The following is a 278,963-nucleotide window of genomic DNA, read 5'->3' on the forward strand; positions in this document are numbered from 1 at the left end:
CTGCTGTGTGTGGATTCTGCATTTTTGAGAGGAGACGCATGATAGTGAGGAGAGAGTTCAAATACCTAAATGACAGGTGGATAGTGGCCACGTGAGGGGCGATGGGGACCAAGACAAGAGTAAGCTGTGGGGTTGTGGGTGATGCAGAACGTGCACTCCAAAAACAACTCCTGGCGCTGTTTGTTTTCAGACAAAATAGAACAAATCCACTTCCCCAGCAAAACGAAACACTTCTGCAGGCCCCGGGCTCCGCTCAACCCACATGTTCATAGTCCCCAGTTGAAAGGGTCAGAAGCTGGCAAGAGCTTCGTCTCCATGTTTTCTGAAGGTCACGATTCTGCCCCTTCACTGTTCCTTTCATGGGCCACTTGAGTTCTGCTCTAAGTACAGTCTGCCTCGGGCAATTCGCCCAAGAACCGGGTGATAATTCTTCTTGAAAACAAAGGTAGAGGGGCACCTGGGTGGCTCAGTGGGTTAAAGCCTCTGCCTTCGGCTCAGGTCATGATCCCAGGGTCCTGGGATCGAGCCCCGCATCGGGCTGTCTGCTCCGCGGAGAGCCTGCTTCCTCCTCTCTCTCTCTCTGCCTGCCTCTCTGCCTACTTGTGATCTCTGTCAAATAAATAAATAAAATCTAAAAAAAAAAAAAAAAAAAAAAAACAAAGGTAGAGAGAATAATATTCATTATATCCCCGTGTGGCTGTTTAGTAGGCTAGGGTTTAGAATCAGTATAAATTAAGGAAGATTTTGTATTGATCAGTACAATCTGGGTATAAAAATGTGTTGATTTCTAGAGTATTTAAACTTTGCCTCTCCTAGCTAGCAAAGCCATTAAACCCGTAATAAATAGCAGAAAAGACTTATTGTCCTTCCTATGAGTCAGACTCCACAGACTTACATGGATCATCTCATTCTGAATCACTAAACGTTTGCAATAACTCTCCAAGGTGGGTGTTGTTATGACCCTCATTTTTCAGGTGAGAATGCAGAGTTACCAAGAGGCTAAGCGACTTTCCTGAAGCCGCACCAGAAGTGGCGGAGATGGGAATTGAAGCCGGCGGGGGAAGGGGGGGGGCGTGGTCCAGTCAGCACCCATAAATCTAAGTAAGTCACCAGCATGAAATCTCTTGCCCTCCGCGCACTCCACCAACTCTTTTTCGAATTTTGGCCAGACCAGTGGCAGGAGTCATCCCAGAGCCTTAGACCTGCAGCCGTCCCTGGTTGCATTGCCTGGCAGAAAGACAGATAGATACATTATGGGTGCTCTTTGCAGACTCTTGAGTTCTGTTTCTGATTGAAACGTCATAATCTTTGTTGAGATTCCTCAGACTGGTGAGGGCTTCAGAGTCTAGCTGCATTTTTGTGGCCAACAGGAGCGCGAAAAAGAATGTCCAAGTTAGGCATGGACCAACGGTCAAGAGTCCTAGTAGCATGAAAGCTTGATGCATGAGTTACAACTGGTGTCTGGTCCCTAGGGCTAAGACTCCCCAAACTGGGGAAACTAGTGGTTTCCTCTTGATCTCCCAGGCACCGTGCCAGATACAGAAGGCATGCAGGCTCCCCGAGGAGTAAAAGTGTTTTGGGGTTCAGAAAGTTGGGACACTTGCTGGGGATTAACAGAGAGAAGTTTTTAAGTTCAATGCCATTCAAGTTGCTCTCGGCTTCAATACCAGAGACTTGGTGTAAGTTCCCTAGAGAAATAGGGAGATGAAGGGATTTTTCATGAATCAAAAGGCAAAGGAGAGCCAGGCTAACAGACACCCCAAAGAAGTGGAGGGAGCAAAGCTGTCTTGCTTGTGACTTAATAAAGGTGTTTGGCCCAAGTGGGAGGACATTTTCATATCTTCTGCCTTTAACAGGCTGTAGCTGTAGTAATGTATCATCTGCTTTCTCTCTGTCCGGCTGGGGCTCAGGGTTCCTCTTTACCTGTCTTAGTCTTACTTTCGCTATTTCTGGCCCTTAACTCACTTGAGTTTGGGCCATGTCTTCCGCCTGGCCCTCTGGCTCTGCCCACCCACCCCTAGCCTCTGCCTCAGAGCTATCTCATCTTTTCTCAGTGTGGACCAGCGGTAGGTCTTCAGGTTCCCCACTCTGCTGCCTTCCAGGCTTTCCTGGAGCTTCAGGATCTCCTGGACCCTTGGACAGGGAACTGCCTAGAGAAACTCGAAGTCAAGGCTTCCCTCCACCAACCACAAAGGTGGACACCAGACTTACTTTGACGTGGCTATTGCCAAGTCGGGCACCCTGGGAAGTGGTGGTCCCTTTCCAGAGTCTTGACTGAGGAGGACGTAGAAATCTCTCTTCCTATTGGCTTTCTTCTCCAGGTTTTAAGCTTTATCCCAAGGAAAGGATAGCTGGACGTGCCCTCTGATCACTTCATCGCCCTTCTCTCTTTCTGGTCACCTTCTCCATCGGTTAGAAGAAGCGAACTTTAGTCTTATTTTTCCTGACATTGTAGTCACCTTTAAACCTGGAACAGCAAGCCTCATATCCTGGGTTTCATGAGCCGAAAAGATAGCTTTTTTTTTTTTTCTTTAAGATTTTATTTGAGAGAGAGCGGGAGAATGAGAGCAAGAGAGAGATCATGAGCAGGAAGGTGGAGTAGAGGGAGAAGCAGACTCCCTATTGAGCAGGAAGCCCAAGGCAGGGCTCGATCCCAAGACCCTGAGATCATGAACCAAGACGAAGGCAGAGGCTTAACCCACGGAGCCACCCAGGCACTGCGAAAGGATGATTTTCTATATGATGTAGAAGTCTAGGAATTAGTGCACCGGGCTTGATACAGTGCTTGATACAGGGCTTGATACCTTGATACCTTGATACCTTGATACAGTAATGAACTCGACCACTAAAAGCTGCAGCAAACTCTCCTTTTCTCTCCCCATAAAGATTTTACTGTTTTTACAAAGAGGGCAAGCACATTATATCTACCACTCTTAATAATAGCTTCTTGCCAGAAGCCCGAGAATGCAATAAAACAAGATTCAAAGGTATAACTGAAATGCACATCTTTAACATTCGCAAGCTGTGATTTTAAAACAACCACAGTCTAACCATTCCCTCAAGGTCTCTCTCTGTTGAAGGTGCGCACATAATTAAATTGGGAGCCTGTTTCTGCTCCGGAAGTGGATTCCTACTTCATTCCAGCTGAGCTACTCGTTACTCATTTTCAGAACAGGTGCCGGGCAGCTAGGCCCTAATCTGTGTCCACAAGCCACAGAGACCTTCTCCATGGGTCTTTTGGGAAAAACCAACTATTTTCGGCATGCAGCAAGTGATCCTGAAGCCAGAAAGAACAGTACAGGGTCTGGGAAAACAGTCGGCCCCTGGGAGACATAAACTGTGGTCCTTGCTTTGTGATTCTTGACCTCTGTGATTTAAAGAAACTTAAGGTGACTCACCCTTCAGACATTAGTTTCCTCATCCGATAAAATGCTCTCACCAAGCTCCATTCTCCAAACCTGTGTCTTTACTAAAAATATTCCAGCAGCAGTCCTGTGCGCCACCCTGCCCGCAGCATTTTCATAAAATGTTGTGAAATGCTGCCCTCTTGTGTTTTTCAGGGCTCATCTAGTTTCAATTTTAAAAAAATAAATTCTTAATTTTAAATGGATGAAAACAGCTTAAAATTTTTTAATTTGAAAATTGGCCCGTTACGTTCAGCTCCCATTGTGCCAAATATTACTGATACTTGGTTAAAAGAAAAAATAAAAGTCCTTTTCTAAATGCCAACCCCTGTCCATTAAGGTGGTCACCCTTTCTCTTTCTTTCTTTCTTTCTTTCCCTTTCTTTCTTCCTTCCTTCCTTCCTTTCCTTCTTTCTCTTTCTTTCTTTCTTTTTAAAAAAGATTTACTTATTTATTTTGGTGAAAGAGAGCGTGCAAGCAGGGGAGGGGTAAAGGGAAAGAGAGAATCCCAAGCAGACTCTCTACTGAGCATGGAGCCCCACGGGGCCGGGGGGGGGGGGGGGGGGGGGGGGGGGGGGGGGTAGGAGGCAGGACTCCATCTCCCGACCCTGAGACCATGACCTGAGCCGACTGAGCCACCCAGGTGGTCATGCTTTGATTTGGAATGAACCAGTCCAAACACAAATTCCAGTGCCTAGGATCACTTCAGGAATTTTAAATGATTGCAGTTTTTTTTCGGTGAGGCACCATGGGAATCCTATTTTTTTTTAAATGACTATTTTAACAGAAGTATAATATACATTAAGAAAAAGTCACAAACCGAAGTGCATAGCTCAGTCAGTTATCAAAAGTGATCCCAATTCTATAACCAACACAGTTGAGGGAGGAGAAGGGATAATACCGGGGCCACAAAAGTCTTCCCCAGGTCCCCTTCCTAATCACTACTCAGTTCTTTCTCCCCAGAGCTAACCATTCTCTTGACTGCTGATACAGACTTGTGAGGTGAGGGCAAAGGGCAAGCATTCCGTATCTTGATCTGGGCTGGGTGTGGAGGGGGGTGTCACATTTTATTTATTCCACACAGAAAAATACACTGAACTCCATATTTAAGATTTGTACGTTTTGCTCCATGCAGATTATACTCAGTAATCTATCCTAGCTTTTCTAGCTCTTCTCAGGGGTAGATCTGGCCCCAAATAACCTTCCTTTGAAGTCAACACCTTACATAACCATAGCACAATGATCAAAACCAGGAAACTAAAATTGGTACTATTGCTACTTACTAAAATGCAGATGTTTTTCCAGTTTTCATTAGTTTTCAACTATTGTCCTTTTTCTATTCCAAGGTGTAACCCAGAACCCCGTTTATGTGTTATTTCTCTTTCATCTGCTCCAGTCTGTTTCAGTTCCAACTGGAAGCAGAACTTTCCAGTTGGAATTGAAAGAGACACACAAATCCAGTCACACCTGGCATTTCGTGCTGCGTAACAGTTTCTCTGGAGACAGGACTCTAGATTTCACTAGATCTCCAAGTTTTGTTGTGTGTTTTTTGTTTGTTTGTTGGTTGGTTGGTTGGTCCCAGTAAAATAACTGTCACTAAGAAAATGTGGCCCTGTCCCCAGGTGTCATTGTTTTTCTCAAGGAGTGTCCATCGGATCAGACCCCCTCTGTTCACCTCCTGGAATGCAGAAAGTAGCACTGTCTCTGTCTTAAGAGCTTAGACATCCAAGAGATGTCTTTTTCTTTCTTTTTTTTTAAAAGATTTTATTTATTTATTTGACAGAGAGAGAGGGAACACAAACAGGGGATGTGGAAGAAGAAGAAGCAGGCTCTCCGCTGAGCAGAGAGCCCTGCGTGGGGCTTGATGCCAGGACCCTGGGATCACGACCCAAGCCGAAAGCACATACCTAAAGACTGAGCCACCCAGGTGCCCCCCAAGAGATGTCTTTACTGTCCCTTGCAGGCTGGCGCACTGGTGGTCCTGGTAGACTGTTGCTGCACCATTGATTCCCTGTACTAATATCACTGGCACGTAGCTGGGTATGGTGGCCTTGGACATCATTCTTGGAGCTAGAAACCCTCTGGTTGTGTATGGCCAGGTAAATAGGATGGTGAGAAGATGTACAGGTGTGTGTGTGTGTGTGAGAGAGAGAGAGAGAGAGAGAACGGTGAATGTAGAGCAGGGAAAAGGGTAAAGTAGGGAAAGCAGCAGCTTGGACAGAAAAAGACAATATGGTGAACCCCTGCTATGTGCTGGACACTTGATAGGCCTCATCTCATTTAACCTTCCCATTGACTCCATCCAGTTAGGCGTTTGGCTATCTGTTTAGTAATGAAAAATCTGAAGGCGACTACATAATTTGCTTAAGTGTCGACATTGGGATTAAAGACATGTACGGACAGATTTCCCATTAAATATTAGCACTTCTGGGCTGCCATGAGAATTATAGTATAACATGATACAATGGGATATAGAATTATAGTATAACAGGATACGATGGGATATAGAGTTATAACACAATACATTGTTATAGAGAATTCTAGTCTAACAGGGTACAATGTGATAGAGAAGTATAGTATAACAGGATACGATGTGATATAGAATTGTAGATAACATGATACATATGATAGAGAATTATAGTATAACATGATACGATGGGATACAGAATTGCAGTATAACAGGTTACAATGGATACAGAATTATAGTATAACAGTATACGATGGGATATACATAGGAATAAGAAAGAGATAACTGATCTTCCTAGGAAGATTTACTATATGCATCAGCCAATTTATCTTAGTTCGTTCTCCTAACAATGCTGTGAGTTCAAGACTACCATTTTGCCTATTGAACAGACCCTGGAACTGGATCTCAAAAGATCATGTTATTTCCCTAAGGTCACACAGTTACGTAGTAGAACAGGAATTCAGATGAAGTCAGCGGATGGCTGAGTCACTTGCTCCCATGTTCCAGGACAGCATCTAGCCTCAGAGAAGCCCAAAGGTAGGTGCTGGGGTGGGGGCGGGGGGGTGGCATTAGAGGAGAAGTGTCGTCTGTGCGAGTCACAAGGAAAGCAGAGGTTGACTACCTACGCCTGTGCTTCAGCAAGCAGCTGAAACAGAGTACTGAATTGCAAAAGGCCAAGAAGATTCCATCTAAATGAGGAGCTTACTGAAAATGTGGAAAACCACTGAATAAATTCTCTCACCTTTTTGCAGTGATGGTGCTCTATTGGAGAGTATCAGCAAAAGATAATTTTTTATGGAAAATAGACCCATGAGGATTTAAAAGTTAGTTTCAGGATAAAAAAAAAAAATGCTCCAAACAGCTTATGTCAGTGATATAGGTTGGTTTTGATTCCTTATTGGCTTGTGAAATATTTGGAATGGGTTGAAACCAGCATCGAAAAAGGAAGCAATAGGAGAGACTATAAACGAGCCATTTAACATAGTAAAAGTGTAAATTGTTTCATGAAGATTTGTTTGTAAGTGTGTGTGTGGTAGAGTGTGTATGTGTGTAAGGGATCATGATATAGTTTTCTCATTGTAAGGAGAAAAGTTTTAAAAATACTAAGATACTTGGTGACAGTATTGCATGGTTTGTAAAACAAAAAAAGGAAAACGTGTTTTTGGTGCTAGAGACATCGAGGTTCAAATAGTCGCCCAACTATGATTTTCATGAGAACCCAAATCTAGGCTGCTTGCTCCCTTGCTGCTCTCCAATGGGAGGACCTTGTGGGAAAGGTTTAGAGAGTCTCCTGTATTTTCATCAGGAAGCTCATCTCTCTTACTGCTTACAAAATATTGTGAAATGCATTTCTGGAGGGCTCTGAACATGATGGACTGGACCCCACAGAACTTTGCACATACTTCTCACGTATCATCTGTCATGGTGTCTTTCTCGCTCTCTCCACACCTGGGAGAATCCGAAGGTTGTTAAGGAGCCAGGGCTAACACTTGACTCAAAGAGTCTGAGATACCTTTGGTATAGAAAAGATTTATTATTAGAATAATTTCTTACCAGATGGTTTATACCTGAGACCTGTCTAAATGCCCAAGCTTTAGGGGGATCCTTGGGAAGGAGAGGACCAGGAGGTCATCTAGTTATGGAGAAACAGAAAATGATTACACTCCAAAGGAATCTGAACTCCCTTTTGGCAAGTACCCTCCATTTTTCCAGGCTCCCTGCCCAAACATAGTTTCCCTCGGCCCCTTGCAGGTGTCTACACGATGCAGTGGGAGTCATTTCACGGCAGAAGTGTGGGCTGGGGAACACCTGGCTCGGTATCAGAACACATAGTCTGAAAGAGGGGAGGGGACTCACCTTCTGGATGTTTCCCCAGCCCTCCCCTTTGCAACTAGATTCCTCTTCCCTGGAATTTAACTCCTGGAGTAGAGACCATCATTACATGTTCTCAAAGTCAGAAAACATACACACAATTTCTTAAAAAAATCAAGACAATCTCTGTAAAAACCATAAAAGCAAGGCATAATAATTATCAAGAACGTTAGCAATAGAGAGCAACCAAAAATATCCCATGACTCATGGAAAACCTTGGTCTGTACCTTGGTATATATATTCTTCCGGATCTTCTTTATTCCTAGAGGACACAGTTGCTTTCTGATTATCCTTGTCACTTAAACTTCACACAGAGTCACGACCATTCCCTCAGGTAATTCCTACAACTGTAATGACTGCCTTTCCTGAGTCAAATGGTACACATAGTTTGAAGTTCCTCTGTTTCAGAACCAGTTTCCATACACATTTCCAATCCCGCCCTGCCCTCTCATCTCCCAGCGCAACCTGGACATACGTCGACCCTCAGAGCAGTGTTGCTGTTCGGCTGTAGTCCATAATATCCCCTTTGGCTGCGGAATTATTTGATAAAATAAAGTGTCTGGTTATTCCTGTGAAGGATATCAGAATATGCCAGCCACCCACCCCCCATGTTTGCACTTTGGTATGAGGCTTATTTTGAACTAAAAGCTATGAGAAGTAGATAAAAGACCGACTCTCCGCCCTCCCCCAATTTGCTAAAACAGGACAGAACTTGATAAAATTTCCTCCCCTCCCCCCACCCTACCTTTCAGGATGGACACATTAATCACCAGAGACAATTCTAAACCCCTACCAGCCTAGAGATGCCACCAGAGGAATCTACATCACAAATCTTGCTAAAACTAGCTCTCATCTACCATTACTTTTCCCATATAGTTGCCTTCCCGTGATTTGCTGGCCCTAGAAGCTTGAAGTCCTTTTTCTTTGGCTTGCCAGCTCTAAAAATTTATTGTTCTTTTGCTACTATGTGCTATGGAAGCCATTCACTCCCATGTGAATGCACAAGGCATATGTTAATAAACTTCTGTTTGTGTTTCTCTTCTTAATCGGTCTTTCATTAGCCTAACTAACTGATTGAGTTCCCTAAGAGAGGTAGACGAAAAAGAATTTTGTCCTTCCCTAGACCTTCAAACACAAATATTTTTATCCATCTATTGCATGGTTAAAATGCATTCAAGGGACAACTTTGATAAATCTTAGATATAAATGCTGTGAATTGAAGTTCATGGGTACAAGTGCTTAGAAGTATTGGTATAACCAGGAAGCACAGAGGAGTTAGATTTTTACCTCTTGTGATGTGACCAATAGTGGACAAGAGACAGGGAGTCGGGTTTTATTTTATTTTAATTTATTTTACTTACTTCTCAGAAAGAGAGAGAGAGAGCACAAGTAGGGGGAGCTGCAGGCAGAGGGAGAAGCATGATCTCCACTGAGCAGGGAACCCGTGGGAGTCGATCCCATGACCCGGGGCTGAAGGCAGACACTCAAGTGACTGAGCCACCCAGACCCAGCCCAGGAGTTTGTCTTCTAAGAGGTATCCCTAAAAGCAGTATAGCAGCAGGGAAAAAAAGAGAGAGAGAGAGAAAGAGAGAAGAAGAAGAAGAAAAAGTAGTTACAAGATAGGAGATGCCAATGATTTGCACATGAGCACTTCTCAAATTTTATACCACAAACACAACTCCTAATCCTTAGAGGTGAATTCCACTTCCTCCCTGGAGCGTGTGTAGGGTCAGGGCGCAGAGACACCGAAAGGGTGAAGAGTAAACACGCCCATAAGAGCTAATTAAACAGTCTTTGTAATATGCTGGCTAGACAGAGTATGTCATTTTGCACACTCGTGAGCAACGTGTGAGAGTACTAGTGTCTCTCCAGCTTTGCCAGCAGAATACACCATCGTTCTAATTAACTTGCATCACTCTGAGAAGTAGCAAATGGTGCTTCTCCTTTTCATTTGAATTTAATTTTGACAAGATTGAAGTTCTTTCTATAGTAGTGCAAGGAATACTTTGTATCTTTCTAGAGGGCTGTTTTCTGCATGTGGGTTTTGGTCCTTTTTCATTTCATGTCTAAGAGTTCTGTACCTGTTAGCGATATTAGTTCTTTATCTGCAGTATATGCTGCAAATATTGTCTTCTACTTTGTAATTTGGCTTTTGACTTTGGTTACAGAGCTTTCTACCATGCAACTTCCTTTCATTTCTCTTTCATTTTTATCTTGTTGAGTTTATATTCTTTCCTTTTACTGTATCTGAATTTTTAGACATATTCAGAAAGCATTTCCTTACAGGTTTCAAAAAAAAAAAATCTATCTACTTTTAGTTTCCTTTTAGTACTTGCATGGCGTCTTTTTTATAATTAGTTTCTTTTTTTTATAATTAGGTTTCTTATTCATTTGTTCTTTTCTGTATTCTCTCTGTGCTAGTAGGAATTAGGGAACACAATTCTATCTCTCTCTAAGTAGATTTCCAGGTGTCCCAACAGGATCTTGGTCCCAGGGCCTGGAGATGCTAACTTTTTCATACATTACATTTCCATATAGATTTGTCCTTCCTAGTATATTTCATTGATTGGTGTGTCTATTCATGAACTAGTGCAACACTCTTGTGAGAGCTTTCTTATGTATTTGACTATCTGACAGATTTCTGCCACCCTCATTCCTTATTTTCTCATGTGACTTTTCATATGAGCTTATCTCATTTTAAGATAAAAGCTTTTTGGTATTTTTATGGAGGTTTTACGATTAACTTATGGAAAACTGACATCTTCATAACACTGAGTCATTTTATTCAAGAACAAGGAGTGTCTGTCCATTGGATGAAGTTCATAAATCTTTTATAAGTATTTTGACTTTTTTCTCATGTAGATTTTGTACATTTAATACAAGTTTATTTCTAAGTGTTTTATCTTTTTTTATTACTATTATAATTAGAATTCACTCTTCTATTATTTTGTGTATATGAAGGACATTGATTTATATGTTAATTTTATATCTTGCTATCTTTCAGATTTTTAACATTGTATGTGTTTTCATATTGTTCTCTAGATGCATTGAGCTTTTAATATTTTAAGAATTAGAATTTTTCTTTTCTAAAAGCTCCCTTTTTGGGGCACCTGGATGGCTCAGTCCATTAAGTGTCTGCCTTCAGCTCAGGTCATGATCCTGGAGTCCCCCAGCTAAGCCCCAAGTCGGGGTCTCTGTGCAGTGGGGAGTCTGCTTCTCCCTCTCCCTCTGCCTCTCCCCCTGCTCCTTCTTTCTCTCTTTCTCTTGCTCATTCTCTCAAATAAATAAATAAAATCTTTTTTTAAAAGGGAAAGGAATGATGACATTGAGAATAGGAGTAAGAAAGATTATTAAAGTGGATAAGCACAGTTGAAAAGAAAAGGAAGCCTTTATTCTTTTTATTTTCTTCAAAGATTTTATGTATTTAATTGCGAGAGAGCGCGTGCGTGAGAAAGGGGGGAGGAGCAGAGGGTGATGAACAAGCGGACTCCTGCTGAGCACACAGCCTGGCACCCCGCGGGACTCGATCTCACCACCCTGAGATCATGACCTGAGCCAAAATCAAGACTCAGACCCTTAACCAACTGATCCCCCCCCAAACCCCGCAGCCCCTCTCATCTTTTTGTTTTCTTAAACATAACTTACTGTGTTCTTATTAATTTCACTATAAAAAGCCTTTGCAGATCCGGCTCAATTGTGTTTCTTTTCTACTGCCTGTTCCTCATGGTCTCTTATTTCCTTACATAGTGTGAGTTTTTTTTTTTATTATTATTATGCATTCATATTCTTTGGAACTTTATCTATGGAATTATTTGAAGCCTGTGGTTAAAGTGAGTTCCTCCAGAGAGGCCCAAGTTCGCTTCTGCTAGATGTTAAGGGACAATACCAACAAGTGACCCATTCAAAATAATTCTTAGCCTTGAGCTTTTTAATTCCATGGATAGAGTGAATTCAGGCCACAAACCTGGTTGACTATCTTTGGGCTGTAGTTTCTCAGAGAATCTCTTTCCCCACCCATTCACTCAGTTCCAAGATTAAAAAAAAAAAAAAAAAAAAAAAAATCCAACACAAAAACCACTTTACTATGTGCTTCTGAGAGTGGGTTTATTTCTGGATCTCCCTTTCATTGATGGTCCAGCCATTTAGATTCCCAGCTGTATGTGGGAGTCACCTAGAAGAATCCCTCTTGGGGGACCCTGGCCTTGAGCTTGAGAGGCTATAAAAATAGATTAGTCTCCAGGGGTTTGTAGATGAATACTTAAGTGCTTGCTCACCTCTGGATTCTTGCCTTTTAATTTTTGGATTCTAAGATTTTTTTTTAACTTTCTTGCTAGCTTAACAATGTGTTTTAATAGACCTTATTAAAATATGTTCCTATAGCTTTTTGGTTTTATTCCCCGATGGAAAAGTTGTTAAGTATACTCAGGATATACTACCTCCGCCAGTCTTAGAGGTCTAGGGTGATTTTTTAAAACATTAAATACATTCTAAAGTAACTAAGATATAGATACCTATTTTTAAACATAGAAAGATGGTAATATTGCAATTAGTGAAAAGAAAGAGTTATAAATTGTAAAAAGTATGACCTAATCGTAAAATATTCTCAGAGGTCCTTAAGTACAGAGGAAAGAGGGTTTTTTGGTTTCTTTCTTTCTTTTTTTTTTTTTTAAAGAACTTATTTACTTATTTGGCAGAGAGCACAAGCAGGAGGAGAGGCAGAGGGAGAGGTAGAACCAGACTCCTTGCTGAGCAGGGAGCCCAAAGCAAGGCTCAATCCCAGGCCCCTAAGATAATGACCTGAGCCAAAGACAGACACTTAACCGACTGAGCTACCCCCAAAGGAAAGAGTTTTAAGTAGTGGCTCTTAACCATAGCTATTTCAAGTAGGTTGAATTTTAGGAGATTCTTTTCTCTTTTATTTCTTCTTCTATAGTTTTCCATAAGGAACATGAATTATTTGGCTAAAAAAAATACTATTTAAAATTTACACAAATCTTAACTGAAACATTCTGATACTAAGCAAGAATGGTGTTAAGTTTTTTCCATTGCCGTTTGGGTTTCTTACAATTTATCAACTCTGACTTAAACTGTCTCTCTCTCTCCCTCTGAATATGGGTGTAGATATAGTTCTAGTTAGATATGTGTTTTCGTTGGTTTTCACCCCTCTGAGAAAAATCCTTTTTGTGTAGATTTCTGTTTTCTGGAGAGCTATTTGGTATCTAGAACAAAAGACTTTTCCCAAAATGAGAATGTCAGTACAAAGGGAGAAGATAAGGTGGGTTCACCTTCGCTGGAGTCTTGCAAAAGTTTCAGGGTAGTTGGAGGAATTGAAATGACTTAGATGATATCTTCCCTGAAAGCAGAAAACAGAGGAGATAATCCCCCAAGTGCTTTCCAGCGGATGATTCTTTTATTTTGTATGAGTGTTCCCTGGCTGAAATGATTTCTCATTTTTTGCCCCACTACCTCATTTAACAAATTCCAGATGAAGAATCCTACATTTTTCAACTCTTTTAAGGTCTATATTGTTAATGGGTCTTTCTAGAATTGATTCGAAAGTATATGGACAGAAATGTATTATGGAAACCAGTAGGGTCATGAGCTCCAAGGACACTGTAACAGACCCTTTTTCAGGCAAACATGCAAGAAAATGCCCCCCTCACAAGATCAACTGTGCATAAAAGCAGCTGCCGTAATACAATGCAAAAGTTTGGGAAAAACAAAAAGAATACACTTGAGACTCCAGAAAATTCCACTTGCATGCATCATATAATTGGAAAAAAAGAGAAAGACTGTGTAAGGCCGTCCAAGTCAATTCTCGTCTTTCAGTTTAGCCCCACTTGGTGATGACCAACACTCCCTTTAATTGTGAAGTTCAAACATAGAAAGTATATTCATAATTTTTAAAGGGAACTCCTTTTTTGAGGGGTGCCTCAGTTTTACTGGAATTTCACACCTTCATTTACAGAATTTTTGCTTCCTCTAGATGTGGTTGGGCTTAATGACTAAAGCTCTCACAGTGTTACAAATGAATATAAATTGTACCCCCGAAGCATATCAACCATGCAGCATCTACTGATTTCAAAGGTCGGATGGATACATTTATTGTGATCATTGATTTGAAACCTCTTAGATGAGAATGCATTTTTGTCCTGTGTAGTAAGGACATATTTTGAAATCTTGTTCAGTTCTATCATCACAGGCAGTCAAAAATTACTCCATTATCACAAGCGTTGACAGATCAGACTTGGCAAGTTCCCTTGCCAGGAGGTTTAGAATGAGCTGAAGGTTTATGAGCCTTTCTCCCCCTGTTTAAGGCCAGGTCTCTGTGCCAGATACGTCCCCTAGGCAAGGAATATATGTAACCCTTTATGGTCTTGGATCCTTCTCTGGGTTTCTAAATGGAAGTGTTTTGTGGTGTTTGAGAATTCAAGCCAATTAATTATGTAGTGTTCTTGGAGAGGTAGTTCTCCCTGGGAATCTGCACGGGCCTATAAGAAACCTCTCTCTCTTATTTCATTTTTTTATGCCTCCATTATTTTTCCAAATGGGTGAGACCATGTGCTCTTTCTAGAACAATAGCTTTGTGGTGAGGATCTAATTGTCTATTTCATAATTGTCTATTTCGAGAAGTTTTGAAAGCAAAATGGCTATCCCATAAAATTCTTCTTATGATTCTCAAAAACGAGATTGTCAGATAAGGGAAGAACATGAGAAAGACAGATCTGTGTGCTTGAATGATCTTCTTGGTCGTTAAATCCAACCATGTCACTCTTCTGTTTAGAATTGCCCTTCTCACGCAGAGTAGAAACCCAAAGTCTGCCTGTGGACCCGATGACCTCTCTGACCTCCTCTCTCAGCCACGCCCATCTTGCTTACTCCTCTTCGGCCTCAGAGCCCTCCTGGTCATCCCTCCGTCCTCCAAGGCTTTGCCATTCAGGTTCTGTCTGCGCATCCTCCAGCCAGTTCCACCGCTGGCTCCTTGCTCAGATGCCCTCTTCTAGGGCTCATCCCTGACCTCTCCATCTCAAAGAGCAGATTTTGTCACTTCCATCCCCATCTTATTCTTCTTTCTAGCACTTACCAATGACATTATGTTACACATTTATTGGTTTATGTGTTTTCTGTCTGTCCCCACCATGAATAAGTTAGAAGAACCTAGAACTTCATTTCTTTACTGTGTATCCCCAGTACCTAGAATATTGCCTGGAAGGTCACAGGGGATAAATAAGTATTTACTGATGGAATGGATACATAAATAAGTGGATGGGTCCTGAGGCTTCTGTCACCTGCCCTCTTAAGACAGCCACCATGTGTTGTACATATGGATTTAGGTGGCTTTAAAATTGGTGACAGCCATATGGGAAGAATTGGGGAGGCATAATTGATTAATTTCATTCAATTCAATGTAGCAAACACTTATCAAGTCCCAATTATGAGTAAGGCCCTATGTTGGAGTTGATCTTAGCACATCTGCTTCTCTGTAGGAGCCTTGTAATTAATAGTTTTTGTACAGGAAGAACCAAAGCAGAAAGACTTCCTCAACCAGTTGGGACCCTGTTTCTGATTCCTACTGAAATAAACTTACACTGACAAGCCTTTGTGGAATCCCTACTACAAGCAAGGCACTAGGCTGTCGATTATCCCATGGGTGTGTTTCACAATGGCGTCAATCTCTAAGGTTCAAATAATGGCAAATCTAATACACAGGAAAAAGATTCTAGAGTTTTACAGAGTTGTATCGTGAGGAGAGCTTCCGGCAGTGCAAACATTAAAGCTATTAGAATAAAAATATATGTTTATCAAAAATAAAAAATTAAAAAAAAAAAAAAGCTATTAGAGTCCTGGTCCCACACTGTCATTGACGAGTATTTTTGACCCAAACAAAAATACATATGACAAATGACAGAAAGTACATATTACAAATTAGTAAAAAATAGACATTTTTCTCATGAATGTCTGGATATTTAGGACTAATTTTTTTTTAGAGATTTTATTTATTTATTTGACAGAGAGAAATCACAAGTAGATCGAGAGGCAGGCAGAGAGAGAGAGAGGGAAGCAGGCTCTCTGCTCAGCAGAGAGCCTGATGCGGGACTCGATCCCAGGACTCTGAGATCATGACCTGAGCCGAAGGCAGCGGCTTAACCCACTGAGCCACCCAGGCGCCCCTATTTAGGACTAATTTTAAGGCAAATACTTATATAGGTTATTCCTGGCATATTTTATCTATATAATTCCCTATTAGGAAATTTGAAGTGCACACATATAGGTTAAGACGTCATTGTACAAAAGGACGGAATAAAAAGTGGAAGAAAGGAAGCCATATCCGGTGCAGTTAACATCGGCTAACAGCGAGGAACTGACTGGGAGCCTGACGCTCTTCTTAGGGCTTTAATGGTTTAATTAGGTTGGATGGATTAATTCCCTTACCAGTCACAATGTATCCATGAGTTAAGTACACTTGCTGTTTCCATGTTACAAATAAGGAAATGGGATCTAAGGGGTTCAGTGACTTCTGCAAGCTTATTCGTGGTGCCGGAACTCTGACACAATCCATGCTCCTTTTTTTTTTTTTTTTTAAGACTTTTATTTATTTATCTGATAGACAGAGATTATAAGCAGTCAGAGAGGCAGGCAGAGAGAGAGGAGGAAGCAGGCTCCCTGCTGAGCAGAGAACCCGATGTGGGGCTCGATCCCAGGATCCTGGGACCATGACCTGAGCCGAAGGCAGAGGCTTTAACCCACTGAGCCACCCAGGCGACCCCCAATCCATGCTCTTTGATACTGCTCTATTTTCTTGTCTCCCAGGAAACGTACATTCTACCTGGGCCAGTAGGAAAGAAATCCGGTACATCCCAACCAGAGTGGCCAGCAATAGAAGAGCTCTCTCAGAGTCATATAAGATTTGGGGGGAGGGCAAAAAGGGGCAATAATTACTGTACCAGCTCAAAGGCGGGAAAGGTGAGTTCTGCCTGGCATGGAGTTGACTTAAGAAGTCAGAAATGGCTTCTTCATTACAACAGCAGTGCTAGAAGCAAGAAATAAGGGAGCAATGTCTTCAAAATTTTGAGGGAAAATTCCTCCTAAGCGAAAAGTCTGTGCATAGCCAAACAAGTAGTGAAATTTGAAAGTAAATACGTGCAAAATCTCAAAAATGTATCTCCCCTCCCCAGGCACCTATGTTATGATACCACTAGAGGATGTCCTTCCTTAAAGCAATGGAGTAAAGTTAGATCAAGGAAGATGTGCAAAATTGAAGACGGGACATCCATTCTTTCTCATCCAGAAAGAATGAGAGCCCCCAGAATAATTATTGTGCTTCTGGCAGAGAGGGCAGCCATTCAGAGAGAAGAGGCATGACCCAAGAGAGAAGGTTCATCACCATGCCTGCTGCAGCTGGACCATCTTTTCAACTTGAAAAAACTCCCGGAGGACGTACTCCATCCAAACAAAAAGAGTATACTAAGGAAGAGGAAGACATGATTTCTAGGAAATAGGGAAGCCAATCTTGGAGAAAGCCAGAGGGAATTCCAAGTACCAAAGCAAAGGCCAGGATGACACTGAGCAGCAAGTCTAAACAGAAATCTGCCTGGAGAAGGAGGAATGTTTAAAAAAAAATTTTTTTTAACCAAATATGAGGTTTTATGGAACACTGGATTAAGATATTATTGGAAGTAGTTGGAAAGATCAGCAAAAAGAAAACGAAGCAGATGAATAAACAAGGTAATGAGTAACTCCAGGAAAAACTAGAAGTAAAAAGGGAAAATAATCATAATGCATTAAGATGCTTTTATAGGAATAATACCTACAAAGCCTACGCATGGAAACCGAAGAAAAAACTGTAATCTAGTCATTTTGCGAAGATAGAATAGAAGAGGGGATAGAAGCCTAAAGGACACATCCTCCTCTGCCAGAATAGGAAACATATAAGGGATTTAAAAATTAATTAATGGGGCGCCTGGGTGGCTCAGTGGGCTAAGCCGCTGCCTTCGGCTCAGTTCATGATCTCAGAGTCCTGGGATCGAGCCCCGCATCGGGCTCTCTGCTCAGCAGGGAGCCTGCTTCCTCCTCTCTCTCTCTCTGCCTGCCTCTCTGCCTACTTGTAATCTCTCTCTGTCAAATAAATAAATAATCTTTAAAAAAAAATAAATAAAAAAATAAAAATTAATTAATAAGCAGATAGCAGTACATGCATTTCATTTAGAAACATGAAGATTGGAAAATGTCAGAAAAAAACTGAAGGAGTCAATAGTGTCTATTCCTGGTAAGCAAAACAATCGTTTAAAGTAAGCTATTTGTATCACTTGCATTTCTAAGATGCACGTATGAGTTATTTTAAGAAGATAATAATTTAAAAAATTAAAATTGTCCATTTGAGTTTTCTCGGATGTTTGATATACAGAAGACTCCCAGTAAAGGCTTTTCTTATTCTTAGGGTATTATTATTATTGGAAAGAGTCTTGGCTCATTGTCTTCTGATATTGAATCTAGTAATATCTGCCACTGACTCTTTCTGGGGATTTGGACAGGAGGCTTGATTCCCCGGACCTCAGTTTCTTCATTTGGAAGGAGGAGGGGTTAGCACACATGTCTAATCCCTTAGGCCTGCACCAACCCTCTTATGCCATGAATAGAACCCTTTATGCAACACATGTACACGGACAGGGTGCTCTCACCCATGAAAAACTTGGCTGCTTTCAAAGTCCTGACTTTGATCTGGGCCATGGGCCCGAGAAGATGAGGAATGTCTTAATCGCTGGTTCAGGAACATGAAAGGAGATTGTGAGGAGATGAGGGGACTCCCAGCCCCCAAAGAACAGAATAAGGCAGCAATTCTAACCTCTGGAATGATCCTTGCCTTGGAGAGCCAAAGTATTAAAACAGGATGATGTACCTGCGCACACACTGTAAAGCTAAAACCCTGTATGAGCACAGTATTATTTGGAAAAGGATCAGTGCACTCTAGTGGGAAAAAGCTCTGGTCTAGGAGTTAGGACGTTTGAATTCTAGTGCTGACCACTTTGCCATTAATCCTCTAGGAAAGCTGGGATAAGCTCTCTCCTGTCCTTTGTCTCAGCTTCGGGGTTGGTAAAATGAAGATGCACCCATTTGAAGTACTTTGGTTAGCAAAAAAGGAAAGCAGGTTTAGAAACTGAGACAGAAGCTTCAGGAAGTGCAGAAGCCAGAGATGTTCTGGAGTTCAATGCTGATATTCAAAAAATGAACCAACAATATGGCGGAGGGACCGCCTGATCTGAAGCGCTGCCCTTAGCCACACTGGAGCAGGGACCTAGAAGCCCTCAGTTGAGGTAGGCTGTCGTGTTCCATCCCTTCTGGGCTGCTGTAACAAAATGTCATAGACTGGGCACTTCTCAACAACAGAAGTGTATTTCTCATGGTTCTGGAGGCCGGCAGTCTGAGCTCAGGACGCCAGCATGGCCAGGCGAGGACACTTTTCTGGATCTCAGACTTCTCGTTATATTCTCACCTGGTGGAAAAGCCTAGGGAGTTCTCTAGAGCATCTTTTATAAGAGCACTAGTCCCCTTCATGAGGATTCTAGCCTCGTGATTTAAGCGAATTTTAAAGGCCCCATCTTCTAATACGACCACTTTGGGGGGGGGTGGGATTTCAACATACAAATTTTGGGGCGAGGTAAACATTCAGACACTAGCACGAGGGTTGATTTCATGGTTGTTGATCAAAGGGAGTTCTGGGATGGTGGTCCTAGGAAGGGGAGGGTGAGAAGGACATTCAGGGGAATGGGCAGGCTGTTACTGACCACTTGCTGTGGCAATATTTCAGTATTTCAACAACAGGTTCGGCCATATTGGTTTCTGCTGGATGTTAGAACTGTGTCTAGGTCTATTCATTGTTAACTCAGGCCTCATTGCTGGGATGATTTGAGATAAAAATTTAGTAAACACTTTTTTTCTTTTTTAGATTTTATTTATTTATTTGCCAGAGAGAGATAGCAAGAGAGGGAATATAAGCAGGGGGAGAAGTAGAGGGAGAAGCAGGCTTCCTGCTGAGCAGGGACCCCCCCGACGCAGGGGGACTCGATCCCAGGACCTGATCCGAAGTCAGATGCTTAAGGACTGAGCCACCCAGGTGCCCCTAAACACTTTTTTCTGCCTTTGTGTCCCACCACTTTAGACTCACATTTGAGGGCTAGAGTATCGGGTTGGCTTGATTTAGAGTTTAAGCCCATACTTGGCGAGGGGAGAAGAGAGAACTCTGAGTGACAGCTCAGCACAGCTAATCCAATGGAGTAGAAGCAATTTCCCAAGAACTCGGAGTTCTGTTACTCTAGAGGGAGATACAAAGTATTTAACAGATGGTATGGCAGAAACATCCATCAGCTAGAAGGATCATCAGCTCATCAGCCCTTGACGGTGGGGCAGAGTTCTGAGGTTTCCCTGCTGTGCTGGGGGTTAACCCTCCCCTCTGTTACCAGATGTGCTGCTACAAGATTATGACTAACACTGGGAGTCCCAGAAGCAGGGATGGGATGTCAGCATGGAAGGGGGGGGGGGGGGGGGATAAGGGAGCAGGGGCTTGGGCCATGGTTATGGCTCACAGGGATGGCACTGGGGTCTGCCTACTGGCTGAGAATGAACACTGTGTTAACAAAAGAAAGGGGAATGGCTGCTGGGCTGAGAAAAATCATAGTTGGCTGTTACAGGGGGAAGGGAGTTTGGAGAAGCTGGAAGCTGTGGTTTTCTACAGAGTATATGAGAAAATGGACTGTGATATTTTTGGTTTTCACAGTGACCAGGAGAAGGGGAGAGTCTCCTGGAAATTGGTGATGGAGTCAGAAATAATAAATGTCCTTTAATGTCTGGGGCAGTCATGCTGTCCTACCCAAAATGCCAATAAGCACATCTGTTGAGAAACATGGCAAGGAGAATTTTCTGGAAGGGGCTACTAAAGACTGTATAACCATATGCAATGGGCAGAAGAGGGACAGTCCTAGTTTGGGTGACAGAGCTACCATTTATCGTCACCATGGATGAGGCCCATAAACACATCTGTCATTTAATCCACAAAACCATCCCCCAAGATGCAATTAATAACTCCCCTCTCATACACAAGGAGTTAGGCTCAGAGAAGCAAAATAACTTCACCAAAGTGACAAGCAAGAGACAGGGTGCCTTCAATTCAAGTCTGTGTCCATAGTCTTCTTGTAAGGTTCCAGGGGATTGACTGGAGAAGGGAGACAGGGTGTGCGTGGGGTGGCTGTGGGGGGAATCCTTCAAAAGAAACAAGATCACAGTCCTGTCAAACTCAGGATGAGAGTCTAAGAAGAGTTGTTCAGTCCTGAAATCAATGGGAAGCGGACATTTCTGGATATCTTTGAGAAGGTTCCAGATGCTTGCATGTTCGTTCACATACAATTTTTTCTAGATTGAGGTGGAGGGACCATTAATGGAGGCTTCCAGTCGTTTCTATGATTCAGTTCTCAGCACTCTACCAGACTTTAAGGGCTGACCTTAAGATAAATGTTGAATAAACACTCCCTTGAAGGAACTGGGAATTTACACACAACGGCAACATCACGGACAACTGATTAAAACCAGCCATTCTAATTCAACATTGACTGGAGTTTATTTACACTGAAGTGGAATACCAGAAGTCAAAAGTTAAAAAGATGACGGAAGAATGAGTGAACATTTTGAGAAATAACATTTTGTGTGGTTAGAAAATCAATATGCATTATTATATAGGGTTTTTACAAAATAGTATGCTTCTCTATTTGCTGCACATGGATTTCTGTGCACATATTTCACGCTTAAAAATCATCTGGGATTTCTTTATTTCTAATTTTCTATAGTTTCTTCATAAATATCCCCCCCACACCCCTAAAACATTAAGATAAATGCCACTACCTTCCCCAGAGGAATTATAGAAAGAGCTGAGCTTACATTAGTCATCTACTTCTTGGTAAAAAATGAAAGACATGAGTAGATTTTTTAAAAAAAAATTTTTATTTATTTATTTGACAGACAGAGATCACAAGTAGGTGGAGAGGCAGGCAGAGAGAGAGGGGGAAGCAGGCTCCCAGCAGAGCAGAGAGCCCGACGCCGGGCTCCATCCCAGGACCCTGGGACCACGACCTGAGCTGAAGGCAGAGGCCCTAACCCACTGAGCCACCCAGGCGCCCCGATATTTTTTTATATAAAAATGGAAATACCATGCAATCCAGTAATACCACCACTGGGTATTTACCAAGGAAAAGAAAAACACTAAATCAAAAAGATATGCGTGCCCCTATGTTTATTGGAACATTATTTACAACAGCTAAGATAAAGAAGCAAACTAAGTGTCCATCAATAGATGAATGGATAAGGGAGGTGTAGAACACACACACACACACACACACACACACACACGGATATTACTCAGCCATGACAGAAGGAGATCTTGCTATTGTGACAATGTGGCTGGACCTAGATGATATTATGCTAAATGAAGTAAGGCAGAGAAAGACAAAAGCCATAGGACTTCACGTAGATGTGGATTTTGTTTTTTAGAAAGGCAGAAACAGACCCACAAATACAGAGAACACATTGGTGGCTGCCACAAGGGAGGGAGTAGAGGAATGGGCAAAATGGGTGAAGGAGAGTAGGAACTACCTGCTTCCAGTTACAGAATGAGTAAGTCCCAAGGACAAAAGGTCCAGCATAGGAAAGATAGTCAGTGGTATTGTAATAGTGCTGCATGGTGGCGGATGGTAGCTAGACTCGCGGGGAGCACAGCATACACCTAAAGTTGTCAAATCACTCCGTTGTATACCTGAAACGAATGTATCACGGTGTGTCAGCTCTACTTAAATGTTTAAAAAGAGATTTTATTAGTGAAAAGGGGGAACAGAGTATGATGGAAGTAGGCACTTGCATGGGGAGCTGGGGCAGAGGAACAGCCACCAGTGGTGGTTGCCTTCGGGGGAAAAAACACTGCATTTCAGGAATTCTGGTCTCTGCCCCTTCAATCCAGGTGGATGAGTCACTTTACAGTTCCCGCCCTTTCCCAAATCTCCAGGCGAGGACACCAGGGGGCGCTCGGACACTTGCAATAATCTCCCCGGAGCTTTCGGACTAAGCCTGTCTCCTTAAAAGTCGCTCTGGCAATTGGAAGGGGAGGTGAAGCATGAAAGACTACGGACCCTGAAAAACAACCTGAGGGGTTTGAAGGGGCGGGAGGTGGGAGGTTGGGGGAGCCAGGTGGTGGGTATTGGGGAGGGCACGGATTGCATGGAGCACTGGGTGTGGTGCAAAAACAATGAATACTGTTACGCTGAAACGAAAAAAAAAAAAAGTCGCTCTGGCTGCCCGACCCCAGAAAATACTGTTCTGTAAAGCGCAACCGCACCAGGGCTCAGGGCTGGAGCCCTCCTCCCTGTGGCAGAGCTGAGGCCAATCTGTAAAGGGACCAAAGGAGGCAGAGCATCTGTGCGGGCTGGAGCGGGCCCTTCGCACTCCAACCGCAGGGACCGCGTTAAGATCGGAGCGTTTCCAAGCAAACGATTGTGCACGCAACATCGGGGAAAGCAGAGCTGGTGGCTCAGAGTGGGTGGGACTGTTAGAACGTCCAATGGACCTCTTTTAAGGGTTTCAAAAGCCTTTCTTGCTGTATTCTCAGCTGGGCAGGTGCGAAGCAGGTTAAGAGGACCCCTTGCCCTTTCTCTGGTCTCCATCACCAGCCTTTAGCGGTTTTCCGACGTGAGAAAGCATTTTCTTGCAAAAATGAGTTGTTGCTAAATTTCTGCCGCTTCTGTAACTCCTCCCCAACATTTGTGCGCACCAAAAGCTGGATTGTGAAGAACGCCGCCGAGGATTGGCGCACACGGTTCAAAAACGATGTAGACTTTCTAAGGGGGCCCAGAGGTTAACAGTTTAGCCCTCGTTCCGGCGGCCTGGCGCGAGGTCTGGCGCACCTCTGGTGCTTCATGTCTCAGGGTAAAGACTCTCCTAAGGTGGGCGGCGTGGATCCGAACCACTAGGGTGTTTGCTAAATGCAGAAAAATGCATTTATTAAATGCGGATAAATATTGAAATAAGGTCTTTGCAAGTGAGGATCTGCAGTTCAAAAAGTGCGAGCCCTGGCCACTGCCAACATTCGTTGTTTTAAGCCCGCAAAAATATCCATTTCAACACCCTCAAATGAGTGTCCTGCACATTGAAATTTGAGTATCGCTGCTTTGGCGTTTTGCAGCCCTCATTCCCACAAGGAAGCAAGAAGAGGGGAGGAAGGGTACCCCTTCGCAGTGCGTGCGCGCTCCCAGGCGCGAGGTCCTTGATGCGCGAAGGCAGGTTGCGTCTTGGGAACCGGGAAGTGTGCACCCAGTACCTGATTCCCGGAGGGCGCCAGACCTTGCAAAGCGACCGCAGAGCCTGACTCAGCAGTCCCACACGAGCCGCGGGCGGAGTGGAGGGGCAAAGGCTACTCTTTCTGGGCTCACGACCCCTGGCTACAGTGCGCACCTGGGTGGCCGCCAGGTCTGGGGAGGCGCGGGCGGCGGCTCCGGGGCGGGCTCCACCGAGGACCTCTAGTGCGGCGGGGGTGGGGAGAGGAGGAGGAGATAAGGTGGGGGCGTTTGAGACTTAGGCCTGCCTCCCACCTCCCCAACCTCCGCCTCCGCGGCCACCTTCCGCTCTATAATTGGCCGCCGGCTGGCCTTCCTTTCCTCTTATCTGATCCTGGGCGCCTGGCAGGAGGGAAGCGCTGGGGAGGGCGCAGCTGCGGGCTGCGCAGAGTGGGAGCTGGAGTGGGAGAGGGAGAAGGAGAGGAAGGGGGAGAGGGAGAAGAGAGGCTAATTAAAAGGGGCACAACGCGGGCAGCTTGCAGGAGCCGTGAGCCGCCAAGAACCAACTCGCGGCGAACTTGGATCCTACCTAGGCATCGAGAGGTCCCCATCTTGGACTAGAACTTTCCCCTGCACAGGTCAGTTCCAGTCTTTCTCGGCCCTACTTCAGGTCGGCTTTGAAAAATCTATCGGTGAGGAAGGAAAAGTGGAGAGGGCGAGCCACCTGCAGACGCAGTGCAATTCCATGGACATTCTGTACGCGCGCGCGCTCTGAATGGTCCGCGGACTTCTGGAGTGGGATGGGACGGTGCACCCTGATGCCTCCTCGCGGGGGTCGCTGGGCAGGGAGTTTGGAGGTGCTACGTGATGAGAATGCAAAGGCAGCGACAGTGTCTTGTGCTGCTCCCGGGAACTTGGCCCGGTCCTCGGGTGCTGTGAGCGCGCGGCGGGAAGAACCGGGTTTGGCTTCCAGACTGTGGTCATTCCAGCCTTTCCAAGTAGAAGGGGCTTAGTAAAGGCGACAATCTGGTGAGAAAGGGGCTCGGGAATTTGTCTTGGAGGGCTCTATCTGAATAGCACGCTATTGTCATTGAGATTGTATTTGGGACTGCTTGGAAGGGCAGTCGATGGAGGTCATGGGAGACAAAATTCACCCAGCCACCCCTTGGTACCGCCACGGATCAGCGCTGAGGTCAGGCGCTGGGCGCAAAGAGGAGCAACCAGACAGAGCGAGCTGCTGGAGGACGCTGGCAGTCGCTTCTCTTACGTGTCTCTGCTCCAGGAACCCCAGATGCTTGGCGCGTTTCGTTTTCGGGTCCGGACGCTGGAGGCTGCGGCTTTGAGGGGCACCAGCGGGCTGTGGTGTGTTGGAGGGTCCTCTCCGCCCTGGCTGTTCCACCCCTAAGCTTCTCCAGCTTTATCCCTTTGCTCCCCTTCCTGCTTCAAGTCTCCTGTTCTGCACGCAGCCCCTGGGCAGAGCGGCCGCCAGTGGAGCTGGGCTTTGGCCGGCAGCGCGCACAGGCTAGACAGGGTTAGGGAAAGGCCAGGAGGAGCGGGCGTGCAGCCACAGGAGTGGCCTCTGCCCTAGACGAGCGCCTGGACGCTGCCTGCGAGTCCTGGCCCACGGACACTCCGATTTTGGCACTAGGTTCTTGGGTCCTCTGCACGAAGCCTGCCCTGTGGGGCGCACGAGCTCAGGGTTGACTGGAGGTCACCCCTTCTACTTAGGCACAGGCTTAGGACTTGTCTTTCGGGGAAATGCCCAGATGGAGCTTGTGTGCAGTTCTCACAGGGGCCAGGATTTCCCCCCTCAAAAATTGCTTCTGGAACTGCCACCCAAGCCCCATGCCCTCTGGACGGGTTGGACTCCCTTTTGGAAGTTTTGGAGAATCCACTGGGCAGCAACTGAAGACGATGGGAGGGGGAGGAACAAAGAAATAAGGGGCAGGACTTTGATGGTTCTGTGGGGAGCAGAAATGCAAACAAGTTTTCCTGAAATATCCCCTTAAAGATCTGGGGTTGGGGGGGAAGGGCTCCTCACCCACAAAAGGCCTAGGAGGGCACTTCCTAATTGCAGCATGGGGTAAAGAGGTCTGTGTTCAAATCCTTCAGCAAACAGGCTTAAGCTGGCTGCAGTTTGGAAAATTGGTGTTCTGTTTCTGAGCAGGTGGTCCAGTTCTGCATGCAGAGAACTCGCAGGGAAATCTGGAAGGACTAAATGAGTAAGAGGGAATAAGAGGATAGCCTTTGGGTTTTTGCTTGTTCTAAATGAGCAACTTGGATGGGTTTTCCTCTGACTCTGGCCCCCATGGCTTGGTTACTGTAAGCAGATTTCAGGATTATTTTTAACAACTTTGAGATATAAGTCCTATACCATACAAGTATACAATAGCTATTACATTGTATACTATTGTATACGAGAAAACAATGGTTTTTGTATTCACAGAGTATACTCACAGAGTTCGTGTAGCCAACAGCACTTGCAAGGGATTTTAGAACATTCCCCTTTTTTTATCATTCCAAAAAGAAATTCCATACTTTTTAGCAGAGACTGCCCATTCTCTAACCCCCCCCCACCTCCCCCCCACCTCATCTCCTGGCAACCACTTATCTACTTTTTGTTGACATTGATTTAAATGGAGGCCTACAATATGTGTGTGGTCCCTTGCAAACGGCTTCTTTCACCTAGCAAAATGTTTTCAGGGTTTATCCATGACGTACAATAGACTCAGTCACTCAACACTAGGCATCTCGTCCTTCGCCTGGAGAGCCTCAGGCCAGGACAGACCCGAATCTCCACGGCAGCCCTGGCCTCCTGGGGGTCCCTTTGAGAGGACAGGAGCCACACTGGTGAGGCCTCTCAGTCATTTCCTGGGAAGGATTCTTGGAACCCATCAGAATTCCTGGAACAATTTTGGGCAGGTCCCAGGCTTCAGGATTGATGGGAGGAGCCCTTTGGCCCTTTTCCTGCTGCTAACGGTCCAGCTAAGGATTTCAGAGGACTCTTGGGGCCTTCCCTGAATCAGTCCCTGGGCTGAACAGGGACGCCTGGGTGGCTTAAGTCGGTTAAGCGACTGCCTTTGGCTCAGGTCATGATCTCAGGGTCCTGGGATCCAGCTCGTGTCTGGCTTCCTGCTCAGTGGCGAGTCTGCTTCTCCCTCACCTGCCCCTCCCCCAACCACTCATCCTCTCTCTTTCTAATAAATAAATAAAAACTTTAAAAAAAAAATAAAAGAATGCGCTAAGCAAAGAGGTGTGACTTAAGGGACACTGAGTCAAGCCGCAGGCCACAAAAAGGCTCCTTGGGGTGTGTGCCCTTTGGCTCTTCAATACTTCCTAATGTCACCTAGTAAAACACAAGAAATCTGTGCCTGTTTTAAGCTGGCAGTTTAGCAGTTATATGACTCTAGAGCCACATTTGCTGTCATTTTTACCCAAACTCCGCCAAATGACTGCCGTTTTCCTGGAGGGTCAGGTGTAACCCAGGATTCCTTTCAAGGACAGGGGTCTTCCCGAATCACTGCAGGCCAAGGTGGTCTTATTTGAATCTCCCTGGGCTAACGCATTATCTGGGATTATGACAGTTTGTATAGAACAAGGTCATTGGTGAAAGAGACACTAGGTGGTCCCCGGGGGGAACAGAGAGATGGCAGGGGTGGTGGAGGGAGGAAGCGGAAAGCTTAAAGCAAAATGCCAAAAACAAACTTCCTCCCTGGCAGCTTTGCCCTTCATAAGGCTGGATGTCAGGAAAACTCTGTCCTCTTGCTTCTAGAACTAAACACAAAGTGGTAGGGATCCGGTTACTCTCACAGGTACTGTAAGCCTTGAGCGAAGACCAACCCTGTCCTGTCATGGTAGGGGTGGTGAGAGTGTGTGTGTGTGTGTGTGTGTGTGTGTGTGAGAGAGAGAGAGAGAGAGAGAGTTAGAAGTACTGGCTTTTTTTTTTTTTGAGTGCCTATTGAATACCTGCCTTATTCTCTTTCAGAAACATTTAAATATTTAAAAAATTTAACATTGAACATTTAACAAAATTTAAATATTAAATTCAAATACTTGCAGAAGCAAATATTTTTCTTCCTTTAGAGATCAGAGCCCTGAGCTTCTAGCTTCTGGGATATAAACTACCTTGCCTGGGGTCACAAAACCAGCCCATGACAGATAATGATTAAGAAAAGTCTGTCTACATTGGGGAGGGTATGTGCTTTGGTGAGCGCTGTGAAGTGTGTAAACCTGGCGATTCACAGACCTGTACCCCTGGGGATAAAAATATATGTTTATAAAAAATAAAAAATTAAAAAAAAGAAAAAAAAAGAAAAGTCTGTCTAAGATTTGAATCCCACGGATCCATTCTCCTTCAGCTTCTTTGATGGGGGGTGGGGGGGGCGTGGGACCGACTTGGATGCTGTCAACTGAGGCCCCATAATCTTGTAGCTGAAACGGGGTAGAAGGCGGGAAGATATGGGTGAAATCTAGACTTGCTCCTTTTGTGCCCCTGTCTTTGTTTCTTAACCCCCCCGAGCTCCAGTTTGCTCACCTAGAAAACAGGGCTAACAGTGGCCACTCTAGAGGGTTAAGATCTAAGATGATCTAGTACAGAGCCTGGAAGACAAAAACGGCTCCTCTCCTCTGCAGCTGCTGCTTCCTTCTTTCCACTTTCCCGGACTCTCCTTCTCGGCTCCATTTCTTGAGAGGATGGTGACTAGAAGGGGTATGGGAATTCTGAGAGCCAAGTGTCTATGTCAGTGTTTAGAGGCTAGACTTCCCATTTTTTAAGTGATTTTTTAAGAAAAGATTTTATTTACTTATTTGAGAGAGAGAGAATGAGAGAGAGAGAGAGCGCGCGCGCACAAGTGGGGGGAGGGGCAGACTCCCTGCTGAGCAAGGAGCCTGATGCTGGTCTCCAACTCAGGATTTGGAATCATGACCTAAGGAGAAGGCAGTTGCTTACCCAGCTGAGCCACTGAGCCACCCAGCATCCCCCCCCCCGCCCCCGCACCACCCACCCAAGGAGATTTTTAAATCAATGCTCTTGAAAAACTCTTCCTGTGATGGGCCTCCCCTGGAGTTCCCCTTGGAGCTCCTCCTTTGGAGCTCCCTGGCAGGTGTGTCAAACTTCTAATTTAAGGGAGCAGTGCTTGGTATCTTTCCTCGCAGAAATTACCTGGATTGTTCATGAAAATTGATTGAGGGGTGCCTGGGCGACTCAATGGGTTAAGCCTCCTCTGCCTTCGGCTCAGGTGATGATCTTGGAGTCCTGAAATCGAGCCCCGCATCTGGCTCCCTGCTCAGCGGGGAGCCTGCTTCCCCCTCTCTCTCTGACTGCCTCTCTGCCTACTTGTGATCTCTGTCTGTCAAATAAATAAATAAAATCTTTAAAAAAAAAAGAAAAGATAATTGATTGAGAGGGAAACTGGGCTTTGCTGAGTCTGTGGAGTGTCTTAGGAGGTGTCTTGGACTAGGAGCACTCAAGGGATGTCTCATAGGATAAATATCTATTCCTGAATGGCTTTCCATCTGGTTTTATACATAGATTAATATCTACACTGAAATGAACCTAAAAATGCTATTCCACTGCAGGTTTTCACTTCTGTTTTTCCTCTACCTCTTTTCTCCTGCCATGTCCCAAAACTGTGCTAAGCACTCAAAAGACAGTGGCGAACAATACACGTGGGCAGGCAGAAATGCAAATAGCCGATCGCAGTGCAGTGTTACGTGCTATAGAATGGAATATAAAGATGACTACCATAGGAACCACAGTGGGAGCATCGGGCCAGACTTAGAAGATCAGAGAAGGCTTCCTAAAGGGCTGGAATATCTATGCTGAGATGGGCAGCTACCCTTTATACGGATTATAATACAGAGTTTAGTTAAAAGCAATGCCCCATTTCTTTGACCAAGGAGCTATGTCGGTCCTTAAAGAGAACAAAGAAAAGCCAGGTAATGGATCATTCCTGAATCAGGGAGTTGTCACTCTAATTTGCCATGCTATGGGGATGGCTGTGCCTGCTAGCCTGTAGAATTTACAGCACCTAGGTTAAGACTGAGCGGCTGCCTTTCTGAGGTCAATTTGCAGTCAAGTCCCTTGCTGTTAATCTACATAGGGTCTTTATATGGATTAGAGAGAGGTGGTCTCTCTGAGCATAGCCATGCCATTGGAAGAAGAGAATAGTGGCTTTTCCTCTGAATGACCCAGCTTTGCATACAACTCAGAGAGGAGAGCGTCTGCCCATTTCATGCATCACTCACTCGGCCAAGTGCAAATTGTGCAGTGCGGTAACTGTAAACTGTACACGTCAGCCCTGATTATTCAGTCATCAATTATTCAATCAATCAACGTTTGTCCATGACCTAATATACACTTTGAACCTTTTGGATTATGGGCTAAGCCACTGTATAGATATCTTCAATACCCCAAATCCAGAAGGTAAAAATAGTTATCAAGGCCCTGCTGTTAGCTGGAGAATTGCAGTGGGATAAGGGGCGAGGCAATCCACAGGAGGTGTGCAGGGAGGGGTGTTGGATGGTGCTACACAAATTATGGTCTGCTGATTTGGGCCCTTCTACACATTGTTACTTCTGTCTGCTGCGATTAAACTGTCCTGGGATCAAATATGTCACTGAGCACAAATATGTAGATCAAATAGGTCACTAAGTACGCTGTTAATTCAACTGAAATTTTTTTTATAGCAAAGCTTTCCTGGAGAAGGAAGCAAGACAATGCATTGATTTACATTTTGGTATAATTTCCTTATCTCATTGTGGGCCAATAACAAACAGTTCATAGACCGACGCTTTTGAGGAACACCAATCTAGGTAACATTGGCCCATTATCTGGCCAGAAGGGTGATCTTAGATCCTTTCTGTTTTTATACTATTTACTGTCTTCCTCTTTGCCTTCATCTATCTATCTATCTATCTATCTATCTTTCTTTCTTTCTTTCTTTCTTAACTGCCTTATATTTATCTTTATAATTTTTCCTTTTCTGGGCACCTAGGTGCCTCAGGTCATGATCCCAGGGTCCTGGGATTGAGCCCTGCATCCGGCCACCTGCTCAGTGGGAGGCCTGCTTCTCCCTCTCCCATTCCCCCTGCTTGTGTTCCCTCTCTCACTGTCTCTCTATCTATCAAATAAATAAATAAATACATAAATAAATCTTTATAATTTTTTCTCTCCTCCATTTCCTTATTTCCAGCTTTCTATTTTCCCTTCCATTTTAATGTTGTAAATTTGATTCAGTTTTTTTTTTAATTTTAAAAAAGCAAAATGAGGGGGCCCAAATACATAAGTTAAGAAAGGAAAATAGAAAACAATCACAAAATTAGAGGAATTTACAAGACTAGAATAGTAATTACAATTATTGTATGCTAATACATTAGAAAATGAGGATGAAATGGATTATTTTTAACAAAATAGAAAATTTTAAGATACCTTAGGTTTGCAGAAATTATAAGTAAGACAATAGGCATAAAATTTTTGAAAAGTAGTTAAAAAGTAGCCTCCCCAAATGCCCAAATTCCATGGTTTTGCAATTAGATGCTAACAAAAATGTACAAAAATAACAGTAAGAACAATAATATTAAAAAACTGTTCTAAAGGACCATTTACAGAAAGAACAGAAATTTCATATTTTTGTGAAATGTATGTATACTGATATACACATTTGACACAGCATAAAAAGAAAGCTACAGACTCCTCTCACTTATTAATATTAGTGCACTTGTTAATATGAACTAATTTGTATTAGCAAATAGAACCCAGTGACACATCAAAGAATAATATGCCTCTCTATTGTCATTGCAATTGCTTTTATAGTTAGGCTTGTTATCAGGAATTATGAGTCCTCTAACTTTGTTCTTTTTTTAAAAATATTTTATTTTGTTATTTGTCACAGAGAGAGAAAGAGCACACAGCAGAGGGAGTGGCTCCTTGCTGATCAAGGAGCCCAGTGCTGTGCTTGATCCCACGACACTGGGATCATGACTTGAGTCAAAGACAGATGCTTAATTGACTGAGCCACCCAGGTGTCCCTGACTTTGCTCTTTTTAAAAAGATTGTTTTGGTTTTTCTAAGTCCTGTGCATTTCCCTGCAAGTTCTTATAATCAATTCGTTAATTTCTATAGAAAATGGCTTGAGATTTTGATAAATTGCTTTGAATCTGTAGATTAATTTGAAGACATCCTAACAATTGGATTTTTCGATCCATGAACATGGTATACTGCTCTGTATATTTAGGCATTTTTAAGTTTCTCTTAGGAATTCAGTTTTGTATTTTTCTGGTTTTTATGCCAAAGACTGTAAAATATATCATGTCTAACTGACTTCTAAGTATTTTGTGTTTTGTATATAGAATTTTAAAAACTATTTTCTTTCCCATTTGTTTTCTGGTATAAGAATATGATTAATTTTTGCCCATTGATCTGTGTCCTGCAGACTTCCTAAATTTACTTACTATTTTAAGTAGGTTTTGTTTTCTTTTATATGTTCTTTAGGATCTGTGCAAAAAATCTTGTTGATTTTAAATACGGTTTTGCTTCTTCCTTCCCTCCCTCCCTTTCTTCCTTCATTCCTCTCTTTCTTTTCTTTTCCTCTTTATTTCCTTCCTTCCTTATTGCACTGACCAGGACCTCTAGTACAATGCTGAATGAAATGGTAAAACTGTTACAGTGTTGACATCCATGTCCTATTTTTGATCTTAAGAGAGAAGCATTCAGTACTTCTCCATTCAATATGATTTTTCAATAGATGCTCTTTATCAGATGGATAAAGTTCCCCTCTATTTTTACTTTGCTGAGTTTCTTTTATTTTTTTAAGGTTTTTATTTATTTGGTATTTATTTATTTGACAGAGAGAGAGATCACAAGTAGGCAGAGAGGCAGGTGGTGGGGGGAGGGAAGCAGGTGGTGGGGGGAGGGAAGCAGGCTCCCTGCTGAGCAGAGAGCCTGATGCAAGGCTTGATCCCAGGACCCCAAGACCACGAGACCATGACCTGAGCTGAAGGCAGAGGCTTAACCCACTAAGCCACCAGGCGCCCCTATTTATTCATATATTGGTCTAACATCCTGAATGATTAAACTAGTCATAACATTTGTAGAATATATCCCACTTAATAATGATTTTCATTATTTTTATATGTAGGTAAATGGATTTTTATTTCTATGTCTATGAGGAATATTCTGTAATTTTGTAATGAAATCTGGTTTTAATAAAAGGATTATGCTAGCTCACCTCTGTTTTCTGAAATGGTTTGCATGGGATTGATATTTTACCTCCCTTAAATTTTTGATAGAATTCATTAGTGAAAGCATTTGGGTTACAATTTTCTTTTCAGGAATATATATGTTAAATATTTATTTGAGTATAATTGACACACAATAGTACATAAGTTTCAGGTGTACAAGACCGTGAGTGATTTAAGTTTATGTATAAGTTATGTATAAGTTTATACATTATGTTATGTTCACCACATGTGCAACTGCCATCTGTCCTGATACATTGCTATTATAATGTCATTGACATATTCTTTATGCTGTGCCTTTTATTTCCTTGACTTTTTCACTCCGTAACTGGAAGCATGTATCCCCCACTCTCCTTTATCCCTTTTGTTCAACACCCATTCGTCTCTCCTCTGGCAACCATTAGTTTGTGAATATTTTTAATAACAACTTCAGTCTCTATAATAGAAGGCTGCTTGGACTTTCTGTATTTTCATGTGTCTGTTTTAGCAAGTGGAGTGTGTCAAGAGTGTTTTCCAATTAAGCTAAATTGTTGGACTTACTGGCAAAAAGTTGTTAATATTTTTCCTTTTCTCATTTGTTAGCATGTGAAATATGCTAACATGTGATACAATTTCCTTTCTTCATGTATTGTTAGTTGTGTTTCCTATCTTGTTTCCTATCTTGTTTCTTGATCAATCTTTCTTAAAATTTTTCTATTTTATTAATATTCCAGAGAAACAAATTTTAGTTTTGCTAATTTTCACTAATATTAGTTTTATAGTTCTTTGATTTTTTACTGTTATCCTTATGAATCCCTTTCTTCAACTTAATTTGGATTTAATTTGCTCTTCTTTTTCTGGCTTCTTTAGGTGGAACATGAGATCATTGGTTTTAAATCTTTCTTCTTTTTATGTAAATATATTAACCTAGAAATTTTTCTCTAATCCCTCAGCTGCATTCCACAGATGTTCATGTGTTGTCTTTGTATTTTTGTTCCCTTCCAAATATTTTTCTTAATTTCCATTGTGATTTCTTCTTTGACCTATGGATTAATTAGAAACATGTTGTTTAATCTCCAGTTTTTGAATTTGTACAGATATTTTAATATGGTTGATTTCTAATTTAATTCTGTTACTGTCAGAAAGCATACTCTGTAAATTATCAAACTTTTGAAAAATTTTAAGTCCCATTTTATGGCCCAGAATATGGCTGACTTTATAAAACTTTCTATGCACACTTAAAAACAGTGCATTCTACAGTTGGTGGGTGTAATGTTCAATAAATATTAATTTGTTGATAGAGTTACCAACAACTGTTGTGTTCTTACTGATACTTTGTTTAGTTTTTGAGTCCATTTCTAAGAGAAGTGTTAATGTCTCTAGCTTTGCTTATTATTCCATTCTTCCATTCCATTCCATATCAGTTTTTGCCTCCTGGATTCTGAAGCTCTGTTGTTAAATGCACACACATTTAAGATGGATACGTTTTTTTGGATTCTTGACTCTATCATTCTGAAGTATCCAGGGTTTGAGGAGAATTTCTATCCTGATTTTATTTCTCTTTATTGTGGCTCACTCTTTTCTGACATGTCCCTTCTCAGTTTCCAGTCCCTGGAGTTCCTGAACATGTCTGCTCTTTGATACTTTATGCTACTAAGACTGGCTTTCCACCTGACCTCTAATCATACGGCCATGCCCAGTGGGGTGTTCACTCAGGAAGAAAAAGTCGAATCACCAAGCTAATAGTACCCCAACTAGGTTTTCTTTATTCCTAACCTAGAAGTGTTTTCTACTATGTCATAATGCTAACAGATAAGAGTAATGACCACTTTCAGATGGCTGAGTAATAGTCCACTGTCTATATGGACCATATCTTGTTGATCCATTTGTCTCTAGAAGGGCATCTTGGCTCTTTCCACAGTTTGGCTATTGTAGATTTTGCTGCTATGAACATTGGAGTACATAGGGCCCTTCTTTTCACTACATCTGTGTCTTTGGGGCAAATGCTCAGTAGTGCAATTGCCAGGTCATAGGGTAGCTGTATCTTTAATTTTTTGAGGAAACTCCACACTGTTTTCCAAAATGGCTGCACCAACTTGCATTCCCACCAACAGTGTAAGAGGATTCCCTTTTCTCCATATCCTCTCCAACATTTGTTTCTTGCCTTGTCAACTTTTGCATCAACATGGATGGGATTAGAGATTATGGTGAGTGAAATAAGTGAAGCAGAGAAAGTCAAGTATCATACGGTTTCACTTACTTGTGGATCATAAGGAATAACATGGAGGACATTAGGAGAAGGAAAGGAAAAGTAAAGGGGGGGCAGAATTTGGAGGGGGGAGACAAACCATGAGAGACTGTGGACTCCGAGAAACAAACTGAGGGTTTTAGAGAGGACGGGGATGGGGGGATGGGTAAGTCTGGTGATGGGTATTAAGGAGGGCACATACTGCACGAAGCACTGGATTTATATGCAAACAATGAATCACGGAGCACTACATCAAAAACTAATGATATACTGTAGGATGACTAACAGAACACAATAAAAAACAACAATAAAAAAGAGTTATGACCACTAACTTCCTCTGGGGCTTGTTTTTAAGTGGACCTCCTTAACCAGTCCTGGAAACTTCTTTGATTATTCTGGATGTGAGGAGGGAGGTATTTTCATTGGAGAGAAGAAATAAGAAATGGTAAACAGGGACGCCTGGGTGGCTCAGTTGGTTGGACGACTGCCTTTGCTCAGGTCATGGTCCCGGAGTCCCGGGATCGAGTCCCACATCGGGCTCCCAGCTCCATGGGGAGTCTGCTTCGCTCTCTGACTCGCTCATGCTCTCTCTCACTGTCTCTCTCTCAAATAAATAAATAAAATCTTTAAAAAAAAAAAAAAAAGAAATGGTAAACAATGTCAACCTGCTGGGTAATACATTAGACCTGTTTTTAGTCTTTGCTTTTTAATCTACAGATCTGAATGACCTAAATCATTGATTAACTATAAAAGTCTCTTTTATACAGTGAACCTTAAAGGATAAACAAAGGAGGGTTGGGGAAAGCATCTCAGAGGTCATATTGTCCCATTCCCCTTCCCTTCTACAGCATCTGGTATGAACAAAACTTAACCGGCTACTGCCTCTGAGCTTCTAGTAAGAGAGAAGAACCGATTCTAAGTTTTGAGAATTTTTACATCCAAATTCACATCTCTGTGGGCCAGTCCAGTGATTCAAGTTTGATTTGCAGAAGCTGCACAAAATATTTTGTTTTATTTTCCACATGAAAGCTCTTCAAATATTTGAAGACATTCATCACGTGCCTCTGATTCTTATTTTTCCTAGGCTGAAAACATGCTTAAACATCCCTATTTCTTTTAAATCTTTGCATGAACTTGTCAACTAGAACTGCCCCTTTTTCTTTTTTCTTTCTTTTTTTTTTAAGTCTATGAGTGGCTCTTAAGTCAAATCTTCCACATCCTCATATGGTTGATTATTTTGAATCTATATAGAGCTGTCCTCTGGAAAATGATAAAATATCGGTAGGAATGTATTTTGAAAAGTTTAAAGCAGTTCATCCCTGCAAATAATTGCGTCTCTATCATTATCTGGGTCTTCTGTTTTTGCCTAAAACTTTTGCCAAGTCAGTCCCAACACCTTAATATGATCGGGTAGATAAAGACTTCTTGCATTTCCTTCCTCCTTTAGTATCTACTCAAGTATCAGATTTGTTGATTGTTATCATTCCCTTGTCCTTCGTGTTTCTCCAGCCCGTTGCTAACATGGAATGAATTAGAACTTTTTGAGAGCTCCCTGTGTTCTAAGTACATTGTCTGCATTACCTCAATCATTGGATAAGGTAGATGTTAATTTGCACACTTTGTATAAAGAAACCAAGTCTGAGTGGTTAAACCAGTTAGCCAAGGACGCCTAACAAATGATTGGCAGATTGTCTTCCTACCTCCCATTTTTCTATTTGTACCATCACTTTGTGCTAACTCTTTTTTCTGTTTCATACTTATTTTATGTAGCTTTGCAATGTATTTTCTTGTAATCTTTCCTTTGAGTAAACTAGTAAGTTCACGGAGATCAGGGATTATGTAGTAGGAAGTTTTGTATTTTCCTTAGTACCAAGTAGAGAGCTTTGGTTTCTAATACTACAGATAACACACTCTTTCAAGGCCATATGCCAGATGCTAGCAACAGTTTTGTTTAAGTTCATTTTTTTTTTAAGTCAGCACTCTTCGAGTAGAACATTATTCAAGATTTGAATGTATGTATGTGTGTAAGTGTGTGCAAGTGTTTATATGTGTATGAATGGTTTACAAAAACTTTAGAATAACTGTTTTAAGGAATTTTGATAAAACTGGCTGTACCCGGGGCCTTTGCTCCTTATTAAACTCAACTGTACAAGTGACATTAAATAAAACAAACACATGAAGTAGAAGAGGGGTAAATTAGTCCTAACGGGAATAGTTTTAAATTACTAAATATGAAATTGTGGCAGTGTTTTGAGAAAACTTGTACTGAACGTTATCAGCTTTCCCAAAATTGGGTTTATACCTTCTGAACTTAGAACTAAGTTTTAACATGTTTTTAAACAACAGCAAAAAAGTTAAGGCAGAATTATTTATCTTGGGCAGGATTTTGGGCAAAGTTTCAATAAATTAGGCTTTGACATTTTGGTAAATGTTGAAGTATCTCATGGCACTTTAGAAGGAATTGGGATTTTTCTTGCCCCTATTTTACTGTCCAAAAATTTGGAGACTTGGCAGAAAACCTTGGGAAAACTAAAATTCCACTTCTCTCAATGTGGTATTACTCATCCCAATTTAAAGTAAACAATAAAAAGGAAGATTTAAAGATAAGCTATGGCTACAGTTTTTTCCATATAAATAATACTGTTTTTTTTTATTACCCAGGATACGGTAGAATTAGTTAATTAGCTAAGTAATTAAAATTAAAATTCGTGAGATGCAGATTAACTTCCAATGTGTCTTGTTAGTTATTGCTTCAAAACACCTGGACACAAGAATTGTAGTATTTTGAAGAGAACAGAGAAAGTCTTTTGGATTATGGCTTGTAAAAGGATTTTTTTCCTTCTTTGTTAAAATACTATCATGTGGTTTCTGATAAAAGTCCCCTGATCCTAAAGTGTATGCCAGAAACACAAATGTGGCCTGTTTCCTTACTTCTCCTTTTCGTTGCCTTGTTCTGGTAGAAACCTATGGTTGTAGTGTAGGGGTATAAAATCTTAAATTATTTTATTTGATTGAGAGAGTGATTCTGCTGGTATGGTTTTGGGGGGTGTAGTGGCCAGCTTTCTGGGTGACTGGCTGATTTGTTGATTTCCTAGTTACAATAGGAATGAAGCCCACTCCCATATCTTTCCAAATCCTCTGTATTCATGCCTTCTGTCTACATAAGTGCTACTCCCATCCCTTTGGGTAATTCACCTAATCTTGTTCTTTTTGCCTCTGTAGAGGGAGGGTTCTCTATGTGCCGCAGGGTCTCTCCTCTTTAATTCGTCAAAATGTATTCACTGTTTGTCCAATTTCTTCTGTGCTGTGACAAATGGTTGGTTTACTAATCTGCAGTGAATCAACCCAAGCTAAAATGCTCAATACATATAAAATAAATACATATGGTAATCCCTTAATGTGTTGTTTATTCTCTTAGGAGAAACACTCAATGTATTGCCTCTTCCATTAGGAATTTTAAGGAGCGGCCATTATGTGAATGTCTTAATCCAGGGAAATAATTCTTTTATAACTAGCATTTGGGAACTATGGTAGGCTGATAGGGGAAGATATTTTTTGAATCTCTAGATACAACTGAGTACCTTCTTTAATTTTTATGATAAAACCTTAACTCGATTATTTATATGATTATCAGAGCTTACAGATCTCCCTTTTACTGGCAAGGCAGAAGAGTTGCACGCAAGACTGTAATTAGGTGTTATGAAAATGAGTACTTGCCAAAAAAATTTTTTTGAATGATTGCTTGAAGGAAAGACAGTTATTTATTTCTCTGGAGACACCGTATTATTCTGGAATAACACCAGGATTTCAGAGGTTTAAGTGCATCAGTCATATTGGTTTGAGAGTTTACAGACACACTTTGCTGCATTCGCTGAGATAACTCTTCAGTTAAAAAAGAAATTAAAACTTACATGATGTGGCCAAAGCATATTCAGAGGAAAATTAATGGCCTCAAATAAAGAATAGTATTACATTAGTTAAAGATTTAACAAAAAAAAGATTACAAAGAACAATGAAAAGCAAATAAAAGAATAAAAGCTGAAATTAGCAGGGATTACAAAAAGAAGTGATTCCTGATGAGAAGTGCAAAAATAGATAATTAAAACCCATAATATTAACCAGGAAAAAAAAAAAACTTGTTCTCAACAAAACAGCAGACTGGACAAATATATAGATTCTCCAGAAACATAGTATTTTAATACTGATAATGGGGCTATAACCAAAAAAGATACATTTTAAGTTGAGAGAGGACACAACTCTGTTAATAAATTTTGTACTTAAATATGTCCCAAATATCACAGGGGGCCTACTAAAAACATTATGCTATTTATCTGAAATTTGCCTCAGATCCTTTGTGAAACAATATTGGAGGATGAATGAATGAATATACAAATGAAAAGAAATGTCCTGGGAGAAGAAAACTTTTGAGATGTCTTTTTTACTTTCTGTGAAAGGACTCAGAATTTCTCCTCGGTAATGGCTCATAATAGAGTTGTGGTCACCAGTTTGGAGACCTTGGCCTTGGAATTAATACCAGCCAGTCACCCTTGCTTCTCTCTCCATGCTTCTTTTCCTCCCTCCCTTTTCTCTTTTGCTTACAGTTTTCCTCTCACTGATCTCCTCGTGAAAAAGAAAACCTTGGACTTGTTTTTAGATTCACACATGAAAGGAAAAAAGTTATAAGAAAAGAGGAGAGGATTAGGGCTTTTTCAGCCCAGCAGAATAGTGATTTTATACTAGCACAGAGTGGTTTTTCAAATTCTTTTTGATTACCAGAGGGAACGTCCCATCTATCACCTTTACTTTGTAGGCAATAGAAGGCAACAGTAGGACTTTGAAGTTTATGTGAAAAATCCTGGAGGAGCACATTACTGTCAAGGAAGTTGTGATTGTCTGATGACAATGGTCATTTCAGGTAAACTCTTGGAATTGATCCATTTGGACAATTCACCACGTAGTGTGCGTCTTACAAAGACTCACAGAGGACTGTCAACTTCTTCCCTAAATATTTCAGATCATTCTCTCCATTTGCAGCATCTTCTCAAAAATTTTTCTTTTACCAGTTTATATTTCAGAGTGACATATATGGTGCCCTAGGGAATGAATGACTTCCTGACATTTCTAATCCAAGTTGGCTTGTTTGCCTTTCCTGGATGACTACCTTTGCTTCATTTTCAGGCATCTCAAGATCTTCCTGTGCTCTCTATTTCCAGGACGGCTGCTGCGTCTCATGTGAAAAGCAGAGGATAAAATGAAGATTCTTCAGTGCAACATGCATCACTGGCTGTTTCCAGCTCTGCTGGCTGTTGCTTATTTTTCCACCATTGTCCAGGGTCAAGGTAATGCAAAACTTTAAGATAATCATTAGGGCCTGGAACTCTAGCTATATTGGTTCTGATTATTATTTTTTACTTTATTTACCGTAATAGTGTTTCACCTAACACCTACCCTAATAGTGTGCTACTGTGTTTCTAGGCAAGGTCATATGTTACTCAGTTTCCCCAGCTGTTTACTTTGTAGAAATGTGCCACAACTTTGATGAGGGTTAAGACCTCACCAATGACTGAGCATAGTAATTTTGTGGTGGTTTGTTAAACAGCTCATTCTTCACATGCTTCTGAAGAGGCTGTGCAGATTTCATTGGGAAAAGACAAATTTGCATGCAAAATCAGTTCCATTAGTGAAGAGCTATAATGGGTGTTATGTCGGTACCCCAGTCATGCCTTGTCTCTTAAATAGAGGGCCTACAAAATATGTCTGCCACTTCCTACCTGGTCTTTATCATTTTGTTTCTTTCTTTAAAAACTAGCACATGGTGTAAAGCTTACTAAAAGCCTGATATAAGTGGCTAATGTGCCATTTTAAAGATTTCCAATGATTTCTGGTTTTGTTTTCATTGAACTTAGTTTTTGAAATCTACTTTCTGTATTACTGGGGTCTGCACTTTTATTCTCAATTTCCACTCGTTTTTATAAAGTGTGTTAGGAGTTTCTGCACTACCAACTCATGGGCCAAATCTGACCCACTGCTTGTTTTTGTCTTTAAAGTTTTATTGGAACACAGACGTGCGTTTACATATGTCTGTGGCTGCGTTCACCCTGCGGGGAGTCGAGTGATTGTGGCAGAGACTGTGTAGGCCACAAAGCCTGAAATATTTATTATCTAGACTTTTGCAAAAAAAGCATGCTGACTTCCGAAGTCAGTGCACAACATGTATAAGTAAGGAAAACTCCATTACTAGGTAAACAAGATAATCTTGCAGAAACAGAAATGTTGGTGCTGAAATTGTCATTCATCGACTTAGCAAGGAAATCTACATGTGATAAAGAAAGTTATTTTAGGAGTGTTAATGTCTAAGGCTTGGAATTTACAGTTATAGAGAAGTCAAATGTTAAGACCCACCACACCCTGCTTCCTCAAAGTGAAACATGCTTGTTTGGAAAAGCATGGAATTTGACCCTTTGCGTGTTCAAATAGTGTTAAAGCCGTATTTCCAACTCTTGAAGCAACACATAGGAAACAGTTGGACAGATCAATTCTGCTTGCTCTATTTACATTAATACAAGAATGCTTTTGGAAGTGATAACTAGAAATCCCAGATAAGTTTCCATCTAAACTGTGGGATTCCAGACATAAGACCTTTGGAACACAGGGCAGGCAAATCACAAAGCCCTTCAGAGCGGTCATCTTAGTCTAACTTAGTTCAGAAATGGTCTTTTGTGGAGCAGCTGATTATACAGAGAGCCTTTCTGGCATACTTTCGGGGGTGCCATCGACCAGATATACACTGTTGGCCAAATTCCATTTTAAATGAATATTTATGGGGCATATTCTGTGTGTTAGGTTCAGGATACAAGGTCCTCCAGCAGCTTACTGCTACTGAGGAGATAGGGGATACGCAGATAAATCACCATGCAAGCTTTTGTGGGGTGGGGGATGGTGGGTGTAGCAAGAGACAAAGATGGAAAGGTCTACTGGAGCCAGACTGTGGGGAATTTTGAACAGCCCCATTGTTTAAAGAAACTCTGACAGCAATGTTGATGATACTCGTATCTGCAACCTGTAGGCATTTGGGGAATAAGTAAAGTAAGAGAGACCATCTGAAGATTATATTGACTTGTCTGAGAAGTAACTGTTGGGGGCCTGAACCAGACAGAAAGAGAGAAGAGAATGAGTCCAAGAAACATTACAGAGGTAGAAGCGATTGAATTTGTTTTCTGAACAGACGTGGAGAGAGTTGTGAAAGGGAAATGCCAGAGATGACTCTAAGTCTTTTTGTTGGAGAAGTGAGGAGAGGGAGCCTTTAGTTTTGACCGCTACGTTATTGTTGCTTGTGTGCCTTTGTGTCATAGTTGTTTGTTTACCTACGCTTGTTAAAACAGTAGTTCTCTCCTTAGTGTCTGTATCTCTGATACGGAACAATGCCTCAGTCGTAGTATACATTTGTTGAGGAGATTAATAAAAGAATAAGCATCTGACTCTTGATTTCGGCTCAGGTCATGATCTGAGTCGTGAGATCAAGCCCTGCTTCGGGCTCCATGGTTAGTGGGGAGTCTGCTTGAGATTCTCTTCCTCTGCCCCATCCCCTGTGGTGCATGCACTCCCCCCCCCCAAATAAATAAATGTTTAAAGACATAAAAGAATAAGAAATGAAGCAAATTTAAGAAGGAGATGAGGTCAGTCTTAGACACATATGGAGCCTCAGGTGCTTGTGGAACATTTAGGACAAGGTGTCTGGTGGGCAGTGGGTGGTGTGGAGCTTAGATGAAAAGAGTGGAGAGTAGGAAATGTATCTAAATTGTTTTGTGCTTGGAGGTTAGCTGATAGGGACCTTTGAGGTCTCAGAGATGAGCCAAAAAGGCATGGCCCGATGGAGAGAAGTGAGGATGAAATGCGGCAGTCATCAATAGTGAAGAAGTTAAAGGAAGAAAAATGATGATTGAAATTGTCAAAAAAGCAATTGTAAAGAGGGTCAGGGGAGTGTCGTGGCCTAGAAGTGAAGGCTGGAGAAACTGAAGAAGGAAGATGGCGGGCAGGCACCTGCGGGAGGAAACCCTAGTAAGAAAAGGCCTCAGATGTCATTGACTTCTTTGGCTTTTAGGAAAGTATGTAAGACATTTAAGAAACTGAATCTTATTTCTATCTCCCAGGACAACGTTCATGGTGTCAGCAGAGAATAAAGCATGTGAATTGCTTTGTTTGATTGATTTTCTGCTTTTTTTTTTTTTTTAAGAATTTTAAAAATTTTAAGTAGTCTCTATACCCAATGTGGAGCTCAAATATAACCCCGAGGTCAAGAGTTGCACGCTCTACAGACTTAGCCAGCCAGGAGCCTGTGATTGATTTTCTACTATTAATTTTTTTCAAGTTTATTTATTTTTAAGTAATCTCTACACCCAACGTGGGGCTCAAACTCATGATCCCAAGATCAAGAGTCACTTCTGACTGAGCCAGTCAGGTGCCCTTGATTTTCTACTTTTAAAGCAGACATAGGAGTGTGAGTTCCTGTGGGTTGGCCAATTTCGACACTAATTTGCAAAGTCACACGTGAATGTGTTTGACATTCAATACAGTATTTTGCTAATGGCAGGTGCGTTGACTTGCTAGCGGACACTAATTACTCTCAAACTTTATGTTCTTAGAGACATTTTGGAGTCACATTTATTCACAAAATGAAAAGAAAGGTCAGTGTGGTAGGCAGAATAATGTGCTCGCAACAATACACACATCCTAATTTCCAGAACCTGTAAATATGCCAAATTATATGGCAAAGGGGAAATTAAGATTGCTGATGGGATGGAAGCTGTCAGTCAGCTGACTTTAAGATAGGGAGACTATCCTGGATTACCTAGGTGGGTCCCATTTGGACCCAATCATGGGGGTCTTAAATGTTTAAGAAGAGGGAAGCAGAGGAATGAAAGTCAAAGTGAAAGTCATGTAAGAAAGACTTAGCCAAGGCTATTGATGGCTTTGAAGATGGAAAGGGGACTCAAGTCAAGGAATGCTGGAATCCTCTAGAACCTGGAAAAGGCAGGAAAATGGATAGTCTCTGAGAGCCTCCAAAAGGGGAGGCAACCCTATCTACACTTTGGTTTTAGCCCAGCAAGACCCATTTCAGGCTTTTGACCCCCAGAACTGTAAGATAATACATTTCTTTTATTGTAAGTGGCTAATACAGTCTGTATTAAAAGGCATGTAGGAAATTAACTTTCGCCTCCTAAATAGCTTAATCAACAGAATGTATTTTACCACTTAGTCTCTAAGTAATTCTTTCTGGAGAACTTTCCCTCTCCAGAGAATGTGAACCCACATTGGCTCAAAAATAGTTGTTTATACCTAGGTTATTCCAGCATCTTCTTTTCAAGACAAGTTGCTAAATGAACTGGAACACAGAAAACATATTGTTGTGTTGGCTGTAAGGGGAAAAAAGTGTATTACATGACAGAATGGTGGGTCTAAGACTTTCTTAGTATTTCATAGTAAGTTTGCCCTGGGTTCCAGCAAAATTTGTTTTGGATGGTTATAAAAAGAAACGACTGAAAGTAAAGTAACTGTCATTTAAACACCTCAAAGCATATAAAATTAGAGACTTTGCATCAAAGTTAAATTTAACTTTATAAAGATCTCTGTATTAAGAAATTTACACATATGTTTTGTTGTTAGTAGTCATCAAACATGTTTGGACAGTGGAGAATATTTTCTTTACTGCTCTTTTCAGCATCTTTATAATGGGTCATTAAATGAAACATAGTAAGTTCCAAGTAAGACAAAAAGAACCTTCCCACCTCAGCATATCCCACAGTGACTTTCTTTCATATTTTAACTTCTTCTATTTATAGAACATTGGGCAATGCATTTATTATTTTTTTTAAGATTCATTTATTTATTTGAGAGAGAACGAGAGAGGGGAGGGGCAGAGGGAGAGAAATCCTCAAGCAGACTCCCCACTGAGCAAAGCCCAATCCAGGGTTCGGTCCCAGGACCCTTAGATCATGACCCGAGCCAACATCAGGAGTCGACCCTTAACCAGCTGAGCCACGCAGGCGCCCCAGGCAGTGCATTTAATTGAAAAATAACTCAGATAAAAAGCTAAGGTTTTTGTTGTTTGTTTGGCTGTTTTTAGATCCCTTGGAAAAATAAACCAAATATTTCTCTGCTGTTTAAAGGTCATTTACTTAATAAATATAAGAGGTTGTTCTATTGATACTGCACCCAAAACTATGTTTTGAAAGAGAACACATTTTCACTGCCCATGCTACTCCATCTTGATCAGTCAGAGGTTTTTGGATGCAAAAAAAAAAAAAACATTTTCTGGCCCATTGAAGCAAAAAAAGAAAAAAAACGTATTTACTGGTAGGTAACAAAGTAGCTCACATCATTAAAAAGTTAAATTAAGCTTTGAAAAGGATGGGACTCTAAGAACACCCTGGATACTGGATAAAATTCTAGGAAACTGACCATTTTTTAAGGGCATGTTATTGCAATGAAATTGACGGGCTATTTTCCTTCCTTCCATGGCTGGACACAAGTTTCAGGTTCTTAGCCAGGGGAGTATGGCTGATTGACCGCACAGCCGAGGCCCCCTGCAGTACAGAGGGTGTATTGTTCTGGGGAAGAAACCCGCACCGTACGGAGAAGGCAGACAGACAAGTGGTGATCATGGGTCGTGAAAACCGGATCTTCATTTCAGTGTTCCTGTAGAAAAAGTAGTGTTTCAGGAAATTACTGGAAATATTTTAATTGAAATAAATCTTTGGGGATGCCTGCTGGCTCAGTCGATTGAGCATCCAACTCTTGATTTCAGCTCAGGTCATGATCTCGGGGTGGTGACATCAAGCCCCAAGTTGTGCTCTGCATTGGCCGGCCGTGGAGCCTGCTTAAGAGTCTCTCTTCCTCTCCCTCTGCCCTTCTTGGCCCTCCCCCACAACACACATGCACATGCTCTCTCTGTAAAAAAAGAAACAGAAAGATTTCTATTGTTGAAATGGAGTGAAAGAAAGAAAAAAGGAAAGGAAGAAAGGAGAAAAGAAAGAGAAGGGGAGAGGGAAGGAAGACAGAAGGGAGGGGGGGAAGGATGGAAAATTGACCCTTGAATAGTCACATTATGAAATAAAATTTCCCAAATGCCTATGGATAACAGGGAGGCTTTAATAAATCACGTGAACATTCATTTTCTGCCTACAAGATTTGTTTTCTAGGAGAATAATTGTAGTGAACGTTGGGAGTTTTAAAAACTTCCCTCTCACAACAAACAAACAAACAAACAAAACCCTCATAACACAACAAAACAAACGCAGCCCTATACTTTCAGTAACAAGCCTAACCCTGCAGGAGAGAGGAAAATAAAAAATGGTCTGTCCCCATTCTTCCTCCTCAATTCCCCTTTGGGATGAAATACATATATTCACAAATATTGTGTTTGGCTCAATCCCACAGGAAGCCTGGCTTCACCATGCAAGGAATGAGTTTCCCTGGGTTCTTAGTGTGGGCTAGAAATCAAATTTTACACTTAGTTTTTTTGTTTTGTTTCGTTTTGTTTTGTCTTCTTAAAAAACTTAGGATTTTAACTAACATGAAGTAAATTCTGAGTCAAATTCACATCAGCATTTGTAGTTATTACTGGGAGTTATATGAATGTACAGAATCATCTCTTTGTGCTAGCAAAAAGAAAAATCATGTGTCTAACATCAAATATACCCAACTTTTTATTTCATGCAATAAGAGCAGTGATTTCTGAACTGCATTTACAGTGTTTCTATCAATCTTGGCTACCCTTGCTCTGACGCAAGTCCCAGTGTCTTTCTTCCATATGGAGAAAAAGGAGTTAACTTTGAAGTTCGAAACTATGACCTCATGCCTACTTCTTTCTTAACTAGCATTTTTTTTAAAGATTTTATTTATTTATTTGACAGACAGAGATCACAAGTAGGCAGAGGTAGACAGAGAGAGAGAGAGAGGGAAGCAGGCTCCCTGCTGATCAGAGAGCCCAAGGTGGGGCTCGATCCCAGGACCCTGATATCATGACCGGAGCCGAAGGCAGAGGCTCAACCCACTGAGCCACCCAGGAACCCCTTAACTAGCATTTTTTTATGTTCACTCTTTTCCCCCTGAAGGCAAAAACCTAAAGGAAATGTAAATTTTGTGTCTAACCAAGATTTTCTTTTACCGATTGTGAGAGTATTTTTGCTTATATAATATAGGCTGGAGATGTGGTCTGTTGATGAAAGAGAAGCGTGGTGTTCCTTTTTGCTAGCAGCCATAATGGGACTGTAGTCACATGCATTATTTGTAAATGATTTTAAAAGTTGGACACTGATGGATTTATGGTTGCTTTTGCTTCACGCTGTGTTTCCATGAGTAGTTCAACGGAAGCCAGTGCCTCTCTGGATCTGGAGCCCCGTCGTATTGTCTGGACGTGATCCATGGGATCAGAGTGTGTTCATTGTTATTCCCATCACTTTCTCCTGGGGGTTCAGAAGGCTATGGTTATTGACTTAAAAAATGTGGCAGGGCTATAATCTCAGATCACATCTAAAGAACGGTAGCCTGGTGGTGCGCCTGAGTGGCTCATTCGATTAAGTGTCTGCCTTCAGTCCAGGTCATGATCCAGGGGTCCTGGGATCGAGTCTTGTGTTGGGCTCCCTGCTCAGCAGGAAGTCTGTTTCTCTCTCTCCCTCTAACCATCACCCCTGCTCCTTCTCTCTCTCTCCCCCTCTCTCTCTCAAATAAATAAATAAAATCTTTAAAGAATAGTAGCCTGGATAGAAAATGTTGTAAAGATTTCTAATCTTGAACTTGGGAATTCTCAATGTTGTGGACTTATTTGCCCTCCTTGAGAAGTCGGCACACCTGGGGAACTGACCGAATTGGTCAGTCCTCTTGCCGCGGTCTAGACTGAGGCCTCCATCCTGCTTGTTGGCTGTACTTCTCCACTTGATGGGTCCCAGGCACGTCCGCCATCTTTCACCGGGACATTCATGCAGAACTTTGTAGTAAGCTTGGCCAATGACGTCTACCAGCCCACTGGTGAGATTTGGCTGAGAAACTAGATATATTGTTTAAAATTGCTTAATTCTTGTTTTAAATTTTTTCCATAAGTAATGAAAGCCTACCTATAGGGGCGCCTGGGGGGGCTTAGTTGGTTAAGCATCTGCCTTCGCCTCAGGTCTTGATCCCAAGGTCCTAGGATTGAGCCCCACATCGGGCTCCCTGCTTATTGGGGAGCCTGCTTCTCCCTCCCTCTCTGCCTACTGCTCCCCCTGTTTGTGCTCTCTCTCTCTGTCAAATAAATGAATAAAATCTTTTTTTTTTTTAAGAGCCTACTTATAAACAGGTTATTCTCACCAGTTTCCAGACTAAGCAAAATTGTAATAGTTTTCCTGTTCATCCAAATGTTAGGTTCCTCTTCTTGAATTTCAAAATAGTTATTCTTATGATAAATCCATATTTTTCCATAAACAAGAGAAATGTCAACTCTTTCTTCCATTCAGGTCACATTGAGAATGGGAAGCTAATGTTTTTTTTTGTTTGTTTTGAATTGCTAACATTCTCTGCTAAGAGGTAATAAAAGTTGAGCTGACTTGTGAGGAGTCAGTTACTTGTTCCTCTATCTCCAGGAAGGGCGCCTTCTTAATGTGGCTTTTCTGCCAAAGAAACAGCATCTCAGTTGGGGGTCAGGGATTGTCATTCACCGGTACGTGAACTTGGGCAAGTCTTCAGTTTTTCTTTGGCTTCTTTATATGTAAAATTGGGATGGTACTGTATCTTTTTGTGAGAATCAAATGAGCTTTTGAGATCACCCCTTAGTTGAAGTCAAAGCCGGAGGATCAAATATTTACAGATCACTTTTCCTAAAAATAAAGTTTTGGAAGGAGGAATCACTCAAGTTTCTTTATCTAATAAGTGACAGAACTGGAATCAAATTAATGCCCAAACCCTATATTGTGCTACATACCTGTTAAGGAGAATGTCTGTTTCTTCCCCCTCTTTCTGTTTCCTAAAGTGAGAAAGAAAGACAGGGTGTAAGCGTGGACAGTAAGAGCTAAGCTTTTCTGTTACATGTAAGCTTTTCTTTTTTGATAAACTATTTCAATATTATGTAATTAAAATCTTCTTAAACTATTTTGTGTGAAATTCTAGAGCACTGATGTAGGTTTAAAGTTTGAATGACATACACAAGAAGTAATATAGACCTATCCATTTTGTGAACTATCAGAAAAGATTAAGTGTCCTGGTATGACTCAAGAGCCTATGCTGTGTATCTTTCTGAAAGACAGAAATCAGCTACACTTTAAGAATGAATCAAACTTTATAAAACCCAATTATCTTTGATTTGATCCTTTTCCTTTTGGTCCTTTATAATCTCTTTTTCAAATGTTTTTTAAATGAAGATCTTAATACTATAATACGTCCATTGTTGCCTTCTTAAATGACCTTATCGTTAAACATACTGGATTACTAAAGTGAAAAATCTAAAGGTATAAAACAGGTCCCAGTAGAGTAGATTATAAAAGCTTATGTGTTCCAAGTTGAGGGGAAAAATCATCCTTATAATATAATGAATGCATTTTATAAGATTGGCTTCAATTTAAACTAGACTAGAGTATTACATTTTAACCCTTAAGTCATAGGTCTTTGTCGTAAGGTCACTACTATTTGATAAATGCTTATCTCTTGAGTAAGAAACAGATGCTCTTGGGTTTGTATCATTGTGAAAACTCATCAATTCATTAATGGGGCTATAGAAAGAGCATATTTTGATTTCGTTATGTTGACTCTTCGGTTTAACTAATGGCAGCTTAAATGTTTCAACATTTAAATGATTTTTGTTTCTCCTTTTGCAGTGGCTCCACCAACACGGTTAAGATATAATGTATTATCTCATGACAGTATACAGATTTCCTGGAAGGCTCCAAGGGGGAAATTTGGTGGCTACAAACTTCTTGTGACTCCAGCTTCAGGTAAAAACTGTTGATTGTGGGCACCTGGGTGGCTCAGTGGGTTAAAACCTCTCCCTTAGGCTCAGGTCATGATCCCATGGTACTGGGATTGGGCTCTTTGCTCAGTGGGGAGCCTGCTTCTCCCTCTGTCTCTGCCAGTCTCTCCACTTACTTGTGATCTCTCTCACTCTGTCAAATAAATAAATAAAATCTTAAAAACAAACAAACAAACAAAAAAGTTGATTGTGATTTCTAGAGTATTAACAACTTTTTACACATAGTTAACTAAAAATGTGAAGTATTAAGTGTTTCTTGAAAATCATTTGAAAGATTTTTTTCAATTCAATATATGCACTTGAAATCTTACCTTCTAATCAAAGAAATAATATTCCCAAAGTCTAAAGAGGTGCTATTGGGCTCATCGTAATTCTCCTCAGGGGAAATTTCCAGACTATTAAAATCTTCACTTCTCTGTTTCAACTTAGAATGAATACTTTTGGCCTGTTGACCCTTAAAAAAAAATACAATACATCTGGAAGGCTAACACTTGTGACCAGCTGAGTAAATTATGATTAATTAACTTGATAATGTATTATTCAGCAATTATACATTAAAATGAAAAGAGCTAAGTAGACGCTGTGAAAATAAGTGCTAAATTAAAGCAGGAAAGGAGGAAAAGTAAAAGTTAGATTTATTGATCATGAAGCTAAAGTAGTAATGCCAAATTTTTAAAATTAAATTTTGGTTGAATTTTTTCCTTTCTTCTATTTTATGTTTTTATTATACAAATATGATTAGTAAAACAATAAAGAGTATGGAAAGGAGCTGCTGCTATTACACACAGTCATGGAGACAAAGAGGGGGTCAACAACATGAATAGCTTGAGCTCCACACCTGGGTCTGTGGTGTATAAGAAATGTCATTTGGGCAAGTTGTAAAACCTCTCTGTTCTCTGGTGTCATCTTACATAAAACCCACAAACAGCACTAGTCCCACCTCATGGAGTTGTAAGGCGTGGAACTCAAAATGTATTCTGAGAATCAGCACAGGCATCAGCTGAGAGCCAATGCAGAAGATTGGTCCCTACCTCCCACCTGCTGAATCAGCATCTGACCTTGACAAAGATCCCCCAATGACTCCTATGCATGTTAAATTTAGGAAGCATTTGTTGTGAGGACTTAATTAATTTATAAAAATAAAGCACTTACAACAGTGACTGCCAGATAGAGTGCAATCATATTGCCTGAGATTGATATACAGATGATTTGAGTATGTCCCTCAGGTCTCATTTCCTTTCCTAGGAACCAGTTTCCCATATTCTGTAAGAAATATTTAATAATAGCATATTTGTATAATACATATGTATTTATGTATATATAATAATTTTTCCTCTTTATTGGTGGATAAAGATAGGGTTTTTTGTTTGATAATTAATTTTTTGTTTGATATTTGTTTGATATTGATAAAGATGGTTATATGGACCTGGGCTTCTTGCTGTTGGAGTCCTTTTCCCAGCTCTTTTAATAAGACTGACAAATGCTCTGTTGTTGATAATTGTGGACATTTTACCCAGTGGTAGATTTAAAATCTCAACCAAAACAAGCAGCTGAAACACCTGGCTTCTTGCTTGGCCATGAAAAAGGAACCTTCTAGAAGGTTATTAACAAATATTACCCAGACTCTTTAGAATGATTCATGGTTCAATGAAACAGATGCCAACTTTACCCATGTTGACTCACAGAAGTGACACACTTGCAGAAAGCAATATTTCATTCTCGAGCCTGGTTCAGAATTTTCATTTTGAAGTATGGCCCAATTTTGAAATAACTTTGACTTTTGAAAATGCAGTTTGTGTTCTGAAATAAGCCACCATGGGAAATTCAAGTTCAAGAGATTCCTGGGGAGAGACTTAAGACAGCAGAGTAGTAGGGAGATCCTGAACTTACCTCATCCCTTGAACATAGCTAGATCAAAAAACAAATCATTTTGAGTAACTAGGAAATTGACCTGAAGATTAAGAAAACAATCTGAACAATTAGAGGGAGAGAACATGGCAGATGTGAGGTTTGGAGATATGAATTGGGGGAGAGAAAAGCTGTGGTGCCATGGAGGAAAGGAAACCCTCGTCACAGAGAGAAGACAGAGAGAGGAAGAGAGAGTGGAGGCTGGAGTTGCTTATACCAAGCCAAAAAGGTCAACACTAAGAAATACAGAAAAGGAGAATTCTGAAAACAGTGGGAGACAAAATGTCCTTAACCCACAAGGGTAGATATAATGTTAGCAGCAGACCTGTCCACAGAAACTTAGCAGGCCAGAAGAGAGTGACATGATATAGTCAATGTGCTGAATGGGAAAAAAATGAAGCCAAGAATACTATATCCAGCAAGGCAATCATTCAAAATAGAAGGAGAAATAAAGAGCTTCTGAAACAAGCAAAAACTAAAGGAGATTGTGAACACCAAACTAGCTCTGCAAGAGATATTAAAGGGGACTCGGACTGAGAAAGATAAACCAAAGGCAACAAAGACTAGAATGAAAAGAGACTAACCACAGGAATGACAACTTCACAGGTAATCCAATGGCACTAAATTCATATCTATAAATAATTACTCTAAATGTAAATGGACTAATTGTCCCAATTAAGAGACATAGGGTGTGAATGGATTAAAAAAAAAACAAAACCCATTGATATCCTGCTTATAAGAGACTCATAGACCCAAAGATGCCTCCAGATTGAAAGTGAGGAGGTAGAGAACAATTTATCATGCTAATGGACATCAAAAGAAAGCTGGAGTAGGCATCTTTATATTAGGCAAACTGGATTTTAATTTGAAGACTGTAATAAGAGATGAAGAAGGTTGCTGTATTATAATAAAGAGGTCAATCCTATAAGAAGATCTAACAATTGCAAATATTTATGCCCCCAACTTGGGAGCAGCCAAATATGTAAGTCAATTAAAACAAACTTAAAGAAACTCATTGATAATAACGCAATAATAGTAGGCCACTTTAATAACCCACTCATAGCAATGGACAGATCATCTAAGCAGAAGAACAACATTGAATGAACAGCATTGAATGAAACTCTGGAACAGATGGACTTAGCAGGTATATTCAGAGCATTTCATCCTAAAGTGACAGATATTCTTCTTTTTAAGTGCACATGGAACATACTCCAGAACAAATCAGATATGGGCTCACAAATTGGACCTCAACAAGTACAAAAAAATGGAGATCATACCGAGCCTATTTTCATACCACAATGCTATTAAACTTGAAGTCAACCATAAGAAAAAATTTGAAAAGATCACAAATGGAGGTTAAGGAACATCCTACTACAGAATGAGTAGGTTAACCAGGAAATTAAAGATGAAATTTTAAAAAAGGATCATGGTAGCAAATGAAAATGAAAACACTACAGTGTTTTCCCAACCTTTGGGATGCAGCAAAGGCAGTCGTAAGAGGGCAGTATATAGCAATACAGGCCTTCCTCAAGAAAAGTCTCAAATATACAACCTAACTTTATATCTAAAGGAGCTGGAAAAAGAACAGCAAATAAATCTTAAAACCAGCAGAAGAAGAGAGATAATAAAGATTAGAGCAGAAATCAATGATATAGAAATTTACAAAACCGAGTATAATAGATCAACACAAGTAGCTAGATCTTTAGAAGAATTAACAATATTGATAAACACTGAGCCAGACTTATCAAAAAGAAGAGAAGGGACCCAAATAAATAAAATCATGAATGAAAGAGGCAAGATTACAACCAACACTGCAGAAATACAAACAATTGGAGAATATTATGAGCAATTGTATGCCAACAAATTGGACAATCTGGAAAAAATAGCTAAATTCCTAGAAACATATAAATCACCAAAACTGAAACAGGAAGAAATGGAAAATTTCAACAGACCCATAACCAGCAAAGAAAATGAATCAGTAATTAAGAATCTCCCAACGCTATCCTGATCAAAATACCAGTGACATTTTTCAAAGAGCTGGAACAAATAATCACAAATTTATATGAAACTGGAAAAGACCCTGAATCACTAAAGAAATGTTGAAAAAGAAAAACAAAGCTAGGGATATCACATTGCTTGATATCCAGCCATATTACAAAAATGTCATCACTGAGACACCATGGCATTGGCACAAAACAGACACATAGACCAGTGGAACAGAATAGAGAGCCCAGATGTGGACCCTCAACTCTATGGTCAACTAATCTTCAACAAAGCAGGAAAAAATATCCAATGGAAAAAAAGACAGTCTCTTCAGTAAATGGTGCTGGGAAAATTGGACACCCATACACAGAAGAATGAAATCCGACCATTGTCTTACACCATACACAAAGATAAAGTCTCAATGTAAGGCAGGAATTTATCAAAATCCTAGAGGAGAACATAGGCAGTAACCTCTTTGACATCAGCCACAGCAACTTCTTTGAAGACACATCTCCAAAAGCAAGGAAAACAAAAGCAAAAATGAACTTTTGGGATTGCATCAAGGTAAAAACCTTCTGCATAGCAAAAGAAAAAGTCAACAAAACAAAGAGGAAACCCATGGAATGGGAGAAGATATCTGCAAATGACACTACAGATAAAGGGCTGGTATTCAAGATCTATAAAGAACTTCTCAAACTCAACACACAAAAAACAAATAATCAAGTCAAAAAATGGGCAGAATACATGAACAGACACTTCTCCATAGAAGATATACAAATGACCAACAAATATGTGAAAAAATGCTCAACATTGCTCCACATCAGGGAAATACAAATCAAAACCACAATGAGATAACGCCTCACACCCATCAGAATGGCTGAAATTAACAAGTCAGGAAATAACATATGTTGGCAAAGATGCAGAGAAAGGGAAACCTTTTTATACTGTTGGTGAGAATGCAGACTGGTGCAGACACTCAGAAAACAATATGGAGGTTCCTCAAAAAGTTAAAAACAGAAATACCCTGTGACCCATCAATTGCACTACGAGGTGTCTATCCAAAGGATACAAAAATACTGATTCAAAGGGGCACATGCACCCAAATGTTTATAGTAGTACCATCAACAATAGCAAAATTATAGAAAGGAAGCCCAAATGTCCATCAACTGATGAATGGATAAAGAATATGTGGCATATTTACACATACGCACACACATATGTACATATATACATATACATATGTAATATGGAAAATTAGCTATCAAAAGGAGTGAAATATTGGCATTTGCAGCAATGTGGATGGAACTAGAGTGTATTATGCTAAGCAAAATAAGTCAATCAGAGAAGACAAATACCATATGATTTCACACGTATATGGAATTAAAAAAAAAATAGATGAACATAGGGGAAGGGAAGAGAAAAGTAAGATAAAAACAGAGGGAAGCCAGCCATAAGAGACCCTTAACTGCAGAGAACAAATTAAGGGTTGCTAGAGGGGAGGTGGGGGGGAATGGGTTAAATGGGCGATAGGCATTAAGGAGGGCACTTGTTGTGATGAACACTGGGTGTTATATGTAAGCAATGAATCACTAAATTCTACTCCTGTAACCAACATTACCCTTAGTGTTAACGAACTTGAATTTAAATAAAATCTTGAAAAAGGAAAAAAAAAAGATTCTTGAACATCATTATGACTTAAAGGTCAAAATACAAGTTTCTAATTTGTGGTACCTCTGAGAATTCCCCATGTCTGATCTTGAAAGTTTATTCTTTTTCTTCCAGGTAATTGGTGTCTTAACTTTCCCTTTAGTATTAGTTACTGATAATACTAAACTGTTCGGTACACATATAGTTGGCATTAAGGAATCAGGGAGTCTTAGGAGTGACTTGTGTAGCCTCTGAACCAAATCTCAGCCAGATCCTTCAATCACCTCTGCTATACCACACTCACAAGGCAAACCTCCAGCTCTTACTTAAACACTTCCAGAGACATAATAAAAATTGAGAGTGAAAGCAAATTATTCCTTCATGAATACAGGTTCCATTTTTACAGTGCCTCGGTGCCCTTACTGCAGTGACCCAAGCTAATAAGACAGTGTTGACACTCTGTTACCTACTTGGTCAAACATAAAATAACTAGAGTAAATAAAAAGAATAATAAATGCATCCAGACACAAAAGGTAGACATTTTAGCCCTTCAAGACATGTTCCTAATACAGTTTATACCAGTCTTTCCCAAAGTGTGTTCCATGGTAATCTGCAAGATGCTAATAACTATGATACAACCAAATGGTTTAATAGTCAAAGAAACTGAAGAAGTCCTATTCTAAAGAGTTTAAAGATTTTTTAACTTGCAGAATTCTCAAAGCTGTTAGTAAAATAATACACCTAAGCCCCTCAGAGAGGGAGTCTAATACACAGTATTCTAAGAAACTTTTTTTTTTTTTTTTTTAGTGAAATACGCATTAAGAAAGATTTATTTGGTGTGCTTTGTAGAAGATGGGTTTTAAATAATAGACGTTTGTGAAACCAGGTTTAACATCTTGGACATAAATGCATTTAAAGAAATGTGTTTTGGCAAGAAAAGGGCTCCGTTCTGCCTTCTAGTAGCAGGCAGCATAGGTGATAGCAGCATCAAATTTCAGACACAACATCATTAATTTATGGGAATATGATTAAAATACATTGTAATCTGTGTTATGTTTAATTCATTCAGCAGATTTCAGGTCCTTTTTGCTGTCATTGCTAGCGGCGAGGGAGTTTTCAATTTCCTTCCTCTTATACTTAGTAACTGTTGCCAGAAATTAGAAAAGAAAAGCATATTTGGAATTTGGCATAAAAGTTGAGTATTTAATCAACAGTATTTCCACAATAGCCTTAGATGTCATTATGATTTGATGGAGAGATACTGGAGATTTGAAATCTTTTCATGAACCGCGCTAACGTTTAAGTAGCTGGGCAATGATTGGTTCTGTCAACATCCTGAGCCAGTTATGCTCAGATTTAAGATAATTAAATTGCTAATGCTTTAGGGATGCTTTGACTCAGTTTAGAGAGACCATAGCAAAAATTTCAGCATAGATAATGTTGTTCAGTCTGCCTTTATCTTTCCCTTTCCTTGAAGACTGTATCTATGCTGAGGGCTTATTTTCTCCTAATCCTATACTGTGGCTTTCCCTGGTGTATAAGCAGTAATGCATTATGATGAAAGATTTTTGTGAATGTGTTTTGTCTAATTTAGGCAACTGTTGAAATGATCTAATGCAAAGAGTACAACTAAGAATGAGAAGGAACAATATATTAAAATTAAGTAGTATATGCATATGCACCATTGTGTATTTTTTAAAATGTTTTCACCCTTTAAAATCTTGATTGCTGATTAATAAATTTTCTTAATGTATCCAGTGAATCTGTTTCTTAGTCCTGATTTATCTTTCTGTTTTGTTATAGGTGGCAAAACCAATCAATTGAATCTCCAGAACACGGCAACTAAGGCAATTATTCAAGGTCTTATGCCAGACCAGAATTACACAGTTCAAATTATTGCATACAATAAAGACAAAGAAAGCAAGCCAGCCCAAGGTCAATTCAGAAGTACGTATGTACTGTTCTTAAAGTGCTACCATCGGACTCTGTTTCAGCTCTGAGTTAAAGTCTGGAGTAAATACTATGATAGGTTAAAATTGGATTGTTTAGATGAGGAGATCTTGAAAGATATTTGGTGAAATCTTCCATGAGTTCCTTCTATCACTACTACCCCTCTGCCCCTCCCTTAACCTGTTTTAATGCATGCCCACTTAAATCCTTTAAATTTTACTTTTTTCATGCTGTATTAGATACTGGGTAGACGAGATGTCCTCTGAACCTTACCCAGACATCTCGTCTACCCAGTACTCATAGGTGCTAAGTGAATACATACCAAATGACTCAGTGACTGATGCCTACACCTGCTCTGTAGTATTCCTAGCAAGTGGCAGTCTAGCCTCTATGTAAACAACCTTTATAACAAGACATTTGACCCTTTCTCTTGATAAATCAGTTGGTTTTTATCATCAACCTATTATACGCCAGGTCCCATGACAAAAAGCTCTGTGAATGCCGTAAGGGTCAGGGATGGAGATTCAGGGCTCTCTGTGAAGGCAGAAGCTCTCTCTGTCTCAGTGATAGGCAGGAATAAGAATGGATGGCAGATAGCTTCAAATCTGAGCCAGTTCTCAAAGAGTAAACTGGGCAGACAATGAAAAGCAGGACATACAAAGATATTCTAAGCAGGGGAGAAAGCCCAATCTATGTCATTAGAAAGCCTTTCCTTATACGGAGTTTAAAAGTTGTTCTTACAGGTTGTGATTCTTTTGTCTTTTGGGAGATAGATATTCATTCATTCATTTATTCTTTTTTTCCCCCACTTAACCAATATATATTGCACGGCTACTAAGTGTCAGGCCTTATTTTAGGTACTGAGAACATGACAAATCATTGCCCCCCACCCATGGACCCTATATTCTCGTGAGCAGAGACCCCAGCAACCCTCTCTTCCTGGGAGTGGCCATTCATATGTGGACCACAAAGATTTGCGTATTGTGAAAGCAAACAGAAGAGGACTGTCCTGGTTAATTTTCATTAATAATTTAATAATTTAACTGTCCTGGTGTTACTTCATTGTTAATATATACTCTTTAAAAATTCCAATTTATTAAAGGATAATTTTAAACATATTTAAAAAAATTAGCAGGGTAGTAGAATAAACCCCTACGTATCCACCAGTCACTAACCATTCATGGCCAGTCTTGTTTCATCTATTATCTTCCCCCCACCACTCTGCCCTAATTTTGAAGCAAATTCTGGACATCATTTCGATTAACAATAGCTTTTCACATCCTGCCCTTAGATTACTCCACAGATCTGGAAGGCTGTGGCATTTACCTACGAATCCAGAACTGTGCGTGCAGCAATGTTCTAGCTGGATTTTCTGCCCTCTCTCCTTTTTCCCCTTCCTCTTCTAAGTAATGTTTTATGGCATGTATTTTGTGATTTTTTTTTTTAATTAAAAAAGAAACCAACTTTGTTAACCTGCTACCTCTTGAAACTTCTGAACAAAGACATTGGGTGATTCCACCTGTCAGTAGGACATGCAGATATTTTAAACGTGACATTCTTTTGAGATTCACATTATCTGGAAGTTCCAGAAAAACTTTTGATGTTATTTCCAATATAAATCAGCCTTTGTCTGCCTTTATTGGCACCGCACTTCCGTTTCTGGCCTCTGACATTTTGACACGAGTAAGCAAAATAGCTCTTCTTCAAGTTTTTGAGAAGCAGTGAAAGGACATGGAGACATTTTCCTTTAGATGGAAGGTGTTGCAATGGATTATCCCAGATAGTCCGTTGACTGAGCAGCCTGAGAAACAGGTAACCTGAAAAAGTTCTGCCAGTAGCTGTCTACTCAGAACACTTCAAAAGAAGTTCAGTGGTTTTCAGTTTGCTTAGTTCTGCTGCAATAATCTTATTGAGACTGTCTAACTGGTAAGTTGGATAACTTAAAGGTAATCCTATATAAATGATTAATATAGAAGTATAAATATAAATCAAATATTAAAACCAATATGAAATTATTCTTGTCAGGGATTCATTCTTCCCAAATAAAAGTCTGCAACAATAATATTAAAATAACTTTGGTTTTCTTTTTCATTTTGTTCCACGTGAGATGGAACCAAAGCCTGGCTCCCCTTCCCCAGGAAACTCCCATTGTTGGATCCAGGAAAATGATCCAGACAAATGCTGTGCATGTAGGTTTACAGTTAGTGTAGAGATTTGAAGTCCTTGTAAGTCCATCTTCTGATACATGGGGAAGCATGAGAAATCGTGCTTTTGGATTTTGAAGAGGGAAAGACATTTCTGATCTGGTGTGTGTATTTGGCCGAGCAAATCAAGCCCGGCCTCAAGTTTTCTCATCTGCAAGTCGGGGTAATGATATATGCCTGTAATACTGTGGATTGATTTACTTCAGCTCACAGTAGGGCATGGTTGCTCTTGTCGTGATTAATGCTACTCTGTTTCTGTTTTCCAATATAGTTTGCCTCCTGCAGGAGGAAGATGACAGCTTGGTGTGACATGTGTTGCATCATACATGTAACCTTGGGGCACAATGGAAAGTGACTGTTATATATATATCAAAATGGTCTATGGCCCAGATTTTCTCTTTGGCTGCCATTTTCCTCATTAGAATGACCTTTTGCTAACCTCTGCCTATAAAACCGTGCTTGTCTTTCCAAAGTCTGGCTCAAATGTTACCTTCCCTGTGAAGCGTCCCTGGGTCTCCACCTCTGGAATTATTCTTTGCCAGATCTATCTCTGCTTCCATGACCACGCAGCACAATTGTTCTGGAGTTAAAATTGCAGATTTCTTTTACAGGGTGTAAGCAATTCGAGGCCATGGCCTATGGGTGGGTGGGGTTGGAGATATAGATTTGGAAATCACCCACAGAAGTGGGAGCGTTAAAATTGTGGAGTGACAAAATGATAGGCGGGGTGTGCCGAGATGCAGGGCAAATTTAGTATATGATCACGATTCAGGAATGGAAACAGAGAAAGGATCCAAAAAATGAGAATATAAATGAGGGGTCGGAGGGATACAAGAAAATCCAGGATAATGCCTTCGTAAAAACAGACGAAGAGAAGAATTTAGAGAAAGGGGTGTTCCAAAGTGGTCAAGGCTTCTAAAGAAGTCAAGAGAGTTAGATCTGGAAAAAAAATGTATGTAGAAAGTTAGAGGGTCAGTGGGAATAGCAGGATCAAGCCATCTTATTATTATTTTTTAATCTTGGACTTTAACCTCTAGGCTCCAGAAAGCCAAGGATGGTTTCTATGGAAACAAGTAATAGAATTAGAGCAACATGACCTTGGCAACTGGCAAGTCTCAAACCCTTTCAGCAAAGGGATGGAAAGAAGTAGAAAGAAGAGGAGGAGGAGGGGTGATAGAGACAGGGTTAATGGACTAACACCCTAGAGAAGGCAGGAAGGGTGGTTCAGAGGAAATCATTCCTTCGCCTCCAAAGCCCACCCTGCAGTAAGTCTGCTGATTTCTGTGAAGTGAATGCAACAATTAAATGAAATATCTCACCAGAGGATCCCTTCTGCCTTTTCATGGGTGTTTTATTTGTGCAGAAACCATTGCCATTGGCGGTGGTCTGAGCTGATGCAAACAAGTTAAGGTGCCAGGCAATAGCAGGAGATTGCTGTAGAGTTTAAGCAGTGGAAAGTGGAGGTATGAGGGAGTAGATTGTATAGATTCATTAATTCTGGGCCCCTGAATATTTCATACTGATACTGACAAAGAAATACTATTATATATTAATAGGGAAGCTTTTTTTTTTTTTTTTTTAAAGTTTGAAAGGAAATTGTTTTGGATTCTCCATGTTCTGTTGCTGACAGACCAACTCCAAATATTCATGGCCAAGATCCTTCTAGAACAGGGGCCAACTCATAGTCCTTGTTCAGAGACTAGAAGATATGGCTTGAATCCTGGGCCAGTACATTCTGGTTTTATGAAATATGTTTTAGTTACTTAGCCTCCTGGTCTTTGCTTCCCTCATGTACGAAATGGGGATAATCATGCTGATTTTATAGCAGTTATGAAAGGTTGAATTTATTTGATACATCTGCCCATAGTGAGTACTGGACCAAAGCAATTCCTTAAGGGTTTTCCACACCTTCCCACGACAAGCTGAAATAAAATAGCATTTCCAATCTTTGGGAATGGAGTTCTGCTGTGAAGATCATTTCTACTTAGTACTCCCAATACTTTCAAGGGTTTTAGTAAAATTCATTGAATATTTTCTTTTATACGTTAACATGACATGTTGTTGCGTTTCTCCTTTTCTTCCAGTTATAGATTTGGAAAAAAGAAAGGAACCAAAACCCAGAGTCAAGGTTGTGGATAAAGGAAATGGGAACAAACCAACTCCACCAGTAGAAGGTCAGATTTTTTTTTTTTTTTTGGATTTGCTCATTCAGGGGCTTGAGTTGTTTTAATACCATAAGCAATATGCGCGTACCTGGCCATTGGCCCCATCAGAAGAGTGCAGATCTGATATGGAAATCTCCCTCAGCCCCCCACTACTCCTCCACTCTTCATATCTACTAACTATCAGTACTTTTCTCTCCTTTCCTCTCCATCTTTAGTATCTCATCAAGTTCTCATGGATTTATTTTCTGTTGAGATACTAGACCGAATCTGTTCATTTCTTTCCTCATCTATTGCCAGTACTCAGAGAAACTGCCCCTTCTTTGCCCGACGTAAAGGATTATTTAGCAAAATCTCAATTTGTTTTCTACTGAGAAGTTGGAGGAATCTTTTCAAAATAAATCTGACCTTAGGCTCTTCCCACACACACCTTAGAACCCCTTCAGTAGCTTCCCACTGCTCTTGGACCTCCAAGCCCCGCCTACCCTTGGAACTTACCTGTCCCTGCCTCTCCTTCATTAAACAACTCCCTGCTTTCTAGCCCTGCGGGCTCTTTCAGAGCCTTTAAAGATCTAGTCTTTCTCTGCTGCATTGTCTGCGGGAGACACTCTCCCCCATCACCCACTTTGCATAAATACCTCCTCTTTTTCCTGCAAAGCTCATTTTAATCATCACTTTCTTGGAAACCTTCCCTAACTAATCTCCTCCTTTACAGGCCCTCATACAACAACTGATTTTCCTTCACAGCATTTGCCAGAGTTATAATTTTATATTTCCTTATAATTGGAATATTTGCCTTTCCCCTTGACTGTATGATCCAAGAGAACAAGGACTGTTGTCTGTTTCAGGTCATTACTGACTCCTTAGTAGCTAATAATATCTGATACATAACAGGTGTCTAAGTAAATATTCACTGAATGCAAAGATAACTAAATGGGCCATTAAAAATGTAAAATGCAAATAGCTACAAATATTGTCACTCAACAACCTGCTCCAGTGTTTATTTTCATGCTCTGGCATGTGACTCTTTGGTCACTTTTCTGTGAATGTACAGGCGTGTGTGCATAGCCTGCTGTAATGTATTTGTTGTTCCATGCATTGCTTCTCATGCTTTGAGAACTTTCCATGTTACTGCAAACAGGAGGCAGGACAGCCTAGTGTTTGATTGCATCAGTGCAGTTTTACCTGCCTGAATTCAAAGCCTGCCTTTGCCTTATACTTGGGTGATTTATATTGGTTATACAAATTTCTATGTCTCTGTTTCCTCATCTGTAGAATTTATTTCAAACATGTCTTAGGGATTAACTGTGTCAACACATGTCAAATACCTAGAATATTACCTACCGGTGAATAATGTGAGCTGTCATTATTGGTCTATCTCATTCCTTTTAAGGCCCAGATAATGTGTTAACTATTGTCCATACTTATGAGCATTTAGATACTGTAGAGTTTTCACTACATTTCTGAAAGTGGGGGTGGGGGGGTGCCTGGGTGCCTAAGTCAGTTGAGGGTCTGATTCTTGGTTTTGGTTGGTTGTGATCTCAGGGTAGTGAGATCAAGGCCTGCACAGGGCTCTGTGCTCAGTATGGAGTCTGCTTGGGATTCGCTCTCCCTTTCCCTCTGTTCCTTTTTCTGCTCATGCTTGCTCTCTCTCATTCTAAAACAAATAAATAATATCTTTTAAAAAATTAAAAAATAAAAGTGGAATTTCAGGGGTAAGGGATGTGCAAATTTTAAATTTTTGATCAGGTCTATCAAATTGATACCTTTTTCAGTAGTTTGTTTTTTCTGTTTTTGTTTTTGTTTGTTTTTTTTAATTTTTAATTTTTTATAAACATATTTTTATCCCCAGGGGGGATATGAATCACCAGGTTTACACACTTCACAGCACTCACCAAAGCACATACCCTCCCCAATGTCCATAATCCCACCCCCTTCTCCCAAACCCCCTCCCCCCAGCAACCCTCAGTTTGTTTTGTGAGATTAAGAGTCACTTATGGTTTGTCTCCCTCCCAATTCCATCTTGTTTCATTGATTCTTCTTCTACCCACTTAAGCCCCCATGTTGCATCACCACTTCCTCATATCAGGGAGATCATATGATATTTGTCTTTCTCTGCTTGACTTATTTCGCTAAGCATGATACACTCTAGTTCCATCCATGTTGTCGCAAATGGCAAGATTTCATTTCTTTTGATGGCTGCATAGTATTCTTTTTAAAACATAAATTCTTTCCAACATCTGAAATTCTCAATGCTTAAAAATTTTTCCCAATAATGTTTCATTGCTTTAATTCCTATTTCTTTGATTACTAGTAAAGTTGAGACGTTTTGTTTGTTTATTTATTTTTATTTTTTATTTATATATATTATATTATTTATATTATATATATATTATATATATATTTTTTTTTATGCACCACATCTTCTTTATCCATTCATCTGTTGATGGACATCTAGGTTCTTTCCGTAGTTTGAGTCTTTTTGTTTTTCATATCTTCAGCGGTCATTGGTATTTTTACCTATTTTTGGTCCACTTTTGGTTTGTGTTTTTTGTTTTTTTCTATGATTACATGGAAGTTTTCTACACAGTTGGGGTGTTAAAACTGTTCCTCTTATATTGTCATATTGTTACATATATCTTCTCTTGGTGTATTATTTGCCTTGCAACTTTATTCATGATTTTTGAGAATTTTTAATATAATTTTTAAAAATTCATGACAGTTACACTAGTCTTAACTTTTATGGATGTCTTGGCTTTGTGATTTTCTTAGATTATGAAACATGAAATATTTGTCAAATAATTTATGATCTTATATATAACTATATTGTTGTAATTTATTGTTAAATATGTATCAGATATACAAAAAGTATAAAAATAATGTGATAAGGGACGGCTGGGTAGTTCAGTTGGTTAGGCAACTGCCTTTGGCTCAGGTCATGATCCTGGAGTCCCAGGATCGAGTCCTACCTTAGGCTCCCTGCTCGGCAGGGAGTCTGTTTTCCCTCTGACCCTTCCCCCACTCATGCTGTCTCTCTTTCACACTCTCTCTCTCAAATAAATAAATAATATCTTTAAAAAACAATGTAATATATGACTTTGTCCAGTTAAAAAATAAACATATTAAAATTAGTTGGAACTCTTTATATACCCTTATATATTCCCTTCCCCTCTTCTTTAGAGGTTACCATTATTCCAAATTCAGTGTTTATCATTCCTACATGTATCTTTATCATTTTATTGCATATATGTGAATCCTGAAACCACATTTTAATTATGCATTTGTATCTTAAATTTTATATACATTTTATTATACCATGGGTATCTTTTTGCAACTTGCCTTTTTTTTAATAACACAATATTAGGGGGTTTTTTTTGAGTTATTAATGTTGAATTATATGGAGGCAATTTACTCATCTTCTTTGTTGTGTAGACTAGAATCCCACCGGATAAATGTACTCCAGTGTATTTAACCCATCTACTTTTACTGTTACTGATATTTTGCTATTACAAATTTGCTGTAAATATTTCTGCTAATGTCTCCTTCTGCACATGCAGTAGAACTTCTCTAGAGTATATAACTAGAAATTGAATTATGCAGTTGTAGTATATGCATATTTTCAATTTCGTTGATCCTAAGGTGTCTTTATTTATATGTTTTTGTATCTATTATTCTTTCCTTATTATATTTATATATAATATATTTTATTTTTTAATTAAATTTAATTTTTTAAAATTTAATTAATTTTAATTTAGTTTTTTTAAATTAAATTTAAAATTTTTTCAGGGTTCCAAAATTCGTTGTTTACGTACCTCACCCAGTGCTCCATGCAATACGTGCCCTCCACAATACCCACCACTAGACTCATCCAACATCCATTCCGCACACCTTCAAAACACTCCATTTGTTTCTCAGAGTCCACAATCTCTTATGGTTCATCTCCCCCTCCGATTTCCCCCAACTCACTTCTCCTCTCCATCTCTCTATGGCCTCCATGTTATTCCTTATGCTCCACAAGTAAGTGAAACCATATGCTAATTGACTCTCTCTGCTTCACTTATTTCACTCAGCATAATCTCCTCCAGGCCCATCCATGTTGATACAAAAGTTGGGTATTCATCCTTTCTGATGGAGGCATAATACTCCATTGTGTAGATGACCATATCTTCTTTATCCATTCATCTGTTGAAGGTCATCTTGCCTCTTTCCACAGTTTGGCGACTGTGGCCATTGCTTCTATGAACATTGGGGCCCTTCTTTTCACTACCTCTCTATCTTTGGGGTAAATACCCAGTATGGCAATTGCAGGGTCATAGGGAAGCTCTATTTTTAATTTCTTAAGGAATCTCCACACTGTTTTCCAAAGTGATGGCACAAACTTGCATTCCCGCCAACAGTGTAAGAGGGTTTCCCTTTCTCCACATCATCTCCAATACATGTTGTTTACTGTCTTATTAATTTTGGCCATTTTAACTGGTATAAGGTGGTATCTCAATGTGGTTTTGATTTGAATCTCCCTGATGGCTAATGAGGATGGACAGTTTTCCATGTGTCTGTTAGCCATTTGTATGTCTGTTCATGTCTTCTGCCCATTTTTGACATTATTAACTGTTTTGTGTGTGTTGAGTTTGAGGAATTCTTTATAGATCTTGGATGTCAGCCCTTTGTCTGTAGTGTCATTTTATTATTACATTATATTATAAATCCTGAATTGGATTTTTATCTTATTAGTTATTAATAATTCTCCTTTTTGTTATATCCACTTTTAAGACTAAACTAGCCAAGTGCTGTAGCTATATCATGATATTTTGAGATTTATTATTATTATTATTATGTAGGACATACTATTTTCTAATTTCTAGCAGACTTTTTATTTTGATCCATACGTTACTTAGAAATGTATTATTTAATTTTCTGTTTTAAATGTTTTTAGTATTTATATGTTTATTTATTTATTTAGAGAGTGCATGAGCAGGGAGAGAGGTAGAAAGAGAGGGAGAGATAATCTCAAGCAGAGTCCGCACTGAGTGCAGAGCCTGACGTGGGGTCAATCCCACGACACTGAGATCATGATCTGAACTGAAATCAAGAGTTGGATGCCCAAGTGGCTGAGCCACCCATGTGCTCCAGGATTGTGTTATTTAATTTCTAAACTTATGGAGAGTCTTAAAAAGATACTGATGTGTTTTTGGTGTTGTGCAAATTGCATTGTGGTTAGAATAGTTTTTAAACATTTGTGAAAACTTATTTTATTGTTTAAATTGTGGGCAATGAGGGGGTGCCTTGGTGGCTCAGTGGATTAAAGCCTCTGCCTTCCACTCAGGTCATGATCCCAGCGTCCTGGGATCGAGCCCCACATCGGGCTCTCTGCTTAGCAGGGAGCCTGCTTCCTCCTCTCTCTCTGCCTGCTTCTCTGCCTACTTGTGATCTCTGTCTGTCAAATAAATAATAAAAAAAAATAAAATCTTTAAATTGTGGGCAGTGAGAAAAATTTGAATCTCTTTCTCTAATGTCTGTTTTGTCCATTTCTCTTTATAACCCTAGTAATTTTCCTTTAAATAATGGGCTAGGTACAGGTAAAATAAAAGTTGTATTTTCCCAGGGACTTTTTTTTTTTTGGCAATGGTTCTCTTTATTTTTAGTAATTCAATATTTGACTGAAAGACAGTTTTGTTTAATATTAATATAGCAATCCTGGCTTAATTTTCTTTAGTAGTGACATAACACATTGATTCTCTATCCTTTAACTTTTTCCCTACTTGAGTCCTAAGGTTTAAGGTGAGTAATCTTGTGAAGAGTGTTCAGTTAGATTTGTAATATTATCTCTTACAATCTCTGTTTTTTGATTGGTGACTTTAGTCTACTTAGATCTTGAAGTTACTGAAAAGCTTGGATTTGTGACTTATTTTGTGCTATTACTGTACATTTTCCCCTATGTTTTCCCTCCTGTATGTCTTATTTATATAGTGTTGGTCAATTTTTTAAAATGCATTCCTCTCCCTACCGAACTAAAAGGTTCCTTATGTATTTTTTGTATGGTTATAATTACTATTTTAACATGCATATAAAATCAAAGTCTAAAGCTAAACCGTATGTTTACCATTTCCTAACCAACATAAAGTTTTGTAATACTTTAACTTCAGTTATCCATCTCCTGTATTTCACATAATTCATGGCAGATTCATTAAGTTTAGCTTATTATTTTTTTTTGCCTCATGAAGATATATTTATAATAATTATTATTTTAACAGCCTGGGTTTGTATAGGTTTTCCCATGTTTATGAATTTATTTACTCAAGATTCTGTCTTGTATGTCAGACTTTCTCTAGATGTTCAATTTCTTTTAGGGAGGATCTGTGTTAATAAATTCAATTTTATTCATACCAAAAATGTCTTTCCCTCCCCTCTGATATTGAAAGATTAGCCGGGTACCCGGTTGAGAGCTCTTGTCTCCAGTCATTTGGAAGATGTGTCACTATCTTCTGGCTCCCATTTTTGATGAGCCTGTTGTCAGTTTAAATGTTTATTTTTAGGTAATTTCTCTTTTCTCTCCAGATGCCTTTCAAATTTTCTTTCCTTTTTCTTTGGCATTCTGTTGTTTCACTACAACAGCCTACTTACAGATTTCTTTGTGTTCCCAGAATTAAGAGTTCTTTCACCCGTTCTGGAAAATTCTTAATGTTTAGCTCTTCAAATATTTTTTTTTCCCCTCAGTTATCTATTCGTTTCTCTCTCCTCTCTTTCTCTGTATTTAAATTAGATTTCTCATAAAAACTCTTCTCCAGGGGCGCCTGGGTGGCTCAGTGGGTTAAGCCGCTGCCTTCGGCTCAGGTCATGATCTCAGAGTCCTGGGATCGAGTCCCGCATCGGGCTCTCTGCTCAGCAGAGAGCCTGCTTCCCTCTCTCTCTCTCTGCCTGCCTCTCCATCTACTTGTGATTTCTCTCTGTCAAATAAATAAATAAAATCTTTAAAAAAAAAAAAAAAAAAAAAAAAAAAAAAAAGATGCCTCTTCTCCAGTGATCAATGTCTCTTCATTTTCATATTTTTACCTCTCTGATTTTATCAATGACATTTTGTATAATTTCCTTTACCTTTCTATTAGTACATTAATTGTCTCTTTTCCTTTATCAAATCAGCTTTTTAGCCTTTACAATGAGGCTTTTTCATCCTTTTCAGTGAGTAAATCTTTTATTTCTAGAAATTACATTTAGTTCTTTAATAAATTTGCTAGTAATTTTTATGGTATTTTGTTCCATTGCAGTGCTTTTTTAAAAATTATTACAATATATCTATTGTATTTATTTTACATTCTGAGCCCCAAAATTATATTATCTACAGTATTTGGGGACTAACTTCTTTTTTTCTTTTGTCGTACTGATTTTCATTCATGGTGTTTGTTTCCTTGTTTGATGTGTCACATTGGTTTATGAGCTCAGTTGTGGGAATTCTTCACAACTTGGTTTAGGAGTGGGCCTCTCCAGAGAGGTGCCCTTTTGTGGTAATGATTTATATTTATTAATTCTCTTGAGACACTCAGAATTTTTCTATAATTACAAATTCATAGGAGAGATCATTTTCTTCCATACAGACCTTAGGCCAATACAGAGTCTTTGCTGGAAAGCAGATATTTTTCTATTCCATCATTTCACTGAACATATAACCTTTTGAGGGTGCTGCCTTTACCTGAGAAGTATCAGTTCCAACCTCCCACACTGAAGTCATTCCATGTCTTGTTTCTTGGTCCTCGATGACCATTAGAGCTGAACTTCCTGACTTGTAAACTCCCGGTTAATATGAAGTCTATTTCTCCTTGCAATAAATAAACTGTGAGAAGACATTTTGAGACTATGAAAATATTGTTTTTCCTGTTAAAATTTCACCCACTTGTTTTAATATTCATTGATGACTCTTGTCTCAATCAGTTACTACTATACTGTTTAGAAAATGGTGATTTTCCGGACTCCATTGTTTACTCTGCATGTGTTAGCTGGCTTTCTACTGTAAGGGAGATATTTCTCTTCTCCCACATTTGTTTGTCTATTTGTATCAATATGGACTCATGGATCCTTATTTTATGGGATGGATTATAATCCAGTACTATCATTATTTATTTCAATGCTCAAATACATCCAGATTTGTTCAGTGGGAGCTATGTCCAGCTGTCCCCTATGCCTATCATTCTTTAACCTTTTCCTACTTTCTGGCATAAATCTTACATTCCGGAGCCTTTTTCTGTCCTGCTCTGAAATCCATCAGTCCTTCAAGAAGTCCTGGGTTCTTCTCATGGAGTATGGTATTTAGAAACCAAGATGTGGCCACTGGATGTGCCCACTGCCTCTAGATTTTTGTTACTTCTAAGTCCTCTTAGCTGAGGGTACACATGTACCCCCTCACACACCCCTATTTGTCTATCATCTGTCTCATCATTTTTTTCTTACCTCTACCTTAGACCTATCTCACAGAATTAATGCTAGCCTCCTCTGTCCATATTTATCACCCTTTTGCAACACAGTTGGGAAACGTGGCCCCCAATATCTTAAATATATCTGCTTCCATTGTTCAATCATAAAAGTATCTTTAGAATTTCTAATCTATATACATGGTAAAAAGAATAAATCTATTAGAGTTCAATTGTTTGCCTTTAGCATGTATCTATAATGAAATGTCCGTGTCCAAAAGGATCTTGGGTTAATTCTTTTCTTCCCTCTTCATTGTGGTTTTGTCATTCATTTTCAATACAGCTGGGTTAACTTATGAATGTGTAAACATGAATGTGGTTCTGAGAGCAAAACAATTATACAAAAGGGTAACACTCAAAAGAAGTATCACTGTTCTTGTTTCATCTACCTAGCTTTACTCACTCCTTCTAAATGACCAAACTCATTAGTTTCTAATTTATCTTTACTGTTTCTTTAAAAAAAAAAAAAAACAGATTTGTACATATTTTTCTGGAGCATTTTGCATGTCAGTTCTCAGCGAGTTTTGGCTTAGCATTCTTCACCATGCAATGCTTAAAGAATGGCACTCCAGGTGAAATCTATCTTCTATTCATGGATTAGAGTTGGCCCCAGAATTTAGCTATAGCTTGATATTCCTAAATATCCTAATTCTTTTTTTTTTCCCTGATTCACCTTCCTCCTGCACTTTAAAAAGATCAGTGAAGTGAATTAAATACAGGAAAATGGACAATGAAAAAGTAAGAATCTCTTAGACACATGTTTCGATAACTGTGAACAAACACATGAAGGACCATTTATTCCACCAACGGTGCATTTGCTTTACTCATTAAACACAATTATGGGGCACCTGGGTGGCTCAGTCATTAAGCCTCTGTCTTCAGCTCAGGTCATGATCCCAGGGTCCTGGGATGAAGCCCTGCATCGGGCTCCCTGCTCACCAAGGAGCTCAACAAGGAACCTGCTTTTCCCTCTCCCTCTGCCGCTCCTCCTGCTTATGCTCTCTCTCTGTCAAATAAATAACATCTTTAAAAAAAAATAAACATGATTATGGAGGGGCCTTCCCCTCCATAGAAGGGCTATTTCAAAGTGTTTCTTGCAGTGATCAGGACCTGGGCTAGGGCAAAGACAGTCAGGGGTTTTGTGGAAGAGGAAGTGGCTTCCTGTTTTTGGCAGGGGCTCCTGTGAGGTGTGTGCGGGGCTGGGGAGGATGTTGAGGGCACTGGGGAGGATTGTCTTAAAAAGTAAGTTGTCAGGGCACCTGGGTGGCTCAGTGGGTTAAACCACTGCCTTTGGCTCAGGTCATGATCTCAGGGTCCTGGGATCGAGTCCCGGGTCAGGCTCTCTGCTCCGCAGGGAGCCTGCTTCCCTCTCTCTCTCTCTCTGCCTGCCTCTCCATCTACTTGTGATCTTTCTCTGTCAAATAAATAAATAAAATATTTTTTAAAAAAATTAAAAAAAAAATAAGTTCTCAACAGTGGTGACAGTCCAGGCAAGAGTTCGGGCTCCCGGACGATTGGAGAAGAACGTCCCCAGGGCCCGCAGGCAACAAGAAGGCCTTCCCCACCTCAGTCATAACGTACCACTCGCCACATCCCCTCTTACAAGTGTGTCAGTCCCATGTTTCACACTGAACTCTGGTGCTCCTTATTGTGTTTACAGTCTACAGTTGTTGGTCCAAGAGTCCACATTGATAGTGGTTGCGATACAATCAGACATATTTCACATAGTTTGGAGTTCTCGTTTACATGGGAAGAGCTAAGATCCTTCACGGAAATTGCTGTGCAGTGAAAGAGTTACTTGCTTTCAATTGACCGTACATGTTTCTTCAATAATCCAAGACAAACTCACAAACATAAGTGGTATTTGCCTTTGAGCATAATACTGGCGTGTCTGCCTTTACGGCTATTTTTCCTTTGTTGTCCAAACATCTTTCTTCAGTTATTCGTGGTGTTTTGCACAAGAATGCAGAACCTGATTGAAAGAGATTATGAAACAGATAGGAAAAGTCATATAGAAGGTTTTCCCCACTTTTTGTGGTTTTTCAATTAAGACCTTTGACCCGCTTTGCTTTCTTTCTTTTTTTTTTTTTTTAAAGATTTTATTTATTTATTTGACAGACAGAGACCACAAGTAGGCAGAGAGGCAGGCAGAGAGAGAGGGGGAAGCAGGCTCCCTGCTGAGCAGAGAGCCCAATGCGGGGCTCAAACCCAGGACCTTAGGATCGTGACCTGAGCAGAAGGCAGAGGCTTTAACCCACTGAGCCACCGAGGCGCCCCCGCTTTGCTTTTTTATAATGATTTTTTTTAAAGTTTTCTACAACGAGAAGATCAGGGGAGGGTCTTTTTCCCATGGGAAAAAAAATGAAATGAATGCAAGTTATTCTTTTGAGGAGTGGTAAACTATGGCTCACATACAGTCCTGTTTTCTTATATAAACTTTTATTGGAACACCGCCGGGTTCCATCGTTTACGCATTGTCTGCAGCCGCTTTCCCACAAAACCCACGCTGAGCGGTGCAACAGGTATCCTGTGACCTGCAAAGACTAAAACATTTCCTATCCTGCCCCTTTCAGAAAAAGGTTGCTGTTCCTTGCTTTTGAATGTTCCTTGCTTTTTGAATGGAACAGAATCATTTGATGAACCGAGTGATTTAATTGCTTTTCTGAGAACAGCTGGTATGTGTTGATATTTCCAATAAGGATGGCATAGATGTGCTCCCCGACATAAACCTTCAGTGGATGTAGCTTCTCATACTATCTAGCCCATTTGACTTCTTTTCAAATCTGAGACATGACCGCTCCCAAAATGTGGTTATGAGGTTTAAATCAGTTAACATGTGTCAAGGACCTAGAACTTAGTAAATGCTACATACATATTGGCTACTGATATCGCAGTGTAGAGTTCACATGAATCACTATAACCATAGATCAATCTTTCACGTTATTGATTTAACAGTGAATGCATAGAAGAGGTTTGGCGGTTACCCGCTTGGTGCTGAGCGCTGCGTTGGGCACTGGGAATCCCTGATGCTCCCAGTACGTAGGATCCTACTCTCACTCCACTAACATAGTCTGGCAGGGACTTGGTGCCTGTGGTGTTATTTTTGGAGAAGAGTCGGGTCTTCATTATATATCAACATTGTGGCTGAGCGCAGCCAGGAAACATGATTATTCTGAAGGTGTTATTTTTATTATTATTATTTAATAGATTTGCTTATTTTCTGTTAATTTTATGGTTTCTTGGCTCAGTGTTAAGAGATAATTTAGAAATTTTTACTACCTTTTCCACCAGTTATTCTGGGTCTTAGATCTACCAAGCTCAAGGCTAGGAGTTCAATTCGACAAGAATGGGATTGCTGGCGATCTGAATTTTGGGAAGGCAGAAGTCAGAAGATCAGTGACAACAAAGGAGAATGGGTGGGGCTTGGAGATTAATGCTGGTTAGATCTTGACTCTTAGAGGAGAGAGGGGAGGGATTGGGTTCATTCATAAACTGGACGTTGGAGTTAGGTTGTGAGCTGGAATTCATGCAATAAAGTGTTTAGGTGGGTGCCTCGCCCTTGGACATGCTCGATAGAGGCTCCTCCTCCTCCTTTTCCTTCTTCTTCTGCTTCTCTGTCCCCTTGCTCCTTTTTCTTTTTCTCTTTATTGTTATAATTACTGTTATCTAGACAGCTGATACAGTGTACCAGCAACAGCACCAGGATGGACTAAAATATGCACAGGGAGATTTTGTGGAAGCCTTTCTGTCTATGCCTGTGCCCTGAGTGAGGGATAACATCTTGGGAACTGATAACCATGGGCCTATACTATGTTCACATCAAGCATTCAAATTCACACTTGTCAAATGCTCTGGGATCCTCCCATTCAACAGACTACTATAAAAATTGCTCAGAGTTGGCAAAAGGAAGGTGCCTGGCAGATGCAAACACAAAATTTGAGGCACGACCTATAACTCAATTACTAAAGATGGCCATGGATAAAGCAATGCCAAGAAAGAGGTTGGAATCCAAACTTTTGAAACATAGAAGTAAACCATGTACCATGAGTAAGAATCAGAAGACACAAAAAGGGTGGTCTCAGGATCCCATGGATTTCAATTATGGAATGGTGACATAAAGACGATTAAATAAACAATATTATTAAAGTCATAGAAATATTCAAAGCGAGAGAAGGGATTGACAGACTATGACAGACTATGAAAAAGAAAATATGTACATTTGAGAAGGGATCTAATAGAACAGAGGTTGGAAGAACATAAGTAGATAGTCACACCCTGAGTCCTTGTTGAAGAAAATATAGAACGCCAGATTCAAAGATAAGACTTCAAAAGACAAAATCAGAACGAGGAGGAATAGAAGGACTGATTGACACCATTTCTCAATGACAGAGATCTAGCTGTGTGCTCTTGTGTGTTCCTCAGCTTTTTGGTATATTAAACAAAACCCTGTTTTTAGGGGCACCTGGGTGGCTCCATCAGTGAAGCGTCTGACTCTTGATTTCAGTTCAGGTCATGATCTCAGGGTTGTCGGATCGAGTCCCCTGTTGGGCTCTGCACTGGGTGTGGAGCCTGCTTACGATTCTCTCTCCTTCTCTGCCCCTCCTCCATGAAAAAACCCTACTGTTTTTAAAAAAATGATGTTAAGTAATTTTATTTATTAATTTAGTGAGGAAAAGGTTGAGAAGTTCAGCAAGTTCAGCTTGCTTAATAAACTGCTGATGTGTCTTACGAAGAAACAAATTTATTAATTTAAAAAAAAAGGTTGAGAAATCGTCATCTGTTACAACTGTGTTCACGGAGAAGCTGTGATATAATTACGGCCCTCTGCCCCTCACTTCTTCCCTCCAAGCATTCCAGAACATTTCACAGAAGCACAGAGCGAGCAAAGAATGCTCTATCAGGTATAAGGTCTGAGACACATCATAGGTCCCTGAGTCTGTGTAAACATGCTCAAAGAAGACTTCAGAAGATGATATGAATTGCTTTCCGGCCTAAGGTTTAAGAGAATAAATAAAAACATTTTTCTCAGAATACTTTTTCCTTCCCATATTGAATTTCTCTTTTCACCCTTATTTTCCTCATTACTTTGTGAGATCACTGTGGCTTAGAATACAACACCCAGGCTTTGCGGTGAAACATCTCCTGGAGTGAAATCTTGCCTCACTTGCTACCTAGCCATCCAACCTTAGGCATACGGGGGTCCCCCCTTTATCTGCGGGGATGCGTTCCAAGACCCCCAGTGGGTGTTTGCAACCACGTATGGGACTGAACGTTCTAGATACAATCCTTTTCCCTACTTGTGCAGACCTATGATAAAGCTTAATTTGTAAATTGGGCACAGTGAGAGATTAACAATAAGAACTACTAATAAAATAGAGTCATTGTAACATTACTCTGTGATAAAAGTTCTGTCAATGTGGTCTCTCTTTCCCTCTCAGAATTACCTTACAGTCTTATACCCGCCTTCCTCTCCTTGTGACGGTGTGAAAGATAAAATGCTGGCGCGAGGGGAATGACCTAGGCACTGTGTTGAAGGGTTAGGCTCCGTTTGACCTTCTGATGATACCTCAGAGGGAGAATCATCTGCTTCTAGACCATGATGACCGCAGGATAAGGGAGGACCATGGGTAAGGGAGGACTACCGACCTCTCAGAGCAAAAGCAGAGTAACTAAAGTCAGGGATGTGAGGATGAGCCTCTGGCACAGGGATGACAGGCCCTGGGACATCTCAGGCACCCAAGGACTGTCAGTCTCCAACCCATTTTCCATTTCCTGTTTCCTTAATGTCTTCATTTTGAAGAGAAAATAACATACAGAATGCAACAGAGTGCCTCACATTATCAACTGCTCTTTGTTGAATATTGGGATGCAGCTTGTTTTAGACCCAAAGAGAGAGGGTCACAATCTTGTGGAGAAGATTCAGGAAGACTGTGTAAACGGAAAGAGTGTTTTTATCATAAAAAAGCAGAAAGCTGATTTCTGGGGGCTTTTTTCTTGATGTGAAGCATTACAGTTGATATGTTCAGGAATTCAGAGCGACAAGAGGCAGGATCAGTGAATCAGAAAATAATCATTGACACCTGCAGAGTACGTTATACCTGTGTATGTAAAATGACAAGATTTCCTGAGGGCAAGGAGATGAGATTCTCCTCGCAATAGACTTCTAGCTCCTTTAGTCCGCCTGTCCCCCACGCTTGCTAAGACATTTTAAAAGGATTTTCAGACCTTGTCTGAGGGCCTCCAGCAAATTTTATCATTCTTGCCTGTGACTTCTCTGGTAGGAAGAGAACATAGTTCTTCCTTAAATAAGTTTTCAAATGTCCTCATTTTTTTAAAAGATTTTATTTATTTGTTTGAGATAGAGAGTGGTGAATGAGATGAGCGAGAGAGGGTGCGCACAGCAGGGGGCAGGGGGCAGAGGCAGAGGGAGAAGCAGGTTCCTCGCTGAGCAGGGAGTCCAATGTGGGGCTCCATCCTAGGACTCTGAGATCATGACCTGAGCCGAAGGCAGACGCTTAACTGACTGAGCCACCCAGGTGCCCCTCAAGTCCCTCATTTTTAAAAGAACTTGTAATGTATGGGTTTTTCTTCTTTAAATCAGATATCTTAGAGCTATGAGTCCTGCTATAGACTTTGATAGAGTCTGTCCGCTGTAGGAATGCTTGGGTTTGTCTGACTGATACCTTCCTTCTTATCTAAGAATTTTGTATTAAACCTCTTGTGTCTACACCTGCAGGCCTGACTGTTGCTGTCAGATTGAGTAGGGATCTCAGCCTTAGAAATCACAAAATGTCAGAATCTGTTTGTTATGGATGAATTGGAATTACAGAGATGATTGAGTGGTTGCATTTTTCAGAAAATCCCCTAAGAACCAACATGAACACACGCCCAAGTCATGTAGTACTATATGCAGACGTGAAAATAAATGTGCATGTAGTACCCGGGCTTGTGACGTTGAGCAAGTTTTGTTCTTAAATAAAGATGTTCGGGCGAAACAGCCTCTCTTGAGTCTGTATTATCTTAGAAAAATCAGGAAATAACCAGATAATTGTACAAATAAATGTTAAAGCAAACTCTATATAAAAGTATTTTTAAAGGACCATATATTTTCCAAGGAAGTAAAATCTATTTTAGGTGTTTTGCATAGGGGTAAGGAAAGGTTAGAAAGGATAGAAATGGTGGAGACAGAAGGGGAGATAAAGATTGAGTCAGAAGTCTGAGAGATGGGACCATTTGGGGGAGAAAGGAGGGCAGTTTTATTGGCATGAAGTGTGAACTCAGTAGGGACAGATCGAGTGGACTTATATTATGGAAAGCTTTGAGAAGCACCATGTATAGCTTAGGTTAAGTTATCTTAAAATGTAGAATTGCCAGGTGCTTGGAGAGCCACGGAGTTCCACCAGTTGCGAGGGTGGTTGAGAAGCCTCTGTAATGCCCATGATGGTTAACCTCCATCTGCTCATTGACAAAGATCTCACGGTTTCCCTGTGATCTAGGGAAATCTTGACTATTCGTTCTTTCTCAAATTGAGGTGAAATCTGTTTCCTTGTGGACATACAGAACACTGCTAACCCATCTTCTGTATGACAGTCCTTTAAACATTTGAAGACAGCTTATTGTCTTCTCTTGGTCCTTTATAGCCTTTGAGCAGAGAAAAAATGTAATGAAAGTGATGTTTATGGGACTGTCAGTTACTGCTGGGCTCTGAGGGAGCCCTGTGCAGGGCTCCGAGAGACTGCTGAGATGTTTTTTTGGTTAGAAGGCAAGAGAATATGATTTTGATTTCATGCTCTTTTTATTTTATTTATTTATTTTTAAAGATTTTATTCAACAGAGGGAGGATAAGCAGGGGAAGCAACAGGCAGAGGGAGAGGGAGAAGCAGGTTCACTGCTGAGCAGGGAACCCAACGTAGGGCTCGATCCCAGGTCCTGGGATCATGACCTGAGCTGAAGGCAGATGCCCAACTGATTGAGCCGCCCAGGCAACCTCATCCTCTTTTTAATGGCTCCTTCTCTCCCTCCTTCCCCCTTTCCTCTCTTCCTCCCCCCTCCCTTCCTCATTCCTTCCTTAGTCCTCTCTTCCTTCCTTGCAAATACTTCTTTGAAGGGAGCTGCTTAGGACAATAGCAAAGTGGTTCAGGCTTTGACGTCAGTCTTGGATTTGAACTTCAGCTTTTCCACCTGCTCAGTGTGTGATGATGGGCAAGTTACTGAACCTTTCTAAGTTTCTAACCTCTTTTTTTCAGTGGAGCGAGAAAAACACCTACCTTGTAGCATGAATATGGGGCTGGAATGGAAAAGATACATGCAAAGCTTCTGGTGAAAGCAGTCACTACGTGGCAGGTCTTTTTATTACTGTAAAAAAAAAGAAGCAATGACAACTATTTGCTGCAGTCAATAAATAAATAACTACATGTATATGTAACTATGTAACTATGATAATTAGATATCTATGTCAATATCTATCCATATCTATACTATCTCTCTCTGTGTCTATGTGTATGTAGATACAGATATAAAGAGATTAATTATAAGGAATAGGCTCACATAATTTTGGAGGCTAAAAAGTCCCAAGGTCTGCAGTCAGCAATTTGGAGGCACAGGAGAGCTGATGGTGGAAGTTTTAGTCTGAAAACTGGCGGGCTCGAGGTCCAAGAACAGGCAATGTTTCAGATGGGGCCGCTGTTGCAGCTCATGGCAGTTAGGCAGGTGCAGGTCCCTTTTCCTCAGTCTTTTGCTCTGCTCGGGTTTTCAGTCAATCGGATGAGGAAAGGATTTAGTCTGTAGATGCAAATGCTAATGTCATCCTGAAACAGCCCCCACCAACACACCGAGAATGATGTTCAACCAAAAGTCCAGGCCCCCTGTGGACCAATCAAGTTGATACATAAAATTAACCATTCTACTACAAAGTAAGAAGCCCTGCAAAATAAATAAATACATACATACATACAGAATGGGGAGGGGGGTCACATTATGTGAGGACATTTTCTGTGATGGTGGTGCATGGTCTGATGAAAAAGTCACGTTGGGGGCACCTGGGTGGCCCAGTGGTTAAGCGTCTGCCTTCAACTCAGGTCATGATCTCAGGGTCATTGGATCGAGCCCCGAGTCGGGCTCTCTGCTCAGCAGGGAGCCTGCTTCTCCCTCTCCCACTTTTCCTGCTTGTGTTCCTTCTTGTCTGTCTCTCTCTGTCAAATAAATAAATAAAATCTTAAAGAAAAAAAAAAAAAAAGAAAAGAAAAAGTCACGTTGGACCAAACCTTTCGAAGACCCGGCATTCAGCCCTGACTATGGTGTAAACACTGATTCATTCATTCTCTTGTCTCTCTGAACCTCATTTTCTTTTTTTAAGAAATGAGGCAATAACGACACCCCGAACATTGAAAGAACCAGAATGTACCAATGTATTGAAAAACCCTATTTAGAACCATTGATAAAATAGTGTCAACTCTAAAAAAAAATTGTCAGGGATGTAGCCGAAGCCAGTCTTGGAAGTGAGCTTTTCTTTTGGTTTGGAAATCTGCACTTAACCTCATGAGAGGCTTAAGTGAAAAATTGTTCTGTGACCACAGTTTTCCTTCAGATGTCTTGTGTAATTAATGGCCTAGCTAGGTATTTTGCTAGTGGCATAGAAAAAATGATTTGAAGCCACTAAATGAATCCAACCAGTTGTGGTGAAAATCATCGTGAGATTTTCTGAGGGCATACTGAGATAATGTGAGTAAATATAGTACATGCTTTCCTTTCTTCCAGCTTTGCCTCATGCATTTGAAAAATAGCAAGGAAGACAGGCAAGTCTGATACAATGTCTCCAATCCTTAAATATCTGTAATCCACTTTCCCTGTGTAGTAGTGAGCCACGGTGGGGGGAGAGACTATATTTAACTGTGCCGTCATGGTTTATTTTTCTAATGCTTTGCTGGAGGATAAATTATGTGAAAAGAGGAATTCCTTTTTAACAACACAGTTCAATGTACTTCATTGATGTGCTTCGTGGCAAAAATTGGGCCAGACAAAGGAAATAAAAAAGATGCAAATTTCTCTTCTTTTACTGATTTCAGTCAAATCAGGGAGATAAAAATGGGAAAAAACAATCATAATAGTCTAGTGTTATGAATACAGCAAACCATGTCCAGAGGCAGTAGTTAGTCCCTAACTACTGCCTCTGGTCACATGGTGGATAATGAGTCCTATCTGAGGACTATTGGAAAAGCTGTATGCAGTCGTGAAGTCTGACCTGGGTTTTGAAGGATGCGTAGGAGTTTGCCTAACAGGAAAAGTCTGCTTTTGTTATGCTATTAGAATAAAAGGAATAATATGGTTTAAAAGGAAGACTTTTGATTTGGTAATTTCATGTCATTCTCACCAAAGTATCACTCCCTCCACCCATACACAATTACTCTTTATATCATTATGTTTATTTTTATAAAGCACTTTAAAAAATCTGAACTTACATGGTTTTGCTAGACCGTGTTTCCTCTTACTAAGAATTTAAGCAGCAGGGAGGCAAGAACTTTGCTGTGTTCCTGAGTGCCCAGAACAGTGCTTGGTATACAGAAAATATTAAATACAAATTTATAAATAAGTAAATGTTATCCAGAAAATTAGTCTCATAATATCAAATTAATAAATAAGTTTATAGTAGACTGATTTATACTGATTGAGGAGGTTTGTTTTTGTTTTTGTTTGTTTTTTGGTGACCCACTGAAAAGCTTTTATTAAGAACCCTGGGGCAGGGGTGGTTAGGAAGGGTTCAGTTCTGCTGCTTGGTTCTGGAGGAACTGGCCTGGAGCAAAGCCTCTGTGGACAGGTAGGGGTACTTGAATTAACTTGTGTTTTCAACACAAAATTCTCTCAGGATGTCAATAGCACAGTAAAATTGGTATAAAATTGCTGTTAAAGAGATTCTTTTTGCATTGGCTATTTAAGTACTAAGTGTATTATATTGGGAAGGGGGAAAGTTTTAGACAGACAATTAAATGCTTGCAAATAAAACATACTAGCTGTGGTGGTCACAGCAGGGGCCAGTTCTGTGGGGATGCCCCTTCACACTGGAGACTCTTTCCTCTGCTTTCTAAATTCGTATGATGTAGAGGGCCTTACAGACGTCTGTGGAGCCCACTGGCCTTGTGGGTGACTCGGTCAGTTAAGCCTCTGATTCTTGATCTCAGCTTGGGATGTGATCTCAGGTCCTGAGAGGGAGCTCCACACTCAGCAGGGGGTCGGCTTCAAATCCCCCTCCCTCTGCCTCTTCCCCAACATGTGCTGTCTCTCTTCAACATAAATAAATGAAATCAATCTCTCTCTCTTTTTAAGAAGTCTATACAGCCTTTTGGCTGAAAGCTTAGATTTTATTTTTTTAAGATTTTTATTTTTTTATTTTTGAGAGAGAGAGAACATGGAGTGGAAGGGCAGAAGGAGAGAGAGAGAGATTTTTTAAAAATATATTTTATTTATTTATTTTGGGGTGGGGGGAGTGAGAATGAGCTGGGGGATGGTCAGAGAGAGAGAGGGAGAAGCAGACTCCCTGCCGACCAGGGAACCTGAGGTTGGGCTCAATCCCAGGACCCTGAGATCATGACCTGAGCCAAAGGCAGATGCTTAACTGACTGAGACACCCAGGCGCCCAAAGGGAGGGAGGATCTCAAGCAGACTCCCCGCTGAGCACAGAGCCCAATGTGGGGCTCCATCTCCAGAGACCAGGAGATCATGACCAGAGCTGAAATCAAGAGTCTGTCTTTTAATGGCTGAGCTACCTAGGCACCCCTAAAAGCTTAGATTTTAAAGATACGATGCTGGGGCTCAAACCCCAGCCTTGACATTTCTTCAGTGTATGACCTCTTAGGCAAATCACTCAATCTATGTACAGCATACTTTTTGGCTGGAAGTGGGACCAATAAAAATAGTACCTGTGTCCTAGAGCTCTTGTGGGATCTGAAACATACATGAGCATGGAGGGCTTAACACTGAATGCCATGATGGATGTAACTTTCAGATAGGGCATCATTGGTTTCCGGGAGCTGCTCCTTCTGATGCCATCTGTGACCTCAGTGTTAGGCTAGTGACCTAACCCACAGGCTGGGTGCTTTCCTTTGCTTGCCATCAGCTGCTGAGCTTTTCCTTTTTTTTTTTTTTTTTCCTTACACTCCCTGCATTTTCAGAATTGCATTTTAGATAAGTCCATAGTTAAGCAAAGAGCTGAATTAAAATACCATTCAAGAAATCATTTTCTCTGCTCCTTGGCTTTAACGTTAAATACAATACGGAGGGCTAGAAAGATTTATTTTCTTACCGTAATTAATTACAGAATACTGTTTTAACAATGAAAGGATATGTACATCCCATTTATTTATCTATTTATTTATTTGTATTTTACCACTATTTATTTATTTGTTTTTATTTTATCAATAAACTGTTTATCATTTGATTTTAAGAACTCACAGTCATATTTGACCGCTAGGCTGATTTGCAGCTTGATAACTAGCAAAACTGTGGAATTTCTTGTTTTTTTGTGGGGGGTCTTTTATTTAAATTCAATTTGATTAACATATACTGTATTATTAGTTTCAGAGGTAGAATTTAGTGATTCATCAGTGACGTATAACACCCAGTGCTCATTCCATCAAGTACCCACCTTCATGGCCATCACCCAGTTACCCCCATCCCTCCCCCACCTCCCCTCCAGCAACCCTCAGCTTGTTCCCTGTAGTTAACAGTCTCTTATGGTTTATCTCCTTCTCTGTTTTTATCTTGTTTAATCTTTCCTTTCCTTCCTCTGTGTTCATCTGTTCTGTTTCTTAAATTCCACGTATGAGTGAAATTATATGATGTTTGTTTTTCTCCACCTAACTTGTTTTTGCTTATCATAATACTCCCCAGTTCCATCCACACCATCTCAAATGGCAAGATTTCTTTTTTTTTATGGCTGAGTAGTATTCCATTGTATACATAGACCACGTCTTCTTTGTCCATTCATCTGTGGTTGGACATCTGGGCTCTTCCCATAGCTTGGTTAATGTGGACATGTACTTATCCCTTTTTAATGCATTTAAAGGGCACCTGGGTGGCTCAGTGGGTTAAGCCGCTGCCTTCGGCTCAGGTCATGATCTCAGGGTCCTGGGATCGAGTCCTGCATCGGGCTCTCTGCTCAGCAGGGAGCCTGCTTCCTCCTCTCTCTCGGCCTGCCTCTCTGCCTGCTTGTGATCTCTGTCTGTCAAATAAATAAATAAAATCTAAAAAAAAAATGCATTTAAAAAATATATTTGGCTACAGAATTTTACATGACATTTATCTGGGCTCCCAGATGTATCTGGTTTTCTACCACTTGATTCTTTAACACATTGTAAGATTAAACATTAGGCTTCTTTGCTTTTTTGTTTTGTTGTTGTTGTTGTTGTTTTTCTGAGTGGTCCCTCTCTGCAGACACAGGGTAACTATTTTCTAGTAGAAGGAGGTATCACTTGTCATCAGTGCTGTATCTGGGCTCTCACTTTCAATAATATTTGAATATACTCCAAAATTATTATTTTTTAGAAGATATTTTTTATTTATTTGAGAGAGAGACAGAGATAGCAACAGAGGACAGGAGCCGGGGAGGATAGGGAGAATCAGGCTCCCCACTGAGCAAAGAGTCCAATGTGGGACTCGATCTCAGGACCCTGAGATCATGACCTGAGCCAAAGGCAGACTCTTAACTGATTGAGCTACCCAGATACCCAGAAGACACTCAAAATTGATGAAAATTGAATATATATTTTAAAAGATTCACTAGAGCAGCTGGAGTCATGTTTGAGATGTGTGATTATTGAACTTGAACATGGGAACTTTAAAACTGCCTCTTGTCCCAGGTGTTTGAACATTGGTTTGCCTTGTGCACAAACACACTTGGCAGGATATACCCAGCACAAACCATACACACAGTTTGTTCCGCCTAAGCTGAATCTTAGTGGGGCTGGACATGCTGCATTTGTGCCTGCTACAGTGGGAAATAGCCTTGAGCATCCCTGAGTTTGTATAGACCTTAGAGCTAATGATCAGAGTTTAGGGCATTAAAAAAAAAAAAAATGCTGTTTCCACAGTTCCCAAGTGTGTGTGCACTAATCTTGAAGAGAAATCAAGCTTTGAAATGCAAAACCAATGATATATTTTGACTTCCGAAATCCAACAATATCTTAAAAACTGCATCTTTCTGCTGATATAACAGATACTGAGCTTTAGTTAGAAGACAGGGCACACAGAGGCCTTAATTTCAAATGAAGTATGTGGGGAATGGTACCGTGTTTTAAGGTTTGTTGTTAAAGTTGTATGATGTAAACACTGAAATTATTTTTCTAGTCAATATTTTCTGCATTCCAAGTAGGATTATTTTTGATTAGTTATCTAATTTTTTATTTTTTAATTTTTTTTTAAATTTATTTGTTATTTATTTTTGGCATAACAGTATTCATTATTTTTTCACCACACCCAGTGCTCCATGCAATCCGTGCCCTCTATAATACCCACCACCTGGTACCCCAACTCCCACCCCCCCCCCGTCATTTTTAATAGCATAATGATCACTCAAACCCCTCTGTTTCCCAGAAAAGCTAAGACTTTGCCCACAACCCACATATCACCAGAGGGTTTTACTGCCACGCCAATTCCTTGGTTCTTCTCACCCAAGACAACCATGGTCTTGGACTCTATCTTCATCACCCAACTCCCCCTTCTAGATCTATAATGCCCATATATATTTCTAAAAAAGGGAGTACTTTTATATTAATTATTTTTCTTTTATAAAAAGATCGTACTACTAATAATTTTCTGGGATTCCTATTTCCCCCCACCAAATATTGCTACCAACCAAAGAGTGGTGTGTTGCCAAGAGTCATCCCAATTGCTGCATTTTGGTGGAACTCATTTGTTTTTGCTCTCACATAAAATATCAGTTTTCATAGTCCTCTTCAAAATAAGCATGGAGAAATGGTTCCTTTTCTAAGACCTTATCTACGATGCACTCAAACAATTTATTAAAAAGTGAAACAGTATCTCCCCAATAGTTTTGGAAAAGAAAGAAAAGGACTCTCCATTTGCAGTAAGTTTCCCCCCATAAACACTGAGAGAAATAGATTCTTAAAGTTTCAAAAGACTTCAATTTTCCCTGATTATTTCCAAAAACCAAATTAATTTTTATCCCGTGACTTCTTGCAATCATTCTGTTTTAGAATACGTCAGTGTAGTGGCTTTGTATTTTATTATTAAAGAAGGGAGATTTGGTGCCCAAAAATGTAATATGTAAACTTTGGATTCATTGAACAGTACTCTTTAGCTCCCATAATGAGTATCTGATTATTTCATTGGCAAGTACATTTTTTTTCCTTCTGGTAAAAGGATCTAAGTATTCCATGCATATTTATGTCTGAGGGAGGAAAAAAAAAAAAAACACAAGCTTTTTTTAGAGTAATGTGGCCTGGTAGGTTCAGGGGCATCTATTGAATTTCCTACTCCAACCATAGTAGGTTGATTATTTTTCTCCTGGGGGAAAATTGATTCAATTTATTCATAAACACTTCCATGTTTTGGTCCCATTATAATAACAACATTGCATTTCAAATATTGTTTTATTATCATTTTAATATTAGGAAACAAATGAGATAGGAATTAGTTGGTCAGTTTCAAGAAGTGGACATGGACCCAAAGAAACACACACAGTCTTCATGATCAGTAGTCCGAATATGAACACGGAGCAGAGTTCAGTAGCCCGTTTGGAAGCACAAACTAGAGTATAAACACTGTCACCAAAGGTACTAACAATACTGCAGAATTCTAAAGGTTCTGAAATACATTAAGAATATTTTAGTATCTTGGCTCTGGGTGACACCGAGTCAAGCCCAGATCTACCCTTCATCAGATAGCTTCTTCTTTTGTTGCCAAGATCACTCCAGCTAAGACTTTCTCTAAGGGTAAAGCTTAGGGTAGTACCACGCTGGCTTCTGGGCCTCTTTTTCTAGCACCTTATTCTACAGCCTAATTGGGCCATTTCAAGAATCAATTACTAAATGATTTTTAGGGACAAAGTCTTATTGTCATAGAGAGATACAGTATGCAAAAGAATTTGAATATGGGGAAACCCTTTCCTAATTTTCTTCTTCCACAAACCCTTCCTACTTTAGCCAAGGTCTGTGTACCTTTCTTTTCTTTAATTTTTACTCACTTTCAATTAGCCACCCTAGGGTACATCATTAGTTTGGAGATGGAATTCAGTAGTTCATCAGTTGCATGTAACACCCAGTGCTCATCCCATCACGCTGGGTACCTTTCCTAGATTAAATGCATGGCTGTGACTTTTCCTTGGATTCAGGAAGCCCCTATTTCTGTTCTATCGCTTCCACCAGGGTAACTTATTAGAACAGGAGAGCTGCCTCTCTGCCTTCTGGCCATCGTCCCACCTCTGCTGACTCCCTCACACTGGTTGCTAAGATCTTTCCTGGAAAGAATCTACAGGCCAAAGCCCAGAGCTGGATGATTTTTCGCAGACACTACTCTCTAAAACACACAGAAGGCTTGAGTTGCCAGAACGGTGTGAACCTGCCAGTGTTTTGCTAACTATTTCCAGAACACTCCCTCTGCTGCCAGCTGTTACCACATTTTTTTTTTCCCTAGGAAGAATGAATTTAAGGGAAACATTGTAAAAACACCGTTGCTTTAATAGGGACTTTCTTGTATTATTAGCACGAAGTTATCAGAAAGATATAAAATAGAATCACTTTTTTTTTTTTTAAGTGCCAGCAGTGATACAGGTATTTTTCTGGGTTGTGTTTTGCAGAAGTGAAGTTTTTCTGTGAAACTCCAGCAATTGCTGATATTGTGATCCTGGTTGATGGTTCGTGGAGTATTGGCAGATTCAACTTCAGACTGGTTCGACTTTTCCTGGAAAACCTGGTGACAGCCTTCAACGTGGGCTCAGAGAAGACACGAATTGGTACATGTTCTGTTACTAGCCCAAGTCAGCTGTCAATGTAGATAAGCTTCATAAGAGATTTCAAAAAACTTTAGAGAGCAGCTTCTAGAATTACAGGGTTCGAGCTATGGTGATATTCCTAAGAGCACAAGTTTGGATCAATAAATATCTGTTCCTGCTAATTTACGCTGAATAATGCTGTCATTTGGCTAATTATTGAACACATTTTAATTTTCAAAAATGTCAAAATCTTCTCTGCCTCGTAATAATAATAACTTTTAAAGTTGCAACTGGTTTAAGGATTTTTTCAGGTAGAAGTTTTCTTTTTATTTAAAAGAAACAGTGGAATCCAGTGGAATTTTGAACTAAGAAAATTGGAAATTGGAAGTAGCTTTATAGTACAAATAATCTTTGCCAAGTTAGTGCTAGCTAAGATCAAAAAAAGTTATAAATCTATGGCTTTATCATATAGAGTCTCATAGTTTCACTTTTATATAGCCACTAATCAAAATCATTCCTTTGAGGATAAAAATGAACCAGTAAATCTAGATCTTTTATCTACAAATATAATCAGATTTGTTTTTTAAGTACTAAGTACCTAATTAGGTGCTCACTTCTAAATGGCTAGAAAATATGTACATTCCTCCTGCCCCAAGATATGTCCAAACTAATTCCTGAAATTGATGCCAAGAATTCTTTTTGAAAATATAGTGAAGCAGAGAAAGAATTGTTATAAAGATCAAGCCCTTTATTATTCTGGTTTCACAAATAATTCACTAGATCTTTGAGTAATCCCTCATTTCTGGGTGGGCTGTCTCATCTTTTTTACCAGGTCTTGCACAGTATAGCGGCGACCCCAGAATAGAATGGCACTTGAATGCCTTTAGCACAAAAGATGAGGTCATCGAAGCGGTCCGAAATCTACCCTATAAAGGAGGAAATACACTAACAGGTATGTTTCATTCAGTTCGTGTTTTTAGCAACTTATCTTCCCCAAAGATTCATTTCATTTCTTCATTCTGCCACTTTGTAAGACTTGGCATAGTATTTTAAAATTCAACTAAAATCTGGAATTCCTAGGTGACTCTTTTCTGAAACTCAGCCTTAAGAATTAAGACCCAGACACGCCATTCCTTTTGCTACATGAATGTCCCCCAGAAGGGCTTGGCTAGGCCAGGAGGAGATGGAGCGAAGCTGAGGCTGAGAGTGTTTGGGGACTGTCTTAGCTGTGGAGGTCTTAGCTTCTGCCAGTTCATTTTCCTCTTTTTACCTGCTTTCTCCTCTAGCCACCCCCTCACTTATTTTTTTTAACTAATTATTTAATTTTTAAAAAAGATTTTATTTATTTACTTTGGGGAGAGAGAGAGAGAGCATGCACGCAAGCTCGAGGGGAGGAAGGGGCAGAGAGAGAGGGAGAGGAGGGATTTTTTTTTTTTTTAGATTTCATTTATTTATTTGACAGGGAGATCACAAGTAGGCAGAGAGGCAGGCAGAGAGAGAGAGGGAAGGAGGCTCCCTGCTGAGCAGAGAGCCTGATGCGGGGCTCGATCCCAGGACGCTGGGATCATGACCTAAGCCAAAGACAGAGGCTTTAAGCCACTGAGCCACCCAGGTGCCCCAAGAGAAGGGATCTTAAACAGGCTTTTTATTTAGCATGGAGCCTGATGTGGGGCATGATCCTGCGACCCTGAGATCATGACCTGAGCCGAAATTAAGAGTTGGACAGTGAACCAATGAGCCACCCAGGTGCCCCTAGCCACCCCATCATTTAAATGAAAACAAATTTCTACTTCTTTATTTTCAAGGAAAGTATTTTCTTTGCCCTTATTCTGCAATCAGTAGTTATCATAAAAATATTTATGGATCCTTGGATCACCGTATTTTTGGTAAACAAAGACTGTAAGAATATTTAGATTACAATTTTTCCAGCCACAGTGGGTTGTCATAGGATTTAACCTTAGTACCTGATCTTTTCTTCTGTAGGTATACAAGGCAGCTGCTCATTTTAAACAGTAACAACACTATCATTGATTTTTAACAAAACCATGGGAATCTTGATAATTGCTTTGCCAGTTTGAGGCATAATCTTTTTGTTAATACAACAAAAAAAAAACTTCATTAAACGCAAATCTTAGAACAATATTGCAGCCTTCTTTTTTTTTTTTTCCTGGATGAAAAGTGCCATGATCAAAAGGAAGGAATTTGGTGATCATTTTGAATCTGCTTCCACTATCCCTAAAAAAAGAGAGAGAATTTTTGGTTCTTTAGGCCATTGTAAACAAATTTTTGGTAATATTTGGGGTTGTTGCTTCTGTGTAGGTATTCCTGCTTCATCCTAAATTATTAAGGTTTACATTTTCTTGTACACAGATCTGTCAACATCATTTGGCCAGGAACTTAATGTTCCTTATAAATGCTCGTTTCTGAAATGATGGACTGTTCAGTTTTTCATATTATCTCTATTCTGATGGATTTTTGAGCTTTCATCAGATCTGTCAAGAAAAAGGTCATTTCAAAAACTAAAGATGAAAATTCATAACTAATAAACTTTTAGCTCAATAAGTCACTCATGTTGTGATTACATTTTTTAGAACTGGAAGACTTTTTATTAGAGGTGATTAGTTTGTGTTCATTTTTTTCTTATTTTCTCCCAGGTCTTGCTTTGAGCTACATTTTTGAAAATAGCTTTAAACCAGAAGCAGGATCAAGGACCGGAGTGTCCAAAATCGGCATTTTGATCACAGATGGAAAGTCCCAAGATGATATTATCCCACCATCTAGAAACCTCCGTGAATCTGGTGTTGAACTCTTTGCCATAGGTATGTGCTATTCATGGTCCTACTTCAGTTACGGGCACAGACACCCAACCAGTTAAAAGAATATGTAATGCTGAGTGCACTTCATTGAAATTCAGGGGACCTGGACAGTTCCTAGTCCTGACTCTAGTCGTAGCCAGTCCTTTGATCTGAGCCCAGCTTCATTACATGTAAGATGGAGGCGATGGTAACTTTCACGTACCTTACACTTACCTCTATGTTATACGTGCCCTATAGCATGAGGATCTCTGGGTGAGACCCCATTCATCAATTGTTGTGAAAAGCAGAAAGTAGCATGCAAAGGTTAGGTACATGTTTTTTATCTTTCAATTAGTGAGGACTTCTTCTCTTTTTTGGGTAAAGATTTATTTATTTATTTGGGCGGGGGGAGGAGCAGAGGGAGAGGGAGAGAATCTCAAGCAGACTCCTTGCTGAGCACAGAGCCCGACTCGGGGCTTGACCTCACAATCCTGAGATCGTGACCCCGAGATCATGACCTGAGTTGAAACCAAGAGTCCCAGATAGGATGCCTAACCCACTGAGCCACCCAGATACCCCAGGACTTTCTCTTTAATATTGCTTTTAGCAGTCCCTTCTCTAGTAGTATAGGGAGAAACCAGTTTATCGTTTTCAAGGAATTCAGGTCCTGGAGCTACTTAGAAAGCATAAAGTTCTAGATACGCAGTATTATTTCTTTGAGATGAACTCTTTATAAGGTATCCTTCTTGTGGAAAGGGTACATGGGGCACATATTCAGCATAACTAACAGCAAAAACATTTAGATGATGCAACTTGGCTCTCGATGAAAATGTTTACAGTTTCTTTGGCAGTAAGATCTTTTACTGTAGAGACCAACTGAAACAAAACAGAACAAAACCAAACAGAAACCCCCAACTGGAAACAATTCGTCTGATCTGTTCCTAGATTTTCTCCTGGAAATGTGGTTTATAGAGGGTTCCATTCAAGAAGTTTGTGCTTCTATGGTCTACGCCCTGTGTTGTGGTGGGTGCTGGGACACGAAGATGAGGAAGGCAAAATCCTTAGAGAAGAAATTCCTTCCCAGTCATGATGACCTTTTCTTCTCTTTTCCAAGCTGTTTACTACACACTATTTAGTTTGGAAAGATGAGAAAGAGATAATAGACATTTCGGGCTACCTTCCCTAGAATATAGTTTTTGTTGTTGTCGTTGTTGTTAGGGGGCATTTTTTCTTAGAATATTCTTATATGAATACAAAATCATTGGTTTTACCTAAAAGCCATCAAAGGCATTATTGACATTAAGTTCATTGTCTCTCCTTGTACTTGGTGCTTTTTGTGCCTGTGGACACTGATCCAGCTGTACATGTTAGAAGCTTTTGTTGAAGTCCTTCAGGCAAGAAACATCAGAGAAATTGATCTAATTTTTATTTTTTATTTTACTATCCTTTTGTCCAATGGAGGAAATCTTTTTAGATGACTAATGGGATTAATTTATGTGTTTTGTTTCCATTCTGTGGTCCTGTTGATAATACATGGATGAGTTTTTAAACAAAATTTGAAGTGAACCCACAGATGTAATTTGGACTTTTTCTCTGGAAATTACCTGGAAATCATTAGTATTTATTATTCTTATAACCCCCTAAAGCACATGGTTCAGAAACAACTCAGACTTTGTCACTTAATATGTTGGGGTTGGAAGATAAATCAAATGGTACAGGCAGGCATCTGAGAAGTCATTCATGTTGCCCTGGGTAATCTCCCTTCCCTGCCTCCACAGTACCTTTAAAAAAAAATACCCTTAGATGATTGTGATGACGGATTTATAAAGAAAGGCTCCTTGTTTCTGAAGCCTGGGGAAGAGAAATCTACCTCCACACCCATAAAACCCAACCTTGTGCCTTCCTTTTCTGTTTATAATTTCACTTACTCATTTTAATTTGCAATCTTCTGAGAGGTGACATAATGTACTAGTTAAGAGCCTATGACTTTGGATCTCAACTACCTGGTGGGAATCCCAGCTGTACACTTCCTGTGGGTTTCCTTGAGGAAGTTAATATACCTCTCTGTGCAGCACCTACTGATGATACAGTGGGGGAGATGGCAGTGCCAGACTCGTAGGGTTGGTTGTGGGGATTAAATGTTAAATGTCTCTCTCTCTATATATATATATGGGGATTAAATGTTAAATGTCTCCATATATATATATATATATATATATATATATATATACACATATATATATACACACACATACATATACCATAGTTCCTGGGGTGTAGTGGGTTCACTCTGAGTGTTAGCATCCATGGCTAAGATAGATTGGGAACGTTGCATGGGAGCTGAGAACTTTCTGTCTCACTCGGTTCCCTGCTGCTTTCCAAACACCCAGCATTGTGCTCCACTTACAGCAATGGAATTCCACAGAGATTGTGGGAGAAACAGAGCTTCCCTATTTTCATTTAGCCAAATTGTGTGTTACGAGTCAGCCCCTTGTACGTGAATATATTAAAGAATCTTTCCCAAGCTTCCTCTTAATGCTATAAAATAATACCATATATAGTAATAACAATACTTTTGTATTTATAATTTTTATTCTAAAAGTAGCTCTTAATTTAAGTAAGTTATTTTCTAGCAATTGAAACCCAAGGGGTTGATAGTTTAGAATGCTGGATTAATTACTATTGCTTCTGCCCTCTTCACGCAAGACAGAAGTTAGTTTCATTAATGCATCTTCCTGTTAAGATTCACTGAACGGAATTAGGATGCAATCACTTAAAAGTGATGGCTGAAGGTGGTTTTTAAGAAAACAACTAACAATGTGAAGTAGAAGATGCTTCAATTGCTGGGGGGTGATAATGGGCTCAGGGCAGGCTCACGGAGGTTGGTTTCTCAAAGGGGGCACAAGTGTCACCACCCTCCCTGTTGTCCTCAATGCAAGGGGTGAAAAACGCGGACGAGAACGAGCTGCGGGAGATCGCCTCTGAGCCGGACAGCACTCACGTGTACAATGTGGCCGAGTTTGACCTGATGCACACAGTCGTGGAGAGCCTGACGAGGACCGTCTGCTCCCGGGTGGAAGAACAGGACAGAGAAATCAAAGGTAAAGCAAGGAAACGAACACGGTCGTTCTGGGATGTGGGTATTACTCTGCCCAAGAGTCTGTCGTGGATTATGAAAATTCTGATCCTTTTTCGTGATGACTTTCTAAACAGAGCCCTTTGGCCCCCTAAGATGTGAATCATCAGCTTAGAAAGGGAATATACTAGCAGCCCCACCGAGGAAGGAATAGTGGAACCACCAGATCGTTGTCTCCATGGTGTCAGATTTAGACCATCACGGGTGTTTGTTTTTAACTGCACTTTGGGATTTGAGGTAATTATACATTCATGTAAAGTTGTAAGGAGTAAGATAGAGAAAGATCATGTCTGCTTTACCAGTTCCCCTTAATGGTGACATATTGCAAAACTCCAGTACGATATCCCAGGCAGATGCGGGAACTGAGAGCTGAAGTACAGAATTCCATCATGGAAATCGTGCCTTTTGTCCTCTTATGGCCGCATTCACTTATTTCTCCCCACAGCCTCTCCCTCACCCCAGACAACCACTCATCAGTGCTCCCTCTCTACATAGTTTCTATTTTGAAAATATGATGTGGATGGAATTATGTGGTATATCATCTTTGAGGACTGACTTTTTAATTCAGGATGATTTCCTGGCAATCCATCCTACTTGTTACATGTATTAGTAGCTTTTTTCCTTTTTACTGCTGTACCATATTCCATGCTATGGACAAACCACAGTCCGCTTAGCCATGAACACATTGGGAGGATACAGGGAAACACTGTATCATATGATTTCACTCATTAGTGGAATTTAGGAAACAAAACAGAGGACCCTAGGGGAATGGAGGGAAAAACAAAAATAAAATGAAATCAGAGACGGAGACAAAGCATGAGAGACGCTTAACTGTAGGAACACAACGAGGACTGCTGGAGGGGAGGTAGGTAGGGAAACGGGGTAACTGGGTGATGGGTATGAAGGAGAGCACATGATGGAATGGGCAGTGGGCATTACATGCAACTGACGGATCCCTAAATTCTTCCTCTGAAACTAATAATACAGTATATGTGAATTAATGGAATTAAAATAAAATAAAATTATTAAAAAAAGTAAGGAAGACATCTGAGTTTTCATTTTTGGCTGTTACAAAAAAATCTGTTATGAATGTTCATGTATAGGTTCTTGCAAGAAAGTAAGTTTTCATGTTACTGTGATAATGACCCTGGGATAATTACCCCAAACACAAGATTACTGTATCACATTGTAGCAGCATGCTTCACTTACTGTTACAAAACTGCCACACTGTTTTCCAGGGAGGCTGCAGCAGTCTGCCTTCCCACCAGCAACATATGTGTGTGATTCTGTTTCTGTGCATTGTCACCAGTATTTACCGTTGTTACTACATTTTATTTTAGGCATTCTGATAGATATGTAGTGGTATCTCACTGTGGTTTGAATGTGCATTTCCTTGATGGCTAATGAAATTGGACATCTTTTGTGCATGCTTATTTCACATCTGTATTTGGTTTTGGGCTGTTCATATCTTTTGCCCATTTTCTAATTAGATGAATATGTGTGTTTGTTTAGTTTTTAACTGTTAAGTTTTGACAATTCTTCATTTATATGCTAGATACTAATTCTTTTTGATATGTGGGTTTTTGTTTTTTTTTTTTACAATTTTCCCCAAACCTGTAGTGTGCCTGTTATCCTCTTAACAAGGTCTTTTGCAGAGCAAAAGTTTTAAATTTTGATTAGGTCCAATTTATTAATTTTGCATTTTGTAGGTATTAAGTCTCTTTGGCCATAAATGCTACAAATTTTCTTCTGTATTTTTATTCTAAAAACTGTATGTTTTACATTTAAGTCCATGTTCTTGGTTAAATTTTTGTAAAAGATTTTAAGTTCAGATCAAGGTTTTTGGGTTTTTTCGCCTATCAACATACAATTACTCCAGCACCACTTCCTGAAAATGCTCTGTTTTTGCCATTGGATGGCTTTGTATCTTTGTCAGGTATCAGTTGGGCAAATTTGTGTGGGTTTATGTCTGGATTCTCTATTCTGTTCTGTTGGTTCTATGAGTCTAACCCTCTTCCAATATCCTACAATCTTGATTTCTAGTAGCTATAGAAGTCTTGAGATTGGATGGACTGAATTCTCCCATTTGCTTTTTCTATTTGAAAACTGCTTCCATTATTTCACTTTCTTTACCTTTCTAAATAAACATTAGAGAAATATTTATTTTACATAAAAATCTTGTTGGGATTTTGTTAGGAATAGCATTGATTCAATTCTCAATTATCAAATATTAACATAGAAGAACTGACATCCTCACTGCGTGGATTCTTCCAGTCCTGGTACATGATAAATTCCTCCATTTGTTTACATATCCTTTGATCTTCATCAGCATTTTGTACCTTTTAGGATACAAATTCCATACAGGTTTTGTTCTGTTTACATCTCTGTATTTAATTTTATTTTGAGGAATTTTTTTTTTAATTTTTTATTTTTGATAAACATATATTTTTATCCCCAGGGGTACAGGTCTGTGAATCACCAGGTTTACACACTTCACAGCACTCACCAAATCACATACCCTCCCCAATGTCCATAATCCCACCCCCTTCTCCCAAACCCCCTCCCCCCGGCAACCCTAAGTTTGTTTTGTGAGATTAAGAGTCACTTATGGTTTGTCTCCCTCCCAATCCCATCTTGTTTCATTTATTCTTCTTCTACCCACTTAAGCCTCCATGTTGTATCACCACTTCCTCATATCAGGGAGATCATATGATAGTTGTCTTTCTCTGCTTGACTTATTTCGCTAAGCATGATACGCTCTAGTTCCATCCACGTTGTTGCAAATGGCAAGATTTCATTTCTTTTGATGGCTGCATAGTATTCCATTGTGTATATATACCACATCTTCTTGATCCATTCATCTGTTGATGGACATCTAGGTTCTTTCCATAGTTTGGCTATTGTGGACATTGCTGCTATAAACATTCGGGTGCACGTGCCCCTTTGGATCACTACGTTTGTATCTTTAGGGTAAATACCCAATAGTGCAATTGCTGGGTCATAGGGCAGTTCTATTTTCAACATTTTGAGGAACCTCCATGCTGTTTTCCAGAGTATTTTGAGGAATTTTAGTTTTTTTTTTTTAAATTTTGGTGTTCACATATGAACACAATTATATTCTTGTATATTTCTTTTGTGTCCTATGACATTATTTGAATTTGCTAATTCTAGGATTTTTCCTCTAGATCTTCAGGGATTTTACTATGTAGGCAATAAATCATATCCTTTGCAAATAGGAATACTTTTATTTCTTTGCTTTTGATTTCTGTGCTTTTTATTTTCTTGCCTTCTTTCACTGGCTGAAATTTCCTGTACTGTGTTGAATAAGAGTAGTGAGAATGGACATCCTTGCCTTATTCCCCATCTGAGGGGGAGACTTTCTGCTTTTCAAGGAATTGGTTCACTCCATAGAATTTGTAGAATATATGTGTGGAAAGTTATTCATAGAATTCCCTTGTTATTCATTTGATGTCTGTAGGGTCTGTAGTGATAGTCTGTGGTTTTTTTTCCCCTGATATTGGTAAGTATTGTCTTCTCTCTCTCTTTTTTTTTTCTCAGTCTTGTTAGAGGTTTGTTTTTAAAACAAAACAAAACAAAACTTTTTCAAAGAACTGGCTCTTGATTACATTGATTTTTCCGTTTCTCTTCTGTTTTTAATTTCATTGATTTCTTACCTTATTTTTCTTATTTTCTTTCTTTTACTGGTTTTGAGATTATCTTGATCATACTTTTTTTGAGATTGTTGACATGAGAACTTGGATTACTGAACTGTGATGTTTCCTCTTTTTCTAATGTAATTAGTTAAATGCTATAATTTTCTTTCTCCACACGGGTTTAGCTATGCTCTACAAAAATTTTTTTTGCTCTATAAATTTTGATATGTTGTATTTTCATTTCATTTCAAAATATTTTTTATTTTCTTTGACCCTTTCATTATTTAGAAGTCGTTGTTTATCATTTCAAAGTGTTTGGGTGTTTTTCTCTTACCTTTCTGTGATTGGTTTCTAAGTTTGATTTCACTGTCATTAGAGAACACACTATTTGTGACTTTTATTGTTTCAGATTTTCTGAGGTTTGCTTTCTGGCCCAGGATGTGGTTATCTTGCTATATGCCCTATGGGTGCTTGAAAAGGGTGTGTGTTCTGCTATTGTCCTATGAAATATTCTGTAAATTTGGCTAGATCCCTTTGGCTGATGGCTTTGTTGAGTTCTACATCCTTGCCAATTTTTCTGTCCAGTCATCTTGTCAATAAATTCTGGATTCTTTAGCTCCATGTCTAGGACATTTGAAGTAGAAGGAAAACTCAGGGGACTTATCACTGTATCATTCTTTAAGTCCTGCAATTCCTCACCCATACACTTTGTTCTTTCTTTCAGTGTCTTCTTATGCTTGTTTTATTACATAATTTTCAGAATTTGCAGAAATAATAGGGGAAAGTCACATCAATTCTGTCTTCCTGGAAGCACAATCATCATGTATTTTTTAACCTTTGTCTCTCATGATATCATTAGTCAGCAGGTTATATCTGGTCTACAGGGATATGATCTGAGAAGAGAGTAATATCCAGATCCTCCCTGGAGAATTTGGTTTTATTTCCTGCCGTTATTGTATCCAGGGTATGGAATGATTCTATTTGGCTCCATCTCTGCCATCATTCCTCTTTCTCTGGACCAGATCTCTTGCGACTAAGTTGGACAGCCAAGCAGTAGTTTCTTGAATACATTTCTCTGAGCTTCTTTTTTTTTTTTTTTTAAGATTTTATTTATTTATTTGACAGAGATCACAAGTAGGCAGAGAGGCAGGCAGAGAGAGAGGAGGAACTGGGCTCCCTGCTGAGCAGAGAGCCCGATGTGGGGCTTGATCCCAGAACCCTGGGATCATGACCTGAGCCGAAGGCAGAGGCTTTAACCCACTGAGCCACCCAGGCGCCCCTCTCTGAGCTTCTTAATGAGACTACTTTAGAGACCAATTTTTCCCACAAAAAAAAAAAAAAAAAAATCTCTCCCTGTGGTTGTTGATAGAGCATATAATATAGTTCCTGGCCATAGTTAAGTGTTCAGTAACTATGTTTTTTCCTCATTAATAAGGTTATTAAAGCTACTTTGGATAAGTCCCTAGATGATAAGAAATCCTAAAGTTCAAGGACTTTGAACTTCACATTTCCTAAATCTTTTACATATTCATTTGTTTTAACATGCGAATAACATACATAAAGTGCTTCCATAGTGTCTAGCTTATAGTGAACATTCAGTATATGTTAGTTGCCTTTTCTTTTCTTTTGACTTTTCGATACTGGCCATTCATTGAATTGAAGTCTTCCATAAAGAGACTGCATCTCCTGATGCTTAAAAACATAGGCTCTTATATTAAAAACTCAAGTATCAATATCAATGCTAATATCTACTACGTGTAAGACTATTTACTAAGTGTAAGACTTGGTCAAGTTATTTAACTTCATTGTGCCTTAGTTTTCTCACCTACCAAATGGGACAACAACAGTAACTACTGAGAATTAAAATAATACTTCTCAAGAGCTCAGGACAGTACCTGTAGATGTGCACATGCTCAATCAGTGTTGTGTTTCTGGTTTCGTTTTGTTTGTTTGTTTGTTTAATTCTTCTATAGCAATGTCTTTAAGAAAGTTTCTTAGCATCAAGGACTGCCTTATTTAAGTGTGTATCCTCAGGACCTGGCATAGTGATCGCTACATAATAGGCACTTAAATGTTTCAATGAAAAAATGTAGGAATGAATAATTGAATCCATTTCTCTAGAGGCGAAATCTTAGAAGTAGCACAAAACCAATCATCATCTCTGACCAATGGAGTATCTGAGGCTTTATGAGAAGTAATTTTGGGAAAGAGGTTCACTTTACGTATTTCTATACTTTAGCTTCAGCTCTCGCCACTGTTGGGCCGCCTACAGAGCTGATTACTTCTGAAGTCACTGCCAGAAGCTTTATGGTTAACTGGACCCATGCCCCAGGAAATGTGGAAAAATACAGAGTCGTGTACTACCCTGCCAGGGGCGGAAAACCAGAGGAGGTAATGAGATGGTATTTTCAAACCATTATTTTCCTTCTTTCAAGTCTTCCACAGTAGTGAGGACAAGACAGAATTGTATGTATAAGGAGATTATTCTCACATAAACATTGAAAATTCGTTGGACTGAAAATTCATTGGCCAAGTGTCTACTTTGTCCTCTCGTCTCTCTGGTTATGGCATTCATACTTTCTCCTCCCGTCTCAGTCTAATAACCCTCAGAACGGGTCATGTGTTCATTTCGTACACAACTTATTTCGATGTTTTTCCTTTTTAAAATTAATAAGTTCTAAAACAGAAGGAATCAGTAGTTCATTATGTGGCCAGAACCCTTTTTTGCTATTCATGTATTCTTTCAACTTTGGGAGTGGTCTGTATTTTCTGTCTTAAGGAAGTCTATGTGTTCCAAATGATGTGGTCATATAGTCCTCCAAGGTTTGGGATTTCCTGGACATTTGTGGAGATTAGTGCAGTTGAGAAGTCATAATAAAGAATCCATGGCTGGCCTTTTTCATGGTTTGGCCATCACAGGAGAGAATGCCTGTTGTCAGATGATTGATTGGATCATTCCCTTTTCCTACCTTTGACACTGACAATCACAGGGAATATGTTAATATGTGATGAAATCTCCCCCCCCTTTTTTTGGAAGTACAAACATTTTGATGTTCTAACCTTTGGTTGACCTCAACATGTTTCACAATATTCTTCTTTATTATGGCAAGATTTTTCATTTTTTTTAAGTGTTCAAGGAATAGAGCAGGAAGATTTAAGTCATCTGGACTAAAAAAGCAGGCAGAGTACTTCCAATTCTTCTATCTTTTTCATGACTAATAAGTCTGTTAAATGCTTCCCAAAGCTCCATGGAAAAATATCGCATGTCAACTATTCTAAGTGGAGGTGCTTGGAATAACAATTAGCCTGGGAAATACTCTCTCCATTAGATATGACTTAATAAGAGACTTTTGGATATACTCCGTAAAAGGTGCATCGCTTCCCAGAGGAATTCAAGGAGAATTGATTGCCACCGCGGAAAAGACAATGTGGCACAAATAAAATATCGAATGGCATGTTCTTGCTAGAGATATTTTGCTCTTTGGTTTCAGTTCTACATATCAGGTGTTCCCTAGTCTCATTCCTCGAACTGTTCTTTAATCAGGTGGTGGTGGATGGAAGTGTGTCTTCCACGGTGTTGAAAGGCTTGATGTCTTTAACTGAATATCAGATAGCCGTCTTCGCAATATATGCTCACACGGCTAGTGAAGGCCTACGGGGAACCGAAACCACACGTATGTATTGAAGTCTACCCCACGTCTGACCTTGTACGACAATGCTTAGGTGACCTTTCTTAAGCTGGATTTCTGTTCAGGTGGTACTGAGGGCATCCTGACTCAGAGTCCTAGGCCATGGGTGTGATGCTCTATGCTGGTCCATGCTGTATATATGTCCTGTGTACAGGTGCTACATATGGAGAAGATTGTTATAGACCTCTGCTTTGATAAGGAGAGAGCAACCTTGGTGGTGAAAGGTGCAAAATACATGTATTCGCTTAATAAACAATTATTTAGTGAATGTGTATTATGAACTAATTTAACTACGGACTCATTCATGTCTTTTCACTGTCTCTGACTGGCAGGATGGGTATATATTCATTTGTTCACCCAGCCATCCATTCTGTCATTTACTAAGTGACACAGTGACTGTTTTAACAGCTCCTTTATGGCAGACACAATGCTCAGGGAGGGGCATAAAACAGTGGTCAGAATAGTCTCCTTGGTTTTAACTGGCTTCCAGAGAAATGTGCCCATCACTGCAACGGGGTATAAGAAACTAGAAGACGTTGATCCTGTTTTTAAACATTCACTATGTTTGCCCTCCTAGAAGGGTTTGTCAAGACTGTGTGAACATATTTAAGGATGAATATTATCTGAAAAGTAAACTATGTGTACTTTGTAGATAATAACACTTAGATACTTTGAAACATACAGATGTACTGATAAATGGCTGAGAATTAAAAAAAAAAAAATCTCTTGCAGTTGCCTTACCTATGGTTTCTGACCTTGAACTGTACGATGTAACTGAGAACAGTCTGAGGGCAAGATGGCAAGCGGTGCCTGGAGCGTCCGGATACCTGATCCTCTACGCTCCTCTCACGGAGGGTCTGGCTGGGGATGAAAAAGAGGTAACTACCTGCCGTCCAGTAGAGTTCTAGAATCTTTGACTTCCTGAAAATGGATTTTTTTTTTATTCTAAAATTTTAAGGTATAAAATTTAGAAAATTCACTTTAGGTAAAAGGGGAAATCACTTATCATCCCCCCACCTGGAAATAGCTATTGTTAATATTATTGAAGTCTTTTTAAATGCATTTTTTAAATGCAACAAATGGGAATGGTTTTGTCATCTTCTGTTTCATTTTGTTTATGGTAAGGATCTTTCATACCATTAAATAATATTTTATATGGTTGTTTAAAAGGTGCTATAGTATTATGCTGTTGTTTTGTACCAGGTCATGTTTAATTAATCTCTTGTTTTGGGGCATTTAGATAATGTGTTGTAAAATATGCTTTGGTGATCAATCTTAACATATAACTTGGCAAGGTTGTCAGATTATTTTCTTAGGATAAATTCCTAGAAATGGGGTTTCTTTTTCTCAGAGGGCATACAAATTATTAAGGCTTATACTAAGTATTAGCAAATGATTCTAGAGAAATGTGTTATAATTTATATTGCTGTATGCAATTCATGAATGGCTGTTTCCCCATAGCTACACTGACTTAGAAAGTTTTTTTTTTTACTAATTTGAAAGGTAGAAAAATGTGTTAGTATGAATTTTTTGCATTTATTCCATTTTAAATGATGATTCTTCAACTTTCAAATGATTTATTTTAGTGTTTGTTTTTAATTTATAGGGAGAGATTACTACAACATAGATATTCAAGGAATGACAAGGAAATGTCTGTAACACCTAGAAGTGTTTGAATAGGCAGATAGAGTAGTCAAGAGGGAGTTCAGAACTCAAATCTTTACTATTATCTAAACATTGTCTTTAACATTGCTTCTGGTGACAGAACTGTTTAGGGCCAAAACTATGGTGAATCTGAGGGCCAGGAACAGAGCTTTTGTGACATGTGTGTGTGTTTTATTTCTAAGGTTTAGACAGCTTTAGTTCATTTAGGATTTAATGTTGATCTGAATTATTTTGGCAGAAAGGAGGCTTAAAAAATGATGCTAAAAATAATGACCAGCTTCACCAAGAAGGAGAAAAATAAGAAAGAAAGGAATACTCGTTCACACCCAGTAGATTAGCAAACAGTTTTTAAAGTTTAGTAATAACTGCATTATTAGTGAGCATATGGGAAACAGAATCATTCATGTAAATTGGTATGTAAATTGGCATGTAGATTGATACAGCTACCTTAGGGAATAATTTGAAATATATCATCAAGTTGAAGATATATATAATTTTTTAAGGAAACCTCCTGCATATCTTTTTGGGATGCAAGCATTTATTCAAAACACAGTATTGCAAATGATTGACATGTTCATCAGGAGAGGGATGGAAAATAGCAAATATTTATACAAAAGAATACCAAAAAATACAAAAGGAATTAATAATGTCATCTTTATCCCTGCACATCAACATGGATAAAACTCGAAACATAATATTGATAGAAAAAAAGTTGCAAAAAATTATGTCATAGGATTCCATTCATGTACGTTAAACATACAGAACTGTATATTATTTACAGATAGAAGTAGGAGAAGTAAAACATTGGATCAGGAAGATAGACTGCATCATTTGTGTAGAGATAGTGAACAGAAAGAATGAGAAAGAACTTCTGTTGATTTGAATATATTAGCTCCTTTAAAAATAAGATTGGAAGTCAACATGACAACATTTTCATATTTATTAAGTTTGAGTGATGGATGTGTCAGGGTGAATCACATTCTTTTCTCTACATTTATTTTATATAGATGAAAATACTTCAAAATTAATATTTCTAATTTGACAATGGCATTGGCCGTTGTGTGACTGGAGACTGGCTCTGGAGATAGTTTGCTTCCTTCCCAAACAAAAACAAAGCCATGCTGTCATGTGTTCAGCACACAGCGAGAATGTTGGCTAGTTTCTTTGACTCCAAGGGTCAGAAAAGTCATCCCGGAATCAAAAAGTAAATTGCCATATTGGTTGTCAACGTGGATTGATCTCTTCTGCCTCCTGGAAAGAGTTTGCAGTCCAAGGGCATGGGCCCTTTTGTTGAATGGGGCAACAAAACTGGTCCAGCCCAATCAGGCTCGAAGTGAAAACTGGGCACCCAGCCAAGGCACTGGTTAGAATTAGCCAGTGATGAGCGATGCCCACTTGGCTCTGTCCCGAGCTCACTGGCCTAGAGCTTATACTCTTTCTAGACAACATTTCTGGCTCAGTTACACCCACACTTTCCTGAGGACTAAATTTGTGACACTGTTACTCTGGCAGAGATCACTTCTCGTCCAGACGTAGAAACAGCACGCATGGGTGCGATCAGTTTTGTGTGGTTCCGTGGCATCTGTTCCTAATATCAGATGACAGCAGACAATAAAAAATCAGGGCGGAAGCGTTTGAATAAAGGGGTTGTGAGGAGACAAAGTCTTAGTCCATGAAGTCTCCCCTTTGCTCAGTTGTACTCTGAGCAAACTCAGTTGTACCACTCATGGTGCCCATTGGCTAATGATCTGATAACATGTGTTCTTTTCAGATGAAGATTGGAGACACCCACACTGATATTGAATTGAGTGGGTTGTTGCCCAATACGGAGTACACAGTTACAGTTTATGCCATGTTTGGAGAAGAGGCCAGCGATCCTGTTTCAGGCCAAGAAACCACACGTGAGCAGCTCAGTCATTCAGAGGAAATGCTAGAGAAAAAAAAAAGCCCAAATAAATGTTAGGATTCTAAATTGGAAATGCTGGCTTAGGTTGAAACCTCTTAAGAGCTCATTGTAACTTAAGAAAATGTGTATTTTATTCAGTGGCAGGAATTGTACTAGTTGATTAAAAAAAGGAGGGAGTGGTCCTAAAAAAAATGATGTCTCTGGGTACCTGTTGCCGGGACTGGAATTTTATGCTGTAAGGAAGCTAGACCTTATACCATGCTGCTTCAACAAATGTGGAGCAAAGTGTACACCACACTCAATTATACGGCCTTTCTCTCTCCTGTATGTTCTCTCTAGCTCCTCAAATAGTAAGAGAGTCACTAAAGTCTATAGGCTCTTTATTGCCAAATAGTCAATATATATTGAATGAGTGAAAAGAATTAGTCTTTTCACTAATTTTTGCTTTTCACTAATTGGGCGAGGAAGCATCATAGTTTGTGGCAATGCTGACGACTGTCACGGTTTGTCTTCTAGGTTTTTGCTTTGCTGGCTCTCTCAGCACTAATCACAGGCTGTGAATCAACTGGCTGATTGCCTGGGTTAAACTCTAACTGCTCTTCTCTTCCTACTAACTGTGACCTTGACCGAGTTACCTCAGTTTTATGACCTATATAACGGGGATATTATACTCTCCTTACAGTCTATGTAAGGGTTTAACGAGATACCTGAGTTATAATAATCAGTTCCAGAACATCTCAGACTCATAGAGCATGTGATAAACCTGAACAGTTGGTTTTACTATAAACCTCTAAAAGCTCATGAAACTCTCAAAAATTATTTATGAATTTTAATCTGTTAAATCAGGAGAAGGCTCTTGAGGAAGTACAGAGAGCTATGGAACTGATAGTCAAGAATCTGCAGAAATATCAGTGTCTCTTTACACATTTTTAAAGCGACAGCAAAATGTTCATTTTTACTTAGACCCACAAATCCAGCAGGATTTACACAGGGCAGGACTCCTGCTCATTGAGTCAACAAATATGTATTGAGAACTTGCTATATTGGGAATAAAGCCAGGAACAGAATTAACCCCTAATCCTCTGAAATTACAATATATAGAGGGAGAGAGACAGTAGATCGATAAAAGCACAATATAAGAAATAAACCAGAGACGGCAGTTCGGGAGCATTGGGTGGAAGATTCTAGATCACCAGACGGTGATCCTGGACAGGCTCAGTGGGAAAGTGACCTAAGTTCAGAAACCTGAATGTTGGATGGCTCAAGAGTTTTGGGCCTGAGCAATAGGAAGAATGGAGTTTCCAATTTTTTCAGAAGAGGAGATTGAGAGAGAAGATTGGAAGAAGTGGCAGGCAGAGTCAGTAGTTCAGTTCTGGACAGGTCAAGTCGGAAAGGCTTAGTAGATACCCAAGCAGAGAGGACAGAGGCCATCAAACTCGCCTTTACACATGGGAAACTGTGGAGGGGAGCAGTAGAGTAACTTTGCCAGCATCAAACGGCAGTTGAATGAAGTAGCTAAGATTTAATTTCAGGTGCCCTGGTTTTTGATCCGTTAGTTTTCTTATCTATAGCAAGCTATAATACTCTGGTTTCTCTTCAGATCGTATAAATCTTTCGCCCTTATAGCAAGCTACAATAATAGCATTGATTGGAGAAGAAAGACACAGAAAATGTACCTAAATCTTACTTCTTTCTAAGCATGTATACCTTATTAATACTATTCATTCCATACGAGGAAAGTTTTTTCCTTGTTAATTTGTTAATTTTCTTTGTTGTAAGTTATTATCGGGGTAAAATTTTTCATATGTAAGTTATTTAAGAATCAAAGATGCTGGGGTGTTTTTCGGGGGGGGGGCTTTTAAAGGTGTATGTGATTTAACATTTTAATTATTTTCTCTTCCACTTACTGCAAAGTGCCTTTAAGTCCACCAAGAAACCTGAGAATCTCCAATGTTGGCTCTAACAGTGCTCGGTTAGCCTGGGACCCAACGTCAAGAAAGATCAGTGGTTATCGAATTATGTATAACAATGCAGATGGCACTGAAATTAATGAGGTAGGCTGAGGATCATAATGTTTGTTTGTTTGTTTGTTTATTGGGGGGGCTGGGTGTGTATTAACTTTTTATGCCTGCATAACCTATCAACCCAAAACCATAGTGGCTTAAAAGAATACAAATTTCTTATTTTCCCTCACAGTCTCTGTCAGAAACTGTGTCAACTACTTGGATCTATACTCCTGGCTTGGGGTCCTTTATGAGATCATAGTCAGATCGTGGTTGATGCTGATGTCATCACAACGACATCTGAACATTCATTCAGATGTCTTGTGCCTGGTCTGCGAAGACTGGATAGGCTGGGAGCCAGAGCAGCTCTCTGTGTCTCTGACTAAAGTCTTCACAAGATCCCTCAGGCATGGCAGGTTTAAGGGAGCTAGACTTTCTATGTGCTGGCTCAGGAGTCCCCAGACATGTGTCCAAAGAGACAGAGAGAAAGAGAGAGCTAAAAGAGAGAGCTGTGTCGCTTTTTGTTACTAAGAGAAGTCACAGAATACCACCTCTGCCACACGCACAAGTCCCCACTTGGATTCGACATGAGGGACACAGGTCCCACTAATGGTGGGAGGCAGGAGAGATGGGAGATATATGTTGACGCGGCCATCTTTGGAATAGATAGTCTGCCCCAGGGCAAGGAGGTGGGGAAGTAGGTCTCTTCCTAGATGTTGTAAACTAGAAATAATGTCTGTGTAATCCTCCTCATCCCTCTGCTTTTGAGTCATCTCCCATCTTTCAGATAGTTAAATGACTTAGGTGAGTTAAATACAAAACTGAATAATTCAAGTTTTGTGTAGACAAGTATTTCCAAATAACAGAACTTAATAGAACTTAGGAAGATACACTATCTTATACTCAGTCAGTAATAAATTCTTCACAAATAGTCATTTCTTCACAAAGTCCTTCCTTGGGAATATATTTTAGCAGGATAGATAGCAAAGTTAGTATTATTTTTCCTCAACTTGATCCAAGAAGTTAAGACCAAGAGGGAAATATGTTGGATTACATCACTTCTATTTTCTGACCAGATGAAGAAACTATTTTCATTTGCAGAGACAAACTGTTTCCTACAATTAAATCCAAGCAGTATTTTGCAGAGAACTGCCTCACAAGGGACATTAGATAATGAATGCACAATACTGCACATTTGCTAATATTTGATATTTGTATATATTGTAAAATGATCAGCACAAGAAATGTACTTAACATTCTATTTAAAAAATTATAACTGTTGTGGTCTCTCTCTCTTTTTTAAAAATTTTTATTGTGTTATGTTAGTCACCATACAATACATCATTAGTTTTTGATGTAGTGTTCCAAGATTCATTGTTTACATATAAGACAAAAAGGAGAAAGAACATACTATTTTCTTGTGTTTTAAATTCAGTTTTGCCAAATTTTCTCAGATAACTGTTATACTGTTGTGGTCTCTCATGGTATTTTAGGTTATTTGCCGTTATAAGAATGATCCCAAACTAATCCATTTGTTAAGAAGCACATGTGGGTTTTTGTAGTGTTTTTCAGTTTTGGAGATGCCTTTGGTACTTGCTCTTTCTAATTTGTATTATGCTGGGAAATTAGAAAACTGTATTTGGTAAAACTGAATTTAAAACATGAGAAAATGGTCTATAAATGAAAATCTGAGAAAATTTTATTTTAGTAAAATGCATAAACAATATGTGGTTTTGTAGCATTTCCAATTTGACTGGGGTGTGTGTGTGTGTGTTCTTCTTAATTTTTAACCATGCAATTGAGACTAAATGTTGCTAGACAAATGTCTTTTGTTTAAGTGTGGTATTAATTTGCCTAATTTTGGAATGTATGATTTTAAGGGTGAGTAGTCCTACTATATTTTGCTTTAACTTGTATTAATAAAGCTTTTACTTATAGGTCATGCTACAGTTAGGTTTTTAGGAAACTTCCAAAACATTCTGGAATGAACCTCAAAATGTCCCAACCAAAATTTACTTAGTATGTAACATGCAATTGACCATAAGCTTTTGTTTTGGACTCAATTTGTTTTTCTCTGCTTTCCTTCCTGTTCCTCCCAATTCCCTCCTTCGTGTCCTCTTTATCCTTTTTGTCTTTTCTGTATTATCTCTCTCTCCCAACTGCTTGGAGACCAAGGAGGAAAAATGAAAGACAACCAAATAATGATGGTGATGATGATGATGGTGGCAACATGTGTTGAGTGCTTCCCTTCAACCAGGGTTTACAGAGAGCCCCTTACGCCCTCCTTCGAGAAAACATGCTGAAAACATGACTCGTCTGCTAAGGACAGGGCCATCTCAGAGAGCATGTGCTGGGAGAGGGTTTGGGGAAATGTGCAAGCAGGATGGAAAACTGAAGTTCTCCCCTTTGAGTTTTATAAATGAAAGGACCATTTTTAGACTCAGACGCAAGTCCAGTTCCCGACAGCTATGACTCAACGAGAGAGCCCAGAGCGGAGCCCAGTCCCTTGTTCCTCATTAAGGACTCTTTCTTTATCCCTCCCAGAATTAGGTTGAAATTAAGCTTTTAGGCCAGACTGTTTGAAAATTTTTCAAAAAGAGTTATATAACCATGAGATCATGGCCATTTGTTATCATTTTCTCAAGTTCTTCTCCTACATCTTAAAAGTACTACCAACAAAATCAGTTCCAGAACTCAGTCTAAAACATAATATAACTAATGAAAATAGATGACATCTTGAACTTTACACTCAATGGAATAAAATAATCAGTAGGTAATGCATAAAATATGGTCTGTTCGAAGTCAACTAATGCTTTAATAAAATAGATCTGTTCAACATATATATTTATATATATTTCAACATATGTATGCTGAAAAGATACATGCTTATATACATATATATGTGTGTGTATATACACACTTTTCCCCTTCTTGTCTCTTGGTGTACCTAAGAAAGTTTGAATTTAATCTGCTTTGTGTATGTTTGATATCCTCACGAAATTCCATTGTCACAGATTTGAGACAGAGGTCAAGGCATAACTATTCATTCCAGCTGATAGTTTTATGTCCAGGAAGTTAGGTCTGGTCTTTGGGCCTCCCATTCCTTGTTTGTAAGATAGCTATTATAAATACCGAGGGTTTGGTGGGAGGGAAAGCGAGCTAAACACAACAATGAATGTGGTGAAGTCCTTGACACGTCAAAAGTGCTCAGTAAACTCAACTGTTATTGAGTTTAAACTGCAGAAGCAATATGTAAATATCATTTAGAAGAACATGTCTTAAACTCCTATTTTAAATATGGATTTGTCTTGTCTGCGAGTTTAATGAAGCCATACTGTGCATAAGATTTTGGGTCCAAAATCCTTGTGTTGATGCACTGGGTACCAGCTGGTTTTCCATTGGGCAAGTTCCTTAAATTTTCAGAGTCTCAGTTTCACCATCTTCAAATTAAGGACAATAATTAGCTACTCTAATTGTGGAGGGCTGATTAACGGAACTAATACACAGAAAGCATGCAGAAAATACCCAACCAAAATAAACGTTAAATGCTAAGAATGACCTATAATATTATCAGGCCCAGATTCAGAAGATAATCGATATTTTTGGTTCAATCCTGCTGTGTAAACCACACCTTGGCTTAAAATAATAACCCGTGGTTACACAGCGTGGGCAGAGCTCAGCAAGGACACTTGGCTCTGGTGCTCCCTGTGGAGTCAGCTGAGGTGACTCCTGCCTTCCTGTGGGAGCTTGACGGAGCCCGAACTTCCTAGATGACTTCACTCCTGGGTCCTGTATCTCAGCCAGGGTGGCTGAAAGGGCTGAGGTTTCTCGGCCCTCTTTAGCCGCATGGCTCAGGGTTCCACAAGGGTGAAGACGGAAGCTCCTCCCTCCAGGACTCACACTCTCTTTTGACCTGCAGTTGATTTCTTAGTGATGTGTATGGTTTCTGGATTGGCTCTGAGTTCAGATGAGCCCTTTATTATCGCTCCTAAAAATGACCTTTGGTGCCTCCTGTATTCACTCAAAACCAAATATGATTCAACATGCTGAAGAACTTAAACAAAGTCCTGCCCTGGTGGGTCTTACACTCTATGCGGGAGAAAATAAATACGTAAAATAATCGCAGGTTACGTTTGATGCTGGATGAAACAAACAAGGACAGTGTTAGGGGTAGCCCTGCTGAGAGAGGTGACAACAGAAACCTCCTATCAGGAAGTAAAAGTTCAGCACAGTCCTGACAGATGGCAAAGGGCTAGTTTTGAAAAGAGCAAGAATCCCAAACAGCATGAACTGCATATGCAAAGGCCCTGGGGTGCGAAAGACACAGACCTGACAGGTCCGTGTGGCTGGAGCCCCTGGGTGATTCAAAGTATGGCAGGAAAAAGGAGCACTGCACCAGATTGTGCAAGACCAAGAGGTCATTGCAGGATGCTTGGTTTTGATTTGCAAGGCAGTAGAGATAGCCAAGGAAGGTTTTAAGTAGGGCTGTGACACATTTTATATTTTGGTAAAGTTCACGTTGACTGCTGTGAGCAAATCCATATGTAAGCTTAGTCACCTTCCCCTTAACTTCAGGTGCTATCAAATATAGTCATTGATAGTATTCTAAATAGCACATCCTATCAATAGTGCTCTAAATATCTCTTGAAAACATTTTCAGTGGTATCTTTTTTGGCAGAATCCACTATCAGGTAAATAGGTTCATTTCTTCAATTTTGCAGGGTATCTTTATAGCTAGAGTATCTTATTATTAAGTGCCTCCCCTATCAGGGGTTTGGAAGGGTTAATTGAGACAATGTACAGACAATGCTTAAATGGAGCACCATTTACTTGGTCTAGAATATGCCCCCGGTGCTAGGTAGCTCAGGGGGCTAATACCCAACCTTTCCATGATAAAGCCATGTCTGTTTTTTCTCTTTCTCAAGGATGGCTTTGCTCAGGGCTCTGTGTTCTAGATCCTGCTTCCATTTCTTCTTACTTTATGGTTTCTTTCTTCTTTCTTTGCTGTTCCTTTTCTACTCTGTCCTATACCCTGGGTCCTTATCCTTAGTCTTCCATTCTTTAGTACTCCAAAGAGATTGGAACCTGTTTTTCCCAAGTAAATCTCTCTGTGGAAGATAAAGGAATATTTCAAATCTTTACTGTGATCTTTGGTATGACTATCCCCCGATTCTTACCCTAATTTGTTGCTCATCTGTGCAGCGCTTGTAGGACTTACCATGTGATACTTAGTCATGGGTCAGGGGGCCTGGGCAGTAAAGCCCAAAACTGGCTGTCCTGGCAGATCAGACTGGAAACATTATATTTATTTCTAGTAACATTGTCAATCATGTGCACTTCCTTTCCTTTCCACACAATCATGTGGAAATAATATTGGTTGCAAAGATGTCCCGAGAATTAATGGAAAGGTAATCTATTTAAAGGTGAAGATTAGAAATGTGTGATACAGAAGCTGACTGGTTTTATAATTCAGTAATATATTTGACGTCTTTATAGCTCTGCTGTCAGGCCAAGTAAACGACAGACAATAATAAAATGCCTTCTGTTTCCCGTGTCTGGAGAGTGTTGAATGTAGCTGGTATGATGTCTCTGTTTTGCAGGTTGAAGTAGATCCTATTACTACCTTCCCTCTGAAGGGCTTGACGCCGCTCACAGAGTACACTGTGGCCATTATCTCCATCTATGATGAGGGGCAGTCGGAGCCTCTGACTGGAATTTTTACCACAGGTAAGCCTTCTTATGGTATGGAAGATTCCACAAGTAACTCCATAGAGACCAGAAGCTGAAGCAGCTTCCTCAACTGTGATTTTGAGGAGATTTTTTATTTTTATGTTGTATTATCATTATTTTTATTGAGTTATTTATTTGAGAGACAGAGACTGTGCACGTGTGGGAGGGAGGGGCAGGGGAAGAGGGAGAGAGAGAGAATCTTAAGCAGACTTCCCAGTGAGCACGGAGCCCAAGCAGGGTTCTGTCTTGTGACCCCGAGATCCTGACCTGAGCCAAAACCAAGAGTTGGATGCTTAACTGACTGAGCCACCGGGGCACCCCCTACATTCTATTAAGCACTGAACAATTAGGTGACCAGAATGAGACTGCCTGATTATTTTCTATCAAAGCAAGGGAAAGAGAGGAGAGCTCATCCAAATTCAAAAGGTCCCAGCTATGTAAATGTGTATCCTGTTCTGTCCCTACTCTTACACCATTTCTTTTGTTCTATGGGTCTAAAAATTTCAAAGCTTTCTTCTGTTTTCGTATGCACATATATTAAGTTGACCTTCCAGAATTGTTGACACCCAGAGATTTTTTTTTTGACCTGCAAGAATGACAATTGCATACTGTGTCACCTCAGACATTCAATCTGTAGCCAATAATGTATTCATGAGGCCTGAAATATTAATACAACAATATGGAGTCTTTTAAATGCCCAAATAAAAAACACAAGATGTGACTGCGTGATTTTCCTTTTCTATATATACCCTGTAGTCAATAAAAACAAAATTTTTTTCCTCTTGGTGGCAACAATTCTATTGTTTGCTCTCTGAGCTTAACGTTGCTTGCGCTTGGGAAAGCAATGGAGCGCTATAGTGAGGACAAGAGGAGCGATTCTGGAGAGATGCAAAATAGGCTCCTTTGAAAAACAATGTTCACAGAAAAAGGTTCAGTAATTCCACAAAACACCCTGCAGGCTAACTCCTGTTGGGATTCTCCCGGTGTCCTAATCTCTAATTTCAGGGCACCTGTGTAGCTCAGTCGGTTGGGCATCTGTCTTCAGTTCAGGTCATGATCTCAGGGTCCTGAGATGGAGCCCTGCAGCGGGGGGGTCTGCTTTCTCCTCTCTCTCTGCCTGCCTCTCTGTCTACTTGTGATCTCTGTCTGTCAAATAAATAAATAAACTCTTTTTTAAAAAATCTCTAATTTCAAGCAATAAGAATCAATGACTGGCAAAGACTGTCACTAAGTTGGATTTGGGGCTCTGTTGTACATCCCTGAAGTAGGAAACCGTGGAAGGTCTGATGAATCGTCTTTCATTTCCGATGGCACCCATATGTACAAGATGAAAAAGATGTCCAGTTCTTCTTTAACTTATTAGGAAGGGGTGATTTAGTCACGAAAGCAAATAAAACTAAGAGGGACATTCCCTAGACCTCAAAGGCACCAATTTGTTAATTTCCTCCACATGATGAGCAAATAATATCTTTGTAAACTAATAAATATGACACTCTTACTTTTTATAGCTCATGAAAAGAGCCAAATAGAGAATCTAAGAGTTCTGGAAATTACTGGAAGACTTTAAAAAACATACCTTATACATGGTCTTCCTGATTTGTACCGCGGACCAACGCTGACAGCAGAAACTCAAGGTCCCACGGGGCCGACGGGCACGGCTTTCTCAGCTTCCACGTGCTTTCTGAAAGCCAGAGATCCCCCAGAGGGCCTTCTTCCTGGCGGCCCTGGCAGCTTCTTGGGTTTGGCCTCCTTGCCTTCTCCGTTCCCTGACAAAGTCTCCTTCCTTGACTCACAGAGGAGGTGCCAGCCCAGCAATACTTGGAAATCGATGAGGTGACGACAGATAGTTTCAGAGTGACCTGGCATCCCCTTTCGGCGGACGAAGGGCAGCACAAGTTGATGTGGATTCCAGTCTACGGTGGCAAGACCGAAGAAGTGAGTGGTCTGAAACACACTGAAAAGTCATCTGGAGCGTTTTTTTCTGGAAAAGAATAGCCCTGCACATTTGCGTGGGTCTTCACTTTAAAAGAGATCGAGAATCCCAGAAGTCGTTTATTTTGTCCTGGCATGCAGTTTTATAAATGTCAAATCCTATGATTTTTCTAAGATTAAAATGGCATTTGTTTTTTGCTAGGACCTCCATTATATATTTAATATATTTTCAGGTCCTTTGACTTTCATACATGACACTGAATTCAAAAATTTCAACTGGTACTTTTGCAATATGAATAGCTATTTCTTGAGGGAATTGAAAGGACTTTGACTTGAAAATGGAATTCGGTGGCCCTGGAGTTCATTAAGCTTAGTTGTTTCTTGTTTATGATCAGGATAACTGTTTTTCCTTTTTATTAGTTTTTTCTTAACTTTCACCGCTATTCAAGTAAACCCTGTTACTAAGCACCGAATGCTTTCCAGGTTCTCCTAAAAGAAGACCAAGACTCCCATGTTATTGGAGGCCTGGAGCCCGGCACTGAATATGAGGTTTCGCTCTTGGCCATATTGGATGATGGGAGCGAGAGTGAGGTGGTGACGGCTGTGGGGACCACACGTAAGTGTCGGTCTGGCTGAGGGGGACTTCACCAGCGGCCGCCATCCGTTCTGATACCCTCCTGCCTACTTGGTTGCCTGCCCATCCACCTTATTCCTGCCTACAAGGCTTTAATTTCTCTATGTCCCCCAGAGTTCTTCATGTGCCCTCACCTTTAATGACACCGCTGCGTGAAGCATAAGAGAATCCTAAGCTATCACCCTAAAGGCAGAGACCATATCTGTCTTGTTCATGGTTATACCCCCAGCACCTAGCATAGTGCTTGTTGTATTTTAACTGTGCAATAAATGTTTGTTGAATGGCCGATGGATGGGTAAAAAATTTAAAAGTGAATAAATGAGTGAACAAATAAGCTGAGGGCAAGCATGTCCAAGAGCTTTTGGAATTTCCCAAGTCAATCTCGGTTCCAAGAATCTTGTATAAAATTCACTTGCTGATTCATTCATCCCTTCATTTTTTAAATATGAGGTATTAACCACATATTAAATTTTCTTTGATGAGGTTCCCTGGAATCAGACTCTGAGACAGAAAATTGCAGCCAGAAGGTTAATTGAAGACTGTAGTTGGGAGATACATCTGTAAGGAAGAAAGGATGGTGGGATGAGGCATAGGGAGAAGCGAAAACTGAGGCTTTGTTTAATTCCATGAGGGGTTCTGGACCTGGGATGACCCTCCGCAGTTGTCCCCAACTGTGTCAGTGGGGGTGAGCCTTTGTATCCCTACATCTCCAGTCATTGGAGGCGGGCCATCCCCTGATGGAGTCTGTGACCTCAGCCGGAGGCTGTTCCCAGAGCTCTGAGCCACTGGCAGCCAGTATTCCAGAAGCTGGTGATGAGTGAGCGACCCTGAAGAGGGGCTCTGGGAGGAGAACCACACAATTGCTCCAATGTGCCGATTGCCCACGGCGTATACATGACACGGAAGATATGCATATGCTCTTCCTTGGTGGTCTTGTTTGGCAGCCCTTTCCCAGCATGATCTACAGCACTGTTTATTTTCCTTCAATTACCATGGTTATGCCCCATTTCACAGTAACCGGGAGGTTTCACAAAGATATATGTGTAAGTCAAATGTTCATATGAAGGCTGGTATCTGTGATTAGAAACATTCGCTTCTGTGGGTTTCAGTTTCGTTACCAGCCCAAGAGGTAGCACGTCTGCCTTACTGACAGCTTGTTTCTTCTTTCTTGCAATCAGAGTCAAGATGGTTGGGAGAAGCAAGTGAGACAATATAGAGGAAATTTGCTCTGAAAACTATAATAGGCTCTACGCAAACTTGCAGTTACAATCATTACAGAATTTTAAAGTCATGAATATTTTTTTAGTTGACAGTGTTTGGACCGAACCATCTACAACCATAGCCCCCACCAGACCTGTGACGTCAGGTAAGGCCAAATGGTTTGTCCCCACTTCCCCATAAGATATTTGATTTAAACAGAAGTTATGTTATCCCAGTTTTATTTATTTCATATTATTATTTAGGAATGGTGCCTTCCCATTCAAATTTCACTCCTTTTAGAACCTCCCAACCTCTTCTCAGCCCTAAATGTCTTGGGACCTCACTGTGACATCTCTACCTGTTCCATATTTGTTTAGGGTTCCTATTTAGTCTTTCAAAAGATGTTCACAAAGCACAGCCCAGGAGTCTACCCTTCTCTAGATCGCAGTGACTTCTATTGCTGTCTGTTGAGAATTACTCACATCATGGTGTCCTTGTATTTCAGTGGGTAACTGAGACCTGACTGGTCTAATGGGCTTCCCACCTCAGCTACTTTCTTTCAGCTTAACTTTCTCCACCTCTCCCCTTTATGGGACACCTTCCAACTGGTGGTCACAGTCAACTAGATGAAACAGAAATTTGATTATACTTTTTTTTCTTCCTCCCTAAAACCCTTCAGTGGCTTTCCATCACATATCCATTCACTGATTCATTCATTTTCTATTTAATCTGTATCGAGCCCTTCTTTAGCACAGTGTCCCAAATCTCTTTATCATAACATCCAAGATCCTTCTGCTTTTCTCCTTGGATTCCACCACGTTTTTCAAGCTCTCCCATCTAGAACTGCCATCTAGAACTCCTGGCTAGCCCTGAAGGTGAGCCATTGCCTCCCATTCCCAATACCCTGTACCCTCTCCCAATTTTGTCTGCTAAATGTCACGCATATGTCTCCTCTGTGACTTGTACTATTTTTGTCAAGTGTTCATCCCGTATATCTCAAAGGCCTAACACAATCCGGCATGAAGGGAACACTCACTGAATGTTTGCTGAATGAATGGATGAATGCAGAGAAGGAAGAGCCTTCTAAAGATGGACAGAGCGAAAGGAAGACAGATGGCATAAATGAGGGAGCCAGCATCTCAGTAGAGGAGATCTACTCTACTGAGTAGATCTCAGTAGAGGTCAGCATCTCTGACACATGCCAGAAAGCATGGATGAAGGTGTTTGGGCAGATATCAGAGAAAGGACAAAATCCATATGGGCTGAATGGATAGAGGCAGCCATGATGAGAGATGTGTGCTTTGAGTGACGAGTGTTGAAATAGAAATGAGGGAACAGGTAGATAGGATATATGTTGGATACTGGATCATACCCTGAGGTGGACCACATCTGGGCCCTCATTTTTGCTTCTCCAGCAGAGCACTGGTGGGAGGTGTTCGTGGGCATGCTCCCTTGGAGGCTCCCCTTGTCCAAGGGCTTCTCCCCAGGTTCTCTTACTAATATATGTCTATGTATACATCCATACATACATATATACCTACATATACATACATACCTACGGGGCTGATAGTTTTGAGGGGTCCATGATCCACCTTGGAAGCATCTCTTAAATTCATTTCTATCTGCTCCCGGTAGACATGATGCCCAACCTCCCCCTCCCCCCGCCATTAACCACTAAAGCTGAGTTGTTCTTCTTATGGCTCTGCATTAGAGAGATACATCAGTGGTAGTTGTTGCCATGTCCACACACGGTCTCTAGAGCTCATTTTGGAATATGATGGGTTAAGAGTTCTTTAATCCTTGGTTGTGCTTATTCCAGTTTTCCGGACAGGAATCAGAAACCTGGTTGTAGATGACGAAACCACTTCTAGCCTGCGGGTAAAATGGGACATTTCAGACAGCAGCGTGCAGCAGTTAAGGGTGACCTACCTGACTGCTCAAGGGGACCATGCGGAAGAAGTGATAGGAACGGTCTGTATACGCACATCTGCCTAGACACCACGCAGTTCCCTGACTAACAGACCTAACGAGGCTGTCCCCGGAGACCCGTGCAAGCTTGACGACTCATTTCTTGGTGACTCTACCATCTCCCGAAACTAATGTTTTCTCTTCATCCAAACTTAACCCCTGGTTTCTTAATGACCCCTCTAGCTCCAAAACTTGCTCTGCATACAACTTGCTTCAAATTGAGAAAGCTTCTGAACCTTGTCTCCCATGCTGCTTCCACTGCCTTGCCAATTCGATGGAGCACCAAAGTTGGGTCATACGTAGTGTACTGTGCCCTGTCTCTGTCTGTATATACTGTTGACCCTTGAACAACATGGGTTTGAATTGCACAGGTCCGCTTATATGTGGCTTTTTTTCGGTAAATACAATACAGTCTTGTATATGTGTTTTCTCTCGTGATTTTCTTGATAACATTTTTTTCCAGCTGACTTTATAGTAAGGATACACTGTGTAATACATACAACATACAAAAATATGTGTTGATCAACTATTTACACAAATCAGTAAGGCTTCTGGTCAACAGAAGGCTATTGGTAGTTAAGTTTTAGGAGAGTCAAAAGTTATACATGGATTTTGGGCTGTGCAGGGGCTCACCAACCCTAACATCTGTGTCGTTCAAGGATCAACCACACCCATATATAAACTTCTAACATAGAAACTTTTAATATATACACATATACTAAACTTTTTTGCCCTTGGGAGTAGAATTAAAAGTTTCTTTGCAAAGCATGCATGAAAGGTTGTCTTTATATAGTTGAAGTGTTTCTAATGGGATAGCACCCATTCATGCATAGTTATGTTTTCACTGACATCAACTCATTTTCAGCAGTTCTATAGTCATTTCTAACTTATCCTTAAATATGACTGTTTCCCTAAGGGGGTTGGGATTGTTATATGCTGAGTTTTCTTTGTTTCATTTAATTTGTTTTTCTGTATTAGAAACCTGAGTATACGTTGAGACATGGCCTTCCCATGTTTTCTTAATTTACACTGTATCATTCCTTTTATTCAAGAACCTGAACGTTCAGGAAATGAGTTTCCCATCAGACCAGACCAGTTTGTATCTAAAGGAAATTTTTCTTTTTAGTCATGGACTATGCCTTATTTAACCTCATTACTTGCATTTCTTGCCCCTGCTGCATTATTTTGAGACACTCTAGGAAAGACATCTCCAAATTCATTATTGCTCAAGAATAACACTATTATCCTTTGTTTCTCTTCCTTAAGTATAAAGCCTTTGATGGAAATTTATTTTTATTTATGTGCTTCCATAAACAATCATTTGAGCCCAGATTTGTCTCAGGAAAGTACTTAATTTCAGGCTGATGGAGGACTTGTTACAGAGCGTGATATTCTCGGGAATAGTCACATCCACAGAGCATAACCAGAGAGTCCATGAAATTGGTCTGTGGGTACTTTTAGAAAGTTAAAAGACACTTAAATAAGTTGAGTTGTAAATTCACCCGGATCATACATTTAAATGACTCATGATTGAAAAATTCAAAATAAAATTGTACTTAGCAATGGTAACTAGGGACATAATTTAGATGTTTAATTTTCCCTGTTATTGTCCCGTATTTTAATTTAGTTCCTAAAAATGAGACCCATAAAAACTTCCCAGAGTAAGAGTTTTGGTTTTTGTTTCTTGTTTCTACTCTTTCCAAGAAACATATTAAGCTTCTTGCTAAATTATTCTTGCTAATTTGGAAACACACAATTTAATCTCATGCGTGCACTTGTAAGCTATGCAAGGTAAAATAATAATAATATTTACTTTGGGTTGTCTCTAGATAATATTCCCTTTGCTAGTTTCTTTCATTTCACACTGTTTATTTTGAAACACTTGGACACCTACATGAAGGGAAAAAAAGATCAAAGGTCTGAAATACACATGTGCCCCAGTTAAGCAAACCCTTCATAAAAATGAAAAATATTGATAAATTTGGTGGTGATTATTTGCTGTGCAGAAGTGTTTTTGATAAACTGAAGAAAGTACTGTAGAATTCTTTAATATCAAGCTCTTCTACCAAATCCCACTTGAATTGGATTTGTGCACTTTTAATTTACAGGCATCTTTTCAGGGACCCAACTGAGGATTAATTGAGAATTTCTATCTCAGTGTTTAGGAAAGGTTACTTCTACATAAGTGTATTATTGTATTAGAGACAGAAAGTAGATGCATCTAGATTTAGATTATAAAACAAAAATAGGGCAGGCCATTGCAGATCTATAACAAAGTCTAAAGGCCTTGAACTCCCAACACCAAAGGAGTATCTTTAAGTAATAATGCATGACAGACAAAGGCAGAGAGCTAAAGCACATTATAAAAGTGAGAAAGGTCTTGTGTCCAGATAAGAGAAATGCCTCTTACCATCTTACCACATTTTCCTTAACTGTAAAAGCTGATTAGATTTGCTTGAGGAAATGATCAAGTGAGAGAATGGTGTTATGTCTGTAACATTCGTAAACCAAAGTAAAATTTCAGTGTATAGAAAACAAGGAGAACTGTTTCCTGTTCCAATGGAGTAAGTGAAGTATCCATATATTTTCTAAACCTAATCGAATCTGCCAAATATTTGCAATAAAAAGCTTTTGACCTTGGAGAAAGTAAAGCTACTTGATCAGCAATGACTTTGCCCTGAACTTGTTCTCAGTGTATGGAGGTCACACACGTCTTTATTTGTAAAAGGCTGATCAGGATTTCAGACTTTTCTAGAGCCTAGATGTCAACATCCATAACCATGACCTGAATTCTGATTTGCAAGAAATATTCCAGAACACGTAGACTCAGTGTGTGGCTCTGTCTCCTACAAGATAAGTTTGGATATTAAGATGAAGTTTTTAGAAATATTTATAGTGATTTGACATTGCTGCAACATCCAAGGACATGATTTTTTTTTCAGAAATTTTGTGTTATTGTATTTTATAAAAATATTAGTCTTCAGTTGATTGGAATTAAAACAGCAGCGCCAACGTTACCCAGTCCCCTATCACAGATAGTGTTTGACTCACCGTCTAGACATAGTTTTATAAGCTGGGAACACAATGAGACGCAGGGAACCCTGTTTCTCCTGATGGGATCCAGGCTGCTCTGAACAGCTTTGGGCAATAATGGAGCCAGACATGAAGTTCCATTTCTAAAAGAAAATTTAAAACGTGAAAGTTCACTGGTTAGATTTGCATCTCATTTAACCATAAAGCATCTTTTATAGAATTGTTTTATAAACAAAACCACCATCTGCTGTGATCTACAGCATCTGTTTTTAGTAAGAGCCCATCTTTACCCTGCTCTGTGCAAACAAGCAGAGGCCAAGCAGAAGGAACGTTGCATTCTCCAAGAGGAGATTTACATTTTATTCTTGGAAATGAATATCATTAGGGTAAAAATGTTCAGACAGTGTAGCCACGTGCAGCAGGGTGTACTTGTTAAAGCAAGGCTCAGGCTAGATATTCAGGATTCCAGGATGGCTTTGTTACTCAAAAGCTGTGTGGGCCTCAGTTTCCCCCCATTTGTAAAATTAATGTAAGGTTACTTCTTACCTCAAAGGGTTGTGGTGAAGAGTAAGTGAATTGCTATATTAAAATTCTTGGGGTAGCACCTGGTGCACAATAATTGCTGGGTAAAGGCCGAATATTTTAAATCACATCAGCTACTTCCTAGCTAACTCAGTGATTTCTCCAAAACAGCTCTACTGCTTTTCAGAATTCCACGGTCTAAATGGGATTGGTTCCAAGCTCATACATTTCTCAGTTTGAGAGATGACCTTATTTCAGGAATATCAGCATGGGTGGTTTGCTAAACGGGCAGCTTGGACCGAATGCCCAAACTCTGTGCTTCAGAGGAGTTATTTAAAAAAAAAAAAAAAAAAAAGAAGAAGTGCCCTGGGGCACCTGGTGGCTCAGTGGGTTAAGCTTCTGCTTTCAACTCAGGTCATGATCCCAGGGTCCTGGGATCGAGCCCCGCATCAGGCTCTCTGCTCAGCGGGGAGTCTGCTTCCTCCTCCCTCTCTCTGCCTATCTCTCTGCCTACTTATGATCTCTCTGTCGAATAAATAAATAAAGATCTTTAAAAAAATAAATAAATAAAAATAAAAGAAGTGCCCTAAAGGAAGCTACACTGATGGGATAATGCAAGTCAGGGCAACCCCTGTTCTTCCTGTACCTGTCCTTAATGCCAGGCTTATCTAACTCAGTCGAGAATAAAGCAGAGCTCTTTAAAAAAAGAAAAAAAAAAAAAAACCTCCCTTCCGGGTCCACATCAACACACCCCTGTAGGATATTTCAATGTCCCTTTCATCCAAGGAGTAAAATCGTGCTAATTCATTATAAAGTCACCTAATTCAGACTTCCTTTTTAACAGCATATGTTAGAAAATTGCTTTTAGAGCTTAACAGTATCTTAGCAACAGCTCCTTCTGGGTTCAACTCGAGGCTTCCTAGGGCTTAGTCCATGATTTATAGGTCTCTTCCCTCATCCAGAAGTAGACAGCACAGCCCTTTTCCTGCTGGCATTTTACCCAGGCCGGGAATCAGAAAAGCATCTCCAGCTGTCCCAGTCTTGTGACTCCTTTAAACACGTTTGGGTCAGTTCTTAGATCTTACTTAGCACTTTTCCAGCCATGATTAAGTTCCCCAAATGGCCCTGAGGTGTGCCAGCGTCTGACTGCTGAAGCAGACGCAGAAAGTCTTGTGGTTTTAACATTGCGAACATGTGGCTTTTCTGGTCCGTGTGCTCGCTGGGGATTACCAGAACGTACCCCAAGGAGCCACGTGGCACGTTAAACTGATGCTTGTGCAGTGTGGACCCCACCCCTGCCTTTCAGTTTTTGCAGCCGTGAGAGGTAGAGTGATGGTGATTTCAGATTGAGGAAGACATCTCCTTTCAGAAATAAAAAAAAAAAGGCTGTCTCAGTTTGTAGTTTTACTGGGAACTATGTTTTGCTCTGGAAAACACGGATTTAATGCCTGGTTCTGTTGTTCTCGGCCAGCTTCCATTCTTTTCTAAAGTGCTGGGATTCGATTACGTCTGAGAGAGTGAAGAAGGGAAGGCTCAATTTTCTAGAGGATACTGAAGTAGAATAAAAAATGATAAGCAGGCTGTGCTAGAGAATGAGTCCTCCTAAGCTACAAACACCTGCTTTCCAAAGACATGATGATTTTCACTTCTGGATACTTTACAAATGCTGAAAAGATGCTGCGAGACTATTCCTCAGAGCCTAATTGCTTCTAATTTAAACCTGCTCTCGAGGTTATACGCTGAGGGCTGCTGTGAGGGCGATTCCAGACAAATGCTTTTGCACGGATGCCTATTTTTCTCATTGCTATTCAAGCACGTTGTCTTGCTTCTGATTATTTCCAGGTCCCCAGAGTCCTACTCCATTCGTAGACCAACAGGAACAGATGTCTTAACTAAGACCGGGGTCCTTTGCTTTTCTCTTCAGGTTATGGTGCCTGGAAGCCAGAACAATCTCCTTCTCAAATCTCTGCTTCCCAATACCGAGTACAAAGTCACGGTGACGCCCATCTACGATGATGGAGACGGTGTCAGCGTCTCTGCGCCGGGAAAAACCTGTGAGTGAAGCCTTCTCCCCTTGCCTGCTAGCTGACTAGCTCATTAAAAATGCCCAGCCCCGACAATGTGCCCTGAAAACCACCGTGTGGTGCGGGGGAAAGACCGAAAGAGCTTGGGAGGCTGAAAAAATCTGTTTGAATCCTCTGTCCCCCCAGGCAAGCTGTATGAATTTGGGCGAGGCGAGCCTAGCTGCCCTGGGCTGCAGTTTCTTGTATGTAAAAGCAAAGACTTTAAAAAACTATGCGTTCCTCCTCCAGCATCTAATTCCTTACAAGTCCTGCTGATTCTCCAAAATGTGTCCTGCGGGCCGGTCCTCATCTTCCTCTGACACTCCGCCCTGATCTGCACCTCACTTCCTGTCGCTAAAATGAGCACTTCTACTCTTGGATCCTTCATTCTTCTCCCGGCAGCCCAAGAGGCTTCTCAAAATATAAATTAACTCATAGCAGACCTCTGTGTCAAGCCTCCCGATGGCCTCCCATTGGCCTCCCATGGTACTCGGGATAAAACCCAGCAGCCTTCCTGTGGCCCTGCAAGGTGCTCTAAGACCTGGACCCCGCCAGTTCCCTCCCTCTCACCCCTTAACAAGTGCCCCAGCTCTAAAGTACCCACTTTCCTGCTCTTCCCTGGACATCTTAAGCTTGTTCCTGCCTTAGGGCTGACGTACTAGCGCTTCCTCCCACACAGAATATCCTTCCCCAGATGTTTGCCTTTGGGGCTTTTTCTCATCATTTTGGCTCCAGCTCAAAATCACCCCCCCCTAGACTTTTCTGATGGACTTTTCTGACCAGTCCCTGCAAAGTAACTCCCACTCTCCAAGCCCTCAACCTGTTCTTTAGTTGCTGTTTTGTTGTTGTTGTTTTATCATGATAAGGCGCCAATGATTACCTGATATTTTCTAATTGACTCATGTATTTGTCTCCCTTCCTTGGAGAACAACATCATGGGAGGCCAGGACCTCATCCGTACTGTTGGCCTTGACACGCAAAGCTCCTGCAGTGCTGGGTGACACAGAGGGAGCTCCACTCAGTGTTTGTTTTGGGGGAATTGGCCGTGACAGTCGAGCGAGGAGTGTGCACCCCAGGAGCACGCTTTAACCCGTTGGTTAAAGGCACTACAGAGTCTTAGATGTCTTCATTGCTGTGCGGTCGTCTGTACTTGCGTGAACTACGCCAGAACCCAGTGGCTTCAAATAGGAACCATTTTATTCTAGTGCTTGATTTTGTAGGTCAGGGAATTAGCTCAGGCTTGCTGGAAATTCTGCTCCATCTGGTAGGGATTAAGGTCACCTGGTGACTGGGTTGGTCTAAAGGATCCAACACAACTTTACCCACATGTCTGGCATGTTGGTCGGGACCCTTGGAAGGCCTCTCTCTCCATGTGGTCTCCAAGTCTTGCCCTGTGCTGGTTCCAGCAGGAGAGTCATAGGTCTTACGTGATGACTCAGGACTCTGAGAGCAAGAGTTCTAAGAGGTAGAAAGTGGAAACTCAGGACAGTTAAGGGCTCTGTTTGGCCCTGGCCCAGGGTCACTTCTGCTGGAGTCTGTTGGGTGAGGTGTTCACAGAACCCACCCAGATTTGAAGGAAGGGGCTTTAAAAATCCCGCACCCAGCTTTAATCTACCACAGTCACCCAAAGGTTACACGTGACTAGGTGCAAAAATGGTGGCAAGGCCTGAATTCTGTGCTTGGGCACTGAAGTGGGGGTTTTTCAAAGAAGTGTACAAGTCCTTAAAATTCTGTAGTTGCTGGTTTCAAATAAGTGTAGTGAATTCTCTGGTTTTGAGTCAGTTTTGGATTATTTTTAACACTCTAATGTTCCATAAAGTTACCATAAACCCTGCCACCGTGGAGAGGGGAGGGGAAAAAGGGAGAAGGGGGGCACTAGGCAAAAGGCAAAAGGGCTCCGTCTAATTACTGCTCACCTGGGCTCAAAGGCCTACTTTTAACTATCTTATGTTAAAAATTAACATAATGTGGGGGCGCAGGGGTGGCTCAGTGGGTTAAGACTCTGCCTTCGACTCAGGTCATGGTCTCAGGGTTCTGGGATCGAGCCCCGCGTCGGGCTCTCTGCTCAGCAGGAAGCCTGTTTCCCTCTCTCTCTCTGCCTGCTTCTCTGCCTACTTGTGATCTCTGTGTGTGTGTCAAATAAATAAATAAAATCTTTTAAAAAATTAACATAAGATGTAAAACTTCCATGATGAGCAAATATATTCACTCACACAAATAAAAACCCTGTAAAGACTTTCACTATAGAACTATGACTTAAATCCCATTGCAGAAATATCACGTCCTGTAACAATATCTACGTAATACAATTATTTCCAGGACTTAGTGGATGGTCTTCCCATTTTAAGCCATAGTCCTCACAGCTCCACTCCATCAACAGTAACAGAAATGATGACGATGGTATCTGTCCGCGTGCGCGATGGTTTACAAAGGCTCTCCACATCGATGGCTTAATGGTTTGATAAAAAATTGGTAAACAACAATATACAGTTTCAAACAATGTAGGCAGTATGAAGATGAAAGCAAAAAAAAAAAAAAAAAATCTCCAGAATCTTCCTTCCTCGAGTTACCATCATTACCACTGGGCGTGCACCCTTGATACTGCTGTACAAACATACTTTGATAGTGGAACACAGTGGTATATAGACAGAACTGTTTAATAAACACGATTCAATTCAGTTTCACTCAAAATAAACTGAAGAAAAGGAATGAGAATGACCTTCAGTGAACTACTGATCTTCACATGGAAGTGTTTCACCCCAAGAATTTACTTTCTATATATTTAATTTTTTGAACAACCCCAGACTCTCAAAATCACACTGTGTGTTAATACATTTTTACGTGTAAATATTTTTAACGTTATGGGACGCTAGCTTGGATTTTATTAACAGTGTCTTTTGGTAAGATGGAAACCACACTAAACCAGTTTTTCCTTTTCTCTGTTCAGTGCCGCCCTCTGGTCCCCAAAACTTACGGGTCTCAGAAGAATGGTATAACAGGCTGCGTATTACATGGGATCCCCCATCTTCCCCTGTAAAGGGCTATAGGATTGTCTACAAACCTGTTAGTGGTAAGTAATGCTTCGTAAAAAAATATATACATATTGTTACCATGATTAGGCATCTGAAATGGTTTTCAAGATAAATCATTTTTGTTTTAATTTCCTGTCTATCTTTGCTTTTATCTTTAGTTTCAAGAAGTGGGAAGGGCCTTACTTTGTTTGAAAAAAAATTTTTTTTCCTTGTATGGTCAGTGTTAGGGTAGATATTATCAGAACAATGAAGTCATGACTGCACCTAAAAAATAACTGGGCTCATTTATGAGCAGAATTCATCCTTGTTATGTACCTAACCTAGGCGCCTCCCATACAAGGAACCAGTCAAAGGACACCTTGACTAGGTGGGAGTAGGAAGCTTCTATGGATCATTGGATATGTAAACCCTAAACATTCAGAATCTCTAATTTCTAACTCCTCTTCTACCTCTTCTTGGATTAGTAGGAAAGAAAGTTGACTGACTTCTTGGATTAGTAGGGAAAAGTTGGCTTACCAACTTCTTAGTCTCTTTATTTTGGAAACTTGATTGGAAAATGTATAAAATTTGGAAACTATAAAATGCAGCAGACCCCTCAGGTTGTGGCTATAAAAGGCTCTTCCATCAGCCTCTTAGTTGTCTTGGCGAGGGGATCTCTCTCTCCTTACCTGCCGCATTTTTCCGTCCTGAAAGCAGGAGAATAGCACAAACCAAGGCAATCATGGCCTTGGTCCATATGTCTGGAGAGACGAGGCACTTGTTACACTATTAACTCCTGACTTTCAGCACTTCTGTGAAGTTTCAACAGAAAACTAAAAATAGATATTAGTGGGGGGTCTTGTCCATTTTTTGGACTTGGGCCTTTGACTCATTATTCATAAGAAAGAGTGTCTCTAATGATGTTTACTGATTTGGCAAGAAAATTTAAAGACTATTCTTTGGACCATGAAAAAACTCTTTCTGCCCACAAAGAGCACACAAGGCTCAGTATGTCATCTTATATGTTCAGCTTTTTCTATTGTGTCCTATTATCCAGGCCCATACAAGTAAAATACCCCTCCTCCAATTTCTCCAGACAAACATCTCTATGAACCGAAAATAAATTAGCAAGAATATATCATGGACGCGTTGGCCAACTCAAGACTGATTCTTTGCAACCCATCACCAATTTTTTGGTTGCTTTTATCTAGGCCTGAAGCATGTGTTAATTCATAAAACAGCCTTGCTAGATCCATGCTTTGGACCATTTTGTAAATATTTATCAGATTCTCTGAGGGAAAATTGCTTTGTTTTAGGCCAGTGGTTGTTGCCACAGTGGTTTTAGGCCAGTTTTGCTGCCCAACAGAGAGATTTTTGGTGGCTACAACTTGGGAGGGTAGAGGGCTGCTCTGGGCATCTGGAAGGTAACATTAAGCATCTTAAGAGTCACAGTACCTGCCCCTACCACCCCAGAATTAAGAATCATCCAGCCCAAAATGTCCATAGCACTGAGGTTGAGAAATCTTGCTCTAAGTCATGTGGAAGACTTGTATGTGGTCAGTTGAGTTAAGATTTTGGTGCATGAGAAAATCACTACTGAGATAGCATATACATACAGAAATATAGAAATACATTGTTGGAAGGGGCTTCTGAAGTAGAGTAAGGAGTATTTTAGGAACTTGTTAGTAACTCAAGACTGTTAAAGAATGAGCACAGATGGGGAAAGGCAGGAAGTAAATTAGTTTGTATGGAACTTAGCAAGGAATGTTTTTAGTGCTAAAGCAAAGACTCCACTGGGCTGAAAAAGTGGTGAAAATGTAAGGACCCAAAGAAGCCAGCTGGTCAAGGGCCTTGGAATAATAGTGTCATCTGTTGGTTCTGAAAAATGCTAAGAGGAGGGGGTAGGACTGATAGTGGTAGCAATTACGCAGGACCCCCATGCGGCAAAGTACAGCATAGTATCCATAGAATTTGCTGCTACTGTGTCTTGCATGCCTGCTGGGGACAAGGCTGGGTGTCTGAAAAGGAATAATTGAGAATGACTTCTTCAGTATACCGAGTGTCTGGAAGCCTGTGGCAATGTAATCGCTCCACTGTGAAGGCCTTACAAAATGGCGCACGGTAGAATGAGAGGTGGACCAGCTCCTCTCAGTAAGCTCTAGGGAAAGAACTGCATTTGAGAAAAAGGACTAGATCCCTAAAAAGAGCCCTAGCATGGTGTGTCAGTCTCAGAGCCAGGCGGGGCTAGGTTCAAATCCCAGCTCTGCTGCTTGTCTTCTGTGTAATCCTGAGCAACTGAAACACAGCTGAACCTGTACAAGTCCTATCAGGAGTATTTCCATTTTTCTATATTCCAGTGCAACTGAAATCACTCTTTCTCCCTTAGTTGCTGGCCCAACCCTGGAAACTTTCGTGGGAGCTGGCATTAATACCATTCTTATCACAAACCTCCTCAGCGGAATGGACTACAATGTGAAAATATTTGCTTCCCAGGCCTCAGGCTTCAGTGATGCCCTAACAGGCGTGGTGAAAACTTGTAAGTCTGGTGTCCTGTTGCCTCAGCCCCTGCATGTGGTTTTGCTGCTTTGCTTTCACTGTAACTCAACCCCCGCTTCAACTTGGCGGTTGGTTTTTATTTTCCTCAGCATTACCCTTTCTGGATGGTGTTTTGTGGAAAGAAAGGTGTGCGCCTCACTCAGGGCTGTAGTTCGGCGTCCTGGTTGGCAAGCCCAATGTCAGAACCTGCCATTTAAATATATTCGATGGTGACAGATAGGATTTCCTTCTGGAAAGTCTCCTTGGCATTTTTCATATTAGGTGAAATTTTCCAACCAGTCTTTAACCTGACATGGCCAACGCCAGTCAAAGCTGGGCCAGAGGCAGGGGAGGGTGGGGGAGGTTTGCCTTTTCAAAGGGGAGTCTTTGCCCCTCCCCCTTAGTGAACACACACACACACACACACACACTCATATGTGTGTCTACACCCACTACACACACAGACACACTCTTGCCACCCATAAAAGATACAAAAAGGACTTTCTTCTGTACCTTTTAAGGGTTTTCATGCTGTCTGCACACCATCTGGGACTTCTCACTGGCATAGACCACATCCAGACACCCATGGTATAAGGCAATGTTTTCCAAACTCCAGCACGTATGTTCCATATTCCTCATGTTTGTTTTCCTTCCACACCATCTGTTTAATATATTTCTCTAAATCGACTTACATATTTTCTTAACTTAAATACTTTTCAAAACTCACATAATTATCCTAAACAAAAGACCGGTATTTTTAATACACATTTAAAGATAATACACAAATAATGGAAATAACCCCGGTAAGGCCGTGTGCTCGTTAAAATCATGCTGAGTGCTCTCAGCTATGCATGTGCCCCACACCTGAGAAGGAGAGTCAAAAGGAGAAGTCTTCCTTCAGTTTGCCACATATTGGCTGTCACCTTGGGCAAATGACTTAACTTCTCTGAGGTCAAGTTCTCTCAACTCTAAAATGAAGATAACAGACTGATTGACAGGGTTGCAGAAATAAAGGGTAACATGTCGGCCCTACGGCAAACACTCATGAATAACCATTATTATTATTATTATTGTAATGATTGTGCTTTATACCCTTGGCCCATAAGTCACTCTCATCCCTCGCCAAGTAATTCATCTGATGAATGGAATGATGCAAGAATGGGACATATACTGAAGCAGACCCCCGGCCACCGACATGTTAGATAGAGCCAGGCTTTACATGTGAGGAGGCTTCCTGAATCTTTTTTTATGGATTATTGTAAGACCTTCAAGGCTGGATTATAGAATACATTTAAATCTCAAAAGAAATAATAGTCTGTCTTCAACAGATCCATTTTGGCTTTGGCCTATGGTTCTGATCTTGTCCTTGGCTGGTGAGGTGATGCCGTTCTGGGCACTGGGGTGTGACCTCCAGAGGATTTTCCTGTTGTTCTATTAGGAACCCTCGGAGCCGCTAGAATCCCCTGCGTATCTTCCCACCCCCTTTCTTCCCTTCACTGGCTTATCTTCATTTTCCTTTCTAGATCACTCTTTCTCTCTGGGTCACCTTTTCTGTCTCTGTGATTTTTTACTGGCCTCTCTTCTCCCTGCTCTGCCTTGTCTCTTTCTGTCTCTTCTCTCTGCTTCTCTCCTTCTTCTGTTTCGTCTCTCTTCTCTTCTTCAATAAATACATTGGGTATTCCAAATATTTCTTCAAAGAGAGTATTGAATTATTTTATATTCTGTCCTTAAAGTAAAAATTAGATGGGTTTCTCACTTCTTTTCTCTCTTTCTCCCAAGCAAAGTAAAAGCCCATACAATGCAAATGAATTAATTTGAGGTGTTTGTGAAATTCAGCGTGATGACATAAATCATCAGTGATTTCCTTTTTTTTAAAATGGAATAGGAGGGCTTATTTATTTGGCCTTGGGAAAAGAGCTTTTCTCTCTCTGATCTAACAGAAAGGAACAATGTAAAGATGTAATTTTGATTAGACAAGATTATTTTTACCATCTTGAAAAATAATTTTAAACTATTTTTATGATAGGAGGTAGTGAACAGAGAGTGAAAAAATAAGAGAAAATGATGTGGACAAAAGTCAGAGGTCATTAGAGAAAGGAAATACTCATTTTCTACTTTTCTGCTTGGGTCTAAATGATAAACACTAGATATTTGCTGCTTTCTTGTATTAGAGAAACACTATTTTTATTGCTTCCCCCAGATAACTTTTCTGTGGGTCATTTTTATATATCACAATATTCTGTGATGAATAGGAATCTGTGTATTTTTTAATAATTTTAATGTGCTAATCTTTCATTTTTACATTTTCAAAAACATGTTCATCTCCTTCAACCATGTTTTGAAGGCCAGTCCTTATGAAACTGCTCCTGTTTGAGTAAGACTTTCTTTTTGTCAATTTTCTTGTCCCTTTTATTTAAGTTAAAGCCATCTCCTTCAGTGGTTGATAAGTGCACATGGTATTTAATTTTTTTATTATAAAAGTATTATAATACCAACTAGTTCCATCTATGTCATTGCAAATGGCAAGATTTCATTTTTGATGACTGCATAGTGTTCCATTATATATCTAGAGACCACATCTTCTTTAACCATTCATCTGTTGATGGACATGTAGACTCTAAGCAAAAATAAGTCCATCAGAGAAAGACAATTATCATATGGTCTCAGTGATATGAGGAATTAGAGAGGCAGGGCAGGGGGCCATGGGGGAAGGGAGGGAAAAATGAAACAAGATGGGACCAGGGAGGGAGACAAACTATAAGAGACTCTTAATCTCAGGAAACAAACTGGAGGGGAGAGCGTGGGAGGGATGGGGTGGCTGGGTGATGGACATGGGGGAGGGTATGTGCTATGGTGAGTGCTGTGAATTGTGTAAGACTGATGAATCACAGACTATACCCCTGAAACAAATAATACATTATATGGTTTTTTTTAAAGTATATATTAATTGTGGCATATTTTAAAACACAAATAAATAAAGAGGGAAGATTAAAAATCACTCTGAATCTCACCATCCATCACATCTGGTCTGTTCCGCGTGAACAGGTATTTCCTTTTTTGTTTACAAATATCAAACAGACCTTATTATTCATAATGTTTTGCAACTGCTCTTTCCAGTTATCTTTTGTGCCCTAATTTACTGAGTTGATGGATTTCCCACCACTGGCTATGGGAATTTGGATTCTTTGAATTAGAATTTCATTATATTAACATTCACTTCAGACTTGGGGACATTTCTGGCATGGTCTGTAGTGTGATATAGGCATGCTTTTGTTTCATTCCAGTGTTCTTGGGTGTGACCAATCTTCAAGCGGACCAGATTCAGATGACCAGCTTGTGTGCCCGGTGGCAGGTGCAACGCCATGCCACTGCCTATAGGGTGGTGATAGAGTCACTCCAGGGTAAGTGCAAGCCTGATTTTGTCAGGCCCTCACGTACCCGGTTCTGTGCAAATCTCTGTGGACAACAGGTACGTAACATTAGACCAGGGCCCTCTTCTTGAGGAGACAAGATTATATTATGGACGCAGGATAAGGAGCCAGAATGATTAGTTAAGCCAACTCTTTGACCTCTCTAAGTGATCATTTTCTCATCTGTTTAATGGGTATATCCACACCGATCTTGTGGCATTCGATAAGGCTCAAGCTGAGATTAATCCACGTGAGACACTTGCAACGGTGCTTTGCACAGATTAAGCTCCAGAAAAATGTTAGCTGCTGGGCGCCTGGGTGGTTCAATGCGTTGAGTGTCTGCCTTCAGCTCAGGTCATGATCCCAAGGATCCTGGGATCGAGCCCCGCGTAAGACTCCCCATTTAGTGGGAAGCTTTCTTCTCCCTCTCCCACTCCCCCTGCTTGTGTTCCCTGTCTCTCTCTCTCTCTCTCTATCAAATAAATAAATAAATAAAACTCTTTTTAAAAAAATATGTTAGCTGCTATTGGTAGTAAGAGACACACCGCCAGGACTAACACTCAGTAGAATTATATGGTGCTATTGTTTTGGTATTTACTCCATGGGGATCTCAGTTTACTTTTAACGTTTTTCTTACTGACTCTTTATTTTGGGGGATAGTTGGTGAACAACTAACTCATTCAGGAGATGGTTTGATATATTTATGCCCTCATGGGCAGGTTTTCCAGCATTACCTTTCTCAGGTACATCTGTAATTTGGGACTTAGTTTCAAAGTTGAAACACTAAAAATGTCTGTTTATTTCAATTATAAGTTTCAAGAGCTGGGACGCCTGGGTGGCTCAGTTGGTTGGACGACTGCCTTTGGCTCAGGTCATGATCCTGGAGTCCCGGGATCGAGTCCCGCATCAGGCTCCCAGCTCCATGGGGAGTCTGCTTCGCTCTCTGACCTTCTCCTCGCTCATGCTCTCTCTCACTGCCTCTCTCTCAAATAAATAAATAAAATCTTTAAAAAAAAAAAAATAAGTTTCAAGAGCAACAACAAGAGCCTGATCCCCAAAAAGTGAGTTTTTAGGGGCTGTTAATCCTGTTTCCACATTATCAGCTTGGATAATGTTCAGAAGATGAGATCAAATAAAGAAAATTACTTTGATCCGATTTGTATTATCAGTAGAAAAGATGTGTCTTGTTATTTGGGGGGGGGAATCTAGAGACACTGGAGAATCCCAAGTGATTCGTCTAATCTTTCAAATTGAGTAATGAAATTGGTAAAAAAAAAAACAAAAAAAAAAAACTTTCTTTATAGACAAACGATCATGGTTTCCTCATTTAAAAAATCGGGAGGAGCTAATTTTGGGGTCTGAAGGGGACTGGGCTCAGTAGCCCATGTCTTGGGTATGACTACATCCAAAGTATAGAAATCTCCCTTTGGATCCAATCCAGAGAGTGGAAAGCACAGATTAGAAGAGCGGTGAGGGCATTTGGAAATATGGGGAGAATGTGAGACTAGAACATAAGCAACACAAGGAGAGACTCCTGCCAGCCCCCGCCAAGACAGTGTCTCAAGAGATGTGCTAAGCCACTAATTCCTTGATTCCCTGTGTGTGATCCTATAAGGATTCCTTTAGCATGGCATGACTAAACATACAGGAGTGGCTTTATTCTGGAATAAACAGTGAGTAAGGCAAAGTCAGAACAAGTCATGGGGATTTTGTGGTTGTATTTAATATGATTTATGGGATGTTTAAGCAAAAGCACATGAAAACCATGCAATTGTTTGAGAAACAACTATAAAATCTTGAGCTATGTTTCATATATCTTTATAAAACCAGTTAATTCACATTTTCATATAGAAGGATTGACATTTCGTGGTATTTGTTAGACTTTAAAAAAAATACTAAAGGGGCGCCTGGGTGGCTCAGTAGGTTGAAGCCTCTGCCTTTGGCTCAGGTCATGATCCTGGGGTCCTGGGATCAAGCCCCGCATGGGGGGTGGGTGGTCTCTGCTCAGCAGGGAGCCTGCTTCCTCCTCTCTCTCTCTCCGCCTGCCTCTCTGCCTAGTTGTAATCTGTCTGTCAAATAAAATAAATAAAATCTTTAAAAAAAATACTAAGGATAAAAATCACACTCCCAAACTATCCCATAATTTTTTTAACCTTTTATATCATTTAAGAAGTTGAGATGAAGGGACCTAGGCTCCTACGGATGTTCATTGTCTTTCATAAAAATTACATAGACTGACAAAAAGATATATCAAAACTGCCTCTATCAATGGAATCCGCGAGCTCTCTAAGTCTTTTTTAAATTAAATGTCTTTAGCATTTTGCAAACTAGCACTGGGATTTTTATCAAAGGATATGACGGATGGATCCGATAACATTGATCTGGTAGTCTAAAACCTCGAAAAGCTCTTTCTGAAGCCAAGAGCTTTGTTAGAAAAAGAAAAAAAATGAGTCCACATTTCCTTCTTATCTTCAAGTGAAGATAACTTGTACTCCGTCAGTGTTATTTCCAGGCTGCCAAAAACCTCTTCAACTGAGCTTTGATAGCCTCAATTAAACAAGAATGAACAAAGTGCTGCTCAATTGATTTTTCGTCAACATTTACAGCTGGGAGATTTATGAGCCCAATTAGCTTACATCTCATCCAGCCAGTTGTCTAACTGAGTAATATTAATTAACGGACAGCAACAGTTTCGAATTCACAGCCTCAAAGAGGGGTGTTGGGGGTAGGGAGAGCAGTAGGGAGTAGGTTTAAATATTTTAGCATATAGTTTAGATCAAGGAATAGTCTTCCTACTCTCGAGTAGAGAAGTACTGGTTGCATTTCTTTTCCTCTTTTTTAACATTTTGATCTCCTTCACCAATTTCTCCTACAATACTCCCCACCCCCAACTCCTGCCTCTGGCAGCCAGGGATCTGTTCTTGAGCTTGATTTTAGGTTGAGTTCCTTTATTTAACAAAGAAATGCAAGCTTTATCCCGACTGGTGCCTTGGAGGACTTCTGGTCAGATGCAGATACTTCCTCAGAGAGAGGAGTTTCCGAATCCCCTTTGTTTTAACTTTGTAAACCAACCCCCCCCCCCCCCCCCCCCCCCCCCACCCCCCAACCCCCCCCCCCCCCCCCCCCCCACACCCGGCTCCGTATGCTGCCTGGGCAGAAATGTTAGTCCTTTCACTCCAGAGGAGACCTAGAAATGGAATCTAATTCTTACAAGTGATAGAGAACAGCTTTGTTCCAGAGTGACCTATTTTTGAATGCTTCTTACAAATTCCTACTGTTTGACAGGTACATTTTTCCATTTATTTCTCTCTCTCTCTTAAACATAGTCCCCATGGTCTAGTCATGTGCATTTGTATTCTGAGATGAAGTCAGTTGGAGAGACCCCTGTTTTAACCATAATTGCTGGTCAACTTCTCTGGGCTTGAGTTTCTCTAAAATTACTTTTTTGAGGGCATTTATCTGAGATAATACCTACAAATTTCCAAGGTTTTTGTGAATGAAGTAGGCTGTATCGTTCAGGTTTGTTTGTAAATGGTAGCAATGCAGATAAAAGGGAGTTAGGCAAAGGGTCAATTAACTCACTAATACACTGGGAAATTTGGAACAGCAGGCCCATCTGGATCTAAGTGTTCAAACAATGCATCAAGACTGAGTCTTGCTCTCTTCTGCTCTGTGCTTGTGCTCAGCCAGATTCTCGAGTTGGCCCCAATCAGATTCAGAATGACACCCTCCCCGCTTACAGCTTAACCAGTCTCTTGAGTGAAAAGAGAGCTTCTCTTTCTCAATTATTCCAACAAAAGTCCAGGAATTGAGTCATATTGGCTTGGCTTTGGTCACACGCCCCTAAATCTGTCACTGAGTTCAAGGGCATGAAATAAGCTGACTGGTCAGACTTGGTTGTCTCCCATCTCTGTATCTGGAGGAGAAGAAGGTTGTTATTGAGTTCTTCTCAACTCATAAAGACCAAGAGTGGGGAAGAAGAGATTCAAAGAAGGAGGAAATAGATGCAAAACAGGCAAAAACAACAGATGTCCTCTACTCATATAAATATTATGACTTTTTTTATAGCCAAGAAAAAAAAAAAAGGAAGAAAGAAAGATTACCAGAAGGATGAGGTCCTTTCAGGAGAGACTGAAATAAATCTGTGTTTGAGTCATTCATCCACTTGCCAAATTAAATTGTGAGCTTTGGGTTAATGGTAGGACAGACCAAAGTCAGAGACTTTTGGTTGGTCTTGGGTGGCTTAGAACCCCGTGAGACCCTCCATTGGTTCTGTTCTCCATTGGTTCTCCATTGGTTCTCTGGCATTCTGTCTCTTTCTCCAGCTATTTTTGAGTTGACTTGGCACCCAATGTTGGATATAGCATTTCCCTTTCACTTCACATATTCAGATTCTACATGGTCCCAAATACTTTATTCCCTTCCTAATCTCCATAACTTGGTGAATTTCTTTCTAGACTGTTTAAGGAAGGTTTCAAAGGATGCTCAACTTGTCTTCTGTCTTTGGGGGTTGAAATGCCAGTTTTGTGGTATCACTGACAAACAAGAATGACAGAATAGTGGAGGACCTACCTTATCAGAAAACAGATCCAAAGCAAAAGACAATATGAAACAAAACATATTCTCAAGATTAAGCTTTTTGAAGCAGTGAAATTATGATTGTGGTCAGGGTATTTGAGAGACCTGGGGACTGAAAACATTTATATCACAAAATTCCAACAGAGTATTCTAGATCCTGGATATTCTTTGCTTATGGATCTCAGTAGCTACTCATAGGGCATTCGGTGAGTCAAGCTGGTAGCATCATTACTAGCAGAATAACAACCCAGACAATGTATTTAGCCTTGCTTCATAAAAAAGAAGGCACAAAGACAGAATTTCTTCCCCCTTTCCAAAAAAATAAATTGACTCCCTGCCTTGGGCACAAGAGGTTGAGGAAATTAGTCATCATTTGATCAGTCTAAATGTTTTCCTTTAAGGCAAAGCCATTAGACTTAAGTCACACATGCCAAAAGCAACATGGATACATCCCCATTCATGCAACCCCTCTTTGTTTTTATTGGGAATTAAAGCAATACTGTCTCCCAATAATTTTACGTGCTTATTCCAGTTCTCCAATGTTTTGAATTTTTTGTTTGTTTGTTAAGCAGTAAAATTTATTTATATTCTATTGTTGAGGGTCTATAAAGTACGTGAGTATCCATGACAAATAGAGATGACAGAAAAGCACTTTCTAGAATTGATTCCTGGAGAGTTCCTGGAAGTTTTTATGGAGATGGATTAATATCCATGCCATAGAATGTTTGTTTTACAGGTGACTCACAAAAGCTTGCAAGAGGCTCCAAAGTTGTGGGTAAAGTTGGAAAGAAGGAATTCGTGTGGGGTATTGAGCCTAGGAACCACAGATTGAACTTGGACATGAGCAAGGCAGAGTGCAGGGATTATAAACATTTTCTCACTTATCGAATTCCTGTCACAGTAAGATGTAATATCACAAACACCTGAACCATTTTTTTTAACTATTTCATCATTTGGTAGTATATATGATAGGAAAATTTCTAAAGTAGACCTTAATGCATTCTAAACAAATATATTACTAAAGATTACATTACAAAGTTAACTTTTGAAACTCCTTTGTAGTCTCAATCATAAAAATAAAAAAAATAAATTTCAAATTCCATTCAAGTAGCTTTAATTTATTTACATTTAAAAAAATCTTATTTATATTTTTAAAAGAGGATTTTGTCCGTAGACAAATTTTAAATGACATATGTCCTATTTGTTCTGATATATGTGTGCTGTAATAGATGTATGTTTTGTTCCAACATATGATTAAAATATAGATTGAAATTTAATAGGTGTTATACATTTGAAACAGAAAAATTACTACTTGACATTTTTTATGTTTTGTACTATTCTATTTTTAAGCTTTCTATATTTTGTTTATATTTAATAAACTGCAATAAACATTTGGAAGGAATTCTTTTTAACCATCAGATAATATATTTAATGTATTCAATCAATGTAGTTTTTAACACAGGCTTTTTAATTCCTAGAAATAAAGCTCTGTAAGGCATTAAGTAGACAGATGCAGACTATGGGTGAAATAAATCTCAATCTAGAGCTTTTTTTTTATTTTAGGATTTTATTTATTCATTTGAAAGAGAGTGTGTGAGAAAGAGCATGAAAGGGAGAGGTCAAAGGGAGAAGCGCCTCCCAGGCGCCCGGCTGAGTTTCTTTTAAGTCATGAATGGGTAGTGAATTTTTTTCAGTTGCTTTCCATGCTTCTATTGATATGATATGTACACGTATTCATATATTTTTTAAAAGATTTTATTCATTTATTTGACAGAGATCACAAGTGGGCAGAGAGGCAGGCAGAGGCAGAGGGAGAAGCAGGCTCCCCGTGAGCAAGGAGCCCGATGTGGGACTTGATGCCACGACTCTGGGATCATGACCTGAGCCCAAGGCAGTCACTTAACCCACTGAGCCACCCAGATGCCCTAGAGCTTTTTAAATAATTGTTCTTTTTATGGTAGTAGTGATTCTTCCTTTTAACCAACTATCCACGTGGTTAAAAAAAAGAAAAGAAAAGAAAGAAAGAAACACTCTATGTCAATGAAGAAAATCCATTTGAAATCCCTCCGTAATCAAAGCTACCCAACAAGCAGCTTTATCCCGTGGCGAGATAAAGCACTGAATCATCAGGGACCCTTCTGTGATCTCTGCCAGCTATCACATTTGCTTAATTTCCTATGTACTCCGCAGTTCTCAAACTGCTTTATTTAAAAAAAAAAAAAACTGTACATGTGACTTCCACTATTTTATGATGTATTAGTGGAAATTACAGCCGCGTCTTTTGAGACTGTGATTTAGAGTTCTGAATTCAGTTTCAGTTCTGCTACTTAGCATATGGACTTGATTAGGTGACTAACTTTTCTGGCCTTCAGTTTCTTGTCTTTAGATTGAGGATAATTATACATTATAAGGATCAAATGAGTCGATACATATAAAATCTTTAGACGAGTCCCTGGCATGTGATAAATGCTCATTAAATATTGGCTATCATTATCGTTCTTTTTGCTGTTTCATGAATGCACAGCACAGGACCTGGCACACAGTAAGCCCTCAGAAAATGATGACTATCCTGAATCCAGCTACCCTAGACTCCAGACACAAGAGCCAGCATCAATTTCTCCAGGAAGGCAAAGCCATCTTGCTATAAAAGTAGCCAACAGTTAAACTGGGTCTACTCGGTTCTTTGTGCTTCTGCCATGGAGACAAGAAAGAGAAGGTCCTTTGTGGAGATGCTGGATATGATTGCCTTCTGGATAGAACAAAAAGAACTTCGGAACTGGGAGTTGGGAAACAGTTCTACAGAATGTACTTACTCAGTTATGATTGTGAAAGAACAGAAAATGATTTTCAGGGGCGCCTGGGTGGCTCAGTGGGTTAAGCGGCTGCCTTCAGCTCAGGTCATGATCCTAGGGTCCTGGGATCGAGTCCTGCGCCCGGCTCTCTGCTCAGCGGGAAGTCTGCTTCTCCCTCTGCCTGCCACTCCCCCACTTACACTCTCTCTCTGTCAAATAAATAAATAAAATCTTAAAAAGAGAGAGAGAGAAGAAGAAAAGAAAATGATTTTCAGAGTGGATCCAGCCTTCTCTGAGCTCCCCAGGAGTCATCATTGCCATTAAAAGAAATCATGAGTAACATTTAGAAATGAATGCCGGAAATTGAGCATTCTGGGGACTTCCTGCTATCTCAGTGCCACTTCAAACTCTTGCCTGCATTTGTGGCAGCTCCGAAAATAGTCTGGAACCCTGGATGAAGCTTCTGGGCTCCTGGAAACATACCTCTTCATCCACAGGCAGAACTACCTAGAATTTTATAATCCCTAAATCCATACCTATATATATTTTTTTTTTAACTAGGCTCCACACCCAGTGTGGGGCTTGAACTCACCACCCTAGGATTAAGAGTCTCATGTTCTCCTGACTAAGCTAGCCAGCCCCAGCACCATACCTATATTCTTAGGCCACTGCCAGGAAGGGCTTCTTGTTGTGTGGTAGTAAGTTGTATGGGACCAAAAGCTTATGTCTTTTTGTCATTTTGTAATTGGCTAGCTGTTCTGGAGAATCATGTTGATAAAAGAATATTCTAGTTTTTAAAAAGCAAATATGCTCCCCTCCACACCTGTCCAAAAGATCAATTTTGACATACACACACAATTACATGCACTAATACTTTTCCATTAAAGGGTTGATCTCAAGAGACTTTTATTCTCATTTTTGAACATATGAAAATGTGATTTTCCGTTATTTAAAAAAAAATCAGTGGATGTATTAACTCTTTAGAAAAAGGTACAGACCTAAAAAAGTATAATTCGTCCTGAAGGCCATGCCTATTAAGCATTTTCGAAGCAAATCGTCTACGATAGCTGTTTTTAAAAATTTCACATCTGTATGTTTTGTTTTATGATAGACACAAAAAAGCAAGAAGCCACTGTGGGTGGAGGAACAACCAGGCATTGCTTCTATGGACTTCAGCCTGATTCAGAATATAAAATCAGTGTTTACACAAAGCTTCAGGAGATCGAGGGACCCAGTGTCAGCATAATGGAAAAAACACGTAAGTCAAGTGTGTCCTCTCCTGCTCCCTGTCTCCATAGACAAATAGTATTTTAGGCATCCTGTTTTGGTTCAAAACCTTTATTCCACTTAGAAAAATGTTAGCTTTTGCTGCCCAGGGATATCTGTAATACAAGTTTTCTTCCTCTTCTCCAGTCCCATAATTCACTGCATATGGCCCACTGATGTCATCTGGATGGGTTTTTTCCACCCTCCATATGTTTCACAAAGGACTGTAAGGCCATATGATAGCAAAGGTCTTGAAACAATGACCTTTTTTTGTGATCTATATCCATAAGGAACGTTTGTGGTATGCAGAGTGTGAAATGAAGTTTAAGGACCGGGTCTTGACATTCAAACAATGGCATATTACCACAGCTATGAGGCGGGAATGGAGCCAAGATGTTCCAAATGGCTGACCCTCGAGTTATTCCCTACTTAAGAGGCTCTTGCACTTTTTCCAAGTTGGCTACAGATCTGATGTACTGAAGGGAAAGGCAAAGTATAAAATTAAAACAAAGCACTTTTTACATGTTCTAAAGACCAAGGAGAGTGTGAACTTCTTGGAATGGATTTTAATCAGAGATTCCTGACGTAAAGGCCACTAACAGGAAAATGGTTTTGATTGTAGTGAATTCTGGGGAAACTTGTGTGCTTGACTCAGTATCTGGAACTTAGAAGTCCCTGAGGATTTGTATCTGAATAGGTGGTGGGTGATGGGTTTTCCTGGTGGCCCCTCTGTCATATATCTGACATTTGGAAAGTTCTGTCTATGTAAAGGTCTTTCAGTTGGTCTGGCACAGGCAGCAGGAAATCATCAGCAATGTGTGACCTTCAAAAACAGACAGTGAAAGCATAATAAATGGCATCATGCAATTTTTTTCTGAAATGAAGATTTATTTCCTAACACTAAAATATTTCACATTTTATATTGCATGTAGTTTTGAGGGATAATCTATATATCGTAAAATTTACCTATTTTAAATGTACAACTCAATGATTTTTAGTACATTTAAAGAGTTGTATAGCCATTATCACAACCCAAAGAGTTCATTCATACTCATTTACACTCCTCTGTCCCAGGCTATTTACTTTCTTTTCTTATCCATTTACCTTCTCTGGACATTCCAAAGATACATCTGCCCTCTTTTACTTAGCATGTGTTTTTGAGGTTAATCATGTTGTGGGATGTGTCCGTTGTATGTTTCTTTTTATGGCTGATTAGAATTCTGTTATGTAGATAGAGGATCACATTATTTTGAAGTTACTAGGGGCCTGGTAATGCACAAGATTTCAAGTCAAACAACTTGATTGGGACCCTTTCTAATATCGTGGCCTCGAGCAGTTCCACATCTCTGAGCTGCTTTTTGCTCAGCAATAGAAATTAACTACTTGCTCTCTTATCCTGTGTGGTGGTGGTAAAGATCCAGGACAACCTGCTGAGGAACTTTTCTACCTGTATCTTACTGAGCAAGTATTCGATATCACCATGGCTATCTCCCTAGAAGTCACAAACTGATGGCCATGGGTTCGATATCACCGTGAAAAAGGTTTTCTCTGAGCCATACATTCCCCCTACCCAGGCTTTAAAGAATCTGTTGAAAGTCGGAAAGAGTTGACAACCCAGGACACACATATTGTGGTGCCAATCTGCTGAGACCAACTGCTGTCTCTTTTACACATTATATGTGCTCTCAAGTTTGCTTCTCCTTAATGTTTATGCAGGTTCTTTGCTCATTTTTGTTACTTGCCTGACCTTTAAAAATATATGAGTTTATGATCCCTAGCCTACTTCAGCATCCCTTAACCTTAGCTCCACAAGTCTTAACTACCCATCCTGGGTTAATTGGGTTAGCTCCGTTTGATGTGCTTCCCTTATGTTGGGAATATCTGTCTTCTGGTAGCTTCAACCCACTGGCTCTAGTTCAACCTTCTGAATCAATGCAGATCAAGACTGCTCCCTCTCCTGTGGGACAGCCCCTCGCACACTGACGACAGGAACCATCTATATGCCACACAGAGGATATAAGCATATGTCACCAGTTCACTGTGGTTCTTCCTACCCAAAAGAGTCTTTGGTCAGAAGTTCTGCCCAAACACATTGATCTGTCTGCCATTGCTTCTCACTGATTTGGTTCCTAGGACTTAGAACTTAGGATATGCTTCAGTTTCCCACAATAAAGAAGATGGACCCATTATAAAGATGACCCACTACTTCCACAGATTTTAAGATAAATACATCTGGCTTTAGAAGCATTTTATGGTGCTTTCAAGAAAGTTTTACAGTCCTAGTTTTGGTATTAAGATTTCTCACTTTTTATTATACTTTTTATCTTCAAAAATTGCCTTTAAAAAATAAAAGTGATAGATATCCATAATAATGGAACAGAAGGGAAAAAGTATTTAGTTAACTTCCCTCTTTCCCTGGTATTCCTTTCCACAAGTACCCATTTGTAACAGCTTTGTCTCCTTCCAGAATTCTCCCTAATCTATCTATCTATTTAATCTGTATCTATATAGAGATATAGAGATATGTTGATATATATCAGATACATGTATATCTGATAGATTTCTCGACATTTCACAAATAGGATCATAGTATGGTGTTCTGTGACTTGCTTCATTTCACATACTAATTAATCTCAAACATTTTTCCATATTGGTAATATATAGTTAGCTCATTTTTTAAAACGTCAAATTATTTTACTCAAAGAATTGTATTTTATTGCCTCTTAGAATTGGAAGAGGCCTTAAAATTAAAATTCATATCTCTCAACCTTTCTGCCAGTGAAGGAATCCCTTTTATTACATTCCTGACCAAGCAATCAGTCTGCCTGAACTCAGATCTTTCCAGCCAATTGGTGCTCACCTGTCTCAGAGTGAACGGCTATAATTGGTTGAGAGTTTTCCCTCATGTTAATCTGGGAAATAAAAAGAGTTTTCTCAGTTTTTCTTACCTTTTTAGAGCCAAATAAGAACAAGAAAAGAATATAGTAACATTTAAGATGCTTACCTAGTGACGCCATAATTTCCTTGCTCTGTGCCACATGAACTGCTGTGAAAGTCACAGCTCTCATGTACCTACCCCCTGTTCCTTTAGCCAATCACTCTTTGCGTATTACATGAACTTCTCAACCCTCATCAACTGGGTTGAACTGATCTGGACACACGGTAGCCTCCCAATGTCTTGCTGTTTGGTCCTTAAAACTGGAAGTTTTCCAAATAGAGTCTGAGCAGAAGAGAGGGCAAATCAGATTCCCCTGGGGACCACATCCTGGGGATTTAGGGTGAGAAGGGGGAAAGTGCTATTGAACAAGGATTGATGGTCAGTCCTTAGGCAGAATAGAAACGAAGTTTATTGTATGTGTGAAAGCAGCCAGAGACTAATCTGAAATGGGTTGGCAAGTCATGCCTTAAATCACTATCAGAACCACTTTGTAGTTGACAGTTTGATTACATTGACTCCTGCTGGGTAAACTGAATTGTGGCAAAATGGCATTTCAAGCTTTCAGTCTGAGTTTTAGGGGAAAGATGGAGCCAGTTTTCACAGGCCGTGGCTAATGTATAGTAGTCACTAACTTCCCTAAATTCTCCAAGAAGACAATGGTCAAACTCATTGACTTTCCTGAAGAATTATTACTCCATGACCTCCCTCTCTTCACCACAGACATGATGGCTAATCCATGTTCCTTTTCCCTCTACAGAGTCACCTCCTACTCAGCCACCTACTTTTCCTCCAACCATTCCACCAGCAAAAGAAGGTAAAAGGATAATACGATAATGCTCTGATTTTTAGGTTCAGGTTTTCTGTTGCTTTTGTTTATTAAACAAACATTAAGAAGTAGAAAAGGGTATTAGGAAGAAAATTAGGAACACAATTTCTATCTCAGAGGTAATCCCTTCATGCCTTTTGATGTATTTTTTTCTTTGATTTATTACAGAAATTTTTCTTTTGAGTATATTTTCACATAGACTTGGCTCTCATTTCAAAGTTGAAATCTAAACTTGATTTCATTTTTCTTCAGTAACAGAGGACCACATTTTCTCTAATAAGCTTAGAGTTAGCAGATCTTGTGATCCCTTTCAGCTCTAAATTCAAACCATAAATTTGTAAAATTTTCTAAATCTCAGAACTTAGAAGAACAACCTTACCAGATCTTTATTGTCCCTGGAGTATTACCTCACCTGGAGATGGTTTAGTCTATATTATAAATAGCTTTAAGGGGATGAAGTTGCACTTAATAAAACAAAAACCAAGTGAAATTTTTTTTTCCTAGAGAAAAGAAAAAGGCACATTATCTCATAGAATATTTATGTGCAACTGGCCTAAGATTGAAAGATTCAGATTATTGAAGAGTAAATTGTTTATTTCATCATAAAACAGTCAACCACAAAGATCCACACTACAAAGGAGAAGATAGGCATAGATAATCTGAAATAGCACAGGGTACCAACAAAGGACTACTGAAAAGTGCTTTTGGTGGAGTGGCCTTTTGTTGGTGTATTTTTTGCTTGCTATTTTGGTATCAGTAATAACTATTGATAATAGTCTCCCTGAGCTAGCATTAGCATACATTTTTTGACAAGTACCAATGGGCGGCAGAAAAGCATAGACAGATTTTAGAGCAAGGCTGGAATGAAGCCAGGAGATTAATCTGCTTCCTTTATGTCCTGTGCCTTCCTTCTGAATTTGAATTTCTCTGAAGTCACTGTCTCAATAAGCAGAGTACCTACTACCTAGAGTAGTAGCTTGGACTTTCTTCTAATAAGTGGGTACGAGAGAGTGTTTTTTTGCTACTTATGTCTCTAAATCACTTTGGTTCCTCATTTTTCTATTTTTCATTTTCTATTTCTATTTCTATTCTATATCACTTCGGTTCCTCGTTTTTCTATTCTTTAATTTTCTATTTTGAGGAGCTGAGATTGGTGGATTTTTTCCCTCCATAATTCCACGTTTGATAAAAACTTCTCAGTCATGAAGTGTAGCTCTCCCTTGGCTACAGGAAAGAAATGATTGTCAGGAAGTATAATGAGCAAGAACTTAGAATGTGATATATACCTTTCCTTTGGGAAAGAACTGTAGTTACCAGAAGGAAACCATCATATGCTTTGTTGGTTGTAATAACTACTATGTTTTCCTCTTATCTCTAATTCAAATGTCATTCCTGTTCTTCAGTATGCAGAGCTGCCAAGGCAGATCTGGTATTTATGGTGGATGGATCCTGGAGTATTGGAGATGAGAATTTCAATAAGATCATTAACTTTCTGTACAGCACTGTTGGAGCCCTGAACAAGATTGGTGCAGATGGAACTCAAGTAAGGCTAACTGAACAATCTCTAATTCATTCTGTGCATTAAAAAGTTATCCGAAGCTATTGTTATGGCTGCTTGTCAGTTGATACGGGTAATATATCAGTGATCAGTTCTGACCCTAAATGGGAGGATAGACCAGTCTGGGTTTGGAAGCAGCCTACTGATGCCTGATAGAGTTTGAGAAGATGCTGTTCCTTAAAAAGCTATTGAGTTCAGGGACGCCTGGGTGGCTCAATTGGTTAAGCAGCTGCCTTTGCCTCAGGTCATGATCCCAGGGTCCTGGGATCGAGTCCCATATTGGGCTCCTTGCTCGGCAGGGAGCCTGCTTCTCCCTCTGCCTGCCATTCTGTCTGCCTGTGCTTGCTCTCTCTCCCTCTCTCTCTCTCTGACAAATAAAAAAACAAACAAACCAAAAAAAAGCTATTGCGTTCAGCAAACTAAGAAAGGTTAGAATGGCCACATCAGTAGATGTTTCTTTTTTCTTTTTCTTTTTTTTAATTTGACAGAGGGAGAGAGATCACAAGCAGGCAGAGCAGCAGGCAGAGAGAGAAGGGGGAAGCAAGCTCCCCGCTGAGCAGAGAGCCCAATGTGGGGCTTGATCCCAGGACCCTGAAATCATGACCTGGGCTGAAGGCAGAGGCTTTAACCCACTGAGCCACCAAGGCACCCCAGTAGATGTTTAAGAATAAATCCAATATTTTCTCTGTCCTCAAGGACAATAAAATCTTAAAAGAGAAAGGTTATAGCCATAAATTCCTATAGATCAAGAAACACATAAAATATAAACCTAATTTATCCTCAGTCAAATAAAATTTATTAAGGATTTATTCTCAGTAAGTACTCTACCTGGTCAGGTAGAATACTGTCATAATGCTTATGACAATGTCCGCAGTTTCAGAGTGCTCAGAATCTGAAAGTCAGGGAGAGGATGAGGATGAGAAACAGATGGAAAAATAGACAACAAATAAATTCACAAGGTAGGGATGCAAGCTATGAAAACAGTTATGTGATTTTAAATTCACTGAAGGTTATTTTAAATTGGGGGGGGGGTATTTTAAGTTGTGTGGTCCACAAAGACCTCTTTGAGAAGGTGGCCTTTGAACTGAGATGTGAATGATGTAGAGAATGCTTAGAGTAGAATTTCCAGAAAAGGAAGATGGTAAGTGCAAAGGACCCAAGATGAAAATGAGTTTTGAGGCTTTAGATGCTAAAACTTGTGGCTAGAACACAGTGGATGAGCATGGCAAGGGAGGAGAGTAGGAAACAGCTGGAAGGAAAAGAGAAAACCAGCTCATCTTGACCTTCATGAACCACTGAAGGAGCTGATGTTACCGTAAATGCAGTGGGAAGCCACTGGAAAGTTTTGGTGTTTTTTTAAGATTTATGTATTTACTTGAGAGAGAGAGGATGCATGCCAGGAGTGGGGGGCGGGGAAGACTCCTGGCAGAGCACAGAGTGCATGCGGGGCTCCATCCCACAACCCTGAGATCACGACCTGAGTCAAAACCAAGAGTCGGACGCTCGACCAACTGAGCCACCCAGGCGCCCCTGCCACTGGAAAGTTTTAAGGAGAGAAGATCTGATTTGCTTTCTTAAAAAGGTCATTCTGACTGCTTTGTGGAGCATGAAGAGTAACCCGGGTAAGAGTGGACACAGAGAGACCATAGTCCAATGCAAGATGAGCTGGAGGCCTGGACATGGGTGGTAGCAAAAAGATGCATGGGTAGGAACAGATTCAGAATGTATCATGGAAGAATGGCTGAGAAAATTTGGTTATGAAGGAAACCGTAAGAAAAAAATAGAGTAGGTGCTGAGGCATTTCGGGGAAGGAGGAATTTTTTTGTATAGAGGGGTCAGATGTGGTTCCCTTAGAGATGGTGATATCGGCAGCAGTGGCCCTTGAAAGCTGGTAGCAGCTGAAGGCTCACACAGTCAAAGAAAGTACTTTGAAGATGCTGTATTTATTCCCGCCCATGAAAACCAACCAAACAAACAAAAAAATCCAGTAAGTCAAAGATGGCCCCCAAATTCCACTGGAAGAAAAGCAAACTATAGGAAATGAAGCCAAGAAGGCTTGTAGTGTAGTAGTTGAAACGTAGATTTTGGAGGTGCCTGGGTGGCTCAGTCAGTTGGGTGTCCGACTCTTGATTTTGGCTGAAGTCATGATCTCAGGGTCTTGAGGTGGAGCCCTGCACCGGCTCTGTGCTCAGCGGGGAGTCTCCTTAAGACACTCACCCTCCCTCTGCCCCTCCACTTATTCTCTAAATAAATAAATAAATAGATAGATAAAATCTTAAAAAAAAAAAAGAACACGGATTTTGAAGTAGCATTTACTTGGCTTCAACTGTGGGTTCTGCCAAAGGTCACTCTTGGGATTTTGTGCAAGGCACGTGACTTTGAGTGCCTCTGTCTTCTCCTGTGTAAAACAGTGAAACAGTAGTAATTAGTTCACAGGTTTGTTTCATGAGGACGTCCTTGGAAAGAATCCCCCTCCCGTTCTCTTTGTCAAATTACAGGACTGCTTTTTTTTTTGCCCCCCACCTGTCAAACAAGGTAGCAAAAGGCCTACATACTTTGGAAAGAGATTGTTATGAGACAGAGAAATTATTTAAAAATAACCTGCTTCCTGAAAAATACTTAGAGAACAAAAGATCTATTTAATGTGTGGTCAGATTTGCTCTGCAACCTCTGTGAAATTTTAAACCAAGGAAAGTGTGGTTTGGATTAAAAAAGAAATTAAAATTGTAGGTCTAATCATGCCATTGTGTGGGCTCGCTGGAGGAAGTCTGTACATATGTGAACACTAACACATTGTCTCTCCCCAGGTTGCGATGGTTCAGTTCACTGACGACCCCAGAACAGAATTTAAACTCAATGCCTACAATACCAAAGAGACCCTTCTTGATGCAATTAAACGTATTTCATACAAAGGAGGAAATACAAAAACAGGTGAGAACAACAAAAACAACAAAAGCAAAGACTCAAAGTAAGTCCTCATTAGTAATTACTGAAATGACTTTTTGGAGGCATAAGAATATAGATTTTTTGAAAAGATGTTTCACTGATCCCAGAACTTCTGCCTGCCTTTCCCCAGTGAAATCAAAGGAGGAATGAAATTGAACAGTTGCCTTCCTCTGTTTCAGGAAAAGCAATCAAGCATGTCCGAGATAGTTTGTTCACTGCAGAATCAGGAACCAGAAGAGGCATCCCCAAGGTCATCGTGGTTATAACTGATGGAAGGTCACAAGATGACGTGAACAAAATCTCTGGGGAGATGCAATCAAATGGTAAGTTTCACACCGATGCCATCAAATGGTGAGCCACGGATAGTAACGTTACCATTGCTTTCGGAATACAAATGTATCGGCCACATCAGAATGACTTAAATGTTTCTAAGTCTTTCTTAATAGTTAATCAAAATCTTTCTTAATATTAACTAGAAAATGTGATTTTTAAAAAAATTTCTGAGTTACAAATCTAATATTTGGCTATGTTTTCTTTTTTTTATTAAATTTTTTAGTTTTTTACCAAACTGAGGGTTGCTGGGGGAGGGGGGTTGGGAGAAGGGGGGTGGGGTTATGGACATTGGGGAGGGTATGTGCTATGGTGAGTGCTGTGAAGTGTGTAAACTTGGTGATTCACAGACCTGTACCCCTGGGGATAAAAAATATATTATATATTTATAAAAAATAAAAAATTAAAAAAAAATTTAGTTTTTAAATTTATTTTCAGTGTAACAGAATTCATTATTTATGCACCACACCTAGTGCTCCATGCAATATGTGCCCTCCATATTACCCACCACCAGGCTGTATTTTCTCCAATATTTTTGTTACATACAGAAGGCCCTATATAGGAAATTATAATAATTAAGACCAATACTGTGAAAAGGACAATCCTGGAGGTCCAGGGAGGGAACCAATCACAGAAACTCCTCAGCCTCCTCATCCGTAGCATGGAGATTCTCATAGAATTATCACAAAGACTATATTTTTTAAGACATGCCTGGTAAACAGTAATTGAACATTTATTTGCCAAGCGTGGCACCATGACCCACCTCAGCCTGCTAGTCTATTAATATTTCAGGTTTTACATGTCAAAAAAAAAAAAAAAAAAAAACCCTGAGACCTGAGATAAAGTTTCTCTGTCTCAATTACACTTTATCCCCTAAACCTTAAATGATTATTAGCATATATAGATATATAGCATAAAGATGTTCCTCTGATAACAACTATTTCATCTTAAGCAGTCATTGGGGACATTGGCCACCTTGGGTTTTGTTTAAAATGGAAAATTGCTTAGGGGAGGATGGAATAGTTATTACATGGGGCATGTGCCCGTGCAGAGTTCTGATGGACTGTGAAAAATGAATTCTCCACCCCCCACCAGGTCTCCTTCATAAACACATTTTAAACACCGGGAGGCGGCTTACATTGCATGATTTTGTATTTTGCGCAGTTTAAAATAATCAGCCCCATCTTCCCCTCCTGCCGCAGGCTACAGCATCTTCGCCGTTGGAGTGGCCGATGCAGATTACTCAGAGCTGGTGAGCATCGGCAGCAAGCCCAGCTCACGGCACGTCTTCTTTGTGGATGACTTTGACGCCTTTAAGAAAATTGAAGACGAGTTGATTACTTTTGTCTGCGAAACCGCATCAGCAAGTTAGTTCTTTGGAATTTGTACTTAACTCGAGTTGCTCAATGGCTGAAATAGTTCATACCAGTTAAATAATGAGTCCCATCTTGATCTGAGAAAAGAATATGGACTCACAGGCTGTTTATTACACAGACATTAAGTTTTGTGGTTTTGAACATTTGGGAATAAGCCTCCACTCTCCCCCGTTTAGGGTTTTCGGTGGATCAAACTTTCCCTCAAGAGAGGAGAGTCTAGGTCTAAAAGCAACTCTGCCTAAACAGCTGTAGCCAATGGTTTTCAAAATGTAGCAACACTGCTCATTGGGGTCATCCATTAGAATGTGACTTCTCGGGGCGCCTGGGTGGCTCAGTGGGTTAAGCCTCTACCTTTGGCTCAGGTCATGATCTCAGGGTCCTGGGATCGAGTTCCACATCAGGCTCTCTTTTCAGCAGGGAACCTGCTTCCCCTTCTCTTTCTGCCTGCCTCTCTGCCTACTTGTGATCTCTATCAAATAAATAAATAAAATCTTTTAGAATTCGACTTCTCCCAATGCATGCTGTAGATTTTAATAGACCCAAGAGAGGAGAAGGGAGCTGTGCCCTTTCAGTGGAAGCAGGCCGAGGGAGAGCATTTCAATCTTTAGGAATCTGTCCAAACAGAAAACCATAGCCACATATGGTTTGGATTCCCTTCACAGCTGACTTCCTCAAAGATTATGTTAGCTTCCTGTTCTTTGGATGGGGAAAGAATATGTTTGGGAAATATCTAAATTAGGGTTTTATATTGTGTGTTTTGTTTCCTAGCCTGCCCGCTGGTATACAAAGATGGCGTTGATATAGCAGGTATGCAATTATCACTTTTTTTAACCAAATACGTTTGGGAACTACAAAACAGGGCCAGATTTTTTTTTTACCTTTAAAAAACTAATATTGAAATTTAAAATCCTAAAATGTCTGTTTCTCTCTCTCTCTCTCTCACTTTAGGATTTAAGATGATGGAAATGTTTGGTTTGGTTGAAAAGGATTTTTCATCTGTGGAAGGGGTTTCCATGGAGCCTGGTACCTTCAATGTGTATCCGTGTTACCGAATTCATAAAGATGCTCTGGTTTCCCAGCCAACCAAGTATGTTTCCCTTGCAAGACAGTAAAGCCAATCCTTGGTTATTGTATCTCAAAGCGAAAATGATATCAACTTGAAATACACTGTTATAGTTCCCGGGAGGATTTTCCATGATAAGAGCGAACGATTAGATGTCTTTGTTTAAAAACATCAGAGTCACCCATGATGCCGGCTGAACTTTAGTCTAAGAAAATATATAAAGATAATTGATCTTTACCAGCACTACCATATACCAGGCATTGTTCTAAGCCCTTATGCACCTTAATTCACTCAAAGCTCCAAACAGCTCTGTGCCTTAAATTTACTTATTCTCTCAGTTCTAGAAATAATGAAACCGAAGCACGAAGTTAAATGACTTGAGTGAGATCACATGGTTTGTTTAGTGAAAATGCTGGGATTGACATCTGGCAATCAGGCCCCAGAGCCCACACCCTGAATCTTGTCATGCTAGTGCCTTTAATTCGGCTTATTTTTCGTTTTTGAGAAATCACAACAGCAACTCCATTGTAGCAGAAGAGTAGTATCAGATGTGTGTACAAACCACATTATCTAATTGCTATAGAGCTCGTAGCGCACATAGGATTCCTGGACCCATTTACAGCAAATCCCTGGTTCAAGGGATCATCTCTCAAGATGTTCTCTGCTATTTTGCATTCCAACGTGAAACATTTTCAGTGTCCAGATGTTGACTTAGTGTGCACCTGTGCACGGACCAATGGGAGAGATCATATTCGAGTATTAAATTCACCTATCCAAAAATGTTTATGCAAGTTGCTTTGCTAGCTTCTTTGAAAATATTAGTTATTAAATTCTAGCCTATTACAGTACTATCCAAATTATTGTATTGTGCTTCATTTGGGAGGAAAACATTTGAAATAAGTAGACCTCTATTAATAATGTAAAATATTTGCTGTTATAGGTGAAGCTTCATTTTCTAGAAAATTGTTGAAAATGCCTTTGACCTGTAGAATATATGTGCTTTTAGATAAAGCCAACACCTGCTGTGAACTTTTAGCAGGTTTTCTTTTTCCACAGTCTAGGGATGAATATTAAAATGGATATTTGAAAAACCTTCTATGGAGTCCTAGCCAAAAATGAGAATTGCCAAAGGGAAAATCCTCTCTTACCCCCGCCCCCCCGAAATGAATGGCTGGTCCAGTGCACAACACCATCCACCTTGCAAAACCCATTCACTGGCTCCCAGCCCTCATCTTAATCCACCCAATCCCCAGCATTTGACACAGTTGCTCACTTCCTCCTCCTGGATTCACTCTCCTTCCTGGGCTTCTGGGGCACACACTCTTTTTAAGCTTCTGCCTACATTACTGGCTTAATGCAGCATTGAAAATAAAATGCTGCCTCCACTTCTTCATGCTGGAGGGATTAGGCCTGGATCCTTAACATTCTTGTTTCCTTGTCTATACCTACTCCCTGGTGATCTTTTGAGTAGTGTTCAGCATTGTCTATGCTAGAATTTAAGCGCTTCTACAAACATGCCAATGACTCCTAAATTTGTATTTCAAATCCAGACCCATTTCCCCATAGCTAGACTAGCATATCTCATTGTGTGTTAGACATCTTGCTTGGATATCTAAAGAGGCTTTCCAAACTGTGCATGTTCAAGAGTATGCTGACCTTTGCTTCCCAACCAGCTTCATGTACAACCTTTTCCATCTTACTGACAACTACATCCAACTAGTTTCTCAGGCAAAAAAATTTGACTATTGCTGTCATGTCCCACATCTACTTTCCCAAGGAATACTGTTGTCTAAGCCTTCTCACCGTCCCCCCGGCTTTCACCCACCATGGGGCACTGTCATCTCTTCCCAAGCTCATTGCCCCAGGCTTCTAATGGGTCTTCCTGCTCAGACCTTTGCCTTTCCAGAGTCTATTCTCCAAATAGAAGTCAGAGTGATTCGTTGAACATGTAAATGATGTCACTCCAAAATCCGACAATGATTCCCCATTCCCCTTGCATTAAAAGTCAAAACTCTTGAATGGACCATAGGCTCTACATTATTGGCACCTATCATCTCTTTGACTTCACCTCTTATCTCCTTCAGTCCATTCTCCAGACATACTAGGAGTATGTCTTTGGTGTCTTTGTACTAGCTGGATGTCTTTGTCTTTTCTGAGGTTTCCTTTAAATGTAACCTTCCCAATAAACCTTTGCTCAGGTGGAACCCTCTCAATGAGCTTCTAATTGAAACCAGTGATGATGACTTCAATTAATACTGCAAAATAGTACATTCTAACATTCCCAGTCCCCATTGAACTACTCTATTTTTCTTGCTTTCTTTTTTTAATGGCATGTTTACCCTCTGATACACTGTATAATTCATCCTGCTAGAATTTAAGTGCTTCTACAAGAATAGGAGCATTGTTGGTTTTATTCGCAGATGTATTTATTACAATGTCTGGCACGTAGTAGGCACATAATAAATATTTGTTGAATGAGTAGATGAACTAATGCATAAATAAACAAAATGAATGAAATATTTTTAATCTATGCAAATCAAAATTTCATTTTCAAATTCATGCTGAATTCCCATGGTCCCAAATTTATCCACTTACTAACAATTATGGAGCTCCTATGTATGAAAAGGGCTATATTTGTTGCTTTGGGGGAAAATTTAGAAGTTTGTAAGTGATCCGCTTAATTGTTAAACAGAGATAAGATGGTATAACAGGCTCAGTTCCTCCAAGGCAGATTCAGAGGTGGAGATGAGTGTTGGAGGAAGCTGCTGTGGGTGTGCTCTCCTGGAACAGAAGGAGGCGAGATGAGACGAAGGAGAAAAGTCAAGCCATGAAACAATCTCACTGAAAGTCTAGGTGGTCCACATACAGGAGCTCTGAAAATGAAGCTGCCTCCATTGGAATGAGAGGCTCTGGTCTTCATATACCCTTAAAGACCAGTCCTTGAAAACAGGTGCCATAAAATAAGTTGACATGACCTAGGGAGAGCCCTTCCTTCTGCAGAGCAGTGTCCGATGGGAGTTGGTATTTGAGAGCTGTCTACAGACATCACTCCCAGCAGCAGGAGTAATATATTCTCAACTCTTAAAGATAGATCTAGATGGCCCATCCCAGCACAAAGCACAGACAGAAATGCAACTAACTACAACCTATAGTAGAAAGTGACAATGTCAAGTTTTATAGAAAGACTTCAGATAAACACTATTTGTAATACCAAAACTTTTGAAATAACTTGAATGTTTGAGAAGAAGTGAATGGTTAGACAAATTATGCAATAGCCAAACAAGAAAAGATTGAGCAAACATTAAATATCATACTTTTAAAAATACTTAAGGAAATGGTGCTAAGAAAAGAAAAGGGGAAACATTATATAAATGGGAGAAATACTTACAGACATTCTTTAAGAACTGGAGGGAAATGTAGTGCATCAAAACAGTGGTCATCTCTGGATAAATTTAATAGTCTTCTGTTATTTTTTTCCATTTTTCAAATCTTTATAATTAAAGTGTATTTGCTTTTATAATCAGATCAAAAACTTTTTTGAAAGGGATGCAATGAAGTGTTACTTTCTTTACATTTTTCAGATATTTGCATCCAGAAGGATTGCCCTCTGACTACACAGTGAGTTTTCTGTTCCGGATTCTTCCTGACACTCCAGAGGAGCCATTTGCTCTTTGGGAGATTTTAAATAAAAATTCTGACCCATTGGTTGGAGTCATTTTAGATAGTAAGTATATTCATTTATATGTTTCCACACATATGTATGAGTACTATGTAGGGCATGGCATCTTGCCTGTTTTGTGTACACTAGACCGTTGAACAACATGGGTGTGACATGCATGAGTCCACTTCTACAAGGATTGTTGTTGTTGTTGATAAATGTGGTTATTAGTAGTTAGGATTTGGGGCATTAGAAGTTACATGTAGATTTTCAGTATTTGGGGTGTTGGTGCCCTTAACCCTCACATTGTTCAAGGGTCAACTATATATTGTAGAATAGCTCATTTATCTTGAGCCATGAGTATATACTAGCAATAAATTATGTAATAGTTGTTTCATTTATCCATTCACTCGTTCTTTTAGACCATGTTGGTTGAGTTTCTACTACATGCCACTACTAGGCTCCGAGACTCAGCACTGGGCAAGGCAGAAGGAGACAATTACTGACATAGTAAAGATGGCAAGAAGAACAAAGTTGATGGTGGGAGGAGTCAGGAGGGTCACTGGGAGGGGAGGGACTAGAATCATTTTTTGCACATGGATATGATAAATGTAAGATTTTTCTTTTGGGGTCCTTGACCCAGTTCCAGTGTGTATGTTGGGGGGTGTAAGGAGGGCAGGAAATTTTACACATAATACCAGGCAGTTCTCAGATACCAGTGGGATACTGAGAATTCAATTCAATTCTAATACTGTCTACCCAGAGATAGCATCAGATCCCATAGATTAAGGGTTCAGTACCATAAGCCTGTGCGCCCCCCTCCCACCACCCTTTAGACTCCAGTTGCAAGCCTGACTGTTACCCATGTTTCTGACTGACTGGTTATAAATTTGAGGTTCAAAAAAAAAAAATCAGTCAGTCAGAGGTTCCTACAAGCTGTTCCTTGGGCTCCATTAATTTGCTAGAATGGCTCACAAAATTTAGGAAACATTTCATTTGCTAAATTACTGCTTTATTATAAAAGGAAGTAATTCAGGAGAGCCACCTAGAAAAGATGCATAAGGCATCTTATGCATTTTATGTGAAGAGGCACAGAGGGCCATCTCTCTCCAGGCAAACCACCCTTCCTAATCTCCATGTATTCAGTACCCCAAAAGCTCTCTGAACCCCATTTTTGGTTTTTTTATTGAGGCTTTATTAAATAAGCATGAGTCATTCAGTTATTGGTCATTGGCAACTGAACTGAATCTCTAGCTACTCTCCACTCCCTAGAAGTAGGGGAAAGAATGGGGACTGAAAGTTCCAGCCCTCTAATCACAGGGTTGGTTCCCTTGGCAACCAGTCCTCCGCACTTAGCTTGCCTAAGGGATTTCTAAAAGTTACCTTATCAACATAACAAAAAACATCTTTATAGCTCTTATCACAGAAAATATCAAGTGTTTTAGGAGCTGTGAGGGACCAACACCAAATATGTGTTTTTCATATGTATTTGAATAGCCAAATATATATTTCTCATAAATTATAATATCACAACATATATATATTTACCCATTATATTTGATATATAATATATATATAATATACATATATTCCTTATTCTAAACCTCTTATCACCTTTTTTGTTTAAGATTTCAATCAAGCTAGGAACCAAAATGCAGTGGTTATTGTTAGATGCTCACTCACATATTTGGATAAGGAATGTATTTAAGCTTACCTCCGACCAGTATTTGTAAAAGGACTTTTCAGTACATGGAAATGAATCAACAACTAAATATGATATTGTGAAAACATTTTGCATCCATCCTGAAACTAAGGGAAAGCTGTAGATTAAAAGGGTATAAATAATTAACTCCATATTCACATGGGACTTGAAAACAAAGAAATCTCTCAAGATGAGGAAGACTAGTTTATTCCCAGGGCACCTGGGTGGCTCAGTGGGTTAAGCGTCCAACTCTTGGTTTTGGCTTAGGTCAGGATCTCAGGGGGTGGGGCCCCACACCAGGCTCCATGCTCAGCAGGGAGTCTGCTTCTGTCTCTCCCTCTGCCCGCCCCACTCACACTCTCACACTCTCCTGTGCATGCTCTCTCTCTAAAATGAATAAATAAAATCTTAAAAATAAAAAATAAAAGGACTAGCCTATTCCCTTTGAAATCACAGTGAATAATTAAATTGTAACTTGGGACTTAATTAGTGAAAAAATATTCCTTTTTTTTCTTTTTTGTAATTTCTTGTCTTTTTTTTTTTTTTTTTTAAATAGCAAATGAATTTTTATTATTTTAAAAATATAGTGGATTTTGTGGCAATTAATAAATTCATAATAAGGTGGTATTTTGAACAAAGAAAACAATCTAACTAAAAATTCAATTCTAAATGCCAAGCAGTAAAACTTTATGTAGGGGTGGTTCACATTAACACATAGTTTTTAAGAAAAAGATGATTGTTACAATCAAGCATACAACCACTTAGTTATACCTAAGTTCTGTTAAAAATGTTCTTTTAGAGAATCCAATTCTAACGTCTTCTACTTCTCCAGTGATTTTCTCCAGTGATAAAAGAACTCTTTAATGGACAGCACTCAGGAAACTATGCAACCATTCCCTGATCATACTGGTATCTACAACACAGGTCTCCAAGGGAGCCCAGATCCAATTTGCGAAGTAGGCCCAGTTCAGAATGTTTAACAATGAGGTGGTAACTAATGACAGTACTAATCATTATCAGAAATTAACAACTTTAGGCATCTTTGTCTTGGGTTTTTGTGGTTTAGGTACATCCAAAATTTCTTCATAGTCGGCGCTCATTCCCTTTGCCAAGCGACCAACCGTGACCATTCGATCTGAATTCTGACTCTCAGGGCAATCTTTCTTAAAATGGTCCACAGAGCCACAGAGTCTACAGCAACCACCATCAGCATAGAGTCCTTTGGGATTATCAGGACAAGATCTGGATAGATGCCCCATTTCCCCACAAACAAAGCATTTTGCAAAAGGAAATTCACCAAGAGCTGGGTCTACTTTGGCTTTGCACTTGGTTATTTCATGCTCTGTGGACCCACACCGGTAACATATTCCAGTTCCCATATCTTGATTCTCAAGGGCAGCTGGGCAATCTGCAATCCCATGGCCAGGTTTTCTACAATGGAAACATACCATTGCATTCTTCTTTGCTGCTTGTCTTTTTAGTCTTCTTCCTTCCCGTCGACTATCCTTCTTTAAAGCTACTGCAATTTCTTCCCTTACCTCCTCACTGTCTGTTGCTATCATCTCTCCATTATGAACTATCTGTGAGTTTTGTCTTAGGTATTCCATGAATCCATTTACATCTTCATTTAAGTACTCCTTTTTCTTTTTGTTCTTTTTGTGTTTTGCTTGGGGAGCATCATTTTTAACAGAGAGCCTTTTGGCTTCAAGTTGTTTATTCTTTGGTAGATTTTGGCTTTCTCCCTGGAAGGACCCCTTCTTCATGTCCTCCCATGATGTTGCAGCCAAAGGTCTCTTGTTATGAGTGGTAGTTACTCGGGCCCACCTGGTCATGATTTCATCAGCGGTACTTTATCAAGCGCGCACGAATCCTCCAGGGCAGCTCTGTAATTTCTTGTCTTAAAGATTAGGAAGATTCATTCTACTTGTGGATTTAGTTTGTTCGTAATACGAGTCATATTAGGATATCATTTGGGGGGTGGTGTAAGTTGCATGTCTTGGAAAGTTGGCTGCTCCAGGGGTAAATAAAGCAAAGAGTTTGGTTTCTAGATCTTAAGATATGATTAGCTTTATTCTCCTTTTTTGTTCTGCTTCTACTCCCAGCTTTAGACAACCATGTCCTGGGAGGGTGTTGGGGATGGGAGTATAAGCAAGGAAACAGGGGAAGAATAGGCGTAGGGTCCTTACTTCACTAGCATCACCACATGGTTGAGTCAGTTAGTTGGCCAACTAAAAGCCTGGAGCAACCCAAGGACTAGAGATCATTTCCTTACTGAATCATCACTTTGCTCTAAACACAGCCTTAAATCAAAGGATGCACTATTCTGTCTTGAAGTTTATAAAAATTGTTTACCCATTATAACACTTTCTAAACTGTTTTTATTTTCCTTTGATTAGATGGTGGTAAAACCTTAACATATTTCAACTATGACTACAGTGGGGATTTTCAAACGGTTACTTTTGAAGGACCTGAAATCAGGAAAATTTTCCACGGTAGCTTTCACAAGGTGAGTAATCCCTTATATATGTATATTCCTTATTCTGTTTGCTATGTGCAAAGTAACAGAGGTGTTCATTCTTTATTCTATTTGCTGTGGGCCAAGCAACAGAGAAGTGTTAAATAAATCCCAAAGAGCTTTGGGTTTCATATTTCAGTGGGAGTAAGAATTCTCTGTGGGCTTCTTCCAAATTGGTAGTTCTAAGATGTGACCACAAAGTGTGCATTTTTACCAGGTTCCCCAAGAGATGTTGATGGAAGTGGTCCAGGTCTACACTTTAAGGAAAAGTGTAGTAGAGGATACTGCATTACAAGGAGGACAGTTGATAATTTGCTACCTTATGTGTGATGCGGAATGGATTGCTGGTCTACCCTGTCACCAGTGCAGATGAAAGCACAATAAACCAAGTCATGTTAGTTTGTAGAAGACAGTTTGTGCTGATATATTTATACACATTTATATATATATTTATTTATACATATTTATATGTATAAATTTATATATTTGTATATGTATATGTATACATACACACACATATATGTATACATATTTATACATATACATATATGTGTGTGTATATATATATATACAGACAACCCATCACTACCATTTTAAAAGTAACTCGGAGGAGGAATTTTGTGAAACCTCACTGTAATTTTTATTTCTACCTGGTATTTGTGATAGAACTCTGTTCCTTGTGACTTCATATCTCTGAAACACTTAGTATTGGTCCTCACTAGAGTAGTCATGGTTCATTCCAACATAGACTTTCCTTTGTGTTTAGCAAATGATCCCACTGATCTCTGGGCTGTTAAGTAAAGCAAGCTCCAAGGCTGCAGGTAGAATAGAGCATTTGCAGGCCGTGCTGCACAAACCTTGCACTTGACCTTCCCTTCTGCATGTCGAGTGAAGGAAGGGATGTTGCAGAGCAATCTTCAACTGGGCTTCTGTCTCCTGACATAGAACATGGTCAAGTCCATCTAATTCACATAGGGTTGCTACTCTGGGGTGAATACCCTACCTGCATAAGAACAACTGTATACCAAGATTCCCAATCTTTGGGGCACAAGAAAAGTTACATACAAAAATTTTGTTGTTGTTTAATAGGACTGGACAACCAGAAGTATAACGTCTTAAAACCACTAGGTACACTCAGAGATTTATTAGTTCATGGTTCAAAATAGTTCCATTAGCATCTCTTTGTGGCGATATTGTCATTCACTCACCAACTTCCTCTTGTCTTGAAACAATTCTTTCTTGGCTAAGCAGAGTCTATTGCAGAGTAGTCAAGAAAAATTATAAGGGAGAAGTGAGAGTCCATAAGTGTAAAAAACACATTGCCATCATAACATAAACTTGTGATTCTCATTCTGAAGAATCATTTATGAGTCTTAGGTGAATGTTAAGCTTAAAGATCTGAAAAGTAAGAGTCATTAAAAACCTGGTGTTAAATTTATAAAAACCTTCTAGTGTTTTAAAGTGATTTTTAAAAAGCCTTCCTCTACTCTTTTCAGTATTGTTGATAAAACCAAATAGCCAAACAAGCCGAAAAGAAAAGGTTTATCATGTAGTAAACTACTCCATTAATAGCTCTACTAATATTGATGCAAATTCGATGTATAGAGATCAGATTTGATTTACCGTTTTTCAATTGGCTTTAATTTCTACACTTTGGATATGAAGTGTGGCCCCAAGACCAAAAAGTTGATAATGATATAAACATATCCTTAAATGCAATTGAAGAAGCAAAATATTTTTGAAAAGGTTTCAATGTCTCCTGTTGTAAAGCAAAAGATATTGACAAGAAAAAAAAAAAAAAAAAAAAAAAAAAAACCTGAATGATCTCCTCACAGGTTAATTGTTCTTAAAGCATGAAGTTTATATACGAGGTTGTCTAACACCCAGTATGAAAATTCCTGTAATTTGTCATCATGAAAAGTATTCCAAGTTTCAGAAGCATACAAGAGTCAAATTAGATCCCTCTGAATGATTGTAAGAGAGATGTTAGTAGGAAGGAAATAATGTGGGAGATTTTCTCCAGCAGCCTTTTTCCACTTGAATAATGATTTAAGTCCTCTTCACAGAAAAAAGAATTCTTAGGAACTTCTACTGTTGACTTAAATTATTTTTATCATGATTTAACATAAATGAAACTTTAAGTAAAAATTGATATACATCCTTATGCTTTCAGTTCCTATGCAACTATGAAACAAAAATAAAGATTGAATAAAACCCATAAAGTTAATGGGGCACCTGGGTGGCTCAGTTGGTTAAGGGTCTGACTCTTGGTTTCAGCTCAGGTCATGATCTTAGGGTCCTGAGATCCAGCCCCACGTCAGACTTCCCGCTCGGTGGGGAGTCTGCTACACCACTCCTTCCTCCTCTGCCACTCCTCCTGCTCATGCACTCTCTCTCTAAAATAAATAAATCTTTTAAAAAATTAAGTTAAAAATAACAGTATTTTAATATGAAAGATGACATTTCACTGATATTCGACCTCTGCTCACAAATACAAGTGCAGTACTAGCTGCTGTAACTCCCCTAACTGCTGGCTAGTACTTTTTTTTCTTTGAACTAGCCTACTTTCCCTATGTAGGTATTTGCAACTTTTTTTGCTTTCTCTTATTGTGAAATCGTTATTTGCCTATTAATTCCACTCTTTTAAGCTCACTAAAAAAGGGCTTCCATAAAAGAAATGTTCATGAGGCAAACACCATCATAAATTGAGACATATATATAAGCACTGAAATTTCATGGCATAACTTGCTTCCAATGTGGTTCATTTAGAATATACTTACCTTCAACTCTTAACTCTGGAATAATGCACATTTTTACAAATCCTCACAGAGACTATGTAGACTCCTGAATATATTATCTTAGACACACAGATTCTGGAAATTTCACATGGAGAACACTGCGCCACACGTTAAGCCAAAGAACTTCAGTTCTTTTGGTCCTGGAGTCACCAGAAGGCATTCCTCCTTCCCTTTCAGATTCTAGATCTCCTCTTTTCATTTTAAATTAAGTAAATATTATCAAAATGCGGCTTGCCAACACCTGGCAGCTAACTTTTGCTGGTAAATCCATTAGCGTTTTTTATTTTAATTTGTTTGTGTCCATCTTAATGTGCATTCAGAAGAGGCATAAGCAGGTGTGCCAATCCTCTCCTTTCTGGGTGTTGCTGCTTTAGATGAAGGCTAGATTGTGGGTCCTTTCAGAGTAATTGTAAAGAAAGTTTGAAGTAAATAAAAATAGGCGTACTACCCGACTGTGGGACAATCATGGTGGCGGTAAATGTAGAAACTCTCTCTTGTAGCAAAATGCATAGTGACAGATCTCCTTCTCTTGTCTGCTTTTTTGTGACGGGTCATGCAATCACATAAGGATGATTAATATTTCCTCCTACTTCCTATCTCCTAAAGCATCTTTACTTTTACCCAGATACACATCGTTGTCAGCAAGACTTTGGTCCAAGTGGTCATTGACTGCAAGCATGTGGCTGAGAAGGCAATAAATGCTTCAGCTAATATCACGTCGGATGGTGTTGAAGTCCTGGGGAGAATGGTCAGATCAAGGGGACCAAATGGAAACTCTGCACCAGTAAGTAGATAAATAAGTGGAGCTGTGTTGTCATTATAGAAAAAAAAGAGTTTTCCAAGGGACAAATTTGGTAAGAGAATGGATGCATAGATAGATGGGTGGATGATTGGATGATGGCTGGTTGGATGGATGGATGGATGGATGGATGGTTGGCTGGCTGGATAAATAACAGCCTTCCTAAGTGAAATAAAATATACATTCAAAGTTCTTGGCTGTATACTTCTAATATATTACAGTGAGAACACTCTGAGAATTAGACTAGTTTGTTTTCTAAAGGCATTTAAAAATGCAAATAGTAAAATACTTATCAAACTGTTTATGGCATAAAAGGTCTGCTAACAGAGTCAAAACAATAAATCAGAACTCTAAGCAAATATAAATTCATGCAAAATATGTGACCATTATACATTAGTATACCCAGGAAATTTATGTAAGTTTCTCATTTGAGTTAGGTTTGGGTATTTTTAAACTAGAATTTTGTTATTGCTAATGTGAAGTGGACCCTTTAATCATAAGTTATTTAAGTAACAAATCATTCTAAGATAATACATTTTTCATTATATAACATAGAATTTAAGACAAGGAGACTTCCAAGTGGCAAAGGAATCACATTCTTTTCTCTCATTACCCACAAAAAAAGAATAGTGTACACAAGCTTTTGTTTTAACACCATGTGTTCACAGCTAATTAGCAATGTTCTCTAATTTGAGTCATTCCATAATTAGAACCAATTAGCCCAGGGGGCATTTTATTCTTGTAAGCAATTCCAACTATTTTAATGAACATTTCTATGTAATAGAATCATCAGGTTAATTATGAGTCACTATTACTGTCTTGTGCTTTCTAGATCTGTAGCAGTAGCAAGCTATGTGGAACTAGAGAATGCCTTGATGGTTCTGAGTCTTTTTAAGCTGGAGATCACTTTGTACAAATGAAATATTCTAGTATGTCAAATAAATAAATATTAAATATAAATATTAAAACAGACCCATGCTAATGGAATGGGAGAGAGGACATGGAGCTGTAGGTTACCCCACCCTCCAAGGGTCCCTAAGAGAGCTTCAAGGAGCACAGTTCTAATTCCGCTAATCTAGCATGACCCATTCACTTTATATACCAGCAAACAGTCCCAGAGTGGGAAAGGGAAGTACTTTGAGACATTTCACTATTTAGTGGCATTTTTGTTTTTGGTAAAAATACAAGGAAATCCTTATACACAGGGGATCATTCATGCTTTCAGACCTTGATAGATAGGTGCTAATTAATTTAACACTTAGCTCTGATGTAGCTTTTATTTCTACTTACCTTTGGAGAACCATGAATTAGATGTTTGGAAAGAGAGGGTATGAAAGCTATGGAAGGCTGTCTTGTTTTCAGTTATGGTAAGGGATTTTTAAGAATGATTACATTATAACACTTTCAAGAGGATGGTGCCAAAAACGAAGAAAGAAGCCCCTTTTCCTGCCAAAGCCAAAGATTTGAAGGCCAAGAAAGTGGCATTGAAAGGTGTACACACACACACACACACACACACAGCACACACACAAAAGATCCACATGTACCTACCTTCTGAGGACCCAAGGCGCTGCCTTTCAGCAAACAGCCCAAGTATCCTGGAAAGAGCACTGCTAGAAGAAACAAGTTTGACCATTGATGACCACTATGCCATTATCAGGTTTCCTCTGACCACCAAGTCAGCCATAAAGAAAATAGAAGACAACAGAGTTGTCTTCATTGTATGTATTAAAGCCAACCAGTACTAGGTCAAGTGGGCTGTGAAGAAGCTCTATGACATTGTTGTGGCCAAGGTCAGCACCTTGATCAATGCCAGTGGAGAGAAGAATGCATACATTTCACTGGTTCCTGACTATAATGCTTTGAATGTTGCCGACAAAATTGGGATCACCAAACTGACCCCAGCGGCTAAATTTAAATATAAATTTTTTCACTACACACACACAAAAGAATGTTTACATGATATTGAGGAGTTGCCAACTCTTAATGTTTTGTATTTCATGCTGAGTAAGAAACACACCATCTTCTCCTCCACAGAAGAGACTTTTATGATAGCATACTCCAGAATTTATAAGGCTCCATAATTAGCAAACTAGGGATATTATCTTGTAGGGATAAATGGACGTATATAGATGGCGGCCTCGATGGATGAATGAATAGGCTCCAATGTCAGAAAGAAACGATTCTAGGTGTTTGAGATTCTGGGGCCAAATCACTTAGTAGTATTATTATTTATTTATTTTAGAGATAAGGCACATAAAATCTGGGACACTTTGAGCATTTGATGAAGAGCAGGTGTTACTAAAGGTTGTCAGTACTACCTTCTCTGTTACCAAAGGTTGTCAGTACTACCTAACCTGTTCTAAACCTCTAATGCTTAACACTTGATTATTTGTGGCCATCTATTATTTTCTCGCTCTTCTGCATATGTACATTTTACCTCTCTAGCCAGAGTATAAATCCCTTAAATTAGAAGTCAGGTCATGGTCTCCATTTACTACTGCCTCCTTCTATCCCACATCACAGTATCTAATACATTCAGAGGAACAGGCCAAGTTCTCAAGAAACACTTGATGGAAATTAAATAGAATGTCTTCTGTTTAAATTTTATCTTGTCTTTTCTTAAAATGTTGTTTTGTATATATTGTATTCCATACAGGGCATTGATAATAGACTAGTTATATACATCCTACCTTCCCTAAGTATAGTTTGTATTTTAAAATCAGTTTTATAATTATATTAATTATGTTTCAAAGTATACTTTTTGTAATAATGGTACTCCAAATATATGACCAATGAAATATCGTAGAATTTATTTCTGAAAGCAAAAGTGCCTGTAGGCTTTAAGTCTACCGGTAATAAATCTTTACTTTGTGACATGAAGGAAAAGCAATTAAACAGAGCATTCTCTGTCATAACTTCCAGCCAGTAGTAGACAAAGGGGAATTTATAGAAGTCCATAATTAAAGAGTTCTTTGTAAGGCTACTAAGAAAAAAGTTGTGGCTTTTGTTAGACTCTAGAAGTCTACAAAGGATTGCTAAACGGATTTTTAGTCTGCCCACTTATTGAAGAATTTGATTACGTTGAAATGGATAATATTAGATTAGATCTCAAGAATGTGATTGGAAACTCACTTGCTCTCTTGGGTTATTAACTGTTTGAGTGCAAAACAAGAGAGACACTTCAGTCTTCAGTTTTCAATTTAGAAGTTACTAACTGGTAACATAATCTTGATTTATATCTGTACCCCAATACTGAGCAAAAGGGAGCATGTATTGTGCAAGTTTGGGATTATTTCAGGAGGAGTAATTACCATATAAGAGGAGTTTACAGGTCAACATTCCTTGGAAAATTCAGCAATGGTTAAAAAAAATGCCAGATGATGGGAAAACTCTAAATATACAGTCCTTAAAGCAAACAGATTCTTTTTAAACCAAAGTTGAGTGGAGGAGAGATTAATGGATTGGGGATACAGAACCTGTAATATCCAAATTGTTCACATTTGTAATAAAAACAACTTGTGTTCAGTAATGTGAGATTTTGATAGACAGTGAAGAGTCCTTAGTGGGACTCAACTAGTAAGTTGGCTTAATTGAGCCGTCAAAACATACAAGGGCAGAAACTTAATGAATGTGCTTCTCTTTTCTGTTCTTCTTTCTCCTAAGAAGTTTCTTCTACCTTTTCTGATACCTGGTGAAATTATAATGGGGCCAGAGACAATCCTAGAAATATTTTGAGCTTCTGGTATGTGATCATGTTCTTAGCATCTTTCTTCCCCCTTTTCAAATCTAACCATTTTATGATTATCCAATTGACTTTTGTCTGGTCCTCTGTTACAGAAAGAAAGACAATTGCAAGTTATGTTATAGAGTTTATAATAACATAACTTACTGAGTTTAAGCTTTTATGTAGGAATCAAGAGTAGACTAATCAATGATACTGTAGAAACCAGTGTTTTTAAACTATATGAAAATGATCATGTTTTCCTATGAATTATATATTTTAATCCTTAAAATTTTAATAGTAGCAACATTTATTTATTTGTCTTGTTCAATCTTCCAATAACCATAGGAAGAGATACTTGTATTATCCCCCACTTTATAGATTCAGAAACTGAGACTTGAAGAAGCTAGAGAGCTATCCCTTTCAAAAAGTGAGGAAAATAAGAGACTGTATCTGACTTGCACAGGGAAACCTGCCTACTATGCTAAGCTCTCGTCCGCTGGTCAGGCTGATCATTAAGGAACGTAAAGCAGAGAAGGGAGTTTGGTCTGTGCCTAGGCCCTGTCTGTTCACTGACATGTTCAGAGGTTCACCATAATTTCAGTTTTGACCCTGAAAGTAAAAGCAATCAAAACGGCCCCCACAAAGTATGGCTCCACGGAAACATTTTAATGACTACCAGTGGAAACCATTGGGTACCATTGTTGTACCGATGGGTACAAGAGCTATTAATTTTCATCTCCTCATTGAATTAGTGCCATTATGGTTTCCCTTAAATTCAATAAATTGATTGAGATCAAATAAAAACACCATGTTCACTAGCTGGGAAGGGGTAGTGCTTGATAAACCTTAGCTTTGAGATTTAGTTAGTAAAAATTAAACAGCAAAATAAAGTAGAGGGTGGTCAGCATCCTCTCTCCAGTGTTCCTGCACCATGTAAATCTCTCTAAATATTTTTATAATTTTTGGTATAGCTTGACCTCAAACTACAAGTTAGTTATGCTATGCTGGAGAAAAATCAGAGGGTAAAATGTGGTAATGAGGGGAAAGTGCAATCAGGCTACATTTTTATGCCCATTCACAGATCACAGTGACTCGACTGATGAGAAATATTTTAATCTTATTTTCGTGCTGACATTTGACCTCACATGACTTGCCTTTTGTGTTACACCCAGACCAAAATGTCCAATAATGAAAAACGAGCCTTTGTAATTGGCTAAGCATTCCCTTGGAAGGCATTAGATAAGGTGAAAGTGAGGGCTTACATATCTTTTCTCTCCTTTTGTCTCATCTTTTTCTCTCATCCTTTTCTCTCGCCCTCTTTTTCACACATCTATTTTTTTATAAAGTTATGGGACCAGCACGCTTCCGCTGCGTGACTCTGCTTTTTTTATAAAGTTAGAAGAAAAGAAATTACAAGAAGTAAAAGGGGCTGACTCTTGTTTATTTTGAAACACATCATCTTGCATTTTCAGGCACTCAAATATAAAATCTTTTGAAATGTCTGTACCATTTCTTTCATAATAGCCCTACAAATTTGTATGTCATTGCTTTTGGAATAAAATTCAGGGTTTTTTTTTTTTAATCAATCCTCAGAAATGTGCCTTGGAAAGAAGTCCTGAAATAAAGGCTGAGGAATCTAAGCTATTACGAATGCAAAACAATTATGAATAAATTTGTTGTACTCACACACGCAGACACAAAAGACTGCTGACTTCATCAAACTTGAAAAAAGAAAAGACAGCAGACAGCCCACAAGCATTCCTCAAACAGTAGTACTGGCTTCATTCAGCACTTAGTGGGCTATTCTACCCCCTTGAATAGTAAAATGAACTCCTAAAGATCCCAAACTTCTGTTCAATGGGGCAGAAGTTTAGCCAAAGGTGTGTATGTAGACATCATAGGGTTATAGGTGATTAGGTAGTGAATGTTTATTCGAATGTTTATTCAAGAATGCCTGATCCTTACTGGGGCTAATGGAAGTCCTTTCCTTTACGTACATCTTTCCATTCAATAAAGTACTTTTACACTGAGGGCTCTATTCAGAAATGGGGAATTTCTTAATGGATGAATGACTTAGATTGAACTGAATGTATCCAATACGGTCATAATGGGCCCCATTTAATAAATGCTCTGAGACAAATGGCATTGTAAAGTTTGTTAGGCTGGGGTATCCGCATTTTGAACATTAGACCAAAGATCCTTTCACTTCAAAATGGATCACAAGAAAATGAAATGTGGAAGGAAAGAAAGAAAGAAAGAAAGAGAGAAAGAGAGAAAGAAAGAGAGAAAGAAAGAGAAAGAAAGAAAGAAAGAAAGGAAGAAAGAAAGAAAGAAAGAGAAATGAAACGTGTTGTTCAAATTCCAACCAGAACTCCACTTTCAACGTGGGCTTACTTTTCTTAGGCAATTCCTTTCCAGGTCCTGATCTGCAGAATGGGGTTGGCATTAGTTATAATACCCCTTAGTGGTGATCTAAAGATGACATGATACAGGTGAAGGCCTTAAGACAATGCCTGGCACATAGTAGTTTTCCAGCAAATGCCCACTGCAATTGTTGTCTTTATTTGCTTAGATTTTTCTCAAAGTATTAAACAGATAGGATCATTGTGGAAACAAACTACTGTTCTATTTCTGCCCTCAGCACACATGGCTTTGATTTAGATTAGACTCTTCTGGCCTTTGTATTATATTCTTCTGTACCTTAAGGAATTCAATAATGGAAGAGCTGTACCTGCTCCATTCAAATAATATTTAGAGGTGCCTGGGGGGCTCAGTTGGTTAAGCATCCAACTTTAGACGTGGTTCAGGTTGTGATCTCGGATTGTGAGATTGAGCCCTGTGTTGGGCTTTATGCTCCGCAGAGAGTCTGCTTGTCCCTCTTCCTGTCCTCCTCCCCCTGCTCACTCGCTCTCTCTCTCAAATAAATAAATAAATAAAATCTTTAAATAATAATACCTATTGTTTATAATAACTATATTCTAGGCATTGTTATACATATCTTCATGCATTGACTCATTTTACTGTTATAGCTCCTATTATTACACTCATAAATAGCTATTATTAAAGAGCTAGCTGCTATTATTATCCTAATTTTACAGATGCAGAAAACTAGGATCTGAGCTCATTACATAATTTGTTCAAAATGACTTAGCTTGTGAGTGGAGGATCCGAGGCTTAACAAGGCGGTCTAGCTCCATAGCCTCCTAACCCCATGGTCCTTGAAATACTTTTGTTGCTATTGATCATAAACATCAGTGTTCCTTTAAACTATTTTAATTTGAAAAACCTATTTTTTTCTTGGTCCAAAAACCTTAAAAACTGGATTTTTTAAATTTATTTTTTATTTTCAGCATAACAGTATTAATTATTTTTGCACCACACCCAGTGCTCCATGCAATCAGTGCCCTCTCTAATACCCACCACCTGGTACCCCGACCTCTCACCCCCGCCCCTTCAAAACCCTCTGATTGTTTTTCAGAGTCCATAGTCTCTCATGGTTCAGCTCCCTTTCCAATTCCCCCAACTCCCTTCTCCTCTCTATCTCCCCTTGTCCTCCATGCTATTTGTTATGCTCCACAAATAAGTGAAACCATAGGATAATTGACTCTCTCTGCTTAACTTATTTCACTCAGCAAAACTGGATTTTTTAATGATCATGATTTTTGTTTTACTGTTGCTCTCCAGAGAGCAACATACCTTTGGATCCTACCCTTTGGGAGTTTTTCTTTAATCTGGAGAAAAAAGAGCAGCGAGCCATGCACATATTTCTTCAAACACCAATAGTTGTCTTAAAAAAAAGCCCATCAAAAAAACTGCGATGCCTTGATTCATAGATCTGCTTTCAAAACTTAAGCTTTACTTTATCAATCTTGCAAAACTCACTTGGGAAAGGAGATTTGCAACAAAGCACAGTTCTTATGTATTGCAAGAGAAAGCCTGGTTTTATTCCCCTTACTGTCATTTAGAGCAGGCTATTCTGTGATACTGCCTGCATTGTGAGTAACTATTTTGCAGTACTTTCTACTTGGGCATTTTCATTTTCATCCATGGGACCCCTGCCAGGGATGAGTTGTATTTCTTCGGGGAAAATAAGGTACCTGGAGAGTTTCTAGCACTTGCTGAAAACACTACCCACTGAAGAAAGGTGCTAGATTCAAAATGAAAAAATGTCATCCTTCTCCCAGCTTTGTAATAATTGGTGACATGCATAATACTTGAAAATCATATTGGAATAAATATATTGTCAGAAATGGCTGGGTCATGAAGCTAATGTTAGCCCTTAATAATATTACAGTGATGTTTCTGTGTATTTTAAAATGTACGTTGAGTTTTGCCAACATACATGAGTAGAACAAGACTAATATTGATGGCATGATCAATGGCTTAACTAAAAATACAGGGGCGCCTGGGTGGCTCAGCGGGTTAAAGCCTCTGCCTTCAGCTCAGGTCATGATCCCAGGGTCCTGGGATCAAGCCCCACATTGGGCTCTCTGCTCCAGGGGGAGCCTACTTCCTCCTCTCTCTCTGCCTGCCTCTCTGCCTACTTGTGATCTCTGTCTTGTCAAATAAATAAATAAAATCTTTAAAAAAATACACTCAGCACAGAGTCCGATAGTACTATTTGTGAATTTATCACAACACTTACAATGTCGTAAACAGCACTCATGAGGTAGCTCTAGTTCCCAGTAAGATCTTGAGGGCAGGATTTTGGTTTTGTTCATTGTCATGTTCTAAAAGGTGGACGTGGTATCTGGCTTGCACTATATAGTAAAGAAAAATTTGTTGAGTGTGTGCATAAGCGATTGGAGTCAGAATGAACTTGACAAGACTTCGTGAATCCCTACTACCGCCCACATATGACAGGGATACAAAGATGAAGAAGTAGTTCTCTGTCCCTTGAAAAGCTCCCAGTCTAAGGAGGAGCTAATATAAATAATCACACTGTATGGTGGGAGACGTGCCAGAGAAGAGATACATGGAGTGTTGTAGGGTCGCAGATACACTGGTCATGACCATGAGAGCAGAACAGGGCAAGTTTCAACAGAGGAGCTAAGCTCCTTTAGGCAGGGGTGAAAGGGGAAGTTGGAGGCTGGATGGACTAGCTACAGAGTAACTACGGACAAAATGTTGAATCGCTGTGTGTCGGAGGAACAAAAATAATTTGATATTGCTGGAATGCCTTTATGTACTGTAAAGTTATGTTACACATGTATGAGTGTTGTATTATGTGATACAGGATATGAAATCATAATTATAGATGGAGTGTGTCTATTTTTTATTGAATGACAATTTTGTTTTAAATTACAGTTCCAGTTACAGATGTTTGATATTATCTGTTCCCCATCATGGGCCGATAGAGACAAATGCTGTGAACTTCCAGGCCTGGTAAGAATTCTCTTTTTATTAGTAGGTCTGTTCTTTATTGAGATGTTTTAAAGTTTTATGTAATTTTCTCTGAAAATTGAATGCTATTTCATAAAACCCATAACGAGCTAACTCACTGTGATGATGATAAAAATCAGAAGAGGTTAAGAAAGAGGCATATCTGACGTCAGCAGGGCACACTGACATGCGTAGAGGGAGCTGCACACCTCCAGGGGGTGCCGTCTACAGAGGGTCCAGAGGTTCTCAAACTTCCTGGTTCAGGAAACATGTGGTGTTGCAATAATTTTTTCCATAGTACCCCCAAGCCAAAAGAAATGCTGAACAATTCCATATATGAATCCATTAGGTCCAAAAATCTTAAGTGTTTATACACTAATAACTCAGTAGCCTTGTGAAAAAATAAGACACATGAATTGAAAGAAGAAAGCGGTATTGTTATTTTATTCTTATATAACCACAACTACTCACTATTGGGATGAGGATGGTTCTACCTGGAGTACCCAATTTTTCATATCTTAGAATCTGATTGGACATCGCCACCTCTCTTTTTTTTCCCACATTGACTTTTTTCCATGGTACTTGCTTTCCATCATAGAAACTGCCAGAACCCCAGATTTGTAAGTATATGACACCATCAAGAAAATATTTCAGTATCTAATGTTAAGATTATGAGCGACCTTGAGCTACTTGCTGACATGAAGTCCAGTGGGTGCCCAATAAATATTGCTCTTTCTCTTGAGGTTTTAAAATGTTCATGGTGCCCCCGTAAGTTTGCTGAGGTGCCCCAGGGCATCTTGGCACACAGTTCTGAAATCGTAGTCATAATCTGTATAATCTATTTGCTGTAACTAGAAAACCAAACTTTTATCATTATTAATACCAAGTATAATTTTGGGAGCTTACCTGTATATATAAAAACAGATTCATATCTTAGCATTCTTAGGGACAGTGGCTGAATGGATGATGCTGTTATGGTTGGAGAGTAGTCATGTCTCGATAAGTAAACTTGAAGAATGGGCATGGAGCAGTCCAATAAAGTCCAAGAGACTGGCCTTGTGAACCTTACACCAGATCACACCATCGATTGTAGGCATTCAATTCATGGTCACTCTTTTTGAGAAGAAAATACAGTTCACCCTTGAGCAACGTCGGAGTTAGGGGCACCGGTCCCCCTCCCACTCAGGCAAAAATCTGTGTGTGACTTTTGCCTCCCCAAAACTTATCTACCATTGACTGGAAGGAAGCCTTACTGATAACATAATAGTTGATTAACACCTATTTTGCATATCATATGCATTATATACTATATTCTTACACTAAAGAAGGCTAAAGAAAGATGATTTATTAAGAAAATCATATGGAAGAGAAAATACATTCGTAGTACTGTACTGCATTTATTGGGGGAAAAAAAGCCCACGTGTAAGTGGACCAGTGCAGTTCAAACCCAGGTTGTTCAAGAGTGAGCTGTAACTTACTCTTTCTTCATCAAAATTACTTTCCAAGTAAACTCTGATGAAGCATTAAATCAGAGAGACTCTGGGATATTATGCTTAAGCACAGATGGATTGGAATTTGGAAGCAGAAACATTCAGAAGCCCAGGCTGTGTTGAGCAAAATGCGATCCCCACTTTTCCTGGGTAGGACCCAGGCCTGATGAGGGCTTTTCCAGTTATTTCTATCACTGAAGGTGTGACCGTTCCACGGTAGGAAGACATGGATGGAGGGAGAGTAGGCAGCCATGACAAAACCATTATGGAGCCTCTGGTCACAGGAGACCTGGTGTCAGCCTTATTCAGAGACTCTTTGAGGATAGTTTTTCCACTCCAGCTATCCAGATATCAGGCCAGATGTGTTAGCAGGGGGGTTTCCTATAATGAGCTGAAAGAAAGCCTTGACTATTGTCCAACATCAGAGAAAAGTATATACAGGATACCTGGGCCTCCTGATCAACATTTTCTGGTTCCTGTTGTGAACATTTCAGAGATGGAGATTATTTTCCACTTGATCCTTTAATTATCAACCGTCCTCTATTCAGTTCAGCTTTACTTTTCCTCCAGAGTCTTAAGAAGTGAAGCTTATTTTCCCCCTGCCCAACAGGACCAGTGGACCCTATGATCTTCTGCAGTTTCTTGTCCTGGTACAGACTCCTTTTTGGCCAGAGCTTCGAATGGGCTGGTCACAAACTGTGATCACTCTTGGCTGGCGCTCTGTCTTCGTATCCCAGTAACATACCCAGAGATGTCCAGCCCGATGTTCATTATCTATCTTGTAATGTCATGTGGCCACAAAATTGGGCAAGAGAAGGAAAATGAGCTCTTATCCCACAGCGTTAGGTGGCTACGGTGGTGTTTCCTTACGTTCAACCACAGAACGTGAGTCTTAAGGGAAGTTGCTGCAGGGACTTGACGATGGGTTGAACCACTGTTTTTATTTTGTTTTATGTGTTTCAGATGCAGTTGACTATTCCAACTTGTTTTTTTTTTTTAATCCTTTGAAATAGAAGTAAGATGGTTTTCAAGACCTTTAGTTCACAGAGTACTCCTTCTCAAACTGAATAAAATTGTCATCAGAATCTCTTTTACACCCGCTTCTGCCTTCCTTTCTTCACCTCCATCCCTGAACTAATTTTATCAACATCCTTTGGTAACGATGATTATCAATGATTCACCAGACACTCATTCATTTTTCTTTAAGGAAAATATTTTGTGGGCAAGAATATTCTTTGCCTTTCCACACCAATGTTCACTTGAGTGGCTTTTTGTTTTGTTTTGTTTTGTTTTGTTTTTGTTTTTGTTTGGTTTTGGTTTTTTTTTTTTTTTTTTTTTTTTTAGTGTTCTAAATCGAAGTGTTTTCTTTGAGCCCATAAAGCCATTTGTATAGCCATTTGCTCCCCGCTGACACACACACACACTTTTGCTCTCTGGCTGTCTCCATGTCTCTGTCAAATAAATGAGTAACAGTTGTGCTATTTTTCTTTTCTCTCTTCAGAGGGATGAGGAGACCTGCCCAGAGCTACCGCATTCCTGCTCCTGTTCTGAAGTCAATACGGGGACTCTGGGGCCAGCAGGCCCACCAGTAAGTCTTGCTTCGTTCAGACTTAAATGTTCTTTAAAAATATTCATAGCTATCACTTGTGTGTCTAATATGTGCTTGCCCCTGTGCTAAACACGTACTTAGTCTTATGAGCAAACCAAAGCAGAGAGATGTTAAGAAACTTGCCTAAAGTGGGGCGCCTGTGTGGCTCAGTGGTTAAGTGTCTGCCTTTGGCTCAGGTTATGTTCCCAAGGTCCTGGGATCCAAGCCCCATATCAGCAGGGAGCCTGCTTCCTCTCCATCTGTGCCCCCCCCCCACACACACACACTTTTGCTCTCTGGCTGTCTCCATCTCTCTGTCAAATAAATAAATAAATTCTTAAAAAAAAGAAAGAAAGAAAGAAAGAAACTTGCTTAAAGAACACGACTTCTTTTTAAATCCAGATCTCTATGACCCCTATATATGATGTTCTTTGACCTGTATATTATACTGTCTTTCAAATTGTTACATATTTCAAAATGTTCCCTTTAAACTCCTGTGGTCTATGTTCAGTGTGAATGTTTCAAACGTTGGCTCTCTACTTGCACCTGTAAGATTTAAGTACCCTCCCTTTGCCTATTACGTGTTAAAATTGATACATGAAGGAAGGATTTCTTACGTGTTAAAATTGATACATGAAGGAAGGATTTCACCAGGAAAAATACCCTATCTGATCATGAAGTTCTCCACTACTGATGGAAACTTCCTGCAAAATGGGAAGAGAGGGAGATTGGCCCTGTGGGGGCAGAGAGAAGGAGCAGCAAGGAAGGAGGGAGGGAGAGAGAGAAAGAAAATATTTGTAAAATATAAAATGTATATAATTGCACTACCTGGCTCTTTGAATTTACCACAATGGACCTTTCCATTTAATGTGTTTAAGTGACATTTTCGATCTGACCTGCTAACCTGGGGGTATGGGTGTTTCCTTAAGGTGATATAGTGGGTCTATGGGTCTATGGTTAGGAAAGGGCAAATGGACCAAGGCAGAAAGACAGAGAAAACAGGGAGAAGAAGTACAAGCAAATAAAGAAATCCAGACCTTGCAGGAGGAATATTCTGATGTCCTACCAGGCCTTGGACACTGGCTGCGCGAGGCAGGTGGGCCCGCCCACTGCGTGCAGTAGACCACATAGGCAGCATGAAGGTTCACTCCAAGTTGCCCCCCCCCCATTCAGAATTGTACCTCATTTCCTGAACTGACAAAAAGGAAGAGAACCTGCTTGCTGATGTGTCTGAAATGTATCCCAGCAGCCTCTCCTTTGCCTTTGGCATGTAGAACATTCTTTCGAGTGTAGATGTAGAACCCAACTCCTTTTTTTTTTTTTTTTGAACAGAAGACTCTTTATCCCAAAGAAGCCAAAGTGGAATCATGGTAAAAGCATTAAATTTAGCTCTTAAGACTAGACAAGTCTCTGAACTGCTGCAAACCTCCATTTCTCCACATATGTAAACGAACTTACACCTCTCTGTCTTTCTGAGGAATACATAAGATAATATACATATAAGTGTTCTGTGCATTATGAAATATCAGTCAAATCTAAGGATTTGCCTTTAGTTTAATCTTGGAATTGGAAACACAGATTTGCTTTCAATTGTGTATAGCTTGATTTTTTTTTTCAACCCAAAAGTATGTCTTTGAGGGGCACCTGGGTGGCACAGTCAATTAAGCACCTGACTCTTGGTTTCAGCTCATCTCATGACCTCAGAGTTATGAGATTGAGCCCTTTGTGGTCTCTTCTGTGTTCATGTGCTTTCTCTCTCAAATAAATAAATATAACTTTAAAAAAAAAATAACGGTATGTCTTTGAACTTTATCAGAGGTAATGTGCATTATTCTGTTACATAAACTAGAGATTATTGACCCATGACTGTGGAGAACTTCCTGATTACACTATTATTATAGTGGACATCCTTTTATGTCTCTGCAAACATGAGTGCTCTTATGGTTACACTGAGGATCAGATTTGTTAAAAGATAAGGAGGGTGTATCTTCAGCCTCACGAAGAAACCACTAATTGCCTTTCTATATAGTTGTCCAAGTATCCTCTCCACAGACTCTAGAAAAGGGTCTGGTTTCCCTGCATCTCACCAGCATAGTGGTCTTGCCAGATTTAAGAGCTTTTACTTATCTGATGGGTATAAAACCCTGTGGTGGTTGTTTCATTTTATTCATTCATTTATTTTTCTTGAGAGAAAAAGAGAGAGAATAAGTTGGGGGGAGGGGCAAAGGGAGAGAGAGAGAATCTTAAGCAGACTCCATGCCCAGCACAGGACCAAACTTGGGGCTTGATCTCAAGACCCAGAAATCATGACCCCAGCTGAAATCAAGAGTCAACTGACTGAGCCACCCAGGCGCCCCTGTGATTGTTATTTTAAATAAGAATTTCCCTTTGTGCTAGTAGGATGGAGCAATTTTTCATTTGCCTCTGAGTCATTTGGATTCCTTTCTATATAAATACTTGTTTATAAACTTTTCTAGGATTTTGTGGTACAGAGATTCTTTGATTTTACTTTCTAAGTGGTTTTATATATTCTGGACACAAATCCTTTTTTAATGATATGGTTTACAAATGTCATTTCCTGGCCTGTGGCTTGCTTGTTGTTGTTTATAGGAGTTTTTATTGTCTAGAAATTTTAATGCTGGTGTAGTTAAATTTAATATTTCTGTGAGCTATCATTTTTTATGTTTTCCTTCTTTTTAGCCATGGTTCACTTAGAAGTGTCTTTTTAAGTTTCCGATAGTATGTGCAATCTTAATTTTTTTTCTTGTATTAATTTTATTGCACTTTTTTTATGGAAGATAGTCTGCAAGGTACCAATTTTTGGACATTTATTGATTCTTTGGCATTTGCTTTGTGACCTTTTGCCAAGTTTTACAGCTGTTCCATGTATGCTTTAGAAGAGTATGTGTTTTCTAATTGTGGAGTTTAGAATTCTAAACATAAATATCCAGTAAATCAAACTGTAAATTGTGTTGTTAGAATTTTCTTTATCTGCATTAATTCTTTATCTTTCAATTGCTGAGACAGATATTAAAAATCTTCTACTTCAATTTCAATCTGTCCAATTTGGTTTGTAATTCTGCATTGTATATCTGGAGATGGTGTTCCAGGGTTCAAAAAATCGAAAACCTTCATCTTGCTAGTGACTTGCCATATCAACATTGTCTTTGGATTATTTTCTTGATACACGTATATATATTTTTATTTGAATTCAGTTAGCCAACAGAGAGTACATCATTAGTTTCAGAGGTAGAGCTCAGTAATTCATCAGTTGCACGTAGCACCCAGCGCTCATCGCATCACGTGCCCTCCTTAATGCCCCTCCTCTTCTTCATCCTTTTAGTTTTCAGCCTTTCTGTTGTCTTTATGTTTGAGATGTGTTCTGTTTAAATAGTATATGGCTAGGTGTTGTTTTCAATCTGGTTTTGCAATTTTTTTTTTTTTTTTAGAGTTTAGTCCATTCATTCTATTATTTGTGACAATTAACCTCTTTGGGCTAATATTCTTATATCTATCACCTTAATTTTTGCTTTCTATTTGTCCCACATGATATATATGTGCCTTTCTTGGTTGGTCAAGGCTTTATCTACTCATTTACACTCTCTGGCTTTTTGGTTTTTTATTCTGTTCTTCTCCCCTCCATTAATTTGGAAATCTATACCTGTTCTTTTAATGGTCAACCAAGAGATTTTAACAAACATATTTAGCTTGACAAAGTCTAAAAAGAATTAAGATTTTCACCCATATTTCAATAGATAGGATATTCTTGGAATATTTTTCTCTTCGGTCATCCTTTTTATAATTTATGCACTGTTGGCTATCTAGTATTTTAGTAGGTTTTTTAACATCATAAACTAGACATTTTATTAGTACTTGGTATAAATTACTATGTGTTAAGACTTGCCTCCGTACTTGCTATTCCTTTGCTCACAAAATCTTCTGGTATCATTTTTATTTCTCCTGGAATACACCCTTTTGATCTTCCTTCCTTCCTTCCTTCTTTTCTAGAGAGAGAGTGCAAGCAAGCAGAGGGAGGGGCAGAGAGAGGGGGAGAAAGAATCTCAAGCAGACTCCCCATTGAGTGCAGAACCCTCCTTGGGGCTCTGTCTCACAACTCTGAGATCGTGACCTTGAAGCCAAAACCAAGACTCAGACACTTAACCACTCAGGTGCCCCAGGATGTTCTTTTAAGGAGACTATTGATAGAAAATTTTCAATTTTTGTTCATCACAAAATATTATCATATTTTCATTTTGTATTATCAAAAGATAGTTTTGATGGTTGTTATAGAGATTGTTGATTGTACCCCTGGCATTAGTTGCCCCTGAGTTTTAGCTAAACACATGGCCTTCAGCTGGCGACTTGACTTCTTAGCATCTGTAAGTAGGTATCACCTTCTGACCAAGATCTGGCCAGTGAGAGAAAAGCAATATGCAACCAACCTAGATGTTGTTCTTAAGTGAAAACGAAATTACTTCCTTATCTCTTCTCGCCTCGCTCAACATATTACTCTAGGAACATGTGGTAATGGTTCACTTTGATAAGCAGTGTCCTAGCACACAGCAGAGTAATAAAATGGAAGCAATTGAGTTTCCACATTGTCGTATGTGGTAAAGATACTCTATAACACCAAACCAGTTATCAGTTCGGATTTTAATATAAGAGAACAATAAGGTTAATATTGGCCTTAATTAAAGCAGTGAGACAACTTTCCAAACTAATAAACAGGAAGATCTTATTTTCAAGATCCCTTTGTCTTTAGTGATCTGAAGTTTGGCCACAGTGTGCTCTGGGGCATGGTTTTAATGTAGATGATCTGCCATTTTGGAAAACTTACGACTTCATGAGTTTGAATGGCAATGTTTCTCGTTAAATTTGGAGTTTTCTTAGTCACTGTCTCCTCAAATATTGCCTCTTTCCTATCATCACCATTATGTTTTTCTAAAATTCAACTGATATATTTTTTTACTTTCAATGTTTCTTAACCTTTTTTATTTCTGCTTTTCTCTCCAGCTTTCTTCTGTGTGATTTCTTCCAAATTAGTTTCTAGTGTATTCTACCTTTAGCTATGTTTAATAAGCTATTAACCTATCCATTGTATTTCTGATTTTTATGATTATGTAGAGCAAAGCTAGAAGTTAAATTTGGTTCCTTTTCAGAACTTCTGGGCATTTCTATACCCTTTCTTCTTTTGTAATACTTCAAAACTTTTTTTTTCAATATTTTAAACAAAGTTTCTTTTTTTTATCTGATCATCTCAATATCTGCATTGTATGTGGTTCTGAGTCTGCCATTTTTCTTTTCTGCTGGTATTACATTATCTTGTTTCCATATGTATTGTGTGATTTGGGAGGGTATATATTTGAGCTTGTATTATGTGAAATTTTATCTCGGGGGATATTGTGAGCCAGTTTGGGGCTATATTCCTTCAAAGAATATCTGTGCCGCTTCTGCTAAGCTCCTGGGTAGAGAGCCAACTGAAATCGACCTAGACGTTGTTTGCTTCTGACGAGCAATGATCCCTGGATTGTGGGATAATCAGCTTCTGGGTAATGTTACTTAACAAAGACATTTCCTACTCCTCCCAAAGCTGCATTGGAAGCAACATCTTGGTCATCCACCTGCTATTTTTTATTGTCCCCCCTCCCCCAATTCACAGTGAAACTTTTCAAGTTCCTCAGCTTTAAAGAACATTTCATTTTCCGCTCTGCTCCCACTGAGTTCACATTTCCTTGCTTTGCATAGACTCTAACATACAGACTTTGCAGCAATCCTGAACGATTTTCTCCATCTTCCCCCAAGGCAGTCTCAGTCCACATGCTTGCTTCTCTGGCTTTTGTTTCTTCATTTCTGGTATTTATGCATTCAGTTCTTAATTATAATAATGTTTATTTTATTTTAAGCAGCATTAATAAGCTTTATTAGCTGGAGGGGTTTTCAAGTGTTTTCATCTGCAATACTGCTGGAACAGGTTGTAAAATATTTACATATGACCTAAGAGTCAGACTTTGTAAGGAGAAAAAAGCAACAGAGAAGTGGAAGAGAAGGGTTGAGCTCTGGCTTAGAGAGAAAGATATAAAATAGGGGAAAAGCTATTGAAATTTTCAAATATTTAAAGTATAATAAATTCTTCAAGAAATGGTATCCCAAACAATATGAAGTAAACCCTGACTAATGATTTAACATAGTTGTGATTATTTTCTCATTCAAGAATTTATACGTGGGTGTTTTGTGCCAATAAAGCTACAAAAGAACTGTAGGAAGTTATGGGTGAATTAACCATATTCCCTTTGCCTAAACTAACCCTTTCTTATTAAAAGGATGGAACTTGGGGCACCTGGGTGTCTCAGTGGGTTGGGCCTCTGGTTCGGCTCAGGTCATGGTCTCGAGGTCATGGGATCAAGTCCTGCGTTGGGCTCTCTGTTCTGCTAGGAGTCTGCTTCCTCCTCTCTCTCTCTCTCTCTCTGCCTACCTCTCTGCCTACTTGTGATCTCTCTGTGTCAGATAAATAAATAAATAAAATATTTAAAAAAAAAAAAAGGATGGAAGTTAACATCCACAAAACTGTATTGGATTATTGTCATGTGCTCAGTGTTGAAGATTAAGGATAAGGTGCAAAACAAGTTACAAATATAAAAGGTTCCAGGCTTTTAGACAAGATGCCTGTGGCATGCATAGTTGCAAGCCAAATTGTCACATCTGAACAAAACCTGCAGTTAAATACCAATCATTAAAGATGCACAGGGAAAGGTAAGGAGTTTGTGCCAGAATGGTATATTAATTAGGAAGACCTGAACTTGCTGCAAGGAACAGAAAGTTTGACTGGCACAGTAGGGTAAACCATTGGGACATTTAAGTATTTATTGTTTGCTCACAAAAGATTTAGAGGTGGATGGTCCCCCAGGCTTGTCCCAGCCTCCCCTTTCCTTTCTAAAGGCTTGTGGCCTCTTGATGACATTGGCCCAAAGTGGTTAATGTGTCCATTCCTGGTTGCAAAGAAGGTGGGGCAAGCAAATCTGTCTTTTTCAGCCTTTGTAGTAGGAAAACTAAAATAGAGAAGGGAGTCCGAAAAGACTGTTTGGTAGCCAACCAAGAGTGTCTGCCACTCTGAGGAAAAATATTTGCATGCCACATAGCAGCAAAAGGTATGGAATCCAAATATTTAAGGAATTTCTACACATTAAAGAGAAGAAAAAATGCAACCCATTAGAAAACTGAGTAAGGTATAGAAATTAGTAGTTGCGTCAAGATGAAATGCCAATGGGCAAAAGTTATAAGTGATGCCCATTAGCGTAGTGTTAAGAGAAATGAAAATTAAAATAAGAGTAAAATACTGTTTTCACCAGTTAGTTTGGTAAAAATGTAAAGTTTGACAACATGGTGGGGGAGGAAAAATAATTTTCCCTCTACCCTTCTGGGTTCTTGACTAAGATACCCTTTTAATAAAAAGATTAACAGAAGAGAAACAACCAGGCGTTTAATAACACGTGTACTTCCTGTATACATTGGAGATACCCAGGAGAACTGAGTAACTCCCCAAAGTGGCTGAAGCCATCACTTTAAATATCATCTTAAGCTAAAGACCCAAAAAAAAAAAAAAAAAAAAAAAGCAAGGGTAGGGAGTCAGTTTGAGGAGGAAGAGGCTGTTATGTAGTTCCAAGTCTCTGCCTTTTTCTTAAGTAGGTTTCTAGAGATTTCTCTAGTTTCTCCCTTTCTTTGGTACAGAGAGGGAGACACCTTTACAAACGGGGACATGCCTCATAAATGTAAATGTCTCCTATAAAACTTTTACTCGGTTTTTCCTTTTCAGGGCTTCTCCTGTGTCTGCAGTTTCTTAAATAATCAGGCTGAAATAATTCTTCTGCCAAAGGGGCACACTGTGAGGTGACAAATTGTGCTCCCTTTCAAGATCAAGTGGTGACTAAGGTTTAGAGAAGTAGGAACCTTCTTAAACTCTTGGTAGATGAGTAAACTGGCATAGCTTTTTTGGAGTTTGACAATATATTGGCCTACGTACCAAATTTCATTTATAATTCTACTTGTTGATATCCTAAATATTAACATTTGTACTTAAATATTAAAGTTTGTGCTTGAGGGCTGTGTAAGGATGTTAACTACAGAAGTGTTTAAACAGTAAAAGGAAAAAAAAAGTGCATCTGGGTGGCTCAATCGGTTAAGCTTCTGCGTTTGGCTCGGGTCACGATCCAAGGGTTCTGGGATCAAGCCCCACATTGGGCTCCCTGCTCAGGAGTTGTCTGCCTTTCCTTCTCCCTCTGCTCCTCCTCCTGCTTGTGTGCGCTCTCTCTCTCTCTCAAATAAATAAAAATCTTTTAAAAAAATAAACAAAAAAAAATGTGCAAGCAAACCCTGTTCCAGTCATGAATAATGGTTAAACAAACAACTGTATAATCCAATACTTTGTTATTAAGTTAACAATGTTCTTGTTATACTGTTATAAGTTAAATCATAATATGTCATAGAAAAGAATCTCTAAAATATATTAAGTTAAAAAAAACTTAGAACTATGTAAAAAGTGTGATGTCACATATGTAATTTATAATACATCATATAATAGCACAATAGTACTACAGGTAATATTTTCTATAGGTACATATATGCAGAAAATGCAGTTTTATAATTGTATTTTAAAAGTCTAGAGGAGCGGCACCCAGATGGCTCAGTGGTTAAGCGTCTGCCTTCAGCTCAGGTCATGATCTCAGGGTTCTGGGATCGAGCCCCACATTGGGCTCCCTACTTAGCCGGAAGCCTTCTTCTCCCTCTCTCTCTGCCCTTCCCCTGTTTGTTCTCTCTCTCAAATAAATAAAATCTTAAAAAAAAAAAAATGAAAGCCTGGAAGATAAGCAACAAGGTATTGAGCAGGGGAATGAATATAAGTGTCTAAAACAAGCTGGAAGAAACCTTCGAGATCACCGGATCCAGTCTTTTCCCACTCATGCGAGTGTTTTGCTGATGGTACACAAAATGCTTTTCAGGGTCCTGTATGTAGCAGGAAATAAATTGGAAACACACACTGAGAAAGCTATTCCATTTTCTTTTTTTTTTTTTTTAAGATTTTATTTATTTATTTGACAGAGAGAGAGAGAGAGGCAGCAAGAGAGGGACCACAAGCAGGGGGGTTGGAAGAGGGAGAAGCAGGCTTCCTGCTGAGCAGGGAGCCCAATACGGGGCTCGATCTCAGAACCCTGGGATCATGACCTGAGCCAGAGACAGATGCTTAACAACTGAGCCACCCAGGCACCCCAACCTATTACATTTTCAATGAGCTTTTAATCCTTCTGCTCAGGTAAAAGAGATATTCTCAGTCTGGTGCAAATAGTTACTCATCTTTTTATTTTTTTATTTGGTTATTTATTTCTTTTTTTTAATAAACATATAATGTATTTTTAGCCCCAGAGGTACAGGTCTGTGAATCACCAGGTTTACACACTTCGCAGCACTCACTATAGCACATACCCTCTTCAATGTCCATAACCCCACCACCCTCTCCCAAACCCCCTCCCCCCAGCAACCCTCAGTTTGTTTTGTGAGATTAAGAGTCTCTTATGGTTTGTCTCCCTCCCAATCCCATCTTGTTTCATTTATTCTTTTCCTACCCCCCAAGCCCCCCATGTTGTATCACCACTTCCTCATATAGGGAGATCATATGATAGTTGTCTTTCTCTGATTGACTTATTTCGCTAAGCATAATACCCTCTAGCTCCATCCACGTCATTGCAAATGGCAAGATTTCATTTCTTTTGATTGCTGCATAGTATTCCATTGAGTATATATACCACAACTTCTTTATCCATTCATCTGTTGATGGACATCTAGGTTCTTTCCATAGTTTGGCTATTGTGGACATTGCTGCTATAAACATTCAGGTGCACGTGCCCCTTTGGATCACTACGTTTGTATCTTTAGGGTAAACACCCAGTAGTGCAATTGCTGGGTCATAGGGTAGCTCTATATTCAATTTTTTGAGGAAATTCCATACTGTTTTCCAGAGTGGTTGCACGAGCTTGCATTCCCACCAACAGTGTAGGAGGGTTCCCCTTTCTCCGCATCCTCGCCAGCATCTGTCATTTCCTGACTTGTTAATTTTAGCCATTCTGACTGGTGTGAGGTGGTATCTCATTGTGGTTTTGATTTGTATTTCCCTGATGCCGAATGATGTGGATCGTTTTTTCATGTGTCTGTTGGCCATTTGGATGTCTTCTTTGCAGAAATGTCTGTTCGTGTCCTCTGCCCATTTCTTGATTGGATTATTTGTTCTTTGGGTGTTGCTTAATCTTTTTAACAAAGAACAAGCCCATGGCTCACAGACTTCAATAGAAACAAAATCTAGCTGAATTGAAACATTATAACATTATAGTATTTTTTTATTTTATTTTTTTTTTATTTCTTTTCAGTGTACCAGAATTCATTGTTTATGTACAATACCCAGTATTCCATGCAATATGTGACTTTTAAGTTTACCTTCTATTCTTAATAAGTAATACATTTTTCAAAATATTTGCTTTTAAGATTAGATTTAAATAGTCAGTTGGAAAATATTCAGTGTATACACATATATTTTTATGCACATATATACAAAGAATATGTTCCCAAGAATACATATACACATACATAGATATGTATTATGTATGTACATTTTTTCTAGATAAAGAAAATGATATTAAGTAATTGTGCAGGTGGTGCATTAATAAAGCAAAAATATTACAGAGAATGCAAAAAACTGAAGTTCCAGTAACGCTGATTAGCCTCTATTATGGTGTAAATAAAATTAAATTGTTACTGTTTTTATATTCTTTTTATAATTTAAAAGAGTAATCACAAAGTTGTGGTATAAGACACACAATTTTAGATTAACAGTGTATTTTATTTGCATCTATTAATAGTAGTAGTCTTACACACTAAATTTCAAAAGACCATAGCTTTTTTTAATTTGAAAGGATTTGGCATAGAAAGCTTTCTCAAACTATGAAATCATCTGCAGGAAGAGGTGAGTCTAGGTGGCAGATTTCCAGTAAAGGATCATAATGAACATATACCATTACACAATGAGTTGGCCTTTATTCAAAATAAGAATTACATAATCCATATTATTGAAGAAAATGGATGAAACATGCTATTTAAGACTTGTCTTTGTGCTAATACTTAACATCTGTTTGCCAGGGTGGTCCAGGACTCCGAGGACCAAAGGGCCAACGAGGTGAACAGGGTCCAAAGGTAATGTTCTCTCTGTATCTCTTTCGCAAAAATAGCAATAATGTAATTTTGGAGTTCAGTACTGTTTACCCTTTGCCATCTAGAACCTCTTGTGTTTTTGCAAAAAGTTGTGTCTAAGTCTTTTCCCTTATTGTTAAAGACTTCTGTTTTTTCATAAAAGTATTTAAGAACTTTGTAAAAGAAATGTTGGTTTCCAGGTCAAAAAGAGAATGTCAGTGTTCTGAGTATTTTAGTTTCCCAGGTAGTGTTCTTTCTCTACCTACAACAAAGTAAAGGAGAAAAATCTAATCACAACTAGGCAGCACTCCCTCCCGGGTAATTTCTCAAGTTTTAGAGTCCTACTCCCTCTCCACTAGGTATAATCAAACACACAGCTCTGTTTTCCTTTCTCACTGCTCAGGGCCACCACGGGTGCTGGTGTGGGCCATGTGCTGCACAAAGGCACCAGCTGAGATGACCAAGCCTTGCCAAGCCATGTCCACGCACACGTTTTCCTATTTTGCACAAAGGCGCCCTAAGGGATGGGCAGAAGCCCAGCCACTAATTGATTGCAGGCCTCACCATCTTCTATCTGGCTTTTGGCAGATCTTCTAACTGGTCTCCTGGCTCCAGTGATTTTGAATTTCTGATTGATTCTTTACATCTGCCCCCAGATTTATTTCTTTAAAGTTATGCTGTGTCATATCATACTTTTAAAAACTATAGTCATAGGCTGCTATTGTCTAGAGAGTATACAATTCACCTTCCGTGGTGCGGCATTCAAGGCCCTCTGTGATGTGACCCCCATTTTATTTGTACCTGTTGCCCCACGTGATCTCCTCTCCACCCACCTGTAGTCTTGACTTACTGCTTCAGTATAGTCACTCACTCAATTTGCATGGTATTTTTTCTTGGGGAAGAGAACAAAAAATTTTACTATAAAACTGGAAACAAATGAAGCAAGGTAGAAGCTAACATGGGGGGAGGGGAAAGAAGTAAATGAAAGAAGACTGAAGATAAGGAGGCCCTAGCCAATCCAAAACTCCAATCATGAGATATCTCCTTTTTTGTTGGTTTAATTTTCTGAGATTGTTACACATATCTTAGGCATAGATTTGATGTTTCTTACCTGGCTCTCTCTCTTCTGGTCCTACAATGAAAGCCAATGATTTAAAAGCCTCTTCTCAGACAGCGGTATAGGAGGTCCTCCTCAGTCCCAATTTGGGGCAGTGCCCAGGAGCTCCTGTAGATTCTGGCTTCCTCCGCCCATTGGGGTCCCTGCAGGATCCCATTGTTTTTTCAGCATTCTCACTGAGTGATGATTCTGATCATGAAGACTTGTTAGAAGTTCAAAGATGTTTGATGGTCACAACATTGACCTCTTACCTCTGATAATCCATTTCCAGGACCACTACTGAGGTGGTTGCTTCTCCACAATAATTTTGATGAATCAAAAGTATGAAGTTATTTTAGGAAAATAACTTATTTTTTTATATTTTTATTTTTTATATTTATTATTATATTTATATTTATATTATTTATTTATTTATTATTTATTCATTATATTATTTATATTTATATTATTTATATTTATTATTATATTTTATATATTATATATTTTATATTTTATATTTTTATATTTTTTATAACTTATTTTGGGAAAATATCTTGTTAGACAAAGGATCCTCACATGTCTACCAACGCGATAGTGTAGGAACAGATGAAGTATACCTTCCATATGGAAATCCCATGCTGTGTTATTTTCCATTTTGTGGGTCCATATTTTAACTGTAGCAAACAGATAATAAGAATTATCTTAAATTATCTTAATTTTCTTAATTAATTATCTTAATCATCTTAAAGCTGCCCTGCTGCTGGGCTCTCCAAGTCATTTTGGCTCATATTGTATAGAATAAAATGAGATCACATACCTTCTGCCTTTATGCTCCACTCTTAGTTCCTTAATAATATTTAATTAATATATGATTAAATGATTATAATTATTAACTAATATTTATCAATTACTGGTTTGTCTCTTCCATCATATTTTTTAAATCTAACTACCTCTGTCTCTCCTCCTCTTACACTATGTCTCTTATAAGAATAGTTTTCATTTGTTTTCTGCATCCTCACTTCCAAGTTTTGTTTTGTTTTGGTACATAAATATTTGTAGCATCTTTATTCACAATAGCAAAAAATTAGAAATGATTCAAGTGGTCATTAATAGGTGAATGAACAATTTTCTGCATAGCCATGCAATGGAGTTGAAAGGAACATACGATGAAGACATGAAATAAATGTATGAAACTCAACACCACTCTGAGCCATGAAAGAAGCATGAACCAATGAAGTTCACAGTATATAATTCTATTTACATATAACCGGAATCGTACTTAACCTGCATATGACTTCCCTTCCTGTAAGAATCCTGTAAAATTGCTCTTATTAAGGTCACCGATTACCTCCTTGTTATCAAATCCACAGGCTACAGTTTCATTCCTATCTTATATGAGGTCTCTACAGCATTTGATATGGTTGGGCACCTTCCTATTAGAAATTCTCGCCCCCGTACCTTTGGCCTTTCCTACACTGCTCAGGCTTCTCTTTCTCCCCTTTCTACCTGTTTTCATCTCATCTTTCCAGTTTCTTCTGTTACTGTCTCAGCAGTCTCCATAAGAACCTCACCCACACACACGTCTCCCCCGACTCCAAAATCCATCCCAGCTCAGACATCTCTCAATCCCCAGACTGTTGGACGTGTCCACACGGTTATCTCCACGAACTTGAAACGTAACCGACTATGCTCATTATCTGCCCCCACTTTTTCTTCTGCATTGCTTGTCCCAAGTAACGGATTCATCAGCTTCACATTTAACATGATATCCAGGTGTTGGAAATCTTAACTTTCACTAGTTCTCACTGGAGTCCCAGAATGAGAGAAGGACAAGGAGAAGAAGTTGAGGAGGTAGTTTTTCTGGAACTAGGATTACAGAGGTGATAGAGCTTTAGCCAAATCACAAGATCCAAACTGTGGAAATGAGAGTTCCTAATAGAACAGGAGTGCCTGATTCTGAGAAGGAAGGAAATCAAGTAATAGTGCCCCAAGGGCAGGTCATGAGGCAGACAAGGAAGAGGCACGAAGGGATGGTGGGATCAAGAGGAGGAAGCAAACAGGGACTGGGTGCAAAGTCTTCAGTAACGCAGGAGTGCCCCCAAGATGGGTGGCTGACAGGCATGGAGGTGGAGAGAATGTAGTTCAGCCAGATGGGATGAACCTCCATGCCACAGACCAGGAGGGTGGTCTCGAAGTACTTTCTATCTTTCGGATGTTATGGAGTGTGGGGGGTCTCGTTACTCACATAGTTGGCATAACCCTCTTATTTACAGAAGAAAAAAATTAAAGTTGCAACAACCCCTATGTGTTTACCCTTTTGGTTTACTGATGACATCTTGTCTGGGAGGTGTACCATCTGAGGCATGTTGTCTTGCTATCCTATCAGCGTTTTGTGTCTCAGGAACATTTCTGTAAGGAAATAAATTACAAGTGCTCTAAGCAGAAATACTGTTTGAGTACCAAGAATCTAACTTGCCTCTGGAATGATTTTCTTCTCTTATGTTCCAGGGACCAGAGGGCCCTCGAGGTGACACAGGCCCTCCAGGACCCCAGGGCCCCCCTGGACCCCAAGGACCAAGTGGTCTGTCCATTCAAGGAATGCCTGTGAGTAGTGTGTAAAAATTTGTGTGGATTTTATTGGGATCCCTTTTTCATGAGTTCTAAAGAGTGAACTTTTGTCTTCTGTGCCCTTTATATAATGAGCCTCAGTCCCTTTCAACCCCTAAAAAAAAAAGAATTGAGAAATGGAAGTATTAACTGAGAGATCATGAGTTCATTCACTAGCCAATTTTTTGTTAAGCGTTGATGGTTTTTACAAATAGTTACATCCACACAGAATAGGTATATCTATAAGCAATTTGCCTAAGGAGAGAAATGGGGCTATGACAATTATTTTCCTTTTTCTTGTTGGATCAAGTCCTTAACAGATGTAATAAAATCTAGAAAGTAACAAATTCAAGTTGTTTGCTATGGATATGTAGTAATCATGGATATAGATTGATGGAAGCCATTTATTTATGATTTTTATCTCAATGGGCATCAAAGGACAGGGCATTTAGCTGGAGTTTGGGATTATAGAAAGTGTATTTTATATAGCCAACTCTATTTGTAAAAGCTGTTTGTATCATGGAAAACAAATTTAATACCACTTACTGATTTTCATTAATCTTCCTCTAGGGATCAAGATTTCAAGAATAAAACCAATTTCTATAAACCAAAATTAATATTAGAAGCAAACAAGTCTTTTAATCACATTTTTAGTCATCTTTCTGGGCATATAACTCTGTCTCCCTCACTGAGAAATTTCCTGTTCTGGGTTATTTTCACGGTTTAGAAAGCATTAGCATTCCAGTGACTCAATTGGTACCACTACTAATAAGTCTTTGGTAAGGTCTTGCTACCTGCCAGGTCCTGTGTTTGCTTTTCTGTTCCTATATCTTTCTAGCCAAAACAAAAGCAGAATTGTAGATAGATGTGAACCTCAAAAATCTGAGCTATCAATAGTATCAAACTGTTCAGTCTCTCCTCCACAGATGTACAGTATGGGCTCACCCATATCAGACTGTGTTCTGTGTTTTAAATGTTCCACTGTATAAATGTTCAGCTCCGTAGGCATGCTTACATATGGGAGGTAGCATATGTGGGAAGCGAAACATGCTGTGTTTGGGTGTTAGCATGAAAGCAAGTTAATGTTGACAATGTTAGAACAGTCAGTGGAGAGAAAGAAGAGACGAAGAATTTACCCTACCTGAATGTAACCCCGAATGCTTTTGGCTATTCAGGGAATGCCGGGTGCTAAAGGAGAAAAAGGAGAGACAGGCCTTCCTGGCCCACAGGTATGAGTTTTACTTTTTAGTCTGCTTTAAAACAAACAAACAAAAAAACAAAAAAACACCTTAGCTTGGGGCACCTAGGTGGTTCAGTCATTTAAGCATCCAAGTCTTGATTTCTGCTCAGGTCATGATCTCAGGGTTGTGGAATCAAGCCCCACATCAGGCTTCATATCGAGCCTGCTTAAGATTGTCTGTCTCCTTCTCTCTCTGTCCCCCACCATATGCTCTTAGCTTTAGAGCCTTACCAAGGTGGGGGGTTTTGGGGGAAAAGTTGTAGCTTCTAAAGTCAGCTGTGATTTTAGCAGTAAGTGTTTTCTGTATTAAAGACTGTTAACCTGTATTCATTCACCTTAGTTGCCTCTGAGAGCCATATAGAATTTCCCGAGGACAAGTCTCAGTGGGGGACATTTCTTTCATACAAATCATTTCTGGATTCTGAATTCACCTTTATGCTGTTAAATTGTTTGGAGCCCTTGATCTATTTCAGGGAAGGTGGGTAGAAAGGCAATTGATTTCCAATTTCTGTGACTCTAACTTTTTTGGTCCTTGCTCTACCTAGGGTGTCCCAGGAGGCATTGGTTCACCAGGACGCGATGGGTCTCCAGGCCAGCGGGTAAGGCCCTGCCCAAGGTTGTTAGTGCATCAGATTTCTTACCAAGACATTCCTTATTTCTGGTAGTTTTCTAATAAGGAAGTGAAACTAGATGGTTTTTTTCCTTATTATTCCTTCTATCTATATTCTGCCTATCCTGTCTCTTTCCCCTCATTGACCTCTTCCATTAGTTTCATCTTCATTAGTTTCATCAAAACCTGAGAACTTTTATCAAACCTTCCCAAATTAATGACACCTCTTTCTGAACATACCCATAACCAGAATGCAACTTGCACTGAATTATGTGCATTGGTTTAGCAGATTTTCCAGGTTTTTTTTTTTTTTTCAATTTTCTAGACACAAACCCAAAGGAAATCAAGGATCACAGGAGTTGAAATTTAAGCATTATGACTATCCACAGTGTTCTTCATTTATTTGATATATGTCAATTAATATGTCTTTTAACCTATCCATATGGACAGCAATGAGGATAGGAAAGCTATTGCAAGCAGAGAACAGAATCTACAAAGGCATGAAGATGAAGAGAAAGTGGGCCATTTCCCATATTGCACAGAGTTCAGTGTGGCTAGGGTGCAGTGTGTGAATGTGTGTGTGCATATCTGTGTACACACACGTGCACACATTTAAATTTGGGAAGACTGTCGAGGAGTGAAACTGGACAGGTAAACACAAATTCAAGTTAATCTTTTTTTTGTTTTTTTTAACTGTCACTGATTCAGGATATGGGAGGCTCTACAGTTTCCCTCAAGACAAAATTATATGGAGCGGCAACTAGTTAGGTCCAATCCAATGAAGGCCAGCACATTTGGCGTGCACTGCTTATTTTTGTTACAACTTACCCACTGGGATAGCAAGTGGCTGGAAGACTCGTTTGTCTATTCAAACAAGACCTGCCTTTAGCTCAGAGTGGCTATATGGCTCAAAATAAGGAGATCGTTTTTTCTATAGAAATGTAGGTATGGGACCTTAAATTCCTTCCATGTTCTTTTTTTTTTTCACCAAACTTTCATTTGCTTAAAAATCTCAGTTTAGTCTTTGCCCATTAAATGGAACTACTCAGTCTGTAAATCATGTACGTGTAACTGTAAAGTTAGATTTATGTAGGTTTCTTGTGTATGTGGAAGGAGTATTTAGAAATATTTATATGTTTTGGCAAAAGGCTTAGGCTAAGATCCTGTTCGGTTACACACCTAGAATCTTTCATGATGCCTGAAGCTCTGGAAATGGCAATTCTAAAGATTTGGTTCAGTGAATTTACTTGATTTATCTATGTGTGGAGATGAGTCTTGGCAGAGAACTCCCAAATCAAACATATTGGATTGGTGTTTGAATCATTTGGTTTTAGAATTCTTTCTTTGAAAAATTCTTTTTTTTCCTTTTAAAACCTATATACTAACACAGACTTTTTATAATTATTTTGCTATTTCTTCAAACATGTTTTTAGGGAACGAACAGTCTTAGAGCTGTAATAAAGTGATGAGATATCTGTATGCAGATTTTTTTGTCCTTTCTCCCCCAGTATGGAGACAAAAAAACCTTTCAGAATGTGTTTAGCTCCCATTTTGAAAAATTCTTGGTTGCAGATGGACTTACTGGCTTTCAGGAGATACTCGTTCTTTGCAGACTCATGTTTAAAAAATATTGTGCCAATTCTGTGACAGTTGTTTTAGAGAAGGAAAATAGTATTTCAGTGTGGAACTTTAAGGGGTGCCATTAACACAGAATAAAATATAATGGCGCCCCCTAGAGCTGTACAACATGGCAGCCCTGCTTGAGGGAGAAGCTGCATAGATCTTATTTAATAAGATATTAGTTGAGCACTTATCTTAATTGAGCACATACTACATGCCGTGTGCTCGGCTCAGCCTAGAGAGAGTTCTCCAGTGCTCCAGAGCAGAAGGATCCAGAAGAAGAAAGACTTTCAATAGTTAAAGGAGGCAATTCCTAGACCATCTACTTATAGGACATGGAAGGATATGGTGGTGTCAGGAACTTGACTCTTAACCTGGGAAAACAAATGGGTCTTCTTCAGACACAGCAGAGAAAGAAGGAAAAGTGGGTGAAAACAGAGTTGTTTAGGTGGCTCTGATCTATGGGGGCTTAAGGAAAGTGAAAGGTCTAAAATAATAAGTTACTGAGCAGGATAGTAAAGTAGGAGGTCCCGAGCCAAGATTTATGGGGGTCCCAGCAGATCCAGAACACAGAGCACCTTGATGGAAGCCCAGGTCCTTCTGGTACAGCAGGTCTCCATGGCTCGGCAGTGGGAGACAGGTGTCGCTGAGAGTCCTAGGGACAAAACTTCATGATTATTCCTCCTCTGCCTTGGCCATTTTAAAAGGCAAAGAAGAAAATAAAAGAAATGATAACAACTTCAGTATAGAACAGGCACTGGATGCTGAGACTTCCCACTGAAATGCCTGAAAAGCCACTTCCAGAAAACCGTCCAGTTAGGCTTGACCGCCCAGGGAATCAGGAAGGCAGAGCTATGTTGCCCTTTCGTCCCACTACCAGCTGAAATCACTTCCTGTTGCCTCACCTTCATGGCCCCTGATCCTGAGTGAGGAAAGCCCACTGTAGACAGAGAAGGGAGCAGTTGGAATAAACCTGGTTGATGGTTTCCAACATTTGCCTCTCGGTCCTTGGACTATCTCGGAGGTGAGAGCGGGAGGCAGGCTGAAGAACAGTGGGCTACTCCTTCCTGCTCACCCATCATTCTTTTTCATCTCTGTCTTCTCTTGTTGACAGGTAAGAACTCCCAGCCCAGAGGTAGCACCCTCTCCTCCACTCCCGGCTTAGGGAAAGATTAGCACGTCTTTTCTAGAGCTGGCGTCAATGTTACCCCCTTAATTTGGCCTGGAAGGAGGGAGAGCTTAGCAAAAATAAAAGGGAAAAGATTAAACATCTCCTCTTTAAACAGGGAACATGTTTTCTAATGTTCCTGGCTTATTCTGGCTTTTCCCAAGGGGAATCTTTGACTCTTAGAGACAACTCATACTCGGCTCTGGGCCTGGGGCCATAAGCTCGTCCAGCAAAAGTTGGACTTCTTCACTGAACAAGCCTTGGCAAGTGACAAAACATGGTGCAGGGCCACATTTTGAAAGGCAACAATGGCTAAGAGAGGAGGTCTCAAATGTTCATGCCACAAACAAGAAATGGTCACCATGTGATGTGATGGAGGTTATGGTAGCGATCATTTTGCAATATATAAATGTATCCAGTAAGCACATTGGTACCATACATCAATGATCTCTCAGTAAAGCTGAGAAGAAATTGTATATTCAAAAAATAAAAAATATAAGAAGGTAACTGTGTATAACAGCTCAAGTCAAGACTCAACAGTTGGGTGTAGACACCTTCATTCCCAACCATTCTGGCCAACAACATTCAGGGCACCTCTTTCTTTTTCACTATGTGTCTTGCCATCTCCCCCTTCTTCCTCCCTCTTCTTTCCTTGGTGTCTGTGACCCTAGGGCTTTCCTGTGATCTTTGAGCTCCTCTGATGAAGGGTGGGTCTCAGCCTCCACCCTAGACATCCGGTGGTCCTTAGCAAAACTAGGAAGAACAGGCAAGGCAGGGATGATAAACAGAAGAAATGAGGGTATGAACAGAAAAGGGAGGAAAACATAGAAAACACAACCTCTTTCCCAGTTCTGAAGTTCACTGACATCCAAGACCCAAGACCATGAGCTTTCTGTCAAACGCTCCACATAGAAACTGTAAAAATTATTTTTATTTTCCAATTCTTAATAAGGTTATATAAAAACGGCAGAGAGACAAGAAATAAAAATGACAAGGAGGTAGAGCTTTTATGGCACCTGAAAGATAGTAATTCCTCCATTGTCTGAATACAGAGGGTTTTCATTTTTAAATTCCAAATGAACTGAATTTGGAAAGCTTCCTTTGCCCCAGGTTCCTGTTCCCTGCATTTCCATGCCATAACCACAGCCTTCCTTTCTCAGCTGCAAAAAATGAAATAGTAAAAAAAAAAAAAATTCTTCTGCATATGAATTCTGCTGAACTTGCGAGGTTGTGAAAAGCAGGATGTGCCGGTGGTGAATATGATAGATTTGGGCTGTTAACCAGGCCTGAGTTTGAACCCTTACCATAATGACATTGGACCGGTTGCTTACTATGTCCAAGCCTCACTTTACTCATCTGTGAAGCAGAAAAAATATTTGACTCCGTAGAGTTACTGAGGGAATAAATTCATAGAAAGAATTTCTATATAAAAATTTAATTTTAGCTTATCTAATTATTCACTGTTTTCAATGTGAACCTCATAAGTCAGGACAGTATACTATTTTATAATGCCTGTGCTTGACATATTAAGATAGCTTAGAAGATTTTAAAGAACTATAAAAAAGAGCCTGAAGAAAAAGCAAAGGGTTTGTTGCTTTTGTTTAACTTTCTTGGATTCCACGTTGAAAGGACACTTGGAACATGCTTCCTTTAGATGTAGGTTTGAGTTCAATGCATACAAAGCCGTTTTTGTAATGAATGTCCTGTTTCATCAAAGTGAGTTGGACTTAAAATATCCTTGAGAAGTGGAACTCCAGTCAGTTATCTGGATTTGATTCCTGTCACCAATGTTGAGCAGCGATGAGAGACTGATCTAGGAAATGTTTTGTTAAATACGAAGATTCAAGATAATATCCCCCTTGAGTATCTTCCTCATTCAGAAGAGGAAGTGTTTAGCCATCACAAAACTAGTGGGGAGGATGATTTGACTTTCCTTCTTGTGAGCCTAGATGGGTTTTTATAAATCATCCACAACGATAGACACTATACACCATTGGAATTTCACAGCTTATCTGAATAAAAATGGCAGGAATCATTATTACTAATTATTGACTAAGTGCAGGTGCTTTACAATGGATGTTCTGTAATCTTCAGAAGGACCACGAAAGCCAAACCCTGTTACTCCACTGTATAGATGAAGAATCTGGAGCTTTAAAAAAAAGGGGGGGGGGCAGCACAATGCCATTCAGCTAGCAAGGGTTGGAGCCAGGATTATGGTCCATCTCTCTGGTTCCAAAACTTAGCTCTTTCTTTCCACAAAATTCGGTTTCATAAAGGTCACTGGGAGATTTTGTTCATGTAGGAAAGTCTTCAATTCGAGATATTTAATAAACAGGATGGAAGATATCTTGCCTTGAATTTGGGGGCTGGAAGAAACCAGTTTGGGCTACTTGGTGAAGCAGAAGTTGATAGTTCCCACAGAGGAATAGCTTTTGATTACTTTTCACACTTATTTGGATGGTGACACATCTGGGCACAGTTGAGAGCAGTTACTTGGGGAATTTGTAATATGTTTTAACCAGTTTACAGACACTCCTGTTGGAGCCTAGGGCATGGATGAAATCTGCCTTGTTCTCTGGTCTCGGGCCATCCTTCAGGGTCAGGCCAGATGCTTAATATTTGCAAGCCAGTGGTTCCCCAATGTAAGGGATCGAGGCGCTCCAAGTTTTGCTTTGTTTTGGGGCACACCAATTCCTGGGCTTCGACCTCAGAGAATTAGATATGCAAGGTATTAGGTGTGACTTTGGAATTTGTAGTTTTAAAAAGCTTAATGCTTCTCAGGTGCCTGGGTGGCTCAGTGGGTTAAGCCTCTGCCTTCCGCTCAGGTCATGATCTCAGAGTCCTGGGATCGAGTCCTGCATTGGGCTTTCTGCTTAGCAGGGAGCCTCCTTCCCCTCGTTTTCTCTCTCTGCCTGCCTTTCTGCCTACTTGTGACCTCTGTTTCTCAAATAAAATCTTTTAAAAAAAATAAAAAGAAATAAAAAGCTTAATGCTTCTCATAATCAGCTGGGAGTTAGAATCACTGGATAGTATAGCGGGTTAGGCCTATTGTATGGCTAAGTAATTCCTTGCACAGCATTTTGCTGCTGCTTTAATTCACCCAAGCCATCACTTCGGGTTACTAAAAATATGTTTGTATTTCTCTATATATATATACATTAAGTTACATATGTAATATATACATGTATGGACATATTAAGTGTATTGTGCATATATATGTAAATATGTGCACGTTTGTGTATCTATTTATAGGCACACACAGATACTGTGTGTGTGTCTGAAAATTCCCCAGGGTGGCTCAACATGGTGCCACACATAAGGACTGATCTTGGGTATCGAGGCTGGGGTAGTGTTTACAGAGTCTGTGGCTTGTTGGTGCTTGGCCTCTTACTCTGGTGGTTGGGCGTAATCCTTTGCTGCAAGTAGCAGCCTTATTTCTCATGGCTGACTGCCTTGCTGGGATGTCTGCTGGTGCTCCCAGCAGTCCAGACCCATGCCACAGGGTGGAGATCATCCAGCAGGAGTTTCTTCAAGTGTTTTTCTGACCCTCACCGCTTGGGTTTGCTTCCTCTAAGCAAACTCATCGGATGCCAGCTGTGTGGACAGCCCGCTCTACCTTAGAGCACGGTGGAGGTCAGAGGACATGAACAATCGGCATGTTCCAGTATCTGGGCTTAATATCTGTGACTCACCATTCCAGGCTTCAGAAGAGGCATGCGTGGTGTGTATCATGATTGAGTCACGAGTTCTGAGCGCCATGTGATAGCTACATAAACGTAAATATTCTGCTTCTGACTTTAATTTTAATTACAACACTCTTTGTGGGCACGTCAGTTTCCGCTGTTAAGTGCCAGAGGCACAGAACTTAGAAACTGTAAAGTTTTTAAGACCCTACAGGAAATTTGTATATGTATTATATATTTTCCAAAGCAGGGCAAGGGAAACAGCAAAATGGACATTAATGAATGGTTAACTAAATGTCTGTAAAACAGTATACTTTGCCAGTTTCGTCCATAGGTAAATTTAGTATTCATTCAAATATCAGTGATTTTTGAAAGCAAATGTTAAGGCTAATTTCCCTTTGATGATAAATCACAGCCAACCATAATTTAGTAACTTGCTCATAGCCACCTCTTTTCAAAAACAAAATTATAAAAATCCCTTCAAGTTTTTATAGCAAAACTCATTTTTAATGTGGGTTGTGGGTGCATATTAAGATGTTGAGGTGAGAATCTCAGAAAAAGAAAAATGTCTGGAGTTATTCGTGTTCTAAAACATGCCTTTTTGTGGACTTCAGGCTCTTGAAAAATATGTTTGTTGGCTTAAGTGAATGTCTACATTATGCTTATCTCTTACTTCTATTCCCTGCTATTCATTCTTCATTGTGTGCTTGGGGTTTCCACTTTTTATGAGGGTGCTTAACTCACAAGCACACATCTTTCCAGATTGGCTAGCATATATGAAATGGAAAATTTATAGGTATAGAAATGTTCTGGGAAATGCAAACACATTTTGAGCTGAGATGGGTTGAAGACCGTTCCTCCAGTGAGCTTTGATCAAGATTAAGCTGGATCACAAAGCTAGAATCTGTCGTTCATTTTGCCTTGTAACATGCAGACATTTTACAGAGTTTTTCTTTTCACCAAGTTTATTGCTTTTATATATTAAAACAAAACAAAACAAAACTGCTGCCCTTGCTCCTCACCCTGAGATGAAGAGGTGAGAAGGGGGACCCGAGCCCTGGCTAAGCATTGCCTGGCTTGCAAAGATGGGCTAAAACATGGCACCACAGCGACGCTTGAGCAGGGAGATTCACACAGTAGCCCAGCCCTCCCAGGTCCCTTGATTTAAACATCTCCCTGGTGAAGCCCTCTCTCCCTTCCTATGCCAGGATGAGCTGTTCTTCCTACATGTTCCCATGGAACTCTCTTGTCCATCATCATAACACTATCATTTGCTACCAGTCGTTGGCTATAGGCTTTGCTCAAAACCGTAAGCTCCTTGGAAAGACAGTCTCATTCATCATCAGCTATCCAGATCCTACCAGAATGCACAGCACAGAGTAGCTTTGCAAATACTTTTCTAATGTGACAAATGTGTGGCTTACAACTAATAATCTTTCAATGGTAAATTTACTCGTGCAATCAAAAAATTAAAATGTAAAACTATTTACATGATGAAAAATGTGAAGTTTTTATTTTCTAGGGTTAGGAAAAAACTTTGGAAAAATGTGTTTGATGATGTCTCTAAAATGGTATTCAAAGTAACATCCTTTTAGTTATAACAATGTGGAACAAGTACATTTCAATTTGCAATCAGGGAAACGGGTAACTCATGGTAATCTTAAGCATGCCTTTCTTCTTTTTTTAATTTAAATTCAATTAGCCAACACATCGTAGGTCATTAGTTTCAATGTCATTAGTGTTCAACCATTTGTCAATCGCATACAACACCCAGTGCTCATCCCATCATGTGCCCTCCTTAATGCCCGTCACCCTGATGCCCCATCCCCCTACCTGCCTCCCCTCCAGCAACTTAATGCCTTTATTCTTGAACTGTAGTGTCTAAAAATTCTCGATTGTTCACGACAATCCATGAAATAAAGTGCTAGAGTAAAATGCACTGTTGGCGTCCCCATCAGATCCCCCTTTCCTGACAGGTATATTCCACCCCTAAGCAGCTACAGATGCTGATGCTAAGGATTCAGAATTGGCCCTTCCGCAGAGAACTGCTCTTGGAAATGGCACCTTGGCTCCAGTCCATGACTAACTGATATGGGTGAACAAAACCTGACGACGGGTCACTGCGGGTTGTAACTCACACTGCAGCTCCCCCCATGGGATGAGCTGGTGGCCAACTTCAGGGAAAGCCAAATCTCATGCCTCCTCCCCTGCCCTCCCCTGCCTCCTTCACTAGCTGGCTGGTTTCTCCCAAGAAGAGTCCATCTGTAAATCAAAGGCATGGCATCCGGGTCCGCTTCTAGGACAGTACCCTGAGGATATTCACCGAAATGAAATGTCAGCTTCCGAGGGTGCAGGACGCCTGGCCCCTTTCCTCTGTGCTCACGGAGGGCTCCGGCACAAGGACAGATGACACGGCACTTCCTCCCCGCCCGCTTTATTTCCAGACTAGTGCTATCCGAGACCGACGCTTATTGAGTCAACAGGATAATCGGAGCCCTTCTTGCAGGAGCCCCAGTGCTGTTCAAATTAAACATTGTGTTAGGACCTATTTTGTGCCAGCAGTGTGCCAGGGAAATAGTAGGAATGGAACAAGGAATCAAGTATAGCTTCCGCCCTCTCAGCTTCTGGTAGGTAGAAGAACACGAAGTGAACAAACGTCTTGTCTAGGACCCTCTTTGGAGCACACTAAAGCACTGGCCCCTCCGCTCAATTTAGCAGGAATCAGGTCAATGCAGAACGGTTCTCAGGCTTGTCCTTTAGCGCCTGGCGGAGACTTCCGGCGCATCACCACTTTATTGGCGGAGACTTCCGGCGCATCACCGCTTTACCGTCTCCTTCCGCGCAACTCGGGGGCGGGGCGTCGGTGTGTTCCTTCCGTGAAACCAATCGCCCCTGTGTCCTGGGGCCGGCCTCGTGCTGCGGTGCTGGTGGCTGAGTGTCGTGTTGGCTGGGTGTCGTGTGGGGGTCGTGCATGGGTGCGTGGGGGCTTCCCATCCCTGCTGGAAGAGTTTTAGGGCAGGAAGCCAAAATATGTTCTTTCTAAAACATCTTAAATTATGGGCTATGTGCCCAGAATCCTTTTTTTTTCTTCCGTGAACTTTATTGAGGAAATCACAGATTTTTAAATTCCTTTTTAAGAAATGTGTTTAATTCTCCCCCCCCCCTTTTAAATGGTAAGTTCCCCTAACCCCGTTGGGCCCCAGCTTTACTCCCTTATAACATGAAGAGATTGAACTGCAGTTCTCAAGCCCTCTTCCTCTCTCACGTGTTCTGATTTTTTATGGCCTCTTCTCGAAGATGCTGTATTTAAACAAAATGCAAAATAATTTCTTGCAGATTAGGTCAGCATCAATTTTTGCTGTTTAGTTAGTAAATCCCCAAAAAAGGGGTGTGTGTGTGTGTGTGTGTGTGTGTAACTTAATCTGTATCAGCCTCTATTACTGCAGCCTTCTGACTTAGTTTTGCTTTTTTTTTTTTTTTTTTTTAAGTAAGCTCTAAGCCTTGAACTCATGACCCCAAGATCAAGAGTCACATAATCTCCTGACTGAGCCAGCTAGGCAACCTCTGACTTAATATTTTTGACTGAATGTCTGAAATGAAAAAAACAGAAGTGGTAGTAAAAAATACAAACAAACAACAACCCCCAAAAAACCAACTAGCTTGTATATTAATGTAGGATAACTGCTGTAACAAGCAATTCTAAAATCTCAGTGGTTTAATGCAGCAAAATAAAATAAAGTCTATTGTTGGTTCACAACCGAATACTGTCAACGGGATAGAGAGAGGCGTAGGGAGGTCTAGTCTCTGCTCTATATGGTCATTGGGGAACATGGGGTCTCTCCATCTTGGGAGACTTTAATCTTCAACACATGGGCTCTGAAGTTGCTACAAAAGGGGAGAAGAAAGTGAAGGATTACCCACAGGAAATTTTCAAAAGCCAGGACTAGAACTGGCCCCTTTCCATTGGCCAGAATTCAGTCCTGTGGTTCCAACATGATTGCTGGAACAGGAGGCTGGGAACTTTGCCTCACACTGTGCCTGGGCAGAAAAGGAAAATCATGAACATTGGTGAGATCTGGAATCATCAGCCTTTTCTGGTTTTCAGACTTGCCAGTATACTGGAGTTTGAGAGCATGCTGGAGAGGGCTTTGCTGCCCAGTGCTGTTCCTACACACTTATCCCAACCCCTCTTCATGCCCCTTTTTATTCCTTTCTCCCCATTCACATACCATTTCTTTTCTTCCAACCTCATCTTTACTCTCTTATCTGACACCTTGAGGTAGGGAGGGATAATGTGAATGTGGATGAGGAGCTGTAAGGAGATAATTTCATGGATAAGACAGAGGAAAAAACAGGGGTCACTGGAAGAGTGGCAGAAATTTCAAATTTCCCCAAGTGAGCAAAAAGGGGTTGGTTTGACTTGGATGCATTGGTTTGAGATGGAAATAGATTATTCCTAAAAGAGACAAATCTCAGGATAAAACGTTCACTTCTTGGTGGAGTAGAAGATGATGTTCTGGTCCATATTTTATTAACCTATTATAAAATTCAGACTGAAGAACCTCTTTCATATTTTTAACTACTTGCAAAGACCAGCATCCACAATTAAGAACTATAACCATTTAAGAGTAACCCATTCTAGCCCTTCCTTATATATTTTCACAAAACACCACATTCAATAATTTAGGAAGATATTTTTAGAAAGAATATAATTTGCTTTCTGCCTTAAACTCTTGCGGCATGGAATGGGAAGCCAACGTCTACTCATTTGTAAGCTGGCGGTGACACACATTGAACAAGCTGACCCAGCAGTCAAAACTCTGTCATTGCAACAGGAAATCCCCCCAACAGTCTCCTGCAGGCACTTGCTGAAGAGTTGCTGTTTCAGAACTTGTAGTAATTTGTAATGTAGGTTTCTTTGATAGGTAGTCCTTGCCCCCAAACTCTCGCTGACTCTAGGCCATGAAAGACACTAGCTCATCTTTTCCTTTTTTTGTCTGATTAATTACCAAGACTTCATCTTTTTTTCCTTTGTTATGCTTGGTTTAATTAAAAAAAAAAAAACACTTTCTGGAAACAAGTTCCTGTTTAGTCTGTAAGTGGCATGTCTTGGACCTAAAATTCTTACACTGGACAATTTCACAGAGCCAACAGACCCAAAAGTGTTGCCAGGAACAATTCTCATGAAGTTTAAAAGCAGTGAATCCTTGGAAGTCCAGAGCAAGCAACAGGACTTGTCCCTCCTCTGCCAATATTAAATAGTATTAGGCACATTTACTCTGAAAACCACATAAATAAAGCAACTGCATAGTTGACACATTGTGTTTCTTTTCTCCAGGGATTTCCTGGAAAGGACGGGTCCTCTGGCCCTCCAGGACCACCAGGGCCAATTGTGAGTATTTCCACAAACTACTAGGATTTAAAGCATTTCATTTCTTTTGAGAAATTTTCTTTTGCTCAGCTTTTCACCTGGGCAGCCATCTTTGCTCTAGGGTAACAGCCCCCTCTTTGGTGCAGAGCTCTCCCTACAGTTTCCATGTGGCTTGATCACTCTATCAAAGCCACTCGGTCCCTACAATTCCCTGCATGATCTAGCTTTTATATTGAACTTAGGTAAGGCTTGAGTTTGAAAGAACTGCACTTGACTTGTCTCCCCTGCCTTTTTGATAGTTGGGAATAGGAATGAGCCATGGATCCTGAAGTCTTGGTGTTGAGAGGGAGGGTAGTCATCACTGTGTGTATTTGTTAATCCTTCTTGAGAGCTGGCTGTCTTTGATGAGAATGTGTGAGTACTCACCTTTGCTCCGTTTTCCTGTCTGTCTACTTAGGGCATTCCCGGAGCCCCTGGAGTCCCAGGGATCACAGGAAGCATGGGACCTCAAGGTGCCCTGGGGCCACCTGTGAGTATTGCAACAGTAGCCAGTTGGCTTTGGATTATTTATGTTATTTATTTAAACTTATTTAAATTTACCAGCATCTCTGTTGGACAAAATGTTTATTCCTTACTAGACTCTGTGGCATCCATAAAGGAAACCAGAGAAGCTCCCAGGGGAAGGATTGAGATCAGGCTGTGCATATACCGTGGCTAGAGACAGATGGCCCCAAAAGGGAATAGTCAGCTATGCTTCTGTTTATATATTTTTTCATTGTTTGCTATTCTGTATTTTTCTAAGTAAATTCAATGTCATCTTTACAAGGATTGGGTACAACAGCTATGTGTTAACTGGGCCTGTCTCCTGGTTAAAAAAAAAAAATACGAAGTTGAGAAATTCAAGGATGGGTAAGAATGGGAACAGATTTTTCTTTCTAAGTTCTACAAGAAAGACAGGATTTCCCATCAAACACGAACTCACACATAAGCAAATAAATGTAAGTGAAAGAAAGGCAGTGAATAGAACTAAAGACCTCCCATTTTTGTGCTTCTCATCTCTCCGTGTGTTCAAGTGTGACCAGTGGGAGCAGTAGAGAGAGGATGGGGGAGAAAGAAATGAGCACATCTGTGTCAGTTTCCTCATCTGTAAGTTGAGGAGGCTGCATTAAGTGGCCTCCAAAGCATCTGTTGTCTTCAGTGACTTTCAAGCTGTTTCTTCTAGGTGTAGGTATTAGTCAGCATTCTGACATTATCTCTGATATACTGACCCTGGATCCATACCTTAAAGTAACTGGAGACATGTAAACGTATGTATGACCACAGACATGTAAAGAATTTGTAAAAGAGTGAAATTTGAAGTATGAAGTAGGAGAAGTTAATGAGTGAAATTTTTTTTAAGATTTTATTTATTGGGGCACCTGGGTGGCTCAGTGGGTTAAGCCGCTGCCTTCAGCTCAGGTCATGATCTCAGGGTCCTGGGATCGAGTCCCGCATCGGGCTCTCTGCTCAGCGGGGAGCCTGCTTCCCTCTTTCTCTGCCTGCCTCTCTGTCTATTTGTGATCTCTCTCTGTCAAATAAATAAATAAAAATAAAATCTTAAAAAAAAAGATTTTATTTATTTGAGAGAGAGACAATTAGAAAGAGCATGAGAGAGGAGAAGGTCAGAGGGTGAAGCAGACTCGCAGTGGAGCTGGGATCCCAAGGCAGGACTCGATCCCAGGACTCCAGGATCATGGCCTGAGCCAAAGACAGTTGCTTAACCAACTGAGTCACCCAGGCACCCATGAGTGAAATTTCTGTGGCTGCATATAGCGCATTACTGCAATCCTGGAGGCTCAAAACTACAAAAATGTATTAACTTACAGTTGTACAGATCAGAAGTCTGACACAGTCTCACTGGGTTAAAATCAAGGTGTTGGCACTTCCTTCCTGGAGCTTCTAGGAGAGAAACTATTTCCTTGTCTTCTCCAGCATCCAAAGACTTCCCACATTCTTTGGCTCATGGCCAACTTCCATCTTCAAAGCCAGCGGTGTGTCATCTCTCTGGCCATTCTTCCATCATCACATTTCCTTCTGGACACAGTCCAGAAAGATTCTTTGCTTTAAGGACCTATATGATTGTATGTGGGCCGCCACGTAATCCTCAATAGTGCCCTAGAGAACCTCAAGACGCTTGCCTACGTCACACTTGCAAAGTCCCTTTGCCACATAAGGTGATATATTCATAGGTTCTGGGGATGAGGGCATAGATACTCTTGAGGGGTGGAGGGTATGCTTTTTCTCCCTACCACAGTGAACAAAACAGAACAGAAACATTGGTTCTCATTTGGAAGGACACCTGTCTCCCTCTCACCACCCAGAAAGCCGTATTACTTTTTATTTTCAAAACTCACAGCAATAAGATCTCATCCTCAGGGTCCTTTCTCAAGATAGGAACATAGAAAATGCCTCCAGATTTGAGCCAGCACGTCCTTACTTGCACACCCGAATGAATGTTTTCCTCAGCAGCCACTTTACGAAACGGTATACTCATTCCAAGTACAATGTCCTTGTTCAAAACACTTTCATAGCTCCTCTTTTTAAATCCAGCTGGTAATGGGTCACAGGAAAAGATTTTATTGCTTTGTCTTCACACCTCTTTTATTTATTTATTTCCTTCCTTTCTTTCTTTCTTGACACAGAGAAAGAGAGAGCGAGAGAGAGAACACAAGCAGGGGGAGTGGGAGAGGGAGAAGCAGGCTTCCCCTGGAGCAGAGAACCCAACACCAGGCTCGATCCCAGGACCCTGGGATCACGACTTGAGCTGAAGGCAGATGCTTAATGACTGAGCCATCCAGGCACCCCCGCACCTCTTTTTTTAAACCCACAGTGATGTTACTGAGAATGGTCATGCACATGGAAACATACTGTACACTCACACATGTAATCACACACAAGCACACGTGCGTGCATACGTGTACCCACACTCTCAGCCCTATCTCTACTATTCTTTTACTGCAAACTTCTCTATGCATTTGGCTTGAGGCTGTTTCTTACTGGAAAGGAGATTTGAAAACCTCATCTCTGCTACCAGGCTTCAGTCCACTTCCCAAAATGTGCTCCTGGGAACAAGAGCTCTGGAATATTTCAACAGGGCTTAAAGCAGTGTCAGAGACCTGTGCATATAAAACCTGTTTCTCAGAAAGCCATAAGAGATTTTAGGACTTCAGAAGCTTGGAGGCCGCCCAAAGTGGAATGAGAGAAAACGAAAGCTGCTTTCATTGGATGAGGCAATGAGCTAACATACAGGTACATGAGCCACTCTTTTCATCCCCGGCCCTCTTGCGGACCCCTCCTAGAACTTGTGTCCCTTACCCCAAGCTGGGTTGATCCTAAATCCATGAACAGTGGAATGGGAAAGAAGAGTTGGCTGTCGGAGGTCCTCAGGGGAAGAAAATGGGGTGCACGAAGGGTGAACACATTTGCTAAGTAGAACCCCACCCTGCCCTACCACCTGGTGGATGGAGCTCTCAAATAGACTGTAAATATGGGGCACACCAAAATGCCCATAAACTTTGTCCCAGAAATAAAGTACTTGTTTATAACATTATCTTCAATTATTGTAAATCAATGAAAAAGGGCGCTTGCTGGTGCGTGAGGATCCCCGTGCCACTAGCAGTTTTATCAGAGACAGAAGCCATGTAGTGTAAAGGCACTGGGGTGGTGGTGGGGGGGGTGTTGCCCCAGTCGTGAGCTCTGGGTCTCCTCTCCAAAGCCAGTTGTTCTCCAAACTGTCCAGCCCAGACTTTCCTGATCACTCTGGGACGTGAGCAGCCGGGACGCCTGCTGGCCGCCAGTCTGGCGTGACCAGTAAAGCAGGCTCAGTGTCCTGGTGGTAGGGCCCTGATTGATTTCCCATGGATGTCTGTCTAGGAAGGCAGGAGGGAAAGAGACCAAGAGAGACAGACGGCCCCACTGAAAATAGCAACGTGTTTCCTAGGGCAGTGCCAGGACCGTGTGCTTTCCTGCGATCTGCCATCAGCCACCGGCTGCCCGGGCTGGAATGTGCATCTGTGGCTGTAGCACTCATAATTCTTACCTGAGGTTGCAGACTGGGCTGAAATGCAGGGTCTCCCTTCCAGCGCGGGGGATGGTGATGAAGCTCGTATAAGAAGTGGCCATAGGTTCAGCTTGAAATCGACACAAGTAGAGGGGTCCCCTCCAGCATTTAAAGAGCACTGCACTGGAAATCAGGATGCCTGGGTTCTGGAGGTGGCCCTGCTATGATCTTACCCAGTTGTGCCTGCCACATCCCTTAAGCAATTTAGGCTCTCAGGACATCGGCTTCCCCATTCATTCATTTAAAAATATGTGCTGGGTAGCCATGATATGGACCCAGATACATGGGGGCGAGGAGTTCCTAGGGATATGAAAGATGACCAAGATGTTTTTCCACATCCATGGAAAATCTAGAGAGAATGTTTTTTCGATAAATAGGTATAATAAAAGGCAGAATGTAAGAAATGTCTTGAGGGAAAGACAACGAAGTTGCTATGAAAGCCCCACTGAGAGACAGAGAGAGACAGAGAGGGAGCTACACCCTGAGCTGATGGGCTAGGGAGAATCGTGCCCGAATGAGGCAGCACTTGGCTTGGATCTTGAGATGTGGGTGTGATTTCTGCCCACAAAGACAGGAAGAGGGCATTGATGGGGGTTGTGGTTAAGACATAAAGTAAACACAAACCACCCCATCTTTTATACATTTTAGAATTTTTCAACTCTTTCTCTTACATCATGGCCACTGCCACAATTTTATTCTGACCTCTCTTCTTTTCTCACAGAGTTTATCACGGCCAGCCCTAACTGGCCCCCTTGCCTCTGCTTTCACCCTGGTCCGTCCATTCCCCAGGTGCTGAGTGATCCTTCTAGTACATCTTTGATGTGTCATTCTCTGCCTTGAGTCTCCTCACTGGATCCCGGTAGCCAGAGGATGGGTCCCAAATATTAAGCAAGGTAGACATGGCCCTTCATCATGGTCCCTATCTTGACCTTCCGACTGGCCTCCCACCGTCTCTTTGTTTGGAGTTGAGTCATCTAAAATTATGTAGAGCTGACCCAACACATACTATACCATTTCACACTTGTTTAGGCTTCAGAACATCCTTCCATTCATCTGAGTTGGTTTCTCCTCCTTTCTCACCGTGCTGAGTTTCTGGCTAGTCTTTCTTTAAAGCTGGGTACTTCCTGTGTGAGGCGCCACTCACCTCCTCAGGCTGAGACCACGTCCAGCCCTCCACTGAAATGATCTCTTCCTCAAAGGCAGAAATGTCATCATACTCATGTACTCACATGTTTTTGTTCCTAGTTTCCAGCTTCGTTTCATAGAGGGCTCTTAATAGGTCATTGTTAAAAGAAAGAAAGAATGAAGGCATGTTTGCATTCTAGTTAGGCTGATGTCCTAGGGAGTATTAGAAGATTATCTCTTCATGGTCTAACGTGGGAGACCTTTAGAGCCGAGCTAGGATGTTTTGATTTGTGTTAACAGACATCTTTAATATGTAGGACTTGGACCATGATGAGATCATTCCTCTTCCCTCAGCATTAAAATTCTGTGACTTTATGAATGTAGCTACTGTAGTTTCATTTCTTTACATTTCAAGGGTTCCTAAAATTGTAGGAAAATGTGCCATTTTTCTTTCCCACATCTACAGGGAATATGTGTTTTCCCTCAAAGTGTACTTTGGTGGAGTTATGGACCTGCCCTTGCTCAGGAATTTTTATTTTGTTTTTGTTTTACTTTGCAAAAATCAAAGGAAACATGTTAGGGACATTGGAATAAAAAATAACTTCTTGTTGTACAGATATTCTACTAAATGGGTCTTTCACTGAGACTTCCTAGCTGTGTCCTGTAGTTACCAAAAAGCCAGCATCATGAGGCTGAGTTTGAGGAATTTCAGGTCGGATTAAATACATCCATCTCTATGTACCAGAAGGGGCTGATACGGTGTGCTTTTTCTTATCACTTGGGTTCACCCTCTAACTTCTTTTTCTAAGTTTTAAACATTCCAAGGAAGCATATTTAATAAATGATAGCTAGGAATAGAGATGTCAAATAGTGTATTGGTTCAGGAAAAAAATACTTGATATCAGTTGTTTTTAAGAAATGACTCAGGTTAACACTGAGTTCTGAGCAGCTAGGGTTAGTGGGGAGGGACTCCTGGTTGCCTTTTTATTATTGTTTAGCTAGGAAATGGAGTTGAAGATCTTGGATGGCAGGATTGTTGAATGGCGTTCTCATTCACTCTGCTAAAAGCACACTTTGCTGGGGAGATCACGGGCTCTGGAGCCCAGCTGATTGGGTTCTGGTCCCAGAGTTTCCTTTTCCTCACTGTGGGATCATGGACGAGTTATTTCACCTCTTGGGGAATCATTTTTCTTATGTGTAAAGTGGAAATAACATCTCCTAGGGTTGTTAGAAAGAATGAATTAGATTGCTTTATAGGTATTCTTATAAGGATTAAATAAATAAATTAATCTGATAAGGCTGTGATAGAGTTAAATGGGTTGATACACTGAGAACAGTGCTTAGAACATGATAAAAAGCAGCTTCAGTATTAAACTGCTAGTATTTACCAATAGTTTCTGAATATATTAAAAATGTGGAAGATTTACTTATTTTTGTTGCTGATTTGGATTTTGTTTTGCATCTAATGCTTGAAAATCTGCTTCCACTAAAGATTTATTTCATAGTAGCATAAGTAGCTCTTTTCTCCAGTTAGACATTATTGCATCTTTGGGGATTTGGCCACTTGTAGAGCCAAGACATGAGGAAGACAACAGCAGTACATCTTTATCTCTAAAGAATTGTGAGTGAAGGATGCCTTGTACATCTTACTTTTGCAAACAGTTTTTATAAGGGAAATTGGGTACTTTCTAGCAGAATCAACTCTTGGATACTTTTTAACAGAATCAACTCTTTTTCTGATGGTCTAGAATGCCTGAGAATGTTTTTTCAGTCAAGGCAGTTAAAATGAAGCTGCCATCCAGACTTGCAGTAAAATTCAGCCATTCATTCATTCATTCGGTTAACATATCTTTGAGCACATGCCCAAACACAGTCCTAGGAATTGGGGAGACGGGAGTTTGTGAGCTAGACATAGACTGCCTATGGAATTTACATGCTTAGAATAGTTATAGAGAGCATATGTTTTCTTTGTAGAGTTTGAGATTCTCCCCTGGCAAGTCCAGCTTTGTATTTTTCATAAGGTCTGTTCCACGTGCTACCTCATTCCAAAAAATGATAATATTATGAAATGCTAACACATTATCCTTGTAAGGAACCCCAGAGACCATTTAACTTAATGGCCTGATTTTACAAAGAAGCTCCGAGAGTTTAAGTGGCTTAGAGATCCTATCTCATTTATTTTTTCCCCAAAATATTAGTGTGAAAAATTTCAAACAAAATTCAAAGGATTTAGAGTGAATGCCTATATACCCAGCATTGAGATTCCACTATTATATGTTGTGTATGTATTTTTCAATAATGTTCTCTTCGGCTTTGTTGATTATTGATCTCATTTGTAATCTTGAAAAATTATCTTATAGTACACTAAAGGGTGGATTTGTTCTTCAAGTTGAAGTCAGTTAATATTTTTCTTCTCACTTTATTAACAGAACAAAAGGAAGCTCAAGGTCAGAGGAAGTAGACAGCAGTCCTAGATTTATAAAGACTACTTCAATTTAATATTGGATTTAGTTGAATGTTTGAGTAAATCTTTTATGCAGGAAACAGGCTAGGTAGTTCTAGAAATACAAAGTAATATAAGTTATGTCTTCCAGTTTTAGAGATCTTACCATCTACATAGAAGAGAAATCCATTGACTTGTAACTAAGTACATTGGAGAATTAAAAAATGCAGTGTCATATCACTGGTAGTTGAACTAAATGCTGGATTAGAATATTCCTACTGTTGCTACTTAATTTATAACATTTATGTTTATAAATACTTTAATATTTTTCTCACATTTCAAATGTTTTCACACACTGAGTAGATCAGGTCTATGAGTCGATCATCAGGTCTATGGGAGTGTGAAAGTATCATTTTGAGGAGTAGAAGATAGGGAGGTTGGAGCTAAATAACAAAAGATTTTGAGTTGAAGAACCAACTTTGTCACTTGGATGTCTAAGAATCATCAGGTGATTCAAATAGAGGAAGAGCTGTGGTCACTCTGTAGTCACTGCGCTTTCTAGGTTGAGTGCTGGTGGTCTCTGAGGAAGGACTCGTGGTTATGTGGGGAATTGGGTCATGGAACAGAAGGAATGGCTATGAGAGATTGCAATCCAAGAGTGTGTGTGTGTGTGTGTGTGTGTGTGTGTGTGTGTGTGGAATAGACACACACAATGCAAGGAAGAGGAAAGACAGAACCAGTGGTGGGCTCAAGCTGCTTGCACCTGCTTCTCTTCCTTTCTCAACTCTGTCTTCACTGACAGCACATGGGTAGCTTGAAATCAACCACGGAAGATAGATTTACACCTCCAATAGCAGCAAACTCTGCAAGTCAGGGCATCTTATTTTTCCAGAAAGCAAATTTACCTGCACGCCAATGGTGTGAAACCAGAATTTTGAATTTGGGTGACTGTTAATTGAGTAGAGATTCTGGAGAAGATAGTTGGTTGGGAGCTGTTGAGTTTATTGTAACAACGGGGAACCGTCTGACAATGTGGGTAAATTCCATCTGTAAAGGCTATTTGCTACCCTTTTAGTAGAGGCTCTAAAAATGTTATTCAGGGGAATCTGTTATGTTGCTTCAGAGTTGAAACAAAAAGATGAAATGCTCTGAAGACACATGTTTTGCTTATTAGTGTAATTTCATTACAGAAACACTTGAAATCTCCATTATTTCTTCAGTAAAAAATTTTACGGTAATAATATGGTTTTTTACGGGTCAAAGAGTAGCTAAGCCACAAAACAAAATAATAATTCAGCTGAGAGTTTGCATTAATACAAGTTCCCGTTATCAGGGAGAATCAGGGAGAAGAACCGTGTCCTGTGACATGGACAGAAAGCGGAAGTATAGGATTCCACAAATCTCATCTCTTATCTGAACCCTTAGGATGGAAGATCATTTACTTTCTTCAAAAAATAATCTTTTAAAAATGGAAACAATGTAGCTATTCAAAAGAGGCTTGTAAAATAAATCATGAAGCATCAGTAGAGTACAATTCATGGAGTGGTGCTTAGGGCGGAAAGGTGTGAGTGACCTGTTCGGTGAAATGGCGTCACAAAGCAGTATTGCTGCCTGATCTCAGTTTTGCATGAAAAATTCCTGTGTCTACGTATTCAAAGGCTGGGGGAGTAAAAAGTTTAAAAGAGCTCCTTCTGTTTGCTGTTTGCTTATTTCTGTTGTGTATCGATTTTTGCTGCAGAACCGTGAGAGCCAGGAAAAACATCTTAATAAAATAAGAAAAGATCCACTCTCATTACGGCCAGCTGAAGGCAGTGTTACAAGTAACTTGACAATTTTAATTTTTTATAGGGTATCCCTGGAGCCAAGGGAGAGCGAGGAGAAAGAGTGAGTATCCTCTGGCTCTGTTTACCAGGCACCACCAGCTGCACACCTTTCGTTGCATAAGCCTGTGACAGGATGGCTCTTTACTATCATGACTTACCATCGTGACTGTTCATCGCTCTGATTCCGTTTCCTCTCTCCCCTCTCCCCTCAACCCACTGGACTGCAGGCACACTGTCAGGTGGAAAGACACCCCATGGGCTAGAAGTCAGGAGAGCTGGTTTCTAGTTGCCTCTCTGCTACCATTCAGCTAGATGACCTCGGGCCCTTTCTTTAAGGTTAAAATGGAGAGAATCGAACTCCAGTAGCTCCGAAGTGGATTTGATGACAAAATTATATCATGGATGTAAAAAGGCTTGAGAACATGAAAAACTCTCTACAGATGCCAAGTAGTAGAATGGGGCTTGTGTTCTCCCTAATGGGCCGACATTGGCAGCCGATGGCGGATGCAGAGTGAAGGCAACCGGTTGGAGAACTTAAATCAGTTTATTTTCGGGAGCTTCTCTCTCTTTTGAGAAATTGTGCAGCGGTTCATAGAATTGTGCTGTCGCCTGTGGTAGAAGCAACCGTGACTTTGGGCTCATCCAGTCACCTCTGTGAACCCTTGGGCAACATGTTTAACTGTTCATCTATAAGATGGGTTTAACGTCTTTCCTTGGAGTTGTTGCTAATATGAACTAAGCCACTGCCTGAGAAAGTATTAGATTTTATAAGCTCTGAAGAGCTATTAGTGGGGTATTGAACATATATGGATTTGTGTCAAAACTATGAAATTTTTTTAGAATCTAGGACCAGAAAGACTTGATTTGTCATTTAATGCAGGTTCCCAGGAGCCTTGCACCATGAGTATCAAATCGCTTCCTCCTCGCCTGCACCATGGGGGCCAGTCCTATGCTGGGGGAGCCAATGAGTGGGGAACAGGGGGTCGAGTCAGAGCGGCATGCCAGAAGTACGGCTATGGGGCTGGGCTTGCGGCCAGTTCTCAGAGGATGCTTTCTTCTCACGCAGGGGGACCTGCAGTCTCAAGCTATGGTACGAGCGGTGGCGCGTCAGGTGTGCGAACAGCTCATCCAGAGTAAGTACATCACGGTGTCCAATGTCGTTCTCTCTCCCTTGTCCAAACCGGGATCTGCCTTGCCCAGAAGGTAGTGACTCTGGAAAACACCGCAAACACTCGGTCTCAGTGCAGATAGGTAAGCTTTACACGTGGTTGTAACTAACCCAGGTAAGAGGTCAGCACAGATCACCCTGGAGTCCTGCATCCTTGTCACAGACACCCACATCCTCTGCGGCACCTGTCCAAGAGCTTTCCTTTGGCCCATGTAGTTTTAACTTAGCAGCCCAGATTAGATCTCTTATTTTTCCTTGTCTTGAAGTGGATAGTGTTTTTTTTCCTCAAGTACTCAGCGCATGAAAGTTACCAGACTGAGGAATGAGAAGCTGCTTTCAAAAAGATGATTCATGGTGTTTTCTGTCAACTCACTAGATTTCAATCAATACCTGCTTTTTTTTTTTTTTTAAAGATTTTATTTATTTATTTGACAGAGAGAGATCACAAGCAGGCAGAGAGGCAGGCAGAGAGAGAGGAGGAAGCAGGCTCCCTGCTGAGCAGAGAGCCTGATGTGGGGCTCGATCCCAGGACCCTGAGATCATGACCTGAGCCGAAGGCAGCGGCTTAACCCACTGAGCCACCCAGGCGCCCCCAATACCTGCTTTTTAAAATCCTTTTCTTTTGGTTAGCCCAAGATCCTTTGCTTCATTCTTTTTTTTTTTAATTTATTTAAATTCAGTTAGCAATACATAGTGCATCATTTGTCTCAGATGTAGTACCCCATATCTTCGCTTTCAACTTGAACTTGCCAGCAGCACAGTATTTCAAGTACTGGTTTGTGTTCATTCACTTGCATACCCACCCCTTTTGGGTTTCCCCCAGGCCCACGGACATTTTGTCTCAGGAATCTAACCAGAGGGTTACTAGTGTGGGCCTTTGCCAATAATTTGTTCAATTCCAGAAAGATCTAAGCCCAGGTAGAGATGAAATAGTCAAACCCTGCCATCTAGCTCCGGGTTGAGCCTTAGACTCTGGAAGCATGCCACTCCACCTTCATTACCCGAGTGACTGTCTTAGCTTTGGACGGTTACGTTTTTTTAACCCAGGAATGTCTGGGAGTCCCGTAAGAGTCAAAGAAGCCATAATGGCTGGTTCCTAAACCCCATGCATAGTAGATAAACCCTGATCTCATCTCTGGGAAGACACTGAGTGAAGGTGCATGTCGGCTTGGGAGAGCTCTCATCAAGACATAAGCTGTGCAAACCATGTAAAAAGCTGTCATCTTCTGACATAACAGTAATGCTCCCTGTGTTTCAACTTTATTTCATTTATATTACATTGCCCAAATTAAATGTGTGTATCTCAGGGAATTTTAAGTAAAACTATTCGAGTTTCATGCCAAAACAAGATCTTTAAAAACACAATAAATTATAAAAGCTAACTTGAACATCATGAAAGCTAAATTGAACATTGAAAACATCCAAAGCTATCCTGTACCTTGGATTATTTTGTAGGTTTCTCATTTCAAGTATACAGTGTAAACGAGCAGGAAATCATTTTAAGGAAGCCTAGGGGTTAAATCCAGATGGGACTGATGGGCCACAGTATGTGGGAGATCTCACAATAGTTGCTATCATATTCCACTGTAGAATAAAAATCTTATATAAATATATGATCATTTAAGACATGCCCTAAAAATTGAGAGTTCAAAATTGCATTTCCCCCTGCTCGGGAGTTCTCGGATTCTTGTGAATGACTTCGAGGAAATGGAAGCCAGCAGGGAGTTATGCAAGGAAGCTGACAGGAGCCTGTAGAATAGGGAGGCCCTGTTTGTAGATGCAGCTGGGAGAGAAGAGATAGAAAAGTTTGCACACAACATAATGAGCAAGACCCAACCTTCCCGGGGACTATGCCTGGCACCTTAGCCCCCTTCCCATGTGCTGCTTCAGGTTCCTTTGGGTTCCTTATTCCATTGCTTAGGATTCTCTTCAGAACTTGATTCACTGTTTAGCATTTAATTCCTCAATGCTCCGTTAATCTTGTTTTTAGTCCAGAGCTGATCAGAAGAATTACCCTAGGAAAGGTGAAGTGGGAAGCTGTGTTAGACCATAGTGATGAGAGCTAGAAAGGTGATAAAGGGGGGCCTCTTGTCAGGGGAAGAACCTAGAAAAGCAGATATGGAAATGTCAACTGCACCCGGACAATAGTGGACATGCCTACAGATGCCCCCGAGTCAATCAGTTTCAGTGGTGGTCCTATGCTTAAGAAGGCATTGAATGGGGCGCCTGGGTGGCTCAGTGGGTTAAGCCTCTGCTTTCAACTCAGGTCATGATCTCAGGATCCTGGGATTGAGCCCTGCATCGGGCTCTCTGCTCAGCAGGGAGTCTGTTTCCCCCTCTCTCTCTGCCTGCCTCTCTGCCTATTTGTGATTTTTCTCTCTGTTAAATAAATAAAATAAAATCTTTAAAAAAAAAAAAGAAGGCATTGAATATATTTTAGAAATAATCCTTCTAAAAATGGTTACTGTTCTTTATTTAGATTTGCAGGTTTGAAAAGGGATAGGTTATCATCTAGAAAACACACTCATGTGGGAAAATCTTAGCTCCTGATGTTGCCGGAAAACTGAGGCGTTATGGTATCAAGCACTTTACCAATGTGTACTTCTGTTTATTAAAATACGTTCATCCAGGCATAACTGAGTTAAGGGATTATAGGAGGGAGAGCCAGATTTTTTTAAAAAGTAAAGCTGGTGGGAGTATCTGCAGCTGGGACCCAAGGAAAGGTTCCTGCAAAAAGTCTTGGCAACGGAGAGTCAAATTGAAACAAAACACTTGTCTGGGGGTTTGTGAGCAAGAGGGTGTAGCAGGCTTTGTGGGTTGGAAAAAAGACAAATAAGTTGGGGGGGGTGCTGTTGCTAGAGAAAAGGGGCAGCTGGGTGAGGGTTTAGGGGTCAGATAAATGTTGGGGGCGAAGATCAAATTTATGACTTCTGCCCATGCTGTTTACTGAGATGCTGATGTGAGCTGTGGCATTCCAGACGCTTGAGATGCGCCTTGAAAACAGTCCAGCTGTTCATATCATCCAAAGTAAAATGTCATCATTTTTAAGTTGGAAATCAACATATTTCAGAGGGGTGTGCTTTTCCTCTTGCGGTTGTCTAACAGAATGGTTCGGCGCCTTGACAGATAATACCGTCGGTTTTCCCTTCTGTGTGTGACACAGTTCACTGAAGGATGTCTCTGCCCTGTGTGTCTCAGGTCATATGGCCAGGTACACGGCCATCCTCAACCAGATTCCCAGCCAGTCCTCATCAGTCCGGACCATCCAAGGGCCCCCTGGAGAACCTGGTAGACCAGGGTCACCCGGAACCCCTGGTGAACAAGGACCCCCAGGGACGCCAGGCTTCCCTGGAAATGCAGGCGTGCCAGGGACCCCAGGAGAACGAGGTAAGCTGAGTCACCTCTCTCATTGGAACGCCACTGAGGTGTGTGCGGTGAAGCACGGTGTGAACAGTGGTGCTTATACAATGATGACGTCCAAAAGAATGAATGTTCATCAACTCCCCCATCCGTTCTCCAGCTTATTTATTTATCCCCAAGACTGAGTCAGTTGAGTAAATTACAAAGTATTTCATCAAGAGCCATATCTACTCCTATGAAAAAGGAGGATCAGGACCCCCAACTCACCTTTCAGAGACTTCTGAGCAAATGAAAGGTGTCCCCTCTAGATGGAGGAATTAAGAACAGGTGCCCCTTCCAGGTGGAAGAATTAGAAAAGGATGCCCTCCTCTGGACAGATATGGCATTGTGCATATGTCATGGTAAGCCAAGAGCTCGCTTCTGAGGTCTAATGCTTTTTTTAACGCAGTACCCATAGAGGGCAACAGTTGATGGCAGTCCTCAGGTGAGTCATAGGTCATATTAACATACGATTTACAGGGGAGCCTGGGTGGCTCAGTGGATTAAGCCACTGCCTTCGGCTCAGGTCATGATCTCAGGGTCCTGGGATCGAGTCCTGCATAGGGTTCTCTGCTCAGCCGGGAGCCTGCTTCCCTCTCTCTCTCTCTGCCTGCCTCTCTGTCTACTGTGATCTCTGTCAAATAAATAAATAAAATCTTTAAAAAAAAAAAAAAAACATACGATTTACATATACCTAAGTAGACCATGCCACCTATAAACTTCAAATGAAAATACTGTTCATGGTTCATCTTCCTATATTATATTTTGTATGTAATATGAAGCAAATATTTCATTTAATAGTCTTACAGGCCAATGTTTTGTCTTTCGTACCAAAGTTTCTTAAAAATAGAAATCCTACTTAGCCTTTTTTGTTTTCCCCTATAGGTCTTAGCAGTGTTGCATAGTATAATAATAAGACTTTGATTGAACTTCACCCAGTTCTATAATTGACTCCAGAAACTCCAGAAACAGATTAAAGAGATATGGGAAATTGGGATTACATATGAACCACAAAGAAAGTGATGGGCAGTAAGACAATGGACGACAAGTATTTTCTAAGACACCATTTTCTTTTTCTTTAAGATTTTTATTTATTTATTTGACAGAGAGATCACAAGTAGGCAGAGAGTCAGGCAGATTGGGAGAGAGAAAGAGAGAGAAGCAGGCTCCCGCTGAGCAAAGAGCCCGATGCGGGGCTCGATCCCAGGACACTGAGATCATGACCTGAGCGGAAGGCAGCGGCTTAATCCACTGAGCCACCCAGGTGCCCCTAAGACACCATTTTCTAATGTGCAGATCTGGGGAAAAGCTAACTCTTACCTATTTGCCATATGAATCCTGTTACTTTTGAGACCTGGGTAGGAAATGTTTCTTTTGTCACACTTGGAGATGTGACATGCGGATTCCAAAGTTAGTATTTCACAGTTCGTTCCTGATCGGTGCTAACAGGCCGCAGGCATTCCTGCCTCTGCGCTTTCATGGGCCTCCTTCCCCACTTTGGAAACGTCTTTTGCTTTCCCTGTCTCCGGGGCTCTTACTCTCCGTGCAAGGCTCAGCTGCACTTCTGTTTCAGGAGTGGCATTTTTGTTGATTGCCCCGACCACACAGTAGCTCCACCCCCCAGGACCCCTGAGCACTGATTGTCTGTCCCACCCATTTGAGCACTCCTCTGGGACAGGTGAACAGCTCCATGGCCAAGTGCAGGGGCAGCTCTGAGCCACATTGCTCACAGTAGGTAGGTCCTCCCTCAGTACTTGCTACTCTCATGGCAGTCCAGTCCTGGTTTCCCTTTCTGAAGGTGCCTCCCGTGCCAGGACATGAAATCAGCAGATGTAGAGAAGGGCATGGTTCCCTCCCAGTGCACGGAAGACCTGGCCGCCCGCCGGGCATCTTTTGACGGTGTCGGTGATGGATCACCTGTGACACAGGGGGCACAGAGCCCGTGCCTGAGTCATTCTCGTGAGTCACAAGGTGTGTTTGTTCTTTTTGGAAGTCCTCTACTGGTTCTTGCCAGACTGAGTCTTTCCTGCTCTGCAAGAGGACTTGAAGGCTTAGGCCAGAGGAAAAATTTTCAGGAATTCTCAAACAGTGGCCCAGGCAGCCATTGAAATAGGAATTTCCATGATATAATTTTCTGACTACATATATCTATATATACATGTATTTGTAAAGAGTGCAGGAGACAAAGCAGAATCATGTCCTGCAAATTCGTGGAGGATGACAGTGAGACAGAAAGTGAGACAAGCCCTTTGGGCATGAGAGAAAGTGATTTTTAGATGATCACCAATGGATGGTAATGGGTTTGTGTTTAAGGTCGGGGTTTCTAGGTCAAGGCCCAAGGGACTTTCCGCTCCTAGCAAAGAATTTCAATCCTGTTGCACTTGGGATTTTTGCTGCAAGGAAGACAATGGTTGGTTTGTTTGTTTGTTTGTTTGTTTGTCTGATCTCATAGTCCAAATACCCAGAAAGTATTGAGAGACAGAAATATCTACTTTTTCACCAAATCAAAACAATAGAATTTTAAAACTAAAGACATTCAGACTTCTTCTTTTCTCCTAGCCCTCATTTTGTCATTTTGTGTAAAAGGGAGCATATGAAGACACCGAGGTCCAGGGAGTCTTGAAATCAGCCAACATCAGGACTAGAAATGAAAACCGGAGATTGTGGGGTTGTTGTTGTTGTTATATAAAATGGGATTATCACACTGCTCTATGTAATATGATTTTGAAAGGACACTATATTATATAAATATAAAATATACCTTATTTTATATTTAAAATAGAAAATAAATAAGCATTTATTTTACATTATTTATTTATTTTATAAATATATAGAAAATAAATAAGTAAAAACAAGTATTATTGCTCAGCAGTGTATTTAGACAAATGCTAAACTACAAAAGCTAGGCAAAAAGAAATATAGTGTTGAGTACTCTGGCCCAGCGTGTAAGTGAACCTCACTTTCTTCTTCCTATGTGTCCCGCGTAAGTCTTCCTATAAGAAATGCACCACTCCATTGGCTTGCTAATTTTTCATTAGAAGGGCTCTATCTGATTTTCCTATTAGAATTTTTCAAAAATTTTTAAATAAGCTCTCTGCCCCCATGGGGCTTGAACTCACAGCCCTGAGATCAAGGGTTGCATGCTTCAGTGACTGAGCCAGCCAGACACCCCTAATTTTTCAGAAGTTTTTTGAAAAATACATATACAGGATGTACAGTAAGAAATATATTTTGCACCGTGATGCCGTCTTATGCATGCAAACTTGTCAAACTGAGGCAAAAAGCAATTCTACTCATCCTTACTAAGGTTTCCGGTTTGCCTCTGTTCAAAAGGCTGAGGGGCAACCTTTTATTTTATGACCTTGGTTCAAACACACTATTGATTAACTCAATCATTATCATTGAACTAGCCAAAGAATATGCATTTTGGGGGAACAGAAAAGGAATTCCAAATACTTGCCCCATCAGCAACGTGACATAAAGACTGTTCTTGACTTTCAGTCTCACCCAGCAGAAGACTGCATTCTGCCTACATCTGACTAGCTACCTCCTTCTCATTAACCTTTGTCTCCTTTAACTTAAAATTGTTTTTTTTTTTTTAGATTTTATTCATTTACTTGACAGACAGAGATCACAAGTAGGCAGAGAGGCAGGCAGAGAGAGAGGAGGAAGCAGGCTCCCCTTGGAGCAGAGAGCCCCAGGCAAGGCTCAATCCCAGGACCCTGGGATCATGACCTGAGCCGAAGGCAGAGGCTTAACCCACTGAGCCACCCAGGTGCCTCTTCAAGTATCTTTCATAAGTTTGTGGGGAATAGCTGTTTCGCCATGTTCTCACATAGATCGCAATATTACAGAATCCTTAGAATGTAAGGAACTGAAGGACTCCTGCGGTTCACGTTGTTCATCTAAGGCTTGAACTCCAACTTGGACTTGTCTGATTATTACCACCCAGAAGTAAAGAGGTTCCATCTGCACAAGTATAAGCAAGAGGTTATGCAGCCCAATTTCTCACCTGCTTTTTCTTGCCACTTATATATACCACGTGGCTCATGCACAGCAAAGACAAGCTCTTCTTCCATGGGCTACAGTTGTCTGTCCCCACAAAATGCGGCATTGCCTTCAGGTAATGGCTCTATATCCTGGCTTCCAAAGTTCACAAAAGCTATAGCATTCCTCTTTGGTACCCTGACCTGACTGGAACAACTGAGTCCTGACGTTTCCGACCGGAACTCACTCTGCAATCACAGCCTTGTGTGATTCTAGCTAGACCCCAGAAGACAACTCTGTTTCTAATTCTGATCTTTGTATAATTATTCCTGGATGATGACTCTCCTATTTTCTTATTCCATTTATTGAAATGTTCATATTTCACATTGGTGTCTTGAACCATATATTATTAACCCAGTCAAAAATCAGTTGGTTGGGGTGCCTGGGTGACTCAGTGGGTTAAAGCCTCTGCCTTCGGCTCAAGTCATGATCCCAGGATCCTTGGATCAAGCCCTACATCAGGCTCTCTGCTCAGCAGGGAGTCTGCTTCCTCCTCTCTTTCTCTGCCTGCTTCTCTGCCTACTTGTGATCTCTCTCTCTGTCAAATAAATGAACAAAATCTTTAAAAAAAAAAAATCAGTTGGTTGGTCTATAGATGGCCAAACTGAAATTCTTTATTTACTTGAAAAGAACTGGGACAGTTTCCTGATTTCAGCGTTTCTGCAACTCCTTCAGTTTCCATCATTCTCCAAAAAATATTGGATCACAGGAGCCATCCAACTGAAGATTTTCATGATCAGATTATACATCCATAATTTACTGGAATTTATATGTGATTTATTTTGTACAATAAATCAGTAAATATTTACTGAATGCAAGGTTCACGTAAGTCTCTTGGGTTGACAGGATGTGAGATAGTACTATTTATTTATGGCTTTCACTTATTAGGCACTAAATGTATCTGCCAATATTGTGTCCAGTCCTATATACACACTCTCTCCTTTGGATAAAATAGAAGACATGGTTTGGATAAGGAAGGAATGTGGAACATTACTAAATGTGCACATTGGGAGAGTGAACGCGAAGTGAGCTGTGTGGAAAGTAAATGCTGTCAGAGGTCAGTATTAGCTCCATTTTTTATTATTTTTTCTAATTTTTAAAAAGATTTTATTTATTTGTCAGAGAGAGAGAGACAGAGTACAAGTAGGGGAGTAGGGGAGGGAAAAGCAGGCCCCCCACTGAGCAGGGAGCCTGATACACAGGGTTCTATCCCAGGACCCTGGGATCATGATCTGAGCTGAAGGCAGATGCTTAACCCACTGAGCCACCCAGGAATCCCTAGCTTCATTTTGCTTTTTAAGTTTTTATTTATTTATTTATTTGAGAGAAAGAGAGAGAGCATGGGTGAGCATAGGAGGAGGGACAGAGGCAGAGGGAGAGAGAATCTCAAGCAGACTCCCCACTGAGAGCAGAGCCCTATGTGGGACTCGATCCCAGGACCGCAAGATCATGACCTGAGCAGAAACCAAGAGTCAGATGCTCAAATGACAGAGCCACCCAGGGGACTCTATCTCTGTTTTTAAGTGAGGAAACTGAGGCTCAGTTAGTTTTTCAGTTCACCCCACTGGACCATAAGGGACCAAAATTTAAGTCCACATCTGCGTGATTCCAGAATAGCTGTGCTTGTCCCCTCTGTCTGTTGCCACCTTGGAATTCATAGTGTAGTGGGGAACTGCCATAGGAAAGGCCAGAACTGTGCAGGGTCTGGTGAACCCCATTTCCTTATGGCTCCTACTAACCACAATTCACGCTCAGTTCATACAAACAAGTCAACTGCTGAACTGACCAGAATATCACAGTGGAATGTGGTTGTACTATTGGCAAGCTCCCTGCACGCTGTGTTCTGGTTTGGGAGAGGCTTGGGACATCTTTGACCTGGCCAATGACCAACTTTGAGGTGATTTGTTGGATAAATATGAAGGTGGTAAAAATATTTTCCATGATTATACATTTTGGCACTTGACGGTTTTTCTAGAATTTTAGCATGTGCCCAGGCTGTAGAAGAGTCCCAAGTAAGGGAACTACCTGGAGGGAAGCTGGCCATGGACCTAGCAGCTTGGGGTGCACCCACAGAATTCTACTTATATTATAACATCTAACAATAGGGGAAATAGAGGAGAAACATGGAATAAGGCAATTCAATCTCGTTTTCCTTGTGATATTTCAGAAGAGAAACTGATTTAACTTCACTGTTTGCAGTGCTGCTTACTTGAGAGGCAGGCTGGGATGTCATTTGGGGCATCAATCTTATAGAAGTCAGGATCTGAACTTGGCCACTTACTAGCTGTGTAATCTTGACTGCTTAATCGTAAAACTTAATCTTTCTGTATCTTCATTCATTCCCCTAACCAGCACTTACTGAGCATCTACTACACATCAGGCATCGTACTGGGTGTTAATGACATAGTGGTAAACAGGACATACATTTCCTATGTTTCCTGTACCTGGCATGGACCCAGATATTAAATGCACTAACAAAAACTAAATGAATCGTTTCCTTTAGTGTGACATTAGTTGTAAGTGCCATGAAAAAAAAACCATGTTGCCATGCAAGTGTAGAAGAAGGGGTTCTGACTTACACTGGCAAGTCAGTGATATTTTAGCTGAGACCTGAAAGTTTAGGAGTTTGGCAGATCAATAAGAGAGTCAGAGGAGAACATTTCAGGCAGAGATAGCAATAACGTATGCAAAGGTCCTGAGGTGCGAGAGGGCTTGAAACTCTAAAGCCATGATTCTCAAAAGTAGTCAACATATTGTCTCCTTTCCCACAGATAAGTTACATCTCTTTTACTGTTCTGAAATGAAATTCACAGATAATACATATAACCTGCCTTCACACAAAATTTAAAAAAACAAACAAACAACTAGACTGCCATCTAGTGTAATGTAAAGAAGTAAAGCTAAAGTAATTTCTACTTCGACTGTTTATTCCAATATGCAAATTCTCAGCATGACTATACTAGAAACATAATGAAGAAGTCAAAATGTGTTTATATTAAATAATTACTGAGAGTGCAACCATTACAAGTTCAGGCTGATGTAGCTGAGCTTTATCAACAGTGGGTCTTTCTGCATTCGTGTCTGTTGTGTTCACAGTAAAAATCATAAGAGCAAATACATCACCAGCATTATGCAAATAACTACATTTATCTTCTACTTTTTCAGACATCTGCTCCTTGATTACCAGATCGCTTGGTTTTCCACTATATTTCTTTTCCCTACTGGGGCTCTCTCCAGAGAAGCCTTATACTACTGACTATCTCCCCCCAACCCACAGACAGTAGTAATGTCTTTATGCATGCTAGTGCCTAGAGAAAGTTGAGTGAAAATGACTGGGAGGTATAATTCCAAGGATTTTCCCAATGGAATGCATTGTTTGCTATACATTCATTAGCACTTTATACCTACTCTGTGGAATCAAATATTTGGGATGCAGTATAGCATTGAGGCTTAAAAAAAAAATAATAACAGCATTGGAATGTCATCTTTAATCACAAGAAGATTTCATGTTTTTGATTAAGAGCTTGATGCAAGGACAGCTGCCCCACTCTGTTTGTTGCCTGGATTAATTTTTTATTGTTCTCTGAGGATATAATCCTTGAATGACTTTATGAAGTTGGAAAATTATTCCCCTTGAGTTTCCCCTGACACAGAAGACCAAATTTCTAAGGAGTGAATGTAAAGAAAGACAAGATTTAAGGATCAATTCTTGCATCAGTCCTAAGTCCTGTGGTTAATTTGAAGAAGATGGACTTTGTTCCAGGAAATGAGAAAAGGGGGGTGTGAGAAGGAAGACGAGATGCAACACAACCAAGTCCCCCTTCCCACCCCACCAGAGCAAACACAGGTAGAAAAGGAATCAGCCACGCTCCGGCTGCTGGGAGTCAGCGATAACCCCCTTTGGAGACACAGAAATGGCATTCAGAGTCAAGAAGTTGCATATACCCAAAAGCTAACTCTTGAGTCCCTAAGGTTCATTCCCCTTACCTGGGAATCAACAAGGCTGAGAAGGCTGGGTCTTAATTTGAAGCTGGGAGAGAGAAGTTGGGTTCTTGCATTTGGTATTTCTGTGGTTGAAAAGAGCTGTTGGCACTGAAGATACATTTGGCTGAAAACTTTGGTCACGAATGCAGAATAAAAGCAAAGCAGTTGCCAGACAGGAATGCCTAGATGCTAAGCGTCTGTGGAACTTCTCAATGTCTCTTTTATCCTGGTTTATTCCTGGAAAAATTATCTTTATGGGACAGATCAACTTAATTAAAGATAGAGGGTTGGCAGGGCTCTTGTAATAATTGGCTGGTTGAAACTTAAATATTTGCAAGTCTTCCCTGTGATGTTGTATTATCTTTGACATTGGCTTGCACGAGACATAGTCTTTTCACTGCTGTTAAAAATCTGCTGACTTGTTTATTTCTTTCCTCATTCCCTGCATCTCATCTCCTGAGAGATGAACTCCGGAGAGGTAAAAGTAGCTTTCTCTTTTCTCACCCAGTAGTTAGGTGGTAAAATCCAATTTGAATGTGCATTGGAAACAAGATTTTCTCTGAAGGTTTGATGTATTGTGTTTTCCTAATGTATAGTAACCCAAACGCATTGAAAAGGAATGCTTTTCCTTTTTCTTTGTTGTATCATCTTCCATTTTGTAAGGTTTTCCCCCCCTCTGTTACAAACTGAGTCTTTGCATTCAACATGGCTGCAAAGAGAAGCTCTATGTGTTAATGACTCATTACTCTATAACAAGTTACCCTACAACTTAGCAACTTAAAACAACAAAACTTATACGACCGTGGTTTTCTGGGTCAGGGATTCAGGAGTGGTCTAGCTGGGTGCTTCTGACTCAGGGTCTTCCACGAGGTTGTTTCAAGATGTCAGCAAGAGCTATAGTCCGTTTTGTCTTCTTTTCTTGCCATGAAAGCTAATATACTAATCTATAACTTAAATTACTTTGAAACCCTTAATTGGAGGGCCTGTGTAGTAGATCTGATCAGATTCTTGCACTGGATTTCAGTCCCTGTCTGGGGTAAAGGGCATCGTGCTAGAAATAACCACTCAAGGTTAATGCTATCTCAGCAAGATATCTTCGTTCGGTCCCGTTTCATATTTTCCGCCTGACTTCAAGTATGTACTTTTTGCTCTACCCAAATTGAACCGCTCTGTGCTCTCAGTATTAGTCAGCTTTCGCTGCATAACAAACCACAAACATCTCAGTAGGATACAACGATAAATATTTTTTTTTCCACCACAGATCTATGGAAAACAGGGGCAGTTCTGCTCTGCTGGGGCCCTGGCTAGAAGGGCTAATAGTTTCCTAGAGTATGTAATCCTCGCGGTGGTGGCAGAAACAAATTAGGGCGACCCAAGGTGCCGATTTCAAGCCTCTGTGCCTGTTGTTGCCTCTAAAATCTCATTGGCTAAAGCAGGTCACGTGGCCCTGGCCACGCCCAACTCCACGCAATAAGGAAGTACACGCGGCGCAAAGCAGGAGCAGGCGTCAAGTCTGGCGCAGAGCGATGAGGCAGGGCGACTGCGCGTTCTTCACGCGTGGCTTTTCCTTTGCTGCGCCCCCCAGTGCGGATTCCCACTGTGTCCTGCTCTTGTCCCAGTGCATGGGTTTCCACCTGCCCTTCCCACGCCCTAGAATCCTCTTTCGTGCTCTGGCACATTCGTCCTTCGGAGCGCATCTCCGGAGTCCCCGCTGCCAGGCCACTCGTTCCGCCCGCGGTTTGTCGGGCCGGTGTATTGGTGGTTGCTGCCCTGCTCCCCTCCCGCTGAGCCAGACGGAGTAAACCCTCCCCGAGCGCAGGCGTCGACCGCAGCAGTTTCTCATTATGCTGTCATTGCTGGTGTCCTGGTTTGTCTCCCCCCCCCCCACCACCCCACTGTGAGTTCCGTGAATGGGGCTGGGCCTTTCATCTCTGCTTCCCCCCAACCCCTGCCCCACCAAGAAGCCTGAACAAGAGCGGGGTCCGTCACCAGTGTGCGCACAGGTAGAAGGTGCCTTTGAAAGACCCTGGAGCCGCACCCAAGAATCAAACAGCACGCCTCCACTGGATGCAAATTGCAAGAGGTTTATTGGTTACACAGGCGCCTGTGGACGCATCAGCCTTTGTGGGCTGAGCATGCCGGGCTAAGTTGGGGAGCAGATTATATAGGGCAGGGTTGGGGTGGCAGGAAGCGAGCTTACAGAAGCAGATGCATGGTTACAGGAGTCTGATTGATTATTTTGAATCAAGCATGATTGGGCATTGGGGTCAGGGCGTTCTGGTGGTTCCTTCGGTCAGCACTCTGGAAAGTCCCAGTTACACTCTACTTCTCATTTGTCTTTTTTTGACAGACCGGGTGATCATAGACAATAGACATCCTGGTATGTGTTGCCATCCGGCTATAGGGACAATCAAGCCTTCAGCAAGGGGAGAGGGGGTGCTGTGGGGACATCAGGTTACTTAAACAAGCCTTTAGCAACGGGAGAGGGGTCTTTCACCTTCTTGACTTGCCTTTTAATGATGATTTCACTCTGTGATTCCTGTCTCCGCAGTGAGGCTGCACGTTCCCTGGAGACCAAACGTAATGTGGGTTTTCCCTTTATTTTTCATAATACCTGAAGAGCAATAGTCATTTCGTGAATCATGAGTGATTTATGGTGTTGATTACTCCTTGGCTAGTTTTTTGGCTGCCATTTGTCCTTCACTCTAGAGCCATGAAAAAAAAACAGAAGTCCATGTGGCTATAGGACATCAACGCGAAGACATCCTGTTAATAGCCAGTTACTGCCAACTTGACAAGTCAACGTTTTCTTCAAGTCATTATTGTGTAAATTCAGCCAGGAAAACAGGGTGAGATTTTTAAATAGGAAAGATTTTTCGACTGGGTAGGAAATATATATAAAATAGCAAATACGTTGGACAATTCAGTGCTCACATTTTAGTGTGTCTAATTTAGATGTCTGGTCAAAAGATCAAGGGACATCCTGCTTATAATGCCTCTGTGTGTGTGTGTGTGTGTGTGTATTTACAATTTCTATATGTAAATATTGATAGAGGCATGTGTGTGTGTGTTTACAATATCTATATGTAAATATTGATAGAGGCAGACAGAGAAAGACACTTTGTTTTAAATATAGGAATGTACTCAGCCATTTTCTAAATTTCTGGCCTTGAACATAAACAAGTAAAATGGAAATATAACATATACTAATTTAGATGATAAAACTAAAGCTGTTTATATTGGCTATAGTAAACCATTTTCAGTGAATTTTTTTTAACAAGGATTTAAGGCAGTAAGTACAATAAACAAGTATACCAAAATGCATTTGTATAGCTGAGGGAAAAACATACATAGAAAAGATATATTCATTAACTCTTAAAATTTTCATTGGTTCTAGGTTTAACTAGATACAAGATATATTTATCTTAATAGTGCTTTCTTCCTGCTCATTATGAAGGACTGCTGGTCCTAATGCCTTTTGTTTTAAACTCTGCAGACACTGACCTCATCCCAAGGCCCTGGCACAGCTCTCTTCTTTTCCAAGAGTCAAGAGCATCATATCACTTTTCATTTCCGCAAGGAATGAAAACAAGCCCTAGCTCTAATTTATATATCATTAGCTGGTTGAATATTCATGCCAAACCTGATGTGTTCATTTTTGAAGCCACAGAAATTGGCTCATTTTTCTATTAACTTTCAGTTGTTAATAATTTTCCTAACAGCCCATGCTGGAAATAATATAATAATATTGAAGGAGGATCGGTCAGAACTTGGGAGCTGAAACTGGTCGATGAGCATTTGGTCTGCTACTCTTATGCCCATAAGATCATAGCATCAGTGTGCAAAACTGTGGGGACAAAAATCCAGGATTCCTGGTGTCCAATGTAATCCCTGTTCATTTTTGCAACGCACTCGCTGGTGGGACCAACCTGTGGACGGCTACATGGGGTTGGTGCCCCCTTCATTCTCTTTTCTCCCTTCTTCCTCTGTAGCCCCCATGCTGCCCCTTTCACTTCCCTTCTCCCTGCTGCACTTTCTTCCTCGCTCTCACTGCCCGGATATCAGTGTATCTAATTTAGATGTGTGTGGTCGAAAGACCAGAGGGCCTCCGGCCAATATTACCATGTCTCTAACTGATAGAAGAACCTGAAGTCCAAAATATCCTGTTGTCTTGATCTTGATCTGGTAGTGGTTCCTTTGACTACTGGACAGCCCTATTTAATGCTTCAACATGGTTTCCTTCGGCTTTGCTGGGAGACTAGCTCAGCGTTTATTGGTGGAGTTGAGCTCTGCCGGATTTCTCAGTCCACTTTACTAATTGAATTGTTTTGTAGCACCCAGCAGGGCCAGTTCCATGTTTTAAGGGGTCTGAGGCTTCAGCACCTTGGAGTTCCTCTTTGAGAAAAGGAGGTGAAGTTACAAACAAAAAATTAGGGGGATGGTATTGGAGGGGTCCTGCGCACACGAGGGGGAAGGGCCGTATCCAGACCCCTTCGTGTGCCCCGACCGGATCTAGACTGGCTTCTTATTTTACTCCCCCACCTGCTGCGGCCAGAGTCCGCCAAACTGCTTGGAGTCCCCCGGGCACGCTCAGTTCTCTTTCATCTGCCGGCCTCTGTACGTGCACTTGCATCTGCCCTTCTTCGCGTGGCCGACGCCTGCTCTCCAAGACTTGGCTTCAAGGGTCAGCTGTATCCAAAAGCCCCCTGTGACTCCCCACGGACGCCTCAATTCTGTGCTTTCATGTGTTGTAGCTCTTCTCACACTGCATGATGACTCTCCGTTTGTCCCTTTCCCTGCCACAAGGTGACTCACTACAGGCAGGAGGGGTCCTTCTGGCTCTGATGCTCAGAGCCTGATACTGGGATTGGACCAGGCAGTTTGCTTTCAGTCTGCGCTTCTCCCTCCTTTAGCTGTGCGTCAGTGCCTCTCCAGGCTCCCTTCCCCCACTGCTCCTGTATAAATTCAGCCAATAGGAACCTTTTAAAAGGAGTAGAGGGTTCCAGGGACACCTCAGAGGCTCAATTCTTATGCATCTGCCTTCAGCTCAGGTCATGAACCCAAGGTCTTCATATCGAGCCCCATGGTCGTCATGTTCCTTCTCAGCGGGAAGCCTCTTCTCCATCTCCCATTCATCCTGCTTGTGTTCCCTCTGTCACTGCCTCTCTCTGTCAAATAAATAAATAAAATCTTGAAAAAAAAAAGGATTACAGGGTTCAAACAGGGTAGAAGTCAAGATATTTCTCCTCTCATCCAACACCTGGCTCCCCTGCAATTCTGGTTGTGGTGACAACTCTTACACAGCTCCTGCTTCAACTGGAAATCTCTCCCTCTGCTTCTAGATCCTACCAGAAGGTTCTAGGCTCTGGGTTCCAGTCCCACCATTTCTTCCCATTGCCCCCATACTCTTAAAGATGAGAGTCACTTCTTGCTCTTGCTGTTTTATAAGTTGCCTCATCATTTTTAATTGGCTTCTCAGTCCTCCATCACCCATGTAAACAAACCATGTAAACAAGTCCCTGGATTAACTTCTCTTTGCCTGAACTGTGTAGAATGCTTTATCTTTTCCTGAGGCCTGAATTACCCTGTCAAAGTGGATGGACCATTATTTTATCAAAAAGGCAACAAGAAGAAAATCTCTTGGCCATGGTTTGCAAAATTTGTTTACATTAAAAACAATCACGTATAATCGCTTCTTGGCCTTTTGGCCAAGGTCAAGTGTGAAAAAAATCATGTATTTTCCAATCTTTGTCCCCTTAGCTGAGACCTTAGCCAAAACATGGAGTCCCATGTGCTGGTACTAATGCTACAGGCCGAAAATGTAGAAAATAGCAGATTCTGGAAATTGCATGAATTATGTCCAATGAATCTGCCACCTTGTGCCTAGGTACCTATCTAGTAAATTGCTTCCAGTAGGCATTCAGACATATTCTGAATGGAAAGCAGACTGTGCTTGCCATTCATTGTCCACATTTCCTAGGTAACAGACGATATAACAACATAGCCGAAGCCCTGTCTCACTGTTTCTGGGACTTTTTGGTGCAGTGACAATGAAAGCATTGCCCAGCCTTTGCATATCTGCCTGGGCATAAATCCTGGGAGTTGCTCGAAATGTCTGGGCTGAGAGACTAACTGAGCTCAATGGAGCAGCACGAGGCCTCAGTGTGGAAGGCTTGGTGTGGTCAGAGGGCAGAGAAATGAGTAAAATGTCTCTATTCAGAGACCAGCAGGCCAAAGGAAAGAGAAAATGGACAACCGAGAGCCAGATCCTGGGCATGTAGTCAGCAGGAGCCGGAGAGGGCCGCTCAGCGTCAACCCTGAATCTTGCTTGGAGTAGAAGGCAAGAATGCCAACTGAGGGAAGTAAGCTGAGAAAATGTGATAACCACGGGACTGATTGCTGAGCCTGGGGCCAGAGCAGATGTGCAGACTGACCCAGCGCGCAGCTCAGGAAGCTTCGACTGCAAAGAACAAGACAAGTCTCCTGCCCACTTGGACTGAAAAGGCAGGGAGTGCAGTGATTCAGCGTCTGGGCTTCGGCACCAAGCTGTCTGGGATCAAATCGTGGCTCGTGCTCCTTCCTAGGTGAGGGCAGGGATCACAGCCTTCTTCGGGGTTAATAGTAGTGCCCGCCCCCTTTGTTCTTAAGAAGCCAAAATGAGCTCCTGCATCCCAAGCCTCTAGCTTTTGGAATCGACAGCGGTCATTTTTAGACTTAGCTGATAAACTCACTGGCCACATTCTTGGTTTGTCAAAGTCTACAATAGAACTTGGGATTTCATTCATTCATTCATCGGCTTGACGCGTATTTCTTGAGTGCCTTAGTATATGCCTGGAACTGGGAATGTAACGAAGAGCTAGAGTGAACAGGTCTCTGCCTTTGTATACCAGTAAAAGAAAATATTGGAGAGTCAGTGTTAGGTTTGTGGTAAGGGAGAACCAGGGAGCCCTGAAATGGTTTCTAACAAGACTCTTAAAAAAAGAATGAATATGACAGAGGTACCTCTCTGTTGGGGGATGTTGACGAAGCAGGTGTAGGGGCAGAAGATACATGGGAAATCTCTGTACTTTCCACTCAATATTTCTGAGAACCTTGCAAAAAAATAGATTTATTGAAATGTTTTTAAAAGGAAGAACAGATGAATGGGTGGATAATAATAATCTCTCTGATTATCCTAAATATTTTTGATAACTCAAAAAAAACTGAAAGTATTTTAATCTTATCTAAAATCATATTTTTGAAAAGTTACAGCTTCATTTATATCAGCTATGCTTAGTTTTTAGAAATGGCAGAAATTTAATTGTGATCGGTTATATTCATCGCTAAGAAACGCTAGCACTGAAACTGCCACACAAGGAACTTGTTAGAAAAAGCAGTGTTCCCACAAGGCAGGCATGTGAAAGTAAAAAGCAAAGCTCCGGGGTAAAGAATTTTGTTTGTTAATCCTTCAAAGGTCAGGCTTGCTTTTAACAGTCAGCTGCATGTTGGTGTAAACATGCAGTCATTCGGTTAGGTTTCTAGAACTTACTGGGCCACCTACCATGTGTGAGGTTTGGCTTGGATCCGACACTAACAGTAAAGAAGACATGATCCTTGCCATCAGGAGGCTCGTGGTCTTAGGCTAGGCGAACATGAGGACAAGCAAGGCAATGGGTAGGTTCCAGAGGAGGCACGGACAATATGGAATCAGAGAACTCATTCATTCCTTCAGTGAGTAAATAAGTAAGTATCTGTAGGCTTCATAGTATGTGGAAGACACTCTCGGCGTGTCAGCAATACAGCCATGAAGCAGATCAATAATCCCAGTCCTCTTGAATCCTGTATGCTTCTGCTCATTATGGTTGCAAGAAGCACTGGGCTGGGTCTTGAAGACTGAGAGGTATTTATGGAGACATCCAATGTGAAATGGGTGTTCCAGAAGGAGGGGCATCCTGTGCACTGAGGAGTCCCAGTGCCTTTGTGGAGAGAACATTGGCACTTGGCTCTGGGGACTTCAGCTAAACACCAAAGGGCTCCACCTTCAGCCCTCACGAAGAGATTGATGAGAGAAACCCTTATTATGGGTGATGATGGCATATTTTCTGTGAAGAAGGACTATGCCCAGATCTATTCATCGCCTGCCAACATCTCACAGATGGGTGGACATTTTGGGACATCTGATTTCTTTCCTTTTAACCATGGCTTACAGGCTTCTCAAAAATATATGCAGATCTATTTTTAGAGAGGTGAGGTCTCTAAGCCTGGCCTTTCATCTCAGCCCTCATCTTAGGTCCTTAATTATTGATTTTTAACATGATTTTTCATTCTAAGAAAAAGATTTACAACCAAACTCAGGTGTCATGGACACGAAGTTTCCTTTGGCTCGGAACCTAAGTGAATACATGGACAGATATTAATCTATTAGCCTACCAGTAGTTGGAACAGATCTTCATTTCAAGGATACTGAAATCTAAAATTCCTCATTAGTGGCTAAAATTAACAAGTCAGGAAATGACAGATGCTGGTGAGGATGCGGAGAAAGGGGAACCCTCCTACACTGTTGGTGGGAATGCAAGCTGGTGCAACCACTCTGGAAAATAGCATGGAAGTTCCTCAAAATATTGAAAATAGAACTACCCTATGACCCAGCAATTGCACTTCTGGGTATTTGCCCTAAAGATACAAATGTAGTGATTCAAAGGGGCACGTGCACCCAAATGTTTATAGCAGCTATGTCTACAATAGCCAAACTATGGAAAGAACCTAGATGTCCATCAACAGATGAATGGATAAAGAAGATGTGGTATAAATACTCAGTGGAATACTATGCAGCCATCAAAAGAAATGAAATCTTGCCATTTGCGATGATGTGGATGGAACTAGAGGGTATCATGCTTAGGAAAATAAGTCAATCGGAGAAAGACAAATATCATATGATCTCCTGATATGAAGAAGTGGAGATGCAACATGGGGGTTTGGGGGGTAGGAAAAGAATAAATGAAACAAGATGGGATTGGGAGGGAGACAAACCATAAGTGACTCTTAATCTCACAAAACAAACTGAGGGTTGCTGGGGGGAGGGAGGTTGTGAGAGAGGGGTGGGGTTATGGACATTGGGGAGGGTATGTGCTATGGTGAGTGCTGTGAAGTGTGTAAACCTGGCGATTCACAGACCTGTACCCCTGGGGATAAAATTCACTATATGTTTATTTTTTTTTAATTCCCTATTAGTATAATTATATCCTTAGAATTTTCTCGAGACATTTTGAGCGGCTGGAATATTTTTGTGAGACTCTTACTCTCTTACCTTGATTTGTAGTACAGGTAATATCAAATGCCACTCATTTTTCTCTACATAACTAGAAAATTGAAACAACCAGAATCCCCACTGCCCAATCTCCCCCATCTTTTGCTTTCTCAATGAAGAAACAATGGATAAGTCAAGAAACTCTTTTTTTTTTTTTATATTTATTTATTTGACAGAGAGAGGGATCACAAGTAGGTAGAGAGGCAGGCAGAGAGAAAGAGGGGGAAAGCAGGCTCTCCACTGAGTGGGGAGCCCGATGTGGGGCTCAATCCCAGGACCCTGAGATCATGACCTGAGCCGAAGGCAGAGGCTTAACCCACTGAGTCACCCAGGCGCCCTAAATCAAGAAACTCTCACCAGAGAGCTATTCCTAAGAACACTTTCCTGCATGTCCTCTTCAGCCTCATGGACAGCATCTCCTACTTTGGAGAATCATCCAGAAGCCATGCTGTGAATGTTGATCCTTGAGTACCGTAAGGTCATGGGAGGCCTCTGAGTCACCACACGCTTAATCACGAGCAGGCTGCCATTAGTCATCTGTGTATTTCATTGTGTTCTAACTCTTTAAAAATTAGTGGTTCCCTGTGGGGAAAGTGATTCTCATTCAAACAGAAGAAGAGGCTAAGTATGGTGAAGTACATTGGCAACTGAGAGGACACCTACTGGCTGAAAAGTGCTTATTCCAATTAGCCACTAAACTAAGAGCTAAACTGGTAGCTAATTGGGTAATAGCCAGTAGGTGTACCCAGGGTGCTTTTCTGTCTGAACAGCTTGGTGAACAGTTGAGTATTACACGTTGATTGGTCTGAGTATGTTGGGTGCTTTTTAAACTCAGATGAAATTGTATTTTTATTCTTGAGAAATTACTGTCTTCCTTCTGGGTTCCTAAGACAAGAGTCAGACCCAAAACAAGAGGAGGCCAAGTGCTCGGTGCCCGGCTCTCTCCTCTCTCTTCTGAGCTCTTGTGAGCTCAGAAAATACCACCGAGGCCACACAATAGGCGTGTGTGTGGGAGGTCTAGCAGGGAGTGGAGAAGCACTGAGGACCGCTAACAAAGAAGGAGGACTTTTTAATTTTTTTTAAGATTTTATTTATTTGACACAGAGAGAGATCACAAACAGGCAGAGAGACAGGCAGAGAAAGAGGAGGAAGTAGGCTCCCCACTGAGCAGAGAGCCCGATGTGGGGCTCTATCCCAGGACCCTGAGATCACGACCCGAGCCAAAGGCAGAGGCTCAACCCGCGGAGCCACCCAGGTGCCCCAGGAGGACTTTTTGAAAGGGGCCACATAGACCTTGACCCCAGAAGGTGGACCCAAGGAACACAGCGGACCCCAGCATTCATATCAACAGACAGTCGTTCTATGTGCCATGTAGCAAAAAGAACCAGTTGCTCACCAGTCTTTTTTAATTTTATTTTTCCAACTATTTTCCAAGCCCATATTACATGAACGCCTAGCTTTCTGGAAGTTATAAACCAAGACGTGAAAAGTGTCCTTGTTTGTTGTGTCTCTTGGTTTGTCTGGCGTGAATACACATCGCCTTTAGGAAGAGAGAGAAGTTACTTGTAATTTTAAACATTTTAAATCCCTGGTGGAGGGGGTGCCTTCTCAAATTGGTTATTGTCATTTATTTATGTTTCCTTCCAGGCTTTGCCAATTCACACATAATTCCTTTGTGAGTCTAATCACATGCAGATGCAATGCCATTCTGCTACTTCAAAGCATTGTTGTACATGAAAAACAGACACCAGAGACCTTCTGTGTTGTGAGCCTGGGTAACCCCCACCCCCACCCCCACCTCGGCTGATGTGATGCAACTCTCTCTGGGACGGGTGGGCCACAGTAGAGCGTGTTCTCACCTGTCCCGCAGTCTTGTGATAGTTGTTAGGATGATGAGGTGTCAGAGTGTATGTTTCCTTGTTATTTTGTGGGGCTTTTTTTGCCCGTGAAAACGTATAGTTTGTTAATAGCACTGTAAATGATTTGGAAGAAGGAGTCTGCTCAGTGGAAAAGAAGCACGAATAGGTTTAGATTTTTATGGGGCTGAATCAGCCAAATCAAACACAGGCTTTCCCGAAGCTTCCAAGTTTTTAATGGAAACTCACGCTCTTCAGAACTTTGCTGCCTAATTATAATTCATGCCTTTTGCAGATACATTACAGGGTGGACCAAAAGGAAAATGTTAGCCACATTCACTTGTGATTTCTATTGTGTGACCATGGAGCGCCAACTGCATATGTCCAATGGCCTGCTGCGTGTAAAGACACGGGCCAGATCCTGGCGGGCCAGACCCCTTCGGTAGGAAGGTGGATAGACTTACAGTATCTCAAATACAAACAGTGTGTTCGGCTACAGATCTAGCCTTCCTTATGTGGTCGTACATAATTCACAGTGTCAGAATTTAATTTAAAAGTCCCCTGAGAACTGTAACCCCAAACCAACTCCTATCATTATCGTTACCAGAGAGGTCTTTTTTTGAAAGATTTTGCCTAGATTTTCTTTTAAAGACTTTCTTTTTTTTCTTTCTTTTTTTTTTTTTTTTTTTTTTTTTAACAGGTCTAACTGGCATCAAGGGAGAAAAAGGAAATCCAGGCATAGGATCCCAAGGTCCAAGAGGTCCCCCGGGACCAGCAGGTAAATCTTCCTACCTAACAGGAAACTGCAAGATGAAAATCCTAACGTTTTATATTCACATGCATCACCGATGAGAAAAATGGCCTTGTTACATCTCGTATCTGATGGAAATGGCTGTTTTTCTTATTCATTTTATTGGAAGGCCAATTGTTAAGTGACAATCCTCCCAGTACAGAAGCCTCAAAGGCTTCTAGCATATTCTGGGACCCTATTGGCTTCATGAGTTAGGCCATGCTAGGTTATGCTGTAGTAACAAATCAATCCCAAACACTTAATAGATTGACACGATAAGGGTTTATTTTATAGTCCCCCGAAGTTTGATTTGGGTAAGGTGGCTTTTCCCCATGTTAGAACAAAAAGCTTCCAGGAAAAAGATAAAAGAGGCACATTGGCCTTCACCTTCCTCAATGGACAATGACCTACATCACAGTGAGGCCTATTTCACTGGCTGGGACCAGCCACTCTGTCTCCGTTGAACCACATGGGAGGCTTCAAATACAGAGGAACATGTGGATGTTTGAGAAACACTCAGAGTTTCTGCCACCATGGCCATCTTACTGGATGAGTTTCATGTCAGTTTTGAGTTTTGTGTATATTACTGTGTGCTTTTACAATGATCTCTGGGTTATCATCCTCGTTATTAGAATGGTAAGTTTCCAGTCCCGTTGGACATTTTTAATCTGGTTTTAGCCACATCAAATCGAATACTTTATCCATTTTTTTCTTTCCATCCTAATAATGATTTTGGAAAGTACTTTTCCTAGGAGGGATTCCTAATGGAAAAGAGTCACTTTGAGCATAAATGCCCCTATCATTAGAGCTGGTGTGAGGGGCTGATCTAGCATCATGTGTTACGCAGAAAGGATGGTTGGTGAGCGTAGACTGAATGGGACTGAACCTACGTAGAGCTGCAGTGCTTTTCAAATATAAGGCGACACTCATTCCTCATTTTCAGTAGAACTAGAGTTGAAGAGTTCATCTCCACTAAAGTTGAAGAATCTCATTTTTTATTGAAGAATGCCTTTTCAAACACTATTGTAATCTAGGCCTAAAAGTAAGCGTTAAAACACCCAGCCTGATAGACTTCCTAAAATCACAAATATTTCAATCTCCTCTTTTCACTCAATCTAAGTGCTCCGTCGGTATAAGGTAGCCTAAAGAAATTTTGGTTCAGTATTTTAGGTCTGATTTCAGACTTTGCCTTTTTCTCCTGCGGGATCATTTCTTTCCCACTCAGGCTAATGTAATTCAATTACCTGAGGCCAGAAAGCAGGACAGATTATGAGGCTGAGACTGAGTGTGTTTGTGTGTGCATTGGAGTGTTCATACACACGTGGGTGTGCTTGTCCAGCAAATCCAATTGAGAAGTAAAAACTCAATGCGCAGAGAGAGACATCTTATCCTAAATGTCAGGATATGTGAGGTGGCTTCTCTTAAGGGTTCGTTTCCTTCTTGGTAGTCTCAAAACTATCTATGATGGTCAAAGACCAACTGTTTTCCTTTGTGGGTGCTTCTTAGGACCTTCAGGGGAGAGTCGGCCAGGAAGCCCTGGGCCCCCTGGCTCTCCTGGACCCAGGGGTCCACCTGGTCACTTGGGGGTGCCAGGACCACAGGGTCCTTCTGGCCAGCCTGGATACTGCGACCCTTCTTCGTGTTCTGCCTACGGTGTAGGAGGTAAGTGCCAGCCCTTCATGGGCTTTGAGCAATGTTTCGCTTTGATTAGAACTATAATGATGAGAGTGCAATGAACAGTAGACCAGTTATGGGAGGGAAGCCAAACTTGAATGCTTCACTACCTTAAATTATCCAGAGACCTCTTCTATAAAGTGCAGGCTATCCCTGCAAAAACCTTAAGAGGAAAATGAAAAGAACACCACAATTAAATCTTCCTTGTTTACAAATGGCTGTCCACACTACCTTGGCCTCCGACCTCATATTTGATCATTGGGGGACATATTAGAACTTTCTGGGTTACTGCTGTGGTGTGGTCCTATTTCACTCATGCTTTGGAAAAGCCTCAAACCTGGGACTTCTCCCTAATGCGGAGGGCCCCTCAGATTCTTTTGGGTGACATTCTGCCCACCACATACCCACCATTTTCGGTGACCAAAGGTAATGTTAAGAAAAAACAAGAGTGACCATGCCTGTCCCTGCCGCATTACTAACTCCTGGCCTGAGATTGTGAAAGATAATGCTTCCTAAAAACATCTGCAGCCTGCATGTCGGCGAGTTGTGCAATAGGACATTTTCTGACATAGTCACTCTTGGAAGCATCAAGAGAGATGTTCAGAGACCGCTTTGGGGCAATAAACTTCTTAGTCAAAGAATTTAAGTATTCTGCGTTAGGAGAAATTTAACCTTATTTTCCAGAGGAACTGGTCAAGAGTTTTGCTGATGTATTTTTCTCTGTTCATCTCTTCCCTCCCTGTTCTCTCAAATCTCCCTGTCCCTTATTAAGATCTGATCCCTTACAATGATTACCAGCACTGAGGTGGAGCTCTTCCACTCTGACTCCATTGGGCCTGGGCAATTGGCTTCGGATCCAGAACTGTCCTGTTGACCACCACCACCACCCCCAGCCCCTGCCCCTAACCATGGGCACTCTGCTTCCCTGCCTCACCTGCTTCCCTCCCTGCTCCCGACACATACACGTCTCTTGCCCTCCCTGTTCCCGACACATACACTGATAATACTGGAACTTAACCAGATCACAAGTGTCCGTCGTGACAGGAACTGACAGCTCTGTGTCCTTCTGGATCTTTCTGGATGTCGGTCTATGACTGTGTACCAAGAATTTATCCCCAACTTTTCTGTGTGTAATAACTGTTTAAATGTGCCTTCTCCTCTTTCCTGTCCCCACACAAGATTGACGGGCACGTCCCTCCCCCACCACCCTCCTCTCCGTCCCCCTCTAATGTCCCCCCTTCCCAACTGTCCCCTGGGTGATGGGTTTCTAACACGAGATCCGTTTTAAAATTTATTTTCCTGTTATAATTCTGCTGAGATTCAGGGTTCCTTTTGTAAATAAAACACATACTATATTTAAGCAGTTGGCCGTGATTCTAGTTTTCTAACCATTGCTGTAACGGGTCTGCCCCTTCCTTTGCTAACCATCTGAAACCTCACGGGGGAAGGCACAAGTGGCATGGTGGGTAATGGGAGCTAGTGCTTTCCACCTAAGCAGGCTTTCTCTCTCATTTATTGACCAAATCTGTGTCTCTTATGGACCCATGTGAGGGGAGAATATCAATTTATGGTTCCTGGGTCCCATCAAGTCCCCACCCCACTTTTCCTCTCTAGCTCCCCATCCTGATCAACCGGAATTCACTCCTGTCCAAGACGAGCTAGAAGCCATGGAACTGTGGGGCTCAGGCATCTGATCGCCCTAGGACTAATTTGGAGACCAACCTCAAGAACTCTTAGAGAAACTTATTCAAGAAGAATGTTGTTATGTGGTTTGTATGCTACCTTTGGGGGGCTTGTCTCACCAGCCTAAATTTCCTTGGACGTTGTTAATATTGGTATTATTAGCAAAAAAAAATTATATTTTAAAAAATCCCCTTCATCTATGACACCACAGGATTTATTTCTCCTTGTTATTTTAATGGCATGCCAGATTATTTGTTTTTCCAGAGAAGAGTGCTCAAAGGAAAATTGGCAAAAAAAAAAAAAAAAGTTGAACTCTGGAAATCTTTTCTGTGTTAGATGATCTCAAGTCCTAAAATGCATCAAGACAGCTATGATTGTATTCAAAGGAAATGGGGCCCTAGCAGAATAAGAATTTAAAGAGATCCAAAGATTATGCCATTTATCCCTATCTCCTGTGGCCTTTCTGAAAAGAAAAATGGATATTATTGGAGAAACTACCTCTTGATTAACTGATCTATCCAGCTCTGAGATCACTCGGTACCTCGTTTCACTGGTGTCTAAGAATATGTATCAGAATACAGCCTTTCTGAGTTTGGTGATTTTAAAAGTAGATTTAGTATTTTCAGTGGCTTTACATGTAAAATAGTGACTTTCCACCAGTTCTAATGCGAAGAGATCCAATCTTGATGAACGACTCATCCAGCGGTATTCCAAGACTTGCCCTCTTTATCTACATGGATTACTTTGTACATGCAGATACTTTTTTTTTTTTTTGCAAACCCATTTCCATTCTCTTTTATAAGCAAATAAAAATTTAAAACAACATTGTGGATTCTTTTTACTACATTAATGTCACCCTAAACTTCTATAGTTTTAGCCGAGTTTCATTTTATTTTTTAAAAGATTTTTTTTATTTATTCACTTGAGAGACAGAGACCAAGAGAGCACAAACACAGGGAAAGGCAGAGAGAGAGGGAGAGGGAGAAGAGACCCCCCCGCTGAGCTGGAGGCGCGACATGACCTGGAGATCCAGGTCATCCAGGACCTGGAGATCATCACCTGAGTCAGAGGCAGACACTTAACCATGTGAGCCATCCAAGCACCCCAGTCTTAGCTGAGCTTTAACCAGAAAAACAACAGTTGGTTTCCTTCAGACGGGTATTCAAATTTTCATTCATTCATTCATTCACTCATTCATTCTGAGTGTAGTAAGAAGCGTAACCGAAGAAGCGGTTGATTTGGGCCAAAGAAAGTGGTAGATTTTTTTTTAATTTTATTTTATTTATTTGAGAGAGAGAGAGAGAAAGAGGGGAGGGGCAAAGGGAGAGGGAGAAGTAGACTCCCCACTGAGCAGGGAGCCCAAAGTGGGACTCAATCTCAGGACCCCAGGATCATGACTGCAGCCGAAGGCAGTATCTTTACCGACTGAGCCACCCAGGCACCCCAGACTCGTAGAATTTTATGACTCCTATATAACCCACAAGAAAATGCAAGACTGGTGCTAAATAAATGTTCTCCAATAACTTACTAACAGTTGACTGAAGAGCCATCTTTTTTCTAGTATTAAGAAGAGTCTGAAAAACTCTAGAAAGGAAGAAAGGAAATGAGATTGAACCCAACACACTCTAACACCTGACTATAATATATCCTTTGCTCACAAAGGAGGAAAAATCTAGACACTTGAGAAAAATTTCAGTTCTATTATTTGCCTGTTGAAAATAAGATGGAAGAGAGTCGTAAACTTAGTGTATGCTCCTTTTCCTGGAGCATCTCCCGAGGAACAGATAATTTTAAAGAGTAGAAATGGGGTCACTTATAACCAAAAGTTGGATTCTTCCTGGATCAGTAAGGTCTTCTGACCTTCTTTGGTTTCCTTCACTAAACAGATCTGATTTAAAACCTTTCCAGCCAAAGGATTCAAACAGTCAGTTCTACTTATGTGCCTTTGGGGATTCAGGCAAAGAGTTTTTTGGTGCCTTTGCAGGAAATGAAAGAAGACTATGAGCAGATAACCAACAGCTGTTCCATTTTAGTTATGGCAAATCATTCCACATGTAGGAAGAAGGACTGATGAGATGGAAAACTTGCGCAAGGTTGATCAGGATGACTAGAGCCAGAATCACTTAAGAGAGCTCCTCTGTAAAAGATTAGGTTATGTCATTAGTCATTTCATACCTTTGTGTTAGATTTCTTAGTCTTTTAACAGGTGAGTAGAGAGAATACTCTGTGTGCTTGGCTCTTGGAAACGCCTAGTCTAATATCGTGCCACGGAGAGGACTCTCAAAGTCTGTAATAAATGGTGAAGTATAAACCAGCAGAGGTTCTAATCCATTCGTATCATTCTTGAGTTGTGCAGATACACTTGGCTTTGATTTTATTGGATGGTCTAAATCTATTTATTTTAGCTAGAGGAAGGTTCCATTCATTTGGAATGTGCCATCCCTTGGACCCAGTATTTCAGATTTCTCTTGAGTGAAATGTTCAAAATAAAAGGTGTAACCCAAATTCAGGACTTTGGTGGTTACAATAAATTGCCTTGTGAAAAACTGACTTTGAATTGCATTTTTATTGCCTTACCTATTTTGGCAGGAATATGCTTCTATCTTAATTTATAGTTTATCCTCTTTCTGAAAGTAAGAAAACATTATCTCATATAAAGAAAAACATTACTTTTCAGAATTCTCATCACTTCGATTAGAAGCTCTCAATGACTTGAGAAATAGTCCTTTTAGGGTAGTATCTTGTATTCAGGAAAACCTCAACTGAATTGCAGGACAACTCTCCCCCTTTCTTTCCTACCTCCTCTGACCCTCCATCCTCTCCTAACTAATCTTGCTGTGTACTAGGAGCTGTTTTTGTTCTCAGGATAAAAACATTAATAAGAGAAATGTGGGCTTGTCCTCATGGAGCTTCCTTTCTAGTGCTAGAGAAAGAGGGGAAATGAGTGAATCAAGAAGCAAAATGAATCTCAAATTGCGTCGGATAGGAGGAAAGACTCAGGAAAAGTGCTGAGAGCGGAATATGAAGAGGAGATAACGGCACATCTGCTTCCATCTGGGGGGACAGAGACAGCCTCTGTGAGGGGCTGATGTTTAAGCAGAGATATGAAGCTAAGAAAAGGGTTGGGAGGAGAGTCCAAGCCAAGATCTCATCACATACAAAGGCCCTTTATCAGAAAGGTGCTTTCAAGTTCAATGAGCTAAAAGCGTAATGTGGCAGGAGAGTGAACAAGATAAGGCTGACACCAGAGTAATGAGGGCAACGGGCCAGTTAGTGATTTAGATTTGAGGCCGTAACTAACTTAAAACATACACCTGAGGGGCGCCTGGGTGGCTCAGTGGGTTAAGCCGCTGCCTTCGGCTCAGGTCATGATCTCAGGGTCCTGGGATCGAGTCCCACGTTGGGCTCTCTGCTCAACAGGGAGCCTGCTTCTCTCTCTCTCTCTCTCTCTCTCTCTCTCTCTCTGCCTGCCTCTCCATCTACTTGTGATTTCTCTCTGTCAAATAAATAAATAAAATCTTAAATATATATATATATATACCTGATTATGTCAGTCATCTGCTGAACCCATGTTTCTCATGGAACTTCAAATCTCAATCACTAACTGGCACACTGCCTACCTTGGCCTAAGACTTGGAGACTTTGGTCTCCAGCCTTATCTTGTCTCAGACAGAAACAGTGAGGAGCAAGGATGAGCCAGGACCTGGAGGACGGTTTCCCTGCTCTCTTTGGTAACCGAGAAATAGATGCATATTGTGTTAAGCTCTTGAGACATTAGACCTGGAAGAGCCGTGTTGCTGAACTTCTCTTCTGAAGCTGCCATTGAGCAGTTACTCTAGGCCGGGCCTACTCCAAGGGCTTTAAAGTCGAACCAGTGAGGTTGGGTTCTACTCTGCTGCGGTAACAACAATTTCTTCGCTACTTCCATATCAACATGTACCTCCATGATTGCCGAAAGAAGAGAAGAGAGGCCATGGAGAATCATCTCCCCCAACTACCTCCAGAAGTGACACACGTGACTTCCACTCACATTTTATTGGCCTATGTAAATCACATGAACTCGGTGAACTTCATCGGGGTGAAGTATAATTTTCCCACATGCCAGGAAGCAGACAAGAACCAAAAATATTGGTGAGAAGCAATAAAAGCTACTCCTTAGGTCTTAATCATTTGGTCATCACTGCAACCAAAGAGCTAGTTCACTGTGGTCTTGATTGTCCTGGTGAAGAGACAGCAGCACAAAAATGTTAAGTTACCTACCTGAGAACACACAGCTAGAAAATCAAATGTAGACACTCTGACTCAAAGTATCCCCTCTATCCCTGGGCTACTCTGCCTACACATATTGGTAATTCTTACACTTTAATGGTAAAAAGGGATGGAGATAGGGCTTATTCAAGTTCAGATTCCTGGGCCCTGAGGAATCACCAAAAACTGTGCTTCAGTAGTCTGGGTTAGAAACTCTGCATTTTTTTTTTTTTTAACCAAGCACCTCAGTGAACTACAGTTTGAGAAACACTATTTTGACATCATTCTGGTTGCACAGTGGACAATGGGTTGGTTGGAGGAGATCACAGTAGATGAGGCAACGTGAGTCACACCATTGTCGTGGTCAGAGGAAAGCTTGTGGAGGACTGAACCAAGGTGGTGGAATTGACAGGACTTGTTAGAAATGGAGATGAGGGGGAGAGATGTGACTAGGATAACCCAGGTGTCTGGCATAGCTGACTGGGAGTTGGAGACATCCAGCCCCCTGAGAATCACAGATTTGGGGCAGGGAAATGGAAGAGTTCAGTTTAGCAGAGAAACTGAGAGTTAAGTGCTAAATAGGTGATTTGGAGCTTCAGAGAGTCATCTGGGTCAGAGACATATACTTCAGGGTCATGTACACGTAGGTAGCATTTAAAGGCCACAGGAATGAACGAGATCTCCTGGAGATTTTTCCCCATCCTTCTCCCCCTCTTTCATTTTTGTTTATGCAGACTCTTCAACCTGGTTTTTTCCTATTCTCTTTTGAAATATATTTTTCAGCCAAGTAGTCTCCAAACTACAGCCACAATGAACTAGTTGCAAAACTCCTGGTGCATGTTCTCTCTTGTTTCTCTTTGACTCCTTGCCTATTTTTCCCCACCTCAGTTTAAATGACGTATTTATATTTATACTCCACCTCCAAAACTCACCCACATTCCTCTTCCAATATGAAGCCTTCCCTGAAACCCACCATGACCATCGGGACGACCTTGACAACCATGACATCAAAGTCCCCTTTTCTAGTTAGTTCTTTAACCTCTGTGCCCCCATACTATTTGTGTGCATTCTCTAGGAGTTCAACTCTTACTTGACAGCTGCTCAGTAAATGTCTGTAGGATCATTTCGTCCTGGCACAGTTTCATTTATAACCTGCCTGCAGTAAGAAGAGTTTTCTCTCTATATTAACAATAACATCTGGGAGACAGGAATAATGTCTAGGAACAAATGATCAGCTTCTATAGGGACTTGCAAATTGAGATCTAGTGAGTATTTCAGAATCTGAAGAGGAGGTAAATAAGCCATGTCTTCCTGTAAATCTAGTCATTCATGGGTTCATGTACTTCTCCCTCTCTCTGTGCACACAAGCGTGCATCCACCCATCCATCTGATTTGGAATTAGTATCTGCCATGGGTTCAGCCATGGATTGGGGTGATGGGGAAGAAAAGATGAATACAGAGTCATAGGAGCTTCCTCGCCTCCTGCTGGAACTGGAAGCAAGTAAGCTCATTTGTATCAGAGTGGAAGATCTATCCCAGGCTAACATGTTTGGATCTCTGGCTGACAGCAGTAGGAAACCACTGGGCACCTAAGCAAATGAACCATCTGGTTGTGCTTATTTTTTGGAGGCCAAATTTTGATAGAGTGTGTGTGTGACAGACTGGTGTCAGGGAAGAACAAGGAAGGAAAAAGACATTTAATGAAGACTTAACGTTTGCTAGCTTCTGTTCTAGGTACCCAATATTCAGTTGATTTGCACAACTTACTCCAAGTATTCCCTTTTTACAAAGGATCGTGTAAGGTAAGTAACACGTCCAATGTTACACGCATACATAAAAAAGGCAAAGAAGGGATTCTTACCTGGTTGCCGCCATAGCGCATGGCCCCTTGCCTGTGCATCTCATGCTGCCTGTTGCAGTCGATGGGATGGAGAGGGCCTGCCCCCCACAGCCCTGCAAATGGGAATAGGAGGAGGGGCCAGCTCTGAGAACTGATGAGGAAGTCTGAGGAGCAGAACTCCATGACTGATGGGAGGAGGGGGGACGGTGACGGGCAGAAGGTGAGAACGGCTTCCAGATCTGAAGTTTGGGAGATGGTGCGAAGGGTGATATCACTCATGAGATAGAAACTTGAGGAAAAAAAATAACTTCAGCATGGCACATTGGCTTTTGAGGGTTTTTTGCATTTTCCAGAGTAAGTACAATATGAGCAGACAACAGGGATTTAAGCAGGACAAAACAGGGCAGGATGATTTGGGATGACTAATTTAAACTACAGCAGCCGGGCAGGACTTAATCTCCTTGGGTTGTCCCCAACAGAAGGGCTGTTCAGATGCAGAGTGGAGGTTTCCAAGGTGTGAACCAAAATATTTAGTTCAAAAAAAAAATCATAATGTCATATTCTGATTTGATGTGGCCTTGGAAACACTGACGTAAAAGGTTCATTTGTGCTGGACAAGCTCCGAGTTCAGAGAATTCCTTTGCTACAAAGTCTGGTTCTTCTCCTGACTCTTTAGAATTACTCTGTCACTAAGAAAAATTAACTACAGGAATGAACTTGCAATAATTTTACATTTGAATAATTTGATCAAACATGTGGCCGACACAAGATATTCAACTGAATTGTTAAATGAAAAAAGCAAATTCCTGAACAGTATGTATGCTATTTATTGATTATTCTGCTCATCCATCCATAATGAAAGATTGGGGTGAATAAACTCCAGACACTTAGCCATAGTAATGTCCTGTGTACAGGATTTGGGGGAGCTTTTTTTTTTTTTTTAAGATTTTATTTATTTATTTGACAGACAGATCACAAGTAGGCTGAGAGGCAGTCAGAGAGAGGAGGAAGCAGGCTCCCTGCCGAGCAGAGAGCCCGATGTGGGGCTTGATCCCAGGCCTCTGGGATCATGACCTGAGCCAAAGGCAGAGAGGCTTTAACCCACTGATCCACCCAGGCGCCCCGGGGAGCTTTGTTTTTTAAGTAAAGTATTAATTTCACGGAAATGCTGATTTTTGACAATACTGTGGATGCAACAAACATGTGCTCTCGGAAGCTTAATACTTTACAGGGAAATCACAAAAGATTTTAAAATAAAATTCTGCTTTATAAAAACTTCTTAATATCCTCATCATAACTAATGACTTGGAACAGATGAAAAATGAGTCATTTTAGACTATTTAGAAAGATCATAAGCAACGATAATTTTAAAAGCAGAATTAAAGGGGCAGGAGGCTAAACACATTACCAGGAGTAGTGGAATGATTTTCTTGTTTTGGTAGCATTTGTAAATGCATAAACGTTGGTAATGATTTATTTTTTTCTCTGTATCTTGCTAAGTAATAAAAAACATATGCTGCCATGACTTTCCATATTTTGTTAGTTGTTTGTTTCTTCATTTAATTGCGTTTTATCTCACTGATTAGAAAAGATCTATGGTCCATGTGGTGAAATTCAGCTTCATTAACTTAAGCTAAAATAAGTTTTATAATGAAATCCAGGGAAGTAAACGTACCTTTTTTTTTTCCAGATCTAAAATGAATGTTGTTGGTAACAGAGCAAAACTAAGCGAGCCCAACAGCAAAGTCTAATTACTGAAGACATTTATCTCCATTTTTCATTCTCCTGTCATCTGGCCCAAATCAGTGAATCCTGATGAAATTGTATCCCTGTTATGCACTAAAAACCATGTCACAAAATCATTAACCAGCTCAGCTTTCACTGTGAGGAATCATTTTTATTTGGATGTGTTAACGACGAGATGTATTGAAGAGAAATCAGTTCTTAGAAAATGCCCGTGTTTTTACTCTACCTGTCCTTTCTCACGTCCTGCTCATACAATACCTGTGAACTGGCAAGTCTGGAGCCGACAGGGTTAGACTTCACAAACCGAGTTCTTTTTTCGCACGTTGCAGCTGTCCTATTTGGACACCCCTGGTAGAGGGCTTGCTAACTAAATCTCCGTTGTCCACTGGCTGCCTGCTCATATCCTTGGAGCACAGCCAACGGGTTCTATTCCAATGTCAAGTATGAGTGTGTCTTATCAAACCAGGACAGAGCCTCAGCTCTTGTGACTGCGAGAGCAACAGAAAAGCTGGAAAGAAAACAGATGCAACTCAAAAACGGGTTGTGCAGGGAGCAGGAACCTTCTGTCCACATTCTACAGGTTTGGGGAGGTTTACTTTTCTTTTCCTGAAATATCTACCATTCTGTAGCTGGGTGTTTTCCAAAGGAATTGTAAAGGTAGCGTTCAAGGATGGGGAGTGATCTAAGGGACCATGAACCCAGCAGCCTGGCAGTGTGGAAATAGGCTGATGACTTCTATCATCATATTTCTAGACAGCAGAATAATGACGTTTATGCCTACCAGGAAGACCATGGCTTGGACACCATTTTTGAATCTTGACATTTACTTGGTTTTTGGATTTTTGTTCCTATCAAAGCAAGGCCTAACTACAGCAAAGGCAAGTGTATCTGGAAGCAGTCACCTGCTTTGTTACTTGTTAAGGATTATATCATCTTGGACTTCTTGTCCACACATTCTTTCCTTAACTGATTAAAGTCAAGATTTCTTACCTTCCTGACTCTAGTATCACCAAAGAGACAGTTATATTGAGTGTACCAATTATTTCCTATTGGCTTCTGTGTTAGACACTGGCTAGCTTCTGCCAAAACTTGATTCTCTCCTTCTTGAGTACGAAGTAGATTTTTTTTTTAAAGATTTTATTTATTTATCAGAGAGAGAGGGGGGGAGAGAGCGAGCACAAACAGACAGAATGGCAGGCAGAGGCAGAGGGAGAAGCAGGCTCCCTGTTGAGCAAGAAGCCCAATGTGGGACTCGATCCCAGGACGCTGTGATCATGACCTGAGCCGAAGGCAGCTGCTTAACCAACTGAGCCACCCAGGCGTCCCCAAAGTAGATTTTTTATTGCCCAGACCCCCTCAGTGTGGCTATATAACATGTTCTCAACCAATGAAATGTATATGTGACTTCTGAGTCAAGGGAGTTAAGATGTGTGTGTATGTTGTCTACTTGCTTTTTTTCCATTTGATACCTGAATGCAGAGGACTCCAAGGCCCTTTAGGAGGCAGGAGTCATAAGATGGAAGGTGTTTGGGTTCCAGAATGACTTTGCGGAAGGCCAGCGACTGATTAGGAACATCTGCATTACATTGTTACATGACCAAGAAATAAACTTTTATAGAGTAACAACAGCCCAGAAATGTGTGTGTGTGTATTACATTAGCTAGCCTTACCGTGGCTAATATAGCTGCCGTTACTCATGCCACAAATATTTATTATAGGCCATGGGTTTGTTATGTGCCAGACACTCTTTTGGGGGATTCCATGAGCCACACACTGTGTTAGATGCTGGGATACACAAGAGAAAAGACACTCTCTGCTTCAGTAAGCTCAACTCACCAATGGAGCACGAAACAGTTACAGCACAATAAGACAATGGTTATGGTGGATATATTACATGGGGCAGAGATAGCAAGGGAGAAGAAATACTTAAGAATGCCTGGAAAGAACAGAGGTATGAGCATTGGTGGAAATAGGATTGGTAGAGGAGAGTTGAAGAGAGTTTATTCCATGGCATAGAGACGTGAGGACATGCTTGTTTGGCAATTACCGATGGTTAAGAAGGACTGAAATGCAAAGTCCTACAACAGACGTAGATGGAGATGAGCATGGAGAGATGGGTTTACAAAAATCTGACAGAGTCTTATAGGCATTATAAGGTGTGTGGATTTTAGGCCAGGTGGTAGGGACTCGCCAAATTAGTTTGGTTTGGGACCTCTATGTTAGAAGTATCTATTTGGCTTCAATGTGAGGATGGATATTGGTATGTGTTGGCGCGGGTTCTTTGGGATGAAACAAGGTTTTCGGGCAGGTAGATTATTTGGGAGATGATCCCAGGAGCAAGCAATGAAGAGCAGGGCAAATGAGACAGGAAACAGGGAAAGCCAATATAAACATATATAGCCAGGGTCACCATGGTAGGCTGTAGGGATTCTGTTCCTTCATGTCCTTTGAGGAGTGGAAGACCACTTTTTAGAACTGTCTCCAGAGGGCGGGAGGCTGAAGCTTTCCTCCTCTGACTCCCTGTGTCCCACGGGTTGAGCCTTGGTTTGGGGGGTATTAACTCCTAACGTCGGGGACTGTCTTTGCATGACAGTACTATGAGACAGAAAGATGTTTCTAGCATACTCATGAGATAGGATGCTGCCAGCAGGGCTGAGTCTGAACTCGCAGAACTATCCACCCCAAGTCTGGCTAAGCCACGGGTGAGCAGAAGGGGTATGTAGTGTGAGGGTAGAAATGTGAGTCCGGGAGACAAGTCAGGAACCAGTGCAATTTGCCCAAGTTACTATGTACATTTGAATTACAGGAATGTGTTTATGGCACAACAACGATATCTCCCTGGCATATTTCAAGCACAATGGAATGTGCACGCAAGAGTGACACACAAAAATCGCTCTCTCATTTGAGCTTGTATTCTAGTGAGAATGACAGAAAATAAATAATAAACCTCATAAGGAAGTAAATGACACACACATAGGAAGAATGGGTTATGGAAAAGTAAAGGTAAGAGGATGGAAGGAGCTAAGGGTGAGAAGGGAGAGGGTTATAGTCAAATAAGGTGGTCAGAGTAGACTTCATGAGTACTGACATTTGAGCAGAGACCTGAAGAACGGAGAGGAGTAAGCCCGGGGGGTAGATCTGGAGGAAGAGACTTCCTGGCAGTGGGAATGGTGAGCGCATAGGGGCTCTCGGTAATAAGATGCCTGAAGTATTGCAGAAGCACTGAGGAAGTGAGCGTGGCCAAGCAGAAGGAGCAGAAGAATTGCAGGAGGTAAGATGAGAGTGGCCACTGGGGGCCGGATTACATGGCCTCTGGGCCAAGGTATACATGTTGGCTTTAATTCTGAGATAAATAGGAAGTGTGGAGATCATTTGAAACCTTCAAGAAGGAATTTTGGTAGAACGTCAAAGGCAAAAGTTTGAGAAAATTGAAGAGAAAAAGAGGGACTAAAAGAAACGGGGATAGCAAGTATATCCCACTCGTTGAATGAGTCTTGCTGCAAAAAGGAGCAAAGAAATGGGAGAGGGTATGGTACAACAGCAGGGTCAAGAAAACCACATATATATATATTTTTTCACTCCCTTAAGAAGACTCAAGTTTGGGGGCACCTGGGTGGCTCAGTGGGTTAAGGCCTCTGCCTCCACTTCAGGTCATGATCCCAGGGTCCTGGGATCGAGCCCCGCATCGGGCTCTCTGCTCAGCAGGGAGCCTGCTTCCTCCTTTCTCTCTGCCTGCCTCTCTGCCTACTTGTGATCTCTGTCTGTCAAATAAATAAATAAAATCTTAAAATAAAAAAAGAAGACTCGAGTTTGTTTCCTTTTCCTCCTTATTTCACCGTCTTGGCATTCTGGGGTGAGGGAAGCCGCAGGCAAGTGCTCAGAGGTTTGGTTAAAGGGGCAGAGTGGATCACCTCTTTCCTTCCGACTCTTTCAATCTGTCAAAAATCCTGCTGGCTCTGTCTTAAAAACCACAGAATCCGACATTTTCTTCCCTTTACACTTTGGGTAAATTGTATATAAAATATAAATATATAAAATATCCACTTCCCCACCCAGTTCCTCTATCTCCAACGTAGCAAAATACCTCCCAGTCCCTCGACTTCGCCTTGGAAGACATTGGCCAGCATGAGACACAAGCATGACACACACTGGATGTCCCCGCACATCGCACCAGCAGGGGTCTGACATTTGCTTGCATGGTAGGCTTGCTTTCTTGTGTTTCTGCCTTTCACCATGAGAACGTGCCTCATGCCTCGGGGAGCCACTGGCTCAAGGATGCCCAGAGACGTGTGCAACAGACCTGGACTCAAACCGTGGCTGCACTCCAGCCGACTTGCACATGTGTCAGAGGAGAAAAAGCTGATGATCGCTTTGGAGTGGTATTCTGCAAAAGGGCTCTGTCAATAGCCGAGAGATCTCATACTTACCACCTACGAATATGACTTGTCTATAACCTCTCTCTAGGTCATGTATCCTGTCTGCTCTCCGCATCCCTTCACTAGGGTACAAGAGGCCAGTGTGAAACTGACAATGATTCCAACGTGTGCTTTTTCTTGAACACCTCAAGTAATGAACTCACTTCTCTGTGGACACTGATCGCGTCCTACAGATTCAACTCTGTTCTGATGCCGTTGACCTGGTGACAGATCCTATAGGCTAAGGACTCAGTCCCCCACTCCATACCAATGACAAATCTGCATTGTCACCTGGGCCTCCTGCCTGGCTATAAATCAGAGGTTCCCACACCTCCCTCCTTGGGTTTGATTGCTTTGTTAAGTGGCTCACAGAACTCAGGCAGCTAGTTGACTCTTGAGATCACCAGTTTATTAGAGAGCGTATTAAAAGGATACTAATCAACAGTTGGATAAAGTGACACATCGGGTCAGGTCCCCAACAGAAGATCTTCTGTCCCCATGGGGTTTGGGGCCCGGCATGTCGACCTGTGGCTGTATTCTGATTCACCAATCTGGAAGCTCTCAGAGCCCTGGCCTTTTAGGGTTTACGGAGACTTTTTTACAGAGGCACCCCTAATGAACTCACTGGCCATTGGTGATTTACTCAACCTCCAGTCCCTCTCTCTTCCCTGGAGGTCAGGGTGGGACTGGCGGGTCCAATCTTCTACTTATGTGTCTGGTTCTCTTGGTAACCAGTGCCCATCCTTAGGTGGGAGCCCAAAGTCATCTTATTAATATAACAAAACACATCTTTACTACTCTGCTCAGTCAGGAAATTCCAAGAGTTTTAGCTCTGTGCCAGAAACAGACCAAATATATACATTTCTTGTTATAAATCACAATAGCACACCATGAGAGCAGGAAACTTATTCCCATATCTATTTCAAACACCTAGAATAGTTTCTGGAACATAAATACTGTTTGAATGACTGAATGAAATACAGCAGCTCATCCTTTGTTAATCTAGACCCGAGAGCAGGTTGATGAATGGCCTTTCCAAAGTTTAGACTTCGGGGTCCAATTTTCTGGAGGATACACACATGCACGCTTCTCCATGATTTACTGCCCCTACATATACATGGTGCTGGTAACGGTGCATAATAATGAAATAACGGGCCATATTTTCTTCACAAGTTGTAAAAATATTTTATTTGGATTTTGTGAATTTGCCAAAAAGTCAGACAGTTGCTTACATTATGCTCACAATTTTCTCCAAATACCAAGACCCCTTTTAGTTTTGTGATTGCGAAGAAAGGTGTCGGATGGCACCCTCATTCCAGAGTGTGATTCTGAGCAGTTTAATGTAAGCTGATGGGCTGGAGCCCCGAAGCAGCAGCCCGGAAAGCACGGGGGTCGCACTTGAAACAGTAGGGTCTTCTAGCGACCTCTGTTTGCAAGGCTTCAGCGAGTATTAACTTTGGACTTGAAAGTGAGGGCAGTAAAAGCAAAGTTAAGCCTTGAAATAAAGATCTGTTTGAAATCAAAGGGTTTCTCATGGACCAAATGGCGTGGATACAAACACATGTCTCCTTCTGAGGTCCTGTTTGTGCTGTCTTCGTGTGGAAAATGTATCCGAAAACTTCTTGGCTGCCAGCCCACTAGATGTTGGAGCGTGGGTGGGGTCCCCGTCTGTTTTACCAGTAGCTGGTCTCAGATTTCCATTCTTCTAAGGTGAAGCCCCAACCAGTCACGATGCTGCAAAACTATTCAACTCTCTTATTTCAGATTTTTGGACCAAGAGAAAAATACCATTTCTCTGTAAGGGCCTGTTTAAGTTGAAATGTAGCCTTCATGTCTGTCTTGGAAAGAGCCTACCTTCTTAAGGAGGGTTCTGTCCAATTCAAACTCAGCATTGTGGAGCTTGGCAGCACAACCCCTCCTGGGACTCGAAGGCTTTGCAAATTCAGACCTTGCTACCTGTTCCGCCAGGAAGTTTTCAGCCAGGAGGGACGTGGACAGTTAATGTTGCTCTTGGCTACACGTGGTACTAAGCCCCTTCTCCAGGAGGTCAGCAAACAAATGCAGCAGAGAGGAAAAAAAAGATGGGGCACAAGCATAGGGATGGTGTCTGAATGCAGCTAGCAGGGAATTCACGACGGAGGAGGAAGGAACTATGCTGGGAATCTGATCACGGCAGTTTGTATGCATTTTTTAATCTTCCTTCATTTAAATTAAACCTTACAAGTAAAACAAAATGCTGCTTTGAAATCATTTCTTTTTTAAAGATTTTATTTATTTATTTGACAGACAGAGATCACAAGTAGGCAGAGAGGCAGGCAGAGAGAGAGGAGGAAGCAGACTCCCTGCTGAACAGAGAGCCCGAGGCAGGACTCGATCCCAGAACCCTGAGATCATGACCTGAGCCGAAGGCAGAGGCTTAACCCACTGAGGCACCCAGGTGCCCCTGCAATTATTTTTAAAGACGGCAGCATTTCTTTTTGACCACAACCTTCGCCTCTGGCTCAGCACATGGCCCCACCTGTCTACACCAAGGGACATGATGAGTCCCACGGGTCCCAGTTCTTTAAATTAAACCTTACAAGTAAAACAAGTATTCACTTTGTAAATTTGGAGTAGCAATTAGGACAGGGAAGAAAAGGATTGCGTTCTGGTGCTTTTAAAAGGCCTGCTGTAGAACCGATGCCTTTAAAAGGTGTTATGTTAGCCCACCTGCGAGGGGCTGATCGAATCCCGGAGATGGCCCCCGCCTGGAGGGGAGGGCAGGCTGTGGTAAGAGCACCATTCTGCCTATAAGAGAGGCACCTCACGGGAGGTGCTCCCGACTCAGGCTCAGACTTGACAAGGGGATGGCACCGGACTTGAGCACGGTATCTCCCATGTGGCCACTTCTGTTGGGCTTGGAGAGTGTGACCTCTTAGGACCCTGCGAAAGCCGAGGTGCCAAACCAGAGATTACAGTAAGTACAGCCGTCCGCCCCATAATGTGGTGTATGCGTTCCTAAAAAAATAATCCCTGAATGGCGGAATTTTGCACTCCAAAAATAACAGGGCTTATGGGAAAAAGGGTTTGGGGCAGAAAGTTCAGTACTGTCTCAAGAAAACTACCATAATTTTAAACATAGTTTCTAATAACCATTGTAGTAAATATAGAATGTTGTTTTGACAAGACATGAAGTTTGCTTAGTGGACGTGTTGATAGTGAGGGGTTGTGACTTTTGAACTATGGAAAATAAGTAAAAGGAAGATTCAGGTTTTTTGAAGGAATGGGATATCGGAGGTACATGGCTGTGGCTTGTTGGCCCTGCTTTTGTTCCTCTGCATAAGCTTCAAACAGAAATCCAATTTTTATCATTTTGTTAGTTTCTGCCTCCCATAAAGAAGCTGTTTGTGTGGCCCCACATGAGAGGAGATGACACAAAGTGCTCTCATGCTGCCTCAGATTTGGGGTCATCTTCAACCCACAGCAAACGAGCGCTTTTCAGTTTTCAGTTGCCTGGAAAACAGGTGACTCTTGGGAAGTTTAGATTACGCTCTTCTTTTGTTTTCGGTGTTGTCTCCTATGTTTGTCGTTGTGCTGGCTTAAGGCTGACTGCCTACTGCAATGGCACAGTCTGATTTCAGAGCTTTGCAATCCTTTGCAATCCATTAGGCTTTTCCTCTGCTGCTAATGGTCAGGACGCCTCCTTGTGTTATACTGAGAAAATACAGCAGGCAATGCACTTGGGCCAAACTGAGGGAGGTGTTTCGTATTATTCTCCCTCAGGTCATTACGCGCAGCTGGGTGGTGTTTTTCACGTTTACCTGGTGTTGGCTAGTAGTCCAAAACTGCATATGAACCAATATAATTTTGGTTTTAGTCATTTGATTCCTTACCTGCACCGATTTGCACATTACACATAGCCATTATATCTATATATATATTTTAAAGATTTATTTATTTGACAGAGAGAGAGATCACAAGTAGGCAGAGAGGCAGAGAGAAGTGGGGGGAGGGAAGCAGGCTCCCCGCTCAGCAGAGAGCCCAATGCGGAGCTCGATCCCAGGAACCTGAGATCATGACCAGAGCCAAAGGCTAAGGCTTAACCCACTGAGCCCTATCTAATCTATTTTGTCTATCAGCATTCTTTTCCTTCCCACAGGACTCTTGAAATAATTACGGCTTCCTTCTTTTTCTGCAAGAACTCTTATTTTTTAATGCTCTCTTTTGTTTCTTCTATTCATTTCAGTCATAACTTCAGTGGGAGCCAATGGGATTCCAGTGGGCCGGCTTGTCTTCCTGGCTGAGGTTACTGGGTCCCCTACAGCGAGCTGTGATTTCTGTTTGGCTGCTGTGGCTGTGCTCTCTTAGTACATGCACAGGTCAGGCTGTTATAAACTCTCGGGCAATGGCAAAAGGGCAGGCAGTGGAAGGCCTAATAGAGTCGGCTTCGGAAGGCCATGTACCAAGTGCAAAAGCCTCCCGCTCTAATTCTCTCCGCATGCAAAATGGAGTTAGCACCTAATGGTAAGGAGGAGCCACTCAGTCCAACATAGCCTTGGTTTAGTTCTAGATGGTTCCGTAGGGTCAGGTGGCCCCTCCCCCACCAAACAGGCTCTCCCATAGTAAGTGAGAGTGAGGTTTATGGCGGTCAGTGTCCATCTTCTTACTGAATGTGATGAGGACTGGGCTCAATGTCATTGTAGAGCACATGGCTCTGCTCTCACCTCTTCAAACTCTGCGGCTTTGTCAGAAACCAGGGCTTTCCTCAGTGAGCCTTTCTCAGCCAAGGAACATGTACGAGACATTGTTTCAGGTGTTCAGGTTATACCAGCTCCTCTCTATTAAAGCTACTGTATCAGGAGCTGGAGGCTTGTTTCATACTGACTCACACCTACCCTTTCCCCATCACGAAGGGAGGAGGCTTCTTTTTTGGTCCAAAAGTTTAAAATAGAACTGCCACTTCCCTGCGAATGGGAGCTGTCGACCTGTACCAGGTTAGGCTTTACCACAGACTTTGTGAGACCAAAACAAACACTCATGATCTCAGCTGGCAGCGGCTAAGTCCATGGGCTCGTGAACCAGACTGCCTGGGCTCAAATCCTGATGACCACTGAGCAGTTCACGTTTGTGACCTAGGCCAAGTCGCATAACTTGTCGCTACTTCGGCATCTCTGGTTTTAAATGGGGAGGACTGCGTTGTGTACATTATAGGGTTGCCGTATGGATTACATGAATTTACATAAAGCTGCTGTGTTTGGACGTCTGCAGGTGCTTACTAGCAATACTTCCTCTTCTAAAAGTTACTGAATTTTCCCCTACACATACTTACATCTCAGCTTGTACGTGTTTACCTCTGCGTCTCTGACGCCCAAGTGCACTTATTGACAAGTCGCTCTAAAGCTCCTTTTCCACTCTGCAGGAGACTGTATGCTCTTTGGTGGGGCAAGAGGTGCTGGGGGAAGAAACACATGATTTCTGTTTTCCCAACACCTAGCACTGTGCCTGGCAAATATGTGTTTGCTGAATGAATGGGAAAAGTGGTGTGAAACTCACTCTTTGATTGGCTACGATAAGGGAAGAAAAAACAAAAACAAAAACAAACTCCCACAAAAATGACCAAATACAATGGTTTGGCATCTTAATTCCTAAAGAAGAGAGTCTGTGAGGGCTATTTATCTCAGCAGCCCAATCGAAGTGTCCAGCACAAAAGTGAGCCGGAGCCAAGAGGAGAAGATACGGGGGCATCGTGCAGGAGTCTGCAGGCACCACAGGCAGGGCAGTGAGATTTCCAGGGAGCAGACAGGCCATAGTTTATTTGGCGTCCTGGAGACCAAGAAGCTATATGGAAAAAAGATGACTGCACTTTGTAAATACCTCAGCGCAAACCTTACGCTTCTGAGCTGGATGAATGTACCGTGGGAGGTTAGACACAGTCATCGCTGAAAGGAAGAGCAGAGGTGGGGCTGCGTCCCCCGGGTGCGGGGCAGAACAGCGATGGCGGAACTTGAGCGAATCCGCACGGTCGGCAACTCTACCTGCACTGCTACCCAGGACGTGTGTTTTTGTTAAATGAAAAACTGAACAGTTACACAAGTAAGCAGTTTTATTCTTAGCATCCCTTACAGCAATTCAAATTGGACTATGTAATAAAATAATTCTATAAAATAATGTATTTTGTTGCAATTTCCTATTAAGGAGTATCACCTCCAGAGCCTTCTCCATAAGCTTTCAGCTCCCATGTCAAGTTCCTTGTCAAAACGCAGCGGCTGTCTCCCTCTGCCTGGAGCTCCGGAGAGACTCCTCAGGAAGAAGCTGCCGTCACCGCATGGCTCTTTCCTGCCATCGTCACTCTTCTAGAGTCGATAATCTTCAGGTCTGAAAGACAAAATCAACAAGTCTTTCTTTGTGAAATCATTTTCTCCTGCCTGATGAAGAAGATTAGTTTTCAATTTAAAATGAAAGTAAACTGTTCATTGAGAAATTCTCTACAAATAGTAGATTTTTGGTGAAAACCACTAGAGTCAAATCATCATGAAGCAACAATTCCCAAGCTCCTTTGAGAGTATAAATATAAGCTGCCTTGTGCCTGTGCATGAAGGCAGTATTTAAAAACTTGAATTCAATTTCTGTTCCTTTTTTAAATACATACTTTTTTAAAGACCTTTTGATGGAAAGGACTGCTATGATCATTAAAAATCCGTATCAGCATATGGATTTACCCAATCAAGGCAATTTCTGAATGAGTAATATCCCTATTTATATTATTTTATCAGGCAAAATTTAGTTTTCGTTATGATACATACACAAATGTATAAACACAAGGCCTCTGATATTTTAATTACATACACATAACTGGTCTTTTCCTCATTCATGCATTTATAGGATTAACCATACTCCAAAGTTACTTCCAGCAGTAAATTACAACAAAAAACACTTTTTCATTTTCTCCGTTGTTATGATTTAAAAACGGGAAATTACAAGATGTGAAAAATGTTAAAGTGTCCTTTTATCTTTTCCATAGGTGTGTTTGTAGGTGTTGAGCTCACATGGGACTTTCAGAAGGAAGTGTGTAATCAGTAAACTAGATGTTTTTGAAACAGCTGTAAAAATATGATAGTTTGAATTCCTTTAAAAAGTAGATAAACTGTTTGCCCTGAAATAGCTTATCTAGTCCCTTTCTCCACTCACAGCATGTTTTCTTCAACAGAATACGCACAAGATACCAGACAGCTCAGCTATGAAGACCAACAGTCTAGTGGCTGAGTAAATAAACGGCATTACAATTTCAAGTTAGTATTGAACTCTGAGGAACAAGGCTCTGATCTGGGAAACCAGCCAAATACGCTTCACCGTAGCAGCCATTCTGTAACGACTACAGGAGAAACTGCAGAATTTTGTCACCGTTTGTTTCTGAAGTCTCTTTCCAAATGTAAAAACTGCATCTGAAGTCTGGGAAACGACAGTGTGGTCCGAGGGCGAATGTGGCTCCGAAACGCATCCTTCTCATCTTTGGCTTGTCGCTCAGTTCGGTGGGAGCAGCTCCCAGTCAAAGACGCCAGCACATTTCAAGAAACCACTTCTGCTGTCGAGCTGGTTCATGTGATTATGACGAGCGGGTGGCGATGAGGCCACCAGAAAGGAATCTTCGAAGCTGAGGTCCCGACAAGAAGTCGCCGTGACTCCACTCAAGAACCCTCCACGTGCTTAGTCACAGTCTAGTTGTTTCCACACCAAAGGTTAACTTACTAAGTAACAATGAGATGACAAAAACACCTTTTAGTGGGATTTACAAATAAAACTGGAAATGTGTGTGAAGGGTGTCATCGGTGATAGAAAGAGTCTGTAGTAGGCAGTGACCTGAAAGCTGCAGGGGGCTAACAAGGCCGCAGGCTGTTTCCAGAAGATTTTCTGGTGGCAAGTGAGGAGGATCAAGAAGAGGGCTGTGCTGGGGCTGTGCTGGGGCTGTGCTGGGGCTGTGCTGGGGCTGTCGCGGCGCTGAGCGGGAAGAAAGGGCTGGCTCAGGACTGAAGAGGCATAAAGTACCCTCCCCCTCCGTCGGTGGGGAGGGTGGGGAAGGACGGGGAGAGCGAAGGGGCCAGGGGGAGGGAGGGGAAGAAACTGCTAGAAAATGAGGATTCAGGGATGGATCTGGATTCTTCCCTTCAGCTTGAAGACCTCTGTGAATGGCAACGGTGCTGATTGTTTCAGGATCGGGAATGCAGGCAGAGGGACAGACCGGAAGGGAAGGACCTTGGTTTTGAATAGGGTAAGATTTGGACACGACAAGCACCAGCAGTTAGGAGGTGGGGTTTAGGAGAATGACATGTCAGGGTCTCTACCACAGATTCCCTCGCTTTCGGCCCACTTCTGCATATCAAGTGGCTCTGCCTAAAAGATCTTCAGGAGTCCTCCGCTGCTTTGTCACGAGTCAAACCCTGGAAGCCAGCATCTAACCCTCCATGCACGGCCTCAGCTAACATTTCTGAGTTATTCCTGCTACATCCCTTTCCTTTACATTCTGTTCCCATTACACGACTTGCTACCGCCCAGATTAAAACTTTCACACCTCTCGACATGGGGACTTGAGCGTTTTTCTGCCTGGTAGACTTGACTAATCCTTCAAAATCCACCTCAAAAATCACATCAGCTGGGTAGCCCTCCACGACCTCCCTTTCTGACTTCGGGCTCCTCTTTGTAAAATCGCCAGAGGATATCATGCATACTTCTGTTACAGTGTTTCTCAAATTATACTTGCCTTTATTTATGTAAATAAATGTTACTTACGTAAGATGTGCTGAAGGTTAATCAGCCACGAAGTGTACTAACCACTTCACATACATTATGTCATTTTATTCTGTTGTGAAAAAGATATTTTTATCAATACTTTTATCAATCCCATTTTATAGTTCATAAAACTGAGGCCAGAGAAGCTGGATAACTAGCCTGACACACAGCTAGGAAGTGGATGAAAGGATCTAGTGCAGACCTTCTGACTGCAAGGACTTGCATGTACCATTTCATTCTGACTTCTGGTGGGCTGCTGGTTCGTTTGAAGGCAGGTCCCCATGTAACTGAGCTTAAGCTTCCAGCAATTAGCACTGGGCCCACCAAAAAGCAGACACCGGTAAGATACCTGTCATTACAGTACAGTCACTGCCTTGACAATGCCGCTTTGTTTTACAAACTCATCCTTTCCTTTTTTTAATGGAAACTAGTCAGGATCTTTTATGGATGGCTGATCTGCTTCCAGGAAGGGAAGACAGTATCATGGCCAAGGGTACTTCAGATGTTGGCATAGCCAGAAATATCAACTCCTACTGGAGGCAATTAATGATATTACATGGTGTGCAGGAGGTACCGTTGTGGGGAAAGTGAGGTTTTTACACTAAATACGGTTTTATTTTTCCACATGCACGCGCGCACACACACATACATACACGCAAGGCCAGGCACGCATACAATGCATTTATACCGCGTACCTTCTTCCACTAAAAGAAATCCAAGACAAGAAAGGGAGGGGAGGTCTGTTTACCTGAGTGCCCCTCCAACTTCAGTGGGCACACACATCACCTGGGCTCTTGTAAAAATGCTCAGTTAATCTGTAGAGGGGCTCACGACTCTACATTTCCAACAAGCTCCCACGTACTGCAATGCTGGTCCATGGACCACAGTGTGACTTAGCAAGTCTATAAGGTGAACGTAGGCCATGCACACAGAGCTACTCATAAGACAGAGGGGATGACTATTTGAAGATGCTGAAGGAGCAAATAAATAAATTTCTAAAACCATGCTGTGCCTAAGAAAAGGTAACACACTTCTTCCTTAGCTAGAGCTGATTTCATCTGCTATACAGTATCCTTTGTAGTTCTTTACCCAGGAGAGGACTTTATTAATAGACAGTTTTATGCTTTTCTGATGCAATAGTTAAGTAATTTTAAATTATGGTAACAGGTACTGAGGCTGGATATCCTTTTGGTATCTATCATCAAACAAAGATTAAATTGTAGTCAATGTAGTTACTAGATTAAATAATTATTAAAAGGAAGACACCTAGCATCTAGTATATTGCTTTTCATAGTACGGATGCTTAAATGTTGTTTGAAACTTTAATGAAGTTAAATGGCTTAATCCTTTGCTAGAAGGATGATGAGCAAATTTATATTCTGTATTTCTTTGCCTTAATTATTTGTCGCTGTTTCAGTGCAAATAAAAAATCATGAAGTTTTAAAATAAAAGATAGTCCTATGTAAGGTTAATGTTTTTGTAAATAACAGTATTCTAAAATAATCTCAGGAAATCTTTGAAGGGACATTTCAAATGCTGTTATAGAAAGGTAATCTCTATTGATTTTTATAGAAATGTTTCTCTTGACAGAAATGTTATATTTTAACAAAATTACCATAACCTTTTCTTTATATATGTAATACAAAGTATCCAAAATTAAATATATCAGAATTACACTAAAGCACAGATTTTAAGGAAAATGTCTATTTTAGCTGTAACTGTTAAGCTAGCTTTAAGAAAGAAGCAAAGCCCAAAATAAGAATTTACCATACTTAATTAAGTCAATTCCTCTTTCAGGAAGATCAGATTCCACTCCTTTATTCATTCAACAAAGATTACGGAGTGTCACGCCTAGCTGTGGACACTGGGAACACATCGAGCAAGACAAAGTCCTGTCTTTAGATCATGCAGCTTCTCATAGAGGGAGATGCACATACAGTCACACACAGTTACACACACACATATGTACACTTTGACTTCTGAGATGAAAGCTAAAAGTGTCAAGCTTGCATATATACATTTAGGGTAATTTGGGAGATTAATCAATCTTCAGAGAATTAGCCCTTTCCTTAATTCATTTTCTAAACTGTGCTAAAATTAGATAGCTACTAAATGTTCTCCAGCAGTAATTCATTTTGTACTTAATTCTTGCCACTAGCAGAAAACTGCCTTCAAACACTATAGCTTGAAAAATAAAATCACTTTTTTGAATGAGGAAACAGAACTTAAATATGGGGTGTCCGAGCAAGTATTCTATGGTACTTGTGATTGCTCAGAAACTTGAATGTTAAAATCATACCACCTCTCACAAAATTCTCTCTTTTCTATAGAAAATCCTTTACCATTGACATCTCTATTCAAAATGTTGTCAGCCACTCACTAAATGAAACAGGTAAAATACAGCCACTCATTAAAATGAAACAAGTACCTCTCAGGAATTCAGAGATTCAAATTCTTGACAAAAAAATGACAGAGGCCAACACATTTTAATTATCCTGAAAATGGGGACATTCCCGTAAGAGAATTTATCTTCTGACTTCAGGAAAAATCTTTAGGGAGACTTCAGTTTTCATTGTAAAATGATGAGAGAAATCCATTAGGTTTGTGAACAAAATGAAATATAAAGCTATAAAACACATAGTTTATGTGATGTTTCAGTTAGATACTTAATATTATTTGTCCCATTAAGATAATTTATTTTTCAGAAGAAAAAAAATTTGAATTCCAGTTGTGAATCCATGAAATTTTGTGTAACTTAAGTGTAATAAATCTCAAAAATATCTTATTCTCCCTTGGGTCTTATGTCTTTTCACTCATAAATAATATTCGTCAATATAATGCTTATTCCAACAAAATATTTAAACAAGAATATTTAGACAGTAGAGTAATCTTAAGAACAATAAAAGGTCAGTTTGATTGAGTTTTAAGTCATTTCCATTGTACTGGTGAAACTATTTAGAGTAAACAATGAGAGGAAATCTGGTGACATCGCATATTCCTTGAACTAAAATTCTTTGAACTGAAGATGTCAGCCGTACGGGAAATTGTGAGGCAGAATAATGGCGCCTTTATCCTCATTTCTCCAGGCACTGTACCATGCACCACGTCCTGATTAGAAAAAAGCCCAACTGTGCTTTAAGAAACAAACAATCAAAACCCAAAATTAATAGGACTGTTAAATTTTTTTAATCTACTTACTGCTTTTTTCAGCTAAAATAAAGAGGAATTGCTGTTACATTCAATTATCATTTTTAAGTCATAAGCTCTATTGGCTTGGAAAAACGGTTTGGTTGCTCAAGTAGAGATTCTTTTTAGTCCTAATCTGTTCATATCCAAAAGAACAGTAAAGTTTAAAATGTCTAATTTGAGCAAAATTCAGCACTGGAAATACTGAGGTATACAGTTTTTGCCAGTGCTGAGCTGGTTGAAATAATGGGAAAATTGGAATGTAACCCTGCTCCTCAAGTCCGGCTAATAACTTCTGTCTGCGAAGAGCAGCAAATTAAGTTAAATCTTGTAGGAAAATGCCATATGACCAGACTAGCATAAAATTATGGAAAATCTTGAAGATGTCCAGATCCCAATTCCTTATGGGTTTTGAAAAGGTAAAAATCCTTCTTTATGGTCTTTAAATATAGCCTCTGATGTGAAGCACTTTTATAAAAGAGGCATAGGTAAAAATATTGTTTTCTGGGTATCAATTTAAATACAACTGAAAATCTGTGGAGATTTTTCGAATTCATACGTTTCCTATGGGAGGGCACGTATAAATTTAAATCACTGCTCTCTTCTAGAGCTACAGACTAAATTATACACAATGCTCACCACAGTCCTTTTCCAAGGCTAATGTCCCCCGCACCTGTGCTCCTTCCATAGTGCTGGAGGCATCACCCAGGAAACACGCTAAACCGAATCCTGCTTTCAGCAGAGACAATTCAGGGCCAATCACGACTGTCTTCCTATCTCTCCACCTCCAGCCCTGCCACCCTCTTCTTTGTAGGCACACGTCCAACAGCACACTCTGTAGAGGACGTTAAACCTGGGGACGTGGTTTTCTTATAAACATCTCTTTTCAAGATTTAGTGATGCTGAACTTTCCATACTTAGTTTCTATACAAAGGTGAGGGTTTTGCTTAAAAGAAAGCATTACAGACTTAAAGAGTGAGGAACACAAAAATGTATTTCTTTTTGGTATTGTTTCACCACTCACTCTGTGGACTATGTGAAGCAACTCAAGATGAAATTTTCCACATACCTTATTTGTCCTAAGAAAAGCTCTCCTACAGAATTTTGTAAAAATGAAAATAAAAAAGCTTAAAATGATCCAAGTTTTATTTTTACCCTACATAATGAAAAGTTTCCATTACAGTGACAGCATTATAATTTCTATGATTACTGTGGTTTTGTAATGTGTTGGCAAAACTACAATGAATATGGAAATAATTATTGACAGCTTTAAAGTAAGTTGACCATTTGAAAGCTACAACCCAGGGAAATGAATTGTGAAGAAAAAACAGTGCTGTTGCTTTTTCTTTGACAAACAAATTCTAAGTGCACACCCTCCAACTATCACTTGCACATGGCAACCACACGTTTATTTTGTACCTTTAAGAAACAACGGATAACTTCATAACCTATTCTAACACAATCTATATATGTACATACGAGCTATAAAAAATACTAATACACCAAGTATATCAACTAATTTAAGAAGTGAGGTTTATGGGCAATACTTCTCATAGAAGAAAATGACTTTCAGTTATTAAAAAAAGTTGTTTTCTCATAAATATCAGTTTCTTTCCTTCTTGTTTAACATTGTTTTAAAAATGGCTACACAACTAGCATAAGAAAATCTGCATAAACGAAAATTAGGCCTCAGAGACTTTTGTAAATGATTTAAATGAAATCCCAAAAATGGAGCTTTCAATTAAGATTAAAAAAAACTTTGTCAATCACCTAAAGGGTTCAAGGCTTAGTTTTGACTATCATCACTCTTTGATCATTGCTCAAAAGCTTTAGTTTCTACTAGAAAAGCTAATAAACTTACATTTGACGAAAAGCTAATAATAGTTCTAATTTAAAAATGTACATTTCTATACCATAAACCCATTTAAAATTTTATTACTAGGGAAACAAAAACCAAAGCAAGCTAGTTTTGTGTCTGCTGACTTAGGTACAATCCAGGTACATCTGTTTCAGTCAAGTCTCTGCAGATTTCACCATCAGATCTATCTTGACTAAATTCCAAAGACTACATTCCAAAGGAAGATTATATTGTTGGCCAAGCTATTTTGGGTGGAATGAGAGTGTATTTTAAGTAGCCTCCTTCTCCAAAAGGAGAAAAAAAACAAACAAACATTTTTCTCATGAAAGCAAATCTACCAGTAATGAGAAATCCCATTTTCAATGGATAGCCCTGCATAGTGTGTTAGGTATTTTCATTTTTACTCTAATGTCTGTAATATTTAATACTAGAACTTTATGAAATGGTAAACAACTAAAATGGCAACATTCACTAAAGGGGTCAGTAGCCACATGGGGCTAATGAAACTTAATTAAAATTACATAAAATAAAAGTATTTTATTTAATTATTTATTTTTTTGCTTCAGTTTATCAGTCACACCAGCCACAGTGTAAGTGTTGAGTACTTGAGTACATGTGTGGCCAGGAGCTACTGTATTGATAGCTCAGATACAGAGTTTTTTCATCACGAGGGAAATTCTATTAGACAGCCCTGACCATCTAAATTGTAATACGTAAGTATATACCACATTATCATCTGGGGAAGTTATATGGCTACCTGTAAGGAAAGATCATATTGTAATAAAGCCCAAAGGAAAGCCTGGTGCCTTAATGCATATTCCTGTCAGAGAGAAATCTGGGATGAAAAGAAAGGGCAGGAAAATACATCTCCACAGTAGTTACTAAAAAATTCATCATGTTACTCTAAGTTTCTCTAAAAGTCTCCTTAAAAATAATTACAGAAAAGCCCTTCCTAATTCCATTAATATAATAAAGGCACTTAGTCATCTTCTGATTTGTTTTAAATGAGCCAGGAATCACTTCGTGAAATGAGCAGTTTCATCAGTGCTCTTTATTCACGATACACAACTCCGAATGCATAATCTATTTGGTCACATATCTGATTAATAACACCTTTAGTATTTCTAGATTAAAAAAAAAAAAGGTACCACATATCCCCTTTGGTTAGGAATATAAATTCATTTATGATGGTGTTTCTATAAAAAAATCAGGAATGACATTCTTAGGACTTCCAGAATTTCATACAGCCTGGTAAACCACCAAAACCCAAAGACTACGTAAAATACTTTTTTAGGATGTAACTTTATAAAGCAAACTATCTGAGAACTACATATGACTTAAGTATACTTAACCAAGATGCTACAAGAGGTACTCAGGCAGAGTGGTTAGGACCATGACCCAGGATCATGACCTTAGGCTTGAATCCCTAACCCACCACTTAACAATCATGCAATCTTAGTCAAGTTATTTTTCTTTCTGTGCCTACATTTCCTTTTTAATGGGGGGAAAAAAAAAAGACATAGATACACAAACACAAAGAAAGAGTGGAAGCTAACACACCAAAATTAGTTAACTAAAGTGAGATTATTTATTCCCTTAATTTTGTATCTTATGCATAGTTTCTACAATGAACATTTAACACTTTAAAAAAAAAAAAAGATTTATTTATTTATTTAGTGAGAGAGCACAGAGCAAGGGGAGGGGCAAAGGGAGAGAGAAAAGCTCAAGCTGAGGCCCTGCTGAGGGCAGAGCCCGTTGTGGGACTAAATCTCATGATCTGAGATCATGACCTAAGCGTAAATCAAGAATTGGACAGTTAATTGACTGAGCCATCCAAGTCCCCCAAACATTTAATACTTTCTTTTTATGTATTTTTTTAAAAAAATTATTTATTTGAGAGAGAGAAAGATAGCACAACCAGGGTAAGGGGTAAAGAGAGAGGCAGAAGCAGACTCCCCTCTGAGCAGGGAGCTGGATGTGAGGTTGATCCCAGGTCCCTGAGATCATGGCCTGAGCCAACGGCAGACACCAAACTGCCTGAGCCACCCAGGAGCCCCCATTTAATACTTTTTAACTTCCCCAAAGTGCAAGTGAATTTTTAATTGAATGCTTGAGTTTAAAGTCTATATTATGTGAATTCTTAGTAAATTAAAGATTCCAGGGTGGTAAATTTAAGCTAGTAAATGTTTTTCATAAATTAGAGATTAATTTCTATTTGTGCATCTCTTTAAAAGAAGTTATAAAGGCTTGTCTTCCTAGAAAAATGTTCATATACGTAGGTTCAGTTGTAAATGTAAATAAAAGTTCTATGTAGTTTAAGTAGGAAAAGGCACATTGAATATATCTGCAATAAATGACTATGTAAATCTGTAACAACAAGTTAAATCAAAATTATTTTTCTAAAAGTACAGAATTTATCCAAGTACAGAAGTCTCATCTCTCAGATGCCAAAGCAGGAAGAACTGTAAAGATCATAGCATGGAAAACAAACGGTAAAACCTTTTATTTTCAGAAACTACTGATTTATCTAAATAAGTCACTATAGGGGCGCCTGGATGGCTCAGTGGGTTAAGCCTCTGCCTTTGGCTCAGGTCATGATCCCAGAGTCTAGGGATCGAGCCCCGCATCAGGCTCTCTGCTCAGCAGGGAGCCTGCTTCCCACCCCCTGCCCCGTCTCTCTGCCTACTTGTGACCTCTGTCAAATAAATAGATAAAATCTTTAAAAAATAAATAAATATAAATAAATAAATAAGTCACTACATAATCTGGATTAAAAAATGAATTTAAATAAAACGAATTAAAATAGACTCTTGGGTTTTGAAAAGAAGGCAAATTACTAAGTAGGTATCTATAAAGGTCAAAAGAAGGAGAAAATCACCCTAACTAAACTTAGTTGTTAGACTCAAGTCATGTCATAAAATGTATAGTTCTGGTCATTGTCAAGCAATGAAAACCAGAACCTAAGAAGTGATAGAAAATGTACAGAGAAAAGTATTTATCATGAGGATATATCCTGATAACTAGCTGGTATGGATATTATCAGATATTATAAAATTGGTTTTTTCAATTTTTCATAAAGAGTCTGTTAATCACTCATTTACTGTCAACTGAAAATTGATAATTCAGATGATACAGTGAACAGAAACAAAAGTAATAAAGTGTTTTTAAAGCCAATCGATTTCAATGATTCTAGCATAAAGGACTAGTATTAAATTGGAGTATTTTACCACCGTCACTTCGTATCTTCTAGAGGTTCTTTCCTAATGTCATTTATAAAAGTTGATACTAGAAAACCTGCTTTCTTCATTTATTTATTCAATAATTATTTGCTGAATGCCTACTGAATGTGCCAGATGTTATGCTCAGGTAAATAAGACAACCTGGAGTTCCCTCATAGAATCTAATTAGAAAAAGACATTAAAAAAAAATCACACAGGTACTTAATTACATTAGAATAAATGCAGTAAATGAAAAGGAAGTGTACAGTAAGTATACTTTATAGCACAGAGGGTAGCGTTTAGGAGAAGACAAGATGCCCATTGTAGATCCAACAACAAGGATATGTGGTTCCCTTTTTTATCTGTATAAATTCTGTAAATGTTCCCGAGACCCATCAGATGAAGTACTGTTCTACGCACTGAGGACACAGTGATGAACTAGACGCAGCCCCTGCCCCTCACGAGCTGACCATGATAATGACAGAGTTACACAGCAGGTGCTGTGGCAGAAGATGGCCAGGCTCTTTAGTCTAGTCTTGATGTTTACACAAGGCTTCTTAAAGGTGGTGGGATCTGAACTAAGGTCTAAAGAATGAGTGAGAGTTATTTCAGAGCATGGGGGAGGGACATGTTGTTTTAGGCGAAATAATGCAAAACGAAGACAAGGAAGATTAAAAGTCAACACGAAGCAGCTTCTCGGAACTCAGACAGAGGAAACTGTGTAGAGGATACCAAGAAGTGTCTGTTATTTTGTTTTTCTATTTGAATCAAGACTATTAATTATCCAGAATTGATGACTTTTCATTAGATGATATTCTCAAGTTTAGTGAAGCAATCTGGAAAATGGAGAATCACTCTGTTTTAGGTAATTATATGATTTATGATTCTAAGAGACCATAATCAATCCAAGTATTGTCATCCCAAACAAAATATCTGACAATTTATAGGCACTTATGAACACCCTTGCATGTACATAGCAAGGTTTTAAGACTTAGAGACTTTTTGGTTCTAATATCAAAATCTAGAATTTATTCACAGGTAGAAGATGGAAAGAGTATCCAAGGGAGTAAAAAAAAAGTTCACTCTTCCCATCTTCAAGATCTTTTCATCTGGTTAAGGAAACAGACAGGATACTAAACTGAGCTTAAAAAAAAGAAAAAATAGGGGCGCCTGGGTGGTTCAGTGGCTTAAACCGCTGCCTTCGGCTCAGGTCATGATCTCAGCGTCCTGGGATCGAGTCCCGCATCGGGCTCTCTGCTCGGCAGGGAGCCTGCTTCCCTCTCTCTCTCTCTCTGCCTGCCTCTCCGTCTACTTGTGATTTCTCTCTGTCAAATAAATAAATAAAATCTTTAAGAAAAAAAAAAAAAAGAAAAAAGAAAGGAAAGAGAAAAGACTTACGGAGACCACAGTCTTGGGAAAGCCTCTATTTCTTCCTGTGTGTACTCATCTAGACGTCTGGGTACTTTTCGTGGTTGAGGCAGCTCTTCTACTAAATTCTTACGAATATCTTCTGGTATGTCCTAGGTTAAATAAAATTTACGTTTAATTTTCTTAAAATATATCCCTTAGTAATAAATTAGTAATATTTAATAAATATTAAAAAATAACAAAAGAATATTTACAGAATGAGGAAAACAATATAATCTTTACAAATCCATGAAAACCCCTGAAAAGTATATTAATGATACAAGTAATTCATTATAATACTGTACCTTATATTTTAATTTTGACAAACCTATTTCTCGTGATAAATTAAACGTCTTTAATTCTGAGGACCACTGAGTCACTAAATTCTATCTTTTTTTTCCTCAACTGTTTAATTTATTCCCTTCCTTTCAACCGCAGAAGGCACTGCCTTGGCTGATTCTTACGATTTTTCATCTGATTGAGTGGATGTACTGGGTTTGTGGCTTCCAGGGACACAACCTTTCAATTGAGACTCCACGTTGTTGCCAGAAAAAACTTTGGAAAATGAAAACCTGCTGGATCCTTGAGTCATTGAGCCAACAAACATTAACAGAACTCCTTCTACGAACCAGAAACTATGCTAGGTGCTCAGAATATAAAAGGAAATGAAAAGACAATGGCCTCTACAGGGCTATAATTTTAAAAATGTCACTTCTCAAACCAGTGTCCTCACTCCTAGGCCACCCCTGTGACTTCACCTCTTCCCACACAGCCGTCCACGGCGTCTGAGTCATCAGCCTCCTTGCCTCTCACGTTCTGTTCCACTCGGAAACCCTGGTGCCTTTACTGACAGCATTCCCTCTGCCCACAAGGACTTTCCCCTGCTTAATATATTCAAATATTCAGAAAAATGAAAGGAAAGGTAAAATGCAAAAAAGTCTGAATTTGGGTAGTGAAAAGCCAACTAAAGAGTAAAGCATATAGTTGAGAGTTATTTCAAAAGAAGAATAGATGTTAAAGCAAAGGAAAGGATAAAATGAAGAGCACGAGTAACCAAAAGAATTTACATTTATATTGTGCTCATGATACAGAAATAGGGAAAGGAAATTGTCCTGGGAGTCTGGATGGTTAAGTTACTTTTGGAAACTCTACTGAAATAATGGTTGGATGTTAAGAGGAAAGCATCTGATGAGTATTTCCACAGGGATAATAGATATATTTCCCTCTTTTCATAACTGTATGTTCCTAAACATTAAAAAAAAAAGATTATATAGTAAATTACAATTCTCTGCAAAGAGCATACATAATTGGGAATCAAACATCTGGGCAAGGACAAGGGACCAAAACAGTCACTGTTTTCTATTCAATGTCTTACAAGTCAAAATATAATTTTACAATTAACTTTAAAGAATCAGAGCTCTAAGGCATTATAAATGTATTCTAAAATCTAATATGGCAAAATTTTAATAATATTTTTAAAAAGTTAGGTGGGCTTTTTAAAATTATGGTTTGTACAGGGTGAGTCACTACCAGTACATAAAAAATACAATAAATACTACTGACAATGTGTTTCTTCACTGAGAAGCATTTTAAAAATACTTAACTTCCCTCCCCTAATGTATTCAAATCTTTAAGTTTAACTGCACAGAACTGGAACACAGAGAGGATGTCTGGACATATAAATATTAAGTTGCTCTAATTTTTTACTTCCTGGAAAAGTCTATTTGCCAGTTTGATATTTACAAAAGTTTATGAATATTTCACACTCCTTTGGGGAGCCATTAAAAAAAAAATCCCTCTATCATTCACAATTTTAAAAGTTGCCAACTGCTTACACAGCAGAGGGTGTGGAACATAGTGGGTTAGTAGATGTTTGCCGAACTGAAGGAATTCTGACTGAAATGAGCTTACAAATTTTCTCTACCAGTAGAGCAATTTACTGAAAGAATGGATTAAAACACTGCAAAATGAGGAATGAAAGCTGTTGATTGGGCATTACACATTAAACCAGGAAGAGGGGAAGCGTCTCTTTTAATCTGCGCACCAAGAAAGTAACCCACACGTGCTAACTGAATGTGCGCATGGAGATGTGAGAGATTTCACCGTTCCTGCTACATGGAGGGACTGATTAACCTAAATGGGGGGAATAAGGAGAAGAATGAGTGAAATAAAGAGGGAGCAAGGTGATTAATTTTTTCAATTTCTAGAGAAATTTCAAACCTACAGAAAAATTGTGAGAATTTAGTGAAGACACCTAAACTCACCTAATTCACCAACTGTCAGAATAGGACATGTTTGCTTTCCTTTTCACCTATATACAAATCTACACACACAAACTTTCATTTTGGCTGAACCACTGGAGAGTTATTTGTAAATAGTTCATCCCTAAGTATTTCAGTGTGTATCTCCTAAATATAAGGCTTGTCTCCTATGTCACCACATTACAAGTTCATGCTTCAGAAAACAGTGATGAAATACTTTCTATCTGATATATAAGTACATATTCAAGTTTTCCAAACTGGTAAAATATTGTCTTATGTATCTTTTTTCAGTCTAAGATCCAGTCAAGGATCACAGGCTACATGCAGTTATGATGCTGTTACTATGTTGTTTCACATACATACAAAGTTCTCCAGTCTAGTCTCTCTTAACACAAAGCCTTTCCCTGCTCTTTGTCATTCCCTGAAATTAACACTTTTGAAGAGTCCAGGCCAATTATGTGGTGGAATGCCCTTTTCTTTGGATTTGAGGGATTGTTTCCCCATTAAAGTCAGGTTAAACATTTTTGACAGAACGCTATATATAATGTTGGGTCTTCAGTACTTTATTCATAGTGGGAGGCACGTGATGTCAGTCTGTCCCATACTAATGATATGTTTGATCTCTTGGTTATGTTGGTGTCCACCAGGTATCTTTAAAATAAAAAAGTATCTTCTCTCCCTTCAAATAAAGTGTCTATGACACGATGTTTTGAAATTGTGTGAATATCTTGTTCTACAATAACCTTTCACCCAGTGACTACAGAATATGCTGATAAAATGGTGGCTTTTCTAATTCAGTGTTATTTCTACATTTTTTAGATGATATTCTCTAAGGAGAAGCTTTTCCTTCTCTAGAAAGGAAAGGGAAATTACTAAGTGTTAAATATAATTTTGGGGGGCACCTGGGTGGTTCAGTGGGTTAAAGCCTCTGCCTTCGGCTCAGGTCATGATCCCAGGGTCCTGGGATTGAGCGCCACATCAGGCTCCTCTGTTCCATGGGGAGCCTGCTTCCTCCTCTCTCTCTGCCTCCCTCCTGGCCTACTTGTGATATCTGTCAAATAAACAAATAAAATCTTAAAAAAAAACAATAATAATAATTTTTGGACTATAATCGTGGGCTCACAAATTTTCACCTTCTACTCAACATAATCCATTATTATTACCATTCATTTTGAGGCTCACGCTGTCCCATATGTGGTCAGTGGTCACCAATTCAAAATGCCTTCCATGTTCTCTTGATATTTTTGAGCACTGCCTTACTTTCTATTACTTATTATTTACCAGTATAAACAATATAGAAATAAATTAAGTGCATGTGTATACTCCATACTTTGTTCTTTCTCTGCTCCAGACCTAGAATCAACCATTCCTCCAATGAGAACCTGGTTCCTTTTAAAAAGGAATAGCACTTTGGGGTGCCCGGGTGGCTCAGTGGGTTAAGGCCTCAGCCTTCGGCTTGGGTCATGGTCCCGGGGTCCTGGGATCAAGCCCCACGTCGGGCTCTCTGCTCTGCAGGGAGCCTGCTTTCTCGCTCTACCCCTGCCTGCCTCTCTGCCTACTTGTGATTTCTCTCTGTCAAATAAATAAAATCTTAAAAAAAAAAAAGAAAAAAAGGACTAGCACTTAGAAAACAAGATCTGGGTACTAGTTGTGTTTAATTCTACTAGTCCTGTCATATAATATTTATTTATTTATTTAAAAAAAGATTTTGTGAATTTATTTTTAGAGAGAGAGAACGAGAAAGAGAGCACAAGAGCATGCGTGAGCAGGGGGAGGGCAGAAGGAAAGGAAGAGAATCCCAAGCAGATTCCAAGCTGAGAATGCAACCGCAGGTGGGGCTCAATCTCACAACATTTTTAGATGATATTCTCTAAGGAGAAGCTTTTCCTTCTCTAGAAAGGAAAGGGAAATTATTAAGTGTTAAAAATAATTTTAATATCATGACCTGAGCTGAAATCAAGAGTCAGATGCTCAACTAAGTCACCCAGGTGCCCCTTGAATAAAAATCTTACCATGAAAAGAAAGTTAAAGTAAAAAATAAATAATCTATAAGGCATTCTCCAAAACATCTTAATTCTCTCTTCTCTAGTTCATTCCATCTCTTTGTCCCCATGCTTCAGTAAGTAGCCAATTTCATTTTCTCATTTTTTCTTCCTGAGTTTCTTTATGCAAAAAGCAGCAGATATAGTGTATATGTGTATATGTGTAAACATATATATGTATAACACATACAGAAGGTAGTATGCTATCTGCATTTTCTCACCTTGCTTTTTTTTCACTTACTAATGTATCTTGGAATACATCAATTCACAAGAATATATGGCATTCTTTTTTTATAATTACATAGTACTCAACTGAATGGATATAATATTGTTTATACAATTACCTATGAATAAACTCATTTCTATTATTTTATTACTATAAATAATGTAGAAACATTAATCTTGTGTATCTTCAGAGTAAACAGATTGCTGGATCAAGTGTGGCTCTCCTTATGTATGTCTGGTATTATATGCAATGTTACCTCATTCTCAGATTCCTTATGGGTTGCACTGTTTTGGACTTCTACCAGCAATCTATGAGTGTCTACTTCCCTATAGCCTGGACAACAAAATGTGCTATAAAGCTTCTGAATGTTTGACAGTCTGTTTTGGGGGAAAGGCCCATTAATTTTATCATCTGAAATTATTTAAGTAATTTGATGTTCAACTGAACTACCATGAATACTTAAAACATCTACATTCAAACCTGACTACCTTACTACTAAGATTATCTATTTATATATACACATTTTGTGTGTGTGTGTCTTTCAGAAATTACGGACTCTAAAACATGGGACAGTACAATCAGAAACAAGTGTTAATAATTGTGATTTCATGAAAGACAGTTATTCTTAGATGATGACATAGCTCCCATACTTGTCATCTACAAGGTAAAGTGAATACTGGAAAATTCTACTCATTCATGCAAAGCAAAGGTAATATATTAACCATTTTGATAAAAGCATGAATAATTTACTCATGCAGTAAGCTAACTAAATAGAGCACTCAGTGGCTTAAATAGTTGATACAACTTGGTATCCTGGAATTAGTTTCCATGTTATTCCTCTAGCAGGAACTATAAGGACAACAATCACAACCGTGGTAATGATAGCAAAGGGCACTTCCTGTGTCAGGCCTGTTCTAAGCATTCCACAAATGTTATCTCATTTAACCCTTACCACAATCTCGTAATCCAGGTCAGTACCCTTATTTCCATTTTACAGATGAGAAAACAGGGATAGTAAGTAACCACCCATGGCCATAAAGTCAATAAATGGTGGAGTATGAATTCTACTCCAGACAGTCTGATTCCAGAGTCTGGACAATTATTTTATTATAGAACTTCTACTGTTTCATTACATTATACTAAAGAGAAAGCATAAGGACTTAAAATAGTTTAATAGTAATAAATAGAACTATTTTTTTTCCAAGTACGTTTTTAGCTGAATAAATTTTGAGTTAGGAACAAGTATTCTAAAATTAAATCAAGGAAAATAATTAGCAACCAAAACTAAGTTATTAATCCATGATCACACAAGATTTGCTACTAGTTACAAAAAATGTAAATGAAATTCATGCTTTTAATAGCTGATAAAATTAGCAATGAGTACCCTCAATTTAACAGGCTCTGGCCATGTTCCTGCAGCAGCATCGTTACCAATGACCACTGACTCACCTCATCTGGGAAAAGATGCAATCTCTGCATCAGAGTTCTTCTGTGAAGGTTTTTTGGCAGCATGCCATAAATAGCTAGTTTCACGATCTGAAAAACAGATATATGCAAGACTCAATAAGAAAAATTTGACTTGGGATATAAGAAGGCAACCACATTTAGAGATCGTGACAAAAACAAAGTGGGTTAAGACTCAAAAGAAATGATGGGACGCCTGGGTGGCTCAGTTGGTTAAGCAGCTGCCTTCGGCTCAGGTCATGATCCCAGCGTCCTGGGATCGAGTCCCACATCGGGCTCCTTGCTCCGCAGGGAGCCTGCTTCTTCCT

At 40.3% G+C, this 278,963-nt stretch overlaps 3 protein-coding genes across 4 annotated transcripts in view; 1 reads left to right on the top strand and 2 right to left on the bottom strand.

The window, feature by feature from the left end:
• Positions 1-24,419: 24,419 nt before the first annotated feature.
• COL14A1 (collagen type XIV alpha 1 chain) lies at positions 24,420-242,806 on the top strand. 2 transcript variants are annotated; one of them, XM_059395092.1, is made up of 48 exons: positions 24,420-24,687; positions 40,727-40,852; positions 50,357-50,473; positions 57,850-57,993; positions 62,285-62,374; positions 87,629-87,784; positions 88,596-88,715; positions 90,418-90,582; positions 93,498-93,659; positions 99,587-99,738; positions 100,892-101,021; positions 101,769-101,914; positions 104,473-104,602; positions 106,522-106,661; positions 112,211-112,337; positions 114,136-114,275; positions 114,756-114,888; positions 116,213-116,272; positions 117,926-118,077; positions 123,554-123,683; positions 126,640-126,762; positions 129,090-129,239; positions 132,523-132,639; positions 141,130-141,276; positions 144,980-145,036; positions 146,452-146,591; positions 149,414-149,537; positions 149,732-149,875; positions 151,085-151,249; positions 152,027-152,065; positions 152,207-152,345; positions 155,903-156,045; positions 160,078-160,187; positions 163,620-163,778; positions 172,828-172,905; positions 175,894-175,980; positions 187,159-187,212; positions 190,814-190,909; positions 192,088-192,141; positions 192,698-192,751; positions 204,572-204,625; positions 205,062-205,133; positions 214,120-214,155; positions 215,161-215,227; positions 218,461-218,649; positions 238,535-238,612; positions 240,131-240,286; positions 241,913-242,806. In XM_059395092.1, the coding sequence occupies exons 2-48, from the start codon at positions 40,765-40,767 to the stop codon at positions 241,990-241,992; spliced, it is 5,394 nt and encodes a 1,797-aa protein (XP_059251075.1). In that variant the 5' UTR covers positions 24,420-24,687; positions 40,727-40,764; the 3' UTR covers positions 241,993-242,806. The 2 variants fall into 2 exon arrangements, with proteins under 2 accessions (XP_059251075.1, XP_059251076.1); XM_059395093.1 differs by lacking the exon at positions 241,913-242,806 and adding an exon at positions 241,071-241,658 and having other exon boundaries at positions 24,421-24,687.
• On the bottom strand, positions 158,233-159,558 carry LOC132013256 (zinc finger CCHC domain-containing protein 9). Its single transcript, XM_059392955.1, has one exon. The coding sequence runs from the start codon at positions 159,511-159,513 to the stop codon at positions 158,698-158,700; it is 816 nt and encodes a 271-aa protein (XP_059248938.1). The 5' UTR covers positions 159,514-159,558; the 3' UTR covers positions 158,233-158,697.
• Positions 242,807-260,300: 17,494 nt separating the features above from the next.
• The window catches only part of MRPL13 (mitochondrial ribosomal protein L13), a 45,287-nt gene continuing 26,624 nt past the window's right edge, over positions 260,301-278,963 (bottom strand). The window contains exons 5-7 of the mRNA XM_059392956.1: positions 278,641-278,727; positions 272,654-272,775; positions 260,301-260,584 (exon numbers count right to left, since the gene is read on the bottom strand). Of these exons, the coding sequence (XP_059248939.1) occupies positions 260,563-260,584; positions 272,654-272,775; positions 278,641-278,727 (231 nt within the window). The 3' untranslated portion in view covers positions 260,301-260,562. The remainder of the gene's footprint in view (positions 260,585-272,653; positions 272,776-278,640; positions 278,728-278,963) is intronic.

Source organism: Mustela nigripes, chromosome 3 (assembly GCF_022355385.1).
Source record: "Mustela nigripes isolate SB6536 chromosome 3, MUSNIG.SB6536, whole genome shotgun sequence".
Taxonomy (NCBI): Eukaryota; Metazoa; Chordata; class Mammalia; order Carnivora; family Mustelidae; genus Mustela; species Mustela nigripes.

Excerpts from the sequence above, each read along its gene's own strand:
- LOC132013256 (XM_059392955.1), bottom strand. The coding sequence starts at position 159,513 with ATGACCAGGTGGGCCCGAGTAACTACCACTCATAACAAGAGACCTTTG.
- COL14A1 (XM_059395092.1), top strand. The coding sequence starts at position 40,765 with ATGAAGATTCTTCAGTGCAACATGCATCACTGGCTGTTTCCAGCTCTG. Across the intron at positions 152,066-152,206 it reads AGATGGCGTTGATATAGCAG|GATTTAAGATGATGGAAATG; the intron begins GTATGCAATTAT and ends CTCTCACTTTAG. Across the intron at positions 238,613-240,130 it reads AGGTCCCCCGGGACCAGCAG|GACCTTCAGGGGAGAGTCGG; the intron begins GTAAATCTTCCT and ends GGTGCTTCTTAG.